The sequence below is a fragment of the Aythya ferina genome (genome assembly GCF_964211825.1).
Source record: "Aythya ferina genome assembly, chromosome: 4".
Classification (NCBI taxonomy): Eukaryota; Metazoa; Chordata; class Aves; order Anseriformes; family Anatidae; genus Aythya; species Aythya ferina.
Genome location: NC_140300.1, coordinates 71,359,390 through 71,582,397, shown reverse-complemented (window position 1 = coordinate 71,582,397; position 223,008 = coordinate 71,359,390). Strand labels below are relative to the sequence as shown.

Here is a 223,008-nt window from a genome sequence, read left to right as displayed (position 1 = left end):
AAACGGATCCAAGTGCTGTAGATGAGTGAAAGCAGGGTTCTGCAAAGGGCATAAGGCGACAGTCCACTACGGGATGTGGAAATTACTTTGCAATAAGAAGCCAGAAGTTTTGAAAGCACCACTAGGGACAGGAATTAACATCTCTGTTGCCAGTAAGCTAAGAATAAATGTGATTCAGACAAAGTTTCAGGAGATGTTTTAAAACAAACAAAAAACCACCACTGTATTTCTCCCCCTAAAACCCCAGGTTAACTTTCCTAGAATGTCAGCTCCGTTACTCCAAAAATCATGTGGGGGAGGTGTGGAGGGATTCTAGGAAAAGATAATAAACGAGTTCAAGAATGCTATTTGAAAATAGTATCTTTAATCCAGGAAAAGCAGTTCTTATAATTTAAGACTGACAAGGATGGCTCTGACATTAAATGGGAAGTTGGAAGGATTTACTCTAGACAGAAGGGAGGAAGAAGCTTTTACACTTCTGTTTCTACATTTTTCAAGTTTAGAAAATGTTGTGACACTTAGGGTGTAAAATATATTTTGTAAAACAAACAGAATGACAAAGACCTGCTCACCTGGTTACAGTCATACGTTATTTTTTATTGTAAATTTGACACTATTTTTGCTCTTTGTTAGAGCATAGCCTGACACGGTGGTTTACACAGTATGACCTCGCTGTTAGGGTAATAAGGATCTGCTCTGGAAGATACAATTATCACATGCCTTACTTGAGGATTTTCTACCATGAACAGTTTATAGTTTGGCAAATAAGAACATGGCAGCAACTAACTTTATTTTATTTTTTCTTTGTCACAAGAGATTTCCAAAGCTGAAACAGTTGTGAGAGGAGAGAAGAGGTTGCTGAGAAGGCTGTGAACCCAGGTCATGAATATTCTCTGTAGATCACAGGCGAAATGATTTTTATTTTTTTTTTAATCTGTTGTTGGTTTGTTGTTTGTTTGTTTCTTTGTTTTTTTTGAACTGATGCTGCGGAAGATGAGACCTTGTGGAAGGCGCTGAAGAAAGAAGTCTTTGTCTTCATCTGTGTGATGGCCAAAATATTTCATTCTGAATTTTCAGAAGCTAGCATCTCTGGAGCTGATGTTATCTCCAGCAAGTTTTAGTCTTACCTTACTGCAACTGTTATTTCGAGAACATTAATGGGAAAGCGTGATGAGTGAAAAGAACATGGGGAAGGAAAGGCACCATTCAGCTCCCTTTATCGTAGTTACGATTTGTCTTTAAAAAAAAAAAAAAAAAAAAGAATTACAAAATTACAATTTACTGATATATGTGGGCTTTCTTAGGTCTAATGCCAGCATACTGTACTGATGTTTTCAAGAAGTTTTTGGCACTAAAAATCTAAGGCGTTTGATAGGGTGACTGGGTAAAGGATCGGAAAGAAAAACAGGTCTCTCTGCTAGCAGAGGATTTCTACATGAATATCATAGGCCTTGCCAGACATTTAGGTGACTTGTAAAGTAGTGCAGAAACACAGAGGCATGGTGAGCAAACACCAGCACGCTGATAATACAAAATCACCCACTGTGGTCCATCTTTTGGTTGTTTGCTTGGCTGAAGAGAAAGACCTTACGATACTCAAAGACATAGAAATTCACTATGGAAGGGTGTGTATGGGACCCTGGAGAACCAGTTTTAACCATATTCAGTGGTGAATTAATTGATAGACAAGACATCATTCCCAAACTTAAGAGCAGCCAGATAAGCCCCACAGGGTGTTGGTGATTGTAAGGGAAGAAATGAACAAAGCAAGTTCTACCATAACAGAAATAACCTGTTTGGTACATTTGGAATACAATACAAGAGCTTTATAGTACCAAAAAAAAGATGCACAGGATACAAAACAGAATAATGTGTTGTGTTTCCAGGACTTCAGCATGGAAAAAGAGACAACCAAAACAGAACATACCCTATTTTCCCAAAAGTGCATCCTTCAGTTGTGGAATTTGTTGCCAGAAGAAGCCAAAAGTGTAAAAATAGTCATAAAGAAGGATTTATCTAATCCTTCTTTATGGAAGCTTTGTAGAAGAGTTGAGTTTCTGACTGTTACCACAATGTATGATCAACAGTATTGAACTCGTGGAATTCCTAATTTATTGGTTAAGAGAGGCTGAGAGAATACACCAGAGATGGATTTTACCATATTTCCTGTGCTCCTTTTTCAAGCATCTGTCTTTCATTAGTGGATATTGGGCCATACCCACTACAACACGTTGGGTGATGTTCTGTATTTAATCCCAGCTTAATGGTTCCTTCTCCTTTATGCAGGTACTCAGAAAAGGACTGTAAGCCCAAAGAATAGAATGCCTGTAAGAAAATAAGATTGAATGTGTCCCTCACTCCTTGTTCCTCTGGTAGGAAAGGTAGGAAGTGTTCAGTATCTGCTGCAGCTAATATTTAGAATAAGAAGCCAGGTTATCTTTCAAATTAAAAATACCTGATATTTAACAGGTTCAACGCTTCCTTTTTGAATAATACAGCCATTTTTAGTATTTAAATATTGCACATCTGTAGATTTCAGCTATAATTTGAATTTAAATAGTTTTAAATAATTTTTAATTTTTTTAATAATATTTTTTTTATATATATATAATTTTTGAATTTAAATAGTAAGATTCCAGTCATATGTATTTGTGTATAGATATATTCTTACAGCAAACTTAAAAGCTGCCATTAAGTAAGAGTTTACGTGGTAGTGATGTTTATATGTGTTTTCCATGAGAAGTCATGGGAGAGGATGTGTGTAAAAGCAGGAAATGTCAAGAATTGCTAAACAACACTGTTTTTTTCCCATTTACATAGAACTACGTGGAAAGCTGTGTAGCTAAGAGCTGAATATGACTGCAAGTCACTGGTATACCTGTACTTACTACTTCAGTCAACATTTTTGAAACTGTGCCTATAAATTGGCATACTCTGTCTAGATTTAAGCATATAGAACAAGTGCTCTGTCATAAAATTAGCTCTTGATCTCCCCTTCCCTATGCTAGGGAAAATCTTGCATTTTGTGGTATTTTTTCATTAGAGAATTTATCTCATTTTTATAGTGGTTGCCCAGTTTAAGAGATGAGTAACAAAATGTATTTGCTTTGTTCTGCCAATTTTGGAAGTGCTCTAGTGGAGCAAGCAGTTGTCAGATTTCATAGAGTTCCTGAGAAATTTTTGGAGGCAAGGGTTTTTTAGCATGTATATTTCTATCATTTATCCAGTAGTGCCAGAGTCATTCTCTGTTTTAGACTGCAAGTGGATATCATGAAGATCTAGTAGGAGAAAACCAACTACTGTTCTTCAGAGGTGATGTTTTCTACTGCTAGAATAAAAACATTCCAACTAAATATTTCCCACTGTTTAGTCTGGAAAATACAGCCTTTCCCAGTCTGATTTTTTCCTACAGGTTTAAAAACCTACTGAATTTGCCCCAACTACGTGTGCCTATAGCTTCCTGCTAGGACAGCCAGGTTCCCCATATAGTACCCAGGTGGACACCTAGGGAGAAGCGAGCAAAGGAGATAAACCCTCCTAGTCTTCCATCTTTGATCATTGCAGACTATCAAATAATTTCTGTTAAATTAGAATGTCTCTCTTTAGACCAGACATAGTGTTCTGAGAATTTTAAAGTCGATACTTGTTATTTTTAAAATGAATCTTTTCCTTTTAGAGTCATGGTCTCCCCTCTGTCAATATAGGGTATTTGGTAGGCAGTCTTTCTAATATTTCCGACGTAGAAACAGTAACCACAGCAGCTAGGTGGAGAAAGCTATGTCTTCTTTTACTTAAGTGATTTCTTCTGATCTCCTAAATAATCTGTAGAAGTATGAAGAGCTAACTAATTTGTTGGAATGGGCAAGGGGTTAAATTTAAACAACATCCTTGCCTTGTGTCTTTTTTCCAGGCTTTAATCTATCATTAGGCTAACTGATCCCTTTGTGTCTGTGTGTAGACAGAATTTGTGCAGGCGTAAAAAGACGATGCAATGCTTTTTCAATGACCTTCTGGATATCATTAAGTATTTATCAAGTTATTAGATCTGCCGTCCCCTTTTTTATGAGTATTACCTCTCATGTGAGGAGGACTCAACTTCTCACACCTTCCCTGTCATACTGAGAAGAACCTGCTCTGAGAGTGCCCGTGGTCAGGTATGTAAAAGATAGTTGTACACTACAGTCAGTTAGGAAGACTTCCCATGCTGCTTTAAAGGAGGATGGTTATCAGATTCAATCTTAGCTGGACTTCAGAGCTGCATTGCACACAGCTCAAATGATAAGGTTATTATTCAGAGAGGTACTGTGAGAGAGTCTGTTAATTTCGTGGCCTGAGACATACTCGCTGTTCCTATTTGCAGGGCATGAGTGTGGTCCACAATATCCATTCTGGAGATTTAATTTATGTTTTCAGTTTGGGTAGTGAATTAGGCTTCTTCAGTGAAGATAAAAACTGTCTATTTCATTCTTTAGCTTTCACAGTGTTAATATTTTGCTATTTTGGTCTGGGAATTGTGTGGGAATAAGTGTGGCCTTTTAGTCTCCCATTTTCAGTTATCTTTTCTCTGCTCATGAGTCAGACTGACCTCTCTCACTGTTACGTTGGAAGCTTAATTACTGTCATCAGTCTTATCTTGCTATTTTTGATTTCTTGTCCTGGTCCAACTTGCAAAGATTGACTGAAAGAATTTTTATTCCTCCCAAAAGAGTGTTTCTTTCCAGGACGAGTAATGAAACGTGATCAGTGCTGACTGAGCAAACACTAGATTTGTACAGTTGACTAGATAAACTGCAGATTTTCCTTTTTCTTTGAGTCCCAAGCTGTAAAGCCAGTATTGTCATTCTTTTAAATTTCCAGCCTCAGTTGAGAGATGATGCTAAAAAGCGTGTTCTGTTTTGGAAGCAGTGTTCCATTTGCCTTTGAAGTAACCATGAGGTTTGAAGTTTGCTGGTGGTGGTGCTTTTTAAGCCTTACCACCAAAATACCTGTTGGACAGCAGTCTGCATTCTATGAGAACAGTCTGTATGCTGTTAATGTAGGTTGACAAATTTATCTCATAGTACTATAATCATGTTGGACCTAATTCAATATTCCAGCATGGCTGTCCCATTTTATCAGCAGTTACTAAACCCGTGTATTGCAGAGTTTAAAAAAAATAAAATAAAAAATAAAAAATAAAATCAGCAAAGTGTTATTACCAGAAAAGTATTTCTTGTAAAGCTTTCTCACAAATTGTGTTTAATCATAATGTAAATACATCTTCAAATTAATCTCTGGTAGTGGTCTTGCATGTGATGGTAGAGTGACATCAGCACATGCACTGTTGTAATTCACTTATTCTGTTACTCTAGTGATAGGCCCTAAATGCCTTAGGATCTGTATCCCGTTATGCAGACACCAAGTGGGTTGCCAGACACAGCAATCTGTGTGAAAGAACAGATACAGGAGAGCAATTCAGAGGTCAATCTGAATGCAATTGACGTTGTATTCGTCAATTCGTGTTGTGAATAACCCAGAGAAAAGTTGTTCTAATTAATACCTCTTAACTGAAGCAGTATTAAATTTATCTCTTTCTTGTCAATCTAAGGTTATCTGGCATTATATCATTGTAAAGAGTCATAGCATCTGATGATATCAGCTCTCCCAGCTCAGCTGGCCGAAGAAGTCCAGTGAGTACAGAACAGGTACATGGAATCTTTTTTTATTTTATTAAGAAATCAAATGATCATGGCAGTAGCTTGAGTTATTGGGCTATTGTTGCCCGTCTTGCTACAAACTTTCAGTCTGTCTTGCACAGTTGTGCTGACTTAGACCCCCTCACTAAAATGGGATTAATGGTGCTTTCTAATTTTACTTGATGTGGGAAAAAGAGCTATAGTGAGTATTGTGACCAATTAAAATACAAGAGTATTAGAACAATGCAGAAACTTAGAATAACTTATTTTCCTAGTAGTTTCACTGGCAGGCCAAAGATAGATGATAACATGAATTCTGCATGACCAGATTTGTAAACTGTCCTTTCCCTAGTAAGTACTACTAATGCATGGATGTCAGCATTCCCACAAACTAGTCATAGCATCTATCAGCATTGTAGTTTCGTTATCAAGAAGTCCTTGTATTACAAAGCTTGTTATAAATGTTGGTTAGTTATAACCAGCAATCATGTTAATAGTGTGTACTAAACATTCTTGTGCAGTTAGGAAATAATAAAATCTGATCTATTTTCCCTGACTAAAATACTTAGATTTTTCTTTAATGTTAATCAGGAGGTCAGAAGGGTAATAAAAATATTTTTCTTTTATTTTATTTCTTCTCTTTTAGCATTTCAAGTGAGTTTGTGTTGCATGCAGGGAATTTGTGTGGAAGTATCATTTTACATAGTTCTTCCATGTCCTGCTATGGCTTGTTAAGGTATAAAACCTCTTCCTCAGCAGTAGTGAAATGCCAAATTCTTTTTGCTAACAGTTTTCTCACAGCTTTTCAGTGGGGAAATACTCTTTTTGGATCTCTGTTTTCCTGTTCTGTACACATTTATCTACTTCAGATCTCTATTAAAAGGAATTTATAAGGAACAAACCATTTGTGTTTACAGAGATAAATCTAGACCGGAATTTTGGAACTACATTTGGTCATGGAGCCAATCATGTGATATTTGGCCTTTGCTTAGATAAGTTAGCATGTGATATCCTACTATTATTGAGTCTTCCACAGTTCTGGGCTGTCAGTGTTCATATACAAATTGAATACATTCATCCTCTGGGTATTTCTGACATGTTCTAACAGCTGTTGAAAGACAGGTTTTAGCCTTAATCTTTTTTCACTTGGCATTATCACAGCAAGCTGACTCAAAACAAGTCAGAGCCATACTTTTCAATCTTATCCATAGAGAGGACTTTATCTTGTTTGGGAGGTTAGCTCATAGTTCTGGCACCAGTGAGCACAAGAGTAGCACAGTGTATCTTCTGCTATGCAATTATAATTGCTACTTCAAAAGAATTGTTCAATCCTGAGGATGCAGAAACATACTTTTATTGAGCACACAACATTCAGTTTCCTCAAAGGGTTAACTTTCTGGCCATTAGGACAAATAATTTGATTTGCCTTGGTTCATTAAATCATGGTTCATGTTAAAAACTTCTGGCTCTTTTTGCAAGCTCCTCTGAACCCAGCTAGAATAGCTAGGAGGAATTGGAATAATAACAATACCTCTGTGCAATATTTATATAGACAAGTAGTGCATGCAACATTTAAGATTTATTATATACATGAATCTGAGTGTTTTACAAAAGTAGGTAACACTTCTTACCATTTCATGCAGACAAAAATTGTACTATGAAACATTGCAATTACTTTTGAAGGAAAAAACACCTAAATGCACAGTTACACTGCATCCATTGTAAATGAGTTGTTCAGACTGTGCTCACTGCTTCTGAAATGCCTTGTGCCTCTTGGTACTGTATATGTGTATACGTATTTATCCGGCATTTCTTCTTAAAGTCCCATAGGTAGACAACATTTGTCCAGGCTTCTTTGTGCTCCTTCAACCTGCCTGAGAGTGTTTTTACTGTGTGCTTTCCAGGCCTGCCCACTCACCCTTCCAGGATTTAAACTGGAAGTTAAATTGCTCACCTTCCTTACTGGAAGCATGTGAGGGGTTCTCTTTCTCGGAAGTGTTTTTAATGCACTCACCGTGTCTCCTGCTCCTGGAAATTGCTTGTTCCTTATTAGCAGATGCCTGAAGCCAGTGACATTAGCATCCTGGGCTTGTAATGAAATGAGATTGCTGCCATGAGAAAGGGGAGGGAGAGAGAAGTAGAAAATTCCTCTCAGTGCCTCCCTTGGAAAGGCAGCCCTCTCGTAATGAATCACTGAGAGAAGGCTTCATGATGATGGATGGGGACCAGTGGGCTGGCAGGAGAGAGTTGAAGGCAACAGGGAGTTATTCTCTAATTACTCCTGCCTGACAAGATAGAATAACAGACACCTAAGGCAGTGCTTCAAACTATGCCTCCTGCACATACTCGTTACAGGAGCACCAGTGTCCCTCATGGCTAGGGGCTGCTCTTGGATTATCACACCCTGAGACAGTGGCATGAACTGTCACCTCCCACTGTGGCAAAGACAAGGTGGCTGCCCTTTTTTTTTTTTTGTGAAGTAATGAGAAAGAAAAAAAAAAAAAAATAAAATAAAAATAAAAATAAAAGGCAGTGAAAATAGTAAAGCAGTCCTAGTGTGTATGCTACACACAAAAGTTATGCAGTAAGCGGTCACAGTAGCTAGTGATTTAAACGTGAAAGATAGTCTTATATTATACTGAACTTGAAGATTTCCCATGTTTCTGGTGCTCATTTGGTAAATGCCAAAAAATAATAAAAAATCCTGAAATCCTCAGTCTTCCACCTCTTTCACTTGATTCATTTTTCTTTTATTCTGTTTAATGTCTTCTGCATGCTACCCCTCCATATGGATAAATCCTTTTAAGGGTGTAGCAGAACAGACCATGTGCTCTACAAACTTGCTGTGAATTTCAAGTACTTAAGGCTGAGTAAATATTGTACTCTGGTTGTGACAGGTCACCATGATACCATCTTATAAAAACAAATTTTACTATTTTGGCAAAAGGAAATTTTGTGTGTTATGGAGCCCTGTTTTTTTTTTTTTTTTTGCCTTTGGGCATTGTGCAAATATAAATATGTCTATATAAATCGTTCCAACCCTTCAATAAATGTAAGTATACATATGTTTATATAAATAGTTCCAACCCTTCTTCTCCAGTTTCTGTGATGAGTGACCCCAAACCAGACTTTTTGCCCTCCAGGGCAACAGGATTAAGTTTTCCAAGAGCGCTGAGAAACCTTTAACTGGTGCATGTAGTACAGTACATGTATCTCTCCTTTTTTTCTGTAAATAACAATTTATATGTGTACATAGGCAGGGGGATATCGCCAAAAAATGAGGTGAGGTCAGTCTAGGAAGATTGGAACAGGCATTAGTCCTTTAGATTGCAGTCCTTTAACTGTTTGGTTTAGGTATTTACAGGGAACTGACAAGCGAAGACGGAATAAATGCAATAACTGGAACTTAAACCAGTTGTTAAACATGTAAGAGGTAAGAGTTTCTGAACTTTTCAGAACTATCCCTGATCCTTTGCTGTTGGCACATGGGACCCTAATTTCTTTTTCAACACTACTGTAGTTACAACAATAAAAACATCTCATAGTTCTGAGTTACAAATTACAAAAGAACATGCCTAACAATTTTTCTTAGATTTTGGCTTGATGTTTTCAGATTTTATTTTTAACTAATTGCACAGGCAAACATGTATTGTGAGGACAATGCCATACAGGAGAAGCCCCTGAGCATTGTATTCCACAGTTTTTGAAGGTGGTTGCTCATCCATAGCAAGCATCTCAGGTGAAAGTGCAGCAGTGGATGGCTCACCAATATGCATGGGAAATGGCAGGAGGGATTGGGAGTTTTGACTTGGTGTGAGGAATTTTGAGGTTCATTTTATTCTCTATGCAAATTCACGTCTAAAACTTGTGTCAAGCAGACAGCCCCGAAGATGAGAAAGTCGTATTTCTCAGGCTCATATATTTAGCTAGGTGTAAGCCTTTTCTTGCTTGAAGTGCACGGAGAGCTGCACCTTGTAAATTTTGATACAGTTGGCCAAGTTTTTGCTGATGCAGGGAGTAGATGAAAAGGACTTAATGCTTTCCCCAGCCTGTTAGTGGACATCATTGCAGGTTTAACCCACTGTTCTGCACTAAGGGTTAGTGTAATCTCTGCTGTACACCTCGTAATTGCTATAATGCTTTGTTGTCCTGTTGCAAAGCCTTACCTGTTTGATGTATAACATCTTGATGGATTATTACAGCACTGGACTGCTTCAGTTTTGTGCAAAAATATGCGTGTTCTGTGTACCCTGCTTGGTATGACCTAGGTTAAGTAAAGGTTTCTTCATGCAACAGCAACTGCTTCTTGAAATGTAGCCAATTTTCAGAAGTTTTCAGTTACTTACACAAAGGACTTGTAAAAATCTGAACCTTATGGTAAATGAGACTCAAGTTCCTGAAAATCTGGCCTTTGCATTGGGTGCTAAACACTTAAAAAATTTGGACTTGAGCTTGGAAAATTTGTCCTCATAAAGTGAGGATTTACATACAGCCTGTTTGTAAATGGTTTTGGTGGGAAATGCTGGCAGCACCATCCCTCTGGTATTAATTGTTAACCTGTCTTGCAGACCACCCACTCTGTGCAAACCCAAGTGGGTCACTCATTACTGAGATTTGTCCTTACTGATTTATTTTAGTTGATTTAAAAAAAGAAAAAAATCTGTCCTGCATCTGCTTTCCTTTTGAAATCTTAGGCTGACTACAAAATCCCTGTAAAGTCCCTGCTGCCCCTGTTTCAGATTTCATTTACAAGGGAGTGCTTTTTAGGAAGAAAGTTTAACAAGTTCAACTATTAGCAGGCATAAAGATTGTTTTACTGATTCAGCAAGATACTTACGCGGGTGATCAGAAGCACAGTCAGGGTGAAGATAATGTCATGATTCCTAGCTCTAAGTTAGGTGTAGGCCTAAATACCTTAAATACTTTATTCTGATCTGGCTAGAAAAAGTTATCAGGCAAGATCAAAACATTTTGCCTTTGCCTGAATCCACTCAGAGACCTGAGGGCTTTCTGCTGTGTTGCCGTTTTGTTTTATTAAACCAAAATCAAAAATACCTCCTGTTGCTGGAGAGCTTTAATCAGGCTAACGGATAGCAGTCAGAATAATAGAAGTGATGGTGCTGCTTCGACAGAAAGAGGAGGGGGTAGAAACAATAAAAAAGCAAAGTGGGGAAAGGCCACCCACCGAAGACGTGTTGAAGGGATGTAAACAGCCGTGAGAGTATGCAAACAGAGCCTGGAACTGCTGACGTTCAGATAACACATCCCACTTGTGAGCAGTTGCTGTCAGAGAGAGGAGGAGCCTTTCTTGGCTGGAGCTGCTGAGCTGCAGTCTGCAGCTAGGTACTGTTTTCTTTCGGGGGCCTGCTCTGTGGGAGGTACTGCTTGTGCGAAAGCTGCCTTTGCTCTTGGATTTAGCAGTGGCGTAGCCTCCGAGGAGAAAAATTATCTCATTAGCTCTTGGCGAGGAGGTGGTGTACAGCCAGAGGAGTCCACATGTGCACAGCATGGTCTTTGTCACACAATACAATTTGTAATCGCTGATTGCTTTTTGGCTGATGCTGAAAGCCTGCCTGTCAATCCCCACCTAGAGTGCAAAGCAGTGAGTTATCATCCTCCCCCATCTCCAGTCTAGTTCAGCACGAGCTCCGCAGTAGAGACAGTAAAGTCTCACTGCAGGAGAGGTTCATAACCTTTGGCCATATACAACTCTCCAAAGCTATAAATCAGATTGCTGAAGGATCATCCTTCTAGGTAGATTCTGTGCATGAGTACATACATACCTAATACATTTCAGAAATGTTTTTTCCCTCCTCTTTTTCTCTCTCTCTTTTTTTTTTTTTTTTACACTTTTTTTAGTGGCCTCCTTTTTTTTTTTTTTTTTTTTTTTTTAATGCTAACCATGGAGATTGGACAACAGTGGAATTTCTCGCACGTAGGTACATCCAGTATAGTGCCACGCTTGCTTGCAGTAACAGTTATCCAAGCATACGTTGAAATATTTAAAAGAGTATTTGGACAGAGTATTTGGACCAAAAGCTTTTTATAAGTGCATACTTCCAGACATAATAACAATTAACCAGAAATGGCAAATTCTTTGAAATCAAAGGACTATTTGAAACTCTCATGCAGGAGAAGGAGGGAGGGAGAATCCAAACTTCAGATCTGCATTTCTTCAGGTTGTCCCATCAATGCTGGAACTCCATTTCCGGGCCGAACTGAAGGATGTGAACCTTGCTGATCTCTGATAATGCCAGTGTCCTCGCCAAACCAGGTAGTGGTAAAAAAGATTCTCTCTTTCTGTACATTTCCTAACACAATTCCTCCTGCAATGTAGTAGCACGGCCATGGATGGCAGTCTCCTCTAAAACAACTAGCCTTGTGCACACAGTCCTGCTCAAAGATTCTCTCACCTGCATGGATGGCAGCTAGTAAGAGCGAATATTGAGCAGATCAGCAGTAATTCCTATACTTTTTTGGAGCACACATTGCTACAGGGAATGGTAACATCGTTATGCTGCCAGGCCGTGTGAAATAAACCAGACTTACTTTGTGGGAAAATGGTTTAGGGTTATCCAGAACTCATGACTCAAGAGGCAAGAACAAAGAAGCGTTTCAGCACAGACCAAAGTTAATTTCTGTTTATCTGAAGAAGACATCTTTCTGGAGGTGTCTGTCCATTTCTTGTCTCATGAAGATCAGCTACTGAGGGAACATTGCTTATGGGAACTGTGAAAGCCTCTGACTGTGCCTTGTGTGCACATGTCCGGCTTTGACTGCAGGGTAAAGACAACCTAAAAATGCACAAATGTTTGGTGCGTGGCATGGGCTAAAGACCTGAGATGACTTTTTCTTTATTTTAGATTTATTTCTCAATTGTCTTTCTCCTCTGGTGCAACAGTTATCAACACAGCAGCAAAACTGGGAGGGCAGATGTCGCTTCATGAAGTAAATCCCCAAGTTGCTGCTATGGTTGAGGACTTCTCCTCTTCCCTCAAGGTACATTAAGAAAGCTGGTGCTCAGGGTGAGCATCTCTGCACGCACTCTGTTGCATGGCTCTAAGCATGCCAGGCAAAATCCTGCACAGACTTAATGAAAGGGGAAGACAGCCTTTATTTTATTAGGTAGGAACATGAGGAATGGTTTTCCAAACAGGACAAGTCTAGGAAACGAGGCTGCCTAGTCACTGGGGTTGCGGTTGAGCTGGCTTGTACGGATGATTTCTGGATTGCTGACACGCGCGAAACGCCGAAGCAGTGAATGGAGAAAGCCTCAGTGATGCTGACAGATGGGCTGTTCAGAGCGTCTTGTGTCAGGATTTGTTTTTGCTTAAGGCTGGGATTGGTGCGTATGCTGTGTATGGCAGCGTTTCTGTTTGGATTAGAAGGAGTGTGTGGGAAGCTCTTTGTACTCGCAGGCTGCATTATTAAGGCACGATGATTTATAGCGATAGACGTTGGCATCATCAGAACTGTAAAGCTTTTCTCAGGGGAAATCTGAGATAGCAAGGAAAATTAATGCTTTCTGTATGGATTAATTATACAAAATTACGCTTAATTAAAGGGGGTAGTTTATTGTAGCTTAATCCTAAAGATGCAGAATTTTCAGGCTCCCCATGGGCCTCTCAAGATATCAGTAGGGCTGGAGAATATTGGCAGGGCTGGCGGGAGGTATGGTTGGGTATTCCTGGAAGAGTTTGACCTTCAGACCCATTCAAAGGGAAAGAAAGCCTAAGGGAAAACCCGAGACCTACAAAGTCCAGCAAAATGTTTGTGTAGGCATTCAGAGTATACAGTCAGTATGGAAGGTTCTCTAACATTAAAAAAAATAAGTGTAATAATAGACGGGTCCCCACAGTCTGTTAACTGTGGAAAACAAATGGGAGCAACTTAATATGTACCAAGAACAAAGGGATTAATGTCAAGTGTTGCTGAACAAATTTGTTATCCAGAAACTCTCAACTGAGTGCAAGTCTGGAATGCATCCGTTCTCCCAGTATTGCGCCAGTGTAATTATTTGTTTAAGAGGTATTCCTGTGTTTACTGCCTTCGCTGAAGCTGATGTTTGCTTTGCAGAGACCCGCAGGTAGGTATGGCCTCTCTGTGAAACCTCAGGGACAGTCAGTGAGCCAACAGCTTGGATTCTCAGAAACCATTCAGCAAACCCCGTGCAGAACATTTCATGCACAAGAAAAGATTATCAGGTACGTACTTATGCCTGTGTGGACAGTGGTTTAACGTGACGAGTGTACCGTAGCGCGCTCATTACATACGGATGTCCTGAGGAATAAGCAATGTATTTGATGTGATGTAGCATAGTCTCTCTTCCAGTTTCTTTGCCTCCATTTTTGCAACCATCAACTATTTCATTTATTATTTGGCTATTATTTTTATACATATAAATTATTATTACCAGGTGTATCACAGATAGCAGCATTTTATTCTTGTGTCAGGCCTAGGGTTCTTGGTTTTATCCAGCTTTCATATCCTCCTGTTTCCCTTACCATCTCTGAGACTCACATCCAACTCCTGAGCAAGACTTCAGTATTTTCTGGCAGCAGTGGAGCTGAAAGCCAGGTGCTAACTAGGAACGTGGGAGGTGCAGGTCTCCAGTTTTCACCTGAGCCTCAAATTCTCTTTCCAAATATGCGTGTTATTTCCTCTCTTCTCTTCTTTTGCCACCTCTGAGGATATAAATGTGGTTCTCGGCCTACGATCAAGCTTGGTAATTTATTTACAGTTAAAACTGAGTGCAGGAAATCTTCTGTCTTTAGTGCAGCAAGCTTGATAGTGAATAGCTGCAAAAATGTTTACAGTATTTCCAAAAGAGTTCGTTCATTCTGCTACTGAAACATTGGAGAGAATCTGATGGTCTTCCTCAATGAAGATAAGTACATGTTTTTAGCTGAGAACCAAATTGGTCACTGTCTCCTCTTGGTAAATGCTTATGCCAAGCACAGTAGTGTAGATTTGGACCTAGGAGAAAAAGGAAATGAAGCATTCCTGACTGGGATTTTTCTGGATGTATCTCATTCCCTGTGTCTCTTATTAGCATTAATGGTAACTAAAACATTGTCAGACAGAAAACTGTCTGAATCTGATCTGCCCCTGTATGAACACTAGGAGATGAGTCTCTGAAGCTGGTAGAAAATAACTGGGTTTCACCAGAAACTTCAGGACTGAACTGTAGGAGGAAACTTGACTACATGCTCCAGTGTTTGATTTGTCTCTTTCCTGCTTTTTTAATACAATGATAGCAGTCGTGTTTGTTCTGCGTGACTTCTGTACTTTGTTAGGACTTGATTTTCTGTCATTGCTCTGATAAGCTGCTGCTCCTGCAGTGGATTCTGCTATTGTTATCTCTTTGTTTTGTTTCCTGGGGTTATTATTTTTGTAGCTTTTGGGTACACACATGTATGACGTTTCTTGAATACATTTCAGGGAGTGTATTACAGTGCAGGTCAGTGGGAAGGTGTAATAGTTTGCCATTTGATACCAGGGTTTTGACAGAGCTATCTGAGCATGAAATATAAAGGATTGGGTATTAAAGAGCAATGTTGAAGTTTCCTCATGTGCTCCGAACTGATGTTTGTGTGAGCTGTGAGAATCCTGTTGTGCTAAATGCAATGCATTATTTTTTTCTGGGATAAACCTGTAACCTGCTATCTTCAGGAAATGGAGAATATAAGCACTGTCTACTCATTGCTTAGTACTCTGCAAGTATCATGGTTTGTAGGCAGAGAACTGGAGTACTGCTAATTATTAAATTATCCTGTGGTTTCTGTGGGGATCCAGAACTATGCATCTACCTGTGTGTTAAAATATCTGACGATATAAACCCAGTACCTACCCCTGTAATGCTCACAGAGCTGCTGGCTGGGAATCGCCTACATCAGAGGGTCTCCTGGAGCACTTTCCTTCGAGGAAGGCTCAGTGGGAATCTGTATACAATGACAGACAGTCTTTATTCTTGCCTTGTGTCTGTTTTAAGATATTTTAATTAAATTAAGAGCCTCTCTTGCAGAAGAAGTTAAGTATCATTCACGCACTGGGCAAGATCAGGAGCCTCTCCCTGCAGAGAGAGCCTCTCACGGCAAGCAGTGGCGGTGTCAAATGATGCCTGGATGCTCGAGAGCTGGTGCTGACCACCTGGTTTCCCAAACAAGAAGATGACTAATTGATGCAGCTTTTGCTTTAATCAGGTGTCAGGGTGGAAGTGTGATGATAAGTGCATTTTCTCTGTGGCTGTGCCAGTACTTCCTCGTCAAAAAATACACCCACTCTGATTGTAATAAGGAGGCATCGTAAATCACAGTTACAGTTAAAGTGAAGCTGAGTTTAATTTGGCTGAGAGACAGGATGCAATGGTTTTGTACAAGTGGAAAGCCTTCCTGTGAGACTGAGTTACTTCGCACTAGAAAACATCTTGTGTTTTTTTTCTTTTATTTTATATTTTTAAGTGGATAGTCAAAAAGTGGAGCTCTAGCCAGCTGTACCGCTGCTGTGTCAGATCCTTGGATTTAGTTTCCCTGAGAATTGTCTTTTGCACCTTTAAAGTATGCTTGTTTTGCAGTTTTCTCTTGAAAAGGGAATTATCAAAGGCGACAGCTTTTCAACATTTATGAAATGTTTTCTATGCAGGGTTTCACTTCCCTGTGAAATGTTCTTGGGGTTAAAAACACTTCATCAATTACAGCAGAACAAGGAAAACTGCAGCTCTCTTGAAATTGGAAGAAATGAGTTCATAAGTCCATGAACTCAGGGAAGAGCTCTTTCAAGACGAGGAGAATATACCTGCTTTATATTTCAACAGAAACCTGCAGTCAGAAGAGTGCTGACTGCACACAGCACAAAGGGGAAATGCTGTAACCACCTTTGTGATACTGGATTAGCAACCTGATGCCCTGCCAGCGCATTGCCCTTGTCTGTTAGAGGTGTGGAATAACTTCATGAGCAGAAGAATGGAAATTAATAGGTGCTAAATTTATTTTGACATGGATGGTGTGTGTGTGATTCACAGGGAAAAAACTGCAGGCATAATGTATTCAGGAAACACAGCAAAGCAGGCAGAGCTCAGAGGCATATGAAGCATATTTAGATGTCAGCATCTCTGTCAAGTTTCAATAACATGAACTGTAGCTGAAAATGAAAACGGGCAAGTTCTTCCCTAACTAGAGGTTTGTTGGACACATTGAGGACAGGATTCGGAGTTTACTAGACATAATTAGTCTGTTCTAGCTCTGCAGTGCAGGCAGCAGTAGCTGGACCAGATGTAGTGATGGTGAAACTCTAGAGACTGACAGAAACCTCGACAGATACAGTCCATCTGAGGTAAACTCACAGCGTCTTTTCATGCCTGCATTGATGTGTGTCTTCAGAGACTAATTTTCTTCTCTAACAGATTATTTCTATGGGCTCTCTTTCATTATGAACTTACCTGAGTAACAAAGGCTTTTTCAGGAGTATGGAGATTACTGAATTACAAGCAGTTTCTGCTAGGAGATTCCACCTTTTTGCCAAGTAAAATGTGCAGTAGTTAAATTTCCACAAAATACGTTGTTGCACTTTATCAGGGCAGATACTCATTTCAGGCCAACCACAATGAAAATTTACAGATCCGTTTGGAGTGGCCCAGAGTTTCCCTGGCAAAGTGATAACAAAGATAAACACTGTTGTTGTTGTTATTAAATATATATCCATTTTTAAGTGAAAAATAATTCTTAGGGAACGTATTCTGATTGATAACATTATGAAAATTGATCTTAAAAAAAAAAAGTGGTTAAGTTTTTCTGGGAGTGGAGGGTTTGGGGTTTTTTCAGCTTTCTCTTCATCTTCCTCTCCTTCTCTCTCTGTCTCTCTCCCTTCCTTTTCATTTCCTGGCACTTAACCCTTCTTGGAGGAGGTTGGTGTGACATTACATATACATCTAAAACTGCTGACAACAACTCCTCTAATACTGATTTCTTTTTTCTAGTATCTCAAGTCAAAGTGTCTCAGGTTTACAGAGGATCACTCCTCTCCAGGATCAGAGGAGGGTAAGAACAGTGAGCAGCTGAAGTCAAATCCTGCTTTCATTCTGAAGACTGACATTTAGCATATGGTACGTCGGTTGTCACATTTTCCTAGGTATCACATAGCAAACACGAGGTGCTTAAGAGAGCTCCCACTAGGCCATGAGCGAGGAGAGTATTTATCCTGCCTATTAGCCTTGGCAGGACCTGAAATAAAACTTCCACTCTGGAGACAAACAATTTTATAATGATGAATGAAGAGAGCATTACCACAAGCGTTGTCAGCAGTCTATGCTAAATTTGTCAGAGAAGTTTCGTGTGGATATTCTGCTGTTATTTCATGTGGGTATTTTGCCACTGTTAGGAGGTTGTTGCAAGGTTCAAGTAGCTTCTAACACAGCTGTTTGAGGAGGAGCCTGTTCAGCTGAAACAGCCTGAGAAGAGATGAAAACACAGTGTGGGGTTTTTTGTCTGTTTAAGCAACTGACATAGCAAGTGGGATCCCTCTGAATAGAAATCTCTGTCTGTACAGCAGCTGGTATAAGGTAGCTCATGGATCAATAAGGTACAAGAGTTTATTATAGCATCATCTATTTGGACACTATCAACTTTTCAAAAGCAATTGGTGTATGATAGTGGCACGGGATTTCCTCCATCATTGTTTTTAGGTGAGTTTTTTAGCCAGATGACACCTCTCCCTCTGCTGTGTGCCATCACTTGCAAAGGTACTGTGAAACACCCCCTGATCCAAAGCTCAGCGTGTGGCATTCAGAGCATGCTGGTGCTAACAATAGGACAGCCATGAATAGTGTGCAAGAAGAGCAGCCTAGAGGCAGCGCTCAAAGGCAGTAATCCAGGGCTACTGTCAGGCTTTGGCACATTGTCAAAACACTGCTGAAGTGTCACGCAAGAAGTCATTGCCTGGCTAGACGTCGTGCAGTCTGAGACGTTCTGTTAAATTATACAGTACCAGCCGTGATACGATTTACGTTACTTTTTTTAATACCAAATGGCACTGTGCAACTGTATAATAATAGGGGAAATTGGGAAATTTCACATTTGGAGGTTGCTGGGTGTGAGAGGCATTGAAACGGCGTGGGAACCGAGATGTTTGATTAACCGGGGGAGATCGAAAGAGCTGCAGGAATTATATTTGGCCAGGCTATTACGATGGGACCTGAACCATACAAAGTTGTGTTCTCCCAGGAGAACGGGCTTCAAATTAGCTGATGCAAAATTTCTGGCCAAATGTCAGGAGAAGTACTCCCGTGTGAGCAGCAGGGACTGCACCTGTGGCACGGGGGAAAGTGCAGCAGGAGGAGGTTGCTCCTTAGGGCAGCGCTCCTCCAGCAATCCTTGAGCATGGGTAAGGCTGCACCGTGCTGCTCTGAAGAAGAAATTGCACATCCTGCCGTGTCTGCTAGCTGCCAGGGCAAGCCTTCCCTCCTCGCCCTCGCATACATGAATATATTTATGTCATTTTTATGAGTTTTTTTCCATACAAACAGAGGTGCAAGAGAGAGGCACGTTCAGCTTGCCGCCTGCTGTGCCTCACTGTAGCTTGCTCAGAGGGGCAAGAGATGATTTGGGGTTTTGTTCCCAATGTCCAGGAGAACAAATAAAGGGTCTAGAAAGGTAGACAAATCATAGGAAATATTGTAAGCAATATTGACGCAAGGGAAAAAAAAACGTTTACTTCTCTCTCTAGGAATTTTGGGCTTTTTTGTTGAATGTAGTCCTTCCCTCATGCCCTCCGAACCCTGAAGCTGTGGACAATTTTGTTAGTTTGTTGTTTCCTCCTGCAGCAATTACTAATGCTGAGCTTTAGAGAGCTCTACAACCCTGTCTTCACCTTAAGTCTGATGTGGAAGAAACAGTAAAATTTGTAATTCTAATACAGGTAAGGACTAAATGTAACTTCTGAGTAAAGGAATGAAGCTGGAATTCATCAACTGGTGAAAATCCAGCAGAGAGACATTTGAACTAAAACCTTTACTCTGCTAGTAGCTGAATGTGTTTTCTAGCACAGCAGTAACACCAAGCTCAGTCCTGCCGTCTCTGAAGCCAGTAGCTGAGCTCCAGGAGGGAGGGTGAAGTTCTGATTTCCATGGCTCTCACTGTATCTCTTAGGTCAGAGTTTGAAGATGGACTCATCACATGAAGGGAAAAGAGCAGTAACGTGCAGGAGGTCTCTTAACTTTCCAAAATACAGATGAGCACTGCACTATTTTCAGTTGCTGTGCTCGTTTTTGTGTCGGTAAGTTAGGTTTTGAGTTAAAAGAGGCTTTTTGGCTCCCTTGCAGTAACAGGAGGAGCGTGGCAAGATACAAACAAAAGCCAGGAGGGGCTGCTCTGAAGCTCGTGCATCCCATGGCCTTGCTCCAGGAGGGCAGACAGCTGCAGACGTGCTCTGGCAGGTAGCAGCCAGGGCAGGAGGCAATTTCTTCTGCATAATGGCACGATGCCACTGCCTCTTCTCGTGGCTCAGGCAGCAAAAAGCTGGAAATGGGCAGGAGGCTGGGAGGCATAAGAGGAGGGGAGAAAAGGAATGGGGTCAGGAGCTGGGTGTGAAAGGTTGATTGCTTGGGAGTGCCCTCCCCAGGCAGAAACCATGGGCAAGCAGAAATAAATTGTGCTCATGAATAGAAAATAGATGGGGTCTGACCTTGCTTGCTGAGGAGTTGATGAGGGTTCAGGGGGCGAAGTCAGTGGAAGGAGGTATTTGCCCTAATTTTCATCTTTCTTTATCTTTACATATTCTTAGAAAAATTGTTGCTCTGGACTCTAAACCAGGGACCAAGGGCAGAGGAGAGGGAACAGGGAGCTGGTCTGTGCCTCTGGACACCACGCTGCAGCAGGAGGCCCCCAGGCTGATAAAGACGTGGGGCTTTCCTTAGAATTAGGAGCAAAGTCCCACGCCCAGGGTGTCTGCCATCTCCTCAGGTGAAGGGAACAGCAAGATTGTTGGGGTGGCTGATGTTGGTGCCCCTTGCTCATTCTAAGTAACTAACGTTGTCTTTTCAGGTACAAAAAATGTCATCACTACACGGATGGGCAGCAGTACTTCACTTGTGCTTTGTCTTGCTGTGTTTGCTTGTCTTTTCTTTTTTTAGCATGCAGAAGGCCTGAGTTGCGACACACGAACACACAGGGCTTGGACATTTCCAAGATGTGACGGAGCCTCAAGGCAAGAACTGAAGGGTGGTTCCCTGCCAGGCCGGAGCTGCTGCCCAGGGAAAACAAGTGATGAAGTAAGGCTTACAGAGGGAAGCACTCCTGCTTTTTTTTAATCTTCTTTTGACAGCTGGCTAATCTTTCTGAATTTGGAAGTAGTCAGGAGGAGTAATAATAGCGACGTGTGTCTGACAGAATGCCCTGCTGCTTTATGGCTATTAGGAAAATACCACAGGAATTATTTTTTATTTAAAATAGCTCAGCGTTGGAGGCACGAGGGGCGTGACTGTGGCTGCAGGAAAAAGTTCAACTTCGTAGTTCCTAAAGTCAAAAAATTCCTCATTGCTTAATATTTATCTCGAGGAGTAAATTGGCCTCTCGTGCCAGAGAAAACAGTCTTTGGGTTCAGCAGGTCCTGAGGCAAAGAAACTTTATTATTGTTTGGGCAGGATCTGGCAAACACTGCCAGGTGCAGTGCTTTATACCTAACTTGAATCTTCCTGGTAGACGGGGGCCTAAACTTTAAAGTATGCAGCTGAGGGTAAAGGCTTTGATAGCCTGTTTTTCATCAAAAAAAGGTGTTTCAGGTACCTACAGTGAGGCTGGTACAGTTACTGGTAGGTCTGTCCAGGAGCTTTGCCTAAGTTGGTGTCAGTGTGGGCTGGGCTGGAGGCTCTGTAGCAAAGCTGCTGAAATGCTCCAGGGGCACCCTCCTGGTCTCATCCTGATGTTGCCTGGTGTAGGGTTGGTGCAAGTGCACATCGTGAAAGACTTTGAGCATTGGTAAAGGTTGTCTCAGTGAAGAAACCGCTTTGGAGCCTTGCAGAGAGCTCTGAGTAGTTGGTAATGCCATGTCTTACCAAGGTGAAAAAAAAAAATAGAAAATCAGTAGCACAAAGCAGGACACAGTGGAGGAGGGAGGGACATTGCCTGTTGCATTTAATTTCTTTTATGTGAGCAAAAAACAGTTTGTTCATTTTCAGGTGCAGGAGAAATAGGACAAACAACAGTTCCTACACTAAGAGCTCCATTTACTACATCTGCTTTGAAACGCTCTCGGATATTTGTTACCAGAGCACATGTGGATCTTCTGCAGTGAGTTTCCGAACTGCTTGGCACGGGAGAGGAGCAACGTCTGTTAAAAATTAACTAGCAACTGAGATAAACCGCATATAAACAGCTCCGGCAGCGTGGTGATTTCATCAGTATCTGATCTACGTGTTTGTCTCAGAGCTACCCAAGTTCTTTTGAATGTTTTAGGTTTTCTCTGCTTTCTGCCCTGCAGCCTTCTAGACGCCCTGCTGAGCCGTTCCACCAGGACAGGAGGGCAGATGAGTTTCTCTGAACAGCTGAGAGGACTCACTGTAACCACGAGCAAGGTGTTCTGCAGGGTGTGAAGGAAGGACCTCATCCTGCTCTGCAGAAGCCATTGGCAGCAGGGTCCTGGCCAAGTAAATGGGGCTCAGCTCCTTCTGGGTGCACGGTGTAAGCATTTCCCCGCTTCTCTTCTCTCCCACATGGGTGAGTTTACTTTCCTGATTTTCAGCAATAATAAATAAAGGTGTGGAGAGGTGCACAGACTCCTTCCAACAGCCAGTTTGTGCCGTCCACGTGCATCCCCTACGGGAACTGCCGCCCCGTCACTGAGACACGAGGCCAGTTCGACAGGGGCTGTGCTGTATTTAACCCTTACAAATTTTTGCCTAGCCCTCTAACTGCCTATTTAGGTGATCAAAGGCCATGTGATGCTGAAGGCATCCCTTGATGTACCATGTACTTTCTCTGCCTGCTTTTTGTATTAATGAAATGTTTTTTTTTCGAGCCCCACTTGCACATCTTCATTTGGGAAACAAATTACTCCCATAAAAGCTGGCAGAGTAGCTCACAGCAAGCTTCACAGTGAGCCCATGCGTGTGCCAGGGCTGCTTGCTAATACACAGCTGAGCTGCCAGAATGCTGAGGTCGTGTAACACCCCACAAAACTGCCTAATGTACCTTGTGGGTAATTAAACGTCACTCAGCTTTAGTAATCAGCCTTCGGTAATGGAGTTCAGCCAATTAAAATAGCTTTTTTTATAACCGGGATAAAACTGGTGGCATATGACAGGAGGGTGACCGAATTGCTCACGGTTTAATGACACCTCTAACTGTGCCGTAAAGGTGTCTGGTTTCTATGTAAATTGTTGCACGCCATAGAATCGTTGGTTTTAATACCAGCGAGCGGTTTTTGTGTCGTAGAGCACTGTTTATACACTCCAAAGTGCAATGACTGGAAGGATCCCTCGATGGGAACGTGGATCATGCGTGTTTGGTATTGCAGGGAGAGCATCCCAGCTGGGCATGGAAGCGTTGCCGAGCCCGGTGTGTCACGGTGCCACCCCTCGTGTTGTTATCTGGATGGAAAAGCCTGGGAAAAGGAGAAAAGTTTACTTGTGCTTGGCATCCTCAGTCACTGATATTAACATCCAGTGAGTAAGTTCCAACATTTGCTGGAGCGAAGTAATAGTCAAGAGACTTGTTAAGTTGGCCAACATTTTCTTAATTTTAAGTTTGGATGTTGCCTTTGCTCTGTGACTGATCGTGTTTCAGGGTGTTCTTTTGTCTGCTGATCTTCTTCCCTGAGCACTTGTGCTGCGTGTGTATGACTGTGCTCATCAGGGAGCAGAGTCATAAAACCACACGTGAAACCAGCAGCCTTTCTGTGCTTGGTGGAGCCTCTGCGGAGCTGCAGCACGGCAACCCCAGACAAAGGACATGAGGAGAAAGCCTTTCAGGGGTGGATGGTGCAGCTCTGCCCGGTGGTGTCACCAGGTGAGACCCGAGGGCTGTAGCCAGGCATGTGAATGGGCTGAGAAAGTGGTGGCCTTTGAAGGATTTGTGAAGACTTGATTTATGCTCAGTGATACTAGTACAAACTGAGCCACTTTGAAAGAATCTTTCTTAAACCAAGAGGAATGTTTTGTGGCTGTGCCACTAGAGGCTCTACAGTGTCTGTGAAAGCTCAACACTACCACATGTGTAGAGAAGACAGATGGACGCTGCTTAAGGTACACATCCAGTCCTTTTTCCGTGTCCTGGTTTTGGCTGGGATAGATTTAATTTTCTTCCTAGTAGCTGGTACGTGTCCGTGCTTTGGATTGGGGATGAGAACAATGCTGACAACACACTGAGGTGTCGGTTGTTGCAGAGCAGCACCCACCTAGAGCCAAGGGCTGCTCAGCTCCTTTTGCTGCCTGCCAGGTTAAACCACAGCAAGCTGTTTCAAAATTGGTTTTCTTTAAAAGGTGCACTTCTTTTTTTTAATATTGTTTGCAGTAAGAAGCCATGGTACCACTGTACCAGAGTTGATGCTTGCCACAGTAATGCTGCATCATACATGGGGAGATTCTGCCTTGGACCATCCCAAGATGGGGGGGAAATCTGGTGGATCCATTTCTTTGGCTTTTTGACCTAAAGGAGGGCAGGGGCAAAAGGCAAGGGGAGAGGTGACATGGTCCCCCCTTTGCTGGGGCACCAGTGGTGTCAGAGCAACCTTGGTCTCCCTCAGATCCCCTGGAAGTGGCAACCCCAAACTCTGGTACCGGTGCTGCAAGGAAACGCAGTAAAATCCATCTCTCAGAGCACACGCTGCACCTTGCTGTGCCAGGTGTTTGCCAAACGTGCACTGAATCGAAAGGATCCTGGATGGAAGTCTGAAATGAGGCACCGGGCTACTGAAATGCACCGTGAGGAAAGACTCAGGAGAAGAAGGTGACGGCTTCCTGGCTTGAGCAGAAGGTAAAAGGCCAGCAGACAGCAGGGTAACAGAAGTCCCTGGGGAAGTGCCAGAGAAAGGCGGGATTTGGCTGTATCACACAGAAAGGGGCATCCTTACTCTGGGTGCCGGGCAAATACCTGGCGTGCTTTCTCAGCCTCAGCCTGTGGGGTGCAACAGGCACGCAGTGTGTGCCTTTACACAGAATGCTCCTGGTACAGCCTGCGTGGGGATGCCTTAGCAATGGCCCTTCTGCTCTCCAACCATGGTGTCTGCAGAAGGGACCTGTGGAAGAGCGGTTTGATAGCAATGGAAACCTGTTCCTGGGTCTTGGGGAACTGGTAGTGGCTGGATTAAAACAGGGAAGGGACAAAAACCTGCCCGTGTACTACAGGAGGTTAAATATTGCTAAGAGTAAAGAAAGAACTGATTGATTCTTAACACACACAGGGAAGCAACATGAGGAGAAGTAACGATGGGGAGAGTGCCTTGCGTATGGAACAGGGAATTATTTCTCACCAGAAAATTCAGGCCTGCTTTGCTTCATTGCTTGATGTGTTTTTTAAGAAAATGAGGGCTAGAGCTACACGATCCATGTCTATCAAGCATGTGTAAGTGTGATATCCCATCTGACTCTCCGGAGCTAAATTGGAAATTTCTTGGGAAAAGAATGGGAACCTAAGGGAAACAGTCTGGTGCTCTTCTAAATCACCACCAGAGCCTGCCACTAAAATTAGCACTTCTTCCCAGCTCTGCAGGTTCACTCCCGTGCATGGTGCTCAGCTCAGTCCTCTTTAATTGGTGTGGAAGTCCTCAAACCCTAGGCGACTACAGGATGTCAGGATAAAGCAGCAGGTAAGCAAGTGGGTTTTAACTACCAGGAAAACTTCAATCATTTTGTGTTTCAGATAGATGCATATAAATATATATATTTACTACTTTTTACATCTACTATACACATATATGCCATTATATAGATTTACTAGTTGTTAGTTTATGTATAATTAATTTTACACGTGTATATAAATGAAAGTAGAAAAAATTGCATAGAACTTAATTTAGAAGTTAAAATTGCATAGAAGTTAACCTCAGCAGACAATTAATGACTCCAGCTTTCTAAAATCCATTTCTAAAAATGTATTTTCCTCTTTGAGGACAGAGGAGGAGGATGGAGACTGCTGGCACAAGCAGTCTTCTGCTCAGGGTCGGCTTCTCATGGCTAAGCTGAGTTGGGTGAAATCTTATTAAGGTGATTGTTGCATTTTCAAACTATGAGAAAAACAATGCTTCAACCTCCACCTCTAGGACGATTTATGAGGGAAACCTAGGGAGGCTTAACACCAGAAGGAATGGGGTTTATTGAAAGCACGCAGTAGTGAGTTAATGACATGGCTTTTATGAGACATGAGGTGACAGTACAGCATAGAAACAGGAACCAAAATTTGGGATCTGTCCTGTCCATTGTACTTACTTGAGTATCAGAAAATGCACACTGTCACTGGTATCTGTAATTTAAGAATAATCTTTATTTTTTAATACTGGGGGAAGATTAGCATGTCTTTTTAACACATAAAATTGTAAGTTGGTAAAAAGCTGTACAATACATTTGATAACTGGTTTCATGTGCGTTTAGTGCAATTTCTCCACTTGCCTAAGTGTTTAAGCAGGCGTTTTTTTGGCACAGTTAGTAATCTATTTACTATGCTCTAACCAGAATTATAAATCACCGCATAGGAAGCCCTTAGGCCACGTTTTGATCTTTCTTGAGGCTCGCGTGAAAATGGCAGCATCGGCTCCATCCTGGCTGAGATGTCCAGCAGGAGCTAGCAGAGGAGCATCGCACCAGCCCCACCAACCAGCCTCACCTCCTTGGAAACACCACGTGAACATGGAAGAGAGGAGGGGACGCACGCAGACACAGTGTCACTGCACAACCAGCTCCAGAGGTGAGTGACCGACAGCCGTGATAGCTAGCACAGAGCCAGGCTCCCAGAGGCCATCCCAGTGCCCACCATCGGTGGTTACAGGGCTTTACGGGGTTTGTCACCTGTCTGATTGTGCAGATGAAGGGCAGTCAGAAACTCCAAATCCTCCTGTTGCCATCTGAGTACTTATTTCTGCTCACCATCTGTATTCAGTGAGATTCTGGCTTCTACGGCCTGTTTGTAAAGGGGCAAAAACCCACTTTGTTGTACTTAGAAGGTTTTAGTTTTAACCAAGGAGTCTCACTCTAAGAGAGCCATGGTCATATAAGACCTTTCTTCTTCCACTGCATATGAAGCAGATCAAAATGCGTTAATTATGGTAAATGTCACAGAATACAATTTGTGCAGGCTCAGTAGTGTGCTGTGGTTTCTGGGTTTTCTTCTAAAAAGGACATTTTATATCTCAAACTCTTAATTTACCCATGAAACTGTTCTAAAAGCTGTTTTGAAAATTGTCACACTTTGCTTCAAATAATATACATATACTTCCTTTTGAATAATATATATATACAGCTCTTACCATATTATAGTGAAATGCACTTTTAATTTTAAATTTGGTAATAGTTAAGTAATTAGCTACCTCATTGTTGTTGAATTGTCATGTTTTGGTTCATTTCATTGCACTAAAAATGAGACTTCTGATCCAGAAATGAAAACAAGATATTCCAATTAGTAGTAAGTAACAGCCTCCTTTACTGATTACTTTAAAATAAAGACAAGGCATTTCAACTATTCACAAATATTTCTGACAGATTGTAAAATAACATAAGAGAAAAAAGATCATGATCATATCCAAAGCAAAATAGGTTAAAGAATTTTTACAAAGTCATTGTTTTTCCATTTCAAGATTTTTGCTGACACACTTTTGCAGGAGAGTATCTGTTTGGTGAAATAAACTTCTCTTCTACATACAGTGCTAGGGGACAAATTGGAAAAGTATCCTCAGGAAGGTATTGTGTCAGAACCAGGCACTCAGAACATGGCCTCTCATGTCTGTGGACTGTCTGCAAGGTTTAATTTTTTTTCTTTTTAATGGTATTTTTATAAAATGACACAAAGCTGACGTTTGTTTTACATTTTATGTATTTAAACGAGCCAATACCTATTTCTTCTATGTATACATTTTTGAAGCTTTAAGACTGTGCCACTAATAACACTTTATCTGTCTTTTGTCATTTTCTGAAATGTTACTAATACTTTGTCAAATTTTGACTTACTAACGGCAATGATGACGACGTTCCTCGTCCAAAAATCCCAAACCAATTCGAACAATTCCCTGGGAAACTGCAGACCACATGCATGATACGTAAGTAAAAAATGAGTCCAAAGTTCTGATAAACATTTAGTGCCAGCTAGAGCTAATATTTGGTCTAGTTCTAAACAGTAAAATGCTTATTATATACAGAACAGTTGGATGGAATATGGACATTTGACAAGGGTGGCTCAAGGCATTTCACGGTCTGAATTGCTTGCACGGCCATAAGGCAGCTGCCCTTTTTTGTTTAGGCATGGGCTCGTGCCAGGCCTGGGAAGGGGAAGGCCCTCAGCATTGCAGAGGGCTCAGTCACACAAGGTGCAAGTTGCCTTCTCCTGGCTGCGCGATCTTCAGCTCAACCAGGAGTTTCTTGCAGGACTGAGAGCCCGTTAGGGCTGGCTCCTGAGCTAAAAGCAAACCTGGACAGCATGATCAGATGCCAGTTTACGTCAGGTTAGGATTTGGTCTTTTGCCTTCACCGTATTACAACGCAAAGAACTGTACCAGCATTTCTCAATGAGCACCATTAACTGACTTTGGTAACGTATCTGTTGGCAGGCCCAGTAGGATCACGCCATGTGCTGAACTCCTGCCTCGTGTAACAGGAAAGCACAGCTGCCAACTACCTCGCAACTGGAGTCTGTAAGTATTCAAAACATAAATATGTTCATAACCATACACATATACACAAACCGCAGCAGTAGCAATATTACAGGATGCAGAGCCTACTCTATGTAACTGCTCTTTAATACAGATGCAACACCCACGTAAATGCTGTCTAATATGAAACAACCCCTCCTCGAAGGTCAATGGCAGCACGCCAAAGGTCAAGTCCAGGCTTCAGCCAGGCTGAGCTGGCTCTGCAGCTAGCTCAATCCCACCGTCTGTCAACTCTAATTAATAGAAGAGTAGCACTATGGCAACATAACGAGTATCTGTTAACTTTCTGAGCCGGAGATTTCTTTTCACGCCATTTGTAATTATTTCTCCCTTTTTCACAAGTGCTCTTTGTGTGAGCGCTCATTAGGCTTAAGAGAGGATAAAGTTATTACATACAAAATATGATTTAGGGGTAAGGCTTAATAGAAGCAACCAGCGTGGAGTTTGGAGCTCCTGAACCTGGGGAGGTGCTCTTCATGTTTTTAAGGGAAGTTTCAGTGAGATTGCACTTAGCAGACCACTAAGAAGTTGTCACTCTCCAACTGGTTCTTCTTTTTCTTGCAGCTCTGTTTCAAAGCTCGGTAGGAATAGTAGGAGAAGGGCTAGAGGAGATGACTGTGCTAGTCCCCCGTCTTTGCTAATGTTCTTCAGAGCAGCGTCCTCGCCTCAAGATCACATCATCAAGTCCAATGTCCCCAGTTCTTCCTTTCCCCTTCTCCCCTCTGAAAATAACCTGGGAAAAGAAAAAGAACAATTGGAGTGCAAGAATGAAATGAAAGAATCTTTGCTTGTGTGAGTAACTGGGTAATGATAAGAAAGCAAAAGCATAAGAAAGCACAACCAGTCTTAACTGACTCAAAAATGCCTATATAATTCTGCTGAGAATTACGTATTGTTTTTCTTTTCCTGATCGTCTCCTTCTTTTTTCACTTTAGCAGGATCTTTGTGAAGAGCCAGCAGTTCAGGATGGAGCTATGGCACAAATCAAGGAGGTGATTAAAGCCCTGCTCCAGCTGCCAGATCTGAGGTAAGAATTTCCACACAGGAGAATCTGTTGTGCTTTCTATAGCTCACTGCTGCACTGTTCTCATTGTCCCTCACAGCAAACACACAACACCCTGCCTAGTCTAACAAAATCCTGTCTAATGGAGGAGCTTTCCATCCCTAAAAACCCTCACAGCTGACTTGGTCCAAATGCCAAACACAGTTGGAACTGGAAACCCCCAACTTCTATTTAACAAATCCTGGCTCCTGCAGAGCCGTGGTAATCTAGAGAAGCACTGACCGCTTGCAAAATGGCAGTGGAAGTTTGGGCATGGATTTACGGAGACCATTAGCAGTCCAGATTTAGCCTGCATAGAAGAAACTCATCAAACATAAAGCTCAACTAGAAGACCTGTAGCATAAATCAGGGCAGGGATGATTTACAGAATGGCCAGCTGACTTGCCATAAATCAGTATCGCTCACCAGTATTACTGCCTTGGAAGCAGAAGCCTGAATGGCTTTAATATGATATTTTTGACCAGGTTTTAAAAACGATCCAAAGTCTACAGCAAAACTTTGTAACCGTCTGTTGTTATCACTCAGCTGGAAAGAGTTAATACAGCCTCACAGCTCAGAAATTCACCTGTGTAGTTAAAAAATAGTTTGGATGCTTGCTGAAAACAAACATTTTAAATAAAGCATAGGAACAAGGGAAGTCAGAGAAGCTATGTTGAATATGCTGAAATACCTGTTTAGAAATAAATGATTTTGGATATGCTGTAGAAATAGTTTACACAAAGCAAAGTCATTAGAAAGTCTGATAAAGGATTCTGGTCTCTATTCATATTCTCAGGTTTTCAGAAGTCCCCCCCCCCCGCCCCAAAGCACTAGTATTTAATTGCTTTTGCTTTTTAATTAGCTAGAAAATTAAGTGTCCATTTTTCCTACAGATTTTTCTGTGCTAGGGTCTTCCCTGCTCATCTAGAGTTTTCTCTCATTCCCTGATCCTTGGAATAAATGTCACAAATGCTTTAGGCTACCCAGCCTGGCTGGAAAAGTTCCCAAACTTGACAATTCTGCAGGGTCCTGCGAGGCAGTGATCAGTTACGGTTTGCAAGCCACGCTGACAGCTACTGCTGAGGAAGGGGACAGTGCAAAGGGGGGCTGTTATTCTTGTTTAAAAGCTTTGGGGGTCCCTAAAACTCATTTACTTGTCTGCCAGTAAATACATCAGTAATACATACTTACTGTAAAAGTGTTCTTATAGAGACCTTGTTTAACACAGCACCCTACCTCTGAGGATCAGTGTTAAACCTAGCAAAAATTGTAAGAATGGGATGAATATATTGCTCACCTGCTATAAATGTCCACATTCTCAGTCTGACATTTGTTTACAGCTAACAGAACATCAGGCATCTTTTTTATTATTTCTCTGCTGAAAGCAGAGACTGAAGAAAAATGCTGAGCTTTTGATGCATCATTTTAATCACCCAATGCTTCTAAGATTTCCAGGTATTAAAAATACTCTCCATGGGACTTCATAGAGCTGCTTCCGATTATGTTAAACAATTTTGTTTTACTGGCATACCTAGATTATCAGTTACCTCCTCATCCAGGTCAGCTGCAGGTATGCTGAAGAATGTAAAAACATGTGCAATAGCACAGGTAACCTCCCTGCAGTGTCAGAAATGACTGTTCTCAATATCCCATATATTAATATATATGGGATATTATATATATAATAGTACATAATATATAATATATGCTGTATATACTATACGCTATATACACACTATATATACTATTATAGTATATTTATAGTATATATTATATACTATATTATATATTTTAATATTATATATTATATACTACAGTATATAATATAAATAGATACTATATAGATTATATAGTATATATTATATACTCTACTATATAATGTAAACAGATAATATATACTATATACACACTATATATTTTTAGTATATTTATACTATATATTATATAGATCTAATATATTATATTAGTATAGTATATTATAGTATATATAGTATATAGTGTATATACACACAATAATATATGCTATAATAGTGTACTATTATACTATGTATACTATTATAGTATATATACTATATAGTGTGTATGTTTATAGTATCTGTTTATATTATACACTATAGTATATAATATATACTATATACACTACTATATATATAGTATATATACTATAATAGTATATAATAATTTATACTATATAGTATATATACTATTATATATAGTAGTGTATATAGTATATATTATATACTATAGTGTATAATATAAACAGATACTATAAACATACACACTATATAGTATATATACTAACTATAATAGTATACTATATATATGTATATATATACTATATATATACATATATAGTGTGTATATACACTATATACTATATGTGTATATAGTATATATAAAATATATAATATGTTATATATACGCTATAGTATGTAATATAAACAGACATAATCAATATCTGTTTAACCACTTCTTAATCCATGGGGGATGATCCTTCCTTTTGCATGACACTGTTTTTTAAAGCATACTTCACAACTAATCTCGATACGGGCTATTTGGAAAATTTGTACTTGCTTTTTTTTACAAAACAAGTACAGTATGCTCTTGTCCTTTAGGTTGCTCTTTCCTACATGATAAGTGAGTCCCTGATAGTAGCTCAGTACAAGCTATTTTCTAGTTTTCCATCTGTCTATTACTATGGGTGTTGTAGTTTGTTCTACAGAGAACTAATTAGAAATGTGATTCCATTGGCAAGGATAAATGGAGAATTAAAAAACAGGCAGACATTGGACCCGGAAGGCAAATGATTAAGTGCTACACCACCTAAATGTCTTCAGAGTCTCATGCAAATTAAAAAAAAGGCAGTAAATGCAATTGTACTCACACTCTTGGTGCCCGGTCCTCGCAAAGTTATGTGTGTCTGCCTCCAGCCATGGCCACCGTTTCTCCCCCAGACAGCTGGGCCATGAGCACCATTTCTCCTCACAAAGACTTGGAGGGCACCAGAATGCAGGCCGGGCACCTTGTGCCGAAACGACAGGCATAAGTCCCCAGCCTGAGCCATGTGTCCCAGCGGCAGGATAAGATGCGCTGCTTTTCCCTCTTTGCCTTCGGCTTCAGAGATGGTCAGGTACTGTCCCCCTGCAAAAGAGAAAGCAGTTACTTTGGTAAAATTCTGCTGTCTAAAATTTCAGGACCAAATGCAGAAGCATTATCAAATAAATTAAAAAGGACTCCATCAGGTCCAGTGAGTGGTAAATAAAGCATATTGGTGCTGGACTGAGAACCAGAACTGACACATCTCCCCTGCAAGGTAAGGTTTACAGTGCTGGGCTTCTATTTACAGCGTGCCAGGTTAGGGCTTTCTTATCTAATCTCTTTTTTACACAGCAAATACTACAGCTGTTGAAAATGAAGTTCATCTGTTTCTTCATTTCGGACATCGCCTTGGTGACTGATTTTAAAACCACAGTGACACCAAAGCTACCGTGTAAATTTATGCATCTTGTAAGCTGTGCATGTTTGCTAGTAGAAGGCCAGCATAAATGTTATGCCGTTACAGCTCTGTACCTTGCTTTTTGCTTGGAAACTGTGTTAACAGGTTAAGTCTCAAGGTGTATCCATTTGCAAATAAGCCCAGCCTTTTCATTTAACCATAATTTAAACTCTTAATCTAGCTGAGATACAGAAAGTTAGAAACAGTTAGTTACGATTTCCAAAGGGCTAAAGTCTTCTCTAACAGTAGGAAGCTGCTACTGAACACAAGCACTTAATTCAAAACACCATCATTATCTCTGATCATGTTTGAAGTACCTTCATAAAAACACCCAGTACATGAAGAAGTAGAGGATCTCATGGATACAGCAACAGCCATTAAATGTTCTTTTTAGAAAAAAAGGAAAAATTATACATCCATAAATCCCATACACCTTTTCATGTAGGTACTTAGAACTACAATAAATTGAACTTCAAATCCTGCAGAAAACTCACACCTGTCTTTTATCTTTGAACTTTTCATTAAAACATTTTCAAGGATAACTTTCAAATTTAAACTGACCAAGGGGGGAGGGAGGGAGCACTCTTAAAAGAGAAAAAGGGAAGAAAGAACAATTCTTATTTTACTCTTAAGCTAAGAATCTATTTTTAATATATGAGAGCAGAGTATCAAAGGATCTAAGTTAAGGTAAAGGGTCCAGACAGCCTTCTTAATTGAAACCAATGCTGTAGGTTTTGATTTTTTTTCTAAATATTGCATATTAATAAGACTATATTCTTAACAGTGAAGTAGTTGCCATGCTACTACCAGGACTTGTCAAACACTTAAAAGTAAAGCAAATGATGTCTCCAATTCACTACTTCTACACCAGTTTTAAAGTCCCTTTGGCCTCAGTGAGATTTAACTAAACCAAGTATTTTTCTGCTAAGGTCACACGTCTGCATTTGGGCATGAAGTGGGATCCATTTGTCCAAGTATCTGTTAAAGCTTTCTTTCTTTTTTTTTTTTAATGCATTGTTTTTGCGTCAAAGTCACTAACTGCTAAAAGAAGAGAATTCAAATAGCTGCACCTGTTTGTTGTAGATACAATTATTTCACTCTGAAAATAGTGACCTGACTTGTTACCTGCATGTGTTTCAGATAGTTACAGTGACTGAACCCAATCAATAGGAAACAGATTTAGTAAGCACAAAGCCAACTTAGCTGTAGGCATGCCCCTACAGGAAAAGGTCCCCTCAAAGCAGCATTTTCTGCACGCAAGATAAGCTTATAAGGCTTCAGCATGGCACCTTTCAAAATACAGATTCTGATAAACCAATAAATGCCAAACTTTGAAAGGTGAAAGCAAACACTCAGGCGCAAGCTGTGAAAATAAATCTCTGAAACAAGGTATTCCAGACAGGAGGGAGTAGGGTGGGTGACTTCAAGGGACTAGTTTTAACAGGTTGTGTCAACAGCAACAGAACAGGCACAGGAAACAAAAAGCTGAGTGGGAAGCAACACCAGGGAAAGAAAAGGTCTAAGAAGAAGCCAGTTAAAAATCATGGCTCTGGAACTTAGTACGTATTAACAACAATTTTTGAATATAGATAATTGATATGCTTTATATACTGCCTCAGAAATAGAGTGGGTTTGAGTCCATTGTTTAAAACAATGGGGAAGTTATGGGTGGTCTTTTCAAACATGCCAGCCTGCATGCAGACCACGGCTCCGTTTTCTGTTCTGCAGGAGGAGGGAGCTCTGCCCTTTGAGTCATCCATGAGACTCTTGAAGCGTCATAACAAGCTACAGAACACAAGAGCATGCCTGTGGGCAGGAGGCACTTCCACTTAGCCATCCAAACAGCCTGAAAAAAAGCTGCTGGGCACACCTGCCCTGGTGGCAAACGACTGTCTCATCATGGCAATGTAAGCCAGGGGCAGGGTGCCCACAGGTAACACCTCCAGGGGCCTCTCCCAGCTCCCTGGTGGCTTTGCAGAGTGTCCCGTCTGCTGGGAGCACACCCGGAGGTGTGCGACTGAAAGGGTCTCACCTAACGCTGCCACTCCCCTGTAGGGCCTGCAGGTGGCTGGCGCACGCTCCCCTCTAAAAACTCATTTCAAGGTCACTTTTGTCCACCCCGAGCACACACTTAGACGTACTCAGAAATTGCTGCCCATTGCCAGCCCAGTCTTCCTTCCTTCCAGCTACTTAACAATTTTCCTATACATTGGTTTCTGTAATTTAGCGTTGAATTTAATAAAATGAAGCTGAGAGATTAAACTAACCCAAGAACATTATATTTGGCAGCAGAACAAAGACTAGTCCCAGCACTTTCTTTAATTTGACTACTAATATGGAAATAATTATGTTCGCGTGGTGGTTTGAAACATAAGCTTTGTTTCTCCATAAATAAAAGTTGTCCTCTACTCCACATTTTTGTTCTTTCTGATTCTTTTAAGATAGCTTTTACTAAATACACTTATTACTCTTTTAGATACATTTGTACTGTAAAGATATCAGCTAAAATTCCAACACAAAATATCTCTCAATGATTTTTTTTTTTCGTTTTTTGTACGCAGAAGAGGTGTGGTTGTGAAACATATCCTATAACTACAGGGATACAGAATCTGTGCAAATGAGAGAACTGTCACCAACCTCAAGCCTGGGTAGCTCTTCAACTACAGGATCTGCTCGTACACGTGTGTCTTACCTGATGCATCTCTAATGGGTTCCCAGTGCAAGTCATCATCTTTGTCCTTGATCCATCCACACAGGCCGCTATCAAAATTACAGCTGTGTACCAGCTCACCTAGGCAGAACAGAGCAGGAAGGCAAAAGAAAGAGGTTTTAATTCCACTGGCTGAGGAACTATAGCAATTGCCCTTGTGGCTGACACTGGCACATAAACATGAAAATAAAATGCAGCAGAAAGAGCACTAGAAAAAGAATATGTAAAAGTACTAAAACAAACAATAAAAGGGCTGCTCTTATTCCTACTAACAATTCATGCTATTTTTGTGTTTAGTCTGTTAGGAAAAGAAACTATAAAGGTTCACTTCTGTGTTTTTTTGTTTTCTTTTTACAAAGCATAGCCTAAACAAGGAGCATAAGGTGCAGGAGTCCTGTAAAATGTATAAATGCACCACAAAAAAAAAATCAAAATAAATCCTAAACCCCAGGCCCCAAACAGGAGATGTGATCTTACCTGGGTCATCGTTGGCTTCGAATTCATCAGCGGTAATCCCTCTTTCAATTTCAAGTATTTCAAACAGATTATTGCTCACTCCAGGCTGGCGTGGAACTGTGAGAAAAGTGGTTTTTCAGAAATGAATGAGATAAAGCTAGTTAGTGACCTACTTCCTTATCTTTAATAAAAAACGGCAGAGCAGCTCTGGGCATTGTGCTTTTCTTGGAAAATTCAATATACTTAATTATAGTTGACATGAAGATTCATAAACTTTACGCCTAGGTGATTTACGCTGTAACATTTATCTGAACTCCATAAAAGGTGACTGCAAATCTGCTAAAGGCTCTTCTAACAAAAGCTGCTTTTTCAACAAGAAAAAAAAAAATCTTTAACCTTGAAGCACATGTTTAGAGAAAAACTCCAAAGGCACTTTTTAAGCTAGTGGTTTCTCAATAAAATGAAGCCACATGAAAGCCCTTTCTCAAATTTTCCGATGCACTCACCTTCCACAGCTGTTTTACAAGAGAATTTCAACACAAAGCACTGGTACTTGGAAGAGGCCCCACATGAGATACCCTGTGCAGCCAAACTCAGAAACACAGCTGAGGGTATTACCATGTCCCTGCAAAGGATTAGAGTTCCCTGAACAATTATCAGGATTAGACTCAAGTTGAAAAGGAGGAGTTTTCTATTCAAGTGTAATTCAATTTTTTACTTTCCGATAAAGTCTGTCCTTCAGTTGTTCTCAGCTGCAAGGGGAAGGAATGCTCTTGGTCGTTTACAGGTTATTAGACACTGAGCTGCAGCCACAACAGCCTGAAATTTAAGAAGTCTTTGGGAGAGCCGCGGCTGCAGAATATTCAGGGGGCTACAAAGACTTCCACTTACTTCTGAAGAGTGCCAGGCTGTGTACGTCTCCCGAAATAACACTCGGGTGTCAAACCTGAGAGACAGCTGAAACTAGAGATAAAGAGATTGCGCTGGCTGGAGCTGTCTGGGAAAGTTCCTCTCTGAGAGGCAGGTCTCCCGCGTAATTAATAACAGTAGCAGTGGGTTTCAGGCGCGTCCTGAGATGTTGCAGACACCTCTGACACCTACAGTATTTGTGAGAGCTTTATCTTTTAAAAACTTGACACATTTTCCATACTCAGCGCTCAAAGAAATATCTAAATGTCTGCATATGCTTTTTAGGCAAGTGAGAACAAGAATTGAGGTGATTTATAATAAAATAAACAACCATGTTTTCAGGAAATCAAAGGTAAGAAGGAACTTTTACACTAGGACAATATGTACATAGGATCTTGCAACAACCCCTCTAAATCCGGAAGACAGAGCAAAACGAAAAATAAGAATGAGGTAGCTGCCTGCTTTTTAAAACTGGGACAAAATAAGCAGCCTGGTAACAGGTTGACCAAATGCAAATGTATTTTTAAAGTAGTATTACATGCTACAAATTCTGTATAGCAAAATGAAGAAGCTTGAAGTCTGTATTAATTCCTCAATATTGCAGTCATTTTTGGAATTATTCCTACTTAAAAAAAAAAAAAATTAGATTTTAGAATACATCTATTTGCAGTCTAGGATATTAACACACAAACAGCCTCAAGGGCTTCAGGTTGGTTTGGGGAGTGCAGGCCTGTTAATTTTTACACAGTTTGTACTAATATTTTGGCTATTTCGATAGGCCCCCGCAGTGAGGACCCACTTGGCGTTACAGTCGTGCTGCACCCCGCTCATCCCCAGGCACGCGGCAGTCACCACGCAGGAGGCACATCCTCAGCCCCATGTCCCCTGCAGCTGCCAGCAGCCCCAGCCCACCTCCACCTCTCCTCTCGTTCAGTAAAATACCATTCCTAGTGCACTGTTAGTCTATAAAAATCAGAGTTACACCTGTGCGCACGTACAGGCATTCTCCAAATTGAAGCTGGTGTCACTGACCAATAATTAAAGCTCTACAAAGAATATTTTTTCAAAACTTTTCCCTAAAGTCCTCTCCAAACGCTGTTGTCACGGGTTTCTAGAAAAACAGGTTGCGGGGCTTTAAAACAGCCCTTTCTGTGCTCAGCCCCCATGAGAGGAACGTGCACACGGTATGAAACGAGTTACCCCAGGAGATGCAGGGCTCCAAACACGATCCGTGTGTACACTTCTTCTTGCTACGACAACTCGTATGCTGAGTGGCCATCCTGGGAGAAAGTATTTGGCACAGTTATTCTCTGCAAGCTTTCCAAGCCCTTTCTGTGTACTTTATATAGCCTATCAGTGTGCTTTTCACTTTACTCCAATGGTTTGATAAAGCTTGTTAAATATAAACTTGGCTTCTTTTTCTTGGAGAACGCTGTTCGCTGTGAGCGAGCCAATACATCACCACCACCATATTCTCAAAGTTAATTAGTGTGAGCTCTTCATGGATGCACGTATGTGGGGGGCAACATTTAATAACTGCTTAAGGCTGATTTCTTTTCAGCTTTTTAATCCCTGGGGAAACAGTAGGACTTTTTTTTTTCATTACTTGTTAATTGCTGAGTTTGGGAGTGTAAGAGATGGTGTGTGCACGCCAGGCTGTTTATAATTATAGAATAATCACTGTTTTGGTGTTACAAAACCAAAACAAACCATGGAGTGCAGCCCCACATTACTAATAATTTTTATGACTGTCAGTAGTGCTGTGCTCTGCCTTACAATAGACGTTGCACTCTTACACAATCCCATTCCACACAACGAGCATGACCGAGCTTCCCACTTCTGGTCAAAGCAAAATGAGCAAAAAAAATTATTTTTTTTTTTGACTGAGCAGTTGCTACGATTAAGAGTTGTTAAATTCCACTTCTGAAAGTCCCCACAAGTGAGAAGCTCTCATGCAGAACTAGCAGAGAGCAGCTAAGAGAAAGGGTAGCCCAAAGGTCAGCCAGGCTCCTCAGCCGTTCAGCACAGAGCACAGCCTCGTTTCCCCTAGGAAACACTTAGATTCATGCTGGGCTAAAGAGAAGGGGCAGCAGAGAGATGCACTTCACCCTTTTTATTTGGATGCCCTCAGTGTCCTGGCTGTGTTGCCCCACCTCTGTATGACCACTTGCATAATGGTGAGAGACGGTGCTGCTGTGTGCCCGCTCCCAAGTCCAGTCCCGCATTGCTGAGGCAGTGCGAAGGCTCGTTAACTCTGGCCTAAGTCAAACATCTTTTTGTATATGTTTCCGTAAGGTCCTGTGAATAGTAACCTGCTTTTCTATGAGGACAGGTGCAGTGACAGCTCAGTTTGTGGGAAACACAGCTAAAATAACTAGCCTGTAGCAGCTCGCACATCAGATCTGGGGATGTAGCTAGGTGGAAGAGGGATGGAGGGTGTGATTTGCGAGACTCCCAAATCTTAGGGTTGAGCTCCAGAGTACAAACAGGAACAAAGGGCCTGTCTTAATTGCTTAAATGTGAAGATGAATACATTTTAACGGGTGCCAGAACAGTGAGGACAAATTAGCTGCTATTGCAAAATGATGCTGCTCCAGTGATAGCAGGGAGTAACAAGAGCCACGTTCTTGCTTTTAGCACTTCCCTTATTTCAACGGTTTCGAGGATCATGTAGCTGCATTTACTGCACTAAAAACTTCTCAGCCATTGAAAGGGGCAGCAAAAAGAATCGTTTTACTCCTATCTTGAGATCTTTTTAATAGCTGTTATGAGAAAAGACTCCCAATTCCGATCCTTTCGGCTCCACTAAGGGCTAAGAAGGAAAATTGCTGAACTATCTTTAATGCAGATAAGGGGTTTTGTTCTTGCTCTGCTGATACCCAGTGTTATGCTTTGTCTTTAAGCTTATGCTTTTAACACTTGTCACCCAGATCCCAAGGGTAGCAGAAATTCCTGGCCTTACTGAGAATTATGTTCTCTTTCTTAGACTTCAGCCATCTCAGTAAACAGAGGAGATTCCTCTGTATTTCACGGCAGTTTGTATGAGCCCTGAAATAGTTAAATATTAAGCCATCGCTGCATTCCTCCCTCATTGCCATTCCCCCCGTATCCATATCAGCAGAAGATTATCCTTGGTGCCAGATTCCACTGTCTGCATCTCACAGAGTGGTTCAAAGGCCAAGTGTAGGAATTCCATTTTAAAAAATACTCATTTTTTGTTCTCTGCAAAAGCAGCTCGGCACACTCATTACAGGCACTTTTAGAAAAGGGGTAAAGCGTCTAAGGAAATGCAGCAACCCAGTACCTGTCAAAAACTGCAAAGGTATTTAAATAGCACTATCAGCAGAGCGCTTTGTGCTCTTTGTTACCGAACACACCAATCTCCCTGGTCCCCAGCTGATTTCAAGCTGAGCAGCACATTCGAGAGTGTTGAGAAGTGAAAGCTTAGGAGAGGTTTGCCCGGCGTGAGATGACAGGTCCCGTAACAACAAAGGGAGAAAACGAGAGCGAGTCACCAAGAGCAAGCTCTGGAAAATGTAAAGCAATGAAAAATTACGATTTGAAAGATGCTTATGGAAAGCAAGTACACTTGCCCAGGCACATTTCCTCTGCTGAACTAGACCACCAGAGTGTTTGCAGGATTTGGTGCAGTGCAAGAGGCCATCTCCCAGCGTACAGCACAGCAGCCACCCCTTCTGCCACACACTGCCTAACAGAAGTACCACGTAGTCAGACGGCCAACCAAGGCAGCGGTTACTGTCATGCTGCTTTGCCAAAGTCTGGCTAAGGCTTCAGAGCCTGACAAAAAAAAAAAAAATAGAAGTTCATCTATCACAAGGTCACCTCATTTAAAAGCACATCTTTAAAGATGGAGGTCATATGGTAAGGGCTGGAAGCTCTGCATCAACAGGGGTTGTTGGCTGCACTGCTCTTCGTGCTGGGTTTTGCCCCTCCTCGTGATAAAGCACCACCTTTTGCGACTCGTCAGGATACAACAGCCTGCAGTGACAAGCAAGGAAGCAGCCATTGAAACCAAGGTTAAGTCCTACCTCGTGCTCTAAGTGGATCTAGCATGAATTTCCTCCTCCATTGCCCAAGCCAACAAGTGTTAGGAAATGACTGAACGGCTGCCTGCATTCCCCCCTGGGAAATAAAGAAGGCAAGAGCGAGGCTTGCTCTTCTCTTTTCAGGCTGGCGCATGGACCAGAGCACAAACTCCTTTTTGAGAACTTGTTTCTTAGCTGCCTCGACTGCAGAAGTAGAAGATGTAGGGGAAATGAACCTCAGGAGCCTCAGTACAAGCCAAATTAAATTAGCTCAAATCCCCGATCCAAGAACATTGCAAAGATGTCTGATACAGATGAGGTTAGTAAAGTTTAAAGAAGGTGAAGGAAGCAGTTGTAAAAGCCCCTTTCCCTGAGGAAATACAAGGGATAGTGAAAAGAAAAAGATCTGCACAAACATTTTTGGAGGTGGGGAGCATCTGGCACATCCACATGGCAGATAAGAAGCGCATCAGAGGTCAGCTAAATGTTACTAATTAGTTCAGTTTAAAGTTCTGTACTGTGGTAACATTCCAGCCATTCGTGTTGTGTTTGGCCCAGAGGAATACTTTTGGAGAGGCCCTGGCTTGTGTGATGTGGGAGCACTGCTGTCCTGAGCTCGTGGTGCCTCACGCAGAGCGGTTCACATCAGGATGATCCCTGTGCTGCAGCCTTGCAGCTGGGTGCTGCTCTCCCACGGGGCTGGCCGGCAGCACAGCCCCATAACTTCTCCCCTTCTCCCAAAATCCTACAGTAATGGGACTCGGGAGGCAAGCCACACCTTACTCTGCAAGAAACACTTTCCTTTATGAGGCAGCACTAGAACCGCTTTGCACTCGACTGTAGGTTTCCAATCCTAGACATGCTTTTGTGCACTCACTGATTAAATCTCTTTGGACAGAAGGTGGGAGGGGACATCAGCGTCTCCCACCTAGGTGACTGCTGCAAGGTAGCATAATTGGGGGAAAGAAAGGTACCAGCTTCGTTAAGGATCATGCCACTAGTGCCACACAAATTCCTACACCCTACAGCACATCTGGAGTATTCCAGTCACTCAGTTATGTCACACACCTACGTGTATCAAGGATTTCTTTAGCAGGGGATAGAGCCAGAAATAACATGAGCTTAAAGACACTGACTTGATCTGTCCCTATACTGCCTGCTGAAGCCAGTAACAATTGCTGTGCTTGATGCCTCTGGGAATCCTGCTTACTGTGCACTGAAGCCTTTGAAGCGATGTATGGACACCACAGACCTCAAAGGGTAGCAGCTAACCTATATAAAAAACTAAAAAATACTTTTCAAAGATTAACTTTTCCCTCTCCCATGTCTGTTATATGGAAAATAGCGTAAGCTTACAGTTAGGAAACAAACTTGAACATTTTTACTTGCCTACTTTCTAAACTCCTATATCCCAAACATTCATATGGAAAGCACTAGCTTCGAAATCTAGCCCTTTGGAGAGATTAGAGCAAACACTAATTAAAAATAAGCTTTATGCAAGTGATTGGTTTTGCCTCATGAAAATAGCTGAAAGTTATCCCCCTGCTTGGGAATTCCAGAGAGTACTCACAGCACAAGACAGCCTGGGAAGCACAGCGCCATAGCCTAGACTAATTTCCACAGAACCCAGCATTTTTAACTATTGGTTCCCATTATATTAATGTTCAGGAGCCTTTACTATTTGTTTGTTTTTTTGTTTTGTTTTTTTTTTTAATTTTATATTAAAACATTATTTAACTGAATATATTATTTGAATTCTTTAAAAACAGTCTGGAAAAAGCCAGAGCAGGATTTATCTTCCCAGACCGTTAGTCAGTTTTTGTCTCTACTTTGAATTTATCAAATTGTCTACAGCAGACAAAACACCAACAGAGAAAACAAAACATTTTTTTTACGAGGAAGAAATTATTTCACTACGTCATGGTCTAAGGGAACACAGCCCAACAAGTTATTTCATAGATGCCAAAGCTACCAGAAAAAAACTCCCACATTGCTTGTACACCTTCTCTGAGACAGCAAATTTCTTCCTCCTCCTCCATCACTCCTGCAGCTTCATTGTACGTCACGCTGAAGGAAAAGGGCTGATCCAACACACCCTCCCCATCTCTAAAATTTGCAGCAGAACTAAAGATAAAATTGGGTGTTGAATGTTTCTTGGCAGCTGTATGCAACTCTGCATGTGCCAGCAGAGCCATCTGAGGCACGCACTAAAGCTGGTGTAGAAACAGTGCTATGTCTTTCAGAGCAGTTCTTAAAATGACATGTCCTCGTGCTAGGGGAATCTTTAGTATCCTCACCTTTTACATATCCATTTTCAGAGATGCAGTCCATAAAATTAGCCTCCACGATATTTTCACGCAATGCTACATTCGCTTAGTCATAATCATCCAAGGCTATTTGGATTCATATAATACAGGCAACATAACAGAGCCTTTAGGAAATGGTCCCATTTTACCATTACCATTCTTAAAGCTAAGGAAATATGCTGTCAGAGAGTGACTCTCAAATCCCTGATTTTTGAATCTTCTGAGTATAAGTTATGTTGCATTTCAATTATTTTTCAATAAAATGCCTTTCCTTTCTCCCTCCAAAACTTTCGTCTGAAAATGTAAACAGGTTAAGCACTTACAAAGGACAGTATACTCACAAATAATTCAGGAAGGAAAACTGAAATTTTTGGTTGAATTCATCGAGAATTTTTTCCCACATTTTTGTTATGTCATAGAAACAATTATTTGTGCAGCTTTACCACATGATCAGTTTCAATTCCATGTCTTTGTTCTCATTCATAAAATATTCCAAAAAAAAAAAAAAAAAAAAAACACCACAAAATAGTACAGTGAATGCTTTCACTTTCCCACATCTACAGTTCCAATAAATGAAAGGCTATGTAAATTTACTTACTGAACACATCTCCTCGGGGTTTCTGAGGATCTATCTGGATTCTGTTGTCATCTGTAACTCCTTGGGAAGATGTTGTTTCAATGGGAATATGTGAAGGATATTGGGTTGTTATCACAGGAGGTCTTTGTGGTGGTAGCGTGGGTCTTAACGTTGTAGGCTGAGGTGGTGTTGGAGGTGGAGGCCTTGTCACTGGCTTTGTTACTGGCCGTGTTGTCACAGGCACATACCTCGTGGTTGGCCTTGGTGTGGGTCGAGTTGTTGGCCTTGGTGTGGGTCGAGTTGTTGGCCCGGCTGTTGGTCGAGTTGTTGGCCTTGGTGTGTGTTGAGTTGTTGGCCTTGGTGTGGATCGAGTTGTTGGCCGGGCTGTTGGTCGAGTTGTTGGTCTGGTCACCGGCCTTTCTGTAATGATACAAATGGTTTGAGGGGTTGGTTTGTGCCTCCAACGTCAGGAATGCTATTGGCTACACCGGGGCATTCCTTAGGAAGCCTGCTGTTGCTCTTGAATGTATGCTACGGACCAGGTGGCTCAATCATAGTATTAGGAATAACCGCAGAGAGAATCAAAAAGGGACCAAAATGCACATCTGAGTCTCTCGCTCCAGAAACTTCAGAATATAGTTCATTGACATGAATAGTCTTTGCTGAAATAATTTCTCTTCTTCTGAATGTTTCCACTAATTAGATACATACTTCAGCATCAACACTACCGAATTTTCTGTACTTCTCATTACAGTATTTTAGAGATGATTTGGAATGACTGAAGGCACACGGTGACTTCCATCCCCACCTCCTCCCAAGCATCAACGCTATCAGAATTGGCAAAACGTACCCAAAAGAGCTGGAAGTGAAAAAGCATGGACAGGAAGGGTAGATCTTAAGCCATGCTGTAAAACTGGACAAGTTTTTACTCAGGAGCAGAGCAAAACTTAGTAACACTCCAATGTTACCACCATTTTGGTCATGAACAGGCACATACCTTTGGCTTAAGAAAGTATCTTCCAGGCCTCTCCGCTTCCTCACAACACTTCTCCTTGTCAACAAGCATTAATCACGTTACAGACATTGAACCTAAACCAACTAGCTTTCATTTTAATCCTTCTCTTTGCTGAACACCAGGAAAGTAAGTACATGTAAATGGTTTTTTTTCAGCCTCCACAAAAAAAGAAGAGGTAAACCGAGCACCACCTACGACACAGTGGCATTGCCTGCTATTAATACCACCTCCCTAATATTTCATAAAGAAAGGACAACAGATTTTAATTTTGTTTCACAAAGGGAGTTTCTATAGACATGAAATGCAATGACATCTGTTTTGTTATTTATAATTTACGCTTTGTTAGTAAACCTTTATATCTCACTGGAGTTCTTAAAAGCCCCAATAAGAATTCCAGTCACATATTATGTGTACAAGTGTTTCAAGTATAACAGAGTTAAAATGAAGAACGACTCTTTGTTAAACAATGAACTGTTTGATGATACCAGGCAAAAGATTTTACATTATGGTGCATTAAAATATCAAATACACGTTAGGACTAAGCGTGTCCACATACAGTTGTAACCATTCAGGTTGTGACAGATCACCTTGGCAAGACCACAAAACCATGATGGCTAAAACCGTCGCAGCTGCAGTGGTACTGCCCTCTAAAGAGATGGGTGAGTCACCAACGACCAGAACCCACATACAAACACAGAGTCCTCAAAAAGGTTCTGCAGATCTGTCATAGAGCTGCACAGTCCTGAGGGAGGACTGGGGAGAGCTCCAGCAGCCTGTTCAGTACCAAAGGGGATGACTGCTGCTCCCAGCAGGGACATGAGGATGGGAATTCTCTTGCAGGGCACTCATCTAAAGAAATCCTCTCTCTCGGCTGTGCTCAGATCTGGGGAGCAGCGGGGAGTGGATGTGGTAAGCTGCTGAAACGGGCATGTTGCAGGACGAACATAATAGCAGCGTATGAGTAATATGCTCTGTTTGACCAGACCTACCCTGCTTACTCACTTGTCCTCCTTCTGAAGCAATCTCTAGAATGAAGCTGTGAATAGGGTGAGGTGAATTTCTTTCTAATTATGAAAATGTCTCAGAGAGAGGTATTTTTATCAAAGCATGCAAAGACTCAGAAAACTCAGACTACATTCCCTGGCCTTTCTTAAAGTATTAAAAATAGTTGGAAGAGACTGAGCCTGATAGTGGTATATCTCAAAATTTCCAGCACAGGATTCACGGACACATTTGCTTTTAGAATTGCTTTTTTAAAAGCAGTGTTACGTACGTATGCAGTTTGTTCCGTTGTCTCTGTACCCTTCTTTACATTTGCATTTGTACGATCCTGGTGTATTGTAACACCGTGAAAAACTACCACACTGATGCTGGCCAAGGGAACATTCATCTATATCTGCAACAGAAAGTTACAAAAAAAAAAATAATCATTTGCATTAAAGAAATCTGACTTTCTGCTTAACCCTGCAAAAACATGAACAGTAGTATGATCATTAGGAAAAATACAAATTTCAGAAAATTCAATAAAACTGAATTGGCAGTAGAAAAAGGAAACCGGCTGCAAATTAATGTGGTGAGTTTAGGAATACGCACATTCTCAGTCACCCAGGTATTAAAATGTTTTATTTTTTTTCATAAAATGCTGCTTCTTTATTATAGATCTAGGTAGAAACTGCTTATACGACATTTCCATGTTGCTAGTAGTATGACTAAAATCTCCAAATTCTAGTGCTCTGCACAGAGATTTCTCTCAAAAAAGCATACTTAAACATAAACCAATACCTCATTATCTCCACATGATCCTTTTTTGAGTGAAAGGATCGTAACCATTGAGGCCATGGGAAACTAAGACAGTGGGATCTGGGAACATCTCTGTTGAAGGGCATACACCAGCTGCATTCCAGTCTCATGTCCAGACAAAGACAGGTTATTTCCCAACCCTTGCCTTTTCCCCCCGTCCTCAGGGAAGGAAGGTTGTGCAGCCTGGGTTGGAAGGAGTTGGGTTGTACCCTTGCCACATTTTCTTATCTTGGATCTTGGGGCAAGCAGTAGAGCACACCTGTGGTAGAGCTCAGACATAGCCTAAGCTAACACAGCACTCCAAACCTACAACTGCCTGTGCCCTGTGAAGCCTGTGGACACAAAGGTTTTGGAAACGAATTAGTGGAACACAAGGTCTGCTCTCCCACCAGATTTCACAAGAGAACCAGTTATAAGAATTGGGGCAAAACGTGAAGTTTCACATTCAATCTATTTCTATGACCCATTCTTTCCTAAAATGCAGGTGCAGAGCAACCTAAAACAACCTGCTTCAACACTTCTCCCATAATAAGCAAATGTTCCTCTTTAAACCATTAATTTCAGTTTAGAATATGTGTCTCTGTTACATGCACATAAGAAATACGTTATTACCATGGCATTGGTATTTGCCTCCGATGTACATTAGATCAAAGCCTTTATGACACCTGCAAATGTAGCTTCCAAAAGTATTGACACAGTGCCTAAATCGTGGGCAGATGACTCTTCCAGTAGCACATTCATCAATATCTGTGGAAACAAAGGAACTGCATTATTTTTCATAACAGTTAAAATACAATCTATACTATCTATATTAAACTGGTTACACATAACAAACAAAAAATGAAGAAGAATAGCCAAAGAACTTCCTTCTGAAAAGGTCGTGCTGGCTACAGCCAGCAGTAACACCTGAGCACTTCTGGCTGTGTCACCTCAGCTCAGCTCCTCGTCACATGCCCACATTTTTATGCTTCCCATGCCAGAAGCCTTTACAAATGCTACGAATGACAAGAGAGGCACCATGGGCACCACTACCAAAGTCTCAGCACTTGCTCTGTAGTCTTGCATCCTGGTGCCCTTCCCCTTGGAAAGGAGATGTTCTCTAACTCCCCACAGGATGCCTTTTTTGAGGCCTCAAAGCACTCATCCTTAGAACTGTGCTGACATTTTTCTGAGTAAAAGCTATTTCATGCTACCTGTATAAATTTCTTTTATCTCACTAAGCCCTGCAAAGTTATAAAGATAGAATCTGGATTTACAGGAGAGGAATAATAAAAAATACCCCAGTTATTCTTTGCCTGAAACATGCCTGAAACATTGCTCCTGTAGCACAGGTGATGTGTACCCACTCGAAATACATTACCATGCAGTAGAAAGTAATTTGCTTTTATAAAAATCTCAGGCATCCCTCATCCATGACCTGCAACACTGAACCTATCAGAAATCTTCAGATTCAGAAATCTGTTCAGGACTTGCTGTAAGCAAAGAGGGCAGGCTAATGCCCGGGATGCAGTATTTCTGGGTCACCTACATGTAGTCACCACAGGCTGAATGCCTTTCCCTGCAGTACCTGCACCGTAGCTGACCCCTCTGTCATGGGGATGCTGGCTACGTGAAGTGACCCTCAGGTCTCAGAGGTGCTGAGGTACGTGGCTCCGTTTGCCCTGCCAGGGAGATGAAGCAACATCCAGGCAAGGAGAGAGGACTGGGAAGCCGTGTGATGCTCAGCCAACGTCTGATGCCTCCCAGCTCCCTGAAGCTGCTGTTCTTCATGCTACGTACGCCGGGCTGAGGCCCGGGGAGCAGCCAGCACTCACCCAGGTCTGCTCTCGCTGTCTGCAGAGCTCTCGGCAGGAGACCAGGCTGAGACACAAAAGCCACGCACAGCCACTCACTCTGTAGCCCTTGGAAACCGAGCCGCAGCCTGCTAAGTACTTGAAGCTTAATTCTGCACCGAGGTAGGGACCTGCCATGCACAGCTGCCTCTGACGCACACCACTTCTGACGTTCACTGGTTATCTGCAGGGCACAGTTCAAGCCTCTGCTCTGCAGCTCTATCGGGCTCTTCATCTATGGGAAAGCAAGCTTTTGCTCTCCACGCAATTCTTTTTCCAAAAAGGAGCACTTCAGCAGCAGGTGTCAAGAGTGCAAAACAAAGCTGAGTGATTGATGCCTTGCTGCTTGTGAAAGAGGCCTGAGCAAGGCAGAGAGAAGCCTGAATCTCTTACACAGCACGGAAGAAATGTTACCACTGATAAACGGTTGCTCTGACACACTCAAGGATTCGTGATTAATAAAGAATGGTTCAAACAGGGAACTAAGAGAAACAAATCTGCTGGTTAATTAGGGCAGCTACCTGGGACAGGTGAGATGTAGCTCCAGGTTCTCCGAGCTGTTTCCCACAACCAAAAAGTAACCTCGAGCCATGAATTACTGCCTGGATGGGCTCTCCCAGCAGCAACTGCTGGCACCGTCCCACCTTGCATAAGGAATTAGTGAGGACAGAAGGATGCAGCCCCTCAGCTCCCACCCTCCTGGCCCACAGGATGCTCTGACACAGCTCTACACTACTCTCAGACTGGAGCACGCCTGCAATGCTTCAGGAAAGGGCCAAACGGGAAAGAAAATGAAGCCAACACAGGGCACACGCCTGAACCTCCCTATGGATCTGCCTCTCGGTTTAAATGTATGATTAACATTCTAGGCTCTGAGGGTATTGTTAACATTTTTACAAATGCTACCATGTTCCTTACCACCATTTAATTTACGAGCCACAATTTTCCACCCTTTATTCAAATATTATTTCAATGCTGCATATTTCAGACTCTTGATTACTACGGTGTTTTTTAATTATTATTTATTTTTAAACCACAGCTTCAAAAAACAATTCAGTAGGAAAAAATATTAGTCACTGAGGGTATTTCATGATAGCATGGATTATGTTCTTTAAAACCTAATGGAGCATGTCCTGCCTCTCTTTCTGTACAAACCCGTTTTTTTTGCAAATTCACGTATGGTAAGAAGCGTGCTGAGAGTGCTGTAGTCGTATTGTAGTCGTACGCTCTTTACTGGTGGCAAAAACATGTTTTGACCATTAGCTAGAAGATGGCACGTAAATGGTTACGGTTAGTCTCCTCCAGCTCTCAAACAGCCCAGACTGTCGCTTCCCTCAAACCGACAGAGCTGTGCCAATTCACACCTGGGCCAAATGGTGCAAGGGCTGTTTCCCTTTACCTGCTGCAACGCCCTGTGGCTCCTGTGCTTCCTATGAAAACCAGGGCACGAGGGGGTGATTTGTATTCTGATCAGCCTGGTTTGCAATGGAGGCGTGTGCCCAGACCTAGCATCAGGGAGCTGCTCCAAAGGCAAGTGGTGCAGACAGAACCTCACAACCGTCGTAGTCAGAGCTCGATAGAGAAGCAGAATTACAAGCAGACTTGCTTCGATCCCGCTGTGAATAAGGCCATATTACCAACCCCAAAAAAAACTATGAGGCTGATTTTAAAATAATTTGGTTTTTAAGTTTATAAGAGTACATTTTCAAGATCCTATTCACAAACAAAGCAACTAGAAAGACTTTATATTGCAGTGAAAGTTATTATTTTCAGCCCTCAAATAACTACAGACCTTCTAAAGCTGCAATGTATATATTGCTAATTTCATAAAATGAAAAACCCAGTCAAAAGAGCTGACAACATAATTTGATGGCTCATTTATTGATTCAAGAATCCTTAATTAGTCAATTAATCCCTAGCTTCACTGAACATTTTGCTGAATTCTTTTTCAATTTGTTGTTAGCTTCAGTGATTTACCTTCATGGGCAAATTGTTTGGTTGCTCTTTACTGTCTGGAAGGATCATTTTAACAAGAGAATGATCAGCATGGGTTAAACTAAGAATAGAATAATGCCTAGAGGAATTTCCACCTGTGCTAAAAATAAGCATTAAATTCCCAGCTGTCTTTCAAATTCCATTCAAACTAGGATTTCACAAGCTGCAGCCGATAGACACTTCAATTTTCTTACCATCATCAACATTGTTATTTCCTTACTGCTTCTACACTGGTAGTATCTGTACACTCCTTGGAACTGATGTGCACCCCAGCAATGATGGGGTTGGACACATTTGAGGAAAAAAATGAAGTTCTAGCCCTAAATAACTTTGATTCTTGGTGGTATTTACTGGTTTAGTGCAACTCAAACTTGACAGAGCAATTGCACTTGAATGCACGTCACAGTCATTTCTTACCAAAAAAGAGCTCAGCATTGTGTGTGTGACCCATGAAGGACATTGGTAGTTTCTTGCTATGACTACCTTCTCTGCATTGTGTAAGCCTGCTGTGAAATTTTTGTGGATTTTAGAAACAGGATACAAGGTCAATCTGAATGATGCATACAAATTGCAATGTGGGTACACAGTTCTTCACCTTAATAGAAAAAAAATGTCTTTTTTTTTTTTTTTTTTTTTTTAAATCTACACTAAACAACTAGTGTCATGGTGCTGGTCAGAGTATTAGACTTCTGGATTACAAGTGTATTTTGTTTATTTCAAAGTAAGTATGAAGTTTGTTTTAAATTCTCAGAGAAATGCACCCACTAGGAGAACCTCAAGTATTTTTTCTAGCAAGTTCCTACATTTGGTACAATCTGCTTGAATTCCTACTTAAAATCACTCAGCTTACTACGACATGGTACAAGTCTTTTGCAAAGATCTCTATCTGCCATGTCTACAGTGAGACTAATCACAGTACAATCTCTTCAGCATGTGACAATGGTCTTTATTTATTTTTTTTTCTGATTGCTATACCCATTCTTTTGCATGCGTAGACATGCCAATTACACTCTTACAGCTGAGCCTGCTCCTCACATCAGAAGATCTAGATTCTGTCCCTTGCTCTGCCACCAAGTTCTTGGTCGGCATGGGTAAGTCACTTTCAGAAGTGACTTTCACCTCCCCTGTGGATAGCCATGGTACCTGAGTGAATAACGAGGGCATCCATACTCTCTTACATTCTTTCAGTACAATTCTGCATGGTTGTTAGAGGTTATGGAACAGTAGCACTGCGTAGGATATAAATAGCACAATCACTGGAGCATCATGCCTACTCAGGATGTGTAGTTAATGACTAAAGAAATCACGTCACGCTGTTCTTCAGACCATAGTAACGTGTGGCACAATGCAGTCTGATTAACCACGAGCACCTCTTCCATGTTCAAAAATGTGGGAAGTGTATTTCACTTCCACACTGTACGAATTCCTGAGTTTAACTTGGAGTTTTCACAGTTAGGCAAGAAAGACAGGAGCCTAGATTGAACTTTCTATACTGAGAGTGTTCAGAGACCTTTACCTTGGTTATCCCAATCCTTATCAGCAATGTCTTTAAACTGCATGGATAATGCTTTCAAAAATACACCTGATAAACTCTTGAAATGCATTTAGGGTAAGGCTGAAAACAATCTTGGGAAAAAAAAAGAAAAAAAGAAATGTGCATCTGATCACCTACCTATGCAGGTTCTACCATCAGGCCCCAGCTGCAGTCCTGGAGAAGGACAGCGGCAGCGCACTTCTCCTTTCAGCACATCACAGCCATACTGACAGTTTGCCATTGAGCAAGAAAGGGCATCTAGGGGAAAACAATTGAACCTGTTAGATAAGGAATCTGACCAGAGCCATAAAGTCACTGCAATCTTTGGAGAAGTAGGACACAGTACAGGTATAATAGAAATGGAGAAACACCTGTAGAATTTGACAGGTAGTCATTCTTGCCTTAAAAGCACAACTGCAAAAAAGAAAGACAAAAACCAAAATGCCACAGTTGTAGTAAGTTGTGTCATGGAAAGTAGAGCATGAAAAATAGGAACCTCATCTCCAGAGAGATGACAGTACAATTTTATACCAGTCAGACAACCAACAGCTGCAGCTTTAATGATTTTACATTTATAAGGACATAATACAACAGAACTGCAGGTGTCTTGCTGCAATGAAAACAGCAAGCACTTGCCTCTGAAGGACAATTACCAGTGATTTACAGCATTGAAGAATGCTTCTGGGAAAACTTGTAATAAAACTAATAAAATCAAACTATTTGCTCGTGTTTTGTTCAGCCTAATTTCATTAGGGAAAAAAAAAAAAAAAAAAAAAAAAAAAAACAGCTCATTTTATGCAATTGCCTGATTTCCAGCAAGATTAATCTTTTACTGCAGGACTCATCTTAATTTCATAAAAGTTGCCCAGGGAAGCCCAAGCAGGGATCTTGAGGAGACTACAAAAAGAAAGCAAGAAGCCTTGCCGTACTGGAGCACGTTCCGTCTGGCATCAGCATGTAGCCGTTCAGGCAGTAGCACTTGTAGCTGCCATAGGTGTTCATGCACCGGTGTTTGCATGGCCGGGGCTTCAGTCCACACTCGTTTAGATCTGCAACAAAGAGTACAAGGGAAGGGGACGAGAAACAAAAGCATAGTAAGGATGTGTGAAAAGAAATACGAGATCAAATTCCTGGAGGAAGAAGGAAAAATGCAGCAATTAGCTTTTTAGATGCAGTCCAGCTGATAGCAAGTGTTCAGAACAAACTGCACGAAGCGCTGTTCAGTCCTCCTGCCAAGTGGAATATGTTTTTCTGTTTCACCTTTTCAGAAAAAAAAATAAAAAATTAAAAATAGCAGTACTAGCATTAAATTAAGCACTGACAGAAGTTTCATTAGCAAGTGTACAAGCTCAGGCTGCCCAGATCTTGCCACTATCCATGTTGATCTGATGACCCGGACCAGCCAGAACTCCAGAGGAGGAGAAAGCAAACGTCACTGCTGCAATCGCTATCAGTGAGGCTGATAGTGATTCAGTGATTTGCTACCATGCTTCAGAATTAGTTGCAGAGGAAGGCAGGAAAACCGATTTGAAGCTACTTAAAACAATCTCATGGAGAAAATGTTTTCCTTACCGTCTACAAAAGACTGATAAAACTACCTGACACCAGGGATATTTGTCAAGGACTATGCCTAAGGGCTAGTATTTCAGATTTACAGTTTAATACAGAATTCATGACTTAACTTGTAAATATTCAGCCCATGATTTTTGTATCAGTTGACAGGGCTTCTAACAAGATTGTCAGGAAACCCTTCAGAATTCTCTTCCAAGAATATGTTAATTTAATTGGGTACAACAGAATAATTCTCCACAGAACTTAGTTATTTGTATATTGACAAGTAAAGATGAAAATATAGGTGAACATGATAAATGCATTCACAAATCCAGCCAGCAAGTACTTAACTGAATTACTGGCCCTCAACTCCAGCATTGCATAATGCTACCTGGAGTGCTGTTACAGTAACAGAGAGTGGTATTTCCAGGAACTTTTCAAAGAGCCACTATTAAACACGTTCTCATGAAGTGTCACCACTGTGACCCAAAAGCATCCTCAAGGATTTTGCTGGTACCTGTAAATGAGCACTCTATTATGTCACGGTTGGTCCCGAGAGCTCCAAAAGTGTTAGAAAATCAAAATCTATCATCTTTGGAGTTACTTTGTTTTTATCAAAGGAGAATGTTCGCTCCTGCAGCTGCAAGGAAGACCAGGTGAACATAGGCAGGACTTCAGAGAGGAAAAGCTGCCAAAATGAGGGCTGGACCTGTGCCCTGGAAATGAGGAGAGGTGACCTTCTCTGCAGTCCTTCTGCAGAGCACACATTGCACAAAAAGCATCCCTTTCAAACTCTCTCACTCTTCAGGAGGTTAAAAACATTTCTCCAAGCATCTCCAGAACATACTTCTCTCAGCAGGCACCGATACCAGAATCATAAAATGCACCTGCAGTGTTAGAGAGAAACAGCTGTGGAAGAGACGGACGTTTTCTACTGTGAAACCAGGACCTTCAGCTAAGAGTGCTGACCGTCAGTAAAGTGTGTGCACAGGCCAAACTGGAAAGCAGATGATGATGGAGGGGGAGGACAAGTTATTATTGTGAAAATCTTTATAGAAAAAAGATATATAAAACGCTTATAATAAACTGGAGGAAGTTTGCATTTTGGGAGGCAAACTTCTCTAGGCAGCACAAAAGGCTTTTTTTATTTTGAATTTTGTAAAAATTACTGTTCCTGATAAATATTACAATTGCACTAACGTATTTCCTATATATCCAAAACTTCTGTTAAAAAGTTATTATTAAATGGAATAATATTGCCAGAGTTTGACTTGCAATTCATGGAAGTATCTGCACTGAGCCTACACCATTGATTGAGGTTCAAGCTCAAGAATAATTTTGAATTAAGAAAAAGGAAATTTCTTAAGTCTCAAATACATATATTTTTCCTGCTTTGTACAAAACCCATTACTTCACAAAATGAATACGTAACAGAGATAAGTACGAAATACTTTACTAGAAGTTGGGACAGGATGAGGAAAGTAATGCTGAAATGAAGCTGCAGGGCAGGATTTTAATGGTACCTGTATGATCTGCAAGTGCTTACATCCCACTGCACTTCAGCTCTAAGTTGAGAAGCTCCTAAAGATGCTACCCTTAAGAGCTGTGTCTCACTTACAGAGCTATTACCACAGATTCAAAATTGCAAGACATAAGTATTAATGGCTGTTCTCAGTTTAAAATCTGCCATCTTCCATAAAGTATAGATTATATTATAACCCCTAAATAACTGGAGTCCCACAGTACTCCGAATACTACGTAATTTGGTACAAAATATTCTTAGTGTAGAAATGAAAGCTGAGGTGTTGACAAATAGATGACGATTAGTAACATACTCTGAGAACAACCTGATCTGAAAAGGTAGATGCATCAACTGCATTAGGGTGTCACATCGCATGCATTTTGTTTGTGAAATTTTGACTAAATTATTTGTTCTCTTCACTTCATTCTATTTCTGCCTGTAAATAAATGCTGTCTCATCAGCTTTTTACTCCTCTGATTCAGAACTTAAAATACATGGCTGTGAATAAAATGCCTGCACCTTTGAACAGTCAAATTTTTTAACCTTGGCTGCCATCACAGAAGGCTAAGGTCACAAGGCATCAGAAATAAGCTGTTAGCACAGCTCCACACTAAATCTAAAACTCATGTGTCATGGGTTTTCACTTCTGCCTTTGACATTAGCTATTGGGAGGATGATGTTTTTAACCTTATGGAGTCAGAAGAAATGCTGCTGTTCGGGAAAACACGTACTGGCAGCGCCCTGGCTGCTGAAAAGCAAAGCCAGCCTCCAAACTGGCTGTGTTAGAGCACACTGCTCAGCCCACTTTATTTTCCCCGACGTGCAACTTGTCTTTTTCTCCTTTTCAGCAGCCAAGACAGGCACGTACTCTGAGAGCACGCAGTGAGCACCGCTCAGTCTCCAGCAGGCACGCTATATAATTACTGCTAGGTCTTCCTGGTTCTCTCTAAAGGCCCGTGTGAACATGCTGACAGCTCCCTCCATCTACCCCCGTGCTCCCATAATCCGTGACAGCGTGCTTCCCGCAGAACAGGCCGGATATACTGCACGTGGATGGGGGAGCACTGAAACATTCCTGCTATTAATATACTCTATCTGCTTCAGATGTGTTTCTCGTTCCTTAAGGAAGGTCTGCTTTTTTCAAGAACAGGTTCAGGCTAATGTTAGCAGTCAGGAAGCCAGCTATAGCAGCATACCTCTTGAACACATGCTGGTTTTAAAAAGGTCAGGTTACTTACCCAAAGACATCGATTGCATACTTCAAACAACATTATATATAAAGATACCTCAGTATAAATGACTATGCATCAAGAGAGGAAAAGAGAAAACACTAGAAGTTTCCTCTAAAGAAAAACAATTTGGAAACTAAAATGTATAAACTCAAATGTACAGATCAATTTTCACCCTGGAATTTAGAACATAAAGACCAACACTATTAAAACGTTTAACAAATTCCTTTAATTCCTTTGCAGGAATTCACCACCCTGTTGGCACTATGGAAGGCAGGTCCGTAACAGAAGCATGGGGAGCTGAGCACAAGTATTTCGTTTTTAAAGAAAAGAAAGAAAAATACAAATGCAAGGAAATGACAACATTTCTGTGCTGGAACATCCAGATGGGACTTCTCTGACCACTGTGTCACACATGATCTTGGACAACGACCAGCTTTGGTGCACACCCAGCACTGGAGTGCTTAAGCACATCTTTCTAGGAAGACACAGCATGCTCTACTATTATCTTTAATTAGTTTCTGCAGTAGACTCCAACACTCAAACCTTCTCTCTGCATTTTTATCCATATTAGCTACCTCGAATCAGTAAACACAGAAGTCAAGTATTCAATACCAAGTTTACTCAGGCTGAGACAGAAGAAAGCCACCGGCCAGAAACAAAGTCAAAAAAAATAATCTGTCACCCGTACTACAAAAAAGTAGGTCAGCTTTCATTCCCAGCAAGTATCAACACACTACCACATTAAATGTCTTTATGACACATTTGTATCACACTGAAGAGTTTTCCTCTCATCTCTTAGACTGATTAATCAACAGCTGCCAAATGCAGAAGTTAATGATTGCCATTTTCTTCAACTTCTAGCCTTATATAAATCACAGTTTTGTCTTTATCCGACCCGATAAACATTTTCCATTGTTCTCAGTCTATGAAGGAACTTAGAAATAAATTAAAAAGTGCAGGTCCTGAAAGAAGAGCAGGGAAAAGAAACAAAAGCAGGATACAACAGTGAGCAGAGTGGAGAGTCAAGCCTTTTCAGACTGCAGGCACGCAGTACCAAGGAAATACAATCAGTTATTTGCTCTGCATGCTAATGACACAGCAGGTTCAGCTTTCACATCACAGCCATCGGTCTGTCAGCCTCCAACCCCTTTGCAAGAAATTCTGTTATTGTTTCAAGCCGTGCAGGGAGAAGGAGCAGGCCGCCTGAGCTCCGGGACCATCTCACCCCTTGAAGGTGTATTTCTTGCATGCTGATCCAGGGGGCGGAACAGACGCGCTTCACTGCTCTGAGCAGGTGGACTTGTGTGTGGTTGCTCACCTTCACAGGGTGGGAGGAAGGCATAATAAAAATGAAGTGACCAAATCTTTGTCATATGCATTACTTTGTCATTAAGGAAAAAAAAAAAAAGAAAAAAAAAAGGAAAAAAAAAAAAAGGCAACGACAAGAATTGCTTTACAAAAAAAAAATCACAAAGAAGTAAACTTTTGCACTGTGTTCCTGGAACAAACAGAATAAGAAGATAGTAAGTTGCAGAAAAGATACTTTATATTCTTTATATAAAGACAACCTTTCCCTACCACAGGAAGTAACCTACACATGCTTCCAAATACTGGTAAAAATTGCAAGTTTTCAACTGCTCATATTTGTCTGTGAATATAGATCTTATTGAGGAGTTGGTATTAATTTTCTGGTGAACACGTTTTGGAAGAAGTACTGGTCCCCCTGTTATTACTATAAACTAGAGAGCTGGCAGATGGTATTTTTTTTCAGAAGACTCAACCTTTTTCTTAATTGGTTAGAGCTGTTAACCTGGGATTAAAAAGCCAGAAGGGAAACCCTGAAGTCACTTAGATGTGAAAGCACAGGGGTGAGAGCATGGTTATCTATTGTACAAAGTCACTGCAATAAACTGCTGACAATGACAATGTAATAAGAAAGATGATCCTAATTCCTGAGTGACCTAAAGTGAGGTCTAGATTGCCACTGGAAAAGGACAAGCCTTCAGGCACCATCGCACTGTCCAAGTTCAAGAGTCCTGCTGTGAGGCTGTGTAGTTCTTTTGGGTTGATCCATGGAATATGGCTTTATCTTCGAGGCCTGTGCCTGTTCATCAGCACTCATACTCAAAGAATGTCTCTCACCAAGAATCTGAGCACACTTTAAAGCCCAATGCCATTCGCATATCCTAGAAAGACTTGATATATGCAAGAATATTCAATCAATACTGGCTAAAAAACTTTAATCATTTATCACACTTTTCTGTCTTTGGCATTCAATGGAAAGTGAATAGATCAAGCCTACACAGTCAACCAATTTGCACAGCGTTCTTCTGATATTGTTAAAGCAATCAATACTTATAAAAATGGTTACACATACATGTAACAACTGCACTGTTTTCTGAAAAAGTTCCAGACTGACTGAAACAGGCATAGAATAAAATCATATAATCCTATCCTTTACAGTCAGTCCAGAGTAAAGGGAGATAAAATAACTTGATAGATGACAAAATAAACGAATCTTCAAATAATCTTTTTTTGAAGGATTAGTAAATCTGAAAACAAACATATAACTATTTTTAAAGAAAACAATATAAAATCAACACATCAAAAGAAGGTTAGCAACACCAGGGTACATTTTTAAACAAAAAACGTTTTAGTTCTTCAGGTAAGATTTTTCTACCATACTTCCTCAGCACTGTCAGAAAACATATGGACATTTTCTGTAGACTGGGACAAACGAAAAAGAGAAGCGTCTTAATGAGATAACCGTGTATGTGAGCAAGTCTTAGGCAACAAAATCCAATTCTGTATTACAGTTTTGCTTTATGCTATATAATCCTTATACTGCTACATGTTTTAACAATCAATTCTTGGGGAAAAAAAAAAAAAAAAAACCACAATGAAACTAAGGTGATAATTCAATAAGATAACACTTCACCCTTCCAACTTTTATTTACACAATGCAATTTATTGCTAGCTACCTCATTCAGGATTACAAACACAAAAAATGAGAGTGAATCCAGGAAATATTTTTTAATTACAGAAATGTTATTTCACTATCCAAACCTGAGCTTGTGACCTCATGAAATAACAGTTCTGAACACAAGATTACCAAATTACCTGATTCAGATTCAGGGCAGCAAGTAGATACATACTTGATGTTAATCACATTAATTTCACGTGAACAAAAGCAACTGCCTTCCCTGGATTATCCCACTGAAGATGTCATTTTCTCCACAAACACAAGCCCCGTATCAGAAAACTATACAGCAATAACAGAGCTGGTGTATGAGTTTGTTACCCTCTGCCTGCAGGCAACACACACAGCATTCGTGGGGTGGGAGTCAACAATACCTCTGTGATTTCACAAAGAAATTCTCTTTCTTGGACTTCACTTTCTTACCTTGATTGCAGGTTTTTCCAGTGTATCCCGGGTGGCACTTGCACTTGTTTGGCCCAACGCATTCACCATGTTTGCACCCTGGCTGGCATATAGCTGCAAACAGAAGAACACTCATTACTTTTCCACTCCAGTCCCGACTGACAGTGCATTACTTTAAAACAAATGGCAACGACCTAACAAAAATTGTACCATTTACGTTCCTCCCTTGAGCATCATTATGTGCCTCAAATACCACTGTTCAAACAACAGATGCACTTTCAAAAAAAATTGCCACCCCAATACACGTGGGAAGAACGAGATCCTCATTAGTATTCGATTTTTGTACAGCAGGAGGTTGTGCTCCTTCTGGGATATTAAACTCTTTTAGTACCTCATCAGCTCGCAGACAGCGTGCCTTCACTTGTGCTGCGTGTTTGTGTGCTGTGATTCACGTCGCTACATTTGGTAAGCCTGAAATATGCCCTGGCTATACAGGAATGTGTGCATCAATGTCATAGCTGACATGCAAACCGAGCCATGGTTCAGTCACCAGTAGCAACAGCACAGGTCCTAGCATTCACAGGTAAGATTCTTCTGAGACTTCTAAGCAACATCCTTTGTCCACTTATTAACAAATGTTTTGCCTGAATCTGTCCCTCTCAGGTGTTTGGATTCTGGCATGGGAATTACTTTTATTTTTCTTCTTTTGGAGAAAAAAATGGACTGGGTAAAAAAACCTATAATATGCTGCTTTATCACTGCATGCATCCAAGTCACTTCCACTCTGAACATTTCATGCATTTATTACCAATCCTGCTGTACAAATACACTCACAGAATGTGAATTTATGTTCTATTTGCTTCCAAAGTCAAGTTTGCCAGGTAATTTCTAATTCCCCAGATGGAGCACAAATACAGAACTCCAAGAAGCAATAGTTAGGACACCATCTTTGGTACCTCCCTCAACATAACACAAATAAAATGCCTAAACTTTTAAAATAACATAAGCACTGCTTTTGAAGAAACATAAGAATTCATCCACAAATTCATTTCTGCTGAGCTAGGATTATTTCTTAGATGCTAACAGGAATATTTACAGAGTGCTAGGAATCCTGCATAACTCTGGAAACCATTTCATTGCTGAAAATTTTAAATATTTCCAAGCCTTTTTTACTAAACTTATTGTTTCAAGCTAGTGGAAAACTGAAATATTTAATAAGCTCTAAAATTATGTTTATCATTCTATGACAGGATGCAGATGTACAATTCTAGTGAGCTTACTGCTTAAGCAAGACAGACACAAATGAGAAAGAAATCAGAGGGTGGCATAACTCAAGTACTCTGTAATTAGGAGTTATTATTTACCCTAGCTTTACATTCATTTTCTAAGCTAACAGTATCATTTGGAATTTGCAAAGTAACTAACTAAACCCAGCTGTAATACTCATTAATCTGACAACAGCCTATATCATAAAATTGAATGTATTAAGGATCTAATTTAATAGAAATCTGTCAGAATGCACTCACAAATGCAGCTTGCGTTATAGCCAGGCTGTTCAACAGGGTTGAATTAAACATAATTAAAACAGAAAGAAGAGATTAGTTATGGTTATGAAAGAACTATGCAAATACATCTCTGATGTTCTAAAATCTTTTCCACAAGATGGAAAGCATCCAGAATTAGCAGTTCCCACAACTGCATCCACAGAAGCAACTGTTAGCACAGAAAGAGCTTGCTCCAGTTTCAGGACTGCATTTGCCCTCTACTATTATCAGGGCATTTTTTTTGTTTAAATATTGGACAAATCTGAACAGTCATATCCCCAAGAACACAAGGCTTTGTTTTCAATCTTCAGCACTGCTCTTTGTGGATCTTCCTAACACTTCTGCAGTTTCTTCTGTAAATCTGTTTTTAGGAACGTCTTAAAAGACAACAGAGTGGGATGTTTTTAGTTAATGCAAAAGCTTTCTTCCTATAAACACTGGTCAGAAACAAAGAAACAGAAACATCACCCAATTAGAGAAAGTGGCTGTAGTAGTTTAGTAGACTGCTCAACGCTCTGTTTCAAAAAGCGTGCCCTCGGGTGATGGGCAGACAACTGAAGAACAACTGATATATCATGAAAAACTTCTAGAGCATTGTAGTTGGAAACAATTACTGCTTTTTTAATCATTAGAAGCAAACAGGGAAAAAAAAAAATATGTGCACTGCATTAAGAACTCATTTAGACCCAGTGACTCTCATCTTCCTGATATCACTGACCCTAGAGGTAATGATAGCAAAATGAAGACTATGTAGACGAAGTCCATGACTCTGAAGTCACCAGGGAAAAAACAAACAGATGTGATTACACTAGTGTAGAAACAAAAATGACTACCAATATGTTTCCATGAAATTTCAACCATCCTTTAAAAAAATCCATATTGTGAAGTGGGACACAGTTTAGTTTAGCTGACAGTAAAAAGTCTTAGTCCCCCCCCTTAAATGTATAAAGCAGACATTAGTAGCAGCTCAGACTGAGAAAAAAGATCTTACACCTGAAGACAAAAAGCCTTACACAATTTAGAAATGGAAATTTTTCTAACTCGGAAGGTCTGGTATCTGTACTACACCAAAAATTACGTAGCAGCATTAATAAATAATTATAATTATGAATAATTAGCTCTTAGCATTAATTAAATATCTAAAGCAAATGATATAGAACAACCATGAGGGATCTCATAGTTGTATAGCTTGTATATAACAAACAATGGGATCAATGTCATCCTCAAGGAGTCATTAGTTCGATACACCTCAAACAACTTAGCCCCATCCTAGGGTTCCATTTGCACAAAGTCAATAACGAAATCCAGGTATAAAAACAGACCTGAGCCTGACTTTCAGCATTTCATTTAATAGCAGGCAATTATTTCAGGTCTCAGGTAGATTTCTAGATGTACATGACATATGTTGATGTCACTTGGTTTTTTGTTTGTTTTTAATTTTCCAATCTATTTATTTTCTTGCATAATTCCAGGTACTCTGCTCGCACATGAATAGACTGAGTGCATCAATTTTTTTAATACAATTAGACTCATAAAGAGTGAAAAATAGCATCTCCCAAACTAATATTCTCTGCATCTTGACGTGTAAAAGATGCAGAGACCCCCACAATCAACCAAAATAAAACAAACGGAACATTAAATCAACTCAAACTTGTAATGACTGTTGTAAAAAGACTGAAATAAGCCATGTCCATGGACTTCAGACTGCTGCTTGACCTCATTTTCTTACTGGCCAAGGAGGAAATGCAGACATTGAAGAGCTACACCAGGCTGACAAAGTCACACTCTTACAGGCTTACAACAATAATATCCGAAAGACAAGAATCTGGAGAGGTTACCAAAGAGAAGCAAACAAGTCTTTATAATAGCAAATGTTTTAAGCAAAAGTTAAGAGGACATAGGTATGCTTGTTGTATAGACGAGCTTGCCACTGAAAACAAGATTGCTAATTTACTGTTGAATCAGCATCAAGAAAGGTGGAAGATTTCTCCAAGAAGTCCTCTCTGAAAGCATTTAAATGGGCACTCCTATAGGACAGTAACGTGGATCGAGATGGAAAGAAATCCTAAGCACAGCTACCTTCATAATCAATCAACTGTTGCTGATTTATCTAGGCCAGTGAATAAACTACAACTAAACTTTGCAGTTCGCTTTGTTGCTGGGTTCATTCAGGAGATATCAAAAAATGAACACTGCTCTCATGATCATTCATTTCAGTCTGAACACTTTATATCATTTTTTGGGCCAGATATGAAGATTTGCTCTGCCTCAGTTCCCCCTGACTTCAGTGGGAGTCAAGGATGTACGTATCCTAAAGACTTTTACTTGGCCATAAATCTAGCCAAATACCTATTTTGAAGGTTGGCAAGAACTATTTTTTCCTCCAAAATAAGATAAATGCTGTGCATTTTAAGTTTCACGTAAACTCCAGGACAAACTAAACTTCCTGTAAAAATAATGGAGAGAATCGAAACATGAGTGAACCATTTGGGTTTAGGGTCAGAGTTTTTTTCCTCAAGTGTGTGAGAAAAAGAATTTCTGGTGAAATGCACACGTTGTCAGCATATGTTATGCTTGTGTAAAAGCGAGAAGCCACCCATCTTCCCAGCCACTTCTAACAGCTGGTGGCGTCTAAGCATGACTAAATCACTCTGAATTATTATTTTTTAATTGCTGTGCAAGTACACTAAGTGAAAAACACATTCGATTAATTCGCTATCGAACAGCAACGTTCAGGGTTTGGGTTTTTTTGTTGTTGTGTGCTTGTTGGGTGGTTTTGTTTGTTTGTTTGTTCCATCTGTGTATTCTCCCTGCAGACAGTTCCCTCAGACACTCACGGGAAGTTCCCCTCAGGTTTTGTCACTAAACCAGCCACCTTTGGAGGGCAGTGGCGTCTGCTGTCACCTCTATTCCCTCCCATCTACAACTGTGATGTTAACGATTTACTACTCCATCACCAAGCACTGCTTGGTGGAGTCCTAACCAGACACTTGTACTGCCTGGTTCCTACCTAACTCTTCATTTGTGGTCAACAGTGGAAATTCCTGAGCTTCCTTAGTGGAGTTATCTTTACCAACATAACTCCATCTGGTTTTCCAACACTTCTAGCTATGTCTTCCATCAAAATAGCCTTAAGTAGAATTCTCTGAGACATTCCCAAATACTATTTTTTTTCTCTGCTTTGCCTCTAAATTTGTTCCATAATAGTTATTTCTGATTTCGCACGCCTTCCTTCTTGAGTGATGCCCACAAGAGAGTTTCATTGACAGAAGTTGCCCTCAGAGTCTTTAGTTGCTCTTTCTGCATCCCTCCACTCAAATCTGCCTCAAAATGCCAATGTTCAATCTGTCCTTGAACCTATTTTCAGCTCTGAAGTCTAAGACTGCTTCAGAATACCTGCATCTGAAACTGTATTGATCATCTGTCTTACTTCTGTCCTCTCTTCCCAAGGAACATATAGACCCTGATTTATTCTGACCCTAAATCCCAGTTCCTTAAAATTCAGTTTGCCCAAACACAGCAAGCAATTAATGTATCAGCCCAGGGATTATTACACACTATTGACCTTCACAAAACTCTACTGGATTCTCTTATGCTGACGAACGCAGAACAGGCTTCCAGTCTTACAATCACTATTTATGTTCTCACAGTGCCAACTTAAAAACTAGACTTGCGTGTTGGTGAAACAAGCTTTCTTCTCTGCTTCCTCCTGCACGTGAAACTGTCTCCCTTTTTCCTGTGGCATTAGCAGACCTGAAGTTCTCTACTTATCTGCCTCAAAGCCAATTTCAGCTTGTGTCTGCCTACTTCTGTTTAGCCTTTGTATCTCCACCTGCTTCTCCCACAGGCATAGGTAGCAATGTCATAAACACACAGAAAAATAAACCTAGCTCATTCACAGTTGTTTTGATCTAGAGATTCCTCCAAGGTATGAGCTAACTCGCACAATAAATCACTGGAGCTCTTTCAAAGTTACATGTTTCTTTTTTGCTCTACCACACGCAAATGCAGAAGAATGCAGAAAGCTGAACGTACCACACAGCTATCAGTAGGGGATACAGACGTGTGATTACCATACCTCACATTACAGAATTACTTCTGAAAAAACCTTGCTTCCCAGATAAGCGTGCTAGCAGTCACAACACGCATCTCTGTAGAGTTTTGTAGGCTTGATTAAGGTAACTGGGGTTTAACTTTCAGATAATTTCACATGCAAAACGTTCCTTAATCTAGTTTTTGAAAGACAAAAAAAGTCCTTGACCAACTTCAGTAACCAGAGACTGACGATATCGCCAGATAAAATGGCAGTAAATAATGCCTGAGTATTTTTCCAAAAGTGATTTGCATTTATTTGTAGCATTCATGATAACACGTTAAATAGCACGCGGGAGCTTCTACCTGAAACACGTAGTGCTATTAAGTAAGCGGCTCCTAATTTTACATGCAGAGCTACTACCTTTGCCTGCATAAATCAGTTACTCAATTTGCACATATGATTGTGGTAATGGCACATTAACATGACAAACTGCAACCAGAGGAGAGGGGGCTGGCTATTCATGCAGTGAATTCTTTGCTTGCTGCCAAATGTGTTTGTCAACTGTATATGCAAATCCAGACCCTGGTTCACGAGTGCCTTGCTATTAAGAACAGTGCTTAAAAGTACACACAATTTTAGCTTGGGTAACACTGAAATCAAAGGGATTTAATGAAGTCAGTGAAAGTTAATCTGATGCTTATGCACTTAAAACACTTTTTAAACGTCAGTGAAAATCCATCTAACACAATGCAAGTTAGAAAAGCCAGAAATATTTCACTTTTTGTCATGCTTTTCATGTTTGCGTTTCCACTGGCTCATGACACCTCCTTAAAGACCTGCACTTTATCATCTCAAATACATGTTTGATACCTGAATCTTTCTGTGTGTGTACTGAACTCTAGCTGGCAGAACCAGGCTACCACGGATGTCACTATGTGCGGTGGCAGAATAGAAATGGTGCCCTAGTGCTATTTTGGTTATAGCAATATAACGCTCAGGGGCTTCAGTGATACCTCTATATCACGGTAACACAGCTGACTTTTATGCCCAGATGAACAGCCGATTGCTTTGCTCCCCTTCTAAAGACTGGTGCTCCCACCACAGGGATAAGTAAACAGATAAAAAATTAAAAATAAAAAAATAAAAAATAAGCAAACAATTCTTAAGCAGCAGAATCTAAACTGATTTCATTTTGTTCTAATATGCCAGGTCATACATTGCTGTAGACCAGGGGCCGTGACATTTCCCTGTAGTGGGAATGCCAGCCTGTCATAGAGGTGCAAAGCAGACAACAGTAAGTGCTTCAGCCATCCCAAACTAACCTCCCACTGCACAATTCAATGCTGGGAAAGCAAAATCAGGCCTCAGAAATCTGGCAGCTTGTAAAGGTGATGCTGGGAGTATAAATAACTTTCAGGAGAGAAAAAACATTGCTTGGAGTTTGAGAATAAAATAAAGAAATGGAAAAGAGAAAGAGAAAAAGGGAAGTGTAAAATAGGTTAGAAAATAAGATTCTCATTAGATAGGTGACTGGGATTAATAAAAACAAAAAAAAAACGTTTTCATTTCCTTCCACCCTCATCTTCCCCAAATCAGTGCTTTAAAAGAGAAAGAGAGAAAGAAAGAAAGAGAGAGAGAGAAGAAAAAAAAGAAAAATCTACATCTTCTTGTCATGTATTATAGTTTTCATAAACTTATGACTTAGAGGCCATAACTCCAAGTCATAATCTTGCCAAAATTATTTCAAGAAATATGTTCAGCTAACCTTTGGGCTGGCACCTTAGGCTGGCTATTCTCTGCCTTAAGACGTAGAAAGCTGCAAAACAAATATCCAAAAAAAAAGAAATTCCAGCTTTTTTTTTATTATTATTATTTTTTCCTGTAAGGAGGATGGACTTGGCTGGGGCTTTTATCAACTTGTTACATTCCTGGAGACTTACACACATTCAACATTCAGAGCTTTTCTGAAATAAAAAAAAAAATTCTGGTACACATTTAAAAATGGAAATACCTTACATCAGTCTTTCATTACGAGATTTAGCAAACACATTCTGATATATGAGAGTAATTCAATATAATGACGTGATGCTATTCTTATTCAGTCAACTAAGGAGCTACATTTTGTCATGTTTCGTAGGGTACACAGTTGTAAAAATTCTCGTGTTTCACAATTTATGTTCCATGTTTCCACCAGAGCATAAATGTTGTTCTTAAAGAGACAGTATCCTTTCATTTAAATACACGTGGACATTCTCAATGCTGCACCTCCACAAAACAAACGTAAAGGGTTGCATCTGGATGCTAATTTGAGAATAATTAAAATTACACCCATTTTAAAGTATCTGAACATCTGCAACCAATAAATACGCTGTCGTATAGATTTACTGGTCATTTTTATAATGTTTAAATTTTCAATGTCAGCTAAATTAAAATTAATGCTTGGAGACCTTTCCAGCTCGTACTGCCATATGAAACTAAATACACTACAAAAGTTAAATAAGATGGAAACAGAGATTTATGTTTCGGGCTCATACTCAATCAATTTACTTGCCAATAAAATGAAAGGTAGCAGCACAGCTTGTTAGGCTACATAACCTCATTATAAAAGACGGGGGCTTAAGCAACAGTAGCTCTTTGTGTTTTACGCAATGTGTGTCCAACACTTAAAGGTTTGCTGTGACTGCAACTTTTATCAATTTAAAACAGTTTTCAACAGAAAATCCCTTAGTGTTTATTACAGTGGAGGGAGCTTCCCCAGGTTGCTGATGGGCTTTGAGAGAAACTCCACGTACAAATACGATCAAATCATGTTACTGGTGATATTTCCCTGGGGCAAACTGCACCATAAAACTATGATTCTATGCAGGAGGGATGCAATGGGAGAGTGGAAAAGGATACTGTATCTTTAACATAGCAAAGTCATCACTGTTTAGGACCATAAAGCTTCTAAAGTGAACACAAACACTGAATAAAAATAGCAAAACCTCATTTTATTTTCTTGCGTGACAGTATTAAAGTGGTAGCGCAATTCTGTATAAATGTCTTTTCTTTGACAAACACCTAAAGATGCCCAAAGTTACCGGTCATACGGTAAGATCTGTGCATAGCAATATTCATTAAACATTGCCAACACGATGTGTTAATGTTCTCACAACCACAAATTTAGGAACAAAACTCTTGCTGGATTTAAGGAGGCTTAAGCCAGTGGGCCAAACCCCTGGAAGCCATTATTGTCAAGGTTCGTTATTGACAAAATCATGGCTTTCTTTTGCTAAAGATTTGTGCAGCTTGGACCATACAGAATTGCCATTTCCACTTAAAGCATCGTTACATACAAGAAACACAAGTCCTAAGCAACTCATGGCCTCTTCTCCCATTGATGTACGAGATGATTTAGATGAGTAAACTCCCGCCAACAGTACTGTTGGCTATACACAATCTCCTTCTAGGCATCAATGAGAGCAAAACCACCTCTTCCCCCTGCCCCTCCCAGCGCCTTGTATCTCTGTAAATAGATGGCACAGCACGGATAGACAGTCTGGAAGCTCATTAAGACAGAAGCAGAAGCAAATACAGTACAGATTTCTCCACAACAGTTGCAAGAAGGCAGCAGCATGCACAATTTCCAGCAAAGCATCTGGTTATGCCTGCATCTGCTATTTCAGCTTGTACAAGCTCCCCCCTCTTTCTCGCAAGAACTTCCTGCAGCAACATGCATTTCACTGGGCTGGACAAAATCTGAATGCTACTCTGACATCTTCCAGTCGACATTTCTTAACAGCACAATGCTTAAACAAGGTGTAAACTGATGGCTTGACTTCTATTTTTACTAATGGGCTATTGGATTGCATAGCTTCTTGACTGCTCTGTCCCTGAGCTCTTAAAATTCATTGTGGTTTTATAGTAAGGTGGTGGGAAACTGCTTTGCTGACCTATCCTGGCTCTGTTCTAGGGGGAGAAGACTCTAACCTCAGCATAGGCAGATAACCAGACTGAGTTACAACAGATGGACTCTCTAAAAGAGCACGCTCATCTTCTTGATCCCCTTTAAGGATGGGCTTTATTGACTTTGTTAATGTTTAAGGAGAATTCAACAATGTCATCAAATAACAGCACTATTTGTTACATCCATGTTCAGTGGGATTTTATTCCTGTTAAACATCTATTGCTGGTCAAACTTTCTGTCCACTGGACAAACTCTCAGAGTACCCCTGTTGACCTCAACACTCATGCAGACTCTTGCCAGCAGAGCATCTGACAGTAAGTCAGCATCAGTTTATGGAAGCTGTAGATCCAAGCTTCTATTTTGTACACGTGTGAATGCAGGAAAAGAAACCACATTCGCCATTGCCTCCAGCAAAGGAGTTGTCCAAACTGTAAGCTAGAACAAGAACTCGAGTAGATTTCCATTGTTTTTCTGAAAAATCTTACTCAACTTTTAAAAGCTATGTTAAAGAAATAGTATCTCTTTCTGCCAGGTCTTATTTAATAAAATGAGTTTAGTTCTTGGCTCTTAAACTGCAGGTGAAATTGTGAAGCAAAAGGCAGCTTACATCCTTAGTTCAGCTTGACTACATATAACTAGCACACAAATGACTTACAAACAGACATGCAGCCAAGTACAAAGCAGGTGTATTTTGTCCACGAAAGGCACACACATGTGGAAACCATTTTTATAGCTTCTGAAAGAGCTACAGCACTTCTTGTAAGCCAACTAAAAGCAAGGCAGGTAGCCCACTAGTTCTAGGAATGACTTTCAAGGAGCCCAGCCAGATCAGTGGCAAAAACATCCACAAAGAACTAACATGTTTCCAATAGCCCCTAGCACAGCTTCTTGGGAACTAAAGGGAAGAACTTACACTAAAGAACAAAAAGTATCACATTCCTTCTCACATACACCTCTGCATGAAATCAGTGTCTTTATTATCCCGTATTTTAGTTTCCTGAAAAGCTAACCAGGTTCCAGAGTCCAGTATATGTGTGTGGGGTGTGTGTGTGAATTCACAGGTCATTTCCCTACAGTGGGCTGGCAGCCAGGGTCAGTCGAGCAGTAGTCCAAGGGTTTTCCTGCTGTTTGGCCCACCTCTGACCTGGCAGACACTTGGACAACAAAGGCCCGGATTATCCTGCCCTTGAGAAACACCCAGGGAGAGAGACATCCTTACAGAAAACTGTCACAGACGTTGATTAGGGGGACGAGATGATGGGCTTCAGCAGAGCTCCTAGACTACAGCGGCTAGACTACTGAAATTACCAAGGACTGGTTTTCCTTCTGAAGTTGACATTTCTCATCTGTCTCAAAGAACCTGAGCTTCAGCCCTACCACTGCTGGAAATTCTCTTCACCTGGGTGTTTCAAACCATGAAAATTACTGCTGACTAACACATTAAAAAAAAAAAAAAAAAGTTGAATTAACTTCCCAAGGCCTTTTTTTTCTGTGGGGGAAGAAAGCTTGGTTTTCCCTTACCCAAGTAAATCCCACCAGCTGGGCAATAATATGAGATTTTTGAACTAATTTCAATGGGGAAATTTGACACCTGACTTTAAAGCACTGATGACATAAGTCCAATGGTGCACAGAATCAGCTCTACCAGTGATGAGGTTTCTTCACATGAACTCAGAGATGTTGCTCAAACAAATTGCTGCTGCTTCCAAATTAGCCTTTTTACGCACCAGGTTTAATCAATAAACCCATTCAAAATCTCAGAAAGGCTACTCAATTAAGTCATAGGATATATCCGCCATTCTAATTCTAGCTTAGGCCACTAAGTAAGTGTAGATGGTTTTTCGATTTACAAGGACTTAGAAAACCCAGTGAAGTTATTTGAGATACATTTGTTCAGCACCTTTGAAAATATGGCTATATTGATATCAATCTAAAAATGGCTCTAGCTGCCTAAACATGAATCTCACTTGGTGTTCATAACCCACAAGGAAGAAAAAATCCAACATGTTTCAAAATTTGTAATTATTTCAGTTGGAGGGACACCTTCTAAGTGCATTTGCTGAAGCAGCCAAGAGCATTTGGGAAGGCAATTTTATATCACCATAGAGGCAGTATTTCTATGAGCTGTTACAGCTGATACTGACAGGCTTTGGTAGTGAGTTAGAGAGATCAGATCTACATGCACTTCCTTACACCTACAAGTCTTGACTGGTATAATTTATTAACAGGAGAGAGGATGTTTTAAAGGTGGAGTATAAATGGAAGGAGGGGCCTGATTTTGACTTCTTCCTGCATGTTTGTAAGAGTGAAAAAGACAGCTGGGTTATGCTGACTTATGTTACTAAGCAGCACTAAGCACAGTTACGCTGCATGTACACCCATATGTCAAAGGGACATAAAAGGAATTACGCCAGGCTTCACCAAAGCAGGTCTAGCTATCATGATATGGTTTCCATTTGCAATTTTACAGATGGGCTACAGATCACGAGCGTGGCATTACCATGGCTTAATTAATGAGTTACCACTTGTCAGCTGAGCCACGCTCCTATCCTGTTAGAGCTGATGTACACAGACTTAACCCTCCTTCACAGTTAAACCATCACCTTACACCATGCTCTAAGCTAACAATTTTCTCCTCGATAGCCGTGGGCATGCGGCAGGCCCACGCGTGCCTGGTGGAGCAGCCAGCACGGCTCAGCTGGGCAGCTGGAAATGTGTCCAAGTGTGTTTGCAACTGCTCACCTGTGGCTCATCGCGGCTCAGAGGCCGTGTGGTAACTCTAATCTGGGACAACTCCGCCATGTATCGGGCCTCTAATCTTGCTACTTGCTGTCTCCAGCACTGCTTACATTTACTCCTTACATTTGCTCTTGGTAGGATAAACTCAAAAGCGATTGGGGCATACGCAGCAGATGATGAATGACTAAACAGGTGAGAGTGCAAATGTGCTGCAACACTTGCAGGTATAACAAGGATGATTCAAACCACTTAGTTTGATTATAGCAGTTCAATCCCACTAATAAAAAGCTCAGCATTGTTGCCTAAATATTTACTGCTTCATTTTTGGACTCATTTTTAAACTGGGTCTCAGTAATCATTTTTAATCTGACCCTATACTTATTTTCATTGCATAAATACTATTTATTCTAGAAATGGCAAAGGAAACATATACTTAGTACAGAAAGTCTAAAATTTACGCCATTTATCTTTGGGCCAGGACTAAGAGGCTTTTCCCCATAGAGCAGGAGAAACAACTATGTACTTGGCTTTCTGGAAAATTTTCAGTGATATCCCTTTGTACAGTAAAGCACTCAAGGCTGCCTTTAAGGCCAGGAATGCCGAATGCCGCCTTACGTGTGAGGTTAATCCTTCACACTGACTGCCACATTCCCAAGGTGGAAAGCTGACTACAGATTTTCTATTTGGCTGCCAGCACTAGGAAGATTCACTTTCATTTAGCGTAATCTCCCCCTCTGTGATATGACTGGAATTTTCACCACCCACAACTGGGGCAGGCTTCCTTGCTTTATTTTTCTAGGAGCTTGGCTCCCGTTTCAGAACTAGAATGAGCAGCTAAGTTTTGAGTAAGGTCTTCACCCAGATGTCTAGGACTCCTCTAAAACAGCAAGTTCCGATAAAAAAAAAAAAAAAAAAATCTCAGCACCTGGGTGAAAAAAAAATGGAAAAAAATATTTGTACACCTAAATGACAACTGTATTCCTGTCAAAGTCTGGTCCCGGCTACTGGAGATGACCACATAAAATCCATCTTTGCACTCCTTGGAAAAGTGCATGGAGGACAAATCTGTAAGTAATGAACTTAGGCACCGTAGAAGGAGATGAGAATTCACTTAGCTTTAGCCTTAAAAAAGGAACATTTATGGTACCTGAAAAAGTTGGAAATCACTATAAGTGACCTTACTGAGAAAATTCAAAGACTAAAAAATAAAAAATAAAAAAAAAAGACTCTCTGGATGTTATGTCTCAGTTTTGATTTTTAGTTGTGATTTTTTTTTGCTAGTATCACTTTATGCTATTCCCATCTCCCAAGACTACAAAAACTGCAACTCCAAATCAGACTTTGTAACAGCCTTTGTAACATTTTTTCAGTGCAAATTATTGATACTTGTCAGATAAGTCCTCATAGCCTCAAATCTTTAAATGCTTAACAATTTTCAAATGTGTGTTATAATAGACAGACATAAATTCTATTATCTCTAGACCAGCTTCAATCAACCTACTTCACAGTCTCCTTCCTTCTCTATAAATGTTCATGCCAGTGAAAGGACTATTTCTGCTACCAACCCCAGCTCTAAAAATCAAAATGACTCATGACACAGGCTGAGATACTGATCTGAGAACTTCACGTCTGAAAACGGTAGCAGGTATGTTATATTCCAAAAGTACTTTGCCTAGCTTTTTTAATTTTTTTTTAACCAGTCATCTTACATACCTATTAAACACTGGGGGCTTCTAACACACTTGGAAAGGAAGGAGACAGTCTTGCTGTTTACAGATTTGAACAAAACCTTTGCTGAGAGTCTATTTGCATTGCCAATGCTACTTCTGTCTTTTGTCTTTCTATCAGCCGCCTGCCTATAATCACTGTCCTGCAGACTATGCAGCTAATAATTCAATACCTGTTTTCCTTTAAAAATGGCTTGGCAGAAAATCATCTAGTTAGCAGACAGTTGCATCTTAATCAGAAAAGCAAGAACCAGTATTTATAGGTTTACTCCTGCAAAAGCTTTGGGGAAATCACTCATGTATGTACTGTTAGGCACATGAGCCAGTGTTCCCAGAATCAAAGCTTATAATTTTAACAAGCTGAGGTCTCTGTGACAGTCCTAACACTTTTTGCTTCTACACAGTTCTAGCTGCCACCGTAGAATACTTTTTGAAGATGCTGTTAATGATGAGGGCTTATCTATCTCACTACCCTGCAATTATATTGAGGATTCTAAATAGATGTGAAAATCTCAGAGATGCTCTCTTCACGTGTGACCCAATAAAAGGATGCTGTCAGGCTGATTTATATAGCCTTAGTTGGGAGTTACTGAAATAACATTTGAACTTAGCATCAATTTGAATATTTTCATTAACTTTTTAAATGAAATGCCAATTATTCAAGATTTCCTTCTTGGATATAAATATTCCTGCCTGCATTGCTTGTAACATGACACTGTGGTGTTACGTCATGCTATTAGGCCAGAGGACAAAACGAAACAGAAACAAAATAAAAATTCACACATTCTCCTTGCCTTAAGCAAAGTTTACCTTCCTTGATTGCAATCAGTTTTAGAACTGTTAATAATAGACTGAATTTTAGCCTGACAACATCCTTTCAAGTAGATCAGACTCACACATGCAAAAGCCTGTGCCCTGCAGTATAAAACTGTGTGTGAACATGTGAAAGATAGGACTAGGTGTGTACAAGCCTTTCCTAGGAGTGACTAGAAGCCCCAGCAGCGATGGTACTCACGTTGGCAATGTCCCCAAGCCAAACGGGCCCAGCCCCAGCAGCAGTCAATTCTACTTCCAAAGCGGCACAGTCCTGTGGAAGAGACTATTTGTCTGGGCCACCTGAATGAGACATTTCAAAAAAAGGCTGGTGAAATGTTTTGAAACCGTTCCATATAAAGAAAAACAAATGAGAAAAATAATAATAATAATCTTTCCTGCACAGAGGTTTTTGTGGTAAACAAGAACTGCTCTGAGTTGAGTCTGTGATATTCCTGTCATTAAAATAGCGTGTAGGTCGGAAATTGTAAACAGCTATAGGCAAGGAAGAGATAATTCGGGTAAGTTTGTAAAGCCTGAACCAATTGACATGCTTGGCAATATGCTCACTGCTGCCGCTCACAGGGCTAAGCAATCCCAGAAGTTTGGATCTATGATGGGAAATAAAACACCATCACAGAGTTTCAGCATTGATTTTTTTCGCAGCGTATCGCCACATTTTCTCACCGAAGGAAAAAAATATAACCAAAACTAAAGCTTCTCGTGCTGTTAAAGCGTATAAATGCAAAAGGAGAGCTAGTGCAAGAGCGAATAAACGCAACAAGGAAAGAGAGAGCGCGGTCCTAGGCACTTCCGAAGTATTGTCGGGAGTTGTTAATGCTTTTTAAGGACACACGGAGCGAAGCAGCAGTGCAGCGGAGCAGAGCCGAGGGAGCAATGTTTGCGGAGGGTCCCAGCCCTGCTCGGAGCATCCCGCGCGGCGCCCCCGCTACACCTGACGCGGCTCGGCACCGGGCGCAGCCTCGCCAAGCCTTCCCTTTCACCTCGCTTCACGTTAAAACTTGAGCTGCGAGCCTCCTCCGCCTCTCGTTTCCAGTGCCTCGAGGCGTCAATAAAGCGATTTGATCTCCCCTGCACGCCAGGCGCTTCGGTTTTAAGCCCGATTATGGGACGGGTTGGACGGAGGGAGCCCCCCGCCGCCATTTCGCACCCCGCCGCCCGGCTCCCCTCAGGGCTCCGGCTCCGGCTCGGCCGTGTCCGAGGCGCCCCCCGCTCGCCGCCCCGTGCCCTCGGGGCTCCTACCTTCTGTCAAACTCCCCGGCAGCCCCCAGGGAGAGGCAGGAGGCCAGCAGCAGCCGCAGGGAGAGCTCCATGGCCGGCGGGGCTCCCCGCCGCGCCGCCCCGGGACGGCGCCGCTGAGGGGACGGGGAGCGGGAGCGGCACCGTGAGGGGGCTCCGGCTGCCGCCGACCCCGGCCGGGCTGCGGAAAGCTGAGGAGCGGCGGCAGCGAGCCCCTGGGTGCGGAGGAGGCGCTGCTGAGGGGCGGCGGCGCCGCCCGCAGCCGGTGGGGGCGCCCGGTTTCGGGCCGCCCGCCTCCGGGCCGCCCGCCTCCACAGCCCGGCCCCGGGGACACCCGCAGCCAGGGGGCTGAGGGGGGACGGGGAGAAAGGGGGACGGGTTGGGGAGAGGTTGGTGATTTTGGGGTCCTGAGGTGAGGCAGGCAGCCCCCCCCCCCCGGGAGCGGAGTCCGTGTGGGAAGGTTAAAGGGTAATGATGTGGCTTTCTTTTGCCCACCCAAGTTCTCCCAGTAAAATGCTTTCCAAGAGAAGTACAAGTTTGTGGTGTTTTGTTATGGCTTAAGTACTTTTTGTAGCTCTCCGATGGTGGCATGTGACAGAGTCCCAGCCCCTGTCCCGACAAGCAACAAGTTTCCACATGACCCACACACCGCCACCACCAGTGGTTACTCCAGCTGTGTGCTACACAAAAACCCTAAAATACGGCAGCCAGGGCCAGTTCATTCTCTGAACTTTTGAGACTTACTGAGGGACACTTTTAAAGAAAACTTGTCACCAACTTAGGGTCAAGGCTGCTCTGAGGTCTCTCTGATCGCAGACAGACGGGCCAATAGCTTGGACCACATTGCAGCAGTGGTTTCGATTTGTGCCCGAGTCAGGGCTAATAAGGCTCATCAGCTGTTCTCACAAAGGGTCAGGCTACAGCTCAGACCCCGAAAAGAAAGATCTTCCACTTTGCGCTGTACCACAAAGCCAAACACTTTACAGAGCACTGAGATGCCCGCTTCCTGAAAGAAGATTGCAGGCTTCAGGGTCCAGCTAGGAGTTCTGCTCAGAGCATTTTGCACCTTCAAAACACAGATATTCAAGTGACACGGAAACAGTACAGAGCTTTTGCACAAAGTATGAATTGTGCTGGTGAGCTTTGTAAAATTACACCTTCTCTCAGAGCAGTTTTACCGCTTATCACTGGTTTGCAGCAGAACACCCTCCCCTCCTTCACTTAATCTTTGTCATCTTTTCAGGACCGTACTGTCCCTGTGCTAAGCTTTCTGTCTACAGTCTCAACCCAACACTGTTCAGACACAGGAGAAAAAAAAAAAAAAAAAAAACTGTCAAGAGCTGATGATTCTGCAAGATGCTTGTTACCTGTGCTTGGATAGCAAACCCCTGTGGACCACTTAGCTAGAGACAAAAACTACAGCAGAGACCAAACTTTGTTCCCTTCATCCACATCAGGAGAAGCTGATAACCAAAGACTGAAGGCAATAACGCAGTAGCATTTGGTAAAGACAGGAGAGCATCTGGCTGAGATTAGATCCTTGCTGAAATACAGAGTTGATTTCCAGCTCTTGACTGATTGATTACATTTTTCCCCCACTCACATACGTGATGTGGGATCATCCCACAGCCCTTGCAGAATAAATTTATTGTCAAGATTTTATGGGCAAAAGGAATAAATCCTACATGTGATAGCAACAGGGATTTCTCTCTGGTACCAGCATCTGGTTGCATCTCTCCAACACACAGGAGGAAAATGCCTACAAATTACACTGCGACCAAATTCAGGACAGGCGCCTAAAACAACATTTCAACTTCATTGCGAATAAAGGTCTAGGGCAACCTGACACTTTCCCTCAAATGTCCAAAAGGACATGTCAAAGTCAAATCCATTCACACTACTCTGCATTTTGTAGTGGTACTTAAGTACTAAGCAACTTTTAAGCACATGCTGCTCCTTTAAAGCGCATATACTCACAAATGGTAATAAGATTGTTTAATCTCTCCAGCCTGCACTCAGTATTTCAGATTTCCTCTGCAGTGTTTGGCACTCTTGTATGTTAATACTAGTGTGCTGGTCGGACGTGGTGCCTACTTCAATTAGGCATGTCTGCTGTTGGTTAACTTCTGCTGTCTTTACAATTTGTTTTGGAATATCAGCCTGAAAATAAAATAAAATAAATTACCAGATGCTGGAAGACCACATGTTACACTTCCATACCCATCGATGGGACTAATATCCAACCATTTATGAATTCATTTATTTTGGCAATGCTTTATCAATGTCAGGGAAGTTTTCTTAACAAGGTAAGATACACTACACTAAGAGCAGAGGAAGAGTCTGATGCACTCAGTGATAAGAGCAGAGAGTAGAGAAATGCTCTGAAGAGTGGGGCTTGCTAGCCCTGCTGTAGGGATGGTAAAGGTGGTGGTGACAACCGCTGCTTCTGGAATGGTGAGCATTACTGTACAGTCATGCAAAGCATGCAGGAGTATGTTCAATATACCACTTAGTAGAGTAGCTGGTATTTCTCCCCCCAAAGTACACCACAGTGTTAAACTTCATTACATAAGTTGCTTACAGCATTATTTAACTGCTACTATAAGTACCATCAACTAAGAAAGAATGTAAGCAACAAGAAACCCAGTTATAATTAAACGATGCTCACACAGGTTCATTTCATTAGAGAGAACTTCCTTCTATGCCAGGGAATTGTTCCGCATGCACACCACTTTCTTTTAATTCAGTAGGAGTAGGCTGAATGTCCAGGCTGTCTCAGGGTTAAAAACTTCAGCTAAATAGAGGTTTCTAAGATATTCCTTGTGGATGGTTTTTCTTGGGGGGAACTTCTGGAATACTCTCTGGTATTGACTAGACAAGCAATATTAAGAAAAGAGAGCTGACGAGATACCAGTGGTGGGTATTTTAGAATGACAAATATTGGTAGAGATGATGAATGGTAGAATATGGTTGATAGGACAAGTCATACAGAAGCAACTTCAAATTTCATCTTCATTGTTACAGGCAGCTGTAAATTAGACATAAATACAATAGTAGCAGACACCACCTTTGGCCAATCTACGGTCAAGTAACTTTTCTTTGAGGGAGGCATTAGTTACCTCTAGCAAAATGCCCTTTTAAACATTAATTTCCTCTTTGGTGTCTTAAAATGCATTACAAATATTAATAAAGTCCTCTATTCAGCTGAATCAAGCCATACTTTCTGTGACTCTCAGTTTACATAAGCAGACATTAAGGAACAGAAAGTGATGTTTCCCACAAATCAAGTCATCTGTCATCAAAGCAGAAACAGACCTCCTGTTTTCCAATTTCATATTTAAACCACAAATCCATCATTCTGTCTAAGTATTCCAGCCTCACTGAGGCTAAGTTAACCACAAATACCACACTATCCCAAGTCACTAAATCACACTATGGCACATGTGTAAAATATGGTGTACTTAGTCTGTAGTTGATGGCATACATTATCGTATTCTCCACTTGTGATGCTAAAACATGCCTACTTTTGGGGAAAAAAAAAGAAAAAAAAGGGAAAAAAAAGTCCAAATTATCTATGAAACTTTCAATGTCACTACTTTTCTTCTGGGTGATGAAATTCTGCTTTTCAACCAAATTTAACATTGTTAAGTATGATAAATACTTAATATACTTAAAAGTAGTATTATCTCAAGCATACACTAGGTGACAACCTCTGTCAGTGCCACCCTAATAAGAAAACTGTGAGGCATCAAGAAGATCCAGTAACTGCAGCTAAATCTTGGTACTCTACCTCTTTCTCAGTAAATTTACCTAAAAGGGTAAAGTCATCAAAACTATCAAATGTTGTAGTATCAATTGCCTTCTGTACAGATCTTGCATCTTGTCTTACTAATTATTCGCTTTTTGAAACAGGCTTTTTCAACACATCCTTCTCATGTTTGTACAAAATCCTTCTTTAAAACTGTGAGTGGTATTTGTGTTGATGTTTCCTGCATTTCATTACAGCGTGAGCTGTACTTCTTCTCCCCTATAAATAAACAATTTTCTGTTCAAAGCCCAGTAAAATTCCTTATTCCCTTTTGTATATATCTTTTGAACATACAGCTACTTGATCAATTCTTGTATCAAAGGTGTTTTTCATTGAGGACAAGAATTATAATCCCCCAAACTTAATGTTATCCTATTTATTAGGAATTTGTTCTACTTAGCCTCGCTTGAAGCACACCATGATTGAATACATCAAGTGCAGATTTTTCTGTAAGAGACATCTTCATCAGTACAGTGAGGGACAGCATAGCCAGCTTTACAAAATTATGGCAAACTGCCTGCACTGAGAGCAGCCTTGTGCACCCTGCTGCTCTCAGTAATGCTAGCAATGAATGGGATGCCACTGTTGGAGAACATGGGTTTGAGAAGTTTTGTGTTTTGTTGTTTGTTTTTTTTTGTGAACAAAACTATGGACTACCTTCCATTGATCCAGACTCGCAGGCTGTCACAAAGGCAGAACTGGGATGAGTTCTGCACCCAAGAGAAACAATTGTGAATGCCTTCACAGACTGAGCAGAAAAATGTGCATATGACCTCCGATGCTGTCTGAAAAACAGAGGAAGAGAAGAAAGCGTTAGAAATCTGTTGAATAAATGACTGACACGCTATTTTGTTCCGTCAGCACTGAATAAAATGCCTCCAACAGTACATTAGCATCGTTACTGCCTGCTCCAGGTGGGTCAGCTCTCGCTCACTGCTGTAGTTCAGTCAGCCTTTGGGAAAGCCATCACAACAAAACAGCTGGGCTCAGTGATAAGGATGCAGGGCTGTTTCCTAAGGAGTATAGTTTTGTCATACTTCTGTAAAGGGGTTTTCAAAACAATCTTTGTAAGGCCCTACTGTTCCCTTAATACGATGAATTCAACACAACTCCTATAGCTTTACGGCTTGTTACGCAAATTGTACTACAGCTCCCCATAGAATCATAAAATATCCCGAGTTGGAAGGGACCCATAAAGGTCATCAAGTCCAGCTCCTGGCACCACACAGGTCTACCCAAAAGTTCAGACCATATGACTAAGAGCACAGTCTGAATGCTTCTTAAACCCCGACAGGCTTGGTGCTGTGACAACGTCCCTGGGGAGCCTGTTCCAGTGCGCGACCACCCTCTTGGTGAAGAACCTTTCCCTGATACCCATGTCCAGTTTTAAACTCTGCAGCCAATGCCTGACACCGTTTCCTTTCCTCTGGAAACCAAACACTTCAATGCAAGAAAACTGTTCCATGCATCACCTAAATCATTTCATTATCACCTCTGTGAGCTGTATGTATGCATACCTGGTGGTCAAAATGAGAGAAGAAAACTGAGGCACAAGTGAGCTGTTTAGGATGATAAGCAATTAAAAAATATTACTTACACGGTAAAAAATACACAGTCTGGAACACCCCTAATCAACAGTTTACTGCCTTTTTCATGGGCATGAAGTGGATAGAAACTTTCTGTTTAACAATATTAAAGGTTGCTGACAGATTCTTAAAGAAAAAGCAAAAATCAAGTCATCAAATTACTATCTATAACAAAGTAAAAATACAAAGAATAACACAACGGGGAAAGAGCCACAGATGTCCTACAGAAGATAACAGTAAAAAAGCTGTTAAGAATCCCAAAACCACAAGGACGTGAGCTGAAACCAAACTTAACCTCACACTTTCTGCTATAACTTTAACAAAAGAAAAAGGCAACGTTAACTGATGGGATCTCCATGAAGACATGTTCTCAACCACAGTTCTAATGTAAGCTAATTTAAATCAAGCAGGCTGTTTTGTAGGTTACCTGAAATAATCACAGACTTGAGTTTTCTCTTTCTGCTCAACCTTCATGTGTCCAGACTGCAAGCTATGGCTTCTTCGACTGCTTAAGAATTTCAACATAAAAGAACAGCCATACATCAGCCTGAAAAGTTATCAATCATCTTTTGGACAAAAGAAGAAAATGAGATCAATCTGGCACAGCATGGATTCAATTGATTCTGCCCATGAAATACACTCCTAACAGCAAGAAATACAGTGGTAGATGCAGAACCAGAAGGAAATGATTTACAGTAGCCTAAGAAAACAGCCTTGACTACCACGCTGTTTTTATAACTTTGTTTTTCTCCATGTCTTAGACTCATTGCCAATATCAGGAAGGGAAAAAAAAAAGTTGCAGACCCATACACTAATACAGGTACGCTGTCTGACAACACCTTTCCAGGGAAAAAGTGATCAAGCACTATTTGCATCTGATTCTTTGGACTGTTTTTCTTTTTTCATACTGAACCTGAATTGCTGTGTAAACTCCAGTAAAGATGGAATAAATTAGGTTAAAATATATATATCACTCTGGGTTCTGGCATTCCTTCTGTTTCAGTTGGTTTCAGGCGTTGCAACTTCAGTTGCCTGAGCTGTAGCTATGTAGCGAGATGCATTTTCTCATACTGGTTGCTGATAAATCGACTTAGACCTACCGACCTGAAGGCGTTTACATTGCTGTTCTCCAGAAAAAAATGGGCTTGTCTAATTCATCGAATTGCTTATTTAATTTCCATCTTGTTTTGCCATGCAGATAATTCCTACTACATTCTGAGATGTGGGGCATTTGGGGGTAGTAGGCAGGAAAAGCTATTATAGCTAGTCAAAGGGAAAGCTTTCAGGAAATTACAATAACGATTGACCAAGCTCCTCTGTTCAACTGTATGCAACTGCAGTCTCCAAAAGAACTTTTAACAGTTCAATTAAGATGGGCAGTCAATAATTTCTACTGCTGTTTCACAGAATGGTTGAGGATGAAAGGGACTTCTGGAGGTCACCTGGTCCAACCCCCTTGCTATGCAGCATTGCTGCATAGGTCTGCTTGCCTGGGTCCATGTTTGGAGGACTTTCGAGCATCTCCAAGAAAGGAGACTTCACTACCTCTCCGTTCAACCTGTGCCACTGCTCAGTCACCACCTTCGTAGATTTAAAAAAAATAATAATAAAAATATATTTTCCTGACAGTCACACAGTACCACCTGCATTTCAGTTTGTGCCCATTTCTCCTTGTCCTGTCACTGGACACCACTGAACAGAGCCTGGCTCTGTCCTCCCTGCATCCTCCCCGCTCTCATTTGGGCTGTCATTTTTCATTCAGCTGTAACTACTTAAATACCATGGAGACGCCTTTCAAAACCCATCAAATACAAGCAGAAAAACCCCAGCAGCTGTTGGAGCAGCTGCCCCTGCCAGCATACAACCCAAACAGAGCCTAGGACAGTGGATGCAGCTCTGGAAGTCCCATCCTGCAGGGAATGCCCCAAGGCTGGGAGAGGTTTTCTTTCCTGCAGGAGGCGTGTGGATGCTGAAGAGCTGCACCACCAAGTGGAAGAGTTACCACAAAGTCAGCAATCTGTGCGATATCAGAGGCAATGAAAGAGATAGACAGGATCCTCTAGGATATAAAAGAGCTTCAAGAGCCCCAGACCCCAAGTGCAGTGGAGATAGGCAGAGCCTATCCCTCACAGAAGATAAACAGTTCAATATTATGTCAGCAAAGGTTTTTAAATGGTAATGGACTGGGACAATCCTGGGTCAGGTCCCCAGATTCTGTAAAATAAATAGTTCTACTAACCTCAGTGGAACTAACCATTTTTATTATTAAAGTTTTCATATGTTTTAAGTCAAAACCAAAACAAGATCCAATAGAAGTACAATCTAGCAACAGTTGCATACAGCACGTGGCTGGTATGGTGATTATTGTATAGCTGCTGCAAGCCTTTTAATGCTTTTCAGCATTACAGGGTTTATTTGTGGTTTTCATTAGGTAGGACGTGAGAGACATCAAATTGTCCATGGAATTCCTGTCTTCGGAATACGCTATGAGAGACAAGAGGATGCAAAAGATTTACGATGGGTTTAAGTGCTCAGTATGAAAGGAAATGAAGCAGTTTCTGGGTTATCTACAGGTCTGGTAAACAGTTACTGACTCTGCTAAAACACTGCAGTAACATTCAAATTTGCTTTGTAGTATGTTTTTGAAGCTGTATATTCAAAAACAGTAACTCTAAACAACACTTCTGAACATTTCTACAGGTTTGTATTGATACTTTTTGAGAGGAGATGATAAATTTGGGGCTCAGTTTTAACATACAATTGGACACGTGCCTCAACTGTCTAAATGAGCCAGCATTCTCCTTAACTGAGATCTCCATAAGCCAGAGAAGTACAGTAGTTCTGGCTGAGATGGACTGGGAACTGCAGACAAAGTTTTTTTTCGTCAGGAATAAAGATATCCTGCAGTAGAAAAAGTGAGAAAATTTCAGGAACAGAAAACAAAATGTGACTGCTTGTGTGAAAGGAGAGGGAAAACCTAAGAAAGAGGCTGGAGCAAATCTGCTGACAGTTTTTAGATCTGGCTTGCAGACCACATCGAAATGTTCTAGGACAAGCGAAAAAAAAGTCCAAATTTAGAGGGCCCTGTAAAGCTTTAAATAGCAGAATCCACAGGTAACAGAATTAATGACATAATTAATGAACAGGCAGAAGATGGAGCTAGCACAAAGGGGTAAGAGTTGAATTCTGCCACATTTAAGAAAGTGTTTTCTTCCTTGTCTCTTGAACAAAAAAAGTATTTTGTTCTTGTCTCTTTACTTCTAATTCATAAATAACTGACTGGTAACAGTGCTTGCTCAAGTAGGGGAAATATTACAGCTGGAAGACAGAGAAGAAAGTGCCTATAAAAAGCTCTACCTTCTTTCAAGAACTATAGCCTAAAATACTCTGAAATATTTTGCAATGATCTGAATAGTGTAATTGTTAACCTTCAAACTCACAAACTGCCAGCTCTCCATGGCAGAGGGAAGCTACAGAGATAAATGAGCTGTCATTTTTCCTGTGAGTGCAGATAAAGAATGTCAGCTGCCCACCAGAAAATTAGACTGGCAAGTTTGCATATGTCTCAGTTGCTGCTTTTAATGAAACTAAAAGCAGTGACCATATAAAGAAAAAAAGGAACACATTTAAAGCATCTTAAATCAGGAAGCAATCAAATTAAGTCCACTTAAAACATCAGATTTGTTAGTACTGTATATGATATTAAAAATGCTAATCTCTGGTTCTTGGCTCCCAGAAGGTCACCATTTTAGGGCTCAAACCAACAAATATTTGAGCCCAAACCTAGCTGTATCGAACTTTTAGTTCATTTACTTTACGGATCGTTTCTCCAACATCAACAGCATTACTGACTTGAATAAAAAGTGAGGTGTGCACACATTTGTAGGGCCATTCTACACATCATATGCAATCCCAAAGAACACTGCATTGGTGTGCTACAAAGATGTTTCATTAAGCAGACAGGTCATGAAGATACTACAGAGTCCTCCTGCATGTAGGAGCCTGACTGATTTTCTCACGCTGACAGCACAACGGGCTCTGAAGTTCAGCTTGGAATTAAATTAGCATCTTCTGGTCTGGATTATTTCTTTCTATTCAGTTTCAAGGGTGTCAACTGCAGCTTCAGATTGCTTGGTTCAAAACAGAAAATTACTAAACAAAGAAAGGCATTTTTTTAACCTTCCTAAATATGTGGAAAATGCACATAGGGGAGACAGACAGCACTTACAGAAACCCTGCTATGCTTCAGGTAAGGCAAGAGTCTAGTAGATTTGATCATCTAGGCACAGAAGTGCTACTGTTCTACCAGAGCCTGAGAGCAATAGCTAACAACTTCCTCTAACTGCTTTCTGCACTGCATTGACTCCTCTCTGTAGATGGAGGCAGGTATTAAATCACAACAATTTTGTGCACATGTATGCCTGTATTTTCATGGTTAACAGATGATCTTGAAAAAGACAAAAGCATTTTTCAAGATCAGATGCACGAGACTGACTATCCTGAAAAATTTTTAAACTGAATTTTCTGGTGATACAGCAGCAAGTTCTGAATTAGGATGCAGAGTGGAGCTGTGTTAACCCCACAGCTTAAACATTCCCTCTTCTTTCAAGCAAGGTAAGTGCTAACATTGAATGAATTGCAGGAGTGACATCCTCCAGATTGACAGTATACATGTCAATAGTATTTATTCTTGTAACAGGAGCTGTTATATTTACTAATTGTGTACAGATATCCTGCTAATGTAAGATTATCAGGAGCTGAAATTGGAAATTCTCCCCGTAAGGATTATTCAGCTGGAGCATGTTTTATTTTTGAGGGCCTTTTGGTATTTATTACAGAGCATATAAAAGTAATCCAACTGTAATAAAGATTCAGAAACTAACTGAAGGTTTCAAATTGCATAATTGCTTTAAATCACTTTTAAAAAGTTTCTCTTCCAGATTCCTACTTTGAACATGAAATGTTACTCCAACACGGATGAGACATCAATTTATAACCAAATGTTTGCGTGTAATGGTCAAAGGCAAAAAAGAGGAATTAAATGTTTATTTTAGTCTTGATTTTCATCCAGTACCTTGGGTAATTTATCCTGAAATTCTAATTATATCTCCCAATACAAGCACTGCAAATATGAAAACTGGGAGAAAAATATATTTGCTAGAGCTTTTTCCTCTGCTTTTTCCAAAGTAAAGAGATGGTTGCGGTCAAATTACTTACTGAAAAGAATTCAGTGTGTCAGCAATCATCCTAACAAAGACAACATGGCCATTTACAGTATTGTTTAACTATTTCTATAGTCGGTGACCACATTAAACGGGTATTTGAATAGGAACACGCCAGATTAATAAAAACAACCTTCGTGGTGCCAAGCATTAGCTATTTCTACAAAATTAGCTAAAAGCATGCAAAACCAATGTGCAAAAATACATACACCTACTACAACTCCTGGCGTCAGAGGCAACTTACGTGATTTTGTTTAAGAAAGCAATGTCAGTCAGATAGACCAGGAGTTACCAGCTCGCATCAGCCAAGCAACACATACATGTTATACCTCAGGAAACGTAACACAGCATGAGCATGAAATCAAGTATCTGTTCATGAAAGAAATAAAGCTGAAAGAATAAAAGTTGATTTTAAGGAATCACTGGAGACCTCAGGTGAAAGGAAGGCACCCGGGATTTGCATCAGGGATTCAGATCTTTGATTCTTCTGGTTGCCAATACTGGTCCAGACTGGAGGCCTCAGAGAAAGGAGCGACAGTGTTGTTAAACAAGCAGCAGTTGTCTCAAAGTTGCTGGCCTAAGTTCTAAAACATGAGGTTTCCATCCCCCATGATCCTTCCCTATTGTCTATTTTAACTATGGATAACTTCATTATAAAAAAGAAAAAAAAAAAAAAAAAAGCTATTTAAAGGCCTGATTTAAATCTTGGCTCGGTGAGTCTGTGATGGGGAATTCCACTGGCTAAGCAGAGATGCCACAAAGAAACACACACATTATAAAAACTCTTACCTCAAAGCTTGCAAACTTACTGGTACTCTCACAGCTCTACACTAAGCCCTGAATTGGTTACATTACCCTAGACCACCACTTTTGTATTTTCTTTGCAAAACAATACAATTCTTTGTATGTAAGCTGTTAAAATCACTAAATGATTTTCTTGACCTCCTGCATGTGTTTAGTATGTATTTTTATATAAACTTAATGCAACCAAGTAGTAGGTCAGCTTGTCATCAAAAAAAAAAAAAAAAAAAAAAAAAAAAAAAAAACCACACACACACAAAGGCAAACAAAAAAAAAAAAGAAAACACAGGCAGCTCTTACATCTAGCAGTTCAAAAAGCCATAGGTAACCCAGAAATGGTCCACAATCCAGGAAATACCAGATGAAAAACCTCTCTAGAAACAGGCAGAGGGGAGGAGAGGGAGTGAAACAAAATTGCTAGAGGGAGTGAGTTCCACAGCTGGAGTATCTCAAATAACCATCCTCCATTCAGCTCAGCCTTCCCTTCCCACTTTTACACCCCACTGCTCCTCTCCACATGCTTGCACCAAACATACCCTGGCTGTCTTGAAAATATTAGGCTAAAACATCTGATAAAAATCAGATGTTCTTCAGTGGCATAGCTACTCTGCGGTGTTTTTTTTTGTTGGTGGTAGTGTTTTTGTTTTAATGAGTAAATTAAAAGTGAATTCTAGACTTGTTCATGTTTATTTCATACACCAGAAAATTTAATTTCCTCCAGGTTTAACATTTCCCATCATACCGTAGCCACAACCTGCCTCCCCTTCTTTGAAGTTGTTCTGTAACCCGTGCAAGTCTATAGGACTAGATGGGATGCATCTGAGAGTATTGAGAGGCTGGCTGAAATCTTCACAAGGCTGCTTTTTGACAGGTTGTAAAGCCAGCAGAGGGCTGGCTTCCCCAATGACTTCAGAAAGACAGTTCTTACAGCAAGAAGGACAACACAAGCAGCTCCAGGCAGGTCACCCTCACTTCCATCCCTGGGAAAATTATGGAGCAAGGCCTCTTGGAAGCCTTCAAACCTGCCAAGTCAATCATTTCCATTTAACTTTGTAGCCTCCTTAAACAACAGGTATCGTCTTTCAGCACAAGTTCTAAAAGCACCAAAATTCTCTCTCCCTTTCTTTACCTGCAGCATTACTTTAGGAACAACTGTTCTGGCATATCAATCCTTAACCATTCCAAAATATCTGCCCGGTACACCTCGAACTGGAGTCATGCCAAGGTCTCTGATATGCTACTGTGTTGGGGTCAAGAAAATTACTGAAATCCTAAGGAAAAAAAAAACACAAACTGGGAAACGCATCAAAATCTGGGCATCAAGACAATGCTGGGGATAAAGGAAAGCTAACTTAAGTTTTCTGTTCTATTGCAAAGATGAACTTACTCTCACATTGTTTTATCTAGATCTGCCTTTTCCTCTTTGTTGCTTTCACATTATGATGCTGACTTCGCCTCTTCTGTCCATTACTGGGCGGCTGCATCTCTTTAATGTAGAAGAGAATTATATTGCAATATTTGAAAGCATTTGAACTCTAAATACAGGGTGATACCCATAACAGTTCATAGTAACTTACTTTATCTTCATAAATTTGGAAATAAATTTCTTTCAAAACCCTCCATTTTTAGTTATGCTAAATTACATTTATGGTTATAAATGCAGCAAAAGCAACCAAATTCTCATAAAAATGTTAAAAATTACAACAATGACATACTAGAAAAAAGGGCACTAAGTACACCAGCATGTTATTTTAAATTGACACTTTAATGCTCAGAAAAAGCAGTTAACAATTAAAAATATGCACGGAATGCTGCTCCAACACACCCAGAGTAACAATCTGGGTTAGAAAGCTAGCACTAAAGGAGGGGGGAGAAATAAAAATGAGTGCTATAATAGCACATTAAGAGAAAGATAAAGTGATAATTACTTAGGACTGAAAGAAGTGTAAGCATTTTAATGTGAACTAATGTTTTTGATGAATTAGAGTTCACAGAAATATTAATAACGCTTTCTAAAATTAGACCTTGGCTTCAGCATATGAAAGAAACACAGCTAAGAAGTGAAAATGCCTTTTTGTCTGTATGCTGCATCTATTTCTAATCCTTTTACAACTAGCCTGCAGTGGTTTACCCAAATTTTGCAACCACACATATAACAACATAATTATTGAAATTATTTTAGTTCTCACATACGTAAGATTCTCCTGACTTCAAACTCATTTAGTTGCACTCTGATTCTGAAGACATGCAGAACAGAGATTTTTTTCTAAGTTTCAATAAATGTAACTCAATCTTCAGCAATTTACTAATACCATATTGGGCACCAATGTTAACAAATGGATTTCAAACTCAGAGATGCCCATGGCAAAGAAGGGATAATTAAAAAAAAAAAAAAAAAAAAAAAAAAAAAGGCAGTATCAGCCGTGATACAAATTGGCAAAAGTTTTTTCTGTGCTCCCGTGTACTTGCTGTGAATTAAACAAACCACAGGTGGCAGAGAATTGTGTGGGTACAGCAGATTTGAAAAGGTGAACAAATGACATTGTGCTGATGTGCTATCACCACATCAGCAGCAGCATCCAACATTAAGATTTGTTAAGTGAAAAACAGTAAAGGTTGGTCTCAGCAAGTGGCTTATCCACATATTTTGATTAGGATGTGGCTCAATTTTTATTTTTATTTTTATTTTTTAACATTTTTGTGGTAGATCTGATAAAACTGGGTTGCAATACATCTTACATGGTTTTGGCCCATATACACGTGCAGCATCTCATGCCCATGAAATGCTTCCTTAGTGCTAAAATAATCATGTATCCATTGCAAACATGCTTCCTATTGGACTGGGGACACTTGGTACACCTCTTCAGGACATCATTGCTTTATTATGCATTGGTACTTACATAAACTATGACCCATGCCACTTGCATGTCTTCTCTGCTCTGCAACTACCAGCTCTATTGGGTCTGTGAAAGAACAAAGAGCTCACACTGAATAATTTTCTTCAAGTTCTGCATTCTGGGCCCATTTTCTGTTCTGCTGTATGAATGTCTACTTTAGCAGCTTTGAGAATTGCAAAAGATTTCTGCTGTTGTTCAAATCTAATAAATGTAAAATAGGTCAAGAGCTTTTCATTGAATGTCACGACTCCAATACAGTATACAGATTCTATTAGCCAAATCTCAGTAAACCTCAGAACGTCATTTTAACCCCCGCCCCCCGAAAAAAAAGATTACTATTAACATATGAAACTATCTCAAATGTTCTTAAAATAGAAGCCTCTTAAAACCTTTCAAATACCCACAATAGTGAGGTCTAAATATAGAAAGGTCTCAGCACATAAAAATAATAAGTCAGGTGTCATGCACATTAAAGTCAGTGGATGAAAATCTATTATCTTGGAGATGCATCATGGAGAGTTACCATCTTCAGCACAGCCGTGCCTTCAGCCCTCATGTATGTTGAGTAAGTGTCATCCTATTGCTTAAAATTCAAGGGAACTCTTTCACTCAAGGAAGAATGACCAATTTATCACAATCAATGTGATAGTAAAACTGCTGGAGCAATCTACCAGGCAAAGACAGAGGCAGTGTCACCTCCTGGAAATAAGATTTAATGTACGAGCACTGGAGATAGTTACTCTTGGGCTGTCACCAAGAAACAAGACTAATTCAAAGTAAATTTCATTTGACATATCAGGTTCGTGTTTCTACATGACACTGAAAAGCTTTTTCCTTAAAAAAAAAAATAACGCTAAAATTAATATTTATATTCTTTATTAGTGTAACTGTATCATTTAGCAGACCTGTTTCAATGGCTTCATCACAGCTGATGCTGTACGAACTTATGAAAGACCAGCAACTGTCAGGTTAAATAGTCTGAAGGGGAAAGAGCACAGCATTAGCAATAATTTCTTCTCCAAAAATCACTGATTATTTAATCAGTTAACGAGGAAACCTCCAATACTATCACTCACTTTGCAAAAACTGAAGTGTTCCACAAGCACCGCTGAAAAAAAAGCGAGAAATTCAAACAGTCAAGTAAAATAATTTTGAGTCACAAATTAGGAAACATCACTTGACACATATAAAGTATAAAAATTGTTCTGTTTTCACTTAGAAATGTCCTGAGTGATTTGTTATACAACTAGCCTAAATACTTCTCCTTACACAGAAGGCTTATCAGAGGAATTTTGAAAGTCTAGGTGTTTGACAAATGCACTTTTAGGAGAAGAGTGCACAACAAGACACTTCATTATTCATTTAATTTATGTGTGAATAAAAGCTAGAATCAAAGAAAATGAACTTAGTTTCAGTTTTACCATTTGCATATAATCACAGTGTATTATTCATTTAGGAAATGCAATGTATTTTAATGATAGTTGTAGGAAACTGAAGTTTGCTAAGAAACAGCCACTGAACTGAAAGCATGACAGGTAGTTTAAATGCAAGTCTGAGCACAGAAAGTTCTGAGATCGGCTTCCTTTTATTGAAGAGGCATATAACATTTTTTGACACCAGGCATCAGTAACATTTTTGACGCCAGATACGTATGCAGGTACATGCTTGATATCTTGTCCCACCAATACACTTTTTTTTTTTTTTTTTGTAAAAAAGAAGTAATAAAAGTGACAGGAGCTTAGATTGAGACTGTACATGAGGAGTCTGGTATGACAGTCAAATGCTCCTAGGCAAAAACACTGAAAGCAGTACCTGAGAAGGCTTAAAGGAAAATCTGAATTGTGCTTTCTGCAGACAAATACACTATTTAGTCTGAGTGCCTAAACCAACACTTCAGTCATTCTGTTATCTTTTGTTAAGTAATGCTCCTCTAGATTTTTTTCTTCTTGATAGCGTGTAGCCAAACGATTATCCATGTAAACTCAAAATCAACTGCATGGCATTTTGCTGCAGATTACTTACAGCCCACAAACTTACATAGGCATATACACGATCACACGGTTCTGATTATTCAATGAAAACATCAACATAGAATGTTACCTAGAAATGTACCAATAAAAAAAAAAAAAAAAAAAATCTGATGAGCATTGCCTTTCCAAACTACAGATCCACCAGGCAGCTGAATATCAAGCAACAGAAACAGAAAACAACCATCTAAGATTTATGTTGACCTTCTGAATTAAGCATTTTACGTGCATCTTGGCAAGAACAATAGATGGGTAATACTGACAACGTGCAACTTTAATTTAAATAAAATAGACTGGTTTAGCATAGTAATAACAACACCATATCTTTTTTTCTTTTCTAATTAAGATAAAGCCAAGGAAATTAGGGCGCACAATGTACCTACCAGGAGTGCCCCTTGTATACTGCCACCTCTGCCAAAGACTGCAATTCTAACACCTCTTGGAAGAAGACCAAGGAAGCAGATAGTATGATAAAGACAGAAAGGAAAGAACAAAAATAAAGATGCATGTACACACAGATGACTAACTTTAACATACAGATGAGATCAGTGCAATCTGGTCATCAGCTTCATGTTACAAACTTGCTTTTTCCAGCATTACTGGCTCCAAGGGTAACATAAAACAATACAGGCGAGACAACAGAAAATTATGACTATGTTAGGACAATACTTTGTTCACCCTACAGCTCATCCCAGTGGGACCAAACAGCATTCAGGCCTGCATCTTAGACATTAAGCTAGCTGTGTGTGCAACAAGTTGTGGGAAGAACGATTGTTCACTTCCCAGCACTGTGATGTCCAGTCATGCTGCTTAGGAAATTCTTGGCCTCTGTTCATGTCATACCTTTTATGTATATGGAAACATAACAAATCAATGTACCTTAAAAACTAATGAGTTCACATTTCTAGAGCAAAAAGATGGCACCGAGTGCTAATTTAATCTGTGGCAAAATACCTGTTAACACCTGTTAAAAATGCTCTCTCCTTTCTATACTTTTGTCATCTGCTTCTCTTCAGTTTTCAATAAACAAAGCATCAGTGCACCACAAGCATAGATCAGACTTTACCAGTCGTAGTAAGGTAACTCCATCCTTAGAAATGAGGAAGATTCAGTCCTCCTGAGAAAAAAGGAAACAAGAGCCCACTGATGCCCGTAGTGGTAAGGTCACACAAGAACGTCACATTATATAAAAACACAACACTACTTTTGCAGTTCTTTCTACTTTTTCTTCTATAAACCTTTTTATTTTTTCCCCTCTGAAGCTCAATTCTATGTGGGGTGGCAGATTTTCATGGCATCAGTGGGATTTTTCCAGTCTGCTGTCACAATGTAAAATAATTCACTTAGGTTACAAGTATGCACACCTATGGGAAATTAGCTCACTAACATGAAAATAGGTATTTAAAAAAAAAAAAAAAAAAGAAACAAAAATAACCGAGATTGGTACTGGGATTCTTGTTTAGCTTTAGCTATTTTTCCTAACTGACCTAAGCATCTAATAACCTGTTGGACACCTGCCCAAATAAAGCTCCTGCACCACCTCTGCTTCCAAGAAAGAGTTTTGCCTGTTTAAAAAAATCATTTTTTTTTTCCCTCATCTTGTATTCAGTGGCACACATTTCCTATGGCACATCCCAAGTGCATTCCTTTTCTGATTTCTGGTAGATCAAAAAAAATTACAGATGATTGAGGTGGACGTTGTAGAAATTTCAAATCATGTAACAGCACAGTTTTTTGCTCTACTGAAAGCTAATTATAACTGTATAATAATAGAACACGTCAAATACACATCACCACCATACCTAAAAGACACACATTAGTATCCATTGCCCAGAGCAGAGTAAAACTTTGTGAAAATCCTTACCATCAACAGCAAAGATTCAATCACCTATCTGACCTTGATAAGTTCTTCCTTCTTCACAAACATACTACCTGGATAATGTTCAGATTTGACTTACTTCTGACTTAAAAACCTGAGTTCTCACTGAGCAAGCGTATCTCCAGGTGAAACCTCCAGGAACACCTGGTATTGCCACGTATTTTATACTTGCTATGTTGCTATGCAATCTTCCAGCTCCCAGCTCCTCCTGCTAACTAAAAAAGTTACAGGAAAAGTACTGCATCGTTCTCAAGGATTCAGGTTAAAGGTACCATTTAATACAAACTTGCTTACCTTTGTGCTTCCAAATAAGTGTGCAGCTTCCTTCAGTCTTCACATTAAAACAACAAAAAAAAAAAAATAGATCTTTTAGAGAGAGAACTTTCATGAAGAATAAAGCATTTCGGGATCCTTTTTTTTCTCCCTCCAATACCCGTTGCTGTTTTTTTGTCACACACGCTGACCAAACTTCAGATACATTTAAATTACTCCATGGCAAAATTTGCAAATGTATGAAACCCACAATCATACAGGAAAAATACTGTTATAAGCTCTTATCCATTGTACTAGTGTTAACAGACAATTTTAAACTACGGTAGGAAACTGTTTACTAGTAAAAGCACAGAAGAACATTTATTTTCATTTTACAGTAACAAGTCTGTTGTTGACCTTTTCAAATGGTTCCACAACTGCAACTTCGTTCAAATTTAAATTGAATATAAAAATAAATGAAGAATGTGCGTACAGACACAAGCTGGTCTTAAAAATTGCATCTGACAGCAAGTCTCTTAAGAATGGAAAGCAATCCACTTCAACTAGTAGAGGTGGCAGTGAAGTAGCTGTTTGCTGATATCATCACTAGCTCCTGTTATCTTGTCGATGGAGAAATAAGGGTTTTCTTTCTTTAAATACTCACTTTCAATTGTCTGGTTACAGAATTACTGTGTAAAATTCAAAGATAAAATTTTAAATCATTTTTAAAAGGATTATTAGGTTAGAGTACATTTTTTTCTATATACAGAACGATGATCAAAGTATTCTCAAAAACTTTTACTAAAAATAATCTTGCTGAAGTAGGATGGAATTCTTTAGCGAAATCAAGCCACCACCTGTCGCACAACCTTCCTCACTACCACCATAAATCCCGTCTGTTCCTCTAGTGATCTGCATAACTGGCTGATAACTGCTCTGCCCATGAGCACGAATGAAGGTTTGAACATGAATACAATTTTGAAGCAGCCAAGACAGCTCTACTGCGAAGAGAATCACCTTCCCTTCTCTAAGACCACCTTTTTTCTAAACCTCTGCAGACAGATGGGATACTATCAACAGTTGTAGAGACTTCTCAGCAAGAACCACCAAAAGTTGCCTAATGACACATTACAAGCTATAATTCCCTGCATGCAGTTCATTTTCTAAAACTTTTCATGCTGCTTCCTTTTCCAAACACAATGGGTTCAAGATGCATGATGTCTGCTTCCCAGCTATGCTTGGATCTGCTGGATGTTGTTACGCACTGAGGATTTATGTTCGACTTCAAATCAAGTATGAGCTTCACACTCTAAGTCGGGGTGCCCACAAACATATTGTTCTTTGGAGAACAGCTCTCTGGCTCCATAGATATAACTTGGACAGAGTAGTTACTTCCTTCTGCAGCCCAGGCCCGATCGAGATCCACAAGCCCCATACACTGCTTGCCTAAAATGAGAGCAAAGGAGAGCATGGAAAATCTAAAAATATAGAAACATTACCAGAAACATACACTTCAATGTCAGGAAAATGCATCACTACGTTATCTACAGAACAAGTTCCGAATCTACTTAAAAAATATATTAAAATCTATGCTAATCTGTTTTACTTCAAATAGGCAGTCATTAATAGTGCTAAGTCACATCTGTCTTGTAACCCTCATTTAGCAACGACCCTGAGAAAAAAATATTAACTCTTTACATACACACGGAGAAACACAATAAGCACAACTATTTTGAAGTATTTCCAAAACTTACAGAAAAATGTGTGCATTAACGTAAAAGTGACAAGAAAAAAATGGCTAGTTTTTCCCTTAGCTCTCAAAATTGCTAAGCATTTACTTCCTTTATAACTGTAACTGTTTTCCTACTGTAGTTTCATCTAAAATCTCAAAACCTTTGGATACTGATTATCAAATGAAAGAATAAAATACAGAACAGTGATCCAGTTGATCTGAAACCACACAAAGGTAACTGTTTATAAACAAAAATACTGAATTACTAATGGAAATTAACCTTATCTCAGATTTATCTGCAAAGAAAGGGGAAGGAAAAATTCAAGTTTTTTTGTTTTTTGTTTTTTTTTTCTTAAAAATTTTATGATACAGCCATGATAAATTGACAGGGCCATTTGGTTTTATCTGTTTACTCATTTTAATTGATTTCTATGTTTTGAAATACAGAATTTATCACATCATGTTTTCAGCAGTTTGCAACTCTTGCAAAAAAAATTTAGCACCTCCCTGAAACATTTTAATTGCTGATAGTCATACACTCTTGAGTCATGAACAAGACACAGTCCTGCTTCAGACTCAAAGCCAATGTTTCTGTCTTTTTCTTGAAAGAACTGCACAATTAAATATAATTTTTGGCCTGAGATGAAGATAATAGCCAGGAGTACTCATATCCTGTCCCTACCCTAAACTACCCTGTGTAATTGTGTATTTCTCTCCCTTGAATTTATACAGAACTTGGTTGCACGTATCATTAATAGCTCTGATATGCACCTGGGAAGTGTCTGTAGAAGTTTAAGGTTTAGGTTTTGAAACAGCAGTTTCAAATCTGAAACAGAAAAGTGGTCTTCAATGGTCTTCAATGAAATGTAGTGTTATGTGGAACTAAAAACAATATTATACTCTTTAGAACAGAAAAAGCAATGACATTTCCTGTACGGAAAGGAAGAATAGGATTTACAGTTGTTCTTTTTTTGTTGTTGTTGGTTTTTTGTCAGTGAAAAGCACATCAAAGTTGCATTTGTGATGAAAAACTGCAGTTTCAAAGAGAGAATAGGCAAAAGTTACAACCTTTCAAAAATGTTTGAGTCCTCTTCCAATTTTCAGTACACCTGGTAAGCATCAGGAAAAAACATGGGGTGCTATGCTGGTAACTAAAGACTGACTTTTTATTTTTTGTTCACAAATATTGTGATGATAGCAAAAGAGCTGACAAGTTTGTTATAAAATAGATATTGTTATCTCAGTATCTGTACTACTTTCTTTTTGTGCAGTGAATATAGGAGATAATTCAAATTCTTCAAAAGAAGTTTTTTTTAAAAAAAAAAAAGCACAGTGATTATTTGCTCCTTCTGCTTTAATATACTTAGGAAGTGTTTCTTGTGAGCCAAGGATGGAGAGTTAAACCCTTAGAGTTTCCAGCCTCTTCTGTCTTTTCTGACCCAGAAGATTTTTTTATAGTTTTTTTTCCTAACATTTCTACAAATGTAATGAGGTGGGACAAATAGGTTTGTATGCTCTGAAGCCTGTCTGTACCAAAAGTAGCCCACGTTCTGCAGTGTAGCCTTGTTGTTTCCAGCTGGCATGGATGTTTGCCCTTCTAAACAAGTCATCACAAGCAGGACAAAGGGTTCAGACTGCAAATCACAACCTACAGAAGTGCTTTTAATGCAAGATGGACTGGCAACAGAAAGACTTCAGTAAAGTTTACAAAAACCTCACCCTTTTTATAGAATGATTTGGGAGTGGAGGAGAAAGTGGAAAGGCAATGAAACTCAGTGAAATGCAAACCCTCTAGCTTATATTGATCATTCGGAATGAGGAAAATATTTTCAGTATCATAGTTCAGAACAGCATAGAGAGAAATGTGAAGAAACCCCAATTTCATAAAACATTAAACTATTTCTTCATAAAGCAACATATTAATAACACTGCAATAGTCTACATAGCAGCTGCAGAAATTCATACCTACTAGCCTGCGTTCGGGTGGAAGCTGAACAGCTGTCTGATCTGCAAACCTGCAAAGGATCATGTGCTCCTGTAAGAAAAAGTAAAGAACTTTGGTCCAGTAGCATTTCTCTCTTTCAAGAAAAATCTAATTAAATGTTTGTAAGTACTAAGAACTTCTGTCACATAGAACACTGTTTCTGGAAAAATAATGCCTGTAAATCCTAATTTTGATATTGCTTTGGCTTGTAAAAAAAATTTGTAAATCAAGTGTTTGTAACCATAAGCAGATTTCTACTCAGAAGGGTTTGTTTCTTGCTAAAATTCCTCCAAACGTCTGCAGCAGCGGAACTGGATGTAACGTATGCAAGACTGCATTTTTCAAAGGCATATGTCAGACTTATTTTGCCCTCAGCTACTGTAGATCAAAAACAGCCTTCTTTTAGCACAGTCATCACTGGGCAACATGACTGCATCAGCGAAGGGTCAAGACAAAATTCTTACATAGGTGACTTGAAATACTGGATCGTTTCTCCTAAGCAGCAATTCTGAATCAAAGAATCACCACTTTGTGGCGACAAACTTCCTTTGCTCTGCCAAACCCATCCAGGATCAACCTAAAAGGTCGTGAAGGAACTTAAAAGTTTCTGCAGAGGCTTCCACGATAGCTGCCACTGAGTTTTTCCTGTCTTGGCACTAATGGGTATGGTGTGGTAGAGGGTTAAGCCACCACCTTGCTGTCTGCTTGGATGGGGCCAGAACCCTATCCTCAACAGCCTTCAAAGAAATGCCAGCTGTGCTAGCAGAACGGTTTCTCAGAGATCAACCTAGCTAAGGAAGGTGAGCTAACCAGATGGTGACAGAAAAAGCCTTGAAGGTATAGCACTGAAATTAATGCTCTGCTGACAGCTGTGCTATTTGGGACAGCTGCAGTATTAAGTATAGGACAGAGTAAATCAGAACCAGTTAAGAACTGCACAACATTCCCAAGTCTCCTATCATGTTCCTATCATGTCTCCTATGCTGGGATGGGGAGAAAACAGAAACAGACAACAACAGAAGCTTTTTTTTTTTTTTTTTTGCTACACAAAGCTTCCACAGCTACATATCTGAAAATGAACATGTGTCTTGCATCAAAAGGAAAATGTTTTTTTGATTCCTGACTTATACAGAAAGATGATTTTAAGGGCGTGGTTGCTGTAACAGATGGAAAGAGAGACTTCACCTAAGGATACTTCAGCTTCCTTCAGTATCCTGAAGTAAGGATACTTCAGCTTTTTAGTAAGGGGAACATAAACATCCAAAAGTCTTCATTTCACACACACAAAAAAAACTGAATGAAATCCCATCTTCATATTGAATCAAGATGGTAACTCTCTCCACAGTGCACTCCATCCAATTCATGTAATTGCAGACACCTGACCACAAAACAGTTTACTCGCAGATTTTCAAATAAAATACAGTAAGACATTATTGCTACTTTAAACTCAAATTTTAGTTATTTCAATAAACACACAATATCCTGAGGCAGAGATGTTTGTTTCCTACTACAGATAACTCACATGAGGGTTTTCAGCTCACAGCTCCATAACAAATTTGCAAGCAAAATGAGAACATGCTATAACATATTTAGGACTCAACATGTTGTATCAGTCAGTGCAGTTTAAATACGGCTATTTCTGTAGTACAAAAAGAGCTGAAAACCTTTAACCCAGATATAACCACTGGGGAACTGAGAAGTAATGCCACAGGCAACGTGGCTGTTCTTAGGGGTAGGCAGCTTGAGAAGAAGAAGAAGGGTTTCACAGGAGAGGAAGAAGGTCAGAGATAGCCCAGAACCCTTCACCAGTCTTTAGGCACTCGGCACAGCCTGGCTCTTTGCAACAACAGGATCTCAGCTCATTCAGCTAGACCAGAGCCCAGGTAAGACTTCCCGCACAACCTGGAAATCTGGACTGGCCCTAGTGCCTTGGCTTCCTACAAGAGATGAACCTTCAAACTAAACTAGAGCCTGAGGCATAACCATCTCTTTTTCCCATGATATAACCAGTAAATTGTCACACTCCCTGTTGGCAGAAATGAAGATAAAAGTAGTTTTAAAGTATCAAGGACAATGATTATAAACTGCATAAATGTTGGGCATGTACAAGCAGTTATTTTGCCTTTAGAACACCCACAGAAATGCCTAGTAAGTTTCCAGAGCTGGATGTCCAAAGTAATTCCTTCTTACTTTCCAAATTTCCTACATGGACAATGTCTTGAAAAACAGAGTCTCAAAACGTATCACGGTAGACATCTACAGCTACCGTCACCTTATTCTTTATAGCTATAAACTAATGAGTTACAGCACGATGTTCTCATCACAAAAAGTTTTGGAATTGCCAGACTTCTGGATGTCTTTTTAGATCTCACTAAAATGGAAGATAAGAGAAATGAATTTAAAATGGGAACTGGATGGGGGTGACACAGACGATGTCTGGCTAACACATGGCAGCTTTGGCGACTAGCCAGTAACCTTTAACAGTTTATTAATATGAAATATAAAAAATGCATATAGCTAGCTGTATAACAGAAAGTTATTTATATCTAGGATTACTTGAGGCACCATCGAGCCTAGATCATTTGTATAGACTACTATGTTATTAAGTATTGCCATTGGCCCCTGTGTGCTTCTGCTACACAGACACTGGAACTTCTAAAGTGGTGATAAACCCTGGGACCTACATGTCCATGGATTAAAAGAAAAAAAAGAAAAGTCAGAGCTGCAATAAGATTACACACACCATCCTAACCAAGGCTTCCTTGATTTTTTTATGTCACCCTGTCCCTCTGTAACGTCCACAGGTCTACTTTTAATAACACGTTGGCAAATGAACTTTTTCTAAACTCAAACCTGAGTGCTTGGTGATTATGTGTTAGGAACATGTAAGTACATGGAAGGAATGTTGATCAGTGGAAAATCTCATTCCAGGTCCAAATCCACTATGCCACTTTTATCATCTCAATCTACACAAATTTATTTCCATGTAAATTAGTGAAGTGTACATAAACCAAGCTGTCATGAAGATAAGATTATAATAACTGAAACTCCCTAGTGAGAAGTTTTCTAATGTTTTTTAATGACCTCCAATTAGAGGATTTAAAAAGACAACCTCCATTTTCCTGCTAAATACAGCATCATCAGTACGCACACTGTCACCATTACATTTGGCAATTAGAAATAACATCCTTCTAGCGTATTTCAGGAATAGAGGATTATTCTGCATCTCCAGAATTCATAGGCTTTTCTGGATTAAAAACACTGAGACAATTATCTAGGATTTGACATGTAACCTTAGCAAAGTTTCTATATATCCTTTCTTTTCTTAATTGCAGATACTCTCTTTCCATGCCACACTGAGCGCACCTAACCATCAAACTTCTGGCTGCTCATCACTAACAAGTTTAAACACACCAGACACAGCTTAATGAATTGGTACCAGTTGTCACCTGACCACTTCTCTGCTCTTGTCCTTTTCCACGCCCCAGTTACCTTCATTCTGTCAGATCTGCACACCTCATTGCTTCATTCTCCCACTTTTCCCTCAAGCAATCTCCACACAGACTCCAGATCGAAACACATTTGAATACTTCTAAAACAATTTTGAATAAAAGTTTTTAAAACAATACTGTACAGAATTCTTGATGAAGAGTATTTGTTCTTCCTACTCATTATGTCCAATCTTCTAGACATAAATTAGAGGGGGAAATCTGAGTTTGTCATAAAATACCATCTATAAAAGTAAACATTTTGCCTAAAAAAATGATAGTAAATTTCTACAGTATAAGCATTAGTATTTAAGACATAAATTGGTATCCTGTAATTGTTAAGTGTTGAAACAGGTATATCTTAGGAATGGCTCTTTTATACCTTATGATGAAAAAGAATTAACTGGGGGGAGATACCATGAAACTTTATGGAAGGAAAAAAAAAGCCTTAAAAAATGGTTGGTGGAGAGAACACAACACAACTGTGTCTGTATTACTAATGAACAGATCACATAACACATGCACCCCCTCACAATTAAAAGATAAGCACTTATATTTCATTTGATAAGACTCAGTGAAATGCATGGAACAGCCCCAAACCCCCTCCATCCACTATCCACAGCTGTTTATCTTACATACCTTGTAGGATAAAATTTCTTTGAACTGATTACTGAAAAGAAAAAAAAAAAAGACCAATTCAATTAACATCTAAAAAAGCCAAGATGGAAAATAGAAGCAATTCTTACATACCTGACCCCATTTTATGCAAAACAGCAGTATCCACAGCATACAGAAAGGCATTCAAAAAAACAGAAACCATGACAGTTTGTTCACTAATAAAGGAAAAGCACGTTTGATGTCTTTTATTCTTCTATTGAATTATTCATACAGATCCACTCTTTAAATTATCAAAAATGCTAATGCAGATTTACTGGGTTTTCCACATTTTCACATACTTTGTATTACAGGTACACAACCTCTAGAGGCACACATTTTCTGTGCATCACAAGAGTAAGGTGTTTCTAGGATGGAACTGAATAGGGAATATGGGCAGTATAGGGATATGGGAGGTCTATCACGTTTCATAATCTTAAAAATTAAGGGAAAAGAAGTAAACCCTAAAATATAGCTTGAGCCAAGGTCAATGTTATGAACCACATCAACTCCTACATTGGCTTACACTCTCAGATTTATAATTTTAGCAAACACAAAACCTCAACAATGTACATTTCTTCAGCATCTACAGCAACAAAAGATTCCTAACGTAGTGTGAATTTCTGGACTTCATGATTTAAAATATAACTTGGCAAAAGTTAACAGCATCTAGTCGATCCTACAACAAAATAACAGAGAAAAGTTATATGTCTGTTAACTTTAGAAAGCCTAAAATTTTATTGCCTCTTCCTTAAAAATACTTCTATGTTTTACTCTGTCAGAGGAGAAAACAAAAGGGACACTTCTAAAGAGATGGAAGAATCAAACTGACTAAGAAAGGACTGTAAAATGCAAAGTTTAGCAAACTGACTAAGTTTCAAGTATTTACTCTCCAAGCACTTCTGTAACAGCACACCTCAATAACAGAGAAAGATAGGGAAAATATTTACCATGGAAACATATTTATTTATTTATTTATTTTTAAGATCTGTTGATTCTTTTTACGACAGCACGTTTCAGCTTCCTACTCTAGCAAATATATAGCTGAGTCAATGCTTTAATTTCTAGTATAATTAAATCTGATTCATCTTGGACATCCAAAAGGCAAAGTTCAGCTTTATGAAAATAAAATGAAACAAAATAAAACCTCTCCCCCACCTAGTTCTACCTTAGAAAGCTGCTAGCCTCATATCTTCTGCTACTTTTTGCCAAACTTTCACATTTTATTTGTATCAAAGGCATTAAAAAATTCTTAAGCCTAAGACAAAGAAGCATTTCCAACGTGGCAGATTTGGAGAAACAAAATACCTACACAGTCCACTGAAAAAGTATTAAAACTAGGATCCAAAAAACAGGAGAGCTCGTCTACTTGGGAATAAATCAGAACAGCTTCACAAGCAGTAAACTGTGGCATAAAAGCAGACCCATTTCTTTAAACCGATTGCTTACATCTTTCTCCAACATTAAAATGTCAATTCCCCTTCTTACATTACTTTTCATGAGTTTTCTATTAACTTTGTGATTTCAAGGTAAGAGGTCTGCATATTACATAGATTACCACATACTGTATCTACTGTGTTGAAGGTATAGAGTCTTTTTTGAACTGCTGTGATTTTTTTTCTTGGATAAATCCAGAAAAAATAACCCAGGAATAACCCATCTGTCTCCCTTTCAAGACGGATTTGCAAAGAGAAAAAGGAGGAGATGGTTGCACTGTAAGTATGAATCAATTGAACCTGGACACGTGCAACAATCTTGACCTTAAGTTGATTAATTATGTACTCTTCTATCACTTTCTTTTTTCACTTGAATTGCTATTTTAAAGTTTATCTTGTTAGTCTTAGTTTACCTTCGTGGATATTTAAACTTCACAGTGTTCTGAATGAAGCCATAACAGCACGGGGAGATGACAAAGGCTGCCCGCGCCTTGATGCAATGTTCAATCACCATGTCTGTTGCCACTCCACATGCATGCAGAGCCACCTACAATGTTAAAAACAGAAAACAAAGAAACAAGCACATTCTTTACAGCAATATTCTACATACAATCCTGTTGTAGTATTTTTGATGGATTGAATTAAATCCTTGCAGAGAGTTTAACAATGAAGCTGTTATGCCAAGGGCCTGGTCCTTAAATCCTTGGCTTTGCATTTTTCTCTTTCATGTCTATGCTGAGGAAACTTTATGACCTAACTCCACTTAAGAAGGGAGTCATCAGCACTGAACAAGGGTCACTCACCAAACGTACTCAAAAGATAGGTGTGTAGGTGCACTGCATTGTCCTATCAACTCAACTGTAAATGAAGCTACAGAAAAATTTTAAAAGACAAGCTACCATGGTGATTAGTCAAAAGTTTTTGTTCAAGCCAAAAGGATTTAGAAATACAAAAACCCCCTCTCGTTCCCATTTGTACCTTATTAGATACCAGAAAATCCCAAACATCAAACAAAAATCAAGAACGCGCCTCCTGCAACGTGCTTCTACAGCCTCTCAGCCCTGGAGGAGAAACACAGTCTGCCTTACCCCTAATTGAATATTGTGCCTGCTGCTTTATGCAGCAGTTCAGATTTGTAAAACTGCATTGTTTTCTATGCTTTTGGTTCAGTGTAAATTTACGAAAAAGGTTTAAAGCTGCAAAGTTCACATTTCAAGGTTCAAAGCTGTTTTTCAAGGTACAGCAATTGGGAGATAAAAACTTTGCTCTCAGATGTGGATTAAAACAAAGACTTTTTTGTTTGCAGACTGCTTGATGTAAGCTCAGCTGAGCAGACCATTAATCAGCAGCTGAACTATAACTGCATACAGATGGTAACAAATACTCCTGTCTCAAGCAGAACATTAAAAACTAATATATGTAGTAATTTCACAATGCAATTTTTCTGTCTTTACGAATTTAACAACAAAAATAAAACTAGTTTAAGACCAGAAAAATATGAGATTATCGTGGAATATAATTATAGTTACTTCCCTTTTTATCCAAGCAGAAACTAAAAACTGCTTTGCTTGCATGTTTGGAAAAGATACCTTAAACCTTAAAGTACTGGATAAAGCACAAGTAAATGAACAAACAAAAAAACAGTAGCTTTGTTGAGCCTGTATGAACTGTAAGCCATTTGATTTATTCTTTGTGTTCCTCAAAGTCAATGTAGTTAAGAGAAAAATCAACAAATAAAATTGAAGGCAAGGTTTTCTCAGGATATCCTATATGTCAAGCTCACTATCTGAAATGAAATAAAAAGCAAGGACAAACGCTGTTAATGCATTTCATTCACAAATTCACACATCTGTAGACGAAGGAAAACAAAGTGTCCCCTGAGGAAAGCCACAAAGCTAATTGAGTACGAGACCATTGACCTGTATTAGTCCTCTGGCCTTTTGGTGGAATAAAAAAGGAACTGGTTGACACATTCTACTTAACCTGCTTTTGAACTCCTCTCAGATAGCACTTAAGAAAACAGCCAAGTAGTGCAGTTTTTTATTTCACAGTAACTAAAAATGCATATAAACTTGTTTTAAATTAATACCAAAAGTAGAGAGATGAAGACTTGTCAGGTTCATTTTTCTAGATCTCTTTAAATTTCACGTACCATAGCCAGTGAATTTGTCATGTTCCCCCTCACATTTACGCTGTACTATTTCATTGAGAATGGCACAGTCTTGCAATGAGTGAATAGCTTTACGAGCCACAGAAGATGGGTTTAGAAACGATGCATCACCAAACTCTGTACACATCTGTGCATCATCATATTGTGATTTTTGTATCAGACCAGCGTTTATGACCTAACTATACAAAGGTAGCTAAACTTTACATTATTTACCTTCCAATGTACCATCAAGCACTTGCACTACTGTTAAGTCAAACAGCTACCTCCTGTCCTACGTGTGGCTGCAGAAGAAACAGGAGTTCATCCTGGAGAGGGAATCGTTATATGGGACAAACTGATTCTGAGATGATATTGATATAGGTCTCCCAAAAAAGGAAAGCTCCAGGTTTGTCTCTGGAATAGTGTACAGAATCAAGCTGAACAAACTGAAATCACAGACCTGGAAACGAAGAGTTTGCAAGTGATTTTTTCCAGACATGTACTTTAGCATTTTATTTGTCATGAGATTTAAGGGAGAATATAACACCACTTTATTAAACAAAAACTCCAATGAAATATTTAACTTAGTATTAACCTTAAAAACAGACCAAAAAAATTAAGAAAAACTCCCATGACCGCAACACTGGAGACTAACTTCACTAACAAACTACGACACATCTCACACGCTGTATTCACTAAATTATTCTGGAGATTCTGATTTTTTGCAATAGATCTCTGGTTCATCCAATGAGATTTAAAAAACACAGAAAATAAAGCTAGAGAACCGGAAATTTACCGTTAGAAGGATAATAATATATAAAAAATATTTTATTCTCTCCTCTTTCTCCTGCTCTATGCTTCAATTCCCTTATTAAACAAACCAAATAGTTAAACAGAACTGGAGAATGTGTGCCATAAAGCTTCAGCATTAAGCACCCTAAGCTACAGACAAACGGGCACTTGGATGGATGGTTTAGGGAATAGTCAGACTTGCATTGAAAGTTAGGAACTTGCTGTAAAATTTCAGATGCTTTTAACATAAAATCAAACCAGAAGAGAGGAATCTTTACAGCATTAAAAGAGATTATTTGTACCTTACTCTTCACTAGGGCTGCAGAGTTCAGGATACTTTGAATCAGTATTCAAATCATTTACTTTGTTCCTATAAAAGTGATTCCTGCTTTGGTCTGCTCATTTACAGTCACCAAAAGTCAGACCAGCACCCGCTGACTGCAACAGGAGTGCTCAGTACGAGTCCTACAAAATTGAGATCTCACTCTGCCTTTAAAAATACAGCTCGAGTAAACCCTTCACAAAGAATACACACGCAGATCATTAGTGTAACATTCTCCCTGTCATTAAAGTTCCTTCTCAGTTTTGCGTTGTGAAGTCTTGAGTTGCTTGCTTTATCTGCAAATGCCTTTACTGTCACCTACCTACACCTCTGATCTCACTTTCCTGTACCCAGGCTTACTTTGAGCACAAGCTGCCTTTTTCTTCCTGTCTTCAAAACCTTCCCCAGCATACCTCCATCAGTGAATAACTAATCTTAAAATAATATCATTAAATCAAGAATCTACCACACTATTTGTCTTCAGAACGGCCAAGCAGCACCCATATTGTCATATTTGATTAGAATAGATACTGCTTCCTTATTGACTCATATAAATAAATAATAAACACAAAACCAACCTAATACTGGTTAATATAACAAGGGTGCTTCATGTAGCATCAGAATAAGCTGTATAAGCATAAAATTTCCTTTTCTCGGATATTTTAGTTAAGTAGTTGTAGAAAATAGTTAACCAGACATTGAAATTAAAATTCTGAACTTGAAAAGTTACAAACACTTACCCCAATGTTAAAAGACCCATTAAAATAGTCCAGATTTGCTTGAATGAATGAGATGTTGTTTAAACCTAGTTCATCACTTCTGTCTTTAGCACGGATCAGAGATAACTCCTTATTTTCTATGAGCACCACCTAGATTTCATACACAAGACAGAGTAAAGCAAAATAATACTGAAAAATAAAAGTCAAACGTTACCAGCATGCACAAAACTTTAGAGAAGTTTTCTCAACTAAACTACAAGTTACTTATAAGACCTACAGAATGATTAGCAGATGACAAAACAACAATGAAAGGCATTAAAGACTTGCCAGTACCAATCAGCTGGCAAATTTATTTATTTATTCATTTGTTGTCTTAGGTCTAGAACTTCCCTTTTCTCAGGCAAGCACCTCACACATCTGTGATTACACTAAAAATCTGCACATTTCAAATCTCTGCTGTAAAATATATATATTTTTTGCACAATTATATTTGATGGAAGTCTGGGTCACATCAGTGAGACCGGATAGCTCAGTTTCTTGACTTCTGCATCCAGTTTGTTATGAAAACGAAGAACCATTTTTCTCCTAATCAGTGACAAGAATTAAGGTAGAGTTTACAAGGATGGTAGACACCCATCATGACAGATCATGACCTCTGAGGCAAATGTTTCCAAACAATTTTGCACTGCACTCCAACAGTAATCCAAATCTTTTGACTCAAAAGGTTGTATTTTAAGGGTTAAAATAACCTAGAAAATTAAATTTTTAAACAAAGATAAGTTAAAGTAACTAGATGAGACAGAGAAGAGAATAACGAGACATAATATAAGTAACTCTCCCTGTCCTTTGTGTCCTTTCACGAGGATGCTTGCTGCCAGCCAACTCGAAACACTGAGTGAGACCCTGTGTTTCCAGAGTTCTTGCTCTCCTCCTGTTAGAGGAGGTTACTCCCTTACTCTTTCTGCTGGTTCATGGCGTTAGTCTGTAAATGGATGTCCTGCCCAAGCCAAGCCCAGAAGCATACCCAGCAGCACACCTATGGAAGGAGCCAGTCTCTCACTCCTTTCATTGGCTCCATCTCACCCAGTCATTTCCCAAAGCAATGTGATATAATTAAGAACATAATTAGGAACAGAGTGGAAAAAAAAAAAAGAAAAAAAGATACTCATACTGTTCAATGTTGGAAATAGGAAAATATTGTAATTGGTATTCACATATGAAAGCTTTCTTCTAAAAAAGTTTACCTCTGCCAATTAATTCCTTAATTGGGCACAACTGGCTGCAGACAGAGCAAAGTGTACGTGTACAAGTGTAGCAATAACCTCTAAGATTTCTAACAGCAAAAAATGCTGTCTCATTATGCCTGTATGTTTCCTCACTTGGGGTAAAATACAGCAGAGGTACTGGCAGACCTTCTTCACATAACAAGGGCTTCGTGTCTATACACACTTTACAACAGAAGCTTAAATGCTTTGTTAGAAAGCAGTAAGATCATCTATGCACTTTAGCACTGTAATTGCTTACTTTGCTGAATCAAAGCATACACAGGTCAATGTTTGTACTCTAAAGTTACTTTTTTTTTTCCCCCTTTCATTTATCATAGGAGGAAATTTTTCTAAACTTTCCTTTCCAGGGATGACTTCTACCCTTTTCCCCCCACTAATAATAACGTGATAAATACCTTTACAGGTACTAACGAAACATATCTCTCTAGAGCATAAGTTCTCCCCAAAAGTAACAGTCTTGTCTTCATGTTTATCTTCCCTAGATGCACATCTTTTTAAGGTAATTATTAGAGACAAAAAGCTCATACCATTTATACTCTTCATTTAGAGCTTACCTGACACGATGGCAGCATGTAAGCAAGAACAATTCCGACATGTCCCTGTGAAAACCAAAGCAAACAACAAAATCTTGTCAGTGTCCCCTGTTGTTGACTCATTTCACACTGAGTATTCCCTAACCATTGACAGAACCTTTGAAAGCAGTTAGAATTTCAGCATATGCATCTTTGCTTTGCTTTATCACAGAATCATACCATAGAATGGGTCAGGTTGGAAGGGACCTCAAAGACCATCCAGTTCCAACCCCCCTGCCATGGGCAGGCATGCCACGCACTAGGCCAGGTTGCCCAGGGTCTTGTCAAACCTGGTCTTGAATACTTCCAGGGATGGGGCATCCACAGCCTCTCTGGGAGACCTGTTCCAGTGCCTCACCACCCTCTGAGTGAAGAATTTCTTCCTAACATCTAATCCAAATCTCCCCTCTTTTAGTTTAAAGCTATTCCCTCTTCTCCTGTCATTATCTGACTGAGCAAAAAGTCGCTCTCCAATTTTTTTTTAATAAGCCCCTTTTAGGTATTGAAAAGTTGCAATGAGGTCACTCCAAAGTTTACTCTTCTTTAGGCTGAACAGCCCCAGCTCTCTCAGCCTTTCTTCACAGGAAACATGGCAGCATCTATCTACAAATCTGAAGATGAAAGCCAAATGAAGTGTAAAGAAAATACACCTTACCCCTCCACTGCAAAAATCCACAATCACATCTCCAGGCTTAGCGAGCTTTGTCACTGCTGCTACCAAATTATTCAATTGCTGCTGTTTCCTCAGAGCCCGGTCACTAGACATCTTTCCTGGGGATGACAGAGCAAATACTTAAACAGTGATAAACAGTTCTCAACACTGATAATTTTAAATGGGTAACAGCTAAGCATTGGAAATCTGAAATGTATGACGGACACTAAAAAACAAATACCCGGGCTTCCAAAAAAATCCATTTTGAGCTAAATTTAAAAATATTAGATAGAGCTTTCTTAACATGCTGAGCACAGTTAAAACCTTCCAGCTCTTGCTGTTAATGTATCCTTAGGAACAGACCTGTGTAAACTGGAAGAAGTGTACATACAAAATAATCAAATGAGCCTAAGCTCCAGCATGGTGATATTCCCAACCTGTCAATCATGCCCAGAAAGAGAGCTCAAATCCATTCACGGTAGTTGTTGCCAAAATAAATCCCTACGCTACCCTTAAGCATCTTGTTTCAAGAAGTCTCACTCTTTCTCCTGTTAACTTTCACATTAAGCAGCCCAGTTTATTGAAACGACTATCTGTGCAACAAGGTGCTTCTTAAAATGACCACTCCTGCACAGCTTTTCATAGCATCTGTAACACAACCAGAAGCGGAAAAAATATTAATTTCTTTCAAATATGCTTGATAAAGTCCAAAATGCAGTTCCTTAGTTGTAATGAAACTGTCTAGTCAGCAGCAAGAGGTGGGACTGCACCTCATGCTGGTAAAAGTGAGCTGCCCCAACAGCTCAGTGTGGACACAAACCAGTGCTGGTATGACAGCTCTTCATTTAGGGCAGGCCAGCCTTCCAAGGTGAAGAATGGTAGCAGGGACATAACTCCTGATCAATACTGAATCCAATTTCAAGTTCAGCTAAGAAGAGAAAAGTAGGTTTTCCAAAAGCATGGTAAAAGTATCAGAGTATTCTGTTTGACAGACTTCAGCACGGGCTTTTCCTTTGAACCTCGAAGCACCGTCCCTTCCTTTGAAATACACCACAAAGATAAAAAGGTCAGCTCTTGTCCTCCCAAAGGGCTTTGAAGAAAGCAAAGTCTGCCTTACAAGCCTAGGTGGCTTCATTTACATTAGGCTTGTTTTAACAACAGTTGGTTCTTACAAGCATTATCTTAAAAATAAATAAATACATAAATAATAAAAATAAATAAATAAAAACCCCACACAACTAACTTTGACATTCAGTTTTTCTTTCCTTCTTTCTATTCGGTGAAAATAAGCAATGAAAGTACTTAAGCTCATTCCTGATACAAAGATGCAAGTCCCCTCGGTGGGAAGCTTTCAGAATTCAACTCACCCTGAGCTCAAGTTAACTCTGCAATTAAAGTAATGGGGTTCATTGTAAATGCTTTTTTCCCTTGGTAACTTTTGTATAACACTGTCTTATAGCTGCTTGCAACTTTAAATCTTCTTAATTGCCAGAGAGACCGGGGAGACAATTTTGTTTCCAGTTCCTGTGTCTCAACACACATTAGCAGAAATGTTCTGAACCATTTTGCTGCTGAGACTGAAGGACAGACCACACCTGCCAAGCAACAAACAGCACAAAAATCCAGGCACACAAAAGCTCTTAATTGCCTTCTCCAGCTGCTCTGTTCTTATTCCCTGACCCCAAGGTTTTCCTGAGAGGCCTGGATTCATCAGTATCAAGTGTACCTCCTGAAAAACACCACCAAATTTTCATGCCATGCGAAGTCAGCAATTAGGTCCTGGTGTCACTGAAGTCAAAACCTGAAATGCTAACAGGTTCCAGCAGCAACAGATCCATTGCTTAGTCTTCAGTTAGATGACCTCCTAAGCAGTAAGTTAATACGAAATAGGTTAAAGAATAGCAGCCTACAGCCTTTAAAAACTCCCTGAAAATTAACTCTTCATGGTTACCAACAAACAAGGCTTCATCCTTCCTCTACAAATTCTTACGAAGTAGAATACATTCCCTTGAAAGACAGAAAACCAAGCTGCAATCAATAGGCCTTTTGTCTACCTCTGTATTTCGAACGTGGTAGCTGGAATTCCAGCCAGCCAGCCAGCTGTGACGTGGCCTGTCGAGAAGGTTAGCATGGGCACACCAGTCCTTCATTTTGGCAAACATGCAATAAATCCAACTAAAACTTCCATGTCTAAAAATACTACAACTCCGTGTGTATTTCTCAAGCCCTGCAATGGTAAATAATGCTAATCGCTGCCTTCAAGAATAAGAAAGAAGGTATCTTGACAGTTTAGCCTGACAAGGCGAAACCTTGAGCAACGTGACCTTTTCCTACAACAAAGGCCACTGTAAAGTGTTTTGTTCCCTGTGCAAGAACTCAACTGACATACTGCCACACAGTCCCAGAAAGATTTATTCTCATTTGTGATTAATTGTCAAAACAAAAATGCTTTATTTGAATTCACAAATCCAGCATTACCCTTAATTCAGCCCTTGTCAAGCAGAGCATTAAAGTGTCTATGGCACGTAGAGGTCTTTCATTTTGGCACACAAAAATGTAATTTTTCAGCAGACAAACACTCCTCTATTTTTACATTACCTTTTGTCAGCGTTCAAGTTCATATAATCCTTCAGCCGTCAAGTAATACTTCCTTATTTCTCAAGTTAAATTTGAAAAGCCACTCAAGTTTCCTCAAACAAGCAAAATCCCAATATCATCTCTAAGGCCTTATCCCGATTCAGCTTTGAAGTCGTAACACAGCACAACAGAACATACAGCTACCAAAACATGGATATAAACACATCATGCATAGCAGAACGTTACATAGTTCTCATTTTAGCACGTTATTTTAATGAGGTTTTCCACAAACCTCAGCTAACCAATTCAAATGATAATACGAAAACCTACTTTTCACTGAAACTCAGTGAATAGAGAATATTTATTGCTATATTGCTTAGCTAGACTTGATCGTAGTACAGCCAAAAGGCTCAGTAACTAATCAAAATGAGTTTTTCTGAAACTAATGTTGTTGTTTTTCTTCTGGCAGTTACTTATGATAATTCAGCATATTCTAATTGTTTCTTAATACTCAGCTCCTACATCCTTCACCTTGGTGATGCTATCATCTCCTGCTATACTATTTTTGGTTCCTGTTGGGGGACAAGGTGGGGCTGTTTGCTTGTTTGTTTTGGGGATGCTTGTCGTGCTTTCACATTATGTTTGTGGGTTTTTTTCCTCCTTTTTTATTACAAGTATAGTACTTGTAAGATTAATATACTGTATAGTGGTTTCCATGCAACTCCTAGAAAAAGCAGAATTCAAACAGATGAAGGATGCCAGCTCAGCTAATATTTATTTATGAAGAAATGTTCTTACTAGCCAGAAATAGTAACAGAATAGTATAGAATAGTGTTGTAGTACACAATAGTATTAACCTTACTTAAAAGAACTTGCCAAATCCTGCAATAAACGCTATCCGTAAAGACAATAACTGTGCCTGATGGTGACATAGAAAAATGTCAGTTTCTGTTTTTGAAGCCTCACAAAGTATCAACTAGGTCTGCATCCAAAGCTGGAAATGGTGTTTTATTGAAGGCAAAACTACAGCAAACCTTAGTATTTTTTTCCATTTTGTTTTTCTGATCTTGCTGCCTTTCCAAAGCAGCATGCAGGCGGGGACATGCTTTTTGGTTCTGCAGAACATCTCATCAAACTATAATTAGATATGAAGACAGATGGGCCCGAGATCTCCACAGACTAGAACTAAACATGCAGTTTCAGGAGGCACATCCATAAGCTGCAGCAAAAAGATGCAGTTATACAAGGCGATGGCACCTGAACTGGCTCTTGAAGTGGTAACAGCCCCATAGCACAGCACCAAACCCAAGCTTCTTTGTCTCTAATACTGCTTTGGGGATCCTCAGCTAGTTTCTTTGTCAGGTGCTACACCGCACCGCATTAAGCAGTGGGGTCTCCTTTGCTGCTTATTCATGCATACTCTAGTGGTGCATCCCATGTTTACCCAGTACAGGACTGCCTTGATTCCTCCTTGACTTTCTCTAGGCACTGTGAGAGTGCCCAGAAAGCATTTTAGCTCGTTATTTCCCTGCTACCTAGAGAAATAACGAGCATTTTAGCCCAGAACAAAATTGTCTCGTACTTACAAAGACTGCTGCTTGTAACCATTGTGGCAGTTTGCCATATGGCTATGACCGAAGTCCTCAAAGTGTAAATCACTTCCTCTAATTAACCAGGTAGAAGTTCTTACATAAAAATCAGACTAGGAAAAAGATAGACTTTACTACTTTTATCACCACGGCATAACACTGGGAATCCTTTTCTCTAATTCTGGAGATAACATAAGAGAATTGTAAGGTACAGCCAAAACGGAGATTGCAGCTGAGCTGAAAACTTTTGCACTGAACAGCTTTTGATACAAAATGTGAGTAAAGCATAAGGTTTATAGCACTTCTCTATGTAAGGATGGAGCATAATCTGTTGCTTTTTTAATTCTCAGAAAAATATAAGTCCATTCTATTATATTTCATTTATCTTGCTTGTTCAGAGGTTAAACCTTGTGTTTAATCAGATATAAGATCAGATAGCTTGGGGTTAATATTGACTCATTTGCTCTTCCCAACATAAACATATGGAAATTGTTATTCTGTTTTTTTCTTACCACACGCTGGATACATGTATGTGTGTGATATTTATATATAGGCATTATACTTTAAGCAAAAATAATGTAGACATTCAACAATGGTTAACAGAGGTACACTAGAAATACTCCACTGTCTCATGCCTTTTCAGCTTGGATTTCCTGCATAGGCTTAACTTGATTTCCTCTTCAAATAGTTTTCCCATTGATTTAATTTCAAAAGTTAACTGAGTTGGGTCAAGTTATAATATTTAAACATAAAAATAAAATCTGACTAACTGCACGCTGCCCTTAATTCTGCATCAGAATTTTAATGCATTAATCCTACCAGGAAATGTCCTAGGAACTACTTTACCACAGACAAGCAAAAGAGAGAGTGAGTGAATAGTAAGAACTAGTAATATTCATTGAAAAACTGAGTTTTTATTACTGTTTTATACACCTCACCCTCATTTCTGAACTCCCTCTCTATTCCCATGTGGAAAAATAAGCTACAAACTAAAGGATTCAAGGGGAGCACTGTACTGCAGATCAGCTTGCAATGGAAGAAAAACTCATTTTCCTCTATTTTTACTATTAACATTTTATAAATTAACTTGTTCTTCAATATGCCTGTTTCGAACACACAAAGTCATCCCACTGCCCAGAGTGTTTTTTGTTTTTGTTTTAATCAACAGAAGTAATCAGCAGCCAGTGCTGATGAAGGTTTTTTTTTTTTTTGCCCCTTTTATTTTTGTCCCAAGTGAATGTTTATCAAAACATACTCTGGATCTATGAAGTTTGGAAACACCCCGTAAGACTTGCATGCCTTTACTTGCTAGTAACAGGGCATGTCAGTGCTTTCTTTTTAAAAGATGTAACAGGTATATATGCTGCTTCAGCACCTTCACGCATTCCTAAAGGCAGCAATCCATGTTAAAAGGAAGAGAATTGCAATTAGGTAGTCTTGGCATGCTGTTTATTTAACTTTTCCTATCAGATCTTGGATATTTTCATTGTTACTTTGTGTCTCTGCTTTTCCAGTTCATCACAACAGTAATCAGCTTTTCAGGAAAGCTGTGGGGTTTTTTGTGTGCGTTTGTTTTTTAAACTTCCGAGAAGGATGAGACTAATAGGCTGACAAAAATCAGTACTCGTTGCCCAGAGTCTAGCTACTGTCATGAATAGATAGCTGGTCTGTGCTGTGCAGCTTACAAAGTGTCACTCTTCATTCTGCAAAGCCCAGACTTTGCAGGCTCAAATGTCCCTGGCAGGTCCATGAGAACTAACAGCATTCACGAAGGTAACTAATGCACATGTGTGTACAATAGGGCCCTCAGCATTCACTGGAAAACAAACCAACCAAACCAAAAAAGAAAAAACAACATCAAACCCAAATGTCACAAATAATGTCTACAAACTATCCTCCTGGATAATGCATAGCTTGCACTTTCAGTCAACAGATGAGGCCAGAACAGATAACCTCAGAGCGTACATCATTTTTCCACTATAGAAAGGCTTTTATGATCAAGCGTGGTGATGTTTTAGCTACAGTCAAGAGAGTAAGAGAAGAGAAGGCAACAAAGCATAGTTTAAAATATTTAGATAGAGGGCAGTAACAAGAAGGACAGGAAAGGCAGCTGAACTCCACAAGAACATTTTATTGGTTTTTAGATAAGAGTACCTTCCTCCTGATCGTACTAACCTATCTGCTCTTTATTAAGGCAAGCTTTGTAAAACAGTTTTATCCTTTCAGGCATAAAAAAATAATAATATTTATATGAAGTTTTTAGATATATATAGGTCAACAGATGCCAGTAAAATGAAATGAAAATTAATGCAGGGCTCTCCCTGCACATAGCAGTTCTATTTATAAAAGTTGTGTGTGTGCATGTGTGTTTTTGTTGGTGTTGTGTTTTTTTGTGTGTCTAAATGCCCTACTAAATGCCTATTTAAAATGCCCTGAGCATTCAACTAAAAGGAATCCAGACACAGACAGCTAACATTTTACACATCTTATCTAGGATTTACGCTATTCAAAAACTATTTTATACGGGATTATGAAGGCTCTAGATATACTCAAATTAATGAATGTTATCCGCACTAGTATGTACTTGTTAGAACCATGCTTACCGCTAAGTTTTTCATACTATAACATTGCCAACAGCATGCTTTAGAAACACCAAGTATCACTGCCTCTCCCAAAACACTAGGGCAGTTCTAAAATGGTGAGCTACTACACATTTAAGCTAGCTGACTGTGCGCTCTGTTCATCTGTTTACTCATTCTGAAGCCTTGAGATTCGTATTTTCCAAGCTAATTTTCCAGAATTCCAGAGGTTAGGAAATTGCTTTGTTTTAAAATGAAAGCAGGCAATTTTATACAACCATGGGATTTTAAGGAAGATGCCAAGCACTGTGTCATGACAGAACTGTGAGAAGATGCACGGCATTTACCCTTTCTCCACTTCCTTTTCTCTCCTTTCCCCGTATGTCACTTCTCCTTCACTCCCATGTTTTCTCCTTGATCTTTCTGCACTACGTCCACTTCTTTAGCATCAAAATGCTATAAAGAGAACTCAGTGTTTTCTGAATTCATCATCAGTTCCAAGACCTTGTAAGCTTCCCCTGTGGGACCATATAACCTCCTGAGTCCTTTCCAACCTGTGGCAGTAGCAACGCTAAATGTCTTGCTCAAAAAGCGGGTGTCAGAGCAAACACAGTATGGCAGGCAGATTTGTAACAGCCTTACTTTAAATTTACATCTGTGCAAATATGATCAGAAGGAAATTAAGTCACTTGGGTATGCAACTTTCATATCAAGACCGTGTCCATCTCTCTTCTTATTTGCCTAAATTTCATAGGATCTTACAACCAAGACTGTAAAAGTTAACAAACCAAGTAATTCATGAACTTGTGCGTGCAGGGGTTACTCAAAATTGAACACGCATGTCACAGTAGTTCCAAAGTCATAAATAATCCCTCCACGGCACATTTCTTTTAAATACTGAGAAGGGTATTAGTTTTTAATCAGCTTATGCTCTAGGAAAGAAAGCAAACTTTTTAAAAGAGAGACCCATAAACTGCTGGGACCTGCAATAACATGTTCAAGCAAGCAGGCAAGCAGAAGTAACTAATACTGAAAAACTACACATATATAAGACTTATTAGTTGATTTTTGGTTTAAAAAATAAGAATGGAAATATTCCAAATGTTATGCTAAACAGCTACAAAATGTTCATATTCAAATGCCCTTACAAGTAAGCATAACAGCTCTGTGATAATCAAATAAAAATAAAAATGAAAGATACCTAGCTCTTCAATTATTACTATTTCTTAAACCTTTTAATTTAATTCTTCTTTTTAAGGAGAAAATTCCAAGTCCGTGGTGTAAGCTACCTCTGCTGTAAACAAACTGGCAGTCTTACGAGCAATACACTCAACTGTTCTTTTCTTTTCCAACTTCAACCACCAGCAGAACATTCTGCATCAAATGGTGTTGCTGATCTGCACCAAAAAAAAAGTAGTTGCAAGAAAATATGCTTTTAATACTCTCATACTTACGGTGAAATGCATCTGTATGTATACAAAACCTACGCAGTAATCATGCCCTACTTAGCAGTGTATAAACCTCATGCTTCCCTACCAAGCTCTCATGAATCCACCCCAGGTTTAGCTAACTTAATATCAAATATATTCAACTTTTTTTTCCTGTTCTTAAGTATAGACTAATATCTGAAAAGACCAGGAACGCTGCTGTGTAATTTTTCACTGAAGGAACAACAAAAATAGTTCAATAAATTGGTATTACCTTGACTGGATGTATTAAGAAAATATTATTCTTTGAAATTATTGGATGACCTTATTAGCTTCACTAATAAGTTAACAGCAGCTTACTGCCTTCAGTGATAGAAAGAGCAGGATGGTTCGTATTTGAGGCACAAACAGCATTAACCATGTAAGTACCATCCTATATAAATTTGTATAACCCACAACTTAGCTGCTGCTTATATGGAAGGCCAGAGGTGTTTCGCTAGTAACAGCAACAGCAGCAACGTTAGGAAACAAGCAAAACCAACCAACTACTGCCCCTAGGAGTAAAAGCAATAGAAGACAAGACACTTTTTTTTTTTTTTTTTTTTTAAAGAACATCCTAATTTTTATGCTGTAAAGGTTACAAAACTGTCCAAGGTTGTGCATGACAACAGCACAATCTGAAGCTAAAAATCAAAATTGTTGATGATTAGAACCAAACCAAACTAACATCAGCAGGAGCAAACACACTGAAACAATTGTTTGTGTGCCAGTTCTATGCACCTTACATACAGCATGTGACATGCAGGTTATGTGCACTAACTACATCTCCTGTGTTTACTCTACTCACTCATTTCATATTTTAACTTCCACTGTCTTTCCCTCCTTCCTCTGCACATTACTGAATGTCACTTCCACCAAATGGTCTCCCCTTTACCCACCTTTCCTCAGATTTTTTTTCCTTACCCCTTTACCTTCCCTTGTGTCTTCAACTCACCTGCTCACATCACGCAGCATCTCATTTTATCACATTTCTCCTGTCCTCACCGTTGCTGCTTTCTTTTTCCGTTCTCTTACTACTCCTAAGCTGTCAGCCCTTTTGCCTTTACCTTCCACTCCTCGCCTGTCTAAACCCACCTATCACTTACAGCAGAGACCTTGTGTAAGAGACGTGACAAGGAAGAAAAGCACAGCGGTACAAACCTTGAACTCAAAGATGATAAAACTTTCAGGGGAGAATAGAGCAATGGGAAAAGCAAACTACTTAATAGTGTAAATAGGTCTCTAACCTCAAAAGGAATGTTGGTTTGCCTACACACAATATAATATCAAATCTCAGCAACATCTAGGCTTACGAGATAGGGGCTGCTTGCTTTCTGCAAAATTTCTCCAGATTAAGTCATCACTGCCTGACAATAAAACAAGAATCAAGTGGTATCTTTATCTATTGCAAGCTTAATATCCTGATTGACAGCTGCTGTCTTGCTGAGAAGGGGGAGCTGCTAATTCCTGCTGAATTCAGTGCTCAGCAGGGGCTAAGAGAGGCTGTCTCTAGCAGAAACTGGAGAGCTGCTTCCCCAGCAGGAAGCAGAGAAGGGCCCCTGCTGAGGGCAGAACAAAGGCCAGAAGCCCCTGCCGTTCAGCCTCACAGCTGTTCTGCAGGATCTTGCCTCCAGGGAGCCAACTCTTGGATGTTAAGTAGCAGCCTAGTCACGGTGCATGCAGGAACACAGCGGATCGCCCTCCCTGAGCTCCTTATGCTGAATATTGGAAAAGGTAAGAGCTAAGGGGCTCCGTGCCACTTAGGGAGCAGTGAAACACAGACAGGTACGTGAAGCATAGGCTGAAAGACACCTTCTGGTATCTACTGTCTCATTAATTACCACCACAGCTTCTAAATAAGCAAATAAATATTAGTTGGATGCTTGTCGCTGATTTGCCTATCTCTAAGAGGAGAAAGCCTGAAGTAATAATTCAGCAACAGGAAAAGTTGGTTTAAGAGACAGACGTGATTCATTTGGCCTCTTTGCGGCAAGCAATTCCAAACAGCTGGCTGCTGGGCAAACAGCATTACTTTTAGCTCAACTTTACACATCATGCCTGTTTACTGTACAGAGGTTAACATCTCTAGGAATCCCTCCAAAACACTTATCCTGATAAGGAATTTCCCGTACTGCAAAGGGTTTGATGGCCAATTCATAACTCATTGACATTTTAATAAACAAGCAACCACATTTCAAAACAACTGGATCTGAATCCTAAATAAGCCATTCTAGTTGCACGTGGAAAGGTCAAATTTATATTTCTACCTTGTCTTATCTACACTGCAATTATCATGGCTCTTATAGCTTGATCCTATATAAATCTGGAATTTATGAAAATTTTAGTAAATTCAATCCATTTTACTGCATAAAATGAATGCCTCTGGGTGTTCATGTGGTTTATGTTAGTTAAAAGGGCCGAAAAAAAAACATTCAAGAGTTCATAGGAAATACAGGAATTACACTACTCCATCATAAGGTTTTAATTCAGTAATTGTAACTGTTTGACCACTTAACTGTTCTTTCATTTCTTCTTTTTTTTTTTTTTTTTTTTTAAAACTTCATTTGTCTTAGCCCAGTTTGGGGAAAATAGTCAAAATGATCTTCAGGTCAGACAGTAAGCACAATTAAATTCGTTGACTAACTACCTAGTTAGAATGTTTTCTATACAGCTTTAAAGTGGATCATCAGATTTGGATAAGTGTTCTTTGAATTTCTGGTGTCTAATGTTAGTATTCGCTTTAGCCAGGTTGCCAGCCTGTAAATACTGACCGCCAGCATTCAGATTTGTATACCCTCCAGAACTGCACTCTATAAGAAATAAACTGTTGTAAGAAATACATCTGACAGACTGTGGGGAAAAAAACAAATAAGAAGTGTTTTTCAATGAGTACTTCTCTTTCCATAGCCTTTTCCCTCCACTCTTTTCTCACATAAAGAGCTCAAAGTAGGCACACCAAAAGCAGGTGGAGATGCCAGTCCTTTAGCCTGAACCTTTAGTCCATTTTAATGCATTTTGGAAGTACTACACATAAGGCAAAATGCCTCTCTATTAAGATAGAAGTAGTGGGCTATGCTACATAGCATTTACTCACAAATAGATGCATCCTTAGAAGATTTTCAGAGCAAATGTAAAATACCAGTTAAACTCAGACAATTTGGGTATATCAATTCAGAAAGCCGGCCAACGATAGAAAATATTTTAACTCCAGTTAATCCAGTGTAAAATCACTTCAGAAACACTGCTGAAGAACTAAGTTCTCCGGTACAAGCATAAATGCCAAAATTGAGATTTGAGATTTTCCTCATTGACAAACGAGCAAAAAGAGTCCTTCCCTACTGATTTTAAATGGGACAAATGCAACTCCAGTTTGCAAAGGCTGTCACAGTTAACTCATTTTCCTAAAATCCAAAGCAACAGCAAAATAAGCTTCCAAGGCAATGAATGTTTGCAACAGGCACTTCCTGCCCAACCAATGATTCTAATGACAAAAAACAACTCCATTTATTTGTGTGTTAAGCAGCTTTTTGCAGGGTGGCCTTCTGTATTATTCTTTCATAGTTTATGACAGCAAATAGCCAGGAAAATCCATAAATCCCTTCAACCACCTTTGAAACGGAGACCGCAATTTAAATGGAAAAAGAAGTTAATGAAACTGTGGGCACCAGCCCAGTAGTCTACTACAATCCCTTAGGCCTTACTTTTAAAGAACATCGGGAAACAAAGACATGATTCATTTGGCCCTTGTGTAGCAAGCAACTCTGACCAGCTGGCTGTTGGACAAACAGTAGGACTTTCAGCTTAACTTCAGACGTCATGTCTGTTTACTGTACAAACTATCACCAAACTTAAGGCCATCAAACTAAACACTAAGGTCATCCATAAACTTATCTTCAGCATGGAAACTCTGTATTAATTAATTTAGAGGAGGAAACGTATGATAGCATCTTCCTGCTCTTCCTGTCAACACCGCATTCTTTGCAGAAGTGAAAACATCAGTGCGTTCCTTTCCTCTATCCCAATGCATTTTAATTACTTTATTAGACTTGAACAAAATGAGACAAAGGGTTTTAAGGTGGTGGAAGAGACAGAAAATGTGGATCGCATGGACTGTAGGCACTCAAACAGCTTGCTGAATTTCTATAAATACGTTAGGACTTGATCTGAAGCCAACAGAAACTAAAAAAAATTATAAACTCCTTTCCAGCAGAAACTCATCAACTCAGACTTCAGTCAACTAAACAAAGACCCAAGCTAAGGTAACATCTGCCTTCAAAAACTTTAAAAGAAAACATATCTCCAACTAATTGCCAGAAGGCAGGTTCACCAAAACATCTGCCTTACTGAACAAAACACTTATGATGAAAATAACAAAAATGTGAGATAGTTCAAGAGCATTATAGGATATAAAACTAGAACATTTGAAAAACAGGCAAATCTTTGCACTGAGTTGTGTAGAAAATGGTACACTCATACAAACTTTATAAGTTGGTAGAGTGTCAAAGGAGTCAAAGGCTGTAAAATGCACCAAGAAAAGAGCACAACAAATCATTACAGCAAAAACTTTTTGGAAGAGACCTCTGGAGATCTTCTGGTACAACCTCCTGCTCAAATTAGAGCTATCATCAACAGCTGGTCAAGCCAAGCCAGGTCTTAAAAGAATGGCTCAGCAGTGCCTCTGCTAAGAAACTAATTCTTTGACATTAAATCTTTTATATATATATATATATATATATATATATATATAAATGTGTGTATATACATATTTCTGATAACTGTGGCAATGCTTTGCATAATATGCCATAGCATAGGGACACTTCACTTCTGCATGGACATCTACGGGAGCGTTTCGTTTGGAAAAGACCTCTAAGATCATCTAGCCCAACCTTTAACCTAGCACTGCCAAGTCTACCATTAAAACCATGTCACTAAGCTCTACATCTATACATCTTCTGAATACCTCCAGGGATGGTGACTGAACCACTTCCCTGGGCAGTCTGTTCCAATGCTTCACAACCCTTTTGGTGAAGAAAGGGTTCCTAAATCCAACCTAAACTTCCCCTGGAGCAAATTAAGGCCATTTCCTCTTGTCCCGTCACTTGGTGCTTGGGAGAAGAGTCCAATGCCCACCTCACTATAGCCTCCTTTAAGGTATATCACATTTAATATCACATGCTCCCACGATATTTCTGAGACTAATTCTCCAAATGCCTCTGCCATCGTATACAAATACAAGTAAGCATTGAAAGGAGAATGATGTAAATAGACATCGTGAGCAGTCCCCTCAAGGCCAAGGACATAAAACTGTCTGACAGTAACTACTACAGACACAGCATGGCACAAAGCCCAACCTACAGTGTCATTGATCAGATCAATACTGTTACACAGATATAATCCTTTAAATGGGCACTTCTGTTACAAGAGTTGGATTATTTTGATATTATTTTACCGGGATTATTTTATTTAGATTTAGCAACTTCTTGAGTAAACCAAACTGAAGAGGCACAAGGCCAGAACAACCAGCTCTATAGTGAATTACATTGCAACTGTAAGAAAAATGTTTTGTTTTTTTCTTATAGTATGACAAAAATATCTGTATGTAGAAGCATCTATGTAGAGATAAAGAGTTTATCAAAGCACCTGTTTACAAACTACTATGTACTGATTAATATAAAGAAATGTGAAAAGATTTTTCACAGGGGAATGTCTGTGAGACCAGGACCTTAATATTTTTTATTTTTTTTACTTAGTAATTTAACACATTAAACTGAAGTGACTAAGATAAGTAATGTTCCCTTGCTCTCATATAACCATTAGACCTTGCATTCAAGGCTCAACTATACAGGGCTCAGCTTTATCTGAAGCAATTCAGTGAAGCACTTTTAATTCTTACACACCTCATATTTCTAAAGAAGAAATTATTCACAAGTTGGACTCTGATCTTTGTGGGTCCCTTCCAACTTGGGATAGTCTATGATTCCGTGAACATAAATATTTTGAAGTATAACTTCAGTAGCAAACATTTATTCCCACATATTTCTGCTACCTATCCAGAGAAAACATTTCCAAGTTTAGATTTGTATAATGGTTTCTAATAAATATATACAATGATTTTCCAAATTTATTCACTTTTTCTATAAATTATTTCTAATAACCCATGACACAACTTAAATAAGCTTAACCAATAAACATCTTTTGAAACAGCATTTAAAGCTGTAAAGACTGCCAGGCAAACCGTCAAAACAGTAAAAACAGATGAAAAAAAACAAAGCAGAAATACATAGTTGGCTTGAACTGTATTTATAAAGAAATGCCTAAAACAACCTATAAAAGCAATTCAAGGGCTTAATCTAGAGATATGGCCTAGGAAACGCAATTACAAATTGGGCTTTCAAAACTCTGCTGCACAGACATACATGCTTAGAGCAACCTTAAACCAAGCTTTATTGTTTCACAGTTTGCCATACAGTAATTTTAGTTCCCATTTAGATCAGTCAGTCTCTTTGCAATCAAATCTGAGTCTGTTTTTTAGGACAAACATTTATTCAGGTGACATTTGGTTAATGGGAAGTTCTGCTGACTGAACAATGCCAAAAAGCCACCTCACATTTTCTGTATTGATTTATTCTTTGTGATTATTCAGAAGTGACAGCACTTCTGAATACCATAACCTTCAAAAGAGTTTTCCCCTCATTTAGACATCCAAATAATCTTAACACTTTATTTTAAACTATGTTGAGAATCTGGCTACAGATTATTCACTCCTTACAATATGTGCACTTAACGTTAGACACCCAAACTCTTTTGAAAGCTAATCGTGTTTTCTGACTTTTTTGTTCCTGTTTTAAAGAATTTTAGGGGAGTTATTTCATCAACAGCCTCTACTCACTCCTACTTTCTTAATTTTTTAACATTATCATGCTCTCTGATCAGTTTAAACAGGGAAAGCAATCACCTTCTTTCATTATTTTCAATCCCTTTCCTCTGTTACTTTGAATCATCAGCATCTTTTCTGTGTTTAGAATAAATTTAGCTCTTTAGATTCTTGAGTGCTGGTTATCTGTAGTACCTTAACATGAAAACAGTTGAAGACTGAAATATTTCCTCAGATCCACCAATGATGATAAAAGGGTTATTAACCTAAGGAAGACTGATAACTTTTTACCTTTTTCTCTGAAACTGGTATTAAAAGAGTCTTTTTAAAGTTTTTTAACAATTAAATTAATGGCAATAAAAATACATCCCATAAAAATACTGGGACCCACAAAGTTTCTTTTATAATATCAGCTTTATTTCCGGCTTCATGAAAATATATATCTGCTACGAGTACAAATAGACTGACCCCTTAGTGTTCACAGGAAGCTTCAAGGATCGTCACAATAACACCTAATTTTTTTCCCATTTGGTATACTGTATAGTTTTTCTGTTTAAAACAGGAATTCTATATTAAGAAATCTCTGCTCCCGGCAGCTGTTTTACATGTTTTTGTACAGCCACCTTTGCTGAAGGTTGACCCATGCACCAAACAATACTGATTTCCAGGGCACGATTACATTATTCAGGGCCAGCTTGGATGGGGCCCTGGGCAACCTGATCTAGTGGATGGCAAAACCTCGGGGTATCAGAATGTAGGTATTCATACAAAGCAGAGCATGGCTTTCTACTCCAGCTACTGTGGGTCCTAGCCTGAATGTAGAACAAAGGAAAGTATTTCCAAATGAGATACACCAAAGACAACTGAACTTCGGGAGAGTACAGCAAGTTAGAAGATGAAGGCCATTGATTACTAGATGCAATTGCCAGGGGAAACCCTAAAAATGCTTTTTAGTCTCACTTAATTGGCTTGTTTGTGCCACTGTAATTGGGACCTATTTAATCTCCTGATTGTTTTTTCTGAACCAGTTAATCCCATCTCCAAGAACATCTATCTCTGGGAAAATCCACATTTTAAAAAAAAGAATTTTAAGTGATTATCGCTCTGTTGATCCAATTAAAATATTTCCTATCCAACATAAGAAAAACATTAAAAATACTTTGCACAATCACTCTGAGAACTACATTAATATAATGTTCCAAATATAATTGAAATCTACATGCAGGAAAGAACAAGTTCCTTTTTAAAAGAACTCAGAACAACTACAATCTTAGAAAAGCCAAGCAAAATAAAATATATTTCTAAAACCAGGAAGGCTTACTACTTGTAGTACTTTGATTTTATTTCTTCTTATCTTTATGTTGTGGAGAAAAGTTTGAACTACTTCACATAAATTAAAGTCTGTTATGCCAATGTACATCGCCATTGCCTTTTACTCCAAGAGGAGTAAAAGGAGATAAACGTGCATTTTATTACCATGAGCCATTTGTTAAAAAATATAATCATGAAATATGATTCCAATTTTATTCAAGCAGCAACAGCTAGATGTCTTATGAATGGGCTACAGAACTTATTCCTACAGATTTGACTTCCCCATAAAACTGTTTTGAGTCCATAACTAAGAGATTACAGGGTTGTTGTTGTGTTTCGTTAGTTGTTATTGTGTGTTTTTTTGTTTGTTTGTTTTATTAATTATTGCTGAAAATCCTTCAAAAAAGTAATTGAAAAAAAAAATGAATTGAGCACTATGTTCTTTCCCTCTCTGACACATGGAGAGGTTAAATCAAAGTAGAAATTTATACTGTCTACAGAACACTCTACTATCCAGCACATTTGTGATACAAAACTGAAAGAATATGATGAAGAATCTTAAAATTTATTTCAGTGGCCTTGTTTACGTTACACAACAGCAACTTGAGCAGTAGCAACTAACTGAAACACGTTAATGAACATCATAAAACTGAAGCAGTGATTCTACTAAAAGTTCTTATTGCTCTGTTTTTACACATGACCTCAAAAGGACTACTCATACATTTAAATAAGCTAGACACATGGTCACAGTAGGGAAAAATAAGCTCTGCAAGTCACCGTTAGAATAAAATTTACTAAAAACAAACAAAGCCAATAGGACGTTTCCTTATATCTTTTTTAATAGGTTAAGAAATGACTTAAGAAAATAAGGAAGTATTTCCTTATGGTATTTATCAAAAGGATGAACAACATATGCAAAAAGAAAAAAGCCCTGATCATAAAATGCCTTGAACTAGATTTGAGATATCAGCTAATTATTAGAGATTAACTTATCCTTCCAGATCTTCAGGATAAAATACAGTGTAAAACCTGCTCATATCTCTGACAATGCAAACACGAACACACATTTGTGTTGACCTGTATGTTCCAAATTCAGCAACGAGCCAGGTGATGCTGAATCCACAAACAACCAATGTGTTTTGAGGAAAGTTACTCCGGTGATTTTCAGCCCCACTGTCTGGCATCACAATGGCTACAAACCAATTTTTAAACAAAATTTCTGACATTAAGGCTCTAGTAGGAGTTCAGCATTCATTAATGTCTGCCATGTGCTCTACTTGCTCCTGACAAGCAGGATTTGTCTGCAGCTATAATCTTATGCCACAGTTAAAAATATAGAGAGAGATGTAAAAAGGATGCTCGAACCATAAAACAAGAAAATCTTGGGGGATGCAAATATAGGAAGAATATCATCTAACCTTTGTTTACAAAGCAACCAGGATTTAAAATGTTAAAAAAAAAAATCCTTGAAGATATGATTTATTTTTAACTTCATCTAAAATAACTTACAGAGAACTCATAACTCTAATATCCATCAAGTAGGATCATGACTGGGCCAAAGCATCCGGTAACAAGCAGAAGAGGAGGAATGTCAAATACGTGCTGCAGATACGATGGAAAGTAAAACATTTGGCAGATGTTTTTTGAAAAGCATAGAACACAGGATTAAGAATTGTTCTGTCAGCTCATATTGGGTTTACTATTTTTTTCTTCTTTTTAAGAGTAACAGATTATTTTAATTAATAACTCATTTCCAGTCTTTCAAAAAAGACTGAAATTGGAGTGAAGAAATTATGGCATGCTTCACAATCAACTTGTTTCACAAAAATTGCACAGCAATAGGTTGTGCTCTGAAAATAAATTAGAGAATATATGGACAATGACAAATTTTGAGTAGCAATTTATATTGGCTTTCACATTATAGATCAGACAAACTAAAAGGAACCGTATGAACAAACATTTATTTTCATTGTCAAAATTCCTCAAAACCAATGCATGCCTAGCAGAGGCTATGGTTACTTCACATAAACACATAAATTTGAAATATGTTTTTGGTTATTGATTAACAAATTTATTTATTTGAAACTACCAGCCCGAAGTAACAGGACTTGGGTTTAAAACTTGGCATTTGCTTCCACATTTCCTACACTCAAAGCACAGTGATATTTATTTTTGCTTACTTCCAGCCCACTAGAGAAACTGCGAAAGAATGCAAATAACTTCAGGATTGGTACACACAGAAAAGCTGTGCAGCTACTTCATGGTTCAAGTACACGACCAAATCAGCTGCAAGTATAAACTCAGAAGTTGCTCAAGGGTAAGCAGTCTTTCTTAACCTTTTGTCTTGATTCTAAAGTTGCACAGGAAAAAATAACTCTAGAATCCCTCTGGCTACAAGACCTTTGACAGCACTTGCCTAGTTTTTTATTTACATGATAAATAAGAAACATCCATATGTACTGAACAACAAACGTAACTATTTTAAAGCATGTCATTAACATCTTGAGATACACTTTGGTACTAAAAGTTCTTCATGCTTTCTCAATACAATACCACGTTGGTTAGTAACAACTTTCTGGACTACAGGTAAAGCAGGGCTGACTATATGTTATCATTTCTTCCTCCTTCCCTTAAGCTTTAAAGGTGAGAAAATGGGGAGAAGGGACAAGAAATACTATTTCAGAAACAGTTAAAACCCACAATCCAGCCCAGCCACCATATTCAGAGTCCTGCTTGATTAAAATGTATTCATGCTTGCATTACTACAAATCACACCTAAAGTTTCAACTTTATTTGAGCATAAGAAGACGGCCATTGGCTAGGACAACAGCATGGAAACAGAGTTGAGAGTCAGGCTATTGCACTTTTCTGCTGTGGACCTACTTAGGCAGATCAGCTAAGCCCAGTGCCTCAGCTGTTACATGGGTATTCCTGCTGTGCCATGTCAAAAGTCTGCTCTGACTTGGAACAGCTGAGAAACTGTAAACTAGATAACCACAGTAACAGCAGCAACATAAACATCTGAGATAAAAGGATGCAATTAAGGATACTCCCTTTTCTGGAAGAGATTTGTGAAAGAGCTACAATGAAAGAAACAAACAAACAAAAATGCCAAGGAACAATCATGCTGCAACAACCCATTCATCCAAATAGATTTTAAGGTACCGACAGTGTAAAGCATTTCAGATGCTGCAAAACTAGAGGAAGAACACAACAATTTCACTCCACAAAGCAAACAGGAAGAGAAATTAAGATGAACGTTACAAATGTTTCTTGTGCTGCTTTTATTTTTTTTATTTCATTGTAAAAAATATATACATAGATTCATCTATCTCCTCCTCCTGCCACAAACACCACAAACTACTGCAAGGCCAAATCTAATCAAGACTTTCAGGAAAAACAAAAAGGCAACAATGCACGATGGCAAAAATGTACATCCCCACAGTTATATTAAATCAATATGTACAGACATCTCTCTGTAACTGTCTTGCAAACAATTGCAACTACCTGAATAAAGACAGAATGAAGACCTGTTGCTTTAATACATACACTTTATTAAATAAATAAAAATCAATGCACATCCTTTGTATGACCTTGGACGTGGTAATTTACAGGGATCAGGGATACAGTCATCACAACCACATTATTCCAAAGACAGTCATATCACTGAATTTACACCAAAAGCAGTTAGACACCTCCTCAATTCTATGTCAGTCCAGAGTTGGGCTCAAAAGGTTTTCATAGTTTGCCAAGGAAAAAAAAATCTGATAGTAGTAAGAAGGGGAAATGAACAAAGACTAGCCATACATCTCTTCAGATGGTCAATAGTCGCTGTGAAGAAGGACTTGATATTAGCAGTAAGATACCCCTAACTCTGCCAAGTTCCACAACCTTCTATTTTCTTCTTTAGGAAATTACTCTGGAAATGAGCTAAGTGAAATCTAAGTGCAACTCAACACATGGAGGAAGTGGCAGACTCAGACCCTCTGAGGACGAAAGGCAGGCAGACTCCAGACAACAAGCTCTTCTGGGACAAGGACACCGATTAGGGGTACATGCAGTATGAAGCACAACCAAGGATTCCAGATCAGGGCAAGGCTAAACAAGTTATTAAATCATCTTGAGCACTTCTAGTACCACACCAAAGTGCAGCTTCCTCACACTGACCTAATATTACCCCGAGGGCTTCAAACAGCACTTTTTTTCCTTTTTCTTTTTAGTTTTTATTTATGATGTTTAACTTGTACTGGAAAGTTTTAATCTAGGTAACACACTTTCTATCCATAGCACTGAGCTTTCAAGCCAAGTCAGGTTTCAGGTTAGCATATCACAGCAAGCATAGCAGAATTTAGGCAAAAAATCCAACTTGTGCGCTAATTTGTCACAGATACAGTAGCATGCCAATGGCCAATTCAGATTAGACTTGTACTGCAAAGCAATCTGTCAATGAAACCGTTCCTTCTGTTGAGAAGTTTAAGTACTACAGAATCACAGAGTCATCTAGCTTGGAAGAGACCTCCAAGATCATCGAGTCCAACCTCTGACCTAACGCTAGCAGTCCCCACTAAACCATATCCCCTAAGCTCTACATCTAAACGTCTTTTGAAGACTTCCAGGGATGGTGACTCCACCACTTCCCTGGGCAGCCTGTTCCAATGTCTAACAACCCTTTCAGTAAAGAAGTTCTTCCTAACATCCAGCCTAAAACTCCCCTGGCTCAACTTAAGCCCATTCCCCCTCGTCCTGTCACCAGGCACGTGGGAGAACAGACCAACCTCCACCTCTCTACAGCCTCCTTTAAGGTACCTGTAGAGAGCGATAAGGTCGCCCCTGAGCCTCCTCTTCTCCAGGCTGAACAAGCCCAGCTCCCTCAGCCGCTCCTCGTAGGACTTGTTCTCCAGGCCCCTCACCAGCTTCGTCGCCCTTCTCTGCACCCGCTCAAGCACCTCCATGTCCTTCTTGTAGCGAGGGGCCCAAAACTGAACACAGTACTCGAGGTGCGGCCTCACCAGAGTCGAGTACAAGAGGAATATGAACAACAGAGAAGTCCCTGGCCTTCGCAGACCAATGGATGTCCACTACAAATAGAAAGCTCAAAATAAGCCAAGACTCACCAGCTGGCAGTGAAGGAAGTCACACCAAAACCACCCACACCTAATGTCATGGTGACGTGGCTAAGGCAGTCTCTCTTACACTTATTGACCTGGACTGTCCTGCAGCATATACTGTAGAAGCACATTGCAGTGCTCTTTTCAACAGAGGATACTTCAAAGCAATGCACTCAAGAAGATGCATAAAACAACAACAAACAGAGAGCTCACTGTGAACAAGAAAACTTAGACATTTCACATGCAGCAAAATCTGTGAATCTCATAGTTCCATAAAATCTAGAATTAAATTAACACGACTAACCAAACATCTTTGGTGTAAGCATTGTTGCTTCATCCCTGTTTCCTTTTTGCTGAACACAGAAGGAACCTTTCAGGATTGGTAGGATTCTCTTCATAATAGACTACTAAGAACAAAAAAGTTCATTTAACTTCTCAATGCAGAATGAACTACACTCTTTCCCTCAGTAAGGAGAAAAAGTACCACTTTCAGAATTCAATTCCATTCAACAACATCATTTGTGAACAACCATTTTCAGGTATTGCAATTTTATCCGCATTAATGTCAATTTTTTCATTAAAATCCACACAATTTAGCTTTTGTACTAAGCCTGGTTTCTCAGATTTTCTTATGTATATGCAATAACCTGGTTCATTCTCGTAGATACTACTTCTGAAAAAAGACTTATAAACTGGGAAAACAGACTGTTTTCCCTGTATGAGGGAAAATGAACTATAAATACTAAATCCGTATTAACTTCATTGAAACATGCACTTTGATAGCAGATAACACACATACAAGTAAATTCTGTTGATGATATAGAAACATAAGAATGATATAAACAGATACAATTTTAAGCAAAATGACTATAGAGCGGGAATGAAATATGGGGCATGATTCAAAGTGTTATATCTACAAATTTCCTTCTTTCTTGCCTAAAATACACCTGTCACAGTCAAGTAACAGCACTTTTTTCCAGTTTTTCCACTTTTTTCAAGAAGCATCCAGCTTTCATATGTAGCCTTTGATGTCACATATACAGCCTAGAACCACTTACGAATTCAGCTTACTTTCAGTGAGCCTTCCAAAATATCAGGTCCAAAGTCTAGGACAGCAAGCAGTGTTTGTGCAACACTGAGAAGTTCAAGAGTTCATTGCTATGTTTTCCAGTCTACTCTTCCTAACAAAAGGAGGATTGCAGAAAACATGCAATGCAACTGAAAAACTAAAAGCTGAGGTTAAAAACGAACAAACAAACACACACCTTTGTCCACTTTACCATTCCTTTATGGAAGTGCTTGGAACAGTTCTAAGTTTGTACTGCTAAAAGGTACTCCACTCTTTGGGAGGGGAACATTGTTTTGTTTCTTATCACTAAAAATGCAAGAATACAGCAAAGATCTGCAAGTGGGATATCCAAAAAACTTGAAGCAGATTTAAGAGCACTTCAACAATCAGACGCATCAGAAGATTCCAGGTAGGGTGAGTTCACGGAACTGTTAAGTGAGTACTTTCTTACCTGGTCTACTCCCAATGCTTAGAGCAGCAAGTAAAAGCATCAACACGATGACCAACAGCTCAGTGAGAGATCTGCAACAGTTTTTGAAGGAACCTGCCAGCACAACACCCACACGCATTCCCTCTCTCTCATCAACATTCCACAACAGGGAACAGGTTTTACTTTTTAAGATTTAATTTGACTGATTTTAACATTGGGATTATTCTCCAATTTTTCTACGCTTACAAGACAATTCTACAAACAGCTGAATTTCCTACTTGCTTTTGCTTTTCAGTATTTTAAGTTTTTAAAGGATGTGAATTCCTTTTGATATTGCTATGAAAAGATGCCAGAAATTTGACAAGAGACATGCACCAAAAATTAACTTTTCAGAAGCTATTCCAGACCATCTGGAGAAAATTCATTTCAAGTACAAAATAATTAATACCACCTTCACTAAAATACTAAACATACAGTAGCCTGGTCTTTCCTCCATATAATTAAAAACTTAGAAAGTATAAGACCATTCATAAGAACAGATTATGAATTGCTCATAAAAATATTTTTTTTTCCTCCAATCTATTAGGTTTAGTAATTTTTTTCCTTAATTTATAGCAGTGCTGTCTTCCTCAAAATTGCTGATTAAAACTTCAAGTGCACAACTGTAGCCTAAGAACTCACTTTCAGGAAAGCTAAAATGAAACTCCTGTCATTATCTATTGTGGGTCTGTATCCAAATCAAGCAATAAGTTCATGCTTCTTACATGGAAATCTAAAAACCACTGCAAGTGCAGATGGAAACAATAAGCAACCTCAACAGACAGAAAATAATCCTTCTTGCCTCATATTTTGTCACAAATGATTTATGGATTGGATACAAAGCCTACACCTAAATTCTACAAAAGATAAAGACTGGGGGATGGATGAAGAAGGCATATCCAGCCACTTGTACAACGTTTACCTTTAAGAGTGTACACACTACTGTGTTTCCAACAGAAATATTAGTTTCAAAGTATGTTTTACATACACAAACCTATTGCACTGCCACGATGAAATATGTCGTGATCCATAAACTTACCATAAAATGTCAATACAGAACTCACAGAAATCCACTAAGTGCACAAAACTTGACAGTACCTCAACAGCAATAAGCTTTTTCTATTAAAATGAGTTGGTCCTCCAACCCCATCCCACCACATAAAACTCTTACGCTGCAAAAGAAGGTTGTTCAAAACATGTTCGCCCACATTTCTGAAGGAAATTGTCTAGTTTAATAACCATAAAATAAACATCCACGTTATTTAGTGTGATCATTATGAATTGACCTAAAATCTAGGCAAGTCACAAACTCTGGAAGCAACCAATAGCCTTAGCAATAAGGATATTTATCATTAAGGATATTTAATTCTCTTACATAGAGTTTCATGAATCTAATGCATAGCCCAGCAAAATAAAAGACTACGGATTTAGAAAACTGTGATGGTCTGACAACTTTTTAAATTGCTTTCTGAAGTTTACGTTCTTTTTTACTTTGATGTAGGAAATCTAAAAAAGCCACCAGAAGTCTATCAGCTATTTTAAGTTCAAATGATACAGTTTGCTGCATAAAGACATGTATTTAGGTATGCCAGAACAACTAAGTGGCATCAGCACTGCATTTTCCTCATGGTTTTGAATACTTCACTTATGTATCTAACAGAAAGGGATGAAAAGGAAAGTTCCAAGGCAAGAATAGACACCTAACAGCAGTTATCTAACAACCTGATGTGTTAATCTTGTTAAACAGATGATGGACAACCTTCTAAAATGGTGGGTGAAAGGTTATAAAGCCTCATTCAAGCCTCACAACTTTTTACACAATGGTCTCTTACTCGCAAAGTTAAGTCTACAGTTCTTTAGATCCTGCTCTGCTGTGGAGCTTGATACTTAATTTAATTATGTCATTTAGCTCATATAATTAATGGAAACAGAGCAAGTGTCTCTTAGAACAGTCACTAGTTCAGGCAATGTAAAACCACAGTAAATTTCAGAAGAGGCACTGATATTTACCATTTCTCTTTGTAGACTGCAATGGAGCTTCCTTCCAACTTTCAAATTACTCTCCCACATCCATGCTTCAGTAAGATCTTAAAAGAAGAAAACCAAACAGCTAGAAGTATTGATTGCTAATTAAAACACTGACAGCTGTGCTGGAATTGCTCATTTGGATAAGAATTTTTTAACATTGCTTTTAAAGCCTCACAATAAGGTAACCACAAATGCCTAATACTATAAATGACAGCACCTGTTCTCATTCCCCATTGCTGACCTCAAAGTCAGAAGACTAAGCTGCAAATTAAGAAAAGGGGCTGGGTTCTTTTTCTCTGCATCTACAAATAATTTAATAGGATCTCTGAAGAACATTATGAAAAAGATAATGTAAATCATCTCTGGGACATTCCAACTTCCAGCAACTCCCCTGCTTTTTCCCTCCCAAAATAATAACAAATAATGTTTTGTTATTGAATGAATCTATCCCCAGAACGAAATATGAATGAATGTCAATAAATTTAAGTGAGAACAACATGAGAATTCTTTTGGTCTGTTTGCAGTGTTTAGTGACAGAGGAAGAGAAGAAAGACAAATTCCTCCTCAGTTTCAATTGTTCTTTGGGCTGCAGTCTTTTTTGTACCCAAGCACAGAAACTATACCTTACTTTTCACGTCTAGTTAATCTCCTGATCTCAACTTCTCAGCGCCTACGTTTCCTTTTTTGGAAGCAGGATTGTGCTAGGAAAAGAAGTTGTGAGAGGTCCAATTGAGAGGAAAGAAAAACTTTTTTGACTTGATTCTGGGGAACGTTTTCAAACACTTGCATAGGCTAGGCAGCTCTTTCACATTTTGACTGTTGCTCTCCCTTCCTAATGAAAAGTACTGCTACAAAAAAAAAAAAAAAAAAAAAAAAAAAAAAAAAAAAGACAGGCATCAAGCTGTTTAAAAATTCACCTCTTTGCATCCTTTTTATTTGTCTGCTTTTTTCTTCTACCTTATCAAACAAGCTATTTCCCTTTCCTCTGAATTCCGACCATAGCTGTCTTTCCATGATATCATCTTTTTCAATTACCAAGATGTTGGCTTTTGAACTATGGCAGCATTTATTAATCAATAAAAAATAATAATAAAAAAAACTTGCACAATTCTTCTCATGTTAAACATACACTGAGGCAAAAACTCCCAGAAATTTCTATTGAGCTACTCTTTGTTTTGAAAGTATAATCCAGCAGTCTCCTGTCTCACAAAAAAAAATACAAAACTCCAGCAGAAGAGGTTGAGCTGATCAACTTTAGCCCCCTGTCACCCCCTGCTCAACTGTTCTCTTTTCTTTCTTAGCCTTGAAAACACTCAAGACAAAAGGCACTACTGGGCTGTGTGTTTACACAGCACCTAGTAAAACAGACACTACTCTGCACTTACAGCTTTTCAGTCTGACTGCAACACAATGAATGTTTCAACAGGTAAAGTGTCAAATCTAATGTGAAGGTAAAAGTGTTTTAAAATGCGTTTTTCAGCTGGTCATCCCCACCTGTGGAATCAGGGGTTCCAGGGCTGAGAACTGCCACATAAAAATGGTCTCTTTCGCTTGGGTGACTCCTTAGTCCCAGGGCACAGGTACAGTTTGTTATCCAAACAGATTTTGCTGCCCTCCTGTGGCCAGTGAAGATTTGCTGCTCCAGAAGTCTCTGACACACACCAGCAGGCTGGAGAAACAGTTACGAAAAACTCTGGTTCAGCTCTACCAGTACAGTTGTCTCTTGAAAGACAGATTTGCAGAGCCCAACACTACACTTTAAATAAAGTAAGAGAGCCAAAATGCTGTTGCAGAGGTAAGGAAGGCCTCCTGACACCTCTGCTTGAAAGAACTGCTCCAGGCTTTGTAGCAGAAATACAGGGATCAGTCATGCTCACTTAACAGCTAGACTGATAAATTTAAAACCCAGATGTCCCTCAGCTACAATGCTGAGAAAACAATGTAAATGAGCTATAAAAATACTGCAAAGAAAGGGAAAAATAACTTTAAATCCTTGCATTGATTACAGTGTATAGCTATGCTAATCTATAAATCATGAACCTCCATATTATGTGTGGCAAGTGGATGGCACATGAAATGGCTGAAGGACACGAGCTGTACAGTGGTTACACCCTATTACAGATGTAGCAGGGATTTAAGTCTAATAAGAAATGTTACAGAACAATCTTCAATGAAGCAGCGAAGACATTTTACAGTATGGACACCAAAGCAGTTGAAATGTCTCATTTAAAGACAATGCTGGTACTACAAAAGACCAATTTAAAATGCACAGCAACTGGAATACTAAGATATTACTATATTATAGAAAAAAATAAGACTAATTTCATCTGTAAGTTGCCTTTTTTTCAGCAGCATATTCAGAGTATTTGGAGACAGAAAAAGGGACCAATTCCCCCTCTCCCTATATCTTTCTTGTTAATATAAATATACTAATGCATACAGATTTCATCACCACAACATCTGATTAAACATTTAGATAGTTAGATAGACAGCTTTCAAAAAGGAAAACATTGCCCCCAAAGAAGTAAATCTTTCCACTTATGCAGAAGTAGGACAGACTTTTAGATATCTAAAGTTTGCTGTGTTGTTTGTTTGGTTGTGGCTTTTTTTTTTTTTTTAAGGAATTCACATTCCAAAAACTGTGTATGGTATTAACTAAAGAATTATTGCAAAATGCTGAAAATCAGGAATGTACAGATTTAGAATTGGAGAAGATATCAAAACAAATTTGCTCTAAGTTTGGACACTATATGTGCTCTGTAGAAAAGTTGACATGTACTAAGTACATTGAGCAAGATTCATGAAATAGGCAATTAATTATTATTCAGCAGCAGACAAAATCTATTTTGAACTATTCAGAACCAAGCAAGAAAAAAGAAATGGAACACGTACAACAATAACAACAAAAAATAGCATTTTCTTATCTAATTATCTGCTTACATTTTTGCTGAAGTTCTGAAAGAGGCAAGTATTTTTGGTAACTATTTATCCAGCTGCTATGAGAACCTCGTGAGGATCAGCAGAGCATGAATGGTCTGCATCTGGGTAATTCTCAGTGCCATTTAGACTGGATGGCATACACGGCATCAGTCAGTATGAAATGGAAATACTAGGAACGGGACTCTTAAAAAATGTTAGTGCATGTATTTTCCAGACAAAGAGGAGGAAACAAGGTGCCACCACAGTCTTCTCTGCAAAGTGTCACTGTGTACCACAGCATCACTCTTAAATACACCTTTACTGACTATCAAAGGTGATAAATTTCTATATATTCTGTCTTCCCCCAAAATACCCCTGCTTATGATTTTGAGCCACATCTTTCTGTATCACATTAATCATCTGCCCTGGATTTATGCTGACCTTTGTCCCAGGCAAAATTTCTAGACTGTATCATCAATCCTTTCCTCAGTAATAATACTCTGTAAAGAATGACCTGCAATTCCATGCTATTGACTACATAGCAGACCCTTCTCCTTTAGACCTCTGGCTTAAGATATAAATAATTCAGGGATTTTTCTATCCCAGGAACATGGAACCTAGAAATATAATCTGGACAAAGAAACAAGTACACTCTACTAATATGCTATCAGGAAAAGCATATGACCAAACAGTTTAAATGAAACAAAGGCCAGAGCTTCTTAGCAGGCCACTTAAGTTTCATGACAGATTGCTGAGGAAGACATGGACAGTTAATTTAACTGTTATGTTAATAAAATATCTGATAGTTACCTATGTATTAATGTTTTTGCTTTTTATGTCCTTCCATGTGTCAGAGAACTTTAGATGAGATTAAAAGTACACACAAAAAAATCACAGTCTGTAATGAAAGAAGCCGCATGTTCTTTCTAGGGCAGATCACACCCAAATTCTACTTACACATACCCAGTGACTGTCAAGTGCAGACATTTCGCAGAAGTTTACTCTTGTTTAGTCAAGACCATGTTTTAATTTAACTGTCAGAACTGAGGCTACTGTGAATTTACAAAAACAAGTCATTAAAAATTGCCTTCGGTTCCCACGTCGTAAATCCCAAGAACATTTCAACTGGCAAATTGCAACATTTAATTCTATTTCTCCAGATACATTCAGTAAATAAGCACAAACCGCAAAGGGGCTGAAAAAAAAGCCTCTACTAAACTTTATATACTGCTCTCTATAAAACAAATCTCTCAGAAGCCTAATTAAATCGCATTTAAGAAGGACTTGTGAATTGTAAAACTATACCTCTAGGGATTAAACTTGATCAAAATTGAACTCGTGTTCCAGGGGATATTCTATAGGAAGGGCTAAGGCCTCAGGAATTCTCCAGGGTTTACACTTAGTCCACAAAGCATGCCACTAAAGCAAAGGTGACACTTTGCAGCACCTCACACTGCAATTATTAGCCTTGTGGAAAGCCTGTCAATCACCTGCACCATAACAACTTCTTACCCGTAACAGGACCAAAAGACAGCTGTGTTGGTATTTTTCTTTCTAGTATGATTTTCAATAAGGTGCATTAGCAACTGCTGGGTTTTTTTTCTTTGCAGGTTTTGAATATTTCAGAGGATGTTAAGAATAATATCATTTAGTTCAAAACAGCACTTAGAATACAACAGACTTTGAGCAAACAAACAAGCCAACATTTCTCAAAAAGTACCAATTTCAGTGAAACATTGTACTTAAAAGCTCATAACTGCATATTAATTTAACTTAGCCATATAATAGCATTGCCTCTTGTCTCCAGGTATGCTTCTTAAAAATATAAAATAATTCATTCCTTTCCCTTATGGAGTTTGGCAACCAAGATGAAAAGAAAAGAAAAATGGAGGAAGAGCACAGTAATAGTAGGAAGAGTACACATTGCCACAGACAAATCATCTGGTTTATTGGCACGGGCAATTTATAATTGCCAGCTACATACAGATTTTTTTTTCTTGGTCTACAAATCAGTTATTGAACTCAAACTCATATCAAAATAGTGGAATGCTATACCCCAGAGCAATCAAAACGTCCAAAAAAGTCACACATGATGTCTAAGGTTTTGCGAGAACAATCTTATGATGCTAAGCCACATAAAATAGTGAAATTGCAGTAATAAGCTTGTTTTTCATACACTTATCACCTCCGATATCAACATTACCTATATTCTAGTCTACATCTTTTTGTTTCTCAAAATCATTCACTTCTCAAGTATTTATTAAGAATATGAGACAACACAGCTCCATCACCATCCCAGGTTTTCCAGATCCTGAATTGCAAAGTACGAGGCCATCATAAACGTGGTTTAAACTTTTAAATGAGTGCAGCTAAACTATAGCTGTAAGGAGAGGTTAATGAGAAGCAGCTTCAGCTGAGCTTCACTTGGATTGTTACCCATGTGGCTTGCAGGCAAAGAGCTGTCTGATATGGAAAAATCAGTTGAAGAAGAAGGATGAGTTCCTGCTTCAGGATGCTTGAGATACTGAAATAGGCTACAAAACTATTTTAAAAAAAATCTTCAAAGTCTTTCAAAAAGTTCTGACAGGCTTGGAAGGGAAATAGAGAACTTTAAAGTGTTTCTTTCAACTTTTTGTTTTATGGAATAAACGACTGCCTGGATCTCATTTTAGAAATGCTGTTGCTTTTAACATTTAAAGTAAAACACAGAATTTGCATCTCTTGATTAGTAAGAATTTTAATAAAATATCAGATTCTCCAAAACAGCTTTGATTTTTAAGCATCACGTATTCACATCTCAGAAGCATCTCTCGAGACTAAAATAGTCCAAGGGTAATGCCAATATAAAAGAAAGAACAAAACAAAATAGCTGTGACCTACCTTCACAAAATAATCCTAGAAGCAACTTGGATATATTGAGTGAATCTTGCTAACAATTTCAAAACAAACAGCTCTGCATCTTATAAAGCATTTATTCTACAAGTTAATGTTAGCAAGTTTTGCTAACAATTACACTTTTAATATGGATTGAAGTGAAAAACATAAAATGGCTAAAAGATAATGACATCACTTCATGCTGTTTCCCTTCAACATAGTTAAAATTTTAAAAAATAAAGTAAAAAAATAAAAAAAAGGCTGCTGCTAAAACCTTTTAGTAATGTCTACTCAAAATCCAATTAGAGGATGATTCACATTTGGTATAAGCATAAAACTGAAAAAAGCATCATTTTGTTCAAAATACAGGGAACTCAGTGGGAAGCTAAGCTTTTCGGTGGTTGATGGATCAAAATGAAGAATCTCATCTTAGTTCATTGATGCTTCTCCCTTTTCATTAACACTAATTTTGTAAATGAAGCCTGAACATTTTTTGAAGTTTTCTTTGGCTGAAAAGTAAACCACCAGCATCACCCTTAGTTAGCTATCTTTCTTTAACATAGTGTCTGACATTAGGTAAGTATCTTTTACTTAATATCAGTTCTGGAAGTGGAAGGTAACAATGATCCTTCAGGATTGTCGCCTGGTATACCACTAGGACTGCCAAATCAAGACACCAGTTAATTCCACAGAACTGTGACACTGTTATTGGTCTAGACCCTGTTGTTTGAAAGTACTTAACTTCTGAAGAAGTTTCTAAATTAAAATTGTAAACAATGTTTTGTTCTTGTCAGCCCACCCAATGAGTTTAATCAAAGTTCTTTTTTAAAGCTGCTCTCCTTCACAACATACTCTTTCACTCTTGAATACCTAGTTTATAGTTTAATCTCCACTTCAGAGAAGTAAAATTGTACTGTGAACACAGCTCTGCCTTCAGCTGGGTGTCTTTCTAAAATTATTATTATTCAGTGAACTATTCAGCATGGTCCAAGCAATTACAGATCTCGCTTATAGCCAGCAGCAGGCAGCAGACAGGTATAGATGATCATACTGTCTTTCTAGCCTTAAAATTTATGAATTGATGGATTTCAGGAGTCTTACTGAACTGAGGAAACAGAGCACAAAGCCATTTCTTACTCCATTAGTATTTCAGATCCTACCTAAATGAAGAAAGAATTGTTACTGAGTGGTGTAGGGGATGGGGGTAGCTGGGAGGAGTTTTGAAACCTGGGAAATCATTTTACAAAGCAATTTCTTAGCAAATAGGTAAAGGAATTTTACAAACAGGATCACATCTATGTGCATATATTTAGTCTTCAAAGACCAGAGGGTTTATCTCAAGTGTAGACACCAAAATATCCGATGCCTTAACTCATGAGTTACGCACACTGGAAACCTAGACTACAGATTGCACTGAACAGTGTCATAGATCAAACCTGAAAAAACAGCCTCATGGAGAAACCTGTTGTGATTACATTAATTTATTAATAGACAAAGACTGCAGCTCCTAAGCCTTGTATTATTGATCTGTAAATGAATAAAAAATTCTAATTTGTGTCTCACGGAAAGCAGGTGAAGTAAACTATTGAAATAAATTCTTCTGCATACTTTGCTTTCTGATACTTTCTAAAAGCCTAATGTAAGTTTCTTATAAAATGTCCTATAGAACTGGCGTTTAAACTAGTGTTTTAGAAAAGCAGAAGAGAATAGGTAAGGGGAGAGAATATGCAGAGTAGCAAATTACTGATACAGTACTCAGTATTTGCCAAGCACTTACATTGATCAGTAAACACAGTCCTTGAGAGCTGACCTCAGAGAACAAACCAAACTGCTTTGAAATAACACACATAAGTGGGATCTGCAAGATCAGTGGCTGTCCAGCTATAAAAAAACATCGAGATCCACATTCCAATGAATTTTTATTTAGCAGATTTTTGCCAATGAAGGAAATTCACTCTTGCCTTTGCAAGATATATTTTAACAATGTCAGTGCAACAAAGTGTCAGCCAAATATCTGCAATTCATTTTCCTTTCTTCCGGTAAAAAAAAAAAAAAAAATTGTATTGCGTTAACCATTAAGTTATATTGGGCAGTATGTGAAAAACAAAACCTGGTTTGCAATTAATTAATGACATAAATGTGAGCAACAGCTCTATGGAATAATTGTGGAACACAAAGATTCTCCTAAAGGGAAGCAACTTTCACTACCTTGGGTTTTTAATGATACGTTTTTAAAGAGGGTAAGACTTTGACAAGCAACTCCTCTGCAGAAATACACTCAAGCATAAAATATTTTTTTCAGAGAGACATATAAAGAAAACAGACATTTCTCTCTTTCCACGTTCTTAATTCGTAAGGAGTTTGTTTAAAAAGAATTTTAAGGAAGTGTTATATTCGTCATCTGATCATAACTATCGTGATGTCAATTCTCAAATCAATGTGAGGTAAACTCATAATTTCTTATCATACTCAAATGATTTGAGATAATCAGTCATCAGAAATTATATTCGAAGTGTTTCATTTACGTTTTTGCTTCATAAAAATAGAAAACATGATACCTCAAAAAGAAAAAAGGAAAAAAAAATGTAGCAGCATTTCCTCCTGGGAAAAAATGATCGTTACTACACTACCAAACAAAGAAGGGTGGCACAGTAAGAGCAGCTTCTTTCTCATGTCACTATTTTTTCTTCTAATTCAGACAGGCACTCTATTTCTAATGTGAACATTCTGTACTCTGTATGTACATAAATAACTGAATTTGGCACTTTTAGTAAGATTTATATTCATGCAAATATTAAAATATGACTATTAATAAGAGCAGACCCCTCAAAGTAAAAACACTAAAGATCAGATTCTGGGCTGACATAAATTATTAAGGTAAAGAAGACAACAAAGGCAACCTTTTAGATATTATATACATGTATTTCCTGAATTCTGTTTTGTGGTTTGTTTGGGTTTTCCCCCTCCCCAAGAGAAACATTTACAGCACAGTATGAATTATTCTGTGGCTTATATATCAAGGTAACGTATCTCTTTTCTCAGTAACCATGTCAGGGAAAGCGTGAATATTGTATGTTGTGCTTTCCAAATTTGTTCTTTACAAACTCAGTAGGTTTTCTAAAACTCTAGTGACTTCCTCATATGTCTGAAGATTTGAATGCAAATGGAGGGGCAAGTATCAAGTGAGTAAGTTTTATGTAGCCATTCTCATTAGGCCATCAGCTTGTCACTGATCACAAATCAAGCATAAGACCAACAGACTTGATGAGAGTCACTGCACTTCAGCCAGGCCAGCAGGCATTGCCTTGCGATGGATTGATGGCCTCTCCTACAGCTGTGAGCTGGACACAGCAAAATTGAAAGGCCTTTTCTTTTTCTGCATTGGCTTTTTTAAATTCATACACAGCGAACTTCAACTCTGTAAGTCAAACACTTATTCAAATCAATTCAACACTAGGAATCAATCAACTCCTAGTAAGCAACAAGGAAGTACATACAATAATTAACATGCTTCTCTGGGTGTCATGTTTATAGACAATCCATTAAAATGCACTTGTTTCAGAAAAATTGGCCCTGTGAGTAGGACCAACTAGACAATTAAAGGGCTATATGTCTTCCATTAATTGGAAAGAGCAAGCTTCACTTGTAAAATGCATTACGTTTATTTTGATTTAGCTTTATTAATTTGCCTACACTTTTAAAATTAACATTCTTTGCCTCAAACTCACTCCAGATTCTGTAACTGCCCCTTCCATCTTCTGCTGTGCATGCACTCCAAGTTTTTAGTATACTAAAAGTGATACCAGGTGTCCCTTCACATCCACCTAATATACCAAGTCGTATTTCAGCTAAGGAGCTCTTTTCTGACCTCCTAAAATTCCTTCACTGAAGAAAAAGCTCATCAGAAAGACAGCATTACTGACAATCCTACCCAATACAGTTTAATACATGCTATGTTCATACTGTGATTGCTTTGACACTTAGGAAAGAACAGTCTGAATTTTCTCCCAGCTAACCACCACCTTTGTAAGTAAATCCTATTACATGCACACTTTCAGTCTAGCTGGTAATTTCACAGTGAGATCTCACAAATAAGGCATTTTTCTTTTTTAAATACTTCCTGCTCTACAAGTATTTGAACTCATGAGAGAAGAAGTAAGGGTTTGTGACTGTGGGTCAGTTATTCCTCACTTTGAATTTCACAGTTGGGTAAAAAAGCAAAATAAATAAAAAGATGGTTTAAAGAAAAAAAAAAAAAAGATTCAAAAAGGATTCTGTTATAAAAAATAATTTTTCTCCTCTTTGACAGTGAACTCATTACTTGGTGGAAAAAAAAAAATGACAGGACCAAAGACTTACATCCTCATAAATCAGCAGAATAATAAAGCAGTGACAAGGGTCATCACTCCCCCACACACATACACTCTCCCCTTTCCCTTAATGTGCTTCGGGTGAACCTAAAGGAATCTTCTCTAATCATAACCAGGCAAACTGATCTTGATATCCACCAAGCCTCTGCAGATAATAAGAACTTAAACTGAAGACAAGTTCCACACATAGACAGCACCAGCAACACAAACTAACAACACAAAGACTCCAGTGTTGACTGAAGTTCCAAAAACGAGAGAAAATTATTGCTGCTGCTGCCTAGTAAGAACTATGAAACCACAGAAAGATGCTCTATTTCTTTCTTGGTCACAAACCTCATCACATACAATCTACCTCCTTTTTCCCAGACCTCACACTTAATCAACAGTAGCACATTACTTCTAATCAGCATTCTCATTTCAATAGCCCCCTCCTCCCTGGATTTCAGCCACCACTTTGTTAGGGAAGAAAAGAAAGAAAACATTTGCTATGCTGACACGTCGTATTATTATTCCTCATTACTACTGATGCAAATATGTCATTTTCCTTCACTCTGCCATTGTACTTTTACACTCAGACCTGCCACCCTCTTCTATTTGTTCACATTTCCAACCATAACAATCTTTACCTCTCTGTAAAGCTCAACACAAGCTTGGTTTGGACCCCTAACTCATGTCTCCTGTCAAATGAAGCCATTATTGCAAACACTGCAAATTATTTCACAGTGTATTTTAATGGCACGCAAGCATCCAGTATTCCTCTATTCTTCTATCTACCTTAGAAATGCTGCATTTTCTTTCAAGATTTTGCAGAAATTTTTTCAGTATCGAGACATGCAATTAGGCAGACAGACTTGGTTTGGGATCTTGAAGAAATATCTTTATACACTATATGGAAGAAACAACAACGTGATGAGAGGTTTTTGCTTCTGTATGTAATATTGTCTGTAGATAATATCAACATATTTCTGATCTAATCACAGATTTGGAAAATGACCTTAGAAAAAATACAAATAAAAGTAGCAAGCTTTTATACAGTTAACTAGAACAGAACCAGTGTTTACAATACATTTTAAAATAAATGTTTTATGTTAAATTCCATCCAGAAAAAAAAAGTTTGTAACAAGTACAGTATCCTTGGATATCAACAGCTACAGAGGACACCAAGATACTGCATTTTGGGGCATTTGCAAAATTATAAATACAGAACGAGGTGTTCACAAAAGCCTATGGATTCACACGTTTCAAGGTTGATGCACAGAATTTTTGAAGCCAAATATTTTAGAAGCCATTGAGATAATAGCAGCAATTTAGAAAGCTAGAGGATATAAAGAATGTAAACACGAGTGCATTGTCATCAATCAAATACTATTAAAAACTGGAGCAGGTAAACCACTTAGTTCTAGTGGTTTAGTTCTATTTTGCTAAGTAAATGAAATGCAAATCACAATGCCATAATCTGTTGTTTTGCCACAATAAATGATCCCTACCAAAAATACTGAATGAAAAAAATTTATTTACGTGACTACAGTAGAACGACAATCATCAGTAATTCTTTTCTGTAGTGAACAGGTGTGACAGCAAGGTGGTCTAATTAGTCTTACAGACAGGCTGAACTATTCAATCCAAGAACTTTCACATACATATAACACAAATTATGACTATTTAATCTGAGATAGAACAAAGAAATAGCGTCATGTATGGTACTAAATTATCATTTGCCAGCTAATCAACCTTACTGTAGATAAAAAAACAATGCGAGTTTTAACTGAAATATTCATTATTTTGTCTCAACTTCTATGAACATCAATAAAAGGTAATTTATTTCCCAATCATAGGGGTAATCTGCTTGAAAAACTTGAACTGCATTACTCAAATCCAGTTTAAAACCCTGTCAGGTTCAGTGACTATTTTCTTAGCATATTGGGCAGGATTTAGTAATAAAACACTGAGAATTTGATTCATGCAATAATAATTAGGTTTTACTAGCAGAAGAATCATTTTAGAAGAACATGAGAAGTTCCATATAAAACTGTGAACCTACTCATGATACAAGTGAGGATTGTCATGGTTTTGTGAACACACAAATAAAAACAGAAGAAACCAACTTCACATTTGATTTTACGTTTATAAACCCTGTATCATCGATGGGAATAGTCACTTGTTCTCACACAGTGGTAAATTAAAATAAATAAATAGTATTTTGTGTAAGTCTCTACGGCTAAAGAACACAAACCCTTTTGTTCCTCGTAGAAAGGAGTTCCTGTCCACTAAGTTCTTGTGGTCTGGCAGTATCTACAAGACCTTTCAGAGGCAACTCCACTGTGTGGTAGAAGAGGTATTCAATATTCACAACACCAATGAAAACAACAAATGCTGTGGTAAATCTCTTTGTTCTCTGTAGAACTACAGCCACTGGGCAGCAGACTGCTCTGCAATTCAGCAAAGAAAAGAACCCCTACAGGGCAAGGAACACTGCCACAAAAGGGAAGACTGATATGTATCTTCCAAATTTTTCTAATTAAGATTATTTTCATCATAATGAAATCAGCTGCTACTGCTTTGGGAGATGTAGTCCACATATAACATTCATGCTGATTATATTAACATCGTGTAGCCAAAATTTACTGCCCTGGATATGAATAAAAGTTCAGGAAAGGGGTGAAGCAGTGAGGAAAAGGATTCAAGGTCAAACTTTTATTCCCAGTTTGGTCGTCATCTGTTGATGACCTAAGTCCTCTTACCATGTGTTATAAACAGCTTGCATTTTAAAACAGATTTGAAACTGCTTACCTGTTTTACATAGCTTTGAAATACACTGATGAGAAGTGACATACATTCGTCTGAAACAGTTAAGTAGCTACACCAGAAAAAGGCACTGTTAAACACATGCATACCTAAAAACCCTTACCTTCTCCAGGACTGACTGCTGATGGGAGATTGCTCCAGTCTATAGTCCAGTTAGGGCACGGATGAGGAGAAAATTTTGCCTTGATACCGCTTTCCTATGTGAAAGAGAACAAAAAAATAAGGCTCTGATCTTTCATCTACTGAAGTTGGTAGCAAAATTCCCACCAAGCTTAAAGACATCAGATCAAACTGTATCACTTTCACCCTAGGTGAAACTTAATAGGCAGATGACTACATTATTTGGGATTCAAATTATGTATTTCTCTCATTTTCACAGGAAAGCCCTGTTCATTTTATTTAGAAGAGGCTGACAGCCTCTGTGCAAAGAAATATGGAGAGTTATGGAACATGATGGAGATTTTTCTTTAACAAAACTCATTATGGATCTCAGATGTTCAAAGCTCAAAGGAAATAGCAAAGAAAAAAAAAAGGCAGAAATGATAGAATGCTTAAACCAAACATAAAAGCAACATCTTTTGTCATCTTTTTTTATACATACCTTTAAAAGAGGAAGATAATATCACAATTTAAACAAAAGCTTACTTTGATTCCTGAGAATTACTAACAGAGCTTTCCAGCATCCTATATTTGCTTGACTCCTGAACAATCAAATATTGTTAACTGAACAAAAAAAGTAAAATCCCTTCCAAGTCAACGCATATCAGACAAAATTCATTAAACTGTTCAAGTCTGTCAAAGACAGCCTCTGCAACCATCTATTTTGAATCAAGCTGAATATTACCATGAAATTAACTAATTAAAAAGTCTTAAATTACCATTAACTTAGTCATAGTTGGCCTTGGACCACCTATAAAATGACTGTCTTCATGCTCCTCTTCTAATTCATCAGGAACTGAAGAGAAGTCTTGTAGCTGTTCCTCTGGAGCAGGCATCAACTCTGGAAGCTGGAGAAGCTGCATACTGCATTTCTCAGCAGCTTTCTTTATTCCAGGTACTTCTTGAACTCTTCGATACCAACTGGATATCAGAGGCAAGTTTCCCAGATTTTTTCCTTGTTTTTTGCCGTGAACCTAGAAAAATAAATGGAAAGGTAACTTACTATTGTACAACTTTTCCTATAAGCCACAAACAGAAGGCATGAACTATGGAAGTGAGCTTAGTTCCATGCTAAAACTCAACATGGTTACTCATAGCGTGCTGCTAATGAAAAAGCTTAGCTAGTTAAGAACTCTGGCCTGTCACTGGAGATGCCAGTTGGCCGTTTAAATGTCTATAATTCTCATGTGCTTTGTAGAGGGAAAGTGCTTACGTGGCCGATTTTAATCACAATTGAAGTCAGTAACAGGAAAACAGCATTTATAATAATATTATTGATTATCTGATATTTCCTAACAAGGGACTGATTCATTTTTGTTGGTAATCACCAACAAAATGATTGCAATGAATGCTGAACTTAAAGCAAAGTGGCCTTCAACAGAAATTGAAATCTTAAGTGTATCCTAAAGTGTAAAATCTTAAGTCTGAATGTGATACACATATTAGAAAAAAAAAAAAAAAAAAAAAAAAGATACTCATATCACAATTTTAAATGATGACCATCTAATCTTAAAAAGAAGGAAGAGGAAAGAAACTTTGAAAAGATAACAGTAGCTTTGAAATGAAAGGGCCAAAGAGATGAATGTTTGGGATTCCTATGGTCCCCACCTTCCCTCAGCTGTAATAAAAAATTCCACACACCTACCTGTATGCATGACTAAACTGAGAAAAAACAATTGAGAAATGTTATTTGTTTAGACCTTTGCTGGATCAGAGAACCCACAACCCACACATGGATTGACTAAAACTGAAGTTACTGCTGGACATTAAGAGTATTTTAATCAACAGATCAAAACAACACTCCTTTAGTTCAAAAATAAGGAAAAAGTTACCTTGTGCAGTGAAATTCATTCTGTAAAACTTTAGGAGTATGAAATGACTGCATGGAAATGAAAGCTGAAATGTAGGTAAGCTTTTTTCAGGTTATCTCCGTCCTTGGAGGTACTCATAACCTGACTAAACGTGGTCCTGGGCAACTCTAGGTGGCCCTGCTCTGCGCAGGGGGCTGGACAAGAAGACCTTCAGAAGTCCCTTCTGACCTCAACTATCCTGTAATGTTGCGCATGCTTCAAAAAGAAAACTGCAGACCATGCTCACATGAAAAGTCTGAAAAGGCCAAGCAAAAACGGTATTCTTCCACACATCTATCTGCACAGCGTGGAAATAGGAATTGGTAAAGAACACTTGACATGACACAAAAATTTAAGCAGCTTTCTTGCATGCTGTGTTTATAACGTTCTTAGGGTAATCATCAGTAATTAGTAATAGCTAAAGGAACAAAAGGAGGATGAACTGTAATTTTAATATCTAATGCAATATCGCAGTGGTAACAGAGGCAGAAATATATTAATTCAGTTAAGGAAGAAGTCTTTCGGAAAGCAATTCCAAGAGGCACTGTTACACTCGATAACAAGTGTTCTACATTGTATTTTAAAAAGTGAATGGTGGTTTCTCCCAGATGGAGAGCCGAGCTTTTGTTATTCTCCTATTAATTTTAAACAGTTACAACTAATAGGAAGCATAACAAGGCTAACCTCAGGAAGATAACAGAAATGGAATGAGGTAATGAAAAACAACTCTTCAGCTTCATTATCTTTTGGTAATTCTAATTACAATCAGCTATGGGTTTCCTCACATTTATTGCATGATACTTTCCAGACATACACCCATTGAAGACTTCATTATTTAAACCCTTACAGCAAAGTGGAAGTGCAACTATAACGATTTTTTAAAGACAACCCAGGAACAGAACAGTTCAGTGGAAGGGACCTTCAAAGATCATTGGTCCAGCTCCCTGACCACTTTGGGGCTAACCAAAAATCCAAAGCATATTAATGGGGGCATCGCCCAAATGCCTCTTGAGCACTGACAGGCTTGGGGCATCAACCACCTCGCTGGGAAGCTGACAGAGAGCCAGGAAGCGCAAGTTCTATCATTAATAATAAAAACTGGGACAAAAAAAGGCATTTAATGCCTCCACCTTTTTGTCATCCTTAAGAAGCTTAAGAGTTTGCTCGCTTAAAACCCACAGCAGCAACCCTGTTGACTTTATTTTGCATCACTCCAAAAACTTGGAATTCAACTGTTTCACGATCTCTGTGGCCAAAACAGCCACCTCCTGTCACCTCACCCACAAGGCCCCCTCTACTCCCAAACAGCAGACCCAGAAGGGCACCTCTCAGCGCTGGCTCATTCAGTATTTGTGACATGAAAACATCTTCAATGAGCTTTAGAGATTTCCCAGGCTCGCTTGTTGCAGCAAGTTTCATACAGCTCACAAGCTGCAGACTACCCAGGCTCAAGGATAACAGGAGAACAGCAACAAAAACCTGGCGTTCTCAGCTGCTCGTGTATCTGCAGAAAGAGTTCAGCTGGATGCTGCAAACAAGCACCCAATCCAGGTTTCTTCTCATACACTGCACCAGTAAATCAAACATTAATATAAAAAATTCAACTCTTCTTAGTTAGAAAAGGCATTGCAAAAAAAAAAATAAATAAATACTTTAAAGCATTTCAAATAGGTAGGAGAGCATTTTGTCTTAATGGTTTTGGTTAGCACCATCCACACAGAAGTTGCTGTTAATCCTCAATTATGTGATTTGCAAAACACATACACAAAGCAGAGATGAATTAATAATCATTTCTGTTAAATAATTAAACATCTTAATCCACAGGTGGACACATTGATCTACTTCTGGACTCCCACATTAGGACCATCATACAGAAATCCACTGAGGATAATGACCTTGGTGAAAGATGTTACAGGGGACATTTAACACATAATAATGTTTGTTAGTGATTGTCTTGATTTTAGAGACTTTTTTTTTTTTTTTTACCTCAGAGAGACCGACAGCATCTTCTCCAGGAATTCCATTTGTTTTTTAACACCATAAGGCAAATTTGGCAAAACAAATTGTATCAAAATGCAAATACTAAATTCATTCAGAGCTCTTCTTGGCAACAGACACCGTGTTTTGCTATCAGTCTTGTACAGTACCTGCAGGAATAGTGGTCGTAGGCAACTTCATTGCATCCTTTTATTGTCATATGAAATAGAGTTGTTATTTCCTTAATTCTTTTCTGTGTTTACATCCTCATAAACCCAAGTGCACAGATTGTGCTGAGCAAGACCCTTACGCAGTCTTGCAGCACTGTAAAATTGACTCCGAAGCTGAGCTGAAGTCACTTGCAGCACTAAGCTTCTTTCCAGAGGTGAGAAAAAGCTGGGGCAGAAGGAGGTGGGGGGAAGATAATCAAATCTCTCTGATTTACTGGGCTATGCAACATGTTTTCCAAGGAATTTCTCCTTTCACTGCAGTAAACAAAGGACCTTCCACAAACTGCAGAGACCAATTTAGCAGTAACAATACCATGAATGACAAATGACAAAAGTACAGATTACTGAGGTTTGAGGTGCTGAGGCACATCTCAAAGAAGCTGCATCCCTTCTGAGCAGGGTCACAGTGATCAGACCTTACTTGGAGAAGAACACAGAACAAACTTCATAAAAATAAAAATAAATAAAAACCCCACAGAACTGCACAGGAGAATAAAAGGTTTGCAGATATGAAGGTACTATACCATCCTACGCACTCATCTTTATCTACAGATGTGCAAAGAAGCTGGCTTGTTTTATGGGAGGGCCTGATAAAAAAGGGATTCATTTGAGACAGACCAAAGCAGTGCTGTCTCCATAGGAATGTTTCGTCCCAAATGAAAGAGTAATTTTTAGGAACTAGAAGAAAACAACACCAGAGATTAAGAATGTCAGCATACTATGTAGAAAATTAGTAAATCAGAAATCATTGCATCCCGTATTTTAAAAGGAAATACGGGCAGACAGAAGCCCTCTCAAGAGAGCCTCAAGAAATTATACACCAATCACATAAACAAATGAGTTTTTGGAAGTCTACCGTGGGCAATACCTGAGTGTCTCCTCAGCTCCTATATATGTAAGGAAGTCAAGGATTTACAACTCCAAAAAGCCACCATGGGCTCTGAATCTCCTCCTATTCACTGCCTCCCTTACAATTCTTACAAAAATACATATACACTACTTCATGTTTGCAGAAACAGGTGTCTTACCAAGAACTGATGGATGCACGGCAGAAGCACTATATCCGCCAAGGTAAAATAAAGCCCCTCTGCAAAAATGTGGTCCAAAGGCGGAAGGTCAGAGGTTTTTGTTCTCCTGATGACAGGGGCCTCTCGGAGCACATTTGATGCTTCCTGGACATGCAGCTTGGAGAAAGCTACGCTCAGTTCCAGACTTGGAAGCGGATGATCATCTGCCTCCACTGTTTTTCCTTCCTCCGTCGCTTCTTTACTGAGTCCAGGCACCGCAGCCTTGGCACCTGCCTTCTGTTGTTGAAGTTTTTGCCTTCGAATTTTGTCATCGTTGTGCACTCGGACAGGTTCTCCAAGTTTTCTTTCAAGCTGTAAAATGTCAGCAGGGACAGCCTGACAGTGCTCGGGAGCTGCCGTCAAAAATCCTTCAACAGCCAGAGGTATGCTGATCTCACAAAGTCTGGTCCACTGGCTAACCTGTCAGATAAATTTACGTAATTAATGTCTCTACAAGTGGAGAAAACAAAATCCAAGGTACATTTTTGCCCATTTGAAACAGAAAAACTCCAGCCAAATGTGGTAACTCCAGCTTTAAATAAATCCTTTGATCATCTTAGAAGCTGGGATACTCTGTGTTACTCTTGCAATAGCAAGTTAGGAACCTGATTTTTATATATAAAACCGGATGAACAGTTATCCAGTATAGCAGATTTTTATTCCTTATTATTGGTATAAGATTAGGGTGGCTGTGTAACTCATGAGAAGGAAAGATCTGAGCAATTTATAGAGGTCATCTCCAGCTGCTGGTGATAGAACCAGAAGATGACACAAAACAGATTTTGAACACCTCTATTTTACAGAAATTCTTTATTAGCGCCCTTTTTTTTTTAAGCAAGCAACATCAAGAAACTTTAGTCTAACCAAACAATACCCCATTTTTTTCACATTATCATTGCCCTGTTTTATGTCTTAGTATCTGTACTTAAGGGTTTTAGAACCATAAAATTTTTGTCTTATTCAATTTACCCACTTAGCAGCAACTTGAAACATGGAACCCAAGTTTTCTAGCAGTCCCAGGAAGAGATCAGAACCAGAGGTTTCTGGAAGATGCCAAGGACAACTTCTAAATGCCAGTACCCAATGGGCTAACACAGGGATACACTCCCCCAGATCTGCTCCTCACCAACAGGGATGAACTGGGCTGGAGGCGCAGCGATCAGATGCAATCATGGACATCAGTGACTGTGAAATAGTGGGGCTCAGCCCCCCGAAGGGAGTGAGCAAGGCAAGGCTAGAGAGATGAGCAGACTGCAAGGCGATAAATAGGCTGAAATGTCAACTCAAGGAGTAGGGGCTAAGGGTTCACACTCTACCTGAAGGTCAAGGACAGGCGGAGCTCTTTAGGGGCCTGTGCTGAGGCTAGGCACCCACTACCAGGCTTCTACTGAGAAGACAGAAACAGGCTTTCTGTGCACTGCACCGCAGGAGAATGAGAGACAAATGTCACAGACTGAAGCAGAGAAGGTTCCAGATTGGCACAAGGAAAGTATTTTTCACCATCCTGAGCATTAGACCTGGCTGCTAGGAAAGGCTGTGCAGCCTCCATCCTTGGAGGTTTTTGAGACTGACTGGACAAAGCCCTGAGCAACCTGCTCTGAATCTGGCATTGATCCTGGTTTGAGGTGTAGGTCCCTTCCAGACTGGATAATTCACAAGTACTAGTTTATCATCTTCATTCATGGTAATTTGAGCCAGTCACATGGAATCAGCTGCACAATCTTACATCACATGTTTCACACAAGAACGCTACTGAACTCACAGACACAGTCAGTACAGTACATTAGTATTATAAGTTAAACTAAATAACCATCTTTAAAAAAAATGCATAATATTTGTAGTCAGAATCTTTATTTTGCTTTTCCTATTTTTCCCCAAACAAGCATAGTTCAGTTAAATCCAATTTCCCTTTACTCTTCAAGGAAACACTAAACATTGGCAAGATTCTTGAAGTCAAAAGATGATTATTCATAAGATGTAAAACAAGCATAGGAAGGCGATAAATACAGCAGTGACTACTGTCAATAAATTTGTATTTGTAGGGCTGTGACAAAGCTGGCATCCAGGGCAAAATTTTCAAGTGTTTTACTAGTTTAAGCTCTTAATTACCTACATTAATGTTAATAAATAGACATAAGTACACCTGAAAACAGTCTCAAACTTTGCGAAGTTACAATTTGATTCCTGCACTCTCCATAAACCCAGAACTGTCACTTACTTAATTCTCAAATTCCACATTCTTCAAACAGAATTAATGATGTGCAAAGTACACAGGATCAGGTCCTTATGACATGATTCAAGAACTTGTAGTTGCTGCAAGAATAGCCACACCTATGACTCCACAGAACACCTCACATTTAGAAATCTGACCTGAGTAGATAAAGAATGTGGCATTCTGTGGAAAATTAACACTACATCAGGTATTTTTAAAATTTACTTCAAACTGGAACAGCCATACTGCGTAACTCATTGAAACTACACTGACAAAAAGAAGGAATTCATAGAATATTCACAGACTAGAATATTCATATTCAAGCAAAGGTCTGCCCCCATTGAAATCTTAAGGTTCTTTTTGTGCTGCTAAATAGCTACATCTTTAAAAAGAATCATTTTTCACCCTTATGCCAAAACACAGACACTTCTCCTGTGAGCAAAAATCTCATTTACATCAACACTAAAAGTCTACATCAGAGTATTCCGTTCTTTTTCAAAACCCCAATAATATAACTAAGAGAAAGAGATGCACTCACCTCAGCACAGGCTTTTAAGCAGGTCTTCTTAAAGCCCAGGAGTTCCAAAACATACTTTTTAGATGGATCAGCCTCGTATGTTTTCTGTATTATATGCCTTAAGACAACGGCAAGCCCAGCTCGACAGAACTTGCCATCTTTTGCGACAACGGCAGGTAAACAGCAGCTCTGCACGACCATAGGAAGCTGGCATCTGGAGATTAAATGGACCTCGAGATCGCCAAGGAGGTTTTTTGTCACAAACTGATTGTCCACATCTTCACCAGTCGGCACTAAGAAAATTTTGAATAATTTGCAGTCACAGTAGGACAGCAAAAACAGGGAAATAGATGTATGAAGAGGAAAGATGCTATCTTTGTACTCATGAGACAAACCCAAATATAAATGTTCTTCGGGGACGCTATCTTTCATCTTCCTCCTGAGCTATAGTTTCTGAAACAGAAATCAGAACACAGTCATAGAAGAATACACAATTGAGAACAAAAAAGAGGGTTTGAAACAGTGGTCATTCCACTATCTGCTAAAACTGACTTTAACATAAAATACCATTAAAGACATCGTGCCTGAATAAATGGACTGCAGGACCTTCTCGAGAGGAAAAGGTTTCACACACAAGCTGTCACTTCACATACAAATCACTAACAGGGAAATGATTTCTGATACCAAGCAAAACATACAAAAAGAAAAAAAAAAGATCTCCTTTTAAGCTTTTTAAGTGTATAAACATTTTATAACAAACTTTTTTTTTTTTGAGCAGTCTCCCATAACATTAACCATCCATTATTGAAAAAACATATTCCTGAGCACCTCCCTAAACCAGTCAGTTTTATAAGACACAGACATCTTTCTGTAACTGTTAGAGCATGTGCACACACAGGCCATCTAGGCCATGGGAAATAACACTGCTTTCTATATCAAAAAATCAACCTAGCCTAGTGAGATATTAAGTGAAGGTCAAGAGGACATGCAGGAAGGAAAAAAAAATCAGGAATGCTATCTGAGCACCTCAAATACAAGACTACTTTAAAAGTCAAATACAATAGTAACATAGCTGAAATTAATGTCATTACATTAAAAACCTTGAATTCAGTTTTCTTGTACTTTGTTTAAAGTTACATTTTTCTTACTAAACCATCCCATACCAGTTTAACATAAAGCAATGATGCAATCATTTTTCTGCACCACCACCTAATGAAATTCTCCATTGACTTATACACCACAAATCATATTGAAAAGCTTTAGGCACTAGGTGGCACTCTTAAAGCAATCATATAGAATAAAGCTTCATTTTTATATTTTTAATAAGAGAAAGAAATCTGAATGTTGCTAAGAAATGCCAGTATATTATATATATATATATAATTATGAACATATAAATACATATATAAAAAGCACAAGTGACATCAGAACAGAAACAATCTTTCAAATAACTGTATAGATTTATAAGGTCTCTGTACAGTTACATGAATATGATGTCATTATTTATGTAGCAAAAAGTTTTTTTGTTTTAAATATTCAGAATATCAGATTTTTTTTTCCTGTAGATGTGCATCAAATGTATTATATCATATCAACTGTCACTGGGACAAACCAATTGTTCAAAGACAGGCAGTTGAAGAATAAAATCAAGTCCACCTGACTCTAAATGGAAATCGTAATAATGACGGTTACACAGAAGGATTTTTCATCTGCTCCATCACATAACTTTGTCTCAAAACAACAGTGGCTCAACATACAAATCCTGTTGCTTGTCTTTAATTAACACACCTGCCACAAGAAGAATACAATAATACAATAATTAAATATCTACTTTTAGTTTACTTGGTTAAACCTTGCTAGCATATAAATCGAGATGGATTCAATATTGTAACCAACTCTGTGGAGAAAACAGTATAGTGAAATAACTGTTGAGGAGATTAGAGAAGAGCTAGTCTTATTTGCTAAATCCATAGTTACAAGCATTTAAACTCATATCCCTGACTATAAAAACTTCTTTCATTATTAAATGGTACCCTTGATATGCATTTGGGTTATTTTTATTTTCCATAGGAACTCACAAAGTACACAAACCCCTTTTTCTCCTGGCCACTCTAGCCACTCAAACATACACATTCACCTTACGAATCACCTCTCCTATTTTATTTTATTATTTCTGGTTCACCTTACTGCACAGGATCCTTCTATAAACTCTTACATATTATTTTTTTTTTGCTGTATAGAATTGCTGAATATTTTGGTAAATTCTGATGAGGTTTCTAGTTCCAAAGCATTATTCTGTTATTTCCTTCTGTTCTTATAGAACTGGTATTTCAAATCCAGCACCAAGAACTTCATAAGTAAACCTCGTAAACTGAGGCCCTTGCTCATTTACCTCCAGAGCAGCAGCTCTGAAGCGCAAAATGATAGAAAGGTTTGGGTTGGAAAGGACCTTAAAGACCCTCCCATTCCAACCCCCCTGCCATGGGCAGGGACACCTGCCATGAGACCACGTTGCCCAAAGCCCCATCCAGCCTGGCCTTGAGCACCTCCAGGGATGGGGCAGCCACAGCTTCTCTGGGCAACCTGTGCCAGTGCCTCACCACCCTCACAGTGAAGAATTCCCTCCTAATATCTAATCTAAATCTACCCTTTCACTTTTAAAGCATTATCCCTTCTACTATCCCTACGTGTCCTCGTAAAAAGTCTTCCCACATCTTTCTTTAAAAAGGATAATATTAGACTAAAAATAAATACCTGAAAGATGCAAAACTAGAGGTACTACTAAATCAGGCTGCTGATTAAAATGACAAAGATGTCCTGCTTTGAAAATTGGTGGATGTATGGGTTAACACTGTCAGAGTGAATTCTCCTGCAATCCCTTGAACAAAATTACTTCTACCCAGCAGCAGTAACAGATAGCAGCTGTCAGTCTGTCCGAGAGACAGCGACTGATTGGAAATAATGACTTGTTGGGTATTGGGCTGCTCCGTATTCAACCCTGTAAATGCCACAGCTGACACCATCCTATTAATCCATCTGTCTCCTTGAAGTTTGAAATTTAACTTGAAATTTGACCCGTCAAATTCAACTATTCTTACCCTCAGGTACAGAACTATTCGGTGGAGAAGCCACACAAACCAGACAGGCCAACTCTGGTGAATCTTGCTGAAGCAGGATAAACAGACACCATCCAGAGGTACCCATTCCGTTCTCTTGACATCCTTGGGACAATGTCAGAGAAGGTGAATATGCACACAGCCAATTTACCTTAATCCACAGGATTTGAATTAAGTCATCTTCCCTAACCATTTGAGGTAAAACTCTGGATTTTGTGCTGAAGCAAAGGTATGCTCAGGAAAGGTGTGTTTTTCTGAATACCTTGAAGAGGGTATCTCTGGACAGGACAGCTTGAGGGTGGTTATTAACTTCTTCAAAACTCAACAGAAGCAACTTTTTTATGAACATCCCCAGTAATTTACTCCTCAGTGACAACACGGTGAACTATATCAGAGACTGAACTACTCTTTTCTGAACCTAAATGAACTTTTATGACAACCAGCAGAACACAGATCACAGAAACTATGATGCTCATGATCAACTTAAGCAGCACTGTGCTCAAACTGTAAAAACCAGAACAGTTTGCTGAATTGACAGAGAAGAAATCATTTTGTGGAGGGCAGAAATGAAGGGTCAAGAATTCCCTCTCAAACAAAACAGTACATTCACTGCTTTGAATTTTTACCTATAAAATAAATACTTGAAATGACAGTAACAATACAGCAACAATTAATCATTCAAGTTGGTAATTCAGCTAAAGGCCCTGATGCTGCAAGTACTCACAGTACCTGCCCTAAGGAGTCTTTACAATATACAGTCCTGTTTTTTTCAGATATAGTCCCAACTTCTCACATTCCACACTCCTACAACTTTTCATACCAAAGTCCCTTTTTCTTCTCAAACTGGAAGTATTAAAGCACGGACATTGGTTTCCCAGAACCACACTCCCTGTTCTGTTGCTGAGATGGTCAGTTTACATCCGAGTTATTAGACCTATTCCATGGAGTGCAACAGATTGTGTTTCTAATTATGGTCCACTTAGGACAATAATACTTTCCTTTTTCTGAAGCTAACCTTCAAGGGATGAAATGATGAGCTCTACATAGCAGGACAAACAAAAGAAGTATTGGACTTAGAGCTCCTGTTTGCATCCGCAAAACAAGATAGGGATGCAATGATTGAAACAGAGGTTGGTCTGACTCAAACTCTCCGTGCCTGCACCTGGAAAAGGTCTTAGGAAAGTCACTACAGTGAGAAAAACAAAAAGCACTGCCTTTGGCAACTCTTCTCCTTTCTATTCCATTTCAGCACTAGGTTTCCTGAAATAGTTGGAAAGTTATCATCACTGATGTAATGAATACTTCATTCTTACACTATTATCACCAGTCAGGTCCTGTCTATTCACCAGCTTCATCATTGACAAGAGCCACATTCATTTCATTCTTACTATTAAACATGGAGAGTTACTCAAATTATTTTGTCCAACTACTGCATCTGTTTCACTCTTAGATGAGCTGTCCCCAGAAAGAAATGCTAAGCTTTTTCTTTTCTTCCCCCCTCCTGTGTAGTACTGAGTATACCATGGGCATTTGTCACTTATTCTACTCTCTCTTGAACTGATAGCTGGCCTCATAATCATTTCATCAGCCTGGTCTTTTTTAGTCCACTTTCCTAGAGCTGCATCAAGAATAAAAGGCAATAGATGTCCTCCCCTTCTGTCCCTTAAACTCCTGTTTAGCTTCCTGCTTTTTCTCCAACTGCACTACATCTCAAATTCTCCAAGTATTGCCCTACAAAGGAAACACGCATTGAGAAAGACTGTAGTCAGCCAGAATTGGATACATCATGAAAACGCTCTTACTGCAACAGGTACAGGTATGGTGGGGCAGAAAAAAAGGAACTACTTATAAGTTTTTTTTTTTTTTGCAACTATATTAGTTAGAAGTTGTTTCTAAGTTAATTCTTAACACCTACAAGATCCCAGTGAGCAAGGGATTTCTTGTAGTCTTCCTTTAAAAACAATCAAAAGCTTATGGAGATTTTGTTTTGTGGTTTTTTTAAGCCAAAGGTTCAGCCTATTGCACATAAGATATTTCAGGTGGCCAAAAAATAACAATCGAGTTAATTTTGCTCATAGCTATGTGAACAGCCAAATGGCATTCTGAATAAATTAAGTCTCTATTAGATTCAGTTTCTTTGCAACCACAGAGCTCACCGTGCACAGAGTAAACACAGGAGAAATGCTAACCTTTTTGGAACTTCTTACTTCACCATGAAGAATAAAATGGCCTAATTGGTGAAGAAATCTTTTGTAAATCACCTTTTGCCATTTTCTGACTTCTATACACAGTTGTCTCTTTCTACCAGCTTCAGAAAGCAGTGCTAAAAGTTCCCTTATTTTCCACAAAACGCTTAGCTGAAGATGGACAGCGTAATTTCTGGACTGTCACACGCTCTCTGCAACTGCCAAATAACACACCTAGCTTGGTAACTTAGAAATTTCTATTTTTAATTCATTTTTAAAGTTAAAAGATTTAGCCTAATGCAGAAGTTTCTCTTGCTCTTCATTTTCTACACAAAAAAGATCACTCACTGACTACCTCAAACATTTATCTAGTTAATTTTCCTTTTCAGCCTCATACACAGTGACCAAAGACAAGCCACCTGCTTGTTAAAGGGCCTATATATTCTATTATGGGGTTCAAATGGAAAATTTCCTGTCTCCATTAAATATTTTCTAGAATTACCAAGATGAAAGCAGCATTTTTAAAATATTAGAACAGAGATGCTTAGGCAATCATCACAACTGTCAGCATTCACATTAGCCAGCACCAGGAACCACAATTCTGTCCTGGAAACAAGCTTTGCCACACAGGCAGCTGAACTGCATGAAGCACTCAAGAATCTAACCATCAAAGCCTGCCCTAGTCCATTCTCACATTCTGCTCTATATGACGCTAGCAGATGCTTACCATAAACACCTATAAGTTCCAATTTATTTATATAGCTTGTTACTGTAAAAACTTCTATGTCCCATCATCACAACAGTAACTGAATGTCTCAGACTTTCTTCCCAATAGCCTTGTAAGGTGGGATTGTCACGTATTTCCATTGTACAAGCAAAAAACCTGGAGGATAACCAGCCTGTAGCTCAACATCATGCAGGAAATCTGTACTAAAACAACCCTAAGAAAACATTTTTCTTAAAAGATTTTTGTTATGAAGTCCAGTCTTATGAATAAAATCAGGCTAAATTTTATTCCAGATGAGTCTCCCACAAGACGTAAACCCAAATAAATCTGTCTGGATTTACCTGTGACTTTACCTTTGTTTCCTTAAATTGTTTCTTGTGAGAATGTATGCAAGGCCTTCTGCACAGCCACTTCAGAGAACTGTAGACTCCTACGCTGCCATATCCCACCCCCTCACATCTTTTATTTTAGAGAATTCCTCCTAATATCTTGTCTCTAAGCACAGACATTTATAAAAGCCTTCTTTCCTATGTTATTTTGTTTCTGAGATGTTTATCTGCACTATTTTAGCTCTGTAGAGTATCTTCCTTGTCAGTTTAGGTACAACCTTACCTCTGAAGGACTTGCTAACCCACCTGGCTGCCTGTTCCCACTTACTTTCACACACCAACCACCTGTACATTACATTTATGAATCCACTAGCAGCTTACTAAGACAGAAGCATCCACAGACACAAGCAATAAAACAAAATGTGGTACTTACAAAACCTACAAGACATCACGCTGGTCACTGACTGGATAATAGTTTCTCCTGCCACTTTTCCTTCTCTGATTGGACTGTAAATTGTGTGGGAAAAGATGGATTTCTGCTCTATACTGGTCTTATTTACAGCAGCCACTGTTAAAAGAGAAGGGAGAAATCAGCTGAACGCAACAATGAACATCATGGGTTTTGCAACATCACTTATAGATAAGAGAAATAATATTCTACCTTTGCATAAGAATCACCTTTAGCATTTAAAAATAATAAATATTAAGCAAGCATACTTGTCGCTAATTATACTGTTATTATTCTCTCCTCCCTTTTAACGTGTGTTAAATAGCAGTTAAATTAGTTTCACTCTGCTTCCATGTTAGCAATACAACGAAGTGCTGGCTTCAAATTATGTTTCCCAGGAAAACGAAAAGTAAATAAATCCATGAACATCTCATTGCTGAAAAAAAGATCTCGTTTATTTGATTACTACCACATGGTAAAACATTTCTAATAAACACGCGAACGTCTGAGGAACGTTCAGCACCACGAGTAACTTAAAAGCGCGTTTTTCTCCAGCAAGGGTTCAGCTTAACACAACGCACTTAAGGGAGAAGGTTAAGGAAGCAGAGCTAAATTTGGCTTTGCTGCGTATTTAAGGCCACCACTGTATTTAACGTGTGTATTTAACCCATATAAGCCGCTCCCCTCAGCCCACCTCAGGCGGCCGCCATTAGGTGCCCGCCCTCTCCTCCTCCTCAGGCGCGTTCCCGCCCCTTCCCGCCTCCCCGCGCTGCGCGCGCAGCGGGCCCTGCGCTCTGACGGGAGGGCGGGGGGAGGGGAGGCGCTGAGGGGGCGCCCGCACACGCACTCCGCCCCGGCCTCCCTCATTCTCTTTTTTTTGGGGGGTCCTCCCGTTTTTTGGGGGTGTCACAAGGACTCTGGAGAAGGAGGAGAAGAAGGGGGGTGTCTCTAATTGCTGCTGGACCGGCCGCGGGGCCCGGCAGGTAGGATGGGGGTGCGGGCGCTGTGGGGTAGGCGCCTCAGCTGTGTGTGTGGGGGGGAGGGTTTATTCTGTTAAACGGTGCGGTTTGAGGCGCTGGGGATCGGGGAGATCCCTTTCTTTCATCAAGGGAACGTGAGGGAGAAGTTTATGGTGCTGGGGCTTTGGTGGAAGCTGTACAGAGGTTGGGCTGTAGCCAGAGTTGGGCTCTGCCACCGGGATCATGGGTCTCTGTGCACCTGCTGAGGCTCGGTGAGCAGAGATACAGGAAAAGGCAAAGACAATAATATAGATATAACCATTATGCCAGCAATTTGAATCAGTGAGCAGTGGCATCCGTTTAAGCAGCATCCTCAAGGCTGTTTCTGTATTGAAGCCTCATGGTAGCAGGGATGAGCGTATTTCAGTCCCATGGGTATGGGTGTATCATCTACTTGAATAAATGCTCTGATAAAATTGGTTCTTGTGGCAGCAGAACTATCCTGGAGAGCAAAAGCAGTTTGTAGAAAGGGAAGATACAACAGAAGAACTTTATTGAACAGGGAACTAATGACAAAGATCAAGTGCAAAAAGGGAAATGTACAGGAGGTGAGTGTGGAGACAGGCTACAAAGGAGGAATATAAAAATTTTGCTGAGGTGTTTGAGGATGGTACTAGGAAGGCCAAAGCTAAACTAGATTCAAAACTAGGAAGAAATATTAATGGCAACAAGATGCTTTTGTGTGATTGTCAGGAAAAGAATGCGCAAGTTAAATACGGTGCAGCTGCTGAATGGGGCAGGTGACTCACTGACAGCAGACATAGGTGAGGCAGAGGCATCAATGTCAGCTGTGCCCCAGACTACAGTGTGGCCTCCCAGGCCTTTCTGTAGCAAGGCAGGGTTCGAGGAAAAGAGGAACTAGGAGAGGAGTGAAGTGTGGACTGATTGCCTGATATGCCCACGCACCTGGATGGACTGCACTATAGGGTGCTGAGAGCGGGTGGTAGCATAATGAAGCCACTCACTGTTGTCTTGGAAAAGTCATGAGACTGGGGAAGGTTCCCTAAGACTGGAGCAAGGCAAATCTTGTATTCATTAGCAAAAAGGGCAAGAAGGACAATTCAGAGGACTACAGGCTGGCCAGCCTCACTCCTTCCACCCATGGAAGGACCATGAAGGAAGCCAATGTCTTGAGTGAGCTGGTCTGAATTCATTATTGGAAGTGCTTAGAGCAGGGGGCTGCACAGGGTGGCCCCATCGGTCCCCTTCCAAGCAGAAGGATTGATGCCATTTTGTGCTTTAGCCCAGCAGGCAGCTGAGCACCACCCAGCTGCTTGCTTGCTCTCCCCAGGTGGGATCGGGGAGAGAATCAGAGAGGTAGGAGTGCACGAAGTCACGGGTTGAGTTAAGGATAGTTCACTAGATAAAGCAAAAGCTGTGCATGCAAGCAAAGCAAAACAAGGAACTCATTCGGTACTCCCCATCAGCTGGCAGGTGCTCAGCCACTTGCAGGAAAGCAGAGCTCATCAAGGGAAACGGCTTCTTGGGAAGACAAACACGGTCACTCTGAACATCCCCTCCTTGCTTCTTTATGCCAACTGTTACTGCTGAGCGTGGCACCACGTGGCAAGGGACATCCCTTTGATCAGCCTTGGCCAGCTGCTCCGGCTGCACCCCAGCCCCTCGCTGGCAGGTCAGCGCAAGGAGCTGAACAGCTCTTGGCTCTGGGTGAGCAGTGCTCTGCAACAACTAAAAACATCGGTGTGTTATCACCGCTATTTTAATCAAAAATCCAAAACACGGCGTCACAAGAGCCTCTACCAAAAAAATTAACTCTAACCCAGCCAAACCCATGTCATTCTCTGATTCTTAACTGAAGTATCGTTTATGAGAAGTAGGAAGCAGTAAATATAAGGCAATGGTGTAATCATAGAAATGTCAGACAAGCAGGTTACTGTGATAGATTGAAATATTAATTTAAAAGTACAATATAAAACACACTGTAGAATAGAATATAAAATGAAATATCACAGGGCTGCTAACTCCATAATGGAAGATTTTATTCCAGCCTTCTAAAATTCTTTGGATAAGATGTCACACAAATAAGAACTGATTAACCCAAGTGTTCTGATTAATACAGTTGTCTGGACTGCTAAAGTGTGTGAGTTTTGAAATCTCCCTCGTGGGAGATGACTGTGAAATTATGTTGTCATGAATCAAATCCTGATTAAGATACTAAAACAAAAACCGAAGATAGAAGTTCAGTTTTTCCTGCTTTCCTTGATCTACTTCATCAAGAGCTGCATTAAATGTGAGAGTGATCTGAAAAAATATTGCTGGTGAATATGCAAAACCTGCCGCTGTCACAGTTGTTAGATTTCTGCAGGAAGAAAGAAATTCCTGAGGAACAGAAAAATCCAAGGGCGGGAAGGAAGGATGAATTGATGTTTTGGTGGTGTGTAAAATTAATTATTGATAAACACAGAGTAGCACACTGAAAGGGATTTTGTGCTGCTGCTCTGTATTACTGGGTTTTAAGTTAACTACTGCAGGTGTTGAAGGTAGCTGAAAAGGTTGTGAGTGAAAGTCCTCCTTTTAGCAATCAGTGTCAGTGGAAAACGTAAATATAGCTGAGTTTACAAAGAGTGGGTTTGAAAATACCGCTGCAAAATGAATGGAAGGTGTGTATGTTTTTGGAAAAGTGTGCTCAATTGTCTTAGAAAATAATAGGAGTTCAGAACAGACTGACGAAAATAAGGCAATATGACCGTACCTCAAAATGTCATGTAGTCAGATCCATTTAACTGAAAGTGACGATGAATGAGATAATACGTGTATAGGCACGCAAAATAGTAGGTGACAAATTAATGGCCATAAAAGGGCTGTAATACCCCCAGAAAGGTTCGCTATTAAGTTGAAAGACCATGTATTCTGTACAGTGCTCAATTAATTTTCTGTGATTTTTGGCATAAGACAATAGCACGGTCTAGAAATGAGAGATTAAAATATTCCTAGACACTGAGAATAACAACCTACTCAATTGCCATTTTTCCCATAGAGCTTTTCCCATAGAACTATTTAGTGTAGTCCACACTGGAAGGTTTTCAGTGATTATCCACCCTAGAAGGGTTTCTTATATCTCAGGAGTATGTTGTTACTGTACATTTGGTCTTCTCCATCTGTCATCAAACACCTCTTACAGGATAGTGAGACATAAGTTGAGAAGGGTGGTTTAAGGGCTAGACTAATGGTGTAATGCTTGCTTGCTAGAGGGTGCATTCGAGCTCTTGACCCTGCTCTGCAGGTCGCCTACGTCTTCTGTTCGGTTCCTGCTGCATGTGCAAAACCATGTCTGCCCTGGGTCCAAGGATTTTAACGAAGCCCTCTGATGTTGCAGCAGCATAATTAAACTGCTATGCAAAGTGTCATATTCACTTCTTTCCTATTGCTTTCTCCGAAACAGCATTTTAATTATTTTCTGTACAAAGATTCCACTTCAGCAAGGAAGTCAGAGTGCTCTTGCCCAGAGTCACCTATGGCATTATTAATAAAACGCTGCATTTTACTTGCTCCAAAACTATTACGTTGCTATATACTGACTTCACCAGCAGTTTGTGAAAGAAAGCATGAATGAGTGTAATTGGATCTGAGCTTTATAAATATCAAACTACTGATCTTGTCTGTAAATAACTGGAAAAGGCTGCTTTCAAAGCAGATTTTTTGAAATCGCTAGTGTTAGTCCTTGATAGTTGTTATCCATTCATTTTTTTCAAATTATTCCATTTTAAAGACAGCTATTGGTGTGTTCATCTTTCCATTAGATACACTTACCACCTGTAATTTATAAATATACATTTTCAAATTTAAAAATCTGCCTAAACTGAATACCAAATTTCAAATTAAGGCATATTTAAACTGTTTAATAAGCACAGTTCCCTCTCTTCTCATGAGAAATTTCTACTGATGTTTTGGTTATAATTGCAGTGGCCTATGATGTTATTATAATTTACCCTTGAGAACAGAGAAAGAATTGCTGCAATTTCATACACCGATGAAAAAATAAGTACAAGGAACACTTTTAAATCTGGTTTTCAACCATTTCTTAACAATAGAAGTCTTTAAAAAGCTAGTGCTCAAAATAAATTTGGGAAGCATTACCTTCCAAAAGATAATAATGGAATTGTCTTGCTTACTCTTGTTCTCTAAATTCTACAAGCGTACTGAATTGGCTGCTAATGACTGTTGAGGCTACATCTTCCTTATGTACATGTATATATTCCCAGAAGAAACCTCAGGAAAGTAGCTGAAGGTTGTGTGTTTTTTTTGTTGTTTGTAATTGGGGAATTTTTCTAATTATCTGTAGTTGGTGTCTTAATTCTACAGTTTATGTACAATAGAGGGTGTAGAAGTCCTAATTTAAGACTGGTACTGAAATTTGGAAGCTGTATTCGCAGAGCAAAGAAATGGAACAGGTAACTTAACCACAGAGCTCAGGAACAGCCAGAAATTTTAATAGAGGTATATGCGTAAAAAAAAAAAAAGCGTGCTTTCCACACACACTGATTTTGCTTTTTGTAAACATCAGAGAGAGACTGAGTTGTATCGATGAGGCATGTACTGTAGTCTCTGCTTGATCAGTGGAAAAACAGTTAGTGGTGTATAGTACTTTCTAGTAGAAGTTCTGCGGCCACTGGAAAATGATTTGACAAGTAGATTAAGGAATAGAGAACAGGTTCTTGAAGAGGATTCTTAACTCTCTGCTGGGTCCATTGATAAAATCCCTATGAAGTCTACTGTATGTTGAACTCCTTGATGATCTCAGTAGAGTGATTCTCTGGTGTCTCGTGAAAGCCCAGCATGAGATAAAGGTTCCTGGAGACTTCTAGGCAAGTGCTGAGGGAGCTGACTGCTGCTGCTGGTGCATTGGCCAGAGAGGTAAAAGTTCACTGCCTGGAATATCAAAAGGAATTCTTCAGTCAAAACCTTGGAGGCTCCAGCTGAAAAAAATGTCCAGGCACTGCTTTTGAGCAGAACTGATGAAAGTTCTTTCAAGAACATCTTCTGGATTATTGTATAAGAAATGAAATACCCTGACAAAGTGAGATTTGAAGGGATTAATAAGAATTATGCGTATCTGTTTTGGAAAACAGCAGGAAACTTCTCTTTCAGTGTTTTTCTCCTCCAGTTTATGATTGTTAATTACCAATTAAGTTAGCGAGCATCTTTCTTTGTAGGGAGAATTTCTGATGCAAGTGCAGTCCCCTTAGACCTTTTGTTAGAGAAATTGACAGACAAAGCTCCAGAGTGCAAGATACTATTGCTATGAAGCAACCTTTTATTTTTTTTAATTCATTCTATCCTTTTCCTCACTTTATTCCATTGGCATAGGCATTGATGTAGACATAGGCAGTGTGGTATCTTAGAGCTCTGGCTAGTTTCTTGATATGAAAACCTAGGCTGTCACAAGGGAACTTGGCTAAGTCACAACTTAAGTTTGTATTTTTGATCTGTTCCAACTAAATTTAAAAATCAACAGTATATTTTTCAGATTTTAGTAAATAAATAACATTGCATGCAAGCTATTTTATATTTCTATGTTGTATGTTATAGTGAGCTGTTCTCAGAAGTTTCAGGAGTGAATTATTCTGTCAGATTTTTCTTTGTTCTTAAGTGAACAATTAGATAAAACTCCCTGTATATGCATCTTCAAACAAGAAGTGTAGTAACTGCTTTTCTTGAAATTTTTGCTTATTTTGCATTCATTTCAATATTCTGCATGTATGGAATATGAAGAATAAGGAATACTTGCTCTATTTGTGTAAGAATGGTGAGTTTAGGTTTTGTAACTCAGGCATTGCAAAGAACGAAATCTGACATCACTTCAGACATAAAGCCAAAGTAAAGTTCTGCAACTCCTAAGTTCACAATCAGTCATCTTCTAATGATAATTAATTCACATATTACCCTTGCTGTGTTTTAATATAATTTTATTTTGGACAAAAAAAAAGTCTTACACAACATAGTTAGCCACATGCTGTTTGACTTATGCTCTGTATGAATTAAGTTCTTTTTTTTATTTTATTTTATTTTTCCTTCCTACAAAGACAACACTATGGCTGCTACAGTGAACTTGGAGCTCGATCCTATTTTTCTGAAAGCCCTGGGCTTCTTGCATTCGAAGAGTAAGGATTCTGCTGAAAAGCTGAAAGCGCTTCTTGATGAGTCTTTGGCCAGAGGAACAGACTCAAGCTATCGTCCATCTCAGAAGGTATTAATATTAGACAGCATGCGTCATTTTTATATGCCTTGTAAAAGCTTCACCTATTCCTAGTTCACCTTTTACAGCTAAAGAGTTGAAAAGAGAATCAGCAACTAAGGAAAAATTAAGAGTAATTATATAATGTTTAAATGTTTAAATTATATAATGTTTAAATTCATTGTTCCCGTTTTATACAACATAATTCATTTAATTAATTGCAGTTAATGAAAAAAGATCTCTTTACCTTCTTGGTATATCCAGATCTGTAAAAGGGCTATTCCGTACTACAGCGCGAGTGTCATGACTTTGTAATGGTACTTCTTGTGTTTACTTCTATGTTGGCTTTGGCATTTTTCATGATAAGCTATTGTACAAGCTATCAAAGGTGAATCAAAATTATATTTTTCCAGTTATGATCAAAGTTAAAAGCTCTTTAAAATGCAGACATTTTTGCAAACAGATAAATATTAAACGAAAAGCTGTTTACTGATAAAACTGGATCTCTTTTCTCAATATTATTGATGAAGTCATATGAGAGTGAAAAAAATCCCAAATGGTCTGAAGTGTAAATGATTTGTTGGCCAAAAGCATCACCATCCTATATAAAAGCATGATTTTTCATCTACTGAAAATCACTAAACACCTGCTAGAGAGAATATTTGAATCTGAGATTAGCATATGAAAATAATCAAGCAGGGACATCCTACTGTTGCCATGTACTGCCATATGGATAATGAGGGCGTGTTCACCCTTAAGATGCCAACAAGTCAACCTGGGGTGTTGTAATGATGGTCCGTATGCTGGTACCTTAGGAATATTGTGTTTCTGCATGTACACGGTTCCAAAACATCTAAAAGGCACTATTACTGCTACAGCATACGTTGGTTTGTAGTTTAAAGTGGGAGCATAATCACAGAATCACCTGGGCTGGAAAAGACCTTCAGGATGGAACCCAACCACCAACCTGATGTACTGGGTACCGTCCCTAAACCGTACCCGTTAATGGCACATCCACCCATCTCTTAAGTATGCCCAGGGATGGGGACTCCACCTCTCCCCTGTGCAGCCTGCCCCGATACTGTAGATGGGGTTGGAAAGCCAGTTCTGATAACAGTTCAACAGGCAGTCACCCAACATCAGGTGAGACTGGGGCTCAGCCCAGAGAAAGAAATCTTTTGTTCTCCTCTTTTCCTTGTGTCTCCAGTATCAGCTGGACCGCAAAGCTCAGAAATGGAGGAAGAAAAAAGTACAAGAATTAATTCCTTCCCCTGCATTCTCAGGCTGCAGGATTAGTTTCTGGTTGACAGTGGTGTCCAAAAACAGAGCAAGGAGCATGGGGTTATGACAGCCAGAGAAAGAAATCTGTTTCTGATTGCATGCAACAGAAAGTCAGTATGGCTTGTGGGGCTTAAGCTCAGGGCTCATCCCAGCGTACAGCAGAGAATTATTCACTTCTTACCAAGCTGGAGGGATACCTTTCTCATACACATTGTTGTGATTAATCACTCATTTACAGGCTCACTTATTATCCATTGCTCACATGAAGGCATCACGAAGAAGATCTATTGATTTCTGTTGAGATCTAAATTATTAGCCTGGTAGGTGAATATGAACTGAGATTAAGATTTTCCTTCATCAGGGAATGAAGTATTGATATCTGGTGACATCAGATGTCAACTTACATTTTCAGCATATATTCAGTCTTGTCTTCAGAACTATCTCAAATTTTGTGTTCATTGTCCCTTTGAATTTTAAAAACAGAAAAAAAATTAATGTTCTAAAGAGGATCTGTCTTTAGATAAGAAGCATCTTTTCCTCTGGAAGGTGAGTGGTTTAGTAACTAACTGCAGCTGAAACATTAATTTGTGGCTGTGATATAAAAAGATTCAAGATACATCCAAAAAATTTTGGCTATACAAAAAAAAAAAATAATGTATGAGTAAACAGCATTGTGTGATACTGTGATGTAACTAACTGCAAACTTGCAAGTAACTTGCCTTCAACTTTTGTTTCTGTTTTTAGGAAGTAGAACAACCAAAAGTATCGGTTACCAAACCTATTTCCAGTAAGCAAGAGCCTAAAGCTGCTTCTAGTTTGCCTTCTGGCAACAACAATGGCAAGCCCACTGCATCAGAAAAGGTGAAGAAAGAAACAGAAAAGAAATCTTCTGATAAAGTGAGTCTTATTTTTGTTTCCTGTTGACATAACTCCGCTAACAAATTTGAAGTGTTTTACATGTAAACTCCCTTTTTCTGTGTAATCTGTGTAACTCAGCTCTCAGTAATTGTGCATAGCTATGAGCCTAGGAGCTGCCTTATCCAATCATGTTATCACAGAATATCACAGAATTTTCTAGGTTGGAAGAGACCTCAAGGTCATCGAGTCCAACCTCCAACCTAACGCTAACAGCCCTCCACTAAACCATATCCCTAAGCTCTACATCTAAACGTCTTTTGAAGACTTCCAAGGATGGTGACTCCACCACTTCCCTGGGCAGCCTGTTCCAGTGAACAGGCTGCCCAGGGAAGTCACTTAGGCAATTCAGTATAGGTCTTGGGACAAGTGAATGTTTTAAATGTAGCAATAATAACAGGTTAATAAAATGTGTCAACCCAAAATGGGGTTTTCCTGAGGATTTCTTGAGGATTTTGAGGTGAGGTACAAAAAGTGGACTTGAGCTCCTAGGTCATAAATATTTTGGAGAAAATGTATCTAAAGAAAACATGCTCTGGGTGTGCTGTATAAAGTACCCTGTCTTATACTGCTAAGCTAATTGTTCCAATCATTTTCTCATTTTAATAAGATCCATTAGGTTTCTGTGTTTTCACATTCTGTGTCTGTGATAGGTAAAAGCAGATACTGTGGAAGGAGCTGATATGCCAAAGAAGCCCAGGCTTGAGAAGCAAGAGGCTCGTTCCTCTCCTATTACAGTTCAGACGAGTAAAGATTTATCCATGCCTGACTTATCTAGCTTTGAGGAAACCAGTGCTGATGATTTTGCTATGGAAATGGGTTTGGCCTGTGTTGTTTGCAGGTAAGTCAACACTGCTTCATTGCAATTGTCTGTGCTTCTGTTTGGTTTTGTCTGTGTACTGTTTAGTTAATGCTACCTGTAGGTTTTGTTCTGGAAATCGCTTAAGCACATATGCAAAATTAGTACATTTAAGCACCCTTTATGAACAAGAATGGTTGCTTGAAAATTGAGCCTGTAATGAGAAGCTACTTTTCTTGTTTGGGAAAGAGGACATGAGAAATAAAAAAAAAAATAAACAAGATATCAAACCTAGTATAACAAATACTGATTTAAGTATTGGAAAACAAGTTCAAATATTAATAGCTAATACCAAGCAACGTTCTAGAAAATCCGTTCTCTTCTGAGTGCATTTTTGGTGGTGTTATGAGTTCTGTATGTGTTGCTCCCATCTTCATAATCATTTGCCATTGCTTTACACATGACCATGTTTTTCAGTTAACCCTGTAAATACATCTTCGGTCATGCAATCAAGATGGGTTCTTTTCACTTTTCAGCAAGGGCTTATAAAATGGATCATAGCAACATTCTCTTAACAAGACATCTCACGTTAACAAATATTAAATACACTTTCAAATATTCACCCTGGGATCAAATAACTTGAATCAGGATTTGGTTTCACAGATGATTTATATCCCCATAAATCCCCATTGCTGTCAAAAGGAACTGTTTGGCTCTTCCAGTTGTACGTCCTTCCTTGTCCCAGTTAGGGGTGTATCACCAACACAGTATGTTATCAACCGAATCAGCTTCTGGATCAGCTCTCCGCTCAGGTTCTTCAGTAGGTTTACATTTCAGTCAGCTTAGTGAGTGTACTTATGCTGACACATGTGGATACAAAAACATGGGGCCAGGACAAGGAAGAAGGTGGGACTGGCCAGGTTCCTGGTAGCATTACTAATTACTATTTTCTAGCTCAGCTTAAGCCAGTTGGGAAGCCATGTTCTGTTTAACTTTGTTCTTCAGTCATCTCCATGGTCGTTCCGGTTGTGCAGATGAGGAGGTGCATCCAGTCCATACAGGATAAATTTCCATTGTTACAGCTAATTATACTGTTAACCAGTTATGCAGTGATGAGATTTCACTTTATTCCCAAGTGTTGGTTCAATTTTTTAATCTTTTTATTATAGACATTGAAAAAGGAAGAACAGTTCAAACATTTGAAGTCTGAAATAAATCTTTCAATTTTACCTTCTTGCAATAGCACTAATAAAACAGCTCCTATTAAGGTGATGCCAGAGGAAGGGAGAAGCACAGCAGGAACAAAAGAACCCATAGAAAAAGGATGGCAGCAGTCATCCAAGACTTGGGATTTGTTTTCATTTTATGTGAAAACTGCTGGAACTGATGTCTTCTGGTTCTTGATTTCCAGCTCAAGCTGGGTAGGATTGTTTTCAGAGCACTCACACTTCATACTTCCTAAATCCAACATTTGTTACCACTGTATTCCACTACTTACTTCTCAGCTGTCAATATGGGGGCCCTTACGGAGGCTGTGCATCTCGAGTCTAAATACTGACATCCCTGTACATATGAAATATACAAAGCACTAGATACTTCTGTAAAATAACTCTGGTACGAATAGCATTTGGAAACTGACAGCTTTTAATATTTGTGTGTGAACAGTTGTGAATGAAAACACCATGTCCAGTGGTAGAGTGCATGGGGATCTCTTTTTAATCTTAGCCAAATGTCTTATATTGCTTAAGAAGACAAGTTGACAACAAGACCCCAGCTGTGAGTTCACAAATGCAAAAGAGTGCATTTGAATTTTAACTATTCCTTTTTTTAATAGATGTAGAAACCAAAGTAAAGACACTAGCAAATCCCAGAGAAACATTTAATGTAAAAAGTATTTGCACAATTATCAGGTGTATTGAACTTTGCCCATGGTGATTTTTTCTTGTTCTGTTATACCAAGGTAGGCACAAAGAAGGAGAGAATATTTAAATAACTTCACCCTTCAATGCTTGCAGATCATAGAAAAACAGGGCTCAACAGCTACAAGGATTCTCAGTTATATGAAGTAATATTACAACAATTTGCAGATAATACTGAACTTCTTTATATATATATATATATATATATATATATATATATATATATATATGTATTTTTAAAATGTTATTGAAAGAACAACCTTATTTTTATGAATACTTGTTTGTTTTCTGAAGGTAAAAAGTCGATAGGTTTGTTTCACAGCTATCATTTAAAAATGAGGCTGGTTTAACTTGATTCCAGGCATGAACAGTTCAGGTTTTTTTTATTTAGTCTGGGATTATCTTTGTAAGTTTCAAATAAGGTAAGTCTCATCCCTTGAGACATGGGGTTAAAACATCACAGCTTTGTTCTGACCCCATTTATTTAGGAATAATAAACAAACAAAATGGCTTTTGAAATATCCTGCATCTAAAATGATAGGCCCTGGAATTTCAGAAATGTTTCTTTCTTTGTTTTTTTAAATAGCCCATTTAAAAGAGAAAAAATGTTTAGAAAACATTCTAGTGTCCATATGGACAATACCTTCAGACTTCATTTTCCTGTTATATAAAGAAATAAGGAATTACCTTTCTGTACCCATCTACAAATAGAGTTTCCATGGTTACCTGGGTACCTGCTCCTCAGGGATATGAGCAAAAGCAGCTTAGCAATTAAATAGCCTGATTTGTCATCTGAAAGAAGAAATCATTAGGAAACTGGTATTTGGCTAACTCACAGACATACTTCTAGTCATGTGTACATCACTAATTTGTCATTTATATAGCGTGATTACTTTCACCAGAGACCCACGCAAAATTAAGTCCTCATCACCAGCTTACGTGTTTGCTCCAAGGCAGTGCTGCACAGTTAATCCTCTCTGTTTCATCTTTCCATGATTCTGGTATTATCTCAAATCCCAAGTGTCTGTCTGTAGGGACCAAAAGGATGGCTAATAAAACACCTGCAAAGTAGTGTATTTTGGATGGTGATGCTTTAAAATCCTTTAGCAGAAAGCATTCTTATATGCTTGTCAGTGCAAAATTATTTGTTCTTTATCTGTATTGCTCTACAGTTTACAACAAAATTATCCAAATGTAGGCTAGGCCTTTGGATGCTACTATAATAAAGAAGTCACATAATTGGTAAACTGTGAGGTATCTCTAAAATCCCTAGGTGAAGAAAACCAGGTGAGACTTTAATTTCTAATATAAAAATCAAAAAGGAAAACAAGAAGTGTCATGTATGCATGTTTAATAATATTGGACTTTTTAATGTAAATTCTGGAGTGAAAATCTAAAAACTCCAAATTTCTAAAATATTTATTACTCATACAGGGGAAAAAAGGTGATGTAGCTCACTTGCCACAGGCACAAAATATTTGTGAAGGTAAAAATACTTCTAGTTTTCGTCTTAAGCCTTGCAACATTTGCAACAATTGGATAATCCTTTAAGTGTTTTCTCCAATAATCTGTTCTTAACTATTTTCTCTGCAGGCAAATGACAGTTATTTCTGGGAATCAGCTAGTGGAGTGTCAGGAGTGCCATAATCTCTACCACCAGGATTGCCATAAACCTCAGGTGACAGACAAGGAAGTGAATGATCCTCGACTTGTGTGGTACTGTGCCCGCTGTACCAGACAGATGAAGAGAATGGTAGGAGTCATTTCTTTGCCTAGTATAAACACTATTTGAACAGAGCAGGTTATTTCTTATACATGAGGATATCTTATAGTCTGCAGCTGTCTTTGGAAGCATGGTGGAGAACCTAAAGTATTCTACTATCATCAGGCTCTGAACTGAGCAGAGTATTTGCTTGAGGTCAATTATTGCACAGGATAGCCTTTGCAGTGACTTAAATTTTTCCTTCCGTATGCCCATATCCTTTTTTTAAAAATAATAATAATAATAATAAAAAAAAATCTTCCATTTTACTTGCAAATTCTTAGGATTTCTACAGCCTGCATCCCGATACTGCTGGGTCATGTCCATGTCTTCCTCAAGTTCACCCTGTCTTTGCCTTCTTTCTGTGATGGCGCAGTGCTTTCCTGTTCCCTAAGCATCAACACTGCCTCTCTCCCCACAGTGAAATAGAAAATCCTGTTCAGTAGGGCTTTTTGACTGAATTCTGTCCCCAGTACCGTATTCACTATGTTCTCCACAATTCTAGTCTGTTACCTTACTTCTGAGGCACTTTTCGGCTTGAAATTGTAAAGGCTAGACTGCAATATGAGAATGCTAGTGTTTTTTCTTAAAACAGTCTATATTATGGAGCCTATAACTAGCTGTTGTTGCTGTTTTTTTTTTCTACACAGGCTCAGAAGACACAAAAACCACCTCAAAAACCCGCTCCAGCAGTGGTTTCAGTTGCACCAGCTGTGAAAGATCCATTGGTCAAGAAGCCAGAAATTAAGTTGAAACTTGAGACCCCATCAACTTTTCTGGCATTCAAGAGAACAGAAGTCAAGGTAATGCAGTTTAAATTTTTCAGAGGGAGAATTTACATTCCACTGCATAATTACATATATTTTTTGAAGTCAGACCCATCCTTTCCCACAGGAACCATGAATGAAAGTCTGCTATACTGCAGGTGGTACCATAGCACAGTGATTTTGCATTAGCCCTAAAAGAGCTGGAAGAAAAAATCAACTCCCTAAAACATCCAGCTGTTGACTGTACTTTTATGTTAAAAGAGTGAACAGAATTTATTCCGGAAATTTTTTAATGATACTTTATACAAGAAGGAATCCTCATAATTCTATAAAAGATGATTTGCTCTTTGTGGTCAAGTAACATTTGTATTTTTTATTAGTTAGAAGGCTTCTTGTTATGGGAACAGGGAAACCCAGCTGATGTTGTGAGATCTAATTTAGGAGGCTAATATATGTTGTCTCATGCTTCTAATTCCCCAAGTTATTTAATAGATGTCGTTGCAAGTTGGTTAAGGGTGGTAAACCAGAAGCAGCATAATAAATAACACATCTAACAAATGATGACTCTTACCTAGGAAAACACATCTGTAACTCGGAATCAAAGCAATTAATCTGTGTTTGAAGTTGTATTTGCTGTTGTGCTGCCTGGATGGGAACAGCTGTGAAAAAAGTTGGGGGATCCCAATGCCATATGATAAGCTGCTAGCTTTATTTAAAAAAGAAAAAGGGGGCTGGAGGAAGGTATTACTGGTTTTATTTGGCTGGGAAATTTAAAGTTATCTTCATCTGCATCCTTTCCTTTTCCTGTTAATGCTTTTTAACTGTAGTGACCAGTGACAAAATATTGTCCACTGGGTGTTCCTGGGAAAAGAACTGAAATGGGCTCAATCTATTCCTGCTGTGATGTGTTAGACAAATAAATGCTACTATAATAAGAATGATTTCTTTATTTTAGACCTCAGCAGCAGTTTCGGGGAACACAGCCAGTACAAGTGTTTCCTCTTCAGCAACCAGTGGCCTTACAGGATGGGCTGCCTTTGCAGCCAAAACCTCCTCTGCCAATCCATCAACTACCAAACTGGGATCAACAGCACAGAGTGCCAGCGGGAAACCTGCAGCTTCTTCAAACAACCAGAAACCTGTGGGTTTGTCAGGGTTGGCAACTTCCAAAACGGGACTCGGGTCAAAAATAGCTTCAGGTAACAACAGCACAAGCCCTGTACAGCTGAAACCTCCTCCGCCTTTGACGCTCGGGAAAACCACTCTTAGCCGTTCGGTAAGCAGCGACAACGTCAGCAAAGTAGGGCTCCCTAGTCCCAGCAGTACCACACCGAGCACCAGCATCCAGGTGAGCGGTGGGAATGGCAACAGCGGGACTGCGGGTAACAGTGGGGGCAGTGCAAGCAAAACCACAGCAGATACCAGCAATCAGTCAGCCTCCCTGAAAGGCCCGACTTCTCAGGAATCGCAGCTCAATGCCATGAAGAGGCTACAGATGGTCAAGAAGAAGGCTGCTCAAAAGAAACTCAAGAAGTAGTGCCGCTGCTGGCTGACTGTTGGTTGTGTTCTGTGAAGCAGCAGCATTTATGTTTCTCTTAAAGAAAATATCACGGTTACTGGACTGAACCAGTAATTAAATCAGGGAAGCCCAAAACCGATGTACAGGAGGCCAAGCTTAGGTAATCCTAGTATTCCTTCTGACTTCACAAATTAGGAATTGAATATGCTAGAGGGATATTTGCTATTACATGCTCCTGTTTTATAGCTCAAAGCAATGAAATGTGAAGTTGTAAACATCGGGTCTTCTGGAGTATTAAAGAAAAAAAAAAGATTTATGTGGACACTTAATAAATTGGATTTAATGAACCTGTCATCTTAAGCAGTACTATTAATAAAAAGCATTATTAATCTGGGAAATCACTACCACTTCTCTTTCAGCCTGTTTTCTGATATTTAAAATGCTTCTTCTCTTCAGAGTTCTGTGTTGTGCAGTTAATGAAGTTTATCCCAAATTGTACACTTCATTAAAGAAAAAATAGATTTTTCTTTTTACTGACTTCAAAAAAATTAACTCTGTTTTATATCATGAGAATTTTAAGTGGCATATTTTGCTTTTGTGCACTGAGAAACCTCATCTGTCATTTTGTTGCTGTTCTCTGAGGGACGAGGAAAGGGTAGAAGATGATAAATGAGTCCCGAAGTTGTCAGAAGAGTGGAAGAGAGCCAAAACAGTATTTTCAACCTGTAAAAACCCTTGGTTTTCCTGTTATAATGTGAATGGAAAATATGTGTTGGGCACTGTATCTTATAATTAAAACCCTGATCCCATTGAACCATATTGTTTTGATATGAGAGAGAAGGGAAAACAGAAAAACATGAAGGGAATCACTGTTTATGTCAGTGCGTTAGTTCCCTTTCTGGTGCACCTTTGATCATGTTGTGTGTACCAAAGTAGTAGTGCCTGCTAACCTATCTTGGAAAATGAAGCTTACGTTCTTAACTGTTCTAGCATAGCCTGTGTGATTACTGTGAGATCGCTGCCTTCTGATACAAGGAGTGAGCAAAGGTAGAAATAATAGTTAGCGACAGCATTGGTCACTGTTCAATACGTTGTATGGATAAAACCACTCTCTGTGTTTGTTACAGTTATGGCATGAGTAGGAAAATCTTTTCTAGTAACTTTTGGGGGAGGTAGAAACAGGAAAAGATGCATATAAGTGCATGTTTTTCTACATGCTACTCAAAGTAGCAAATGGATCACATGCATTATGGAAGTTTGGTTCCTTTTCCCTGTTCCACTCAGTGATTTTGTTTTTAAAAGGAGTGCTACTCAGGTGTGCTTTCTGCTGGAAAAACTTTGTTTGAATTTGCTAGCAAATGTTGCAGGTTTCTTTGCTAATAGGATATTGAAGTTGGATCTTTCAAGGCTTATGGGGAGATGTGTTGGATTTGCAGGTGCAGCTTGGAGAGAGGTGCCAGGGCATGTTGGAGATGGAGAAGAATCTTAAGCTTGTAGGAACTTGATTGCAATCTCCTGGCTGTAGAAGTGTATTCACAAAGAAATGAAAGGACACAGGCCTCACCCAGCTATCCTAGGGCACCTGTCTGATCTCTGAAGTTATAACTGGAGGAAAAACTACAAAACAACCTCCAGTTTTGGTGTTTCACAGTGTCAGATGTGTATTAATGTCAAGACCCATGGCAACCTCGCTGCTTGCATGTCAGGTTGGCTAGCCTGCCAACACTGCCTGAAGGTGCTAGGGCCAGGATCTGGAACTCAGGAGGCCAAGTATTAGGACCCATGTAATCCAGAACAGAGATCCTAATATGCCACCCCACTGTCCATCTCATAGCATTCATGAGACAAAGGGGTTTTGGTTTGTTTGATTTGGGTAGGGATATTCAGAAACCTTTTTCCTTTCTTCCCAACTCACAAACTTGCTTTTTTTTTTTTCTCCCACTCTAATTTACTTGTGTATTTAGAAGTGATATATGGTATTTTAGATGTTAAAATAGGTCCAAAATATTCCTAATAGCATAGATTTTCAAATAGAAAAGGGTTTTTCAGAAATCTGAATGTATTCCTTTAGTCCATCATGGAAGTGAATGTTCATGCTTTTTCATAAAGAATAATGAAAAAAAAACTGCATAGGAAAAGTTTCCTTTTTATAACCAGTGACGTATTCCACACACCTTCCATGTTAACTGTCATATCTGTGTTTACCTTGCATTGTTACTTAGTGTCTCGGTTCCAGGAGCAGAGGAAGCAGATGCTGCAGGACTGTTGCAAGAGAGGAGCTGGGATGCATCCAGGCACTGGCAGTGTTAGAGGTGACTTGTATCCTGCAAGCATCTTGGGGCCTCTGCCTACCTGTTAATAATGCTGAGAGCTTGAAAAGGGTGGGGGGGGGGGGGGGGGGAAAAGAGAGTATTTGTCTCTGTTGGGGTATTCTTTAAGTTCAGTATGGTAAATTCCCATGTCCAGAGCTTTAGGTGGGATCAGCTTGGTCTCTCTTCCCTTTGCAGAGCGTAAGCCCCCAATACAGCCTTGCACTTAGCCTGGCTGCTGTTACAGTGAAGGTTTGTACACGCTGTGACTGTTTCTCAGGAGCTTCTTGCTGAGATATTTGTGTCATTTTCCTGACTAGACCCTAGATCTCTCACCCACAAGCTTCCCTTCAGCTCTTTTCATTTATCCTGCTGGATTTTGTTACGCGTCTTTGAACCCGTTCCAGCCACATGCAGGCAACACATAATGCTTTATATGCTGCTATTAAGACACAGGTACTTGAGAAAGTGTCATATCTTCCAGCTCTCCACTCACACCCCTGAACTGTTCACAGCTGTGCTCGCTCTGTTTGTCCCAGATGATCCATGTTTTGTTCAGCTCTCAAGAACTGGAAAAGGATCTTCAGTCTTGCTGACTGTGACCAGCCTGCAGCAATCCCCTCTCGGTTCCCTCTGTTGAGAGGAGCATCTCTAATTATGAAAGCACCTCAGAGTTTAAGAGGTAGGTGAAAACTACAGCTTTTCTTACCAGTTCTATGTTTCAAGTGTGTGTAAATAGCTGTAGTATGCAGCTACTTCCTTCACCTCCTTTCCCCTCTCCGCAACTAAGATTTTAGGCTAAGATTCCTTAAATATCCAAAGGAATAGCTTCACTTACTCAGGATAGCCTTGGTTACATTGACAGCTTTTGTTCTTTTTTAACTATAATTTCCTGTGGGGTAAAAAAGGAAGGTTTTGTCTTTGTAGTGCCTGCAGCTTCCAGGACAATTTAAAAATAACAGCATTAGGAAGAGAAAGAAGCTCTGGATTCTGGTGCTTTTTGATCAGCCCATCTTTCCTGCTCCCTATCAGAGGAGGTTTTTAATGGTGGTATAGTAGGAAAAGACATTGAACCAGTTTTCATTTGCAAACAGGAGGCATAATTTTCTTGTGAAATGTTAGTCTGAAGAATGTTGCATGTGCTATGAAGCAGAGTATGAAGATTGATTCTTTTAATGGCTGGAGTGCTACTATGTAAAGTATTCACTCTAGTGGTATAATTTGCTCCCACAGGAAGGTTCAAGACGTAAGCTGCTCCCATCTTGCCTCTGAATATACATAAAGTTTTGCTTTTGAGAGTTCAGGAGCTTACATCTGAACTCTGCGTTTCTCTTTAGGTACACTGTATGGGGTGAACAAAAGCGGAAAAAAAAAGATCTTTGTTTTCAAACTGTGGTAGCTCGTGCCATTTAAAATACCTCTGAGACCTGATTTGAGTGCATCCTGATGATTTTACTTCTAAAACCCAGGTATGAGTTGGCTGTAGGTCATCTATTCATTTAGAATACAATGACATATGCTATACCTTTTGTGAATCCCCATCGTTTTCTTCTAATAAAGCCAAGTCTAGCTGGACTTGTTGATGCTGCTCTATTAGCAAAATCTGCAGAAGAACTGCAACATGTATCAGCAAAGGACTTTTTTTTCCATTGTAACTTTTCCTGATTCCTAAATGAAATATAAAGTCTCCTTCTGTTGGTATAAAAATGTCAATTAGGATTGTGATTCTTTGAAGTATTAGATCAGGAGGGATTTATAGCATAGACCTCGTCTTTTAAGTCAAATGTTTAGCTTGAATATGTAAATAGACACTGTTGAAAAACAGAGTAGATTGAAGGGAACAGTTGCTTTCTGCCTTGAAGTTATAGTTAGGATGGAATTAACAACTGTATTTTCAGGAGAGGGATCCGTTCCACAGGACTGTTAACTGAATTTGCACTTCAGATTGAAGATCTGTGTAGGGCAGAAAGAAGGAAGGTCCTTTGGATTTTGAGAAGTGTATCTCATATTTATTTAGAAAAAATAATTGGAAAACAGTTCTGTGGTTTTCTGTCCCTAAACCAGATTGCTCTGTGACTTACTGTAAGAATGGCTAACTGACTTTTCTTACCGATTTTATAAATTGGTATGGTAATACTGTACTTCCACTTAAATAGAATGTTATTCATAGATGCCCAGATTTTGACATCCTTAGTAATGTGAATGAACTTGCTCTGGTTGCACGAACATGCCAGGTTGGATGGGGCTTTGGGCAACCTGGTCTGGTGGGAGGTGTCCCTGCCCATGGCAGGGGGGTGGAAATGGATGGTCTTTAAAGGTCCCTTCCAACCCAAACCATTTTGTGTTTCTATGAGCACTTCTGGCTAGACTAGGGACTGCTGGTGGTATCCAGGTCTAAGAGGAAAGATGCTGGCATCAAACACACAGCTCTCTGTTACGTCAGTAATACACCTCTTTTCTATTACAGCTTATGATGGAACTCTGGCTGGATGTGACAGAAAATAACGGGCACAACCAGAGAAGTAGCGACAAAAGAACAGAAGTAATGTGATATTTGCAAACTTGAAGAGTATTTTGGATCTCACTGCTGTAAAAGTACTGAGCAAGTTCTAACATATTAATAGATAAGCTAAGATGTATACCAAATATGCAGAATATTGTTTGAGGCAACTGTCTGTTTTCTCTGCTGTGCTAGTTTTGCAGTGACACTTTTTATAGTTCACAACAGAAGAAGCAGACTTTGGGTAGCATATAAAGCTCTTTGCTCCTGGAAAAAGTCTCATTGATGTTGTTTTTGTTGTTTGTTTTAACAAAACAAAAAGACAACGTATCTTTACAAAAATAAATTTTTATTATTACAATAATTTAAAAGAAGATTTTTCACCATTTATGAACAGTACTGTAAGAGGAATCATCAATAATAGATCTGTAAGCACAAGCATTGTTACGGCTGTGTTTTCTTTCACAGGTCTAGTTCATTTCACATATCTGTATTTTTACAATCTCTTTTAAAATGACAGCAGAAGTGTATTTTACTATTCGAAGGTGCTAATTACTCAATCACAAAGTCAGAAGGAATAATTCTTCTACCTGTGTTTGTGCTGAAAAGGTGACTCCTTAGTTAAAGTGCACAAGCACCCTCCAAGCAGAGGGAAGGCAATGAAGCACACAGTTGCCAAAGACTCTAAGCTGTGTTCATTGGCTTGTACGTTTGCTGGGTTCCAGGCTGTCAATGTCAACACTTAAAAAACACTTAAAATAAAGTGAATTGCCCTTGATTTGACAAACACTTTAGCTTGTGTGGACCCAATCTTGGAAATTTTTGCACATGCTTGCTGTCACAACTGCTCAAGTAAGTAAAATGCATATTTGAATATATGCAAGGTCAGTCTAATAAAACTGTAGCCTGTTCCTGCTTCAATCAAAATAGATTAGTTCTGTCATTAATGAGAACAAGAAAGCTCTTAGAATACTGTAACCTTCTTCACATGAAAGAAACTGCTGCAAAAACATTACACAGTTCTTAGGAATTTCTGGAGAACTAACATATCTCAGTTCCTAGTATTTAAAGCGTGACCTTAACAAAAATGTGTCTAAGCAAGTCTCATTTGAATTGTTGTAAATCTCCTTAATGTAGGAAGGCTTTAGATTCAAAGAGCATCTCTTCATGTTTTGCAGTGATTGCAGTTTGCATTAATTCGTTTAAAAGAAAAATAAAAGCTTGCCATATACCTGTAATATCAAATCATAACACACAAAACTTTGACTTCCTGAGATGATTAAATAAGCCAATCTATGTGAATACTTAATAAAGTGATTATTAGTGAAATTAGCAAATTCCAAGATACTGTAAAGATAAAAAGAATATAATGAAGTCATATAAATTAGCCCACAATATAAAATTAAGGGTACTAACCATAGACTAGGATTTCATAGCCTATTAGGAGTTCCCAAATCCTGTAAAAATTCAGTGAAATAGAGGTGGGAAGCTCCATTATATTTCATCCTTCATTTCTTTTTACTTCAGGATCCTTAGTAAACATTTTGGAAAGCAGCATTTGAATAGACTTTGAGACACCTTCACAGAGCCTGATTTTTCATCGTGAATATACATAACACTCAAAATCAGAGCCCTCCGTATGACTCAAGCTGAGTTCTCAGAACTAACACTTCAGACTTTTTTTTTCTGACTCTGTCCCTTAATTTTCTTGTCTGAAATGCTAAACTTCTTCATTGTGCTTACATGACTGCACTGAACCTATTAAACACAATTCAGTCATTTCTAAAACTGTTTCAGCTATTGCAAATAGGTCATCTCCAAATAAAATATTCTGAAACGTAAGGCATGCTGAAAAGCTTCTTGTATACATCTTCCCCGCAATCTTAAAATATAAGCACTGAAGCAGGGAAAACACAGTAGGGCAGAATCAATTGTAGTTTCAATTCATTCATCCAAGCTGATGCTTGCCCTCCTGCACCCCAGCTTTGTTTTTTCCATTTAAATAATAACAAGTTTTCTGTAAAAACAGCTTCATCCATTAATAAAAGGGATAGGAACCTTTTTTGCTTGCAAACGGCAAGACTGAAATGCATAAGGTTATGTACAAGTTAGGCAAAACCACATGATATCTATTATTACTGGTCATTGGATTGTTCACAGTGTTTCACATAGTGATTTCTGGATGTCCATCTCAGAGAACTCAAAAAGTTTCTGTCATAGGATTTAATCCAGCATAGATTTCAGGATCTTATCTCTGCGATCTACATTCATCTGAGCAAAACTGAGAACTTCACCTTTTCAGTAAAATGAAAGAAAAATACAGGACTCTAAAGAAAATGCAACTAGATTCATTTGTGCAGCAAAAGCAATTTTTTGCATCAGCTACCATAATTTCTCTCATCCTTTCTTTGCTGACAGGTTATTTCCTATTATATCTCAGGAAGGGTTTGGGTTCATTTTATCTTCATACCCCGCACTTCAGCTACAGGAAGTAGAAACTTGCACAATAGCTTTAGAACAATTTCTTCATCCACACACCCTTGATCAGCAACATCCCCTCATCAAATTTAATAATGTTGTCACTTTAATGGTCAGTCAGTAATAAGCAATTATGAAGCAATACAGAAAATACCTGACAGGAGTTTTATCTTTCTCTTACACTAACTGCTTTAGGCCTAGTCTCTTGCTTCTTCCCCCCTTTTATGCAGTGCTTAGCACAATAAGGTCTTCATTCATCACTAGAGGGGCTAGGCATTTCTGTATCGAAATAGATTGTGATGAACACTCAGTTATCAATGGTAATAGTAATGACGTATCGTTAGATCACCATTCGGTCTAGCTCAAGTGTAGGGCACCAGCCTGACCTAAGGATTGCTGCAGGCAGTGAACCTCAAGAAGCACGACTTGAAAATCATGTCACTCCTTGTTTTTTTTGTTTGTTTGTTTTCTCATGCTCACTGAGGATATGATGTGAACCATTTTAACTTATTAAAATAACCTTAACGGTTTTTAAGATACCTTAGCAAAATACAGGGGTTCTGACCCTGAGTTTTGCAAATTGTAAATCGGCTCATTAATATGTTCTTCACTCACTGTTCACTCTAATGTTAGACACTTTCAAAATGAGAATGTGTTTTTTTTCTGGAAGAGAAATTTTGACACATCTTAAATCCTAGCTTATTCACTAGACAGTAAGATCTCTGTATCTGACCTAAGGAGTCAGATAGACAGTAAATATTCATGGTAAGGCATTGCTTCACTTTTTTTTCCCCAAAGCTTAATAAATTCCCAAGCCTAATAACACAAGTTTTGTTTCACTACACACGTCCTGCACTATAGCACAGTTAGTCTAGAGGCATGTAATTTCAAACCTAGAGGCACATTCATATTGCTACAAATTATTGCCAATCATATGAAGTAGTTGTGATTTTTTTTTCTGAGAATTATAACTTCCCTATTTCACGTTACCTGTTTCTTGTGCCTGCTATTCCTCTCCACGCATTTCCATATTTAACTAAATATACCTTCTTCCCTGAGACCAGCCACTAGCACCAACATACTCAGTATGTTTTAAATTGAAATGTTTCCTATGAAAATGAAACCCTTTTTCTCTTCCCACTTCAATATTTGTCACTGAGAAAAAGGTTCATTACAAAAGTGGCTGAGGATAAAAAAAGACAATGGAAAAGCCCTGAGTATTGAGATTTGTCTATGTTCATCAAGGTAGGGGCTTAGGAATAATTCATTTTGAACTACAATCCCTGAAGACTAGATTTGTCCTTTTTCAAGGCTATTTGTCTTCATCTTGAATATTATTTGCTGAATATCATGAAAGAAAAACATAACGTTAGCTGCAATGTGTACTTGTAGGTTGACTTTTGACGTAGGACACTGACAGAAGAGAAAATTATGGGGTAATAGAAAAGCCAGCTCTTCGAGATGTTAATCAGAATCAGTCTTCCTATTAAATGTTTTCTCCCTCAGGTCTTGACAAGGTGATGGCTTTTGGAGAATGGAGGTTCTCAATATCATGTGTGCACTGTACCAGATGCCATGGCTTCTGTCAGTCAATTGTGAGTTTGCCTTGCTTTCTGCAAACTGTAATAGATTATTATTGTCTGCTTCAGAGAAACGCGCTGAATGGACCTTTCTGTTCCTAAGCGTATGTCATCTTCCCGAGATAATTAGATGGTACATATCCTTTCTGACCTTTGGCTTCTGCTAGCCACCATTCTTTATTGCCACTCAGGTCAGAAAAACGAAGTATCCTAACCTTCTGGTACTCCTCAAGACTGAGTTCCTGATCATTTCTTGCTTGAAATGCATAAACAGCGTAGAAGGTCTGAAAAAGGAAAGCCGCAAAAAAAAAAGAAAACAAAACTTGAATTCAGAAATGTAGCCACATTTTATCCTGTCATTGTGTGTTAGCGTGAATTCTGGATATATAAATGTGTGAGAACGTATCTGAGCCACTACGTAACTGCATGGTCTGTAATTGCTGCACAGAGTACAAAGAACAGGGCCAAAACAAAAAGTAAAACTGAAGGATCTGAGGAATTCTGCATGGGAAGGAACAAAACAAGCTCTGAGGTATCAACAAAAGAGAGCGCTACGTCAGTAAGGTTTTCAGCTCATACCAAGTGTTTGTTGCTGTCACACCAAGCAGCCTTGGACAAGCCCAAGAATTTCCAGCAAGGTTTCCATGTAGAGAATCACCTCTCCTAAAGCTCCCGCACTTAAATGTGGCAGCTGCTAGGACAGATCCCTCAAGCCATCTTCTCAGCTGCCAGAGATCCTATCTGCAGCGATCAGATCTGGAGAGGGTAAAAACGGGGTACTTCTGTGCCTTGCTGATCAGCTTTGCCCCAGCTGTCTTGTCAAAGTTAAGTGGGAAAATCCCCAAACTGATTGCAAAGGGAGAACTCTGGGACATTGTACGTGTGGTGAAGTGATGCAAAGGTGTGTCTTCTGTGAGACAGGACTATGATTCACAGTTTATCTGTGTATCTTTTCCTACCTTGTAGCTATTGAAGAAAGCCAGAGAAGACAGGATATCAAATTCCTACATCATACTGAGAGATTAGTGCAAGGCTTTTCCAGGAAATTATTTAAATTATTTAAATAATTATTTAAATTATAATCAGTATAATTCTGTATTTGAAATAAGAAAAACAAGAAGACAGGCACAACAGGTATTATACTTACTTGCTGATCATCCATATCCGGAAAAGCACCAGTCCCTGTGCCATTAGTTGTCGGATTTTCACAGAAGTGAAGAGATGAGCTGCTGTCACTTTTCTTGTGCCCTGGACTTGTGCTGCTGTCAGAGGAGGGCCGTGAAGAGACAAAGAGGCTGATATTATCAAAATCATCATCCCAGAAGTTGTTCTCTGTTACATCTTTCTGCACTTTGGCTGGATTGTAAGGCCTCAGGAAGGAGGAATACACGTACCCCTTAAGGTCTACATATCAGAATAGAAAGAGAAAAAATAAGCAGCAAAATACAGTTAAATGATTTCAAAACCAACTGTTTTATGCAGCTGTCAGTATGACAGAGGCAAACAGATGGGGCCGAAAATGAAAAGAAATCAATAGCCCAAAGGGAAGCTGTTATTGGGATGTTTGTGCAAAGAACTTACTTCCTGTGTCAACAAGCCATCTGCTCGTACTTCCGAAGGGGTCCTTTTGCTCCACGACAGCCACCAATTCTCCTTCATGCAAATCAATATCGAATTCCTGCGTGGCATTGCACTTGCGCTTAGCTTGATACAGCAGTTCCGTGCTGTACGTAGACAGCAGCTTGGACCTGTCGGCTTCTGTTTGGCGTGGGGATTCGAGCTGAAAAGAAAAAAAAATTATTCACTAGGAATAATGCTGAAGCCATTTCTAGAACAGCACAGATGCATAAAAGGAACTAGTGTACACTGCATGTGGCAGCTGACTACTTTCTTACACACAGATCAAGGAGTTAGTTACACAGCTATAGGTAACCAAATCTCCTTTGCATATGCAGCCAGGGCCTGCCCAACTGTTGTATTAATAGCTGACCAATAAAGGGCAGATTTCAAAGAAAGAAATACAGGAATATAATGAATTATCTCTTAGCCAGTACTCCACAAGAGCCTGTGTTCTGCATGTGAACTGTAACAGCTTTAATTGTTTTTACTAACGATGATCTTTGATTTCCTATGTAAAATTACAAAAAGCATAATAAAATTAGCAGAGGTATGCTAGGGTCATATAACAACTTGCACGACAAGGCACTAGGCAAAAACTCCGTAGAAACCGAATGGTACAAAATTATTTTGCTATATAAGCAAGGTGCTATTAACTGCTGGAAGCATATTCGGTCAGTTTGCTTAGAGGGCAGAGATGGAAGTGCTGCACATCAGTGTGACTCCGACATACCACAGTCACAAGAGTATGTGTGCCTTACTGATGCTAAAGTGAATCCTCCCACTTCCTTGGCTTCTCCTGTAAATCTGCAGCTGACTTTATATTGTACTGTATATATATACGGCTTTATATTGTACTGTAAACTGGATGCCTGAAAGCTCTGTAAATGTCTGAGAAGGTTGAGAACCACAGGCATGCAGATTTCCTGCTGGACTTTATGTGTCTTCTGCTGTGGGGGTGTATGTGTGGGCATACATGTGTAAACACAAATATAAACAGAACTGCAGCTAAGAATCAGGAAAAGTTCTGAATTCAAAGAATAAGATTCACTGCAAGAGTGTTTAACAAGAGAAATGATCCAGTTTTGCATATGCAGCCTTGGACTTACCGTGTGCTTAAAGACCTAAGGATAATCAAAGGTGATTTCAAGCAGATTTTCAAAATAACATGAAGACAGCATCAAAAATCTTGTGAAGCTACTGGTCAATAGAACAGCTTCGTTCCAATAACCCAATTCAGATTCCCAATGAAGGGAGCAAGCCCTCTAAGTGGCATAAATATGGATTTGTCTCTAAAGTGATCAAAAGCGGATGATTCATATACGATTCAGATGTATGATACTCACTGGAGAAGGGACAGGTTTCTTTTTTTCAAAGCTCAGTTTTCTTTCAATAAAGGTTGCGCTGCTGTTTTCTTTTACAAAATTCAGCTTGTGAACCTCCTCCATCAACTGATTCTGCACTTCACAGATGCTTGAGGAAGACAGCTGCAAACACAAAGGTGGGTTAGATCTCATGAACAAAATGGTAAGGAGATTTGAGACAGCAGATTTGGTTTAATGGGCTGAACACTAGGAATCACAAAACCTGACAAGTTACTGCAATTTCCTGCAGATCCTATAGTGTACTAGGCAGAAAGAAAAGAAAGACCTGTGCTTAAAAAAGTTTCACATGATTACTATTAGAGTTACAGGACATAGAGATTTAAGTTAACCATTAAAAAATATTCTAAACAGCAACAAAAATGTAAATGAACAGCCTTGCATTTACAGTACTGAGCCACCTGCTTTCAGATGCAAATGCTCATCTCAGCAGTTATCACAGAGTGGCCAATGTGCTGTAAGGCTTGGAGTAGCTTACCCCACAGCTGTGCATTTGTGCAACTGTGTGCTGCTACCAGATTAAAGATAGAGGGGTAAACTGAAGCTCTGTGGCACCGGGTAAGTGCTTTTGGTCTATGCCTAACCCCAAATGTATTTGCTGATGTAAACAGAAAAGAAAAAAAGGTAATTTTGTAGGAAAAGCATCATAGAAAGCAACGCTTGATGCAATAGTGTGTATTCCAAAGCATGAAATAGCCAAATTACAGGAATCCAATTTTTTCCTGCAGGAAAAGCCTTCATTTTCCAATTAAACAGTGCAGCTCTATCTTTTGATCCTGACCTCGCTTTCTCAATTTTTCAGCTGCCCCTGACTATAAAGTGCTTTGTTCATCCCTGGGTGGAAAGGGATACTCCAGAAGGGCCTCAGGACAACGTGTTTCACATGTAGAGGCTTATCCAGATACAGTTACTAGGCTGCAGTTCAGGTGAGTGGGTTTGGAGGTGGGGAGGCATTGTCACAGGTGTGTTTATAAGAGGGCTCAAGTCTTCCAGGGAAAAATACAACAAAACAAACGTTGTGTAATTTTCACACAAATTAAGAATAATTTCACAATCTTAAGGTAATGCTCACACTGCACAGAAAGAGTCACGTGGGCTGGAGGAACTAACGCACTTCTGTGTAGCTCAGATAGACATTCTTGCCTTGCTGTGGCTTTGACTCCATGAGTGAAATGATTGTAACTTTCTAAAAATGTCAGCACAGACGAAGCTATTCCTTTCTGCCTATTCCTAATGCGCAGGAGCTTCTGCAGCATATTTGGATTTAAAAGCAACTTGGTTTTCATAGAAATGATTTCATCAGATCTCCTAAGCCACTTCTCTGCAGTCACCAGTGTGAGTCTGCAGATCCAATACTACCAGAAGTGTTCATGAACTTCCTTAGAATTTCTCTTGCCCTGTTTTCTGGGCTGTTCAGGGCAGAGCCCCCTAAAAAAAGCAAGGTTAAACGCTAGAGACCGCCTCCATTTTGCCTTACTGTCATGTTCTCGCCATTACCTTTGCTGCAATAGCTGGAGCAGCTGCATTAGGATCATTCTCAGCAAAAAGTCCAGGCTGACAAAACGTAAGCTGCAAACTTAAAACTTTGCTGGGCTTGCAAAAAAAAAAAAAAAATCCCAAAGCCTGACTGCTTAGCAGACCAAGTAAAATTGGTGTAGCATGTAGGTACGTGTCCTACATATCTCTACCCAAATCACGCAGAAAGAGCCATATACACAGAGCTATGCCTATTTCTAATGTACTTACTGGAACAGGCACCACCACAGAAGAATTTGATTGAAGTGCTGCAGCCATAATATTCCTGAGGAGGGTGATGAAGCAATACAGGCAGTTCAACACAATCTTTTTGGCTGCTTGGTTGAATACCTGAAGTTCCTCCACTAGCTGTGCATTTAAAGCCTCATAGTCTTTCTTTGCCAGGTCCAGCTCTTCTCCTGTTGACCTCTGAAGGTAGCTGTTGTAGTCCAACAACTTGTCGTAGCGCTTCTGGATGAGCTTCTGTGGGCCTGCAAACAAGGCTTGTAGTGCTGAGAGAGGAATCAAAACAAGCTTGTCCAGTTGAGCCATCTGGAAAGGTAATAAAACAGAACTACAGATTGTTTCATTCAAACAGTTCTTCAGACCCAGTAACAGGTTAAGCCTGACTGCAGCCTAACAAGCAATCTGTTACTGGCTCTTCACAAAGTGTTGCTGTCAGGGGCAGCTTCACACAGGGTCTAGCATGAGTTAGAAGTTCCTTCATAACATTGCAAAGGAGGGGTAACAGGTTTGCCTCTTAAAGTCTCTGATAATGGAAATGGTCCCTTGGAGCATGCAGCTGGTGATACTGCCCTTTGTGTTACCATGGAGGAAAAAATGAGGCAAGGGTCAGTGTAGGATAACCATGAATACTGAAGTTGGAGAACAGGTGAGTGTGCTTTTTAGTGCCTAGTAGTGTTACACTCCAATAAAACTGAGATTTCCAGCCCATGTAGTCTAGAGACATTGACATCTTGTTAAATGGCAGTCTTTGTTTTGAATGGTATCAAAGGTTTCTTTTTTTTTCTTTTTTTTTCTTTTTTTTTTTTTTTACTAGAAATAGCCGTACCTCTATTCCTTTTTAAGCAAACACAATCACTTGATTAAGTTGTGCTATGCTTGTTGGTTTTATCTCTAGTAATCAGCAAAACTAGATAACTGGTAAAAAAATCCTTCTTAGATCTTTCCATTAGCCTCTAATTGTCTCAAAGGATTAATATCGCACTAAATAACATTTATTTTTGATAGCCATGTGTTCAAATATAGAACAGGCTTTTCTTGAGTAAACCTCATCATCATGTTAAAACCCTTGGATGGTTTTTGTGAAATAACTTGTCGGGTTGATTGTGAGAATAAAAGAGCAACCATCCCTCTTCCCCTCTGTAGCACCCCACGGTTGAGGGCACATCCATTTTAGCACCAGAAATGCTCTCCCAAGGCCAAGTTGATGTGCACTGGCTAGGTAGTTTCCATTTCATTTCCACTTGAAAAACTAGGCTGCGTATAGTGAAGCAATTTTTGATGTGTTAAGAAAACAATTTTTCCAAACTGCTGGTCCTGATTTCTGGAAATGAAGAGGCTCTTGTGGATTTCTGCCCTAAAGTTTTCCCTAAAACATGAGAGGAATATACTCATTATTGACAAATGCACAAAAGGATAGAAATGTCATACTCTGAGCCCAGTGCTGATTCAGGAAAACATGCAAATAGCTATTCATTTTTCAACATCAGTACAACAGCTTTTTGTTTGTTTGTTAGTTTGTTTTAACTATATAGAAGATAAAGTATGTCTGTTTTAAATCCAAGACAGACAAACAAATAGAAAATAAATAGAAATAAACATGGTTTAAAACAATGTCCACAGTTAAATACTATTAAAATGTTGGTTTCTTTTTGTAAAGTACAAAGACCTTCAGGGCAGTTGGGTTATGAGTCAATAGGAGTTACGAAGTTTAGTTTTGAGAAAAGTTTTCTGTTCTACCTCTTGTGGAATTTCTTCTGCTTTTCTTTGATGGTTCTGTAAAGGGAGGGGTGGGGCAGAGAGGGGGAAGGAACATTTTCCGTTCTGGACACACTCATCTTTGCAATGATAGAGGTGTTCCTCTTCTTTACTTCATGCACTCATCCATTTTAAAGATATTGAAAAAAAAATCTAATTATCGCAACTAATTTTTGAGTTTCTTTTTAAATTCTGGAACTTCAAAGGAATGGAAATACACCATCTCACTTCCCTGTCATTATCTGGGAGGATGCGGTCTGTCAAAAATCCTTTTGGTTTTTGGCAGATGCTGTTTTCATTTTTTTGGAAAGGATTGAATAGCTGCATTTTAGTCAGCACAGACCTAGGAAGGCATAAGAAAACCTCCACCTCTGAATTTTTCTAGCCTGAGCTGTTTGAAGAGACATTTTAGTGGATCTTAGTACAGACAGGCATTAGAGTTCCTTTGGACCCTGAAAGCCAGAGAATATGTGAAAAATCTTACAGTTTATTGGGTGATTTGTTTTCTTTTTTAATGTTTATGGTCTATATCCAGATTGTTCAACTTTTCTCTATATGAAGCATGGTAACTTACTTGAAAAAGTAATAAAACTGAGATTTTCACGGCTCTGTGATTCTAGGAGCTAATAATAATTCATGACTCTAACAAAGATTGCAAAAGTCACTGTGAAACTGTGAATATTGGTAACAAAACTGGTAAAAGCAGAGATCTGCTGCTCTTGTCTGAAGCTCAGAAGAAAGATGCAAATTTAGCACAAAGACTTTAGCTTCAACACAGGAATTTAGCTTAAGAAGTTTTCTTTAGCTCTTTCAGGGAAACACAATGTACTTGAACTGAATTTTATCTGATTTCCTACAGAAACTCAAACAAACAAACAAACACTCATCTATCTTTCCTAACGTATTCCTGAAGGTGTTTTTTTGCTCTTTTCTGTCTTGTCTGTCTTACATACATTTGTTCTCTCACAGGCAGTTATCTGTGTGACATTGGGTGTTGCATAAACTTACAAGGTCTTCACAGAGATTTGCAGTATTGTTTAGTTTTTTCGAGTGGTTCTTGACTTCATCTTCTTTGTCTTGCAAGACTTCCTGAAGCCCAGTTATGTTCTGTGCAGCCAGGTGTATGGAATCCTAAATGAGAAGATGGTAGGAAGATGAAAAAACATTACAATTTGTTTTAATGTGCTGCATTCACTCATTCACTGCAATATTATTGATGGAATCAGAAATATTTTCCATCTTGCATACCTATTTGCTTTTTTTTGTGCAGTTTCCAGCCATTGTGGGATTGTTTACTGTAAAAATACGTTTCTGTGTTTTGCCTATTTTCAATGCAAACTATTGAAGAATAAAGTTGTTAATATTCAACTGGAAAAAAACTGTGCTCCAATCTAATGTAAGTCCCACTGGAAGTTAACTACTTCTCGGCAAGACACCAGCTCAAGCACCATGCACCCTGAAAGGCCTATTTTGGAGGACCAAGTAGGACTACAGTGTGTTTCACTTACAGTGAATTTTAATCTTAATGAAGTGTGCATCCGTTTGGATAAGGAACTGTCAACACCATTACAGGCAACAACTTTTGTCGGCTGAGCTTGCAGCCCTTCCCCTGTTTGCTGAGCCAAACAAGGTGTGTTTGCGATAAGCTCTGGCCAGCTGGCTATTGATCTTGCCTACCTCTCAAATAAACTCCAGGTCCAGCTTGGGCACATGTACACCTTGTGGCTTCTACAAAGTTGACAAGTTGCCCACGAGAGGGAAAAAGCTGGTAAGTTACCAGCAAACCCACATCTTCTGAGGGGTAGATTAAAGCAAAAACATTTACAGCACTTGAGAACTCTGTCCATCTAATGCTAGCCCTCAACACCACCTAGCAAGAGAATTAAGGAAGGAGTCCTTATGTCCAAAACACATATTTTAGGACATTTTAATTCATGTGGCTGCAACTCATTTCTGCCACTGTTTATGACAACTAGTTGGTGCTCTACTGCAGGGTTTGTATGTGGTATATATGACAGCTTTGCACAGTGATTGAAAGTAGTAACTGTGCTACCAGACAGCACTTTCTTTACTGCACTGTATCCATGGGTCTCCACAGAGCCTGGTTCCTAATTATGTGAGGAAAAAAAAGCAGAAGAATGGGCTTCATAACTTCTTTGCCCAGTAATGCAGCAGAATCAGAGCTGATTTATTTAATAGTGTAATGTAGAAAAGCCTGCTTATAAATAATTTGGTGTTGCCTAACCAGGGGCAGAAATGTCTGCTAAACTGGTTATGGACGTGGTTTGTGGCCACGGATTTCATAAAGGCATGTACCCACCTGTAGATGTTGCGAGGAGGATGAAATGTTCTTCACACACAATTTCACAGTCTTCTCTAAGCTTCGAAACAGCTTTTCTTCCCTATTAAAGGTTTGATCTTTCACCTAAAATAGATGTTTCCACTGTTATTTTGGAGTCTGGCTAATTAAAGAAGTGCCTAGGGCTCCGCTGGAAAAATCCCAAACCTTCCCTGAACTCCTCCCTTTGAAAGCAGAACAGATTGGTCCCTAATTCCCCCAAACTCCAATTTTAATCCAAGAAGAGTCAAAGACACTGGGCAATATGACAGATTTTAATTTTTGCCAAACCGAATGGAAGCAAACAGTTGCACATCTACATGCATCAGTAAAACTCTCAATTCTTTGTATATTGTTGCTCCATTTGGGGGAACAGTGGTGATAATATAATATAGTTTTATGTCATAGCATTATTTCCCTGCATGCTCATTCGGGTGGGTAATGGAGAGATTTCTCCCAGGCAGGCTGTAGGTGGAGCTGTTAGCTCTAGAGCCACGCCAGCTCTTCAGCTTGTAACCTCTTGCAGCTGGAAACGAGCTTCTCTACTTTTCTTGTGCAGCCTGAAAATACATTTATTTCTGCCTACCTTTTAGTTAAGGAAATTGAGAAATCTCTGGTCTGTTTTTCAGGAGGGTTGCTGTAAGGGTCACAGCATTTTTCAGAGATGTGAATTGAAGACTTTCTTTACTTAAGCAGAAGAGAGGGCTGAATCTTTAACACGTATCTCCTTATTCTAAATTCTCCAATATTTTAAGGTTAATTAAAAAAAAAAAAAAAAAGGCATCTAAAAAAATCACACCTTCTCTTAATCAAGTTTAATTCCATAGTTTTCTTTGATTATATAGCCTTGTCAGTGTTCTACTCTGCCATGGGATTTGGTGGGAAAACCAGTGAAAATACAAAAATTTCCATTGTGCAAATAAAAAAAGCAGAAAAAATAAATGTGGGTAATTTGCGTCAGAGAAAGGGGGAAACCACTGATAAAGAACAAAACAGGAAAAAAACGGCACAAATCTTGTAAAGTCACATCTAGAAAGGCAAGTGACCTTGCCACGATCAGCTATCTCCTGTAGGGAGGTGCACCAGATACCATTTTCAAGGTCAGTTATAATTGATTTTCTTTGAGATTCAGACTGGAGCTCTTCTGAATGTGTTTATCCTGGTAGGTTTTGAAGCACAACCTTGAAATTATGAAAGAGCATTTTGGTTTTGGCCACCCAACCCCCATTGGATTTATCCCAGGGTTCTTTGCCTCTGGTAATTTTGATGGTTACAGATCCTTATGCATGTGGAGGCAAAAGCCGTGGCCTTTACTAATCAGGAGTATTGCTCATCTTCCTTGCAGGGCTCAGGACCTGAATGTTAGGTGCAGAGTAAAACGGCCAGAACTTGTTCACAAAACCAACAATAAGGATTGCCAGTTTATCCACAAAGAGCTGATCAGAGGCTGATTTTCACAAAACTTCCGGTCGCTTCCTCTCTGCTAAAGATCAGAAGTTTGAGAAACTTAGATAAAAGAGGAAAAGGTAGAGAATACATTATGCTATTTTCTGTTTCAATCACAAAGAGCTTTCCTGTCTTACGTGACACTCAGAAAAGGACTTTATAAATGATGCAGGAAAAAAGCAACACCACAAACTGTATTTCCAAAATGTCTTTAAAAATGCCCAGTGCAAAAGCAGAACTGAAGCTGTCAATGCAAATCTGCAGTTGGATGAGTAAGTACCTGAGGTTCTCCCCCCGTCAGTATTTTCAGATGGCTGGTGACCCTCTTGGATTTCTTGCTAATGGAGTGAATATTCAGTCGGGAAAACTTTTCTTTAAGGGTTTCATCATCATCATTCCTCTTATACTTCAGCACTGCAGAGAGAGAATTTCATGACACTAATAGTCTGTATTCACAGGGCTTTTCACAGGGATGGGGATACAAATATGAAACCATTTGAGACCAGACACTTTGATGTCACTTGCTGTAATCTTGTGTGAAAATGATGAAAACCCTGTTATCAATGCTAGCCTTGAGAAGAGTGAAGTTAAGGCTTCAGCATGGCAAGTCTATAAGAAATAGTGCTATCACAGCGTCTTAATTATTATCAGTGTTTGCAACTGCATAACTGACGATGAACATGGATATGACATGAATTCTTTCATCATTTTCATGTTTCTGGAGTCTGCATCCTTTGTCAGATAGCATAGCTGCTGAGGACAAGTGACATTAAGGCATCTGTTACTTTCTTGAAGCCCAGTGTACTATACAAGTTAATACAAGCTTCCAAAACTGTTGTGGCAATGTGACTGGAGCTGAAACCTCTCTTGTAACTGCCAGCCCAAACCTACAGACAGAAGAATTTACTGTGCCTTTTTCTTACCTAAATCTTTCCTCCTTTTAAGTTCATTGATGTTCACATTAATGCTTTTCATAGCAAAAAGGGCCTCTTGTAGAGCCTTGTGGTCAGGGTGAGAAGCAGGAGTTGAATTCAAGAGTTCACAGAGTAACAAGGGATACTTCATCACCCGTTGTACTGGTTTGATCATCAGGGATCCCATATCCATTAGATTTGGCTTCCCTCTATAATTTATACCAAGAAAAAGTCACATAAGGAGAAACTCCTTGAAGACAAAAAAAAAAAATCTTATTATTTCTGTCTAGTCATTGAAGCTGCTGCCTTTTATATCCTTCAGTTGAGCTTTCAACTACAGAAAATATCAAAACCAGAGCAATGCTTTGCACTGAGTCATAGAAGTGCAATCACCACTTAAGTCAAAAAATAAGATACATCTGTCAGGGAACATGGGCCGTTGTAAACGAAACCATCCTCTCGCCCCCTCAGTGAGAAATACACACCAGGTCTGAGTTTTCTGTATTTTCAGCAACTTGCCAGACTATTGCTTAGACATGACCTCTGAAACTGGCCCACTCAGTCTGAGGGGCGTGTATGGTACAAGTTGCACACCACAACACCCAAGAAGGGAGACGTAGGTGGAAGAGCAAATAACAGGAAGTTTGAGAAATGCATGTGACTGAAGCCATTACATCCTGCTCTGGGCCTTCGGCCTTAAAATTGCAACATCTCCATGTTGTGAGTAAACGGGATGCCCTTTCACTGCTGCATCCCTTCTCACAACACCTCTCAACCTGCCAGTGCAAGCTCTGCCATCCTTTACCTGCTATTTTTCTGAGCTGGCTTCCAGTAGGTGACATCGCATGATGCCTGAGCCTGCACGGGGCTGGCACAGGGCACTACCGGTGCTGCCATGAAATGCCCCTGCCTCACAGACCCCCACCTTGAAACCATGAGTGAGCAGTAGGTGACAGCGTGAAGGACAGTAAAGCAGAGCAGACTTTCCATCTGCATGCCCCAAAAAGGCTGTCTTGGAAGGAAAAAGGTTGTCTGACACTAACTGTGCAAGAGGTAATGCCAGAGGAAGAAGGATTTCCGAATATGGGAAGAGGGAATGTTACAGCATAGAAGTATAAAAAACAGGGAACATCCACTTGGTTTTGCAGGCTGACGTCTATTGTTTTGTTCAGCAGAAAGAGTAAAAGAGAAAAAAAAGCTTTCTTTCCCACTTTTATATGTATAAAAAGTAAAACAGCCAGTCCTTACTGCTGACTAATTAACGAACGATTTGAATGCCTTTGAGAAGAGACATCTGCATATTTAAACCATCTCTCTTGCACAGGCATTATCTGTGAAAAGTTCTGCATGAAAAAAATTAACAGTAGATGCCTTTTAGAGCTTCTTGATGTCCCCAAACCTTCTCATCATTTCAATCCCCCTCATTTCCCCTCTATCCTACATTAAATATATAGAGCTATTTTGCCTTCTTTCAGCTTCTGGCAGCAATAAGGAGAAAAAAAATCTTAAATTGTTATTGTTTTCTCTGAAAAGCCCCATGAATGCAATTCTATAAAAGCTGCCTCATGAATGGAAAAATCTTCAAGTGTCTTCTTTTTATACAGTTGCACTTTGGACAGCTGCCCAAGTGATAAACAGCCCTCTGTTTGCGTATCTGCATGACACAGTCTAGCAATATGGTTTGAGAGATAGTAGGTTTGTTATAAGATAATGACTCCCTGGGGCACAAAGTGCCACAAAGTTCGACTCGTCTAATTCTCCCCAGCAAGATTATCTGATGATCACCTCTCTCCCTGGATGAGCCCCGTTTCCAGTGTCCCTGTTAGTATGCACCCAGCAGCCAGGCAGGACGTGGCCTTGCCACACAGCTGAAACAGGCTTGTGACATCCATTGTGCAGAAAATTAAGTTGATAATTCATTTGCAATGCTGCTTCAGCCTCTCCCCCGTCTTATCGTGAATTTAGCAAGAACTCTGGGTTGTAAGTAGCTGCTCTAATCTCATCGCAAATTATCACCATAGCTCTGCAGTAAATGCAGCTGGCTTCACTGCGGCGAGCTTCGCAGCGTGCCCTGCCTCCCTCCTCACAACAAAGCAAGCACAAACACAGAAAGACTGCCACCGCTTTAAAAAATACATGGTGGCGAGCTACGCAAAGAGAGGTGATTCAGGATTTCGTTTCACGTGCTCTCAGTGTCTCGCAGGTAGGTCCAGTGGTGGACGTGATAACCAGTATGGTCACAGGGCTGAGGACAGTGTCGTGTTTGGCTTGGCAGTTCTGAATTTGTATGCGTGCATCACGGGCCGCAGCGTGTCTTAAAGACTTGGGCTTTATGATTTACTGTGTGAGAGCTTAGCACAAAACGTGCAGGGCAAATAATGCTCTCTGCTGTAGGGCTTTCATGCAAACCCAGGGAATTCACTGAGGCTGCACAGTTGTTAATCCAAGCAGAATTCAGCCCATCTAGTTGATAGCAAAGGGCAGCATTGTCTGTTATGTATGTAATTGTTTTCTTGACCATGCTTGAATGAAAAGCAATCTGGGAGATGGTTTGGGGTGAGTTACACCGTGCTTTCCAGTTCACCATTAAGCAGATTTTCAGGTGCAGTCCTGCCCAAGGGCTGCTGTGACTCCACAACTTCTACGCTGAATCGCAGGAAGCGGCATTTCTGAGTGCCCTGCCCTTCAGAGGCAAACAGAAATGCCACCACGCCATGCGAGGTAGCCAGCATCGCTCCTTGTGAGGCTTTACAAGAGCCAGTTTCAACTCAGCCAGTGGGTTGTAAGCTATGGTCCACTGGAAACTGTTCAAAGTAGAAAACTGGACGTTAATTTCGGATAAAGTTATTAGAGCAACCAGTCTTGTGTTATTTAGACATGCGTTGCTCTCTCACATGAGCTTATTGTTACTCTCTGGGTATGTTGTGTTCCTCTTAAGAACCCCGCTCCTTTTGAGAAAGGATTACAGAACATCCTTCATCAAAACCAAATGGAGCAAAACTATTTCAAATCATAGAATAAATCTTGAAAACTCCAGTTTAGGATTTCAATACGCAAATCCTTCAAAGTCTATTTTACACTGACTTTACTTGTGATGTCTGACTGACTGTCAAATTCTCTGATGTTACAGGTGTTCCTCTCCTACCTGTATAAAGCATGCCCACTCCTCTTTTCTCCCTTAACATTTTGGTCTAGGTTGCAATCATTTTCTTTAGTTTGGCTAACCCCTCCTCTGACCTCTCCCTGCAGGTAACTTCAGGAGTTGTTGCATTTCAATGATCCTGGCCTGCTGGATGTCCAAAACTGCAGAAGTGATGAATTCTACCTTAAGCTTTTCAAAGATGTCACATTAAGCATAGAAGTCCCTTAACCATGAGGTTTCAGAGGCTGGGTGAGTGTTCTGGCAAAGTGTTGCCATCAACTTGTTCTTTTTTGATGACCCTCCAGCCACTGCCAGAGGGAAGCTCTGGAGAAAGACAGATTTCTTACATATTTAGGGCTACCAAAGGTGCCGTCACCTTAGGAATAGCTTTACCTGTGAGCCTAGTGTGTGTTGAACAGGTCCACAGGGGCCTAATGCAGAATGATTTAAGGGTGTCTGGATTTTCATGTTTGACATTAAGTTGTTGACAAGCACTCTTGAGGACCTCGGAGCTCTCTAAGACATTTATTAGACAACAAGGTGGTAATAAAGAGCTCTGAATGAGTTGGCAACCAAATTAAGTAGCTTCATCAACCACAAATTTTGAAAAATAGTACAAAGCTGGTGCAGTAGTAATTAGAAAACCAGACAGGCTTAGAGAAATTAAAACTGAGAGTCTTTATCACACATGTCCTGTAGAAATCTATACATTATACGGAAACAGGTTTGTTTTCTTAAAATATCTACATGTACAGTTTTAAGCATAAGATAAATAAAAGGTATTTTCAAGATTATTTTACATTAAAAAAAAAAAAAAAAGATACAGTACTTACTCTTCCTCGTACATCTTTCTGAAAAAGAAAAGAAACCAAAACATATATTAGCTTCCTCTTAAAAGGATTTATACAGATCACGGGCCAGATTCTCAGATACACTTCAGTGACACAGAGCAGCTGTAACTGGCCAGTTAACTTAGGTTTATGGCTGCTGTGTGTCAGCAGAACTGCACAAAACAGCCAGAGGGTACCAATGAATCTGGCCCTATATCTTTTTGAAAGGACAGCCCCAAATGAAAAAGGATTGTCAGAAACCTGACTTTAGCTGTAAAGCCTAGTCATCTTCTAAAACTGTTGGAGAAGGAAGTTTGGGTCACTGTGCTAGTAACAGTAACTATCATCAAGTCCTTAAGACAAAAAGCAAAATTAGGCATGTTATTCTTAGACTTTAAATACATCCCTGTCTACTTTCTTTAAGTAAAAACATATTTCTAAATGCAAAATAATACATTTCAGCCTTTTAGGATAGAGAATCAATGACATTATTCTATTTTCTGGGAGGCTACATATCAATCGAAACCTCTTGAGAGTAGAAAAATGTCAATATATATACTGAAAGCAGCAGGGATATACGACTGTAATTTGGAAATATGCGAATATGCACATAGAATACTTTCCTTCTGGTACGACTGAACTTCAAAAAGTTCACCCCAATGCAAGGGAACCAAAATGTCGCTTCATCTCTGCATTAAGCTTTTCTGCTATTGAGCACTGCCATCACATCATCAGCCACTGCTTTCTGCCTGCCTGCACTCCTATCTCCTCGCCCACCGGTGGCTAACCGAGCATCTGGAAGCTGCCGCTTTCATCGCTTCTGCACCATCAGCTCTTTGAGTGCTCGTGACGTCCCTCTGCCCCCGTAATAGTTGACCAAACTACTTCAGACTGAAAGCAGAGCAGGTAGTTGCCAGCATCCTTTCATTTTTACCAGCTGCATGCATTTCTTTGGCTAAGCTAGCAAACAACATCCCCGTTTTGCATAATCGCTGCTTAAACACGGAATTCTACAGAATTTGGATTTACACATGTCTCCAAGGCAGACACCTACATTTTGGGATGGAATTTCTCCTCTGCAGTCAACAGGAGGAGTAGGAATCTAAGCATGGCTAATTAAATCTGATTTGTCTGTACAGATGTGCACAGAGCCACTTTCAAATTACTCCTGATATAGAAGTCGGTTTTTGCATGGCAGATATTACTCAGCTGAGGAACAGAAGCCTCTAGTTTGACTTTTTAAATGTTTTAAAATGTAACAGTATTCTTCCCAAGGAAAAAAAAATATTTAAGAAGTAAACATTTTTCAAAAATAGCAGTCACTGCCCCCCATGTATCTTATGTCTCACACCAGAAAACAGTCTGCAACTTATTTGGTAAAAATGCTGTGTAGTTTTCTTCCTAGGACAAGTGCTCTCTAATAAGAAGTAAGAAGGTTTAGGTGACCACAGCTCCACATCCGAGCGTGCGCTTTCAGGTCTTCGTGTTTGAATTGGCAGCAGTCCCTAGCCACTGGGAGAAAAGCACAACGTAGTATACTTGCAGTTGTGTTTTTTTCATTGGTTCCTGTTTAAAGGCTACTCAGGAAAGAACAAGACAAAACAAGGCTTCATTGTGAGGAAGGTGTTGTCACTTCCTGCTACCAAAGGCTACAGTGGTTCAGCATAAAATATCCTTTCTCTTCACAAATCCCAGCTGTGATGATGGAACAGGAGCTTCTCTTACTGCCTCTGGAATTCAAGTGGCAACTTCCACCCCAGCATCTACATGGACACTATCTTTTATCTTTATTTCCTTCCATATCCTCTTGCCTCAGCAGTAGGGATGAGTGAATGACAGTAACAACTTCTCTTGATTAGCCGGAAAAGAATATTGTAGGAGTCAGCAACTAAAACACCCCCTTAGGGGATGTTACCTGGCCGTCCGTTAGCCTGAAAGCCCGAGTTTATATGAAAATCTATTTCTTTCAGCTTCCAGGGTGGTTAAAGCCTCAGTACCCTGCACATACACTTTGCTATCTATTTAATAACAGGCCATGTTGCACAAAGTAAGCCTTATTTTCAGTATAAACTGTCTTCAAAGGAAACATTTCTCTTTTAATTTTGATAATGGTTTCTTCTGCCACTATTCCCAGATTTCACTCCAGCACACTTCCCATCTCCTAAGTCTTAAGGCATCTCTGCCGACTGATCATTAGCTGGGGTATAGCTGAAATATCTGTTGCTGATGTACACGCCATTAATTATTTGTGATAGCTTTACATCTCTCCTGGAAGCATGCAGCACGGGCCTTTTCTGGAGCTGGTGAGAGACCTGAGAGACCTATGATCTGAAGGACCATGGTATGCTCCCTCGTGACAGCTCTCTGCAAGATTTTTGAGAAAATGAGGGAGCAAGGGAGCTTGTGGGTGGGAAAAGAAGCGCTCCCCATGGAGAAAGTGAGCTGCTTCTCGTGACAGGGTGCAGGAGGAAGCCACATGGAAGGAAAGAGAGAGGCATTTATTGTGCTTCACCCCAAGGTCTCAAAACATTTCCCTGAGGGGCTGGCACTGGGGACGATGGCATGAAGCAAATTCCACTGGTGGGACGACCTGACAACTTGCTTCAGCACTGACCACTATCAAATATCCCCATCACGAGGCTCCAGACCCCTGGGGCCTTACAGCAGGGGCCCAGAAACACCTGAGTGTGTGAACAGCTCTAGCGCACGCTGCTTTAACTCGAGCAATAGAAGTGCTGAAAATGGGGGCAGTATGTTTCCTAGGAGCAGGGCAAGGTGTTCCCAGCAGCCCATTATATGATGCAGCATTTCTTCTGCCAGTATGGGGCACTGAAGCTAAGGGAAGAGAAACCTTTCTTGTGCTATTTTTGGCCATCCTAGAGAGAAAGAAATCTAATCATGGCCCCTGGCTTGTCATCTTTTCATGAAAGCAGCATAAGCCAGAGCTCCCAGCAAGCCTCATAAAACTCTGGATTTACAGGGGACCTTTCATCTACATCCATTTAAAATGTTCCCTGCCAGGCAACTGACTATGGACGGAAATCATCATTTGAAAAGATCTTACTTTAAGGACTGTACACAGTGTCTTAAATGCTGCTTTAGTTCTTCATCCTTTTCATAGGATTCCAGCATGGTGTGTGCATCATCGTGGCGATAGCAGTAGATTTTATATGTGTCTTCTAGTGGGCCTTTAATCTGCAAGAACACTTCCCCTGTTAAAGAGAAAAACAAAGCGTGTCAAGCCAGACAACGGCATCTCAGAAGGAGTTTTATTATTCCACCACATTAGCCGTGAGCTAAAAAGGCTGGCTTCCACTTTACTTCCCTTAGAAACGATCTTGCGTGTTTATGTGCATTATTTATTACATGTATTTCTCAGCTGCTCATCTTTGTCAGAGCCGGGCACCATTATATCAGTGTTAATGCACAAAAATTCCCCCTGGAAAAGGGATGAAACCTCTACACCTGCACCCTTTCATGCACAACCCCCTGATTCACTGCCCCACCTCAACACCCCTTCAGTGAAAACCAAACAGGAGAGCTTCGCTGTTCAGGGGAGAGCATTGTGGTGGTGTGGGCCAGCAGGAGGAGTGCATGTAACCATGTTAATTTTCCCTTTGACTTTTTTTTTTCAACTGAATATGAACTTAAATGGGTTATAACGGGAATAATGACTCCATCTCCCATTAGCCATTTCACGTTTATCTGTTTTGCAGCATCCTGAAATGGCAGTTGTTATGGCCTAGAGTAGAGATTTTTCTTTACATGACACAGGAACAACCTCCACCCCTCCCCTAATGAAATAAAACCACTGTGGATTGCAGCCATTTCTATATAGCCCTTAGGTTTATATACAACTGAAAGGGGAAAACATTTACATTTCCAGTCCTCTACGACACCATTTTGCCCCCCAAACAGTTGGGAATTTTAGAGGCACTGAAGTAGTCCTGCACTCATTTCCCATTTAATTCTGGTGCGTAATTCTCTCAGTCTAAAGCCCCCCCTGCCCGTTTCCGTGTACCTAAGAAATATTATCCGAATGAAGAAGGCACACTTCATCTTTTCTGCTGAGATACTCATTTGGCTCCTACACTTCTGTAGCAGCACCCTGATCAGCATCCTTGGCAATACACATTATAAACAACAGTGATGGTGAACACTACTGTCTGGGGCATTTACGGAGAAATAGCATCTACATGGCAACCAGTCCGATGTTTTATAAACATTCCTGTTGAGTTATAGCGATGATTATTAAAGTTAAAAGCCGAACACCGTGTTAATTGGGAGCTCTCCGTTCATTCACAGCGAGCACAAAGCTGTCAGGCATCCTGCATGTTTCATCCTGACCGGAGTGGGCTGTTTCATAATACATTGCATTGAACTGCTCTGTCGTAAAGTGAAAAATGATTCAGTTACCACAGTAACACAGCTCTGGGTTTTTTCCCCTAGCAGTGAAGGTTAACTGGGCTGTCTAATGCATGTTGGTTTCAAGGTGCGAACAAGGGAACAACAATGACTGAGTTAAGACCACAGAAGTTCATTTTAGTTACTGTAAGGCCACCGTCAGAAAAGCAGCAGCATCCTCTACTTGGATCTTCTTCAGGTGCTGTCATCCCTATTTTCTCTGTCTCGTGTTAAATGCTGATGCTGATGGCTGGCAAGACACGTTGCCTCCTGACATTCCCGTGAACTCTCTATACCGGCCTTTACTAGCTGGCAGTGTGAGGGGAAACCTTAACAAGCTCTCTCCTGATTCTGCACCCTCGGTGCCTGCTTTACAGAGATGCTGAGCTCTCACACTTTTCACTAACTTTAAGCAGAGCCCCAAGTGCTTAGCACAGCCTGTAGTAATGCTAAGCTCTCAAGAGAGGTCATGTTTTCTGTAGCAAAAATGCAAACTAGAGACTTACAGTTCCCTTCAGCATATATTAGAGCCTGGAAATGATCATTCTGTCTTCCAAAACAGACATGACCAAGATCTGTTCATTGACGTACTGCGCCATAATGACAGGTATTTTCGCTGATGCTAAATGATGAGAAAAAAATGATGTACTGATTTCATGGATGGGATCTTTTAAAAGCAGCTAAGGTTCCTAAGCTTAAAGCTCTTCTCGGTTTTGAGTTGTATGGATTGAATCAGTTGATCTTTGAGCGTATCACTGTGGAAGCTTGATTTAGGGGCCAGAAATACATATTTGGGCACAGGTTTGAAAATACTGAGTCTTTTGTGCATTCTGACAGATCCAAATCTGTCATCAAAAGACATAAATATAAGCAACTGCATTGTTTTAGTTTCAAACCAGTGAAACAGCAGTTCTCTTCAACCTCACTGTGACTGGGTTGCCTTCCAAAGGAGGATGTTTTGATGGAGGATCTTTAAATACCATAAACACGATAGAACATAATGGGTGTGCTAAAGAGATTCTCATCCTGTTTTTTCCACAGACTGGCTTTAACAACTTTTACACTGATTATGAGGATCCTCAAGACACAATTATCATCTGTTCTGCTTCTAAAGGATGGCAAACTTACTGACTTATTGCTTATAGTGATGCAATTATCCTCCCTGCTTTTCTCTCAGCCTTTGGAAGAAGTGCTTTCACCTTACATTCCATCTTTTTCCCTGCCATAATTAAGTCAGTCCTCTGATCCAAAATCCCATATATTTTCACGTTTCTTTGTCTGATTCTGGAGAAGTACACCCTAAGAGATAGATGAAATTGTTTGTCTTTACTTCTGGATATGGCAGAGAACTAAAAGGATGATTCTCCTTGCTGTGAGAAAGCCACTTCCTGCTAGAATAGAACATTGCTTATTAAGGCTATGACTCATCATGATGCACTTTTATTGAAATCCTGCCAAACAACACAGTCTCATCAAACTACGTTAAGCTGTTGCCTTGGCAAACCAGATTGAGACATACTAGGATTAATACTTTTCCCAAGCCTCGTATGCTTTAATACCACGTTTCCCAGTCAAATGTCAACCAATAAGTTTTTACCCCATTAGTTGTGAGAAGACGGGTTCTTTCTGTAACACGTTACCTGTGGTGTGTGGTCAGTTTAGGGAAAAGAGAACCTCTGAATCATAGCTGAAAGTTTTTTAAGCTAAACTGGCTGACTTTGCACTGAAACTAATTAAGATCTCTCACCTGATCCCGTAAGCTGGATCACCTACTGCCTCTGCACTGAATAAGCAGTTACAGAAGAGCTGATGAATGGAAACTTCTTATTTTTTTCCAGCTGTGCCAGAAGGTCAAGCGAATAGATCACAGCCATAACAGTCGTGACCTGAGCTGCAGGACACATGATTGCTGTGATATATCCAAGGACAATCCATTTGCTAAAAATACCTGTGATCCCTACAAGCATTCCTACACAGATTCCCACAAGCTCTGTATCAATTACAGCTTTCTTTCTTTCACTGACCATGTCCCTGTTAATTGCACTTAATCACCTCTTACGTGAATTATATTTCCAGTAAATATACTTACAATGTGTGGGGTTTTTTATGTTTTTATTATTCCAATAAATTTTAATGCTTTTCTCAAGTGGTACCAGTATGAGCATGCAATATAAGAGTCAGTCTGAGCATGAGCAGTTAGGTAGGTAACACTAAGCTAGATGAAAATTAAGTTATCAATATGTAGCATAACTCAGTGTTGTGGTATTTACTCATTCTAAACTCACTCTCTCCAGCCTTTCTTCCCGTCAACATCTGGAAGGATGGAATGAGGGCACCATGACCAGGCCTGTTACGAGCCCAGCAGAGCCACTGGACAGGCTTCACATTTCCTTTTGCCTGCATTACCGTGGACAGCTTGTAGCAAGTTAGCCTCTGGGAGCAGTACTAGTTAGGTCTGATGATGGTAGAGGACAGGAGAGTGTTATGTTTATTCTTTCACGTGGCTTTGTAGAACTCAAGAGGACAGTAAACATACCGATTACTTGCATGGGTGGTTCCACATCTGTCGTGGCTTCTTCCAACAGTGACAGCAGTTTGGCTGATATTTGATGGACCGATTCAATGTTGCTAAACAAGCCATCCACGTCAAAGTGAACAATCTAATGGAATACAAATATTAAGCAGCTACTAAGGAAGGATAAAGAAGGACATTGTATTTTACAGACCTTCTCTTGCTAAGCCCTGTGTGTTCAACACTCCAGGAAGCATCGCTTCTGTAAAACCTCATATAAACATCCTCCTTGTGACTTCAAGGATACATATACAGTTTTCGGATTAGTATAATTGGGTTGACGCAGTTAACAAAGGGCATTTTATCAAGTGTTTTTAACCTTATTTTGAACTATTCGTTCCTAATCTGAAAGTGTTTACCTAGGAAGGAAATAAACATTATCATCTGAATAGAGGAAAGATCTTTAGCAGCCTTTAAAATGTTTGTTTATTTTCCCATTGAGAAGAAGAATAGTTGACAGTGGTTTTGATTCCCTGATTTCTAGTTGCTAGCAGAGGCTGCTACATAAACTGGGACCTTGATGCTTTGGTGCTAGCTGTCAGGTACAAAGACTTCCAAGTGGTGGCACCATTTTCATTTAGTGGTCCTATATATCTGAAGAGTGAAATCAAGATCATATCGTTTCCACTAGAACAAACACATTTACAGTTCTGGGTATTCAAATAATCAAAAATTATTTAGATAACCAAAAATACTTTCTACAGCGTCTGGGAGCACACCACTGACTTCAGTGAACTGGTTCAGATTACATCAGCAAAATATTTGGCTCCATGTTCCTATTCCTTTTAGAATAACTACAGAATTTTAGATATATATATATTTTTTTTAATGAAACATAAAGAATTTTCAGGGCACATACTTTCATATAGCAGTTATTTACGCCCTCACACACCAGGGCAAGAGTTAATATTCAGGAACAATTAGAGACAGAGAGTGGTAATATGCTAACACTGAGAACAAAGGCAAGACTGACTTTGACATCCACATTGACGCTCTCTGAATGTCTCTCCATTAGAAATGGAATTGCTTACTTACACAGCAGCTCACCAGATGCTGGGAGGATCAAATTGAGTGCCATTGTAACAGAATCAGCAATATACTCTCAGTACTAACATAGTTAATTTTTTTTTATAATTGTTAGGGGATAAAGCATTTTTTATCCATTTGGAAATATGAAACAGATTCATTGCTAGGTCAATTTTCTAAATGTTATCCTTCTCTAAATGCATTACAAACTTTCAAATATGGTAGTTTATCCAAGAAGTAGCCTTAAAACCATATAACATTCTTGAAAGCCTTTCAAAAATGCAGAGGTTATTAAATTAAGACAGTTATAATTTCTAAATTACTTTTCCTGTATACATCTATCATAGGACTTCTGACCTCCGCTGCAGCGCAATGCCTGCATTGCCTTTGGAACTATGCTGTGCCTGGACTCGTGGTAACACGCTGACAAGGGACAGAATCGAAATGTATGTTTCCAGTTGGCTAGCAAGAGGAATACAGCATGCTTGTTAAAAATCTTGGTGAGTTTGAGCAGAGAGTGCTCTTGCTGGGTGTTGGCCAGGCCGAGGAGGGAGCCGAGTGGAGACCACTTGTAAGCAGATGAATGATTGGGAGGAGGAAGTCAAGAACTCCAAGGAGTTACACCAGCTGATGGCAGCTCTTCCAAAGATGGGTTGGAACAAACTCTGACAGTTTTAGGAAACAAAGAGATGGTCCTGCAGGAGCTTAAGCAGCACAGGTTTCAGTTGGCCACACAGTTTCCCAAAGAAGCAGCGTCAGCACTGTTTAAAGACACTTTGGCCCCTGCACCCATATGATGTGACCAGTTTTGTAAGGACCCATACATACAAAACACAGGGTTAAGGTCTGTTTAAAACTACTTCTATGATATATTAGCAGTGCATATCATTTGTGCAGCCTCTGTGAATGCTATGTTGCAGGCCCCACGAATTTAAATCTTTCTCTGGACAAGCTCTTCTATTCCCAGCTTGAGACTGCACAATTTTCCTAAAAATTGAAATATTGTTGAGGAAAAGGTGCTCTTTGAAGTCTCAGCTGAAAGGGAAAATGGGAACTAGTGGCCTAATAAGATCTTCTTGCCTGAAAGATAGTTTATGAGCCTTCCTGCTTAAATTTAGCTTTTCTGCGTAGAATGCAAATTTCTAAAGTGCTTGCTGGGCTGTCATGCATGGTGTTTCTCCACCACAGCTGTCAGAAAGGCTGGCTGAAGTCATTTTTAAGACAGAATTTAACCTTGATGGGAAGGTTCAAGCCATTCCAGGCTGTTACCATGGAAAATGCTTGTTGTCTTTTACTGCTTTTAGAGGTGCCAGTAAAGGTCTGCCAGGGCATGTACCAGGGGTTATGTGCACAGCAGTACGGAGAGGTGGAAGCTGCCATCCCAGCCCAAGCCTGGGAGCAGGGATATAGCATCTAAGCTGCCCTCTGGGCAAGCACCCTGATTCAGGCTTTATGCACATGCAATGCCAAGTGCCAGAAGTGTATCTGACTTCCCACTCTGCTCACTGGAGTCCTGGCACGTCCCCTTTCCAGAAAGCCAGCTCTGGAGCTGCTCCTGGCACCGTGCCTCTCTTCAGGCTGACATTTGTGCTTGCCTTGAGATGATCTGCAAACAGACCGTGGGTGAATTTGGACCTTGACGTCACCCCCCCCCCCCCATCCTCCGCCCCCGGTGCTTACCTGCTTGTTTCTCAGAGGCTGAATCACTTCCTTGATGCAGAGATCCAGGTCGCTGATATAGTCCCTCTCTGTCTGCATGAGCTCGGCGATGATTTTTACTCTCTTGGCCATCATACGTCTGGTAGCTTCCTCATCCTCCTGGGGCAAAGCGGCCGGGGATGAGGACCCTGACTGCGGGGCCATTTTTTCTGTTTCAAAGAGCACAGGGGGAGATTGGTGAGCAGCATGGTCTCTTCATTGCCCTTGTCATGCTTCCTCTGCTGGCTGTCACACCAAGGCCCCAAATACCCCAGGTGCTTCTCCCACTGCTCTGCTTCCCCACTGACCACAGTCCCGTGTCATCCTGGGCACGCCAAAATCCAAGTATGGCTGATGCCCTTCTACTCCTCTGAAAACACAGTCTCAGCCTGAAGTCTAATAAGATTTGGGGAAGGAAAAGGCTCTGGTTTTACCATACGTTTCACTGGAACAGCCTTTGTTCTGTACGATCTAAAGCTGTGCTCTGCTCATGGGAGGCTGAGGGCTGTAGGTGCTGGAAGATGGACTTTCAAATGAAGACAATGTTCCTAAGGATGATGATGAAACACAGAATTCTGTTTTTAAAAAGTTCTTTGAAGGAGGCAAAGGAATTATACAGGGGAATATGGGAAAACCTTTAATGATCAATAACAGACATTTCTTGGGCCAGCAGAAATCACTGGGATCAGGAGATTCTTTCCTATTTTTCCAAATTTAAGACCAGACCATACAATTATTTCTAAATACACGGAAATCCAAGGGAATCTTCTACAGCCAGGTTTAGTTATGTATGCTACAGGACATGCACACAACCTGCTCATATGTAGCAATGGTCTTCCTTCTGCTGGTTCATAAGGCAACCCGCAGACATTGGTGGCAGCTGTACAAAGGACACGGAATTTTAGCTGGGTCTGTATTTTGCATTAGGAAAAACACAAGTGGAGGATTTCAGAGGGTATTCTGATGTTTTTCTGCTAGCCACAAGATGGTGCAGAGTACCAGCAAAGGCAGACGTGTCATTACTGCACTCATCTCCGCATTACCCAGGTCGTGGCTTGACAGCATGGGATTTTCTCACTCAGCAGCAGAGGACAGGGATCTCTGCTGAGGATCAGGCTGTTACGCCTTGATGTCAGCTCCTCGTAGGAAGCGTACTGTCTAACGAGGCAACAGCGAGCTGCATCTGATGCTTTGCTGGCTGATAACCAGCACTGAATATATTGCAGTTGTTTGAACTGATTGTCAAGGGCGAGGTCATGAGCGCTCGAGTGAGCACCAGGGTCCAGCTCACCTGTACAACACAGCTCAAGGCTGTAGAAGATAACCTGGAGCCGGACTGGTGAGGAAACCAAGTAGCTTTCAGGGGAGAGGACTTTGAGCTGACTTCCACTGGGAGATGTAAAATCCTACAAATGCAATGTGTCGTCATCCTCAAGCCCTTCTACAGCCACACTGACCGCTGATTATAGGGAAAAACAGTTTTATTATTAATCCTTCTCCTGTCAGACCTTCTAGTCAGACTGATGTGACCACAGTTATTGCTTCAAAAAGCTTCTTTTTGGGACTGCACCTCTGCCTCCATACTGATAGTCCTGCAAAAGGAAGACAAAGAACCAGAACAAAGCTGGGGTGGGCTGTTTCTCCAGATATTTTTTTTTCCTATCTAAATGTACTTCCTTTCTCTAAAGCAACTCCTCCATTTACCTTTGAGTTTTTAGATTTAAGTCTCTGTATAACACAGGCATAAACATTTTGTCCTCATGTTTGTACACAGATAATGAAATGGAAACAAGAGCAGGATGTCTCTCCTCTCTAAGGCTGAGGCTATCGGAAGAATTTTAAGCTGAATTCTGCCCCAGCAAACCCATGCACAGGAGTTCACCTCACTTCAGGGAGGAGGAGAGTGGAAGAGGTCCTAGTACCTCTTCATGGCTCCCTCTGAGCAATTTTCTGCTATGTTTGTGGAATAAGACCTCTGTGGCTTCTGCTTATGTATGTGCCTAAAATGGCAGGTACCTTTTCCTCATTCAGGTATGTGACCACACATACACATTCGCAAGGAGCTACACGAAAATCCATTTCAGTTCCAGTTCTGCACCAAGCCAACATTCCTCTCGAAACTGGGCAAAATAGTTTGTGTGTGTGTGACTGTACGGGAGAGTTCAGGAGCAGGCTTCCTGGAAGAGCTCACTTAGAGATGTCGTTTTGTCTCAGACACAGCACTATTACAGTATCAGATGGAATTTGAAGGTAAACATGAGATGCTCTGCAGAAGAACTTCCTAATCCTTTATACTGGTGGCAGGGGAAGGCATTATATGAACAAAATAAAGCCACTGTATCCCACCTCAGGCTTGAAGTCACGATCCCTAGAGAGGCTGTTCTTTCAGTTTATGTCATTAGATTGCCCTGATCAAATTTGATTCTTGAATTATGTCAGGGCTCATCTATTATCCTTATTGCATGATAGATAATAATGCCAGGAAATAAAAACTATTCTCAACAGGAAGAAATAACCACGAGAAATATCAGGTAGATGCTGTTTCCTTATAGAAAACATGTTTTTTAATAAATGTAGCCTTTTGTTAAAAGTAATATAATTTTCCATTTTCACTCAATATGTTCACTTTTTCATTTTAGACATGTCTGTCTCTGTAGAATGCAAGAGCAAGGTACTGAAGAGATGATTACAGCCCAAACCTGTGAATTTATGTTCAGCTGATTGCTTTTGACCAGTTTGAGAACATTAGAAGCCTGCTGGAATCCTTGTGGAGTAAGCAAAAGTTTAATGAATGCAGAAACAGAAAGTGCACATTTAAAATATAAGCAGACTTGTTTCTACCTGGTAATGTGTACCAGCCCTGGAACAGTTTGAGAGAGAGGATTAGCAAGAAGAGACATTGCTGAGGATTAATAATTACAGTAAGAATTTGGCTCATTTGTCTTTGGAGATGCCAGGTGTAGGAAAAAAAAAAAAAAAAAAAGAGGAAGAAAGAAAAGAAAAAAATGCCTCTCAAAGGGTTTATGAGACAGGTTATGTTTTAAGACCAGTTTAAGATCAGTTTACAACAATGTAATTGGTACTTCTAGTAGACATAAAAATGTAAAGCGGAATGTAGCATTTGCAACTGTTGCTTTGCAATGCCAGATATCTGCAGGAGTTGCCTTCCTGGAGGATTTTGTTGTGGTGAGGAAGGTGATGACTTTGGTTTTTCAGCTGAGTGACTGAAGTGCACAGCTCTAGTCATACCAGATGAGAAGCTCATTGTGTGATGCCGTGGACAAAGCAGCTCCGTGTGTACCAGAAGCAGTTTCCTGCAAGTGTGAAGTCTAAAAATATCCCCCAGATGGAGACATCCAGCAACGCTGCGAGAGCCTGCAATGGGCAAGTGCAGCAGCTCTCTTCGAGGCCCATGGAAGGTGACTGGAGGAGCAGGCAAGGCAGGCTGACAAGCTGCATGCACGCAAATTTCCTGGGCTTTTTCCCTCTGTAGAGTGAGCAGCTCCCAGAGGTCTGCTCCATCTCGTACCCCCAAGTGAGATGCTCAGGTCGGATATTACGTTTCCCCCTGGGGCCAGGACCCAGGTTTCTCCACATCTAATGTGAAGTGAAGGTAGAAGCGAGGCACAGAAAATACCAAGAGGTACACAAATATCAATGCATGGAGTGGGAAAGAGGCCTTTCCATCGCTGAAGCAGCTTTTGGAGGACTCCAAAGTATGTTCTGCTCCCACACTGTGCAGTGAAGGCATAAGTTATCACGGTACAGCAAACAAATTACAGCATCACTGTACTTTCACGTGTGAAACCTGAACCTCACACCACCTTAGATAAAATTATTCTTCTGTGAAAGCGAGCCCTCCGATAGCTTGTGCCCTCAGATAACCCAGAGATTGCACACAGGAATCTGCGCCAGCTTCTGTCAGCTGGATTTGCGAGGCGGTTTAGGCACAGAAACACAGAAGGATTGGGAGAGGGTTACAGAGAATGCCTTTCTGTTTGCCTCATGCACACACACAGCAGCATTGCTCTGGAGCAGGTCTGTTGCACACAGGCAAGAAGCCCCCGAGGTGACTGAAGACGGGGGGAGAACACTGCAGGACCACAGTGACCCCACAGCTGGCTTCCTGGGCAACAGGTTTGCTCCTAAACCAGCATCAGAGACCTAGGTGCAATTAGGTCATTCCGCCTTTGATCACTTCATGTTCCGTAAGGTATAGAAAATATTTACATTCCATATGCAAGTTCTTTCTTCCATTCCTTGACAGCAGACTGCTTTAATTATATGTGTGCTGACAGGACTACAGAGGGATCCCATGTGACCGCAGTGGAAGGGAAGAAAGCTTATCATCAGGTGACAGCAGAATGCCCTTATTGTTAGCACCAATACTTACAAATAAACCTTTACAGTGTGTCATATGCCGATATAAATACACTGCTCCCCTGGCATCGAGCTCGTATGTTAATAACATGAGAAGTGAGGAAGGGCTGCACCTGAACTGCTTCCCCTGGGGCACGTGCACCTCGAGATGGGTCGTGGATTAGCTGTACGAATCGAGAGCCCTGTAACCCACAACGCAACGTATTCCAGTTAATAAATGTCAGATAATACGCTCAGAAAGGGATCCATGAGACTCCTCTTGTCTTCCCTCCCTTATCCCGGTTCCTAGTTAGGCTGTAGCAGCACCTCGGAGTCCTGAGCCATGCAGCAGGACTTCATCGTGCTAAGTGCTGTGCAAACATAGCAGCACAAAATGGATTCTGCTCTGAGAAGATGAGATCACTTCCCAGCCTGGCTGTCACTGCAGTGAGGTCAAGAAATAACTCCAGATTTATTACGGTGCAAGTTAACAGAATTAGATCCTCCGAGCTCAAATTTGCACATGAGAAAATAACGTATTTGTTAGATTGTGATTTTTCCATCTCGTGGCACCAGGGGTACATTTCCATCAAGCCACCTCCTGCACATCAGGAAATAATCCAGACTTCTACTCTGTGCTGTACTTCAGCCGCCCAGCTGCTCCAAAGATCAATACATTTTGCAATGAAATAGGATATCATCTGCATTGTAGCACGCGGAAAGTTAATCAGTAAGTGCAGGGCAAAGCAAATAAGGAACTGGGGAGGATCTTTACCACGGCCAGGAGATGCAGAGGCCGGGCAAATGTGTAGCCTGGGCGGGAAGAAGCTGCAAGCCAAGCAGGGAGGGGAGGTGGATGGGGCAGAGGAAGGTTGTGATGGAGTCCACCCTGCTCATGATGGAGCAGGGAGGGGATGAGTTTCCTCCTGCTGGGCTTCAGGGTACCAAGGGGGAGCAGCTTTCCAGGCTTGTGTGCAGTTTTGCGGGTTTCTGCGTCATTTGTGGTGGTGGTTATTTCTCAGAGCTACAGCAGACACAGGCAAAATGCAAGATCTGGGGTTCAGATAGGAGGTCTGAGGCAACACGCTGGGGATAGCTGAGTGATTTGCATCAGGGTGTCTAGTAGAGGTATGGCATGGATATACCTGAAATTAAAGCGTGTGCAAATCATTTGATAGCAGGGTTGAGCCGTTCCCATCCAGAGTTAGGAGGAAGTTAATGTGTAATAGATCTGTAACACAAGGAGCATTACCAAAGCACAGACTACCTCACTGAACACTGCAGACGTTGATCTCTGGCTCTTTCTGGAAACCCACCATTTTCCATAGCTCATTTTTCACACCAAGCACAAGTTTGGCATCCACCAAATAAAAAAAAAAATCCAAGTCTGTCCAAAACCTGACAGAGTTTTAAATCCGTTTTAAATCCCTTTTTGGTTGATAGGGTCTATCCTCCCGATTCACCACCTCTCAGCCTGCCCTGATCTTGCAAACATTTATGTGCCAATAAGTACATCAAGCAACCTCCTCTGCTGAGATCGGTGCTGTCAGGATGGCAGCTCCAGGTTAATTCACAGATTGATCCCGACACTAATGCCATACACAGATATTGATATCATTACTTTTCCAGCTGCTACTGATGGATTTTCAGCTGTAGGAGAGACCAGCACCTACCAGCTAAAAAGCTATGATAGTACTTTTGAAAACAGAGCTGCTAAATAGCATTTTGTGCCACTTACGGATAGTAGCGAGTTCCTGAGTCTGCCTGAAAGAACATACTTGCAGGAGAAAATCCTGCACTATTGAAAATGGCACAGAAATACCACGGGAGCTGGGTCTGAGCCTAAAATGGGGCTGGTGGCCCTTGGCTGTCTCACGGGATGAGCTGAAGTAGGCACACGCAGGTTTGCCAAGCTCTTGGAGAATAAAATGGTTACTTTGCACCTCGCTTGCTTTTCAAAAGAAGGAAGGCCGGGAGGTGTTGCGTGTGCGGTCACACCAGATAAGGCGTTGAATGGATGCGTCTCTGGGTAATAATCAACCACGAAAATGCTTGCTTGTGCTCTTAATGAATCCTTAATTGTAAAGTGACAAAGCCTCGCAAAAGGTTTGTGCCTCTGACAATGCTATTGCTGTTCTCAGGCTTGCAGACCTACAGGGCAAGCCACCTTCATTGCCTTGGAGAACTGGGTGGTGGTCTCCCTTTCTCACCCTTTTTAGAAAACAGTTGGGATTCTGTATAAAAGGGCAAAATTTAAGGGAAATCCAAAGGTGGGAAGTGAATTCTCAGGATGTTTACGTCAGACAGCTTGTTCACTTGTTGTTTCTTTGCTTGTTTGTGTTTTTTGGGGGGCTCCATAGGCTTTTCTTTGGGGACCCATTTTTCTAGCTGCTGGAAATGGCTGGGGTGGGGGCAACTGCCTGCCTTCTGCGCAGGGATCCCCACAAACCACACAGAGGGCTGAAAGGAGCCTCAGGAGACGATCGTGTGCTTCTCCTTGCACAGATGTGCTGCAGCACTGACACACGCATCGTGTGTCACACACCTGGCTCCCGTGCTCGGCCCGGGTTGCCTGTCAGCAGCGGGGTGTGCTGTGTGTCTCCGGCTCATGGGGGAAGCAAGCACAAGTTATTACCATTTGAATCTTTTTGCAAAACATTTACCATTTCAGGGCGATCGGAGGCGCCGGACCTGGCGATACACAGCAGACTGTTTGCATCACCAACAGAGCTGTTTGTGTTTTCACTGAGAAAGGAGAACTGGAAAGTTTTGTGCCAACAAAAACCCTTCCCTCACCTTGGAGTAAGCTGCTTCGCGTCCCAGCACTGGTAAGAACAATGAAGAATATAAAGGAGTACAATCATAGCACATTGGTGTTGGTAACCAGTTAGGTCTGGGACCCATGATCCATCAGATCTGGGCACATCTAGACCACCAAAAATTCCATCCAGATCAGGTGTTGGTGTGCAGCTGCATCTCTATCGATACTGGAAACACACTTCATAGGAATTTCCACCCTCTCTCTATTTTTACTCTGAGGACAGGCGCCTTCTACCCAGCACGAAGCCTGCAGGTCCCTCGTTAACCCAGCCACATTTTTCTCCAGCGAACACGAGTATCTTACCCAGTACATTGCTGGGTATCGCTGTCACAACCCGACCTGGCCTGGCAGCACGCATGCACACGTGCCTGGGGCTCACCAGCCCGGCCGCATCGATCCCTGCTCGTGCCCCGAAACACCCCTGGCGGAGCCGTGCCTGGCTTAACCGAACATTTTTCATCTTCCCATCGATTAGCTATCACTGGGAGGGAAGAGTGTAATCAATGGGCCTCTTTGTTGTTGTCAGCGTATGCAGCCCCCATATAAATCCTATTATTTTCTGGTTTATTATTTTATTTTCTGCTTTTATTGTCTCTCTGAAGGAATACTGCTTCCTAATTAAATGCATCAAAACCATAATACAGTAACCTAAAGTATTTTCCTATTTTATTTCCCCATAAAGGATTACTGCCACAAGAGTGATTGCCACAGGCAGTTATATCAGTATTAGTAATAAATGTTTATATTGGAATAAGACTCAAACCCCGCATTTGTGATGGGATCCTGTTGTTTGAGACCCTGAAAACCCACAGAAAGGCATCTGTTTGTGCTCCAGAGCTCTCCCAGAAATAGCTATGCACATTTTCCATGCTTTTCCTCCATTTGTGGTGGTGCATTTAATTTTTGATTGACAGGCCCAACACTGACATAATTCGCCAATTTCTGGCCCAGGCACAATTCGGCTCTTTGAAAAGAAACGCTCCTCATAATGGTATAATTTGAATCAGCATACCCATCCAAGCACCTATTTGGACGTATTTCGGTTCAGGCTCGCGCACTCCAAGCAGCAGACAAGCACATTAGAGACCCTGATAATCTCAACTGGAAGAAACAACTGCCCTTGGTGCTTGGAATTACTTAGTGCGTGCCCCGCTTCGTGCAAAAGGAAAAGGCAGAGAGGCATCATCTTTTCACACCACCACCTGCAGACGCGTTTTGCTGGAGAGCAGCAGAAGGATCCCATTTTGCAGAGCACGCCCAAACCCCACTCGTGGCCTCAATCGCGTTTCATCTGCTGTGCCGCACGCACGGTGGGCTTTAAAAAATTTGGAGGGGAAAGGGGACGAGTGCTGGGTCCTGCTGCGGGCACAGAGGGCTGTGCCCTTGCCCAGGGCCAGGCTGGAGCCAGCCTGGAGCACGGCCAGCAGCACCCAGCTCGGCTCCCCGGGGGTACCTTGCAGTTTCTGGCTGTACTCGCTCCGGTCGGACTGACTCCTTCGCAGGGCACCGTGCTCCCCGGCCGCGCTGCTCTCCACCACGGGCTCCGTCCTCCTCCTCTCCCCCATGTACAGCTTGTGCCGCAGCAGGGCCAGATTCCTCCTCCGGCCCCCTGCGCCCTCTGTGCTCGCCATGGCTTGGGGCAGGAGGGCGAGGGGGGGATTTGGGGGAGGCGGGCTGCCTGCCCAGGGCAAGGCAGGTGCTGTGGGGTCCTGAGCAGGGCTCCCCAAGCGCTGTGGGACCCGGGCTCGGCCCTGCCACCTGTGCCGGTGCGGCTCCACCTCCGGGAAGCTGACGCCCCGGGCGGTGTTTGCATTCAGCGGGTGTATGTGCGAGCCTTGCGGGGCCGGTTTGAGAGCCAGCCCCATGCCACAGGCACTGCCAGGCCCCTTTCCCCTGCTCCAGGGGACACTCCTCGGGTACCGGCATCCCAACACAGAGCTGTGCCTTTGGCACAGCATGGCCACATCTGGCCACAGAGAGGTCACAACCCCTGAGGCCACCTCTGCCCCAAGCCAAGCTGCGGTGCTCGTGGCTCTCTGTGGTGTGGGCGCAGCAGGGATGCTGCTTCGGGCCCTGGGGCAGAGCGGGGACGTTCCTGCACACACCCGGGGGACACTGAAGCACGTGCAAGCCCCGCAGGGGCTGTCGTGGCAAATTGCTGCGCTCTGATGGCAGCGAAACAGCTGCTCGCACTCACTCCCCCTGGCTCAGCCCCCGGGAGAGCCCTTATTATCCTATTTGCTAGCAGTGGCCCCTGGCACTCAGGCGCTGCCTGGGGATGCCGCGTCGTGCCGGTCTAATCAAGCTCGTGTCAAAACAGCAGGAGCTGCTGGCATCTCAGCTCGGGCTGCCTTTATCCTGGCAAGAGCCCCAGCAGCCGTCAGCAGCCATCGCGGTGATGCCAGGCCCCGCAGCCCCCTCTGCTCTCGGCAGCGGGCTCCCCACGGCACAGCTGCCCTGCTGCAGGGCTGCCACGTGCCTGCTGCCACGCGATGATGCTCACGGACACCTGGCAGCCCTGGCCGAGCGTGTCACTGCCACACGGCGTCCCCACGAGGGCCACGTGGGAGAAAGTGGAGCAAGGATGCAATGCGGTGCTGTGAACTCATCTCCAGGGTGTGTTTTTTGGGGAAGGGGCTCGCTGGGATGCTGCCTCCTGATCAAAGCCCTTTGTTTCTATGAGATGAGGAAGCTGTTGTGCAATTTACTGTGTCCAGCTGCAGCGCCGTGCCAGTGCTGCACAAAGTGTCCGCTCCGAACACAACCTGGCAGAGGACTAAAGCAGCAACGGGGATACCGGG

At 39.8% G+C, this 223,008-nt stretch overlaps 4 protein-coding genes and 4 long non-coding RNA genes across 17 annotated transcripts; 5 read left to right on the top strand and 3 right to left on the bottom strand.

Moving 5' to 3' along the window:
- The first annotated feature begins 17,367 nt into the window (after window positions 1-17,367).
- LOC311435809 lies at window positions 17,368-31,204 on the top strand. Its single transcript, XR_014692414.1, has 7 exons — window positions 17,368-17,775; window positions 20,800-20,937; window positions 21,844-22,381; window positions 23,181-24,637; window positions 25,365-25,469; window positions 26,349-29,306; window positions 29,450-31,204. It is a non-coding gene; the product is annotated as an uncharacterized lncRNA (long non-coding RNA).
- Window positions 27,269-91,267, bottom strand: NPNT (nephronectin). 4 transcript variants are annotated; one of them, XM_084517231.1, is made up of 17 exons: window positions 91,204-91,267; window positions 90,302-90,364; window positions 88,789-88,887; window positions 88,531-88,672; window positions 80,450-80,577; window positions 74,927-75,027; window positions 67,265-67,315; window positions 59,941-60,033; window positions 53,162-53,281; window positions 52,371-52,490; window positions 47,484-47,618; window positions 46,345-46,467; window positions 44,078-44,476; window positions 36,240-36,335; window positions 35,745-35,843; window positions 32,441-32,697; window positions 27,269-29,247 (listed from the first exon to the last, which is right to left on the bottom strand). In XM_084517231.1, the coding sequence occupies exons 4-17, from the start codon at window positions 88,537-88,539 to the stop codon at window positions 29,152-29,154; spliced, it is 1,827 nt and encodes a 608-aa protein (XP_084373357.1). In that variant the 5' UTR covers window positions 88,540-88,672; window positions 88,789-88,887; window positions 90,302-90,364; window positions 91,204-91,267; the 3' UTR covers window positions 27,269-29,151. The 4 variants fall into 4 exon arrangements, with proteins under 4 accessions (XP_084373357.1, XP_084373358.1, XP_084373359.1 ...); XM_084517232.1 differs by lacking the exon at window positions 67,265-67,315; XM_084517233.1 differs by lacking the exons at window positions 80,450-80,577; window positions 88,531-88,672; window positions 88,789-88,887; window positions 90,302-90,364; window positions 91,204-91,267 and adding an exon at window positions 75,988-76,200.
- On the top strand, window positions 32,706-35,464 carry LOC311435812. Its single transcript, XR_014692416.1, has 2 exons — window positions 32,706-32,869; window positions 34,781-35,464. It is a non-coding gene; the product is annotated as an uncharacterized lncRNA (long non-coding RNA).
- A 3,543-nt stretch (window positions 91,268-94,810) lies between the features above and the next one.
- Window positions 94,811-163,843, bottom strand: GSTCD (glutathione S-transferase C-terminal domain containing). Of its 6 annotated transcripts, none has more exons than XM_084517225.1 (13): window positions 163,793-163,843; window positions 163,084-163,218; window positions 156,314-156,745; window positions 153,525-153,983; window positions 149,159-149,413; window positions 148,384-148,477; window positions 110,246-110,361; window positions 109,573-109,617; window positions 107,754-107,882; window positions 104,164-104,297; window positions 102,300-102,330; window positions 98,154-98,223; window positions 94,811-95,902 (listed from the first exon to the last, which is right to left on the bottom strand). In XM_084517225.1, exons 3-13 carry the CDS (start codon window positions 156,722-156,724, stop codon window positions 95,766-95,768), a joined length of 1,881 nt encoding a protein of 626 aa, XP_084373351.1. In that variant the 5' UTR covers window positions 156,725-156,745; window positions 163,084-163,218; window positions 163,793-163,843; the 3' UTR covers window positions 94,811-95,765. The 6 variants fall into 6 exon arrangements, with proteins under 6 accessions (XP_084373351.1, XP_084373352.1, XP_084373353.1 ...); XM_084517226.1 differs by lacking the exon at window positions 163,793-163,843 and adding an exon at window positions 163,368-163,534; XM_084517227.1 differs by lacking the exon at window positions 163,793-163,843 and adding an exon at window positions 163,312-163,332.
- A 42-nt stretch (window positions 163,844-163,885) lies between these two features.
- On the top strand, window positions 163,886-180,089 carry INTS12 (integrator complex subunit 12). Its single transcript, XM_084517235.1, has 7 exons — window positions 163,886-164,081; window positions 170,162-170,325; window positions 172,339-172,491; window positions 173,163-173,350; window positions 176,821-176,980; window positions 177,640-177,792; window positions 178,712-180,089. Exons 2-7 carry the CDS (start codon window positions 170,170-170,172, stop codon window positions 179,291-179,293), a joined length of 1,392 nt encoding a protein of 463 aa, XP_084373361.1. The 5' UTR covers window positions 163,886-164,081; window positions 170,162-170,169; the 3' UTR covers window positions 179,294-180,089.
- A 2,183-nt stretch (window positions 180,090-182,272) lies between these two features.
- On the top strand, window positions 182,273-184,522 carry LOC311435811. Its single transcript, XR_014692415.1, has 2 exons — window positions 182,273-183,053; window positions 184,052-184,522. It is a non-coding gene; the product is annotated as an uncharacterized lncRNA (long non-coding RNA).
- On the bottom strand, window positions 184,417-221,955 carry ARHGEF38 (Rho guanine nucleotide exchange factor 38). The gene is made up of 14 exons (XM_084517224.1): window positions 221,661-221,955; window positions 213,010-213,197; window positions 210,268-210,391; window positions 206,392-206,539; window positions 203,331-203,348; window positions 199,365-199,564; window positions 198,722-198,855; window positions 196,978-197,082; window positions 195,666-195,788; window positions 192,888-193,208; window positions 191,106-191,246; window positions 189,724-189,922; window positions 189,290-189,546; window positions 184,417-188,426 (listed from the first exon to the last, which is right to left on the bottom strand). The coding sequence occupies exons 1-14, from the start codon at window positions 221,836-221,838 to the stop codon at window positions 188,241-188,243; spliced, it is 2,322 nt and encodes a 773-aa protein (XP_084373350.1). The 5' UTR covers window positions 221,839-221,955; the 3' UTR covers window positions 184,417-188,240.
- Window positions 199,571-220,969, top strand: LOC311435808. Of its 2 annotated transcripts, none has more exons than XR_014692412.1 (5): window positions 199,571-201,558; window positions 202,605-202,746; window positions 211,677-211,829; window positions 215,667-218,116; window positions 220,058-220,969. It is a non-coding gene; the product is annotated as an uncharacterized lncRNA (long non-coding RNA). The 2 variants fall into 2 exon arrangements; XR_014692413.1 differs by having other exon boundaries at window positions 214,802-218,116.
- Window positions 221,956-223,008: the final 1,053 nt, after the last annotated feature.

What these genes read in the sequence shown, in the direction of transcription:
- NPNT (XM_084517231.1), bottom strand. An exon ending in CGAGTCTGGATCAATGGAAG is followed by an intron (nt 75,028 to 80,449) that starts GTAGTCCATAGT and finishes TGTCTCATTCAG; the next exon opens with GTGGCCCAGACAAATAGTCT. An exon ending in AGGCAAATACCAATGCCATG is followed by an intron (nt 46,468 to 47,483) that starts GTAATAACGTAT and finishes TTTCTGTTGCAG; the next exon opens with ATATAGATGAATGTTCCCTT.
- GSTCD (XM_084517225.1), bottom strand. Translation starts at nt 156,724, where the DNA reads ATGAAAGATAGCGTCCCCGAAGAACATTTATATTTGGGTTTGTCTCAT. An exon ending in CGTGCATCCATCAGTTCTTG is followed by an intron (nt 149,414 to 153,524) that starts GTAAGACACCTG and finishes TTATTTTTCTAG; the next exon opens with GTTCACGGCAAAAAACAAGG. An exon ending in AAGAAATTTTATCCTACAAG is followed by an intron (nt 98,224 to 102,299) that starts GTATGTAAGATA and finishes TTTTTCTTACAG; the next exon opens with GAGCACATGATCCTTTGCAG.
- INTS12 (XM_084517235.1), top strand. Translation starts at nt 170,170, where the DNA reads ATGGCTGCTACAGTGAACTTGGAGCTCGATCCTATTTTTCTGAAAGCC. An exon ending in AAAAGAAATCTTCTGATAAA is followed by an intron (nt 172,492 to 173,162) that starts GTGAGTCTTATT and finishes TGTCTGTGATAG; the next exon opens with GTAAAAGCAGATACTGTGGA. An exon ending in CCAGACAGATGAAGAGAATG is followed by an intron (nt 176,981 to 177,639) that starts GTAGGAGTCATT and finishes TTTTCTACACAG; the next exon opens with GCTCAGAAGACACAAAAACC.
- ARHGEF38 (XM_084517224.1), bottom strand. Translation starts at nt 221,838, where the DNA reads ATGGCGAGCACAGAGGGCGCAGGGGGCCGGAGGAGGAATCTGGCCCTG. An exon ending in CAAATCTCTGTGAAGACCTT is followed by an intron (nt 193,209 to 195,665) that starts GTAAGTTTATGC and finishes TTACCTTTCCAG; the next exon opens with ATGGCTCAACTGGACAAGCT. An exon ending in CTGTGGTGGTGCCTGTTCCA is followed by an intron (nt 191,247 to 192,887) that starts GTAAGTACATTA and finishes TTGTGTTTGCAG; the next exon opens with CTGTCTTCCTCAAGCATCTG.